At 47.6% G+C, this 254,421-nt stretch overlaps 6 protein-coding genes and 1 long non-coding RNA gene across 16 annotated transcripts; 3 read left to right on the top strand and 4 right to left on the bottom strand.

The window, feature by feature from the left end:
- Positions 1–6,062: 6,062 nt before the first annotated feature.
- On the bottom strand, positions 6,063–8,595 carry LOC125445984. Its single transcript, XR_007246351.1, has 3 exons — positions 8,347–8,595; positions 7,031–8,059; positions 6,063–6,741 (listed from the first exon to the last, which is right to left on the bottom strand). It is a non-coding gene; the product is annotated as an uncharacterized LOC125445984 (long non-coding RNA).
- Positions 8,596–58,129: 49,534 nt separating this feature from the next.
- Positions 58,130–108,541, top strand: STX1A (syntaxin 1A). Of its 5 annotated transcripts, none has more exons than XM_048519516.1 (11): positions 58,130–58,197; positions 76,396–76,473; positions 78,218–78,317; positions 89,237–89,311; positions 90,884–90,957; positions 93,388–93,496; positions 97,320–97,393; positions 97,934–98,071; positions 103,696–103,813; positions 105,985–106,072; positions 106,149–106,259. In XM_048519516.1, exons 1-11 carry the CDS (start codon positions 58,168–58,170, stop codon positions 106,156–106,158), a joined length of 894 nt encoding a protein of 297 aa, XP_048375473.1. In that variant the 5' UTR covers positions 58,130–58,167; the 3' UTR covers positions 106,159–106,259. The 5 variants fall into 5 exon arrangements, with proteins under 5 accessions (XP_048375473.1, XP_048375476.1, XP_048375475.1 ...); XM_048519519.1 differs by lacking the exon at positions 103,696–103,813 and adding an exon at positions 101,162–101,171; XM_048519518.1 differs by lacking the exon at positions 103,696–103,813 and adding an exon at positions 101,153–101,171.
- Positions 108,542–111,370: 2,829 nt separating this feature from the next.
- Positions 111,371–120,458, bottom strand: BUD23 (BUD23 rRNA methyltransferase and ribosome maturation factor). The gene is made up of 12 exons (XM_048519521.1): positions 120,350–120,458; positions 119,509–119,546; positions 119,021–119,116; positions 117,811–117,893; positions 117,610–117,706; positions 117,383–117,479; positions 116,570–116,620; positions 115,611–115,696; positions 114,088–114,133; positions 113,497–113,555; positions 111,956–112,045; positions 111,371–111,825 (listed from the first exon to the last, which is right to left on the bottom strand). Exons 1-12 carry the CDS (start codon positions 120,395–120,397, stop codon positions 111,771–111,773), a joined length of 846 nt encoding a protein of 281 aa, XP_048375478.1. The 5' UTR covers positions 120,398–120,458; the 3' UTR covers positions 111,371–111,770.
- A 160-nt stretch (positions 120,459–120,618) lies between these two features.
- Positions 120,619–122,301, top strand: DNAJC30 (DnaJ heat shock protein family (Hsp40) member C30). Its single transcript, XM_048519522.1, has one exon. It carries the CDS (start codon positions 120,704–120,706, stop codon positions 121,334–121,336), a length of 633 nt encoding a protein of 210 aa, XP_048375479.1. The 5' UTR covers positions 120,619–120,703; the 3' UTR covers positions 121,337–122,301.
- Positions 122,302–139,245: 16,944 nt separating this feature from the next.
- On the bottom strand, positions 139,246–151,739 carry VPS37D (VPS37D subunit of ESCRT-I). Its single transcript, XM_048519470.1, has 4 exons — positions 151,587–151,739; positions 145,717–145,888; positions 142,589–142,671; positions 139,246–141,665 (listed from the first exon to the last, which is right to left on the bottom strand). The coding sequence occupies exons 1-4, from the start codon at positions 151,713–151,715 to the stop codon at positions 141,192–141,194; spliced, it is 858 nt and encodes a 285-aa protein (XP_048375427.1). The 5' UTR covers positions 151,716–151,739; the 3' UTR covers positions 139,246–141,191.
- Positions 151,740–159,627: 7,888 nt separating this feature from the next.
- LOC125445716 (septin-4-like) lies at positions 159,628–207,380 on the top strand. 5 transcript variants are annotated; one of them, XM_048518976.1, is made up of 13 exons: positions 167,448–167,550; positions 187,922–188,074; positions 190,210–190,527; positions 193,557–193,650; positions 195,376–195,462; positions 197,306–197,429; positions 197,914–198,048; positions 199,507–199,624; positions 200,765–200,866; positions 201,816–201,916; positions 204,343–204,508; positions 204,645–204,750; positions 207,146–207,380. In XM_048518976.1, exons 1-10 carry the CDS (start codon positions 167,548–167,550, stop codon positions 201,885–201,887), a joined length of 1,206 nt encoding a protein of 401 aa, XP_048374933.1. In that variant the 5' UTR covers positions 167,448–167,547; the 3' UTR covers positions 201,888–201,916; positions 204,343–204,508; positions 204,645–204,750; positions 207,146–207,380. The 5 variants fall into 5 exon arrangements, with proteins under 5 accessions (XP_048374935.1, XP_048374933.1, XP_048374932.1 ...); XM_048518978.1 differs by lacking the exons at positions 167,448–167,550; positions 187,922–188,074; positions 204,645–204,750 and adding exons at positions 159,628–159,680; positions 161,978–161,985; XM_048518975.1 differs by lacking the exon at positions 204,645–204,750.
- A 12,778-nt stretch (positions 207,381–220,158) lies between these two features.
- Positions 220,159–253,704, bottom strand: LIMK1 (LIM domain kinase 1). 2 transcript variants are annotated; one of them, XM_048519587.1, is made up of 16 exons: positions 253,514–253,704; positions 251,484–251,580; positions 235,497–235,635; positions 234,927–235,036; positions 232,283–232,474; positions 231,473–231,578; positions 231,076–231,242; positions 228,353–228,536; positions 227,816–227,902; positions 227,224–227,355; positions 226,220–226,279; positions 224,957–225,022; positions 224,696–224,843; positions 223,290–223,345; positions 222,232–222,389; positions 220,159–221,463 (listed from the first exon to the last, which is right to left on the bottom strand). In XM_048519587.1, the coding sequence occupies exons 1-16, from the start codon at positions 253,569–253,571 to the stop codon at positions 221,301–221,303; spliced, it is 1,923 nt and encodes a 640-aa protein (XP_048375544.1). In that variant the 5' UTR covers positions 253,572–253,704; the 3' UTR covers positions 220,159–221,300. The 2 variants fall into 2 exon arrangements, with proteins under 2 accessions (XP_048375544.1, XP_048375545.1); XM_048519588.1 differs by lacking the exons at positions 251,484–251,580; positions 253,514–253,704 and adding an exon at positions 248,358–248,595.
- Positions 253,705–254,421: the final 717 nt, after the last annotated feature.

The following is a 254,421-nucleotide window of genomic DNA, read 5'->3' as shown; positions in this document are numbered from 1 at the left end:
GGGATAATATGGCTCCTTTGCTGGAAGAAGGCAAAAGGTAATAAAATAAAAGCAAAGCGACGTGAAAATACAAGTGTATAATTTGTAGAGAAACCAATGGAAAACCACCTCTCAAAGAATCATAGAGTTAGAAGAGATCCCAAGGGCAATCAGGTCTAACCCCCTACCATACAGGAACACACAATCAAAGCACTCCAGACATGTTCATCTAGCCTCTTTTTTAAAAACCTCCAAAGAAGGAGATTCTACCACTTTCCGTGGCGGTGAATTCCACTGTTGAACAGCCCTGCCAGTCCGAAAGTTCTTCCTAATGTTTAGAAGAAGCGTTGGATTTATATCCCCCCTTTCTTTCCTGTAGGAGATTCAAAGGGGTTGACAATCTCCTTTCCCTTCCCCCCCCCCCCCGCCCCCAACAAACACCCTGTGAGGTAGGTGGAGCTGAGAGAGCTCAGAAGAACTGTAGCAGTGAATTCGTTATGGACTGGCTACACCAGACCTGGGCATTATACGGCCCGGGGGCCACATCCGGCCTGCCGGATGACCCTGACTGGCCCCCCTGCCTTGCTGGGGAACGAGGCGCCTTTGAAAAAACCTCGCGATGAAGCCGGGCAACCAAGGCAACCTTGCCTTCTGGGCGTGGGCTTCTCAAAAGCACCAGTCGATGAAAAAAGTAGGTCAAGGGACTTAAGTCTCCCCACTTGCTTGATTGTCACAGTGGACAACTATGCAGGTAGGTTAAGTCTGTGATTCTTTGTGCCAAACAGTGTTGTATGCAGAACTGTTGCCACTGATTCCAAGTTGATCTGTGCACCTGTCTGTCACTTATCAGCCCCTATTATGCAGAATTGAGTTCAGCCTTTTGGCCCGGCCCTCCACAATATTTTCTGTTTCTTATGCGGCCCCATGGAAAAAATAATTGCCCACTCCTGGGCTACACGCACAATGAAGCAGTCACTTGCGATGCTCACACACACACACACCACTATTGCCAAACCTTGTAGTTCATGCCTTTGGCCACCGGAGGGCAGCAGCAGCAGCGTCCCCAGCGGCTCCCATGCCCAAAGAAACTCCTACACGCCACAACCTCGACGTGCGGCCTCAAGCGAAGGCGGCGCCTGAGAAATGCCGCCCTAGGGGCTCTCGGCTTCATTGTCCAAATGACTTGCCAGCTCAAAGAGGCTTGGGAAGTTAGCGGAATCACCCCATAACACAATCCCCCACTGAAGTTCCTCCCCTAACCCCGGTATCCTTAGGGTCCCCCTTGAAAATCTCCAGGTATTTCCCAAACTGAATTTGGCAGTGTTAACCATTCTGAGTGTCAACCAGACTGAACCCTAAGTGTTAGCCATTCTCCCGTGCCATTTGCCCAACCCTCATTCCTCCTTCCCCAATTTCTATTCGTCCCATACAAAGAAAGACACCAGGAAAACTCTGGCAACTTGTCCTCCAACAAGGCAAATGGCAACTCTGTAAAAGAGAATTTTAGGAAATAGCACTGGGGGAAGGAGTGAAGTTTCCCTCTACATGCATACCTAGTATTGGTGCTAAGACCCCACTCTGGACTAGGATCCTTCACGTCTGCTATTTAAGTCCCTAAATAAGAAATGGTGGAGATCCAAACAAGCCCCTTCCAGCATCTCAAAGGGTCTTATCTAGAGGTCTTCAAACTATGGCCCTTCAGATGTTCAAGAACTACAATTCCCATCAGCCTCTGCCAGCATGGCCAAGTAGCAGGGCTGATGGGAATTGTAGTTCCTGAACATCTGGAGGGCCATAGTTTGAAGACCCCTGGTCTTATCCAAGGTCCTGATGCAGCCCAGTGAGCCCTTGGCTGCTGTCTGTGGGGCTGGAAAACTGCCCATCCCTCCCAACTGAGCGATAACAAACCAAACTAGCTTATCTCAGGTGTTGGACACAAACCTGGTGATGTACACACAAAACTGGAACTTCCACAGGAATCAGTGTTTGTGGTTGGATTGTGATGCTGTTCCACTGCTGAATCTGTTCACCAGTGTAGCCTTATTGCAGACATTGATTCCTGTTTTTCTTGTTTTAAGGTTCATAATGGGAAGCTGCTTTGGAAGGATGTGTGTTGAGAATTTGGGGTACAGATATCTTCCTCCTCCGCCGTTTGTGAGAGCATGAGAAGAGTTTGCCAGGATTTCCCTTGTCTTTTTGGATTTGCACAGTGGCAGGCCGCCTACAAGCAATCTCCAAAGAAGGAGACTCCACCACTCTCCGAGGAAGTGAATTCCACTGTTGAACAGCCCTGCCAGTCAGAAAGTTCTTCCTAATGTTTAGAAGAAGAAGAAGAAGAAGAGTTGAATGTATACCCCCTTTCTTTCCTGTAGGAGACTCAAAGGGGCTTAACATCTCCTCCCCACCCCAACAAACACCCTGTGAGGTATGTGCGGCTGAGAGAGCTCCGAAGAACTGTGACTAACCATGGTAGAAACATGTGGCCCAGCATGCTGTGCGCATGGGTGGGATGGCATGATGCTACAATTACCCCATATTGCCCTTAATAGAGACACTTATAAAAGTGAGCGTTACTTGTAGGAGAAAAGCATGTGAGCTGTTCAAGAATAACAACCTTCAGATACATTTTGTTTTGTTCCATGAAAGGGTTTGCATAATATGGAGTAGTGTCCAAACCCCCACTCTACCAAGGAAACTTGCTGGGTGTCCTTAGACAAGCTCACCTACCTCATGGAGTTGTTGTGATTATAAAATGGAGGAGGAAATGATGCAAACTGATTTGGGTGAAATGAAGTCAATACTACAATAGCTGGGTACAGAATTACAAGATTGACAGTTGTGCAGTGTAAACAGCGTGTCTGTTGTGGGGAGAGGAAGGGAAAGGAGTTTCTAAGTCACCTTGAGTCTCTTTACAGGAGAGAAAGGTGGGATATAAATCTGAAATCATCATCATCTTCCTCGTGGTGGGCTCGCTCTCTGCCCTCTCAGAATCAGGGAGAAGAGGTGAAAGTGGGAGCTGGCTGTGCGGGGCTCGCCCTGGGAGCCACTATTTTACCAGCGTGCAGAACATGGTTCCACTGGTGGGAAGAAAATGGTTGCCACGGCAATGCTGGGCTGAATGGGGAGGAATGACGGGCTTCCTTTGCACCCCAACCTGTTATTTCAATATACATGTCCACGCAATATGCATCCTCCACTTTTGGAAATAGGGGCTTGCAGTCTATCTAGCCCCAAATGGCAGCCCCAGAACTTGTATATGTAACAGTGAAATAGTAATGGACTTGCTACACACTCAATGAAGCAGTCACTTGCGATGCTCACACACACACAACTATTGCCAAACCTTCAGCTCCACCAAACTAAATGATGTAAAAATTTTTTTATACGTTTCATATCTATGCCCTTTTTGAGCACATCTAACTAAAGGTTAGCAAAAATTGTGTACACCCAATCCCCACCCACCCGCATTCTCCAAAATTTTCACCATTATGTCCTACTGTGCCACACTGCACCATTACCTGGCACATTAACAATACCAGTAATTATTCCCAATTCAAACTTCAAAGACTTTATTGACATACTAAAACCTATAGATAAAATCTATATAAAATGCATATAACATAGAAACAAGAGAAAAAATATTACAATTAGTACAGGACCCATAAATACAACACTATTTCATTAGCTCCAACAGCTTTGTTTTTTTAAAAAATTGCAATTACTTCACAAAACATAAGATCACAATTATTCAATAAGGAATAATAGATAATAGTATTTCACTAGGGACAAGTTTGCTCTGAGCAAAATTCAGTTACATAGGGACTAGTCAGGCCTGAAGCCCAGGTATTTCACTAGGGACAGAGGTTTGCTCGCAGAGGACAGAGAAACACAAAATCCAGGTGGTGTAGGGCACAGTTCCTTTGTTTCAGCAATCTTCTTAATCCAGAGGAAAACCAACGTGAAGCGATTCTTTTCCTGTCTGCATTTTTTGGCCATTGAAGTCTTGGCTTTACATGGATGGGCCATGAGGCCGAGATGTGGAACTGAGTGAAGATTTCTTCAAAAATGACCCTTCAAAATGGAAAACAAAAGTCAGCTTCTCAGCATAAAGAGACTATTTCCCATGAATGAACCAAGTCCAAGGATGCATTTGGTCCTGGAATGCTAATTGTATCAGAAATTATCCAAATCTGAAACTTACAAGCTGAATTACAGTCTTGAGATGGACACTGAATATCTCAGAGAAGTTACTGTGTCAACCCCTTGACATGTTCAACACGTTGAAATAGCTTAGGTCACAAAGTGGTTTATTAATACTCAGCTGCTCAACATCCCCCCACCCTCATTCGTCCTACTGATCAAAAGGAAAAGCACAATAAATTGTACTTAATGCATAGGTGCGCCCCTAACAATGTATCTACGACTGATGACCCTTAAAGCATTCATTTCCTGGAATATTCTGCTTTAGGGATTGCAGGTATGCTGAACAGAAGCTGCAAGTTTGAAATGTTCCCCACCTCAAATTCTCAAGAGGGAGAAGAAAATTAAGAAGGGGCATGATAAAGGTTAAAGGAACAGTACAAAGGGAACATACATATGTATTGTCGAAGGCTTTCACGGATGGAATCACTGGGGTGCTGTGTGGTTTCCAGGCTGTATGGCTGTGTTCTAGCAGCATTTTCTCTTGACGTTTTTCCTGCATCTGTGGCTGGCACCTTCAGAGGATCTGATAGTAGGAAAGGAAAGCAAGTGGAGTATATATACCTGTGTGTCACATATATACATCTGCCTCATAATACTAGAACAGAAGGTCACCCACTTAAAATGAATGGCAGTAAATTCCTACGACACACTCTTAAATTATGAAATTCATAATGGGGAAAAGTATTACACTCCTGCCTTCCTAGTGGGCATTTTGCTGGGCCACTGTGGGGAAAGGGATTTTGGACTGAGATGGGCGTTTGGCATGATCCAGCACTTGCCTTATGAGATGGCATGATAGAATGCCTGGAACTCTGCAAGAGCAGTTCAACATAGTGAACATTTATTTGCCTTTTCTTCCTCCAGTAGATTTGTCCATGGGAGACACAATCTAAGCATCTCAAAAATGAGACCCTTATTATCCATGTACTCGGCTGTTGTAGGTTTTCTGGGCACTGTGGCTGTGGTCTGGAAGTTTTGGCTCATAACATTTTGCCTGAATCTATGACTCACATCTTCTGAAGCATGTCACGGGAAGGTGTGATCCGTATAGAGTTCCCCACCAATGTGAGTACAAGCTAACTAACTCAGTTGCCTCAAATTATTCCACAAATCTTTAGCTTAAACTGCAAAAGCTACTGCTATTTGTTCTGTCTGGTGCAAAAACTGAAGAGCAACTCAGATTTTAAAAGACAAAAGGGGAACTTAAAAAGGCCCAGTGAAGGCCTGAATTCCTATAAAGATATGCCATCCCCATGATGTCTTTCTGAGTTAAAAATGAACCCTTTCGTGTCTTTTCTGAAGGGCAGTGCTTGCTGGAGCCATGAGCATGTTCTAACAAGGTAAAAGGGTTCTTCAGGGTAACAATAAATTATCCCAAAGATGAATAGAACAAAGCCAACAGTTTAACAAACAAAATAGACTGTACTGTAGCGGATAAGCAAACATAAAAAACCATCCCCAATAAGCAATGGACTCTGGCATTAAGGGCAACAGAAAGGAGGCACTTTTGTCCTGCCCACAGGATACATACCTGGAGCCCTTCTCTCTGTGCTACATCTGTGCAGGTGCCAGCCACAGAGGCACTCTGTGTATGGCCTTCTTTCTGTGCTACGTCTCTGCAGGTGCCGGCCACAGAGGTACACCTGTAAAATAAGGACTAGTTGGGCTTGAAGCCCAGGTATTTCACTAGGGACAGATCTGCTCTGAGCAAAATTCAGTTAAATAAGGACTAGTCGGGCCTCTAGCCAAGGTATTTCACTGTGATCAGGTCTGCTCAGAGCAAAACGTGAATAGAGAAATCTGGGCTGGGAAGGCATGAAGCCTAGGTGATATTAAAATATGATTCCTCTCTGAAATTCACATAATAGAAATCTGGGCAGGGGAGGCATGAAGCCTGGGTGATATTAAAATATGATTCCTGAATGAGATTCATGTGAATAGAGAAATCTGGGCTGGGAAGGCATGAAGCCTGGGTGACATTAAAATATGATTCATCTCTGATATTTACATGAAAAGAGGAATCTGGGCTGGGAAGGCATGAAGCCTGGGTGATATTAAAATATGATTCCTCTCTGACATTCACATGAAAGGAGGAATCTGGGCTGGGAAGCCTAGATGATATTAAAATATGATTCCTGTGTGAGATTCACGTGAATAGAGAAATCTGGGCTGAGGAGGCATAAAGCCTAGGTGATATTAAAATATGATTCCTCTCTGACATTCACATGAAAGGAGGAATCTGGGCTGGGAAGGCATGAAGCCTAGGTGATATTAAAAGATGATTCCTCTCTGACATTTACATAAAAAGAGGAATCTGGGCTAGGAATAAGGGGAGATTTTTTTGGGGGGGGGTTGCTCGCAGAGGACAGAGAAGCACAAAGTCTAGGCCGTGTAGAGCACAGTTCCTTTGTTTCAGCTATCTTCTTAATCCAGAGGAAAACCAGCGAGAAGTGATTCTTTGTTCTTTCTGCATTTTCCGGCCATTGAAGTCTTTGCTTGTCATGGATGGGCCATGAGGCAATGATGTGGAATTGGGTGGAGATTTCTCCGAAAATGACCCTTCAAAATGGAAAACACAAGTCGCCTCTGAGTTAAAAATGAACGCTCTCATATCTTTTCTGTGGGGCTGTGCATGCTGGAGACATGAGTATGTTTTAACAAGGTAAAAGGATTCTTCAGGGTAACACTAAATTATCCCAAAGATGAATAGATCAAAGCCAACACGTTAACCAACACAACAGACTGTCGTGGATCTGCGCACTTAAAAAACCATCCCCAATAAGCAATGGACTCTGGCATTAAGGGCAACAGAAAGGAGGCACTTTTGTCCTGCCCACAGGATACATACCTGGAGCCCTTCTCTCTGTGCCACGTCTGTGCAGGTGCCAGCCACAGAGGCACACCGTGTAAGGCCTTCTTTCTGTGCTACGTCTCTGCAGGTGCCGGCCACAGAGGTACACCTGTAAAATAAGGACTAGTTGGGCTTGAAGCCCAGGTATTTCACTAGGGACAGATCTGCTCTGAGCAAAATTCAGTTAAATAAGGACTAGTCGGGCCTCTAGCCAAGGTATTTCACTGTGATCAGGTCTGCTCTGAGCAAAACGTGAATAGAGAAATCTGGGCTGGGAAGGCATGAAGCCTAGGTGATATTAAAATATGATTCCTCTCTGAAATTCACATAAGAGAAATCTGGGTAGGGGAGGCATGAAGCCTAGGTTATATTAAAATATGATTCCTCTATGAGATCAACGTGAATAGAGAAATCAGGGCTGGAGACGCAAGAAGCCTAGGTGATCTTAAAATATGATTCCTGAATGAGATTCTTGTGAATAGAGAAATCTGGGCTGGGAAGGCATGAGGCCTAGCTCATCTTAAAATATGACTCCTGAATGAGATTCATGTGAATAGAGAAATCTGGGCTGGGGAGGCATGAAGCCTGGGTGATATTAAAATATGATTCCTCTCTGACATTCACATGAAAAGAGGAATCTGGGCTGGGGAGGCATGAAGCCTGGGTAATATTAAAATATGATTCCTCTCTGACATTCACATGATAGGGGGAATCTGGGCTGGGAAGGCATGAAGCCTAGGTGATATTAAAAGATGACTCCTCTCTGACATTTACATAAAAAGAGGAATCTGGGCTGGGAATAAGGGGAGATATTTTTTTGGGGGGGTTGCTCGCAGAGAAGCACAAAGTCTAGGCCGTGTAGAGCACAGTTCCTTTGTTTCAGCCATCTTCTTAATCCAGAGGAAAACCAGCGAGAAGTGATTCTTTGTTCTTTCTGCATTTTCCGGCCATTGAAGTCTTTGCTTGTCATGGATGGGCCATGAGGCAATGATGTGGAATTGGGTGGAGATTTCTCCGAAAATGACCCTTCAAAATGGAAAACACAAGTCACCTCTGAGTTAAAAATGAATCTCTCATATCTTTTCTGTGGGGCTGTGCATGCTGGAGACATGAGTATGTTTTAACAAGGTAAAACGGTTCTTCAGGGTAACACTAAATTATCTCAAAGATAAATAGATCAAAGCCAACACGTTAACCAACACAACAGACTGTCGTGGATCTGCGCACTTAAAAAACCATCCCCAATAAGCAATGGACTCTGGCATTAAGGGCAACAGAAAGGAGGCACTTTGTCCTGCCCACAGGATACATACCTGGAGCCCTTCTCTCTGTGCCACGTCTGTGCAGGTGCCAGCCACAGAGGCACACCGTGTAAGGCCTTCTTTCTGTGCTACGTCTCTGCAGGTGCTGGCCACAGAGGTACACCTGTTAAATAAGGACTAGCTGGGCCTGAAGCCCGGGTATTTCACTGGGAACAGGTCTGCTCTGAGCAAAACGTGAATAGAGAAATCTGGGCTGGGAAGGCATGAAGCTTGGTGATATTAAAATATGATCCCTGTATGAGATTCACATGAATAGTGAAATCTGGGCTGGGGAGGCATGAAGCCTAGGTGATATTGAAATATGATTCCTCTCTGACATTCACATAAAAAGAGGAATCTGGGCTGGGGAGGCATGAAGTCTAGGTGATATTAAAATATGATTCCTCTCTGACATTCATAGAAAAAGAGAAATCTGGGCTGGGGTGGCATGAAGCCTAGGTGATATTAAAATATGATTCCTGTAAGAGATTCATGTAAAAAGAGGAATCTGGGCTGGGTAGGCATGTAGCCTAAGTAATATTAAAATATGATTTCTCTAGGAGATTCACATGGATTGAGAAATCTGGGCTGGGAAGGCATGGAGCCTAGGTGATATTAAAATATGATTCCTGTAAATAATTCACGTAAAAAGAGAAATCTGGGCTTGGAAGGCATGTCGCGTAGGTGATATTAAAATATGATTCCCCTAGGAAATTCACATGAATTGAGAAATCTGGGCAGGGGTGGCATGAAGCCTAGGTTATATTAAAATATGATTCCTCTATGAGATCAACGTGAATAGAGAAATCAGGGTTGGAGACACAAGAAGCCTAGGTGATCTTAAAATATGATTCCGAATGAGATCCACGTGAAAAGGGGTATCTGGGCTGGGAAGTAATGTAGCCGAAGGGATATTAAAATATGATTCCTCTTTTTATGTGAATGTCATAAAGGAATCATATTTTGGGGTGTTGTGTGGTTTCCAGGCTATATGGCCGTATCCTAGCAGAATTCTCTCCTGACGTTTCGCCTGCATCTGTTGCTGGCATCTTCAGAGGATCTGATAGTAGGAAAGCAAGTGCAGTATTTATAACTGTTGGAGTATCCAGGGTGGGGGAAAGAACCATTGTCTGTTAATGAGCAAATGGTGCAATTGGTAAGATAGATTTACATGTGTTGAGTCGGATCCACCCATTAGCATGTGAGTAACAATGAAGATAGCAAGGTCAATAGTTGTGGGCATCTGAATAGAAGACATCAAGGGAACCACTGACCACATAGGAAAACTGATAAAGAAGCATAACCTACAAACAATCTACAGATTCACTAAGAAAATTGAACAAATGCTATGTTCAGCAAAGGATAAGAGGGATCCTCTACTGCAGGAGTACCGCATATCATGTAGCTGTGGACAAGTCTACATAGGGACCACCGAACGCAGCGCTGACACAAATCAAAGAACACGAAAGCCACTGCAGACTAATTCAGCCAGAAAAAAACAGCAATAGCAGAACACATGATAAATCAACCTGGACGCAGAATATTATTTGAAAACACAGAAATTCTGGACCACTCTGACAACCACTACTGGCCAGGATCATGGCTGAACAGAGAAGCCATTGAAACTAATAAGCTACTATGGACAATTTCAACAGAAAGGAAGAAACCATGAAAATGAACAAAACTTGGCTGCCAGTCTTCAAAAACACTAGAATCAATACAGTGAGTATATCAGCTCCACACAAACACAGGATAACTATAGACAGTAAACAATCAAAGGGAACAAAGGCTAGGCTACTTCTATTCAGATGGCCACACCCATTAACCTTGCTATCTTCATTGTTACTCACATGCTAATGGGTGCATCCCACTCAACACATGTAAATCTATCTTACCAATTGCACCTTTACTTGTTAACAGACAATGGTTCTTTCCCCCACCCTGGACACTCCAACAGGTATTATATACTACACTTGCTTTCCCACTATCAGATCCTCTGTTGATGCCAGTCACAGATGCAGGCGAAACGTCAGGAGAGAATGCTAATGGAACATGGCCATACAGCCCTAAATAAGGAATAGTCGGGCTTGTAGCCCAGGTATTTCACTAGGGACAGGTCAGCTCTGAGCAAAATTGAGTTGAATAAGGAATAGTCGGGCCTAGTCCAGGTATTTCACTAGGGACAGGTCTGCTCTGAGCAAAATTCAGTTAGTCGGGCCTGTAGCCCAGGTATTACATTAGGGACACGTATACTCTGAGCAAAATTTGAAGTCTGAAGCATGGCATAGTATCTACAGACTGGGTTTTGCTCCTTGTGGAATAAGGGGAGATATGGGGGGGGGGGGTTTGCTCGCAGAGGACAGAGAAGCACAAAATCCAGGTGGTGTAGGGCACAGTTCCTTTGTTTCAGCCATCTTCTTAATCCAGAGGAAAACCAACTTAAAGCAATTCTTCTCCTGTCTGCATTTCCTGGCCATTGAAGTCTTTGCTTGACATGGATGGGCCATGAGGCCGAGATGTGGAACTGGATGAAGATTTCTTCGAAAATGACCCTTCAAAATGGAAAACAAAAGTCAGTTTCTAAGGAGATGGAGTATAACTCCCATGAATGAACCAAGTCCAAGGAAACATTTGGTCCTGAAATGCTAATTGTGTCAGAAATTATCCCAATTTGAAACTTGCAAGCAGCTGAATAACAGCCTTGATGTGGACATTGAATATCTCAGAGAAGTTACTGTGGCAACCCTACGATATGTTCAACACATTCAAATAGCTGAGGTTACAACTAGGTTTACTAATACTCAGCTGTTGAAAATTCCCCCACCCTCATTCGTCCTACTGATCAAAAGGAAAAGGAAACATGGATTGTACTTAAGGCATAGGTGCACCACTAACAATGTATCAACGACTAATCACTCTTTCAAATTTCCTCTAGTGGATCTGCACACTTTAAAAAGTCACCCCCAATAAGCAATGGACTCTGGTATTAAGGGCAAAAGGAAGGAGGCACGAATGCCGTTTGTCCTGCCCACAGGGTACATACCTGGAACATTTCTCTCTGTGAAGGTGAAGGTGCCGGCGACAGAGGCACACGATGTAACGCCCTTCTCTCTGTGCCACGCCTCTGCAGATGCCGCCAACAGAAGCATTCCTGTTAAATAAGGAGTAGTCGGGCTTGAAGCCCAGGTATTACACTAGGGATAGGTCTGCTCTGAGCAAAATTCAGTTAAATAAGGACTAGTTGGGCTTGTAGGCCGGGGAATTTCACTAGGGACCGGTCTGCCCTGAGCAAAAATCAGTTAAATACGGAATAGTCAGGCCTGTAGCCCAGATATTACACTGGGGATGAGTCTGCTTTGAGCAAAATTCAAAGTTAAAGAAGGAACAGATGGGCCTATAGCCCTGGTATAACACTAGGGACAGGTCTACACTGAGCAAAACTTAAAGTTAAAGAAAGAATAGATGGGCCTATAGCCCTGGTATTACTCTAGGGACAGGTCTGCTCTGAGCAAAACTTAAAGTTAAGGAATAGATGGGCCTACTGCCCAGGTATAACACTATGGGGTGGGTGTGCTCTGAGCAAAACTTAAAGTTAAATAAGGAATAGATGGGCCTATAGCCCAGGTATAACACTATGGAGTGGGTCTGCTCTAAGCAAAAGTTAAAGTTAAATAAGGAATAGATAGGCCTATAGCCCAGGTATAACACTATGGGGTGGGTCTGCTCTGAGCAAAACTTAAAGTTAAATAAGGAATAGATGGGCCTATAGCCCAGGTATAACACTATGGAGTGGGTCTGCTCTGAGCAAAAGTTAAAGTTAAAGAAGGAATAGATGGGCCTATAGCCCAGGTATAACACTATGGGGTGGGTCTGCTCTGAGCAAAACTTAAAGGTAAAGAAGGAATAGATGGGCCTATAGCCCAGGTATAACACTATGGGGTGGGCCTGCTCTGAGCAAAAGTTAAAGTTAAATAGCAACATGGGCCTATAGCCCAGGTATAACACTATGGAGTGGGCCTGCTCTGAGCAAAAAGTTAAAAGTTAAAGAAGGAATAGATGGGCCTATAGGCCCAGGTGCATAACACTATGGGTGTAATTGCTCTGAGCAAAACTTAAAGGTAAAGAAGGAATAGATGGGCCTATAGCCCAGGTATAACACTATGGGGTGGGCCTGCTCTGAGCAAAAGTTAAAGTTAAATAAGGAATAGATGGGCCTATAGCCCAGGTATAACACTATGGAGTGGGTCTGCTCTAAGCAAAAGTTAAAGTTAAAGAAGGAATAGATGGGCCTATAGCCCAGGTATAACACTATGGGGTGGGTCTGCTCTGAGCAAAAGTTAAAGTTAAAGAAGGAATAGATGGGCCTATAGCCCAGGTATAACACTATGGGGTGGGTCTGCTCTGAGCAAAACTTAAAGTTAAATAAAGAATAGATGGGGCCCAGCCCTGTATAACCCTATGGAGTGGGCCTGCTCTGAGCAAAAGTTAAAGTTAAATAAGGAATAGATGGGCCTATAGCCCAGGTATAACACTATGGGGTGGGTCTGCTCTGAGCAAAAGCAAGCAAAGATGAATAGATACCTATAGCCCAGGTATAACACTATGGAGTGGGTCTGCTCTGAGCAAAAGCAAAGTTAAGAAGGAATAGAGGCCTATGAACAGGTGGTATAACACTATGGGGTGGGTCTGCTCTGAGCAAAACTTAAAGTTAAATAAGGAATAGATGGGCCTATAGCCCAGGTATAACACTATGGGGTGGGTCTGCTCTGAGCAAAAGTTAAAGTTAAATAAGGAATAGATGGGCCTATAGCCCAGGTATAACCCTATGGAGTGGGCCTGCTCTGAGCAAAAGTTAAAGTTAAATAAGGAATAGATGGGCCTATAGCCCAGGTATAACACTATGGGGTGGGTCTGCTCTGAGCAAAAGTTAAAGTTAAATAAGGAATAGATGGGCCTATAGCCCAGGTATAACCCTATGGAGTGGGCCTGCTCTGAGCAAAAGTTAAAAGCAAGAAGGAATAGATGGGCCTATAGCCAGGCATAACACTATGTAGTGGGTCTGCTCTAAGCAAAAAAGTTAAAGCAAGAGCAACAGATGGGCCTATAGCCCAGGTATAACACTGGGGACCGGTCTGCTCTGAGCAAAACTTAAAGTTAAATAAAGAATAGATGGGCCTATAGCCCAGGTATAAACTTCTATGGAGTAACTCACTCTGAGCAAAAGTTAAAGCAATATGGAATAGATGGGCCTATAGCCCAGGTATAACACTCATGGGTATGGGTCTGCTCTGGAGCAAAAGTTAAAGCAATAAGGAATAGATGGGCCTATAGCCCAGGTATAACCCTATGGGAGTGTGGGTCTGCTCTAAGCAAAAAAGTTAAAGTTAACAGGAATAGATGTAAATATATCTAGGTATAACACTCATGGGTGGGTCTGCTCGAGCAAAAGTTAAAGTTAACAAGGAATAGATGGGCCTATAGCCCAGGTATAACCCTATGGAGGGCCCTGCTCTGAGCAAAAGCAAAGTTAAATATGAATAGATAGCCTATACGCCCAGGTATAATCCTATGGAGTGGGCCTGCTCTGGAGCAAAAGCAAAGCAGCTGGAAGGAATAGATGGGCCTATAGCCCAGGTATAACACTAAGGGTATTCAATGGAGCAAAAGTTAAAGTTAAATAAGGAATAGATGGGCCTATAGCCCAGGTAGTATAACCCCATGGGAGTGCCTGCCTTAAGCAAAAAAGCAAAGCAATATGAATAGATGTGGGCCTAGCCCAGGTATAACACTATGGAGTGGGCCTGCTCTGGAGCAAAAAAGCAAGTTAAAGAAGGAATAGATGGGCCTATAGCCCAGGTATAACACTATGGGGTGGGTCTGCTCTAAGCAAAAGTTAAAGTTAAAGAAGGAATAGATGGGCCTATAGCCCAGGTATAACACTATGGGGTGGGTCTGCTCTGAGCAAAACTTAAAGTTAAATAAGGAATAGATGGGCCTATAGCCCAGGTATAACCCTATGGAGTGGGCCTGCTCTGAGCAAAAGTTAAAGTTAAATAAGGAATAGATGGGCCTATAGCCCAGGTATAACACTATGGGGTGGGTCTGCTCTGCTCTGAGCAAAAAGTTAAAGTTAAAGTAAGGAATAGATGGGCCTATAGCCCAGGTATAACCCTATGGATGGGCCTGCCCTGAGCAAAGCTAAAGCTCTAAGCAAAAGTTAAAGCAATATGAATAGATGGGCCTATAGCCCAGGTATAACACTATGGGGTGGGTCTGTCTCTGAGCAAAGTTAAAGCAATAAGGAATAGATGGGCCTATAGCCCAGGTATAACCCTCTATGGAGGGCCTGCCCTGAGCAAAAGTTAAAAGCAATAAGGAATAGATGGGCCTATAGCCCAGGTATAACCCTATGGGGTGGGTCTGCTCTGAGCAAAAGTTAAAGCAATAAGGGAATAGGATGGGCCTATAGCCCAGGTATACCACTCTCATGGGTGGGTCTTTTGCCTCTGAGCAAAAGTTAAATAAGGAATAGATGGGCCTATAGCCCAGGTATAACCCTATGGAGTGGGCCTGCTCTGAGCAAAAGTTAAAGTTAAATAAGGAATAGATGGGCCTATAGCCCAGGTATAACACTATGGAGTGGGCCTGCTCTGAGCAAAAGTTAAAGTTAAATAAGGAATAGATGGGCCTATAGCCCAGGTATAACACTATGGGGTGGGTCTGCTCTGAGCAAAAGTTAAAGTTAAATAAGGAATAGATGGGCCTATAGCCCAGGTATAACCCTATGGAGTGGGCCTGCTCTGAGCAAAAGTTAAAGTTAAATAAGGAATAGATGGGCCTATAGCCCAGGTATAACCCTATGGAGTGGGCCTGCTCTGAGCAAAAGTTAAAGTTAAATAAGGAATAGATGGGCCTATAGCCCAGGTATAACCCTATGGAGTGGGTCTGCTCTTTTTTTGTGTGTGTGTGTGTTGGTGGTGGGGAATTTATGCTAGTTGGAGGGTTTTTAAGGGGGCAGCTGAGCTGGGTTATTGTTCAAGTTTGGTAGTCGTGTGAAGACCTTTCGCAAGCTGAGTCTGTATTCAGGGGGGAATGGGGCTTACGATACGTTCGGGGGGTCTGGCTGCATTTATTTTTGGAGGTGGGGTGGTGTTCATACATATTGGAGGGGCGTTGGTGCTAATGACAAAAAGAGCTGAAATAAGGATTGGATGGGCCCGCAGTGGCCTCCCTCGCAGGCAGGAGTAGTAGAGGGTGCTCCTCAGAAGTAGGACTGTTCCTTTCAGTTGCCGTCCCCGTCAAAGCGCCAAACCAGCATCTTCCTCTTCTGTCTTCTGTGATTTCAGCTCTTTTTGTCAATAGTACCTATTTTTAAAAATCATTTATTTAATGGTGCACAAATCTACGCTGGATTACAGGACTTGGTATGATACATCAGCACAGCTCTTCCTCTGGAACTCTTGACCCGCCGTGGACTTCCTCTTGAATCTTCTGTGATTTCAGCTCTTTTTGTCAATAGCACCAACACCCCTCCATTATGTATGAACGCCACCTCACCTCCAAAAATAAATGCAACCAAACACCCCGAACTTATCTGGAGCCCCATTCCGCCCTAAATACACAGACTCACCTTGTGAATAGTCTTCACACGACCACCAGACCTGCTACCATAACCCAGGACACAGCTGCCCCCTAGAAACCCTCCAATATGCATAAATTCCCCACCACAAAAAACCCAAACACACGCCACTAAGTCTCACATGATGCAAATGTCTCTGCAGGACCACAGGACTTGGTATGAAACTCCAGGGATTGGAATAGTCGAGCCTAAAACCCAGGTATTACACTAGGGACAGGTCTGCTCTGAGCAAAATTCAGTTACATAAGAAATAGTTGGGCCTGGAGCCCAGGTATTACACTAGGGACAGGTCTGCTCTGAGCAAAATCCAGTAAATAAGGAATAGTCGAGCCTAAAGCCCAGGTATGACACTAGGGACAGGTCTGCTCTGAGCAAAATCCAGTAAATAACTAATAGTTGAGCCTAAAGCCCAGGTATTACACTAGGGATAGGCCTGCTCTGAGCAAAATTCAGTTGGGCATTTAGCCCAGGTATTACACTAGGGACAGGTCTGCTCTGAGCAAAATCCAGTAAACAAGGAATAGACGAGCCTAAAGCTCAGGTATTACACTAGGGACAGTTCTGCTCTGAGCAAAATTCAGTTACATAAGAAATAGTTGGGCCTGGAGCCCAAGTATTACACTAGGGACAGGTCTGCTCTTGGTTAAAATCCAGCAAAACAAGGCAAGGAATAGTCGAGCCTAAAGCTCAGGTATTACACTAGGGACAGTTCTGCTCTGAGCAAAATTCAGTTACATAAGAAATAGTTGGGCCTGGAGCCCAGGTATTACACTAGGGATAGGCCTGCTCTGAGCAAAATCCAGTAACCTAAGAAATAGTTGAGCCTAAAGCCTAGGTATTACACTAGGGACAGGTCTGCTCTGAGCAAAATCCAGTAAACAAGGAATAGTCGAGCCTAAAGCTCAGGTATTACACTAGGGACAGGTCTGCTCTGAGCAAAATTCAGTAAACAAGGAATAGTCGAGCCTAAAGCCCAGGTATTACACTAGGGATAGGCCTGCTCAGAGCAAAAACCAGTTATATAGGAAATAGTCGGGCCTGCAGCCCAGGTATTACACTAGGGACCGGTCTGCTCTGAGCAAAATCCAGTAAGCAAGGAATAGTCGAGCCTAAAGCCCAGGTATTACACTAGGGATAGGCCTGCTCTGAGCAAAATTCAGTTACATAAGAAATAGTTGGGCCTGGAGCCCAGGTATTACACTAGGGACAGGTCTGCTCTGAGCAAAATCCAGTAAACAAGGAATAGTCGAGCCTAAAGCTCAGGTATTACACTAGGGACAGTCTGCTCTGAGCAAAATTCAGTTACATGAGATATAGTCGGGCCTGCAGCCCAGGTATTACACTAGGGACAGGTCTGCTCTGAGCAAAATCCAGTAAATAACTAATAGTTGAGCCTATAGCCCAGGTATTACACTAGGGACAGGTCTGCTCTGAGCAAAATCCAGTAAGCAAGGAATAGTCGAGCCTAAAAGTTTGTGGTATTATTAGCACTAGGATAGGCCTGCTCTTGCCAGGCAAAAGGAATTCAGTTACATAAGAAATAGTTGGGCCTGGAGCCCAGGTATTACACTAGGGACAGGTCTGCTCTGAGCAAAATCCAGTTATATAGGAAATAGTCGGGCCTGCAGCCCAGGTATTACACTAGGGACAGGTTTGCTCTGAGCAAAATCCAGTAAATAACTAATAGTTGAGCCTATAGCCCAGGTATTACACTAGGGACCGGTCTGCTCTGAGCAAAATCCAGTAAGCAAGGAATAGTCGAGCCTAAAGCCCAGGTATTACACTAGGGACAGGTCCGCTCTGAGCAAAATTCAGTTACATAAGAAATAGTTGGGCCTGGAGCCCAGGTATTACACTAGGGACAGGTCTGCTCTGAGCAAAATCCAGTAAACAAGGAATAGTCGAGCCTAAAAGCTCAGCTCTGCATTACACTAGGGACAGTTCTGCTCTGAGGAAAATTCAGTTACATAAGAAACAGTTGGGCCTGGAGCCCAGGTATTACACTAGGGACAGGTCTGCTCTGAAGCAAAGATCCAGTAAGCAAAGGAATAATAGTCGGAGCCTAAAAGCCCAGAGTATTGACACTCAGGACAGGTCTGCTCTGGAACAAAAAATCCAGTAAACAAGGAATGAGCCTGAGCCTAAAGTTTCCGTGGTAGTATTACACTAGGGACAGGTCAGCTTTGAGCAACATCCAGTAAATACGGAATAGTCGAGCCTAAAGCCCAGGTATTACACTAGGGAGAGGTCTGCTCTGAGCAAAATCCAGTAAAAAAGGAATAGTCGAGCCTAAAGCCCAGGTATTAAACTAGGGACAGGTCTGCTCTGAGCAAAATTCAGTAACATAGGAAATAGTCAGGCCTGGAGCCCAGGTATGACACTAGGGACAGGTCTGCTCTGAGCAAAATCCAGTAAATAAGGAATAGTCGAGCCTAAAGCCCAGGTATGACACTAGGGATAGGTCAGCTCTGAGCAAAATCCAGTAAATACGGAATAGTCGAGCCTAAAGCCCAGATATTACACTAGGGACAGGTCTGCTCTGAACAAAATCCAGTAAACAAGGAATAGTCGAGCCTAAACCCCATGTATTGCCCTAGGGACAGGTCTGCTCTGAGCAAAATCCAGTAAATAAGGAATAGTCGAGCCTAAAGCCCAGGTATTACACTAGGGACAGATCTGCTCTGAGCAAAATCCAGTAAACAAGGAATAGTCGAGCCTAAGGCCAGGTATTACACTAGGGACAGGTCTGCTCTGAGCAAAATTCAGTTACATAAGGAATAGTAGAGCCTAAAGCCCATGTATTACACTAGGGACAGATCTGCTCTGAGCAGCATCCAGTAAACAAGGAATAGTCGAGCCTAAAGCCCAGGTATTACGCTAGGGACAGGAGTCTTCGCTCTGGAGCTAAAATCCAATGTAAATATATACCCAAGGAATAGGCGAGCCTAAAGCCCAGGTATTCCACTAGGGACAGGTCTGCTCTGAGCAACATCCAGTAAATACGGAATAGTCGAGCCTAAAGCCCAGGTATTACACTAGGGACAGGTCTGCTCTGAGCAAAATCCAGTAAACAAGGAATAGTCGAGCCTAAAGCCCAGGTATTCCCCTAGGGACAGGTCTGCTCTGAGCAAAATTCAGTTAAATAAGGATTAGTCAGGCTTGTAGCCCAGGTAATAAACTAGGGACAGGTCTGCTCTGAGCAAAATTCAGGTACATAATGACTAGTTGGGCTTGTAGCCCAGGTATAACATATTAGGGATGGGTCTGCTCTGAGCAAAATTCATGGTTACATAAGGAGTAGATCGGCTTGTGACCCAGTTATAGCACTAGGGGTCTGCTCTGTGAGCAAAATTGACAGTTAAACACGGAATAAATGCATCTGAAGACCAGAGGGAAGTCAAGGAATCGCTATTCTGAGATCATAAATTTCCCGAGGCAAATCTAGGAATGGCATTGCCCTTTGAAGCCCACCTAAAAAAAATTAGGGTAGGGTCTTCTCAAGATACAAATTCACAGAGAAATCTGGGAATGGAGGGGCTTGATGCAGAGAAAGAACAAAGAGAGATTCCTCTATGACACGTAAGTTCAAAGTGAAATCAGGGAATTCAGTGCAACAAGTGAATGTGTGAGTTGAGATGCTATTTCACAGAGAAATTTTGGAAGAGATAGCAAAGAACCCCAGGAGGGAGTCAAGGGAGATTCTCCTAGGAAATGCATACTCGAACAGAGAAATCCGGACTGGAAGCGCACAAACCCAGTCAAGAGAGGTTCTTCCAGATGCGTTTCAGCAGAGAAATCTGGGGATGGAAAGCAAAGAAACCCAGGGGAAAAGCAGGAGAGATTTCTCTATAGGAAATGCCCTATACATTAGTGAGAATGCACGAACTGGAAAGGTCTTGAGCCCAGGTGGAAGAGGAAGGAGTGATTCCCTCTAAAGACATGCATAACAAGGAAACCTGGGAATAGAAGCGGCACTTGAAGCCCCGCTGGGAGGGAAGAGAGATTCCTCTATTCAGGAATTTACTTATGTAATTTCAATTTGTATGCCCCGGCCAAGATCTCAGAGCAGCTTACATAGTAGTAAGTAACATAAAATTTGATTAAATAACAATTAACACAATTAAAACAATGATGAAATTAAAATCCAATCTGGTTAAAATGCATTTAAATTAAAATGTGTGTGTGTATATATACAATGCAAAATCACCACTTAGCACTATAACCTGCACTACTGCAATACATTCAATAAGCATTAAAGGTTTTGTGCAAGCAAGATACCTAACGGAAAATCACTCACTTTACTCTTTTACAATTTGTACCATTGCAATACATTTCATAAGCATTAAAGGTTTTGTGTGCATATACAACGGAAAATCACCACTTAGCACTATAACCTGCACTACTGCAATACATTTCATAAGCATTAAAGGTTTTGTGTGCATATACAACGGAAAATCACCACTTAGCTCGACAACCTACACTGTTGCAATACATTTCATAAGCATTAAAGGTTTTGTGTGTATATACAATGGAAATCACCACTTACCTTTACAATCTGTACCATTGCAATACATTTCATAAGCATTAAAGGTTTTAAAAGTGCATATACAACGGAGAAAATCACCACTTGAGCTCAACAACAACCTGCACTTTTAACTGCAATACATTTCATAAGCATTAAAGGGTTTTGTTATTGCATATACAACGGAAAATCACCACTTAGCTCAACAACCTGCACAACTGCAATACATTTCATAAGCATTAAAGGTTTTGTGTGCATATACAACGGAAAATCACCACTTAGCTCAACAACCTGCACAACTGCAATACATTTCATAAGCATTAAAGGTTTTGTGTGCATATACAACGAAAAATCACCACTTAGCTCAACAACCCAAGACAACCGTACCACATTTCATAAGCATTAAAAGGTTTTGTGTGCATATACAACAGAAAATCACCACTTGTGGGCTCAACAACAACTGCACGACTGCAACACATTTCATAAGCATTCAAAGGTTTTGAAAAGCGTGATACAACGGAAAATCACCACTTAGCTCTACTACCTGCACGACTGCAACACATTTCATAAGAATCAAAGGTTTTGGTAATGTGCGTATACAATGAAAAAAATCACCACTTAGCTCAACTTAAGCCTGCACAATAACTGCAATACATTTCATAAGCATTAAAGGTTTTGTGTGCGTATACAACGGAAAATCACCACTTAGCTCAACAACCTGCACAACTGCAACACATTTCATAAGCATTAAAAGCTTTTTGTGTTTTTCAATGGAAATCACCACTTACCTCTGCAATCTGCACTTCGAGTTGGTCCCGCCGCACGACACGAAAGAAGAGTCCAGGATCGTATACATTATCCTAGTTCAGCTCCCACCTCAAGGGACAGCAGCCTATATTGACACAAAGACTGCTGCCATCCCCCCTGATTCTGCATTCAAGCCCCTCCTATTTCAGATATTTTAACATTGGCAGCTGTGTGTGTATATAAAGATTCCCTAAGTTAATAATTAAGGCTAAGCGAGGATGGCTAATTGTTTGGGTTTCGGTGGCAACACCGTAAAATGCTTAACATGACTCTGTTCCCATGTTACTCCATCCCCATGTCACCCATTCCCCAATAAAAGATGGCAGGTTTTTACAAATTCATTTATTAAAAAAAACAAAAAAATCCAGTCATGTGTGTGGTGCTATCTGTTTTATTTTAGAATTTTAAAATGTCAATTCCAAAATGCCTGAAACTCAAGCAGGAAGTATTGTCATGTGCTGGTGAACACACAATGGTGTGTCACCCAAAACACTGAGTAGCCACCTTTAACGACACGAAAGTGTCATAGAGTTCGCTTCATCACTGGCTCAAAGGAACATGCATCCAGTGCAGAATGGAAACAGATGAACATATTAACTTAGAAATAGAAATTTCAAGGTACCAAACCCAAAATCTAAAAGCAGTGTTTCTCATACAAATCTTATGCAGCAGAATATAGAATTCCCCCCCACCCCACCAAAAATATCTGTGTTCAAAAGGGGCCAATTTAACAAAAGTAAGAGCAGGAATACAGATAATCAAGAAACCTTAAAAAAACCCAATGATCATAAGCCGCCCCACTTTAAATAAGAATTAAATTTTTGCTATAGGAAGGGTGATATACAAAGTACAAAAGGAGTTAATAATAAATTATTACCATCACCATATAAAATGGGAGGAGAGAGAAATAATCTAAATTGCTGCTCTTTTTCAAAAGAAAAGAGAAAAAAGCTGGAACCCTTCCTATAGCAGAAATTACACAGCACAGCAAATCTTGGTTTCTAGTTCAGTCTGAGGGAGACCAGACGTAAACCCACCCATATCTGCATACATTGACAACCGCCACCTTCACGGACTGGACTCACCCAATCTAGCTGTCCAGAAGATGCTGCTGCTGCTGCTGCTGCTGCTGGAAAGAAAAGGGAGAATCCAGGCTTAAATTAGGCGATCTGCCCAGCCAAGCCCAGGGCCAGTCCCGTTTCCTCCCTCCCCAGACCTCAAGAATCTGCACAAATAAAGGAGCAAGCCAGAGTCACACCCCAGCACCTGCCTCCAGCACTGGAAGAAGCCTGCAGAGGAAAGCTAGCAGCCCTGGGCACAGGGAACCCAGATCCTTCATTGGCCCAGCAACGGGAAAAGAGAGGCCACTTTGAACTGTGAGTTAATTGGGAACTGGCAAACTTTGGTAACAGATTGAATGAGGCACTTTTTCAAGACATGTATTGAATATCGTATTCTTCAAATCCACTTCCTCAATTCTTTTTGGTGCAAAGTGGATTTTGCTGTTTCGCACAGTAAAATGCAGCTGAAAAGTGCATGGAAAGTGGATTGAAAGTGCCTTATTCTGCATGTGCCAAAGTGCCCAATGAAGAGCAAAAGTGTGCTCTGGATTTGCACCTGGCATGCAATGAAAGCAAGTATGACCGCAACCCTTTTCAATTTAGAAACTAAATCCCTGATTACGGGTGGCATTCCAAACCACCTTGAAAACTGAAAAAACAAAGTTCACTCAAATAGGAGTACTAAAACTAAGGAGAGCAATTGCTCAGGAGCAGCAGTGGTGTAGTGATTAAGAGCAGGTGTACTCTAATCTGGAGGACCGGGTGCTGTTCTAATCTGGAGGAACACTCTGCTGTTCAATCTATGGAGGCTTATCTGGGGAATTCAGATTAGCCTATGCACTCCAACACATGCCAACTGGGTGACCTTGGGCTAGTCACAGTTCTTTGGAGCTCCTCTCCAGCTCCCACCTACCTTCACCAGAGGTGTTTGTTGTGAGGGGGGAAGTGAAAGGAGTTTGTAAGCCCCTTTGAGTCTCCTTACAGGAGAGAAAGAGGGGGGGGGGATATAAATCCAATTCTTCTTTTAATTGATAGTACATGATTGCTCATAGGAAATGATGGAAAGCATGCTTGCCCATAGGAAAATACAGTAGCCCCTTCCACACTGCTGGGTTTAGGGGTACAGCACCCCCTGCAATTTGGAAATCCTCATAAACTTTTTTACCTTCTCTTTGCACCAGAGAAGTAGTCGAAATGTACTCTTTTATTTTAACATTTTTTAAAAATTGTGTATATTCATGGCATTAAAAGATATGTTTATATTATACAATACTATACATATTTTAATGCATTTCTAAAAATTTCCTGTGTCATCTATTGGCATCTGCATGTTATCTACCAGCTCTCTGCAAATTTTCCAAAATTCCTATCATTTAATTTCTTATGCTGACCCATGGTATATCAAAACCATGATGGGGAAAGTCACAATGTGGAACAGACAACTGTAATGGCAGTCATGCTTTCCATTATTTCCTATGGGCAATTGTACTTTCCATTAGTCCCTGTGGGCAATCATGCATTCTCTATGAGCAATCATGTATTGTCAATGGTCGTAGGCCCCTTCCGCACCTGCAGAATAATGCACTTTCAATCTACTTTCAGTGCACTTTGCAGCTGTGCGGAATAGCAAAATCCACTTGCAAGCAATTGTGAAAGTGGATTGAAAGTGCATTATTCTGCAAGTGCAGAAGGGGCCTTAGTATGCCTCCTTAATAAAAGCTGAATCCAGCTTAAGCAGGCATGAGCCCCGAGCCTCAGTTTTTGGTGAATATCTCGAGCAAACACACCTCTTCTGAACACATAATTCTAGAATGGGATGAGCTCAATGAAATCACTCACTATTTTGAGTTTCTACTACGATACTTCCTCAGGGATTTACTGTTAAGCAAAGCTGCAATGTTGTGTAAGGCTTCTGCTATTGGCAGTATAGGGAATGCTAGTAGCAATGATATCAAACATCCATGCCCAAATGGTAAAAATACATAAGGAGAGGTACAGCTGTTGTTTAAAGCCAGGCTGGGCTGTTATTTGAGGGAAGATATTGAACTGTATCAGGGGTCTGCAACCTGCGGCTCTCCAGTTGGCCATGCTGGCAGGGCTGATGGGAATTGTAGTCCATGAACATCTGGAGAGTTGCAGGTTGCAGACCCCTGAACTGGATCAACTCATTACCTGGGTTCTCATCCTTGAAGACTCCATGTTCCAAAGAAGAGGCTGAGGTGTTTCACATGCTGTAATATAAACATTGAAAGTTGATTAGAGGTTCCTCAGCAAACAAGTTGATAGCAGAACAAATCCTGGAAGCCAGAAGTTTGAAAACTCACTACATTGAGAAAATTTTACAGCCTTTCCCACATTTGGTAACTACAAGACTAATTCAGAAGGTTTTGGTTGTTGCTTTTTTAAAAAAACATCATAGTTCAATCAACATAAAAAGGCAGGTAGAGAGTAACCCTGTAAAGCTCCTTGATTGCATAAAATTGTATTTTGCAAAATCCCAGGGAAAAGGGTGCAGTTTTAAGCAGAACCCTATAAAACCCCAGAGCCCTTCGGGGGTGGGCAGTTCATTAATTATCATCATCATCATTAATAATAATAATAATAATAATAATAATAATAATAATAATAATAATAATAATAATAATAATAATAATAATAATAATACATTTCCCACTCACCCACAGTTGCTGTACCCCACAAGGGTTTGACAGAGTCAATATCTGCTTTAAATTTCTGAAATTTAACACACATTCTTGTCACAATTCTCCAGTGAGCCAGCCAGAACGGGGAAAAAAAGCTCTTTTTACAAACCATTCCTCTCTGTATAGGAAAGGATATTTTGTGATGACTAAACCCTGTACAATTCCAATGAGCTGCTTTGTTAGACTGTTTGACAAGGCTCAAGAGCCAGAAAGGTGTGTTTTTTCTCCCAAGGAAATAAGAAAAGGAATGATTACATCAGGAAAAAAACACACATTTGTGTTGCCAAAAGTCTGCTTCTAAGGAGATGGAGCATAACTCCCATGAATCAACCAAGTCCAAGGAAACATTTGGTCCTGAAATGCTAACTGTGTCAGAAATTATCCCAATTTGAAACTTACAAGCAGCTGAATAACAGTCTTGATGTGGACATTGAATATCTCAGAGAAGTTACTGTGGCAAACCTATGACATGTTCAACAGATTCAAATAGCTGAGGTCACAACTAGGTTTACTAATACTCAGCTGTTGAAAATTCCCCCACCCTCATTCGTCCTACTGATCAAAAGGAAAAGGCACCATGAATTGTACTTAAGGCATAGGTGCACCACTAACAATGTATCAACGACTAATCACTCTTTCAAATTTCCTATAGCGGATCTGCACACTTCAAAAAAATCATCCCCAATAAGCAATGGACTCTGGTATTAAGGGCAAAAGAAAGGAGGCACGAACGCCGTTTGTTCTGCCCACCGGGTACATACCTGGAGCATTTCTCTCTGTGAAGGTGAAGTTGCCGGCCACAGAGGCACACGATGTAACACCCTACTCTCTGTGCCACGCCTCTGCAGATGCCGCCAACAGAAGCATTCCTGTTAAATAAGGACTAGTCGGGCTTGAAGCCCAGGTATTTCACTAGGGACAGGTCTGCTCTAAGCAAAATACATAAGAAATAGCTTGTTTTCCTGAGCCCAGGTATTACACTAGGGACAGGTCTGCTCTGAGCAAAATCCAGTAAACAAGGAATAGTCGAACCTAAAGCCCAGGTATTACACAAGGGACAGGTCTGCTCTGAGCAAAATTCAGTTACATGAGATATAGTTGGGCCTAAAGCCCAGGTGGTATTGCTTAACTAGGGACAGGAGTATCCTGCTCTGAGCAAAAAAATCCAGTAAATAAGGAATAGTCGGCCTTGGAGCCCAGGTATTAGCTACTAGGGACAGAGTCCTGCTCTGCCAGGCAAAATTACCCAGTTACATGAGATATAATGCAGGCCTTAAAGCTCCAGAGTATTACATCAGGGCTGGTAGGTCTGCTCTGAGCAAAATCCAGTAAATAAGGAATAGTCGGGCCTGGACCCCAGGTATTACACTAGGGACAGGTCTGCTCTGAGCAAAATCCAGTAAACAAGGAATACTCGAGCCTAAAGCCCAGGTATTACACTAGGGACAGGTCTGCTCTGAGCAAAATTCAGTTGAGCATTTCTAGTCCCAGGTGGTATTATTGCACTAGGGATGGTGGCCCGCTCTGAGCAAATACATACATAAGAAATAGCTTGTTTCCAAAAGCCCAGGTATTATTATTGGCTACTCAGGGAGAGGGCTGCACATGAGCAAAATCCAGTAAACAAGGAATAGTCGAGCCTAAAGCCCAGGTATTACACTAGGGACAGGTCTGCTCTGAGCAAAATCCAGTAAACAAGGAATAGTCGAGCCTAAAGCCCAGGTATTACACTAGGGACAGATCTGCTCTGAGCAAAATTCAGTTACATGAGATATAGTCGGGCCTAAAGCCCAGGTATTACACTAGAGACAGGTCAGCTATGAGCAAAATCCAGTAAATAAGGAATAGTCGAGCCTAAAACCCAGGTAATACACAATGGACAGGTCTGCTCTGAGCAAAATCCAGTAAATACAGAATAGTTGAGCCTAAAGCCCAGGTATTACACTAGGGACAGATCTGCTCTGAGCAAAAACCAGTAAACAAGGAATAGTCGAGCCTAAAGCCCAGGTATTACAGTAGGGACAGGTCTGCTATGAGCAAAATCCAGTAAATAAGTAATAGTCCAGCCTAAAGCCCAGGTATTACACTAGGGACAGGTCTGCTCTGAGCATAATTCAGTTGGGCGTTTAGCCCAGGTATTACACTAGGGACAGGTCTGCTCTGGTAGCAGTAAAAATTTTAGTTAGCTTAGCGTTTAAATGAGGTATTACACTAGGGACAGGTCTTCGCTCTAGAGCTAAAATACATAAGGAAATAGTCGAGTTTCCTAAGAAGCCCAGGCAGGTATTACACTAGGACAGAGTCTGCTCTGGAGCAAAATGGCAGTAAACAAAGAGGAATATGAGTCGAGTTTAAAGCCCCAGTGTATTACACACTAGGGACAGGTCTGCCTCTGGTAGGCAAAAAGGAATTCAGTTACATGAGATATAGTCGGGCCTATAAGCCCAGGAGTATTACACTAGGGACTAGGTCTGCTCCTGCAAGGAGCAGGAAATCCAGTAAATAAGGAATATGAATTTTCGAGCCTAAAGCCCAGGTATTACACTAGGGACAGATCTGCTCTGAGCAAAATACATAAGAAATAGTCGAGCCTAAAGCCCAGATATTACACTAGGGACAGGTCTGCTCTGAGCAAAATCCAGTAAATAAGGAATAGTCGGGCCTGGACCCCAGGTATTACACTAGGGACATGTCTGCTCTGAGCAAAATTCAGTTACTTAAGAAATAGCCGAGCCTGGAGCCCAGGTATTACACTAGAAACAGATCTGCTCTGAGCAAAATCCAGTAAACAAGGAATAGTCGAGCCTAAAGCCCAGGTATTACACTAGGGACAGGTCTGCTCTGTGCAAAATTCAGTTGGGCATTTAGCCCAGGTATTACACTAGGGACAGGTCTGCTCTGAGCAAAATAGAGTTGGGCATTTAGCCCAGGTATTGCACTAGGGACAGGTCTGCTCTGAGCAAAATACATAAGAAATATAGATCGGTACCTAAAAGCCCACAGGTATTACACTAGGGACAGGTCACTGCTCTGGAAGCCAAAAATCCAGTAAACAAAGGAATGAGCTCTGTTTCCTAAAGCCCAGGTATTACACTAAAGGGACAGGTCTGCATACTGAGCAAAAATGCGTAGTAAACAAAGGAATAGTTCGAGCCTAAAGCCCAGAGGTGCATTACTACTAGGGACAGTCTGCTCTGAGAAAGCAAAATTCAGTTACATGAGATATGAAGTCGGGCCCCTAAAAGCCCAGGAGTATTACACTAGGGACCTTGGAGGTCTGCTGGGTGAGCAAAAAAAGCCAGTAAATAAGGAATAGTCGAGCCTAAAGCCCAGGTATTACACTAGGGACAGGTCTGCTCTGAGCAAAATCCAGTAAATAAGGAATAGTTGAGCCTAAAGCCCAGGTATTACACTAGGGACAGATCTGCTCTGAGCAAAAACCAGTAAACAAGGAATAGTTGAGCCTAAAGCCAAGGTATTACAATAGGGACAGGTCTGCTATGAGCAAAATCCAGTAAATAAGTAATAGTCCAGCCTAAACCCCAGGTATTACACTAGGGACGGTCTGCTCTGAGCATAATTCAGTTGGGCGTTTAGCCCAGGTATTACACTAGGGACAGGTCTGCTCTAAGCAAAATTTAGTTGGGCATTTAGCCCAGGTATTGGCTATTACACTAGGGACACAGGTCTGCTCTGAGCAAAAGGAATACATAATAGAAAATAGCTCTTCGAGACTGGTAAAGTTTTCCCAGATATTTGACTAGGGACTGGAGTCTGCTCTGAGCAAAATCCAGTAAACAAGGAATAAGTCAAGTTTCCTAAAGCCCAGGACATTTACACTTTAGGGACAGGGTCTGCTCTTGAGCTTAAAATTCCAGTTACATATGAGACCTATAGTCAGGGCTTCTTATAGCCCAGGTATTACACTAGGGACAGGTCTGCTCTGAGCAAAATCCAGTAAATAAGGAATAGTTGAGCCTAAAGCCCAGGTATTACACTAGGGACAGATCTGCTCTGAGCAAAATACATAAGAAATAGTCGAGCCTAAAGCCCAGATATTACACTAGGGACAGGTCTGCTCTGAGCAAAATCCAGTAAACAAGGAATAGTCGAGCCTAAAGCCCAGGTATTACACTAGGGACAGGTCTGCTCTGAGCAAAATCCAGTAAATAAGGAATAGTCGAGCCTAAAGCCCAGGTATTACACCAAGGACAGATCTGCTCTGAGCAAATCCACTAAATAAGGAATAGTCGAGCCTAAAGCCCAGGTATTACACTAGGGACAGATCTGCTCTGAGCAAAATCCAGTAAACAAGGAATAGTCGACCCTAAAGCCCAGGTATTACAGTAGGGACAGGTCTGCTCTGAGCAAAATCCAGTTACATGAGATATAGTCGGGCCTAAAGCCCAGGTATTACAGTAGGGACAGGTCTGCTCTGAGCAAAATTCAGTTACATGAGATATAGTCGGGCCTAAAGCCCAGGTATTACACTAGTGACAGGTCTGCTCTGAGCAAAATTCAGTTACATGAGATATAGTCAAGCCTAAAGCCCAGGTATTACACTAGGGACAGGTCTGCTCTGAGCAAAATACATAAGAAATAGTCGAGCCTAAAGCCCAGGTATTACACTAGGGACAGGTCTGCTCTGAGCAAAATCCAGTAAACAAGGAATAGTCGAGCCTAAAGCCCAGGTATTACACTAGGGACAGGTCTGCTCTGAGCAAAATTCAGTTGGGCATTTAGCCCAGGTATTGCACTAGGGACAGGTCTGCTCTGAGCAAAATTCACTTAAATAAGGATTAGTCACGCTTGTAGCCCAGGTAATAAACTAGGGACAGGTCTGCTCTGAGCAAAATTCAGTTAAATAAGGACTAGTCGGGCTTTTGTAGTCCGGGAATTTCACTTCAGGGACAAGGTCTCTGCTCTGAGAGAAAAATTCAAAGATTAAATACAGAATAGATCAGGGCTCTGTAGCCCAGATATCCCACACACACTGCCTGAGGATGGGTCTGCTTTGAGCAAAAAATTCAAAAGTTAAAAGAAGGCTGAATAGATGGGCCTATATAGCCCTGGTATAACTTACTAAAGGGACAGGTCTCTGCTCTGAGCAAACGTTAAAGCAGTTAAAGAAGGAACAGATGGGCCTATAGTCCTGGTATAACACTAGGGACCGGTCTGCTCTGAGCAAAACTTAAAGTTAAAGAAGGAATAGATGGGCCTATAGCCCAGGTATAAAACTAGGGACCGGTCTGCTCTGAGCTAAACTTAAAGGTAAAGAAGGAATAGATGGGCCTATAGCCGGTGTATAACACTATGTAAGTGAGTCTGCTCTGTTTTTTTTTTATGTTGGTGGTGAAATTTATATGCTAGTTGGAGTGGTTTTAAGGGGAAGCTGAGCTGGGTTATTGTTCAAGTCTGAGGTGGTCGTGGTGAAGACCTTTCACAAAGGTGGAGTCTGTATTCAGGGAGATATGGGGGCTTAAGAAGTTGTACGCTTAGGGGAGTCTGGCTGCATTTACATTTTTTTTTTTAAGGAGGTGGGTATGCGTTCATACATTATTGGAAGGTGAATTGCTAATGGTGCTAATGACAAAAAAGAGAGCTGGAAATAAGAGATTGGATAATCAAGCCAGTGGCCTCCCCCCCAGGCAGGAGTAGTAGAGGGTGCTCCAGCGCAGTAGGATCACATGTTCCTTTCTGCTGCTGTCATTCCCATCAAAGCCTTCACACCAGCATCTTCCTCTCTTCTTGGTGAAATTTCCCCAGCTCTTTTTTTGTCAATAGTACCTATTTTGAAAAAAATCATTTTCATTTAATGGTGCACAAATCTACGCCTTGATTACAGGACTTGGTGCATGATATGTCAGTTAACAGCTCTTCCTCCTGGAACCTTTTGACCTCACATGCGTGGACTTCCTCTTGAATCTTCTGTGATTTCAGCTCTTTTTGTCAATAGCACCAACACCTCCATTATGCATCAACGCTTTACCCCTCAATTCTCCAAAATTGAAATGCAACCAAATACCTCCTGAACGTGACATCTCGAGCCCCCCCATTCCGCCTCCTAAATACACAGACAGACTCACTCTGCAGAATAGTCTTCACACGCACCACCACAGACCTGCTACAATAACCCAGGACAGCTGCCCCCTAGAAACCCTCCAATATGCATAAATTCCCCACCACAAAAAACCCAAACACACGCCACTAAGTCTCACATGATGCAAATGTCTCTGCAGGACCACAGGACTTGGTATGAAACTCCAGGGATTGGAATAGTCGAGCCTAAAACCCAGGTATTACACTAGGGACAGGTCTGCTCTGAGCAAAATTCAGTTACATAAGAAATAGTTGGGCCTGGAGCCCAGGTGATTACACTCAGGGACAGGGTCTGCTCTGGAGACAGAAATCCAGTAAACAAAAGGAATAAGGTCGGGCCTAAAAGCCCAGGAGTATTACACTAGGGACAGGTCTACTCTTGAGCAAAGTCCAGTAATATAAGGAATAGCTCGAGAGCTTCCAAAAGCCCAGGTATGACACTACTAGACAGGTCTGCTCTGACCAAAATCCAGTTATATAGGAAATAGTCGGGCCTGGAGCCCAGGTATTACGCTAGGGACAGGTCTGCTCTGAGCAAAATCCAGTAAATAAGGAATAGTCGAGCCTAAAGCCCAGGTATGACACTAGGGACAGGTCAGCTCTGAGCAAAATCCAGTTATATAAGAAATAGTCGGGCCTGGAGCCCAGGTATTACACTAGGAACAGGTCTGCTCTGAGCAAAATCCAGTAAATAACTAATAGTTGAGCCTATAGCCCAGGTATTACACTAGGGACCGGTCTGCTCTCAGCAAAATCCAGTAAGCAAGGAATAGTCGAGCCTAAAGCCCAGGTATTACACTAGGGATAGGCCTGCTCTGAGCAAAATCCAGTAACCTAAGAAATAGTTGAGGCTATAGCCTAGGTATTACACTAGGGACAGGTCTGCTCTGAGCAAAATCCAGTAGACAAAGAGTAGTCGAGCCTAAATCTCAGGTATTACACTAGGGACAGGTCTGCTCTGAGCAAAATTCAGTTACATAAGAAATAGTTGGGCCTGGAGCCCAGGTATTACTCTAGGGACAGGTCTGCTCTGAGCAAAATCCAGTAAACAAGGAATAGTCGAGCCTAAAGCCCAGGTATTACACTAGGGACAGTCTGCTCTGAGCAAAATTCAGTTACATGAGATATAGTCGGGCCTAAAGCCCAGGTATTACACTAGGGACAGGTCTGCTCTGAGCAAAATCCAGTAAATAAGGAATAGTCGAGCCTAAAGCCCAGGTATTACACTAGGGACAGGTCTGCTATGAGCAAAATCCAGTAAATAAGTAATAGTCCAGCCTAAACCCCAGGTATTACACTAGAGACAGGTCTGCTCTGAGCATAATTCAGTTGGGCGTTTAGCCCAGGTATTACACTAGGGACAGGTCTGCTCTGAGCAAAATTTAGTTGGGCGTTTAGCCCAGGTATTACACTAGGGACAGGTCTGCTCTGAGCAAAATACATAAGAAATAGTCGAGCCTAAAGCCCAGGTATTACACTAGGGACAGGTCTGCTCTGAGCAAAATCCAGTAAACAAGGAATAGTCGAGCCTAAAGCCCAGGTATTACACTTGGGACAGGTCTGCTCTGAGCAAAATTCAGTTACATGAGATATAGTCGGGCCTATAGCCCAGGTATTACACTAGGGACAGATCTGCTCTGAGCAAAATCCAGTAAACAAGGAATGAGTCGCACCCCAAAAAGCCCAGGTATTACAGTAGGGACAGGTCTGCTCTGAGCAAAATCCAGTTACATGAGATATGGAAGCGTCAGCCTAAAGCCCAGGTATTACAGTAGGGACACAAGGTTCTGCTCCTGAGCAAAATTCAGTTTCTTCACATGAGATAACTAGTCGGGCCTAAAGCCCAGGTATTACAGTAGGGACAGGTCTGCTCTGAGCAAAATTCAGTTACATGAGATATAGTCGGGCCTGAAGCCCAGGTATTACAGTAGGGACAGGTCTGCTCTGAGCAAAATTCAGTTACATGAGATATAGTCGGGCCTAAAGCCCAGGTATTACACTAGGGACAGGTCTGCTCTGAGCAAAATACATAAGAAATAGTCGAGCCTAAAGCCCAGGTATTACACTAGGGACAGGTCTGCTCTGAGCAAAATCCAGTAAACAAGGAATAGTCGAGCCTAAAGCCCAGGTATTCCACTAGGGACAGGTCTGCTCTGAGCAAAATTCAGGTACATAATGACTAGTTGGGCTTGTAGCCCAGGTATAACATATTAGGGATGGGTCTGCTCTGAGCAAAATTCATGGTTACATAAGGAGTAGATCGGCTTGTGACCCAGTTATAGCACTAGGGGTCTGCTCTGTGAGCAAAATTCACAGTTAAACACGGAATAAATGCATCTGAAGACCAGGGGGAAGTCAAGGAATCGCTATTCTGAGATCATAATTCCCAGACAAATCTGGAATGGCATGTCTTGAAGCCCACCTGGGCATCAGGGGTAGGGTCTTCTCCAAGATACAAATTCACAGAGAAATCTGGGAATGGAGGGGCTTGATGCAGAGAAAGAACAAAGAGAGATTCCTCTATGACACGTAAGTTCAAAGTGAAATCAGGGAATTCAGTGCAACAAGTGAATGTGTGAGTTGAGATGCTATTTCACAGAGAAATTTTGGAAGAGATAGCAAAGAACCCCAGGAGGGAGTCAAGGGAGATTCCTCTAGGAAATGCATATGAACAGAGAAATCCGGGACTGGAAAGGCATGAAACCCAGTCAAGAGGTTCCTCCAGATGCTATTTCACAGAGAAATCTGGGAATGGAAAGCAAAGAAACCCAGGAGGGAGGCAGGAGAGATTCCTCTATGAATGTATACAAGTGGAGAAATGCAGAACTGGAAAGGTCTGAGCCCAGGTGGGAGTGAAGGGTGATTCCTCTAAGACATGCATAACAGAGAAACCTGGGAATAGAAGGGCATGAAGCCCCGTTGGGAGGGAAGAGAGATTCCTCTATTAAATTTACTTATGTATTTCAATTTGTATGCCCCACAAGATCTCAGAGCAGCTTACAGTAGTAAGTAACATAAAATTTGATGAAATAACAATTAATACAATTAAAACAATGATAAAATTAAAATCCAATCTGGTTAAAATACATTTAAATTAAAATGTGTGTGTGTACATACAATGCAAAATCACCACTTAGCTCGACAACCTGTACGACTGCAATACAATTCATAAGCATTAAAGGTTTTGTGTGTGTATACAATGGAAATCACCACTTACCTTTACAATCTGTACCATTGCAATACATTTCATAAGCATTAAAGGTTTTGTGTGCATATATACAATAGAAAATCACCGCTTAGCTCAACAACCTGCACAACTGCAATACATTTCATAAGCATTAAAGGTTTTGTGTGCGTATACAACAGAAAATCACCCCTTAGTTCTACAACCTGCACTACTGCAATACATTTCATAAGCATTAAAGGTTTTGTGTGCGTATACAACGGAAAATCACCACTTACCTTTACAATTTGTACCATTGCAATACATTTCATAAGCATTAAAGGTTTTGTGTGCATATACAACGGAAAATCACCACTTAGCTTTACAACCTGCACGACTGCAATATATTTCATAAGCATTAAAGGTTTTGTGTGCGTATACAATGGAAATCACCACTTAGCTCAACAACCTGCACAACTGCAATACATTTCATAAGCATTAAAGGTTTTGTGTGCATATACAATGAAAAATCACCGCTTAGCTCAACAACCTGCACTACTGCAATACATTTCATAAGCATTAAAGGTTTTGTGTGCATATACAACGGAAAATCACCACTTAGCTCGACAACCTACACTGTTGCAATACATTTCATAAGCATTAAAGGTTTTGTGTGTATATACAATGGAAATCACCACTTACCTTTACAATCTGTACCATTGCAATACATTTCATAAGCATTAAAGGTTTTGTGTGCATATACAACGGAAAATCACCACTTAGCTCAACAACCTGCACAACTGCAATACATTTCATAAGCATTAAAAGTTTTGTGTGCATATACAATGAAAAATCACCGCTTAGCTCAACAACTTGCACAACTGCAATACATTTCATAAGTATTAAAGGTTTTGTGTGCATATACAATGAAAAATCACCGCTTAGCTCAACAACCTGTACAACTGCAATACATTTCATAAGCATTAAAGGTTTTGTGTGCGTATACAATGGAAAATCACCACTTAGCTCGACAACCTGCACGACTGCAACACATTTAATAAGCATTAAAGGTTTTGTGTGCGTATACAATGGAAAATCACCACTTAGCTCAACAACCTGCACAACTGCAATACATTTCATAAGCATTAAAGGTTTTGTGTGCGTATAACAACAGAAAATCACCACTTAGCTCAACAACCTGCACGACTGCAACACATTTCATAAGCATTAAAGGTTTTGTGTACATATACAACAGAAAATCACAGCTTAGCTCAACAACCTGTACAACTGGAATACATTTCATAAGCATTAAAGGTTTTGTGTGCGTACACAACAGAAAATCACCACTTAGCTCAACAACCTGCACGACTGCAACACATTTCATAAGCATTAAAGGTTTTGTGTGCGTATACAACGGAAAATTACCACTTAGCTCAACAACCTGCATGACTGCAATACATTTCATAAGCATTAAAAGCTTTTTGTGTGTATATAATGGAAATCACCACTTACCTCTGCAATCTGCACTTCTGAAAGGTCCCGCGCACGACACGAGAAGAGTCCAGGATCATATACATACATCTAGTTCAGCTCCCCTCAAGGGGACAGCCCCCCCTCCCATTGACACAAAGACCAAGGCCATCCCCTGATTCTGCATTCAAGCCCTCTATTTCAGATATTTGCTGTGTGTGTATATAAAGGGAATTCCCTACACTAAGGCTAAGCGCCAGTGATGGCTAATTGTTTGGGCTTTCCGGGTGGCAACAATTTGTAGGGAAATGCTTAGCGCATGACTCTTGCTCCCATGTTACCCCATCCCCATATCACCCATTCCCTAGATAAAAGACACAGGAGTTTTTTTACAAATTCATTTTATTAAAAAAACAAAAAAAATCCCATTCATGTGTGGTGCTATCCTGGTTTTATTTTTTAAAAGTCAAATAATTTCCAAAATGCCGCAAACTCTGCTCCCATGTTACCCATCCCCATGTCACCCATCCCTAATAAAAAGACACAGGTTTTTACAAATTCATTTTATTAAAAAAAAAACAAACAAAATCCATTCATGTAACTGGTGCTATCTATTGTTTTATTTTTTTTTAAAAGTCAAATAATTCAAAGATGCTTGAAACTCAAGCAGGAAGTATTGTCCGTAATAGTGCTGGTAGAACACTGGTGTGTCACCCAAAATACTGCAATGGTGTTTCCACCCTTGACCACGAAAGTCATGGCAGGTTACCGCCATCACTGAAGCTCAAAGGAATGTCAATGCATCCAGTGCAGACTGGAAACAGATGAGCATATTAACTTAGAAATAGAAATTTCCAAGGCACCAAAACCCAAAAAATCTAAAAAGCAGTGTGTTTCTCCATACAAATCCTGATGCAGCAAAACATAGGAATCCCAAATATCACTGTGTTCAAAAGGGGCCAATTTAACAAAAGTAAGAGCAGGAATACAGATAATCAAGAAACCTTAAAAAAACCCAATGATCATAAGCCGCCCCGCTTTAAATAAGAATTACATTTTTGCTATAGGAAGGGTGATATACAAATACAAAAGGAGCACACAAAATTATTACCAATGCACCATATAAAATGGGAGGAGAGAGAAATAATCTAAATTGCTGCTCTTTTTCAAAAGAAAAGAGAAAAAAGCTGGAACCCTTCCTATAGCAGAAATTACACAGCACAGCAAATCTTGGTTTCTAGTTCAGCCTGAGGGAGACCAGATGCAAACCCACCCATATCTGCATACATTGACAACCGCCACGGACAGGACTCACCCAATCTAGCTGTCCAGAAGATGCTGCTGCTGCTGCTGCTGGAAAGAAAAGGGAGAATCCAGTTAAGAAGGATCTAGCCAAGCCCAGGGCCAGTCCCGTTTCCTCCCTCCCCAGACCTCAAGAATCTGCACAAATAAAGGAGCAAGCCAGAGTCACACCCCAGCACCTGCCTCCAGCACTGGAAGTAGCCTGCAAAGGAAAGCTAGCAGCCCTGGGCACAAGGAACCCAGATCCTTCATTGGCCCAGCAACGGGAAAGAGAGGCCACTTTGAACTGTGAGCACTGGGGAACTGGCAAACTTTGCAACAGACTGAAGAGCAAAAGTGTGCTCTGGATTTGCACCTGGCATGCAATGAAAGCAAGTATGACCGCAGCCCTTTTCAATTTAGAAACTAAATCCTGATTGGCGGGGTGGCTCCAACCACCTTGAAAACTGAAAACAAAGTTCACTCAATAGAGTACTAAAACTAAGGAGAGCAATTGCTCAGGAGCAGCAGTGGTGTAGTGATTAAGAGCATGTGTACTCTAATCTGGAGGACTGGGTTTGATTCCCCACTCTGTTTGAGCTATGGAGGCTTATCTGGGGAATTCAGATTAGCCTGTGCACTCCAACACATGCCAACTGGGTGACCTTGGGCTGATCCACAGTCGATTCTTTGGAGCTCTCCTCTCAGCCCCACCCTACCTCACAGGGTGTTTTGTTGTGAGAGGGAAGTGAAGAAGAGATTTTGCCTTAAGCCCCTTTGAGTCTCCTTACAGGAGAGAAAGAGGGGGGGGGATATAAATCCAATTCTTCTTTTAATTGATAGTACATGATTGCTCATAGGAAATGATGGAAAGCATGCCCATAGGAAATACAGTAGCCCCTTCCACACTGCTGGGTTTAGGGGTACAGCACCCCCTGCAATTTGGAAATCCTCATAAAAAATTTACCTTCTCTTTGCACCAGAGAAGTAGTCGAAATGTACTCTTTTATTTTAACATTTTTTAAAAATTGTGTATATTTATGGCATTAAAAGATATGTTTATGTTATACAACACTATACATATTTTAATGCATTTCTAAAAAAATTCTGTGTCATCTATTGGCATCTGCATGTTATCTACCAGCTTCTGCAAATTTTCCAAAAAATTCCCATTTAATTTCTTGTGCTGACCCATGGTATATCAAAACCATGGTGTGGGGAAAGTCACAATGTGGAACAGACAACTGTAATGGCAGTCATGCTTTCCATTTATTTCCCTGCATGGAGCGAACTGTACTTTCCATTAGTCCCTGTGGGCAATCATGCATTCTCTATGAGCAATCATGTATTGTCAATGGTCGTAGGCCCCTTCCGCACCTGCAGAATAATGCACTTTCAATCTACTTTCAGTGCACTTTGCAGCTAAAAGGGATTAGCAAATCCACTCTTTGCAAGCAATTGTGAAAGTGGATTGAAAGTGCATTATTCTGCAAGTGCGGAAGGGGCCTTAGTATGCCTCCTTAATAAAAGCTGAATCCAGCTTAAGCAGGCATGAGCCCCGAGCCTCGAGGATTTTTGAGTGAATATCTGCGCCAAACACACTCTTCTGAACATGAATTTAATGGGATGAGTCAATTAATACCTACTATTTTGAGTTTCTACGATACTCTCAGGTTTACTGGCAAAGCTGCAATGTTGTGTTTGCCATAGGGAATGCTAGTAGCAATGATATCAAACATCCATGCCCAAATGGTAAAAATACATAAGGGGAGGTACAGCTGTTGTTTAAAGCCAGGCTGGGCTGTTATTTGAGGGAAGATATTGAACTGTATCAGGGGTCTGCCACCTGCGGCTCTCCAGTTGGCCATGCTGGCAGGGCTGGTGGGAATTGTAGTCCATGAACATCTGGAGAGTTGCAGGTTGCAGACCCCTGAACTGGATCAACTCATTACCTGGGTTCTCATCCTTGAAGACTCCATGTTCCAAAGAAGAGGCTGAGGTGTTTCACATGCTGTAATATAAACATTGAAAGTTGATTAGAGGTTCCTCAGCAAACAAGTTGATAGCAGAACAAATCCTGGAAGCCAGAAGTTTGAAAACTCACTACATTGAGAAAATTTTACAGCCTTTCCCCCATTTGGTAACTATAAGATTAGTTCAGGTGGTTTTGGTTGTTGCTTTTTTTTTAAAAAAAAAACAGTCCTTATCATAGTTCAATCAACATAAAAAGGCAGGTAGAGAGAGTAACCCTGTAAAGCTCCTGGACTGCATACAATTGTATTTCGCAAAATCCTGGAAAAAAGGGTGCAGTTTTAAGCAAAACCCTATAAAATCCCACTTTTTAAGCAAAATCCTATAAAACCCCAGAGCCCTTTGGGGGTGGCCAGTTCATTAATTATTATTGTTGTTGTTGTTAATAATATTATCATCATCAATAATAATAATAATAATAATAATAATAATAATAATAATAATAATAATAATAATAATAATAATAATAATAATAATAATAATAATAATAAATTTCCCACCCACCCACAGTTGCTGTACCCCACAAGGGTTTGACAGAGCCAATATCTACTTTAAATTTCTGAAATTTAACACACATTCTTGTCACAATTCTCCAGTGAGCCAACCAGAAGGGGAAAAAAAAGCTCTTTTTACAAACCATTCCTCTCTATATAGGAAAGGATATTTTGTGATGACTAAACCCTGTACAATTTCAATGAGCTGCTTTGTTAAACTGTTTGACAAGGCACAAGAGCCAGAAAGGTGTTTATTTCCCCAAGGAAATAAGAAAAGGAATGATTACCTTAGGAAAAAAAACACATTTGTGTTGACACAGCAGTCTTTCAAGGCAAGAGACATTCATTCCAGAACTGGTTTCCCATTGCCATCCTTTCTATAGCGACCCCTGACCTCCTCGGGGGTCTCCCACCCAAGACGGACCCTGCTTAATTTCTAAATTCTGACAAGATTAGGTTAGCCTGGACTATCCAGGTCAAAATGATCCCCAAACACTTGTCACACTGCTGTTTTCTACACCTTCCCTTCTTACTTTTGTTCAATAAACCTCCCCTTTCAGCTCCATCCTCTCTTTCCCATGATAAGCTAAGGACAAAGCTTGTGGATAAGGCAGCCTCTCCTGCATGGTTAAGGGGTGCACCGTGTAAAATAGAAAGCCTCAGGTGTTTTTCCGCTTCTTTTCAAAAAACTCCCCTTTCTGGATACAGATAATCCCCTCCCTCCTCCTGATCCCCCCCAACTCTACAGCAATTCTGTGAATTAAATATATATATTTACTGTAAAAAAATTTTTTTAAACCCCTCACACATACAGGCTCCATGTTCCATGTTTTCTTTAAAAAATCCTTCTATTTTACTCCAGTTTTAATTTTGCCACAGCTGTTCCAAATTGAAGGATTGGAGCACCTTCCTTATGAGGAGAGGCTGCAGCATTTGGGACTCTTTAGTTTGGAGAGGAGACGTCTGAGGGGGGATATGATTGAAGTCTATAAAATTATGCATGGGGTAGAAAATGTTGACAGAGAGAAATTTTTCTCTCTTTCTCACAATACTAGAACCAGGGGGCAGCATCCATTGAAAATGCTGGGGAAGAATTAGGAACTAATAAAAGGAAACACTTCTTTACTAAACCTGTGATTGGTGTTTGACAGAATATGCTGCCACAGGAGCTGGTTACTTAGGCCACTAACCTGGATAGCTTTAAAAGGGCTTTGGACAGATTTTATGGAGGAGTAGAAGTTCCATTTATGGCTACCAATCTTGATCCTCCTTGATCTCAGATTGCAAAATTGCGCTTAAAGCAGACCAGGTGCTCAGGGAACCCCAGGCAGCAGCAGCAGAAGGCCATTGCTTTCCACCTCCGTGGCTGCATGTGCATTCCCAAAGGAGGCACCCTGGTGAGGCCATTGCAAGTAGCAGAATGCTGGACTAGATGGACTCCGGTCTGATCCAGCAGGCTATTTCTTATGTTCTTATGTTCTTATGTGCAAATGTTTCATGCCACATTTATTTATTTTAAGCCTCCTGCCTGTTGCTTTCTCTTCATGGCTTCTTTTGGGGTCAATTTGTGCTTTGTTTCTTCAGTGATCCTGCTCTACAATTGCAAAGAGCATTGCCCACCGCTTGTGACCCTCCAACATTCCACCAGCCTTTTACAGCAAAGAAACTTTAAGTCTGTTTTCTGTTTCATAAACAATAATGTGCAGTCCAACAAAGAAATAAGGCAAACCAACGCAGAGACAATAGCCAACATATAATTGTTGTTCTCACCTGTTATGCAAAACAGACTAGCAATCACCTCCTACAGACCTAGCAGTGCCTTTACAGCTCTCTCTAGCTGAAAACATGTCCTGCAGCAGCACCGCTGAGGGGCTTACAGAAGCCATAAGCCCCTCTCCCTCTTATGTCCAAGCCTTCAAAGGGCAGCCCTGAAATATCAGGAATATAATGAATGACTTGAAGCTAGACCACCCTGGAGGTAAATTAACTTCTCAACAAATCTCAAAGTAATGGAGCCTTATGGAAAACCTGAGCTCTTTGGCTCCCCCCTCATGTGGACTCTTGGGTTTACACACAAAATTGACTTTTTTTGACTATGGCTAATAACTTGCATATGATAATGTCCTTTGCAAAAAAGCATTTCCCCTCTTGTGTATGTAATTTAAAGTCTGTAGAACAAACTGGAAGCTAAATTTAAGTTGTCCACTGTGGTCCAATTAGCTTGGCCCATAGAGCCATTAAAAGCATATATTCCATATCTCTTTGCTTGTTTGCTGCTGGGGAGACATCCCCCCAGCTTGATAATAATTATTTCCAAATCTATTGTAAACAGTCCTATTTTTTTTTTATTAAAGGAGCCTCAAATACCCCTCCCCATTTTATCTCCATTAATATTTTGGAAATGCCAGCAATGTCCCAAGTAAATTGAATGTTTAAGTCACTGTCATAGGGGGGGGGGACACTTATTCATACTTTTTTGTTCAATAAACTTTGAAGCTCTATTCCTGTATTTCCTAAGTATGATGAGCAGGACTCCTTTGATAAAGGCTGCCTTCCCTGTATGGTTAAAGGGGTGCAAATATGAGAAAGCCTCAGGTGTTTTCCGCCCTTTTCAAAAGCTCCCTTTTCTGGATAGATACGTCCCTCCCCTCTGGTCCCCTCAACTCTACAGCAATTCTGTGAAGTAAAATACATATATACACATTTACTCTTAATTTTTTTCAAACACCCCCCCCCCAGGGCTCCATATCCCATGTTTTTTTTTTAAAAGCGCACCTACTACCACCTCACAGGGGTGTGTGCTGTTGGCGGCAGGAGGAGGAAGGAAAAGGGGAGTCTAAATGTAAGCCCCTTTTGGAGTCTCCTTACAGGAGAAAGGGGGGGGGATATAAATCCAAACTCTTCTTTTTCATTGATAAGTACATGGATTGCCCACTTAGGAAATAATGGAAGTTACTTGCCCATAGGGGACTAATGGGCAGCAGCAGCGATGCTTGCTCCATAGTGTTCACAGTAGCCCTGTATTTCCATTAGTCCCTGTGAGTAATCATGCATTCTCTATGAGCAATCATGTATTGTCAATGGTTTCAGTATGCCTCCCTTTTAATAAAAAAAGCTGAATCCAGCTTTTACAGGCATGAGCTCAGAGCCTCAGTTTTGGCAGTGAATATCTACTAAACACACTTTTTCTTCTGAACATATGAATTTAATGGGATGGAGTCAATTAGTACCTACCTACTATTTTTTTGAGTTTCTCAATGATACTCTCAGGTTTACTGGCAAAGCTGCAATGTTGTGTTTGCCATTTATACAGCGAATGCTAGAAGCAATTTATATCAAACATCCATGCCCAAATGGTAAAAATACATAAGGGGAGGTACAGCTGTTGTTTAAAGCCAGGCTGGGCTGTTATTTGAGGGGAAGATATTGAACTGTAGCCTCAGGGGTCCTGCCACCCCTGCGGCTCTCCAGTTGGGCATGGGTGCTGGCAGGGGCTGGGTGGGAATTACCAGTCCATGAACATCCTGGAGAGTTGCAGGTTGCAGACTCCCCTGAACCCTGGATCAATCTCATTACCTGGGTTCTCAACCTTGAAGACTCCATGTTCCAAAGAAGAAGGCTGAGGTGCTTTCATACATGCTGTAATATAAAACATTGAAAGGGAGTTGATTAGAGGTTCCTCCAGCAAAACAGAAGAGTTGATAGCAAGAACAAATCCACTGGAAGCCACAGACATTTGAAAGGCGCTCACTACATTGAGAAATTTTACTTAGCTTTCCCCATTTTGGTAACTACTAGAGACCTTAAGTTCAGAGGTGGTTTTGGTTTATTTGCTTTTTTTTTTAAAAAAAACCCAGTCCTTATTATAGTTCAATCAACATAAAAAGGCAGGTAGAGAGAGTAACCCTGTACTGCATACAATTGTATTTTGCAAAATCCTGGAAAAAAGGGTGCAGTTTTAAGCCAAACCCTATAGAACCCCATTTTTAAAGAAAACCCTATAAAACCCCAGAGCCCTTTGGGGGTGGGCAGTTCATTAAATATCATTCTTGTCACAATTCTCCAGTGAGCCAACCAGAAGATTTAAAAAATCTATCTATATATTTTGTGATGACTGAACACTATACAATTCCAATGAGTGGCTTTGTTAGGATAGTAGACTGTTCAACAAGGCACTGTTGCAAGAGCCAGAAAGGTTTTTTTTCCCCAAGGAAAAAAGAAAAGGAATGATTACATCAGGATAAAAAATACATTTGTGTTGACCCAGCAGTTTTTCAAGGCAAGAGACATTCCAGGTTTCCCATTGCCATCCTTTCTATAGAGACCCCTAACTTCCTCAGTGGTTTCCCACCCAAGTACTAACCAAGACTGACCCTGCTTAATTTCTGACAAGATTAGGTTAGCCTGGACTATCCAGGTCAAAATGGTCCCCAAACACTTGTCACGCTGCTGTTTTCTACACCTTCCCTTCTTACCTTTGTTCAATAAACCTCCCCTTTTCAGTTCTATCCCTCTTTCCCCTGATAAACAGGACTGCTTCTATGAGGCTGCCTTCCCAAACGCCTCAGAAATGCACCTGGCGTTTTCCCACCTTTTTTGAAAGCTCCTCTTTCTGGGTAGATAAGCCCCTCCCCTCAGGTCCCCTCAACACTGCAGCAATTCTGTGAAGTAAACTATATATTTTTAACTGTAAAATTAACCAAAAAAAAAAACCCACTCTCAAACGCACAGGCTTTATATTCCAAGGTTTTTTTTAATCCTTCTATTCAGTTTTAATTTTTGCAACACCTGTTCCAAATGTTTCATGCCATATTTATGTATTTTAAGCCTCCTGCCTGTTCAGGTTTCTTTGGGGGTCATCAAAGCAATTGGTGCTTTTTTTCTCCAGTGATTCTGCTTTACAAGGAAGGCTTGGCGGGGGGGGGGGGGGCTCCCACACAGAATTCCTATTTCTCCTCTCATGTTAATCTAATTTTTATTTCCAAATCTATTGTAAACCGTCTATTTTTTATGAAGGAGCTCAATCCTCCCCCCCCCCCCTGCATTTTCTTCCACATTTTTGAAATGTCACCTTAGCAATGCCTGGTAAATTGAATATTTGAGTCACTGTCAAGGAGGGGAAACTTCTCCTTCATACTTTTGTTCAATAAACTTCAGCTCTATCCCTCTTTCCCATGATAAATAGGACTCTTTTTATAAGGCTCTGACTTCCCTGCATTGTTAGGGGTGCAAATAAAATGCCTCAGAAAGGCACCTGGCGTTTTCCCACCTTTTTTGAAAGCTCCCCTTTTTGAATAGATAAGCCCATCCCCTCAGGTCCCCTCAACACTGCAGCAATTCTGTGAAGTAAATTATATTTTTTAAACTGTAAAATTTTTTAAAAAAACATACACATAGGCTATATATCCCATGGTTTTTTTTTTCAAAAAAAAATCCTTCTATTTCACTTCAGTTTTAATTTTTGCAAATTGTTCCAAATGTTTCATGCCACATTTATGTATTTTAACTCCTTGCTTTCTCTTCATGGCTTTTTGGGGGGTCATAAAAGCAATTGGTGCTTGTTTCTCCAGTGATTCTGCTTTACAAGGAAGGCGGGGGGGGGGGGGTTCTCTCTCACACAGAATTCCTATTTCTCCTCTCATGTTAATCTAATTTTTATGTCCAAATCTATTGTGAACCGTCTATTTTTTATTAAGGAGCTCAATCCCCCCCCCCCCCATTTTCTTCCACATTTTTGAAATGTCACCCTTAGCAATGCCTGGTAAATTGAATGTTTAAGTCACTATCAAGGAGGGGAAACTTCTTCATACTTATGTCCAATAAACTTCAGCTGTATCCCTCTTTCCCATGACAAGCAGGACTCCTTTTATAAGGCTGCCAGTTAAGGGAGGCGACTGAATGCCTCAGGAACGCACCTGGCTGTTTTCCCACCTTTTTCGAAAGATCTCCTTTTTGGATAGATAAGCCCCACCCCTGCCGCTCAACTCTACAACAATTCTGTGAAGTAAACTATATATATATTTTAACTGTAAAAATTTTTTTAAAAAACCTCACATACACAGGCTTTATATCCCATGGTTTTTTTTTAAATCCTTCTATTTCACTTCAGTTTTAATTTTTGCAACACCTGTTCCAAATGTTTCAGGCCACATTTGTGTAATCTAAGCCTCCTGTTTGTTCAGGCTTCTTTTGGGGTCATCAAAGCAATTGGTGCTTTGTTTCTCCAGTGATTCTGCTTTACAAGGAAGGGGGGGTTCTCTCTCTCACACACAGAATTCCTATTTCTCCTCTCATGTTAATCTAATTTTTATTTCCAAATCTATTGTAAGCCGTCTATTTTTTATGAAGGAGCTCAATCCCCCCTGCCCATTTTCTTCCAAATTTTTGAAATATCACCCTTAGCAATGCCTGGTAAATTGAATGTTTAAGTCACTGTCAAGGAGGGAAACTTCTCCTTCATACTTTTATTCAATAAACTTCAGCTCCATCCCTCTTTCCCATGATAAACAAGACTCCTTTTATAAGGCTCTGACTTCCCTGCATGGTTAAGGGGGGGGTGACTGAATGCCTTAGGAACGCACCTGGCATTTCCCACCTTTTTTGAAATATCTCCCTTTTGGATAGATAAGCCCCTCCCCTCACCTCTAAAGCAATTCTGTGAAGTAAACTATATATTTTTTTAATTGTAATATATTTTTTTTACAAATCAAATCTTTTTTGCTGTGTTTCAAGATTGGTTTCCTGCCTCCTTTCATGGCATATATTTTCACACAGGGTTCTTTCTGCTGCAATAAAGTATACTTTGTATCTTTGCCTGCTAATTTCTTACAGCAGCGTATTTTAAAAGCACACTTTGACACCTTAGTAGCTTCAAGCAGTTATTGGTGATGAATCAAAATGCTTCCACCCATAAGGTCCAGACTTGCTTGAATTAGGGCTTACTTAGGACTCGGGCTTTGCAGTTCTGACCCTGAGGCGAAGTGGCTGCATGTCAAATGTGACTGCTGTCAAAAGTGGAGCCGTCCCCAAACTTGCTTCCATGGAAGGAATCAACCACCCACCACAAAATGTCAGCCAGGAAATGGCTCTTCTGTATTTTAGGCAGGAGCTCTGTTTGACAGGATATCTCTGAAAAGCAGAGGCTCAGCTGGGCCAAACTGCACCTGGGGCAGATTCTATGTTTTCTGACCCCCCACGCCCCCCTGTGCCCCCCCCCCACACTTGCCTTAGTTCAGGCTGAAAAAGTTCAGGCCTCTTCAGTTCAGGATGAAAAAAGCCTTTGGAGGCTTATCTGGGGAATTCAAATTGGCTTGTGCGCGTCAACACATGCCAGTTGTGTGACCTTGGGCTAGTCACAGTTCTTTGGCGGTCTTTCAGTCCCACCCACCTCACAGGGCGTTTGTTGGGGGTGGGGGGAAGGAGTTTGTAAGCCCCCTTGAGTCTCCTTATAACAGAGAAAGGGCGGGGGTATAGAAGTCCAAACTCCTCTTCTTATTATTATTATTCTTGGCGGGAGCTACTGTACCCAGGAGACCTTGGGGCTCGCAATGTCTCCTGGGTAGTGTAGTTCCCACTAGGGCCCTTTTCAGGCCAAACTGGGAGGGGGGGGGGAGAAGGAGTGACAACGTGCACAAAGCAATCTGTACACTTAGGCCCCTTCCGCACATGCAGAATGAGGCACTTTCAATCCACTTTCACAATTGTGTGCAAGTGGATTTGGCTATTCCTCACAGTAAAATCCAGCTGCAAAGTGAATTGAAAGTAGATTGAAAGTGCATTGTTCTGCATGAGCGCGTGGGGCCTTTTTATTATTTTTGAATGTTTTATGTTCAATGGTAGAAGCTTATGCTTTCTTTTTCAAAGTTCATTATACGGTAGCATAAAATGGGAAATTAAGAAATGTAAGATATAATCTGTAATATACTGCCCCCATTTGTCGAACAAATAGTTCACTGTTATTACGTAAGTTTCTATTGTTATTTCATTTGGAAATTAATAAAAAATGTATTTAATTTTTTTTTCAAGTGCATTATTCTGCATGTGTGGAAGGGGCCCAAGATTTGCACTTGTCTTCCCTCAGGCACAAAAATGGGCCACAGTCCTCCAGAGAGAATAAGCCATGCTCTGCCTCAAGGGCTTGTTCCTTTATTGTTGGGTCATCAGGCATTACAGACATTCAAATTAAAACAGGCTGCAGGGCTGAGCTTTGCATCTGTGACAAGCTGGAATATGGCAGCCAAACATCTTAGTTCAAGACAGCTTGTGATATCCACTGCCTCAAACAGCAAGAGCCATTATTCCCTTGCATCCTCCTTTATTTACAGAAATCCCTGCCAAAAAAGGACCCACGCTGTCCCTGTTCTCTTTTCCTTCAATCCCTTTACATTACACAGCACCAGCCCTTGAGCTTAATACATCACGGGACACAGGAAACTCCCTGATCCCAAATTAGAGTCCAACCTTGCAAGAAAGACAATGGTTTGTATCCTGCAGTGTATTTTTCAGACACAACAATCCACCTGCTCTTAACCACTACCCCACACTGGAGAAACTGTGGGTGGTGGTGTCCCCTAGCTTTGCGCATCCCCTGGTGAGCCTAGAAACCCAATTTTTCTGACTCCCAAAGGAAGTTCCTTAACGTTTTCAACCAATCAGGGGCATATCTGACATGGGGATACAAATGTCCCTGGGCACCCCCATTTGGTCACGGGGGGGGGGGTGGCGGAAAAATTTCAGGTTTGTTTGTGTTTTTTTTTCAGTTTTTGGCCTGCAGGGGGTGCGGTTTTTAGGCTAGCAGCCCCAAAACTTCAGGGATTTTTCCAGAGACTCTCCTGATGATGCCACCCAGGTTCAGTGAGGCTTGGTTCAGGGGGTCCAAAGTTATGGACACCCAAAGGAGGTGCCCCATCGCCCATTGTTTCCAATGGGACCTAATAGGAGATGGGGGCTACACTTTTGAGGGTCCATAATTTGGATCCCCTGAACCAAACTTCACCAAACCTGGGTGGTATCATCAGGAGAGTCTCCTAAAGGTACCCTGAAAATTTGGTGCTGCTAGCTTAACAATTGCACCCATGACAGCAGACACCCTTCACATTTCTCCAGATTCTCCTTTTAAATCAGCCCCCTTTGGCATGGACTTAAAGGGAGAATCTGAGGTCCCCAGATTAAACATTGAATGTGATGCGGTTTCAGGGTGGGGGAGAATCCATCCCAAAACAGCATCACTTTCAAGGTTGTTTTAACTGGGAACCCCAGATTCTCCCTTTAAGGTGGATTTAAAAGAAGAATCTGGGCTCCCTAATTTAAATACCATTGAAAGTGATGCTGTTTGGAGGTGGATTCCACTGGAGGTGTTTTGTGAGAGATGATGCTGACATTTGTTTGGTAAATGTTTTGCTGGGGGTGATTTGTGAGAGATTTACATGCTTAATACCCACTTGCACTGGCTTGGAGCTGTTTTCTCAGGTTAACAACCTACCTCATAGGGTTGGTGTGAGTACAAAATTAGGAGAGTTAGTGGGAAGAGAGCCATGAATGTTTTGCTGGTGGTGGGAGGTGTTTTGCGACCATTGTTTGGTCGTGGTGGGGGAGGGTGGCTGCCAATACCAGTGGGGGGCGCCAAACTCAGGTTTTGTCCCTGGACTCCAGTTTGCCTAGATATGCCTCTGGTTCACTGGCCTTGTTGAGAGGGCAAGCACAACAGAAAGAGTGAACAGGGACCCTTCCAGTCTTCGCCAGTATGAAGTAAAGCCACAGAGAGAAGATATCCCTGGAGAGATTTGCCAGGCAGAATCACAGGTGTCTTCTGAAACAGGAACTTCAGCAGTCCACCTCAAAGGGGTGGACAAATGCTGTGCATGTCTGAGGCATATGCTTAAACCACTAGAAACAATATCATGCACAGAAAGCAAAAACAAGGTCCAAGACAACTCAAGGGAATTGTGGACAAGATAGTTGAAAGGAGTGGAAGTTCCTTCTGGAATCCTGATATGACAAAAGTTTAAAAGTATGCACAGTGTACTGGTTAGAGTGTTAGCCAAGGATCTAGGAGACTTGAGTTCAAGTCCCCATCATGAGCCAACAGAAATTAATTAATTAATTACCTAAGTATTAATTATTTAATTACTTAAGTCTGTCTGCTTGTAACCCAGAAAGACTTTTAACCCAGACAGAAAGACTGTCAAGGAACAGTAGCCTAAGAAAGCATCAGTGCCGGGTATTTATTAATCTACTCAAATCAACTTGAACGTCAGAGATCGCCACAAATCAGATCTGAAAAAAAGGAAAGGAAAACAACATAGAAAACATTGGAATGTAATGGGCTGGCAATGAATCACCTGGATTTTCTGAACAAATATATGATCACTCCAGACTAAACATCTAGGGTAGATATAATCCCAGTCATTGGCTGGCCTGCTGTGATGTCACAAAAATAACTATTGAAGAGGGTCATTTATAATGTTGATGTACTGCAATGAAGGAAAGTGGCTGTCTGTTTCACTTTTGGCAGAACATAGGGAGGGAAGGCATCAAGCTGTCTTGCCAGATCTCTGGAGCTAAGCAGGGTTGGCACTTGGAAGGCCAACACCACAGAAGACCCTGCAGAGGAAGCCAATGGCAAACCACCTCTGTTGGTCACTTGCCTTGAAAACCCTTACTGGGGTCACCATAAGTCAGCTGTAGCTTGGCAGCACTTTGCACCAACACACAAGCAGGAAAACAACAAAAACTTTTGAAGAAAATGCCACTGCTGTCCAATCGGGATGCGGCATTCTCTAGTCCCCAAGCAAACGGGAAGACAGCCATTTTGAAGGGCGGGAGAAGGTAGTCAGTCAACTCTTTTGGAAACTCAGGTGAACTTGACAAAACTGTGCTCATTTCACCAGGCTTCTTTCAGACAGAGTGGGTTTCTTTACAAACACTCCGAGTCCTTCCAAGAAGGTTGACAAAAGCTCTGCAAGACGTCAACGAACCCGACAGTAAGAAAATCCACAACAAATTAAACCAACAAACACTTTGCTGTTGAAAACCAGATTTAAGTAGACAAAAATAAATTCTGTACCCGTACCCACGCTTGATTTATCACTCAGCCCAGCAAAGCGGCAACACCTTCAGGATGTATAAAGGGTTGACGGGGGACGGGAGGGGGGGGGGGCAGCTGTCTGTGCGTCTACATTTTAAGCAACAGACAAAGAGATAAGGCTCTCTTTTGGTGGGGGTGGGGGGAGCAAAGTGATTTCACCTGTTGAATTGATGCCTGCTGAGCTACAACTTCGAATCTCTATCGGTGTTTTGTTCCTCTGAACAGCCACTGGAAAAGCCCCCTTTTGATGCCAAGTTGGCTGTATTGCTGAGGCACTAACGTGGCTGCAGGGGGAGGCAGAAAGGACACCTGTAGCAGAAGCAGCCAGATGGCAGGCAGAGGCACAAAGGATGGAGGGGTGGGCCAACCCTCCGGAGCAGCTGTGGGTGTGATGTCAAAGGGAGCTGCCGCAGCTCTGTCAGGAAAGTACAATGGCCCTGTCACCCTGGTGAGGGTGAGCGCCAAAGAGGCCTTCCCCGTCAGGGCACGCGCCAGGCTCCGCAGCTATCCTTGCAGCCTCTGTTGCTATGGCAGCCTGCAGAGCGAGGCCCCCGGTGAGGCCTCGGGGTGCGTCAGCAGGATGCAGCAGGGCCGACTTGGTAAAGGGGAGGCCCCAAAAGACAGCCTTGGCGTCACGGTTGTGGCCCTTGCCTTGTATCCCCCGAGTGTGGAGGCGTCAAAATTGGGCTGTGCCCTTCAGACTGTTCATTTATGAGGTATCTGTGCCATCTCTCCAGACCGGCCTGAGAGTGACTCGAAACCGTGAAGCCCTGCCAAGCAAACGAGAGAATGAAATTGAGTCTGGCAGAACAAATCGTGCCATTGAAAACAAATCAATATAATAAGGCGTTGATAAACGATTCAGGCCAAGTCAATAACAATGTGCCAATAAAGATACAGATGCTCTCAAGTGGGCTAGAAGGCTGTGGCGGTGAGGCAGGCTTTTGTGTGGAAGCAGCGTGAAAGGATTTGCCAGCATCAGTCTGGCCCTGCCGTTGGCCCCCTTCCCCCCAAAAAGCCAATTCTGAGGTACCACTTGAAGGAGCAAATTGTGTTTCATTTATTATGATCTTTCTATCACAAGGGAGGGGGCCAGTGGTGGGATCCAAAAATGTTAGTTACAGGTTCCCATGGTGGTGGGATTCAAACTGTGGCATTCCTGGGCAGGGCTGTGGCAAGGATGCAGCCGCTGCGCTGGTCCTTGGGTGGGAAACGAATTCACGCAGGCGCAGGCTGCCACGCAAGCCGGTGCACCTCCTGCTAGACTGCTTCAAGTTCTGCGCGCTACTGCTGAGAGGAGGGGCGTAACTAAGGCAAAAATCACGGTGCAAAATCACCAATTAGTAACCCCCTCTCGGCACACACAAATAATTAGTAACCTACTCTCGGGAACCTGTGAGAACCTGCTGGATCCCACCTCTGGAGGGGGCCCTATCCATATTTTCTGCCTAATGCACCAAAGGGTGCTGGGCTGTTTCTGGACCATACCACATACCACATGACAATTCCATGCAATTCCTAAGATGTGGCATTTGGCCTTAAAATACGACTGTGGGGAGGAGGGATATGCTGTTGTCCTGGGGTTTGGATTTATTCTATGCCCGGTTTTTTTTAAAATATCGTCTCTTGTGGCTTTAAATGCCAGTAGGGGCAATGGTAGTATAACTTTAAATATGGCAGCAAAGTATAAATTCCGAATAGAAATAGTTCTGATCCCGGGTAGTTAGAACAACTGAAGAGACATATAAAGAGAATCCTGTATATACGGAGATACTGTCGTGTTTTTATATAAATAAGACCTTTGTTAATTGAGCGCCTCCCTGTCATAACATTATAGTTGCATAGTGATCAAACTGCCAGACTAGGATCTAGGAGACCCAGGTTCAAATGCATACTCTGCCATGGAAGCTCTCTGAGGCCCCTTCCACACATGCAGAATAATGCACATTCAGTCCACTTTCACAACTGTTTGAAAGTGGATTTTAATATTCTACACAGTAAAATCCAGCTGCAAAGTGCATTGAAAGTGGATTGAAAGTTCATTATTCTGCAGGTGCGGAATGAGTGACTTGGTTCAGTCACTCTTTCTCAGCATGCCCTACTTCACATGGTTGTTGTTGCCAGGAGCAAATGGAGGAGGGGAGAATGATCTTGTAAGTCACCGTTGGGCCGTCACTGGGAAGAAAAGTGGAATATAGAAGAAGAAGAGGAGGAGGTTGGATTTATATCCCCCCTTTCTCTCCTGTAGGAGACTCAAAGGGGCTTACAATCTCTTTTCCCTTCCCCCCTCACAACAAACACCCTGTGAGGTAGGTGGGGCTGAGAGAGCTCCGAGAAGCTGTGACTAACCCAAGGTCACCCAGCTGGCGTGTGTGATAGTGCACAGGCTGATCTGAATTCCCCAGATAAGCCTCCACAGCTCAGGTGGCAGAGCGGAGAGTCAAACCCGGTTCCTCCAGATTAGATACACGAGCTCTTAACCTCCTACGCCACTGCTGCTCCTCATTATAAATACAACTTAAAACTATGAAAGATAACACAACAACGGGGGTGGGGCGGGGGGGAACAGTAAGCATGAAGACCCTGCCTGTTTACCCGACTGGGCCAAAAAACAACCAGGGAGGGTATTTTTTGATCCAAGAAAATGTGTGCAATCTCACTCTCTCTTAGATCTCAATACGAATTTGGAGTTCTTATCACGGAACTACAATCTCATCCGTCATTCGGCCTAAATTCAAACGAGAGCACAGGGCCTCAAAGTGAACCCAGGCCTCTCTGCCTTATTGCAAAGAAAGGGAGATTTTGGAGATAAAAAAAACACCTGCTATGTTTTCCTGAAGCAAATGCAGAGATGCCTGGTCAAGATGAGACCCATTTCAAGCCAGAAATGTTGACAATTATGTGGAATGCCTCTTGATGAGCCCAGTGGCCATCATTTTTAGTTGGGCTATTAGGGGTCACGGGAGCTTGTTTTTGACTATCAGTGGAAAGAGAAGACCCTCCTATTTAGGTTGCATTTCTTTTCTGCCTTTAGTGTGGGCTACTAAAACTGAGTCAATGGGAATGGCAGAAGCTTCCCTCACAGAGCTGTTTCACGGCCAGAAGAAAGAAGGATTGTGTGTGTGTGTGTGTGTGTGTGTGAGCTATGCTAATATTAATAAAGGAAAGATTTATCTGTCAGCCTGACTTACTTCCTACCCTTCCTAAAGCCAGCAGATGGCAGAATCTCTTCCTGAGATCCCTTCCCAAGTCTGTTTTCTTAAAGAAAAAAGAAGGGGTTGTCTATTGTAGCAAAACCAAACAGAAAACAAGGGGCTATTTATCCTGGCATAAGTGCTGGTCAGTCACAGTTCATTTCTTCAGACGCGGCCTAGATTCAAAACATGGCCATTTGTTGGATAGTCAGCTTATCAAGAAGCCAGTGCAGCTGTGCGCTTAGCAGCAGCCTGAGGCTGAGAGCCAGCGTGGTCAGCCCTGGATTGACCATTAAGCAAAATCAGCATGTGGTCAAAGCCTCTAGGAAAGAGGGCCCCGGAGAGGGATTTTTTGCCTTATCTCTGCTAAGTATTGAAGCAGATTTGTTACATCAGATTAATTTGCAGGACACGATCAAAGACTTTGCAATGAAAAAAATACAGGCAAAAACTTTTTGTAGAACAAATGCAGTTATAAGTAAGCAACTTTAAACATTATTTTGTATGTATTGTTGAAAGCTTTCATGGCCGGATTCAACTGGTTGTTGTGGGTTTTCCGGGCTGTGTGGCCGTAGTCTGGCCGTGGTCTGGCACCACAAACCACACAGCCCACGGCCACACAGCCCGGAAAACCCACAACAACCATTATTTTGTATCTTTGATTCGTATAAGTTAACATGCTATGTATCTTCCAGACAAGAAAGCAATGGACTAATAGGTGATATTTATTCATTAGAATATATATACTTACCCAGGGGCGTACCTAGGCAAACTGGCGCCCGGGGACAAAACCTGAGTTTGGCGCCCCCCTCCCTGCCCGGCATATGGGCTGCCACCCCCACCCCCCCCATGACCAAACAATGATTTTTTGTACCAGCTCACAAAACACCTCCCACTCCCATCAAAACATACATGGCTCTCTCCCCACCAACTCTTTTCCTAATTTCCTAATCACAACAACCCTATGAGGTAGGTTGTTAGCCTGAGAAACAACTCCAAACCAGTGCAAGTTGGTATTAAGCATGTAAATCTCTCCACAAATCACCCCAGCAAAAAAAATATTTACCAAAACAAAATGTCAGCATCATTCTCTCACAAAACACCTCCAGTGGGGAATCCACCCCCAAACAGCATCACTTTCATTGGTGTTTAAATCTAGTGAGCTCAGATTCTTCTTTTAAACCTACCTTAAAGGGAGAATCTTTGTGGGTCCCCAGTTAAAACAGGGAAATCTGGAAAGTGATGCTGTTTTAAGTGGATTCTCCCCCACCCTGAAACAGCATCACTCTTTGAGGGTTGGAGATTCCAGATGAAACAAATAGCAGATTCGGCTGGAATCTGGGCAAATTTAAGGCACATTCGACAACAAAAAATTGTCCTGATTATGGTCCCGCCCAAATATGAAACAAAATGCTCTTTTAATGCAAAAGGTATTTGGGGTTGGGGGGGGGGTATTTTTGGTGTTTTTCTCGGCCCGCAGGAGTGCATTTTTTAAAGCTAGCTATGAGCCATGATTTTCACTGGGCATCATCCAGAGACTGCCTGCAGTGATACCACCTGAGTTTAGTGATGTTTGGCTTAGGGGCAGAAAAGTTATGGACACCCAAATGGAATGATACACAATCTCCTCATTGTTTTCAATGGGAAGCTAACCTGGAGTTGGTTGGAGCTGTACCCATTTGAGGGACCATAACTTCTGGTCCCCTGAACATAACTCTTCAAGGGTCCAAAACTTGGGTAGCATCATAGGAATAAGTTAACAGGCCGGTACTCCTGAAATTTTAGTGTCACTAGCTTTAAAATGGGGGGTCAGCTCTTCTCCAGGCACCCCAAAGAAATTTGCCCAAGATTCTTTGTTTTGCAGTGACTTTGCTCCCATTGTGAAGCTAATGAGGAATTTCTGAGGCAGGCTGCATTACATTTTGAAGATAGAGGCTCCAGACTTTCAAGGTGGCTCCAGGAGGGTCTCCTCTGAGTAATAGAATCCAAGCTTGGTGAGCTTTAGCTTCTGGAATGGGGGGGGGGGCGAGCTTGAGAGAGTTCTGAGAGGCAAACTCCAGAGCCCACAGGCTTTCAATGTGCAGGAGCCGGGAAACAAAATGCCTAATGCTTTTGGGGGGCCCATAAAATTGAAACCCCCCAGAAGCTAAAGGCGCCTCCAAACTCTGGATGCTGGCCATTACCAGGAGACCCCTCCTGGAGCCACCCCCCTGAAAGTCTGGTGCCTCTGTCTTAAAAAAAAAAATGTGCAGCCTGCCTACACACCTTCCAGAAATTCCCCATTGGCTACAATGGAGCAAAGTCACTGCAAAACAAACGTTAGAATCTTTGGGCACATTTCTTGGGGTGCCTGGAAGGGGTGTATTTTTAAAGCTAGTGGACACCAAAATTCCCCTGTGGGTATCATCATCTGTTAACTATTCTTATGATGCCATCCAAGTTTGGTGAAGTTATATTCAGGAAGACCAAAGTTATGGTCCCTCAAATGGGTAGCCCCATCTCAGGTTAGCTCCCATTGAAAACAATGGGGTTGGGGTCACCCCCTTTGGGGGTCCATAACTTTGCTTTCCCTGAACCAAACATCACCAAATTTGGGTCGTATCATCAGGACAGTCTCTGGATGGTACCCTGAAATTTTGGTGTTGCTAGCCTTAGAAATGCGCCTCCTGCAGGCCGGAACATGAAAAAACACTTAAATTTTTTTTAAAAACCACAAACGTCCCTGAAATGTTGGCGCCCCCCCCACGTGACCAAATGAGGGGCGCCCGGGGACATAGGGTACCCCCTGTCCCTAGGCAGGAACGCCACTGTACTTACCGTTTAACCGCTATACCACACTCAGGGGCGGATTAAGACCTTTAGAGGCCCTAAGCACTGGAAAGATAATGGTACCCCTATATACTGTATATGTAATTCAAAATAAAAACAACAGTAAACCGTAAAATACATATATTCTAATTAACAAATATCATTATTTGTATGAAACAAAACACCTGTTATTCCATAGCATGCTAAGTGACATGAATCAAAGATACAGAATAATGTTTACTGTTGCTTACTTATAACTTTATGCTGCAAAAAGTTTTCTGCCGCATTTTTAATTACAAAATCTTTGATCATATCCTCAGCATTAATCCGATGTAACAAATCTGCTTCAATATATAGCAGAGATAAGGAGGGAAAACCCTCTATGATGTCCTCTTTACTTGAGGCCCTAAGCACATGCTTATTTTGCTTAATGGTTAATCCGGGGCTGCTTGTGCAGAGGCTTAGTCAGGGCAGTAGACCTAGCAGAGGACAATGTCTCATTGGCCCTAAGCCTTCAGTTTTAACACAGATAAGAACATTCAGATGCCGAATGATTGACAGCCAGCATGGCATAACAGTTAAGGCATCTGACTAGGATTTGGGAGAGCCAGGTCTGACTTCCCCCTCTGCCATGGAAGCTTGAGGTCCTGAACAACGACTCATTTTGCTCAATGGTCAATCCAGGGCTGCTTGTGCAGAGGCTTAGCCAGGGCAGCAGACCTGGCAGAGTGCAGCGTTTTATTGGATTGATGTCTTCATTGCACAAAGCACATTCAGAGGCTGAATGACTGACAACCAGTATGCTGTAATGGTTGAGGCATCGGATTGGATTTGGTAGAGCCAGGTTTGACTCTGCCATGGAAGCCTGAGGCTGGGTTTATTTTTCTTAATGGTTAACCCAGGGCTGCTGGCGCAGAGGCTTAGTCAGGGCAGCACACAAGGGACTGGGATTTGGGAGCTCCACATCTGACTCCTCCTGTGCCATGGAAGCCTGAAGCTGTCAGCAGAGGTTCGGAGGCTTAGTCAGGGCAGCACGCATGGGACTGGGATTTGGGAGACCCAGATCTGACTCCTCCTGTGCCATGGAAGCCTGAGGCTGGCAGCATGGGTTTATTTTTCTTAATGGTCAATCCAGGGCTGCTGGCGCGGAGGCTTAGTCAGGGCAGCAGGCATCGGATTTTGGGAGCCCCAGCTCTGACTTCCCCCGGTGCCCTGGAAGCTTGAGGCCCCGAGCAGGGACTCATTTTGCTTAATGGTCAACCCAGAGCTGCTAGCAGACGGGGGCCTCTGACCAGACGGGCACCCTTTGGCGACAGGAGGCGCGTCCCTCTGCCGCTCGGGGCTCCTCCGGGGCCGCCGGCCGGGCTCCCTCCCTTCGACTCCGGCGCATGTGCCGCCGCCCGCCCGCCCGCCTCCTCCTGGCAGCTCCTCCCTCGACCGCGGCCGCCGGAGAGGCAAGCAGCCGAGCCAGCCGCGATGAAGGACCGGACGCAGGAGCTGCGCACGGTGAGTCCGCGATCCGTGGGGGCGGACGGGCGCGCCGTCTGGGCAGGTGGAGGTGCCGCCGGCGGGCGGGCGGGTTCGGCTTCAGGCTGCATCGGACGGCAGAGGACGCTGCGTCCCTTGCGGTCGGAGGAAGGGCCCCCAGGGCGCCCGCACCCAACTGTGGGCGGACGGACGTGCCGTCGATTGGGCAGGCCAGGGAAGAGCGCAAGGGGGAGACAACGGGGCCGGCTGGCTGTCCACAAGCCCCTTAGGGCCGTCTCCCTGGGGAGGCGACAGGGTTGGGTAAAGCCTCGTCGAGGGAGAACCGACGGCTGGGGTGCGCGTGAAAAGATGACAGTGCCCCCCCCCCACCCCAATTCTCCTTTCTGCCTCAGTGAAGCCTTTGCTCCTTGGGGGCGGGAGGGGGGAAGGCTTGGAGATGACTGAAAGACAGGGTGGGGGGAGTAGATAGGCATGCCCCCCACCTTGTCCCCCACTTTGGACCTGCTGGTGGATCGATACTGCTCTCCTCTGTCTCCAGTGCAAATGTGGGGGGCTTTCCCCCAACTACAGGGAGGACTGAAATGAGGCCAATGGTTATATAGCCCCCACGGGCTGTGGGGCTGGTAGAAAAGCTTCATCCCAAGTGGAGGAGCCGATGGGATTCTTTCCCCAGTTTGGAGAGGATGCAGAGTGACCCCAAGATGTAACCTTGTGGTTGAATCTGGTGAAAGAGAAAGAGAGAGAGTAGAAACAGGACCCCCCCAAATAACCACATTTCAGACAAAGAGGTGAATTGGTCAGGGCAGTACTCTCTGGAGTATTAGAAGATGGCGCAAAGCTTGTGATCTGTCCAGCCTCCTTGCGCTGTGCGTGTGCTTGTGCGTGTGGGAAAGAGCATCCTTTTGTGTCAGATGCTTTCTAGGACAAGCCGTGAACTGAACCGTGTGGCCGTCTCTGCCAGGAAGCCTGTATTCCTCCACTGGAGGTCAGCACCGGAATAGAAAGGAGGGGGTCTGCCTCTAAACATGTGCAGAGTGTGGCCCTTGCAAAACCTGGGATTTGGTGCCGGGCGAGATTTTGATGCTCACGGACACTGAAGAGCTCGAGGCAAAGAGACGGATCGCTTCATTTCACTTTCATTCAGATGAAGCGTCATTCAGGATGTGAGGGTTTTTTTTGGTTAGCTTTCAAAGAGTCTCGCAACAACCTCACTCCCCGAAAGGCTGAAATATTGCACCCCCTTGACTGCACCTGAACGCGGAACTTCCTCTGTGTCTAGACGGAGCTCTGGGACTTGCCTGGAATGTTAGGAATGTCCTTGAGCATATGCAGAGTGCATTTCCTTAGCTGACCCTCCTCCCATTCACAAAGGTTCAGGAAGCAATTGTATTTATTTTTTAAACTTCTCCCCCCCCCCATTTCCCCCTCCATTAGGAATTCATGGTGGCTTACTTACCTTAAATTTCATACAAACAAACCACCAAATTCCAGTCCATTCCATCACAAACGAGACATCGTGGAACAATGACTTATGGAAGAAGTCGATTTATGGCTACCAATCTTGATCCTCTTTGATCTGAGATTGCAAATGCCTTAACAGTCCAGATGCTCGGGAGCAAAAGCCGCAGAAGGCCATTGCTCTCACATCCTGCATGTGAGCTCCCAATGGCACCTGGTGGGCCACTGCGAGTAGCAGAGAGCTGGACTAGATGGACTCTGGTCTGATCCAGCTGGCTTGTTCTTATGTTCTTAATGACGGCAAAACCTTTTGGGCTTGGTGTGTTGAAAATTCGGAAAAATACTTGACTCTGCTGGCGTGTGCCCCCCCCCCCTCCGCTGGAACAAAGGAGAAATAATTCTTTGCATATTGATCTTTTTTTAAAAAAAAATACAGTCCAATCGTGTGTGGTGCTTTGTATTATATAAAGAAACGTCAAATAATTACAAAAATGACTCAAACTCAGGCAGGGAAAATACTTGTTGTTGGGTGTTGGTGAACACTGGCAGGTCACCCCAAACATCATGGCATGTCACCTTTGATGCGTGTCATGGGTTTGCCATCATGGTCCTAGAATGAGAGAAGCATCGCAGAATAACTAGAACAAAAGGCAGAGCTTTGCTCAGGATCCCGGCCAGTCCTGTTAGAACAACCGGCAGTGCTTAATTGGCTTGAAAAGCTTATTTAAAAAAAGTCCATCTTTCCAGGTTCTCGAACATACTAGAAGGGTTGGTGTCCGGTTTGCTTTTCCATAGGTACTCAGCCCTCCATAAAGGCCTATGATAGGGTAGAGACTGTAGGAAAATTTGCCTGTAGAAAAAACAAAAAGGTTTGTTAGGAAGCATCCACATAAGTATATGTAGAAAGGGAAAGGCATTCAAGTATGCAGTCCGAAGTCATGAGGGCTCTTACAGGTTAGAACCAGCTTCTTAAACTGAACCCAGAAACAAAAGAATATCTGGGATACAGCCTTTAGAATTATCATACGGCCATAGTGGTTTGCTCCAGTAAAAACATGAGTTGCTGCATTTTGGTCCAAGTTTCAGGTTGCCTACAAGGGCAGTCCCATGTGCAGTGCAGTGCAGTGCAGTGCAGTAGTCCAGCTCCAAGGTTCCCCCATCATGGGACAGCAGAGTGGCGATACCCAGTGCTAAATGTCACCGGGAGTGGGGGAGGGGGAGTGAGCTTGGTTTGTTTTTGTTACAGAATCGATGGATCCAGTTGGCCCCCTAAATTCATAAATGGGCCAGTCAAAAAAAGATTCACCCCATCTGGAGCAGGCAGCAAAGTTCCCCCCAGAGAATAATCCTTTACCAAAAGCATCCTTTCCATTTTATCAAAATGTACTTTTCAGCATCCAGATCCCTTTGCAAAGAGCTCCATTTTTCTGTCCATTGTGTGTTTTAAATGTGAGGAGGAGTTCTGGAGCGGTGCAGACTTTGGATCGCTTGTGACATCTTATTCCAGTTTTCAGCTGACCATTCCTGCATCAGGTTAGGACTTACGAGGGAGGCAGTGTCTGACCCTTGGCTTTGGAATTCCCCTCTCTGGGAGGTGCTCTGGAGCCTGAGACTGTGCATTGCCCAAGATATTTTGCATTCAGTTGGTAGCCCAGAGAGAGGGCAATAGCAAGGGACCATGGATCAGCAATCACACGCTTGCTTTTTTAAATACATACCACAAGTCTCCACTTAAAGGCTCTTAGATTTTGGGAAAGAAGAAGAAAGCATTTGAATTCATACACCACCTTTCTCTCCTGTAAGGAGACTCAAGGTGTCTTACAAGCTCCTTTCCCTTCCTCTCCCCACAACAGACACCTGGTGAGGTAGGTGGGGCTGAGAGAGTCCTGAGGGAACTGTGACTAGCCCATGGTCACCCAGCAGGAATGTAGAAGTGCGGAAACACATCTGGTTCACCAGATAAGCCTCTGCCACTCAAGTGGAGGAGTGTGGAATCAAACCCAGTTCTCCAGACTAGAATCCACCTGCTCTTAACCACTACACCAGATTGGCTTTTCTCTGCTTGGGGCCACGTGAAGCTCCTACCAGTCCGAGTCCTGGACTACTTATTTACATCATTTACAGTGAGCCTTTTTCACCAAGGCTCAAGGTAGATTACAAAGCATAAATCAATAACAATAATAGGATGGAGCATCCAATAAGCAGTGTTATAGGATTAGGATGTGGAAATTAAAACCAAGTCAACAACCCAGAACGAAGCTAAAGCATTAACATGGCATGTTACGCGATGCAGAAATTACATAATAGGACAATACATACAGCAACTGACAGTACGTGCTGCAGGCTGTAGCATAGTCCCTAATTCCTTTCCCTTTACTAAATGATTCTTCCTGAGTCAATTCTGTTATAATAAAACCCAGCCCATACTTTGGTCACACCACAAGAAGACAAGACTCATTGGAAAAGGCAATAATGCTAGGAAAAGTTGAAGACAACAGGGAAAGAGGAAGTCCGAACGTGAGATGGTTTAAATCAATAAAGGAAGCGGCTGGCTTCCGTTTGCTAGACCTGAGAAGGCTGTTAATGATAAGGCTTTGGGTGCATGTGTGTCATAAATTCACAGAGTTGCCATAAGTCGGAAGCAACGGCAGAGCACAACAAGCATAATAAAACCTTGTTGCCTTAGTGAAAATGCCTTCCTGAATAATTCAGTTCAGGATAGGGGCCAAACTAATTATATCTAAAGCAGTTTCAAACCATTTTTGGAGGGCCTGTGGCTCAGTGCTGGAGCACGTGCTTCATATGCAGAAGTTCCCGAGTTCAGTTCTTTGCGTCTCTAGTTAAGGACGTGGCGTAGGAGGTTAAGAGCTTGTGTATCTAATCTGGAGGAACCGGGTTTGATTCCCAGCTCTGAGCTGTGGAGGCTTATCTGGGGAATTCAGGTTAGCCTGTACACTCCCACACATGCCAGCTGGGTGACCTTGGGCTGGTCACAGCTTCTTGGAGCTCTCTCAGCCCCACCTACCTCACAGGGTGTTTGTTGTGAGGGGGGAAGGGCAAGGAGATTGTAAGCCCCTTTGAGTCTCCTGCAGGAGAGAAAGGGGGGATATAAATCCAAACTCCTCCTCCTCCTCCTCCTCCTCCTCCTCCTCCTCCTCCTCCTCTTCTCTGCCTGATCCCAAAGAGCTGCCACTAGCTAGACATATCATGGAGCAGCTGATTGTGTTCATATCTGTGTAATTTGAGAGAGGTATGATCTCAGCTCCTTGTTTCCTGCTTCGTGTCCTTTGGGTGGGGTGCACTATGAATGAAGCCAAGCCGCTAAGGCACCCAGGTAAATCAAGCACAGAATTGTCGTCCTTGCTGTCTTTTGTTTTGCCTTCCCAACGGGGCTTCGCGGAAGTGCTGGCAAAGTCAAAGGCAGGAAGCAGAAAGCTGCCTGTGCTCAGAGATGCCCCCGTGGATTTTACGGAGTCAGGCTGGCACCTGTGTGGAAATATGCTGCATTTTACCCTGCTGTGTTTTACATCTTAAATCCACAACATTGTTTGCAACATATTTTTTTTTGCATAGGCTGACTGAGGAATTCAGTTCTTCAATAGGGCTGGGCATCTTGGTGAGCGTTCCTGCTTGGTTTTCCATGAGGTTTAATTTTTATCCAATGTTTGGCCGCATCTCACCTGTGGGCCAGGTGAAATGATTTCAAAGAGTGAAGCAGGAGATAGACCACAATATCCCCCCACCCCCTTGGGTCAAAGGTGGTTTGAAATATTATTCATGGAGGAATGCATTCTGTTCTCGCTTTCCTCTCAAGTAAACAGGGGCAGCTGGCTTTTTGTGGGGTTTCAAAAACCTGCGTGATCTGTTTGACCAAAAGAAACAATGCAATATGAGAAATATATACACCCATGAGAGGAAGCAAAGCTTCTTTCAACTTCTCTTTAGTGGATAGAGGGCCGATTTACTATGCCTGGGAAGTCAGGTAGGTCTGGCCCGGACTGACAGCCGATTCAGGTTATTTCAGGAAGAAACTGTCAAGTTTTCTTTCATGACTAACCAGACTGTAAGTGGGATGGGAATAGTGGGGCAGGAGACGCATGGGACAAGTTGGTGCCATGCTAAAAAGGCCATGCTCTGAACTCAGCTTGGGTGAGTGTTTTTTAAGGATAGCTGAAGGCCATTTCGCATAAGCGATGCTACCCTCGTCCAAGAGACATTCGTGTATTCCTTTGGCCCTGCTGTTTCTTCTGAGTAAACAGGTACTGCAGATTTTGGAAATCTTAACCGTGTGTTTACCACAAAGCCTGCTCTTGTATATTCCTTGTGCCACCAAATCTGTGTTGGCACACACACTTTATGCACACAGATGGCCTCTCTTGGGTGTCAATGTGCTCATCTCCGGGGGTCCCTTGTAGTTAAGCAGCTATGTTGTTTGCTGCAATTTTGAACGTAAGCTCCTTGGGGCAGGGGCCCATCTTTCTGTGTAAATCTCCAGGAATTCCCAACCCAAAGTAACCCTAGACTTGGTAGTAGACAGCATCAACCCCAGATGGCAAAATCCCTCCCCCTTTCTGTAACCATGGGAGGCCAATGGTGATACATTCAGGTCAGTCCGGCTGGTTAGATGGAAATGCCTGGCGGAAAAGCTCCGTCTTAAAGGCCCGGCAGAAACAGTTAATTCCCGCCGGGCCCTGATCTCATACGGGAGCTTATTCCACCAGAAAGGGGCCAGGCTTGTCAAAGCCAGCCAGATACCTTTTGGGCCAGGGACCTCCAGTAGGTTTCCCTCCAATGAACAGAAGGACCTAGCGGGGCAACCCTCCCAGATACCCAGAATGTCCAGTGGCCAGCCAGCAGTGAGAGAGCTCCCTAAAAGTATACCGGGACCAAAAAAGTACATTTTTCTACAAAACCTCATTCATTGATGGAATACCTTGCCACCAAGATGGCTCTGGGATGGCAAATTCACAGGTGTCAAACCAATTGCGAGTTCCAAGCTGCAGCAGTTGAAAAGAAACTTCCGTGTTTGGAGAGGGGATGCCTCTGATCTTCAGCTGCTAGGGTGGGGGCTGGAGAGCCAGGAATACGTCTGAGCCGTGCATGGGAGCTTCTCAAAGGCATCTGCTGGGAACAGGATGGCTGGCTGGGCACATAACTTGCTCGGATCCACCCAGGAGGCTAACGGCGAGCGATATATACATTACGTCTGCTGCATAAATAAATAAAGACCACGTTGTTTTCTTAGCAGAGAAAATGCTTCCGTGGCTGCCCTGGTCTCAAGGTAGTTCAGCAGATGAGCCTGTTAGCGTGATGGATGTTTGTTCAAAGGAACGAGCAAGGAAGGGAGATGAGAGCTTTGCCTTCTTGGTTTGTGGCTCCTCCCTCGCTTAGCCTGGCTCAGTTTCTCCGCTCTCTCTGGGCCTCCCTTTCTCAGCAACCTCGACAGCAATCCTACTTGGTTTTAAGATTTCTCTGTGCTCAGCCAAGGGGAGGGCACAGAACTGGCACAGATTGAAGCTGGAAGCAGGCAGCCTAGCCACATCTTAGCAGGCACACCGGCTTTAAAATTTAAACTGCTAATCCCTCAGCTCCTTGGAAATGTAGAATGTGCGGTGAATTTGCATCTGGTGCTGGAAGAAGTTGTGTTTTTTTTCCTATGGATTGCACATTAGCTTTTTACCTAACTGGGTTATTAGAGAATGATGGAGTCTGGTGTTTCAGAGAGCCGGCAGGGTGTAGTGGTTAAGAGCAGGTGGATTCTAATCTGGAGAACCGGGTTTGATTCCCCACTCCTCCACCTGAGTGGCAGAGGCTTATCTGGTGAACCAGATGTGTTTCCGCATTCCTACATTCCTGCTGGGTGGTCTTGGGCTAGTCACAGTTTTCTCTGTACCCTCTCAGCCCCACCTACCTCACCAGGTGTTTGCTGTGGGGACAGGAAGGGAAAGGAGCTTGTAAGCCACCTTGAGTCTCCTTACAGGAGAGAAATGTGGTGTATAAATTCAAACTCTTCTTCTTTCCCAAAATCTATGGGCCTTTAAGTGGAGACTTGTGGTATGTATATAAAAAAGCAAGTGTGCGATTGTTGATCCATGGTCCCTTGCTATTGCCCTCTCTCTGGGCTACCAACTGAATGCAAAACATCTTGGACAATGCACAGTCTCAGGTTCGGGAGCATCTCCCAGAGAGGGGAATTCCAAAGCCAAGGGTCAGACACTGCCTCCCTCGTAAGGGAAAGAAGCTTGTAAGCCACTGTGAGTCTCCTTATAGGACAGAAAGGTGGGTTATAAATCCAAACTCCTCCTCTTCTCTTCTTCATGGTTTGATAGTCAGCATACGACAGTGTTCGGGATTTGGAGGTAAATGAGGTTGGCCAAAAACCCAAACCAAAAGAAAACAGCATTGGAATTCAAAGCACCGGAATTCCAAGGGGACAGTTTTCCTATTTGACTTTTCACCTTTGACATTTTGTTTTGCTTCTTGCTGCATCTCTTAGAAGAGCCTTGTGGTGGCAGAGGGGTAGCTGCTGTCCTGCAGTCAAAACTCTGCTCGCAACCTGAGTTTGATCCTGAGGGAAGTCAGTTTCAGGTAGCAAGCTTAAAGTTGACTCAGTCTTTCGAAGTCGGTAAAAGGAGTATCCAGCTTGCTGAGGGTAAAGTGTAGATGACTGGACAAAGCAATGGCAAATCACCCCAATAACATAATCCGCACAGTAAACGTTGGGATGTGAGATGATTCTCTAGCAAGATATCCTTTTTTAATTGAAGACGCGGTTTTTATGAAATAACCCTGTTCACTTAAATCTGCATTTCCATCTGGATAGAATTTAACTGGTATAACATCCATGAATTTTAAGAAGTTAGCACAGCTCTTCCTGAGTGATCCACACCTTGTGTAGGAGACTTTTCAACAACCTTGCAAGTTTGAGCGGAATAAAGATCTCCCTGATGTTGCCGGAGGAACAATGGGGTATTTTCTGTGAAGGCCGGCTTTGCAAGAGTGTCCCGGTTCATGTCTGGTTCTCTTAAACCAACAACAAGAAAACACTGTGCCCAGCAGCAATCTTATATACGAGTAATGTGCAAACAAGTGATTTAATAAATTAGACAGTGCTAATGTGCATACAAAAATACATAGAACTGCAATTAAGCGCTGTAGTCACACCAGAAAATCTCTGCGCTGGGGTGACTGCAGCGCTTAATTGCGGCTCTATGTATTTTTGTATGCACTTTAGTACTTTCTAATTTATTAAATCACTTGTTTGCACATTACTTGTTTATTAGATTGCTTCCTGGGTACAGTGTTTTCTTGTTGCTACTTCATACTACTGTGCCCATGTACCTTGCCTCTTCCTTTTCCCCCCTCCCCCTTTCCCCTGCCTTTTTTGAGTTGTGTCCGTAGTTCATAAGCTGCCCCACAAAATCCGTGGAGAACTTAATCGCTCTGCCTTCCTTTCTGCTTTGGGGTATCTTAAATCCCCCTTTAATAGCGTGTGGCCATTGCCACGTCTTGCAGCTGCAAACTCCCATCGCTTCAACCTACACCGTCTGTGGATGGACTTTCTTTTACCTGTCCTGAATTTATTTCCCATCAGCTGCGCCGGATGACCCCAAGTTATTGTGTTGAGAAGTGGGGGAGGGGAGCTCCCTCTGACCAAGAGGATGATTCCAGAATGGTTTGTCCATAGCAGCAAACTCAGCCGGAAGCCAAATGCCTGCTTCGTGTGCCTCTGACTCATGGAAGTTTATGCCGGGGTATGTTTTGCCAGTCTTTGAAGGGCTGCTGGGATCTTGTTTTATTTTCTCTTTGCGTCTCTCCAGCATGCCTCGTTTCATAAGCCTCCATCACGACCGAGCCCTGTAGCTGGCCCCCCTCCCGCTACAAACAGCTTTCCTCAGACTGCAAAGTTTGTAGTTTGCAATCAAATATTCAAAATAGGTCAAGTTGCTTGTGATTCTTTTCCTCCTGTGATTCCCCACACGCAGCCAGCTCGCGGCATCTTCTCGGTTTGCTCCTGCTGGCACTGTGTCTGCCTCCAACCTCTTTCCTCCTACACGTTCTCTCTCATTCCCTCTCTTCCCTTTTGTTTTAAGAGGCAACTTCAGCACCCTCACGTCTGCGGGGACAGCCCTTTTCATCCGAAGTGGGAGGGGAAGGGGCTTCCCATTGTGCATCCAGAGGGGCAGCAGCCCGCCTCCTCCCTTGTCACGCAGAATAGATCTCTTTCTTAGACTGGCTGTGTGAAGCAGAGAAGGCAGGCAGGCAAATGGCCTAGAAGCAGGCAAATGTGCACTTCACCACAAAGCTGTGTACGCTTGAGGAGCCATCAGTGTCTCTCTCCCCACCTCCCCCTGATTCAGGTGACGGATGCGACTCAGGTCAGAGAAGAAGCCAGCAAGACCCAATTGCATTCTTCTGCATGGGCAATTCCCCATTCCTGTTAACGCGTGACCCAGTACCAGCAGGGGAGGACCGGCCTTGCCTCTGTTCGTATCTGCTTTTCAAGCTGTACCCCCCTCCCCCTTACAGTATATACCGTGTTTCCCCGAATATAAGACAGTGTCTTATATTAATTTTTGCTCCCAAAGATGCGCTATGTCTTATTTTCAGGAGATGTCTTATTTTTCTGTGTTCTGTTCATCGGGCCTGCTTCCAAACAAAAACTTTGCTATGTCTTACTTTCAGGGGATGCCTTATATTTCGCACTTCAGCAAAACCTTATGTCTTATTTTCCGGGGATGTCTTATATTAGGGGAAACAGGGTAGCTTAAAATAGGGCTGCTTTATCGGAGCATGGTGGACTCTAAATCTGGGGAACTGGGTTCAATTCTCCATTCCTCCCCATAAAGCCTGCTGGATGACCTTGGGCAAGTCACAGTTCTTTCAGAACTCTCTCGGCCCATGTGGAGGCAGGCAATCGCAAACCACCCCTGAACGTCTCTTGCCTTGATGCCATAAGTCAGCTGTGACTTGACGGCATCCCCCCCCCCTTTAATTACTGACTCTGTGATCTCTTGGCCAGCCCGAATTCAAAACCTGTGAGGGTGTTTGTTCTTTTGGCTAAAGAGATACTTGAGCACAACCTGTGGACCCTTCTGCAATTCTGAGAACAGGGAGTGGTGGTACCAGCGCGAGATGGCTGCCATAGGGAACTCGGGCCAATCTCAAAAAGTTGGGCGGCGACAAGCCAAGTATCATCCTATGATGATGGCAAGCTGGTTCAAAAGAGGTGACCCCTGCAGCCATACAAGTGAAGCTTCCTATTGGCTGCTCCAAAAGAAGAAAGCCCAAAACTGTCTGTTTGCGTTGAGGAGGAAGAACGTGGGTGCAGAAGAACCCATGGTTCTGACATGAGCCGTGGCACACTTGGAGAGTCCCCTGAGACTTCTTCCTTGTTGAGGTCGGTTTCTGCTGTGAGGCACCAGCAATACCAGCCACTTTTTTTGGCCATGATTGTACACTGCTGTTCTGCTCTGCAGCGAGGGAATATTTCCTTAGGGGGCAGAGATTTCTGTACTGATGCGCTCTGTGTTACAATGCCACAGATCCTGAAAACCTTGCAGTTAGAGAGTGGGGAAACCCCAATGTTTTCTCTTTCCCTTGCTTTGGGGTTTCTATTTCTTCCAGCCCCCCCCCCCTCCTCGCGGGGTCCTCACGGGCATTTCCAGGGGATCGGCAGCTGGCTTTTGCAAAAAGCTCAAACATATCGACATTACGCAAAAAATATTGATGTCACACAGAAATATCGATACGGACGTTTAAAGGGTTTAAAAACAATCTTGCAATGACCGGGAGCGCCCCGGAAGCGGGGGTGGGCAAGCTGCGCAGCAGGCCGTGGGGCGTCTCCTCATGTGTAAACGGGGAAATGCGAGGAGACCCCACCACGACCACACTGCCGAGCGAAGAGCCCAGAGGAAAACACGTGACGCCTAATGGGCTGCTGTGGAGAAAAAACAAAGGGTAGCAGAGAGGCAAAGCATAGCAAGAGATGACATCCATTTATGATCCACGATTACCGAATGGTTTACAATAATACCAGACAGAAGAAGGGAAACGCTTAATCCCCGGAATATTTTAAAACCGCAACCACCCAGAAAGGCGGCTGGGGCCTCCGAGACTTAGAATTTCATCTCTGAGGCGGCAGGGATGGCGGCATTTTCTCGCTGGGAAGAGCAGAAGGACGAGGCAGGCTACGTATCCAGGGAGCCTGGCAGAGACGTGGCCCGTAGCCTGTCTTTCGTACAGCAGATTGCTCGGGCTGAGCCCATCTGTCGTTGCTTTCGGGCTGACGGCATTCTGCGCGTGCCCGAAAGCGAGCTCCTGAGAACAGGCCGAATCCTAGAAGATGAGCTGAGTTCGGGTCAGGAAGGGTTGATACAGCCATCCCCCTGCGCTTCCCTCATGTCCTTGCCTTAGGCTTTGTTGGCAGGGGTGTGTGTGTGTGTGTGTGTGTGTTTGGGAGCCACTCGTTTCATCCCTACTCTGTTTAATCCCATTTTTTTATCCCCGCCTTCCTCCAAGGAGCTCAGAGCTGTATAAGAAGATTTCCTTCCCCTCGCAGGGGCGTCGCAACAACCCCCTTGAGGGAAAGTTAGGCTGAGAGAGGATTCTGTCCCGAGATTATCCTAGCAAGCTTCGTTTTTTCTGGGTGTGTCTGCAGCTTGGGCAAGCATGCTGTGAGGGTCTGGGCCTCCCAGACACACGTGGGCTTGGTTTGGATCGAGGCAGAAGGAACTTAAGCCCCACTGTCCAATTTTCATTACTTCTCCTTTATGCCTACAAAGCACTTTACACCCGTCGTCTTGTTGGAGTGCTTATGACAGCCCTGCAAAGCAGGCCAGATCATTTTCAGATACGCAAGGGGTGAAGGTGAGAGAAAGCAGCTTGCCCAAGACCACCAGCTAGTGTGTGTCAGATGTAAAATCTGCCAGTGTGGTGTAGTTGTTAAGAGCGATGCACTCTAATCCCTCCTTCGCATGAAGCCTGCTGGGCGACCTTGGGCTAATCACAGCTCCCTCTGAGCTCTCTCAGCCCCACCTTCCTCACAAAGCGTCTTTGTGGGGAGGGGAAGGGATTTGTAAGCTGCTTACTCCTTGCAACAGAGAAAAGCGGGGTATAAATGCAACTCCTCTTTTTCTTCTCTTAGCCGTTAGCTTCTTTGCACTTGTCTTCCATGTCTCACGAGTCCCGGGGTGGACTGGAAGCCCAAGAACTGGCCAAATTAGCTCCCTTTCAGCCTGCTGTTCTTTAGCTCGTTTGAGGAGGGGTGGGCTGCTCCTTTTCCGGCTACCAGCACAACCGTGCCATGCGCCCCCCCCCACCTTCGAATCAGTGACTGGTTGAAGGGCCTGGGATGCACATGGCGTACAAAATGAGATCAATTAGCCGAAGGAGTGCTTTGCCTTTTCTTCTTCTTTTTGCTCTGCGTTCATCTCTTTGCCTGCTCTAGTTTGGATGCACATATTTGCAGCGTTGCGCATTGCTTATCTGCGTGCTAAAAATGACCATGAAGGTGTATGCGCTTGAGTGGAGAAGGGTGAAGTCTTCCTATTTGCATTTTTTGCAGAAATCCTTTGCAGTCCAGTTTGGGAGTGGGTGGGGAAAGCGTCTCCTCTCAGAGTAGGCTCCAGTTAAAGGCAAGCTGGTGGCCTCTGAAGCTTGACGGCCCTCTGTGTCTTCTTCTGCTGCTAGGCATCGTTTTTGGGTGTTGCCCTCTATAAGTTGAGCTTGCACAGAGATGGACACTCTTGAGGAGCTGCTCCATAGATTTGCAATCCTAAAGTCTGCACTTTGGCTTCAAAAGTTCTGCTCACCCATCAGAAGAGTCATAAGACTGGCCAGCGTGGTGTAGTGGTTAAGAGCTGGTGGACTCTAATCTGGTGAACCAGGTGTGTTTCCGCACTCCTACATTCCTGCTGGGTGACCTTGGGCTAGTCACAGTTCTCTCAGGACTCTCTCAGCCCCACCTACCTCACAAGGTGTCTGTTGTGGGGAGAGGAAGGGAAAGGAGCTTGTAAGCCACCTTGAGCCTCTTGACAGGAGAGAAATAGGGGGTATAAATCCAAACTCCTCCTCCTTGATAGACATTTTGGACTCCTGTGTCCATGAGGTGTGGAAGGGAGTGCATGCTGTTTTGGCTACGCACAGTGCACGTACATATGAATTCTGCTTCAGGTGCTGATTTGTCATCCTGTTGTGATTTTGCAGCGGTACCTTGTATCTTTCTCCCGCTGCCCTAGGCTAGATTGGTGCAATTTCCTCTCAGTGGAGATCCAAGGCAGGCCAGACATCTTGGGAGGTAGGTGGGGCTGAGAGGGTACAGAGAGAACTGTGACTAGCCCAAGGTCACCCAGCAGGAATGCAGGAGTGCAGAAACACATCTGGTTCACCAGATAAGCCTCTGCCACTCAGGTGGAGGAGTTGGGATTCAAACCTAGTTCTCCAGATTAGAATCCACCTGCTCTTAACCACTACACCACGCTGGCTCTTTAGAACATTTAGCTCCTGTTCAGTGGACCCCAGTGCTTCTAGGAATCCTTCCATTGCTGTTGACAGTCAAAGACCCTTGGGTGCCACTGGGTGGGTTGAACCATGCCCGCTGTTCTTTCACTGCCAGAATGCATGACATATTGGCTGGCAGGAGACCAGCGCTGGTGCCTCTTGGCAAAGAGGTTCTCCCACCCATGGATGTTTCCTGGGTGCCTGACAGAGGCCTTGGCAGCTGCAGGTGATAAAAACAATAGCTGATAAAATGGGCACAAAGAAAAAGGAGTAACCATTGTGGAGGGGGCGAGGAGAGCAGAGGACAGGCTTGTTTCCGATGACAGCAGGGACTGAAAGCAGCGCCTCTCCCTCACGCACACACCTCCAGGTGTCAAAAGGATCAGGTGGATGCTTGGCTTTTAAAAAAAAAATATATTTTCTATAGGACAAAACTTAAAGGTAAGCACCAGGTCATTACTGGCCCATGGGGTGACATCACTTCATGATGTTTACTAGGCAGGCTGTGTTCATGGGGTGGTTTTCAGTTCCCTTCTCCAGTCGTATACGCTTTACCCCCAGCAAGCTGGGTACTCATGCTACTGACCTCAGATGGGGGGAAGGCTGAGCCAACCTTGAGCCAGGTCCGTGAAACCGACTTCCTTTGGGATTGAACTCGGGTCCCGAGCAGTGCTTTGGCTGTAGTACTGCAGCTTACCACTCTGCACCGTGGTCCCAGGGATGCTTCCCTTTATTGTGTTCCTTCTGATTTCCTTCCCAGCATGCCCGGCATGCAATCGGATACTAACTAGCTGCATCCAGAACCCAACAAAGTCAGCTAAATATCCGAAAGACTGCCTTGCGGGGTGCAGACCAAAGAGCCTTGATGCTTAAGGCAAAAGAAGAGCTCTGGAGAAGTCAGTAAAGATGGCGAATGGTTTTGTGCCTTTTTGGTGGGTCCTAAAAAAAAGATGTTGACGTGGCTTTTTTAAAAAAATGGGCAAGGGACTTTGGCCCAGGGTTTAGGGTTACAAGCCTCCAGGGCCCCTTCCACACATGCAGAATAATGCACTTTCAATCAACTTTTGTAATTGTTTGCAAGTGGATTTTGCTATTCTGCCCAGTAAAATCCAGCTGCAAAGTTGATTGAAAATGCATGTGCGGAAGGGGCCCAGGTGGTAGTTGAAGATCTCTCACTATTACAGCAGATCTCCAGGCAGCAAAGATTAATTCACCTGGACAAAATGGCTGCTTTGGGAGGTGGATCTCCATAGCATTATTATACCCCACTGAAATCCCCCCAGCCCCACCCTCTTCGGTCTCCGCCCTGAAAATCTCCAGGTTTGTCCCAACACAAAGTTGGCAACTCTACCAGCGGTAAAGCTTCTATTTGGTGTGTAGAACGTCTCAGTTTCAATCCCCGGCGTTTCCAGTTAGCGGGATTGGCTGGAAGTGAACTTTCTCTGCCTAAGACACTGGAGTGCTGCTGCCAGTCTGGTTCGACAACACAGACCTTTAAAGAGCCGTAGTCTGACTCCGTATAAGGCAGCTTCGTGTGTTCAGTTTTTCTTTGGACCGCTGGGACCAGATCCAGTTGGCTTAGTCCGTAACGAATCTTGAACTTCTGTTATGGATCTGCAAGGGTTTCTAAGACGCTGGCATTTGAAGCACTTTGACATTCAACAAGTAAAGAAATGTCAAGCACGGTTTTTTCCATCTTGTCGACATGTTGGAGAGGCATCCTGACCCCTGAATCGGCAACATCTCTGGAGGTTCAGCTTCTGCGCCTTCCCTTTCCCACCAAGGCTTTTTCCTTTGGTGCACAGGGGGTGTTCCTTGCTTCTGACCTTGACCGGACTGACAGAGCAACCGTCCTGGATGCTGGAGCGGGCCGCATTAGCCCCTTCAAAGCAAGACAGTGTCTGTAGCACCTGCCAGCTATGATCCAGGGTTGCTGTGATGTCAGGTGGCCTGCCCCGGAATGATCCCTTTTTGCGGGGACAAAGGAAGCCAGCGAGAATCACGGACAAGAAGGGCACACGAGACGGGAGGCAGCGCCCTGTGCTGTTGTGTGTTCTCCCTTGAGCTACGTGACCGCGTGAAGATGCAAGCACAGATCTCGCCGGCTGCCGTGCCACACAGGCCCGCGGGAGTCGCAAGCCCGTTCCGTGTCACGAAAAGAGACAGGCCGGGCCACGTCTCCCTTGGCTATGTTGCGGCGCAGTTCGTTCCCCAAAGCTCACAATCTAGATGCGCCAACATTTCTAGTCTGCTTTTAATGCTGCGTTTTCAAGATGGGATTGACTCTTGGCCTGACTGACCGGCCTTTGAGCCTGCACGCTGGCTAGTTGAGACACATGCCAGCTGATTTAAAATAGGAGGCCTTATTTAACTCCTATGTGCCAAAAAAGGTTACCTTTAAAACCCAAGTGGGCTGTGATAAGGATCCGGCCCCCAGAATTATCTTTATTCACTCTGTGTTTACTTTTAGCCCTTAAAAAAAACATCCAAGACCTTAATCTCGGATGTCCCAGGTCATTCCTAGCTTGACCCTTAAAATGCACAAGAATAAACCCATCCTCCTCTCGGAGGAGTCTACCTGTGTGGATTTGCATGAGTCATTGTTCTACCACATCTCTGTCTGTATTGGGTGTGACTGAAGGGCTGATTCATTGCTGAAGCTGTGAGGAGACAGAATTAACTGCCTCCAATCTGGCTGAAGGAAGCTAGGGCAGAGCAGTGACTCACACAGGGATGCAGCAGGCATCCTCATCTGTCAGTGAAGGCTTTAGCCTTGTAGGGGCCTTGAATTATTTCTCCTTTCTAAGGTTCTCTGATTTGCCCCTCACTCGGTCCCTATGCATGTCCCCCCTCCAAGTCCACAGTAGTTTTACATCTACAGTTCATTTTGTTGGAGTGAGTTAATGTGTGAAGGATAGTGCCTGCATCTGTCAACTACTGTCAGCAAGGCCAAGAATTACTTTTACACACACACATGCGCGCGCGCGCACGCACACACACACACACACTGCATTCCATTTGCTTTGAGCTTTGTCAGTTTCATCTATTGACAGTGAAAATGACAAGAAAAGCAAGCTGGAATTGACAAGACATGCAAAATAAAGTGGTCAAAGGTACCCTTTTTAAATAGTCACTGATGATTCGGGAGGTAGTGAGGGATGGAAGTCTAGGTGGCATATCCCTAAGACTGGGGAGTTCAGGGTTCAAATCTTCACATAGCTGTGAAGTCCATTGGGTGAGAACTTGGAGCAGTCACCCACGCCAGCTAACCTACCTTGCAGGATTGCTGTGGAGATAAATGGGAGGAGGGGGAACTATGTACTACTGGGAAAACTGGGTGTTTGGTGGAAGGGTGAGAAATAAATGTGATAGCAAAACAAATGTTTTAAGTCTGTGTTCTCCTGAAGAAAAAGATGATTATTGTTTGTTTGATTTAACACCCCGCTGTCTCCAGCCGAAGTGGGCTCGGATCGGCTCACAACATAATTACGCAATACAATTCCATAAAAGGTAGATAAAAATAGTACAAAAATCGATGATGTAAAAGCAACATATAGAAGGCATTAAAAACTTAACCAAGGGTGGACCATACGGCTCCCCCTCCCATTTTGATACCCCTCCCAATTTGATTTAAAAAAAGGGAAAGGGGGAGGAAAGAAGGGAGGTCACCAAGATGGATCCCTGTTGTTGCCCTCAACTGCCCACAGGACCCTGGTCTCATTTGACAAAGCATTCCACCAGGCCCTAGTGAAATTAGTGCAATGTCTTGTGTGTATTGTCTGGGAGTGGTGGCTTTGTGTGAAGATTTCTGCTACAGCAGAGAATGAATGAATAAAAGTCACAGAGAATTTTTCAAAGGCAACGAAAGCCGTCCAGTTATGAGGTAGGGGGAATTTTTTAGGCAAATAACCAACAAGTTGGCTTCCAATAACACAAAAGAACAGTAAGCCATCTGCACAATAACAACAAGGCATGAAGAACTAGATCTTATTTTTAAAAACAAAAAAGCCCCAATAGCTAACACATTCTCCTTTAAAAAGGAGTAAAACACAGAATAAACTTGGGCCTATCACAAAACTCAAGAATAATGTTACAAAAAAGTAACATCAGAGTGATGTCACGGGTACTGCGCAATAGATGCCTGCCTGGTCTGTAGAATCTTCCCACCTCCTAGGATATCATTTGGTTTCCTTTCCTTTGGTGTTCTCCTTCAGATTTTTAAGCGTGATTTTAGGAATGTTGTCCCTTGTGTTGCAGGGCAAGGACAGTGACGATGACGATGAAGTTGCTGTTGGAGTGGACCGGGACCGGTTCATGGACCATTTTTTCGAACAGGTGAGTGATCCCTTTTCAACTGCATTGTGTGCCCGAAAGGAAGACTTCCTCTCTGGCTGATATCTGAAGAACTGACTGCCTCTTGCAAGTGAGTTGGCATCCTTGTGAATGGCTGGCCTGGTGTGTTCCTGTTGCCCAGCTGCCCAGGCTGGCATTGCCGCCAGTAGAATGCTGCCAAGCAGTGAAGGCCTGGGGCATAGCCCAGTAGCCAGACCATTGATTTATCAGTCTCAGTATTGTCTGCTCTGGCAGGCAGTAGCTCTCTAGAGCCTCTGGTACTGGTTTTCATATCACCTACCATTTGATCCTTTTTGTAAATCGGGAATGCTAAGGATTGAACCTGGAGCCTTCTGAATGCAAAACAGATGTTCTACCAATGAACTATGGTGCTGCCATTTTGGCTAGAAAGAACGACCACTGGACCTGCTCTTGAAGGAGGAAGGTTTATGAAATTGTGCACAGGAATGTAGAAGACACGATAGAACTTGTCTTCTCAGACAATACTAGAATGTGGGTGTACAATAAAATTATTGGGCTGTAGATTGAGAAGAGAAAAAATGAAGCTGTCCTTCACCCAATGTACAATTAAGTTGGGGAATTCACTGCCACAAGAGGTTGTGGTGGCTGCTTGCCTAGGTTCGTGGTGGCGAACCTTTGGCACTCCAGATGTTATGGACTACAATTCCCATCAGCCCCTGCCAGCAAGGCCAATTGGCTATGCTGGTGGGGGCTGATGGGAATTGTAGTCTGTAACATCTGGAGTGCCAAAGGTTCACCACCACTAACCCCTAAGTCAGTGTCAGGGATTGCACCTGGTTGATTGAGATGCATTCCTACCTCAATGTAGATGCTACAAAATATACGATGGGCAGTTGTATCCAGTTGATCGAGATGCATTCCTACCTCAATGTAATCACTTCGAGATATATGTAACCAGCCTGCTATATGTTACCACTGCTGTAATGGGACATTCTTCCCTTAATCTATTCTTTATGGTGTCACATGCTTTGTAGATAACTAGGCTTACCCCTGACGCCGCCTTCTCCCATGGGAAACGGGATGTTTCCATTGCTCCGTGGGGCAGGAGGCCAGGTGGCTTTATCTCTGTCTCCCTCATGCACACACCTCCCTCATGCACACACCACCTATGTCTGTTGCTGACCTTAGGGCGCCTCTGCTCCGAAGTAACTCTTTCTCACATTCCTTGGGAAAATGGGAGGGGGAATTGTTTCCTAATAAAGGTGGTAGCAAGAGCCAGGTTTGCCAGAACTGGCTTTCTACAAACTGGGTGCTTCGTTGCCTTCCAATAAATGCTGCCGATCAACACTACAGAGTCCATTTATTGATTCAAGGTCCAAGACTTTAACACGTGGCTTTAGAAGGATATTGATGGAGGGTAGGCCCATTGATAGGTATTGACTGTGATGACTGAATAGAATTTACACTGTCTCCGAACGTGGATCTCATAACGCCAATTATTCTGGGGACAGCAACAGGGAGAGGGGCTCTGCTCCCTGCTTACAGGCATCCCGGGGCATCCGGTTGGCCACCAGATTCGATGTCCCTTTGGTCAGATCCAACAGCGCCCTTCTTGAATGGCATCCTGAAATGAGATACTGGCTGGAGCTGTCAAAAAAAAGAAGAAGCTCAGATGTCCCAAGCCAGCCCTGACTGGTCACAGAGACTGGCTTCTCTGCAAAGCGGCAGGTGCCCCGCTCACTTCTGGCCTCTTGCGTTTCCCCAGGTGGAAGAGATCCGGGGTTTCATAGACAAGATTGCTGAGAACGTCGAAGAGGTGAAGCGAAAGCACAGCGCCATTCTGGCATCCCCCAATCCTGACGAGAGTAAGTGAGGCCATCTTGCATCTTGGGACACATCTGGCTGGGGGAATGCACATCAGCAGGGTTTGCAGGAGGGGCGGCGGGGGGGGAGGGAATCCAGCGTGGCTTGCACTCGGATACGTCCACTTGCCGTAGGAGAACGGTGGGAGAGTGGCAGGCTTTAGCAAGCCGGTTGGTGGAAAGGCAGTGGGCATATTATGTAAGCAGGGAACCCAGAATCCTCCGCCAGGCACAAGGATGCTCACGTGGTGCTTCATGGATGCTAGCAGGGTCAGAGCACAGGGCAGTTGCCTCCTAGGTTTTCTGCCTGCTGCGGCCAAAAGCCCCATTCCATTTTCTGCATGATCCTGAGCAGGGCTTCTTTTTTACCGGCACAGCCCCCTCCCCTCATGTTTAACCTCCATTGTGGCTGGCTTCTAACTTCCTCTGCTGCCTCCATCCCAAACAATAGAACCTTGGCTCCAGCGGCAAGAGTAAATATCAATTAACTCCCTCTCCTGATTCATACAAACGCACTTCAATGCAAACTGCTCTGTAATTATCCGGGCCTTGATTTAGACAGGAGGGTTAGGGGTGCTCCTGCCCGTCTGGCAGCATCAAGTGACAGCGCTGCTCCTGGTGGAAACCCGGGAAGCCAGGCAGAGCATGGAGCACCCCAGTCTTCCCCTGCCTGTCCTGAGCCAACCCAGCTAGGCACGCGAAGAAGGGGAGCAAGGGTAAATTTAAGGGCAACAGGGACCCCCATGTGTTTGGAGGAGGGTAGTCTGGGAATTTTTGCCATGCTGGAGGAGCACACGAAAGGCACCCCGCAGTGTGTGGGATGCTTTGGAATCAGCAATGCCTTGATCACCCTGTGCATGGATGTGTGCATGCTAACAGAATTGAAGGACTCACCTGGGAAGGGCAGGTTTTCCTGCCGTTTTGTAAAAAAAGGTGCACATTAGTGAACAAAGTTCCATGCCGCCACAATGTCTGGCCGATTCCGCATGGGCCAAAAACAGTGGTGTGAAAACAGTGTGAAAATGGTATAAAAGGGTTTAAAACAGTGTAAAAGGGTTTATACCGTTTTCACACTGTTTTCACACTGCTGTTTTTGGCCCATGCGCAATCAGCCTCTGTGCCCTCCTGGGACTTTCATCACCCGTAGCTAGACAGAGAGATGGAGCAGAGGTTGACTTATCCTGAGGCCTTGAGGCGGAGAGACGGTGCTGCGTTGTTTTCAAATGTTCACGAGGGCATTTTTATAAAGGGAATGGAGTGGTGGTGAATAGAATTGGGCAGGAGGGTCTTTCCATAAAGCTTATTGCACTGTTCACTGTGTGTACTTCCTTGTTTGTGCCGTTCTCTTTCCGTAAGCCAGTTTCTGCACTGTTTGTGTCGGATTTTACACCGTTTCCTTTATTTCACTGTTTTCCTCACTTAATCTGCTTGAAGGTTTGGCAAGAAAGCATAGTGGAAGAAAAGGGACGGTTCGGAAGCCTACCTGCTGTCAGCCAAGCAGTTTACCGGGCTAGCTCCCACCTGCAAACGGTGGCGAGGAAGCTCGTTCGAACCTTATTCTTTCTTTGGCTTTGCATTAGCTTCTGGCACTTTGAGGTCTGGCTTGCGTGGGGTGATGAGCTGGATCTTAGCGGATTGCCGCCTTGTCTCCAGAATGGGGGAGGGGGCTAGATGAATGTCCTGGCTCCGACGCCTGGCCCGTTGCTTTCGTTTTTGATGCCTACAGTCCTGCTGGAGTCCTGCGCGGATGCCAGCAATTCCCCTTCTGGCTGCCCACTTCGCAGCTTGCTGGCTGGATGCCTCCCTCCCTCCCTCCCTCTCCTTCCCTTTCTCCTTTTCCAAGTTTGTCCTCCCACAGAGTTTTCACCCAGGATGCCTTGTCACCACCAGGGTCTGTTTCTCCCACTTTCTCCCCGCGGCATCGCCGTCATCCTAAATCCTGAGGCTCCTTTGGTGGGCATAATGTGACAGGGTCGGGTAATGTCACCTGGAACAGCTTTATTCATAGTGGTATTTTCACACACCGCTAGGAATGTACTACTGGTATCTGAGTGTAGTCACAATTGTGTGTCTTTGAGCTGTGTCTTTGGGCTGTGTTCCAGAGGGGAACGACATATTCATTAGCTATGAGCTAAGCATAAAGTGTTCTTGAGCTTTTAGTAGCAATGATTGCCTCCCCTTTCCAGTTATATGTGGAATAGTTGCCACAAGCGGGTACACATAAAAGAAGCCATAGATCTGCAAAATAGGACGCCCGTCCGCATTGCATTAACCAAGCAAAAGAGCAGCAGCGGTGTAGTGGTTAAGAGCAGGTGCATTCTAATCTGGAGGAACTGGATTTGATTCCCCGCTCTGCTGCTAGAGCTGTGGAGGCTTATCTGGCGAACCAGATTAGCTTGTGCACTCCAACACATGCCAGCCGGGTGACCTTGGGCTAGTCACAGCTTTTCTGAGCTCTCTCAGCCCCACCTACCTCACAGGGTGTTTGTTGTGAGCGGGGGGAAGGGAAAGGAGTTTGTAAGCCCCTTTGAGTCTTCTATAGGAGAGAAAGGGGGGTATATAAATCCAACTCTTCTTCTTCTTTTGGTGATACTCAGGGTTTTTGTGCGCTTACTTCGCAGTGGGTTTTTGTTTAAATGGGGATCTTGCTGCTGCAAATTGTCCCCAGTTGAACCACCATTCTGTCCACCTGCATGTTTCCTTGATCTCTTGCTCTCCAGATGTTTCCTTGATCTCTTGCTCTCCAGATGTTCATGGACTACAATTCCCATCAGCCCCTGCCAGCATGGTCAATTGGAAGGGGGAGGGAAGGGAGGGGTGGCATGCAAAGGAAAGGGAGTGAGGGAGGGGAGGGAGTGAGGGATGGTTTTTGTGTGATAGAGTGATAGATAGTGTTTGAATAAAAACAAGAATTCCTTTTGATTGCTCTGTAATGCTGGCCCAGAGAGTGGGAGAAACTGCTATTGAGTGGGCAGAGAAAGGGGGCGGAGCAAGAAAACCTGTCAGCTCCCATTGGAAACAATGGGGATGGGGGCACCCACTTTGGGGGTCCATAACTTTGGACTCCCTGGACCAAACTTCACCAAACATGGGTGACATCATCAGGACAAGCTCCGGATAAGACTCTGAAATTGTGGTGCCGCTAGCATTAAAAATGCGCCCCATGAAGACCAAAATGTAAAAAACACCAAAAATACCCCCCAAAGCCCAAATGCCTTGCATTTGGATTAGCGAATATTCGTGCATTTGGGCCAATTTTGGCCCAAATGTGGCCAGATTCAGGCCAAATCCAGGATTTGGTGCACCTGAATCTCCAAGCACAAGACTCCTTCTTTGGAAGTTTTTAAAGAGAGGCTGGATGACCATTTGTCAGGAGTGCTTTGATTGTGTGTTCCTGCATTGCAGGGGGTTGGACTTGATGGCCCTTGAGGTCTCTTCCAACTCTATGATTCTATGTTGCAGGGCATATTGCTTTGTGATGGGGTTCAAAGCTGTGCTGGGAAAAACTGGGGTGAGAGAGACCGAAATTAATCAGTACCTCAGAGGGTAGCTTCCTAAATGATCCCTGCCTGCAAATCTCTCCCTGTCTCCCAGAAATTATCCCCTAACGCCAGGTAAGTAGATGGTTGAGGCTGCTCTGCAGTCAGAGAAAAAAACACCCTGCAGGCATGCAAAAGATTTGCAATCTCAACACTGAGCAAAGGGATTATTCTTGGCTCAGATTTATTTAGATCTTCCCTTTGTGTAGGGTGTAATAAATGGTGGGGATTAAGGCTGCTCAGTTATTACACCCATTCAGCCCTTTGGCCCTCAGCAGTGAAGAATTTATCTCTCTCTTTTTTTTTTTTGCAGAGAAAGGCTCTAAAGTTCAGACTGGTACAGTTTGTCTCCTCAGTCCTTCCACCTTGATTCAAGTTTTTATGGAGAGGCTGAGAACAAGAACTGCATAGTGGTTATTTATTTTGTGAATGAGAAGTATTCTGCACGTGCATTCATTCACACAGGCAATGTGGTTTGCAATTATTTATTAAAACCATGTAGCAGGCCAAGTGAAACCAGATTGAAACCGGAGCAGCAGTGGCATAGAGCAGGTGTTAAGAGCAGGTGCATTCTAATCTGGAGGAACCGGGTTTGATTCCCCGCTCTGCCGCCTGAGCTGTGGAGGCTTATCTGGGGAATTCAGATTAGCCTGTACACTCCAACACACACCAGCTGGGTGACCTTGGGCTAGTCACAGTTCTTCTGAGCTCTCTCAGCTCCACCTACCTCACGGGGTGTTTGTTGTGAGGGGGGAAGGGAAAGGAGTTTGTAAGCCCCTTTGAGTCTCCTTACAGGAGAGAAAGGGGGGATATAAGTCCAACTAAAAAAATTGTGATGGAGTGTCCCTATCTCATTTGTGCTATGGGTGAAGGAGCCACTGGGTGTCTTTGTGAGAGCGCAGGCCCTGGGAGGGGCTGCATTACCTTAATATCTCTTGGTCCCTCCAGATGATGGATAGTATTATTAGCATTTAAGAAGAGGGGAGGGGAACTAGATCCACCACAGGCAGCTGGAGACAGCAAGAACAACCAAAAATAAAGGTAGCTCCCTGTTCAAGCATCGAGTCATTACTGCCCCCATAGGGTGACATGACATCATAGTATTTACCAGGCCAGTGATGGCGAACCTATGGCACGGGTGCCAGAAGTGGCACTCAGAGCCCTCTCTGTGGGCACGCGCAAACAGAGTTCATCATGTGGGGGTGGGAATCACCCTCCCACACACACATCTAGGCTGGCCTGGGCCGTTGGGCTTGATTATTAGCATTAAACCTAATACCTAGTTTTGGGGAAGCAGTATAGGTAACCCTGTTAAGCACTGTTAAACCCCACTGATTTTCATGCAAAGAACTAAAGCCACGATCCTTTACCTGGGAATAAAGCTTTGGTTGCACTGGCGGCAGTAATGGGAGCTTGCTTCCTGGGAAATGTAAAGCCCTTCTATAGAATTAAGGTGATTCACCCATTCGAAGAGTTGCATAGTTGCTTCAAAGCAAAGCCAACAACTACCACCATGCTTACTTCTGAGTAACACACATCTCTGAGCCAACCATTTTTTCTAAACTAAAACCTCAGTATTCAGGTTAAATTGCCATGTTGGCACTTTGCGATAAATAAGTGGGTTTTGTGTTGCAGTTTGGGCACTCGGTCTCGAAAAGGTTCGCCATCACTGTACTAGGCAGACTGTGTTTATGGGGTGGCTTGCCATTGTCTTCCCCAGTCACCTACACTTTACCTCCAGCAAGCTGAGGGCTTATTTTACTGATCTCAGGAGGGTGGCAGGTTGGGTCAACCTTGAGCCATCTACCTGAAACTGACATCTGTGGGGATTGAACTCAAGCTTGAACTGCAGTACTGCAGCTTACCCTTCTGCCAACTGCCTGCCTATAAATTAAAATCTGTCTAGGGGAAGAGGAAAACAGAACAGTGGCAGTAGGTGGCGTTGTGTTGTGTGTGTGTTTTGGGGGGAAGGAAACCAGTTTTAAAAGACTTAGGGGCAGGTAAGTTCCTCGTCTAATTATAATAGTTTGAGTATGCAAGTAGGACTGGAGAGACCGGTGTCCGAATCTGCTCTGTCATGAAGTATATTGGGGTGACTTCTCAACTTAATCAACCTTACAAGGTTGTTGTGAGGGAGGAAATGCGGGGACCCCCTCATGCATGTAAGCATACTCAGCTCATTGGAGAAAGGATAGGATAAGAGTGTCGCAGATAAAGATAAATTATTAAGTCATCTGGCATTTATTCCAAATGGTGTGGGAGTGTTTATATTTCTTTTTCTTCCCTTCATCTTCTGCTTCTTCTTTTTTAACACTTCTGTCCCACAAATGGCGCACGGGGGCTGCTCCTGTGGTGGAGAGAAAAACCCACGCACAAATTCCAACCGTCGCGCAAAGGGATGACCAAATGGAACTATTGAACAGAGACAGGAATTTGGATTAACGTTTTAAAAATAAGACACTGAGAAGGAGAGAAAGACATTGATAAGTAGGTGACTTAAAAACCTTATTTTCGAGTGGAAACTTTTGGCTTGTTCTTGGCTTGCTCGGAAGAGAGTCAGTCAGGGTGAGGGAAGGAGAAATCACCAAAAAGGCCCTGCGATCTCTCTGCTCTCGTTTGAAGAAGAAGAGTTTGGATTTATATCCCCCCTTTCTCTCCTGCAGGAGACTCAAAGGGGCTTACAATCTCCTTTCCCCTCCCCCCTCACAACAAACACCCTGTGAGGTAGGTGGGGCTGAGAGAGCTCCAAGAAGCTGTGACTAACCCAAGGTCACCCAGCTGGCGTGTGTGGGAGTGTACAGGCGAATCTGAATTCCCCAGATAAGCCTCCACAGCTCAGGCGGCAGAGCTGGGAATCAAACCCGGTTCCTCCAGATTAGATACACGAGCTCTTAACCTCCTACGCCACTGCTGCTCCACTGCTGGTCAGTTGGTAGTGTTTTGGAGAATAACTGTAGACATTTTGGTGTGGGAAAGACAACCCCTGTTTGCAGAGAAGAACCTCCCCCCTCCTAGGCCCCTTCCGCACACACAAAATAATGCGTTTTCAAACCACTTTCACAACTGTTTGCAAGTGGGTTTTGCTATTCTGCACAGCTTCAAGGAGCACTGAAAGCAGTTTGAAAGTGCATTATTCTGCATGTGCGGAATGAGCCCTAGTTATTTTCAGTGGTCACTTCTGGTATCGCAAGGGAGTGTTCAGCATCTCTCTTGCCAAGTATGTCCCAGACTTGTTAATGAACTGGCCATCTTGCTTTCCCCCAGTAGCCTTTGGCAAGCGTGGCAGAGGCCAGGGAGCCAAAAACACTGGACAGGACACCGATACCTATACATTTTTATTTCATCTTCCTCCAGTAAGCACTCCCTCCCACATTTTTGTCTTCAAAACAACCCTGTAAGAGTTGGCCCAAGCGCACACAGTCAGCTTCATGACTGAGGAGACATTCGAGCCAACTTTCCCAGATCCTAGTCAGATGGTCGTCATGGACCTGCAAATTCAACATAACGGTTTTAATTTGCTAAAACCTCATCCCTGAACAATCTTCGGCATCCAGAATATTCTTCATCTCTCCCCCGCCAGCACCTACTGTTCAAGAGTCGTGAGAAACGGATGTGCATCTGACAAAGGGGATTCTGGTCTATAAAACCTTGTGCCACAATAAATTGGTGTGAAGTTGTTTAAGGAATGGGACATTTGACTAGGAGAGCGGCTTCCTCCCTCCCCCGCCATGTCTTCCTTCCGACCAAGCATAGCCTGATGGGTTTGCGTTGGTTGCGAGTGATAATTCAGCCGTCCCAATTGGAGCCCCCATCAATCTTCAGCTCTCCAAGTCCTGTCACCCACCTGCTTAATAGATTTCTAGCTTTTCGGGGCTTCGGGATTTTATTAATGGGAAAGCCAGGCAGAGCACAGCAAGCCTGATTTTCCCAGATTGGGTTAGAACCTTATTAGTCCAACAACGGCAGCTGCCTCCCTCGCTCCCCCAATTGCTTGCAAAACAAATTGGCCGCTGGAGATGTTTTGGTGTTTGAAAACCTAAGGATTTATTATTATTATTATTAGGTGGGGAATGGTGACGTCAGACATGGCAAAGAAGTGTCTTCAGAGCCTTGCTTGGTGTGAAGTTATGCCTTTCTTAAGCTTAGAAAGGTTTAACTCTGTTTCGGATCACACTGTCATGCTGGGATTACCCTTTGGAATGTTCCGGCTTTAGGGCGTTGTGGGTTTTCCGGGTTGTATCCAGTTCCCCGGGGCGTTCCAGTAGCATTTTCTCCTGATGTTTCGCCTGTCTCCGCGGCTGGCATCTTCAGAGGATCTGTTCCGGCTTTGTTTGTTTGGGGACAACGGCCTGCCAAATTTACACAGCATCCTTTTCTCCAAGAAAAGATGATTGACAATTAAGGACAGATTTAATTGAGAAATGAGAGGAACCCGCCCCCCCCCCCCCCAAATGAAATCCAAGAAAAAAAATTGGAAACCGAGAAAATGGTCTGGTCTTTCGTGATGAGGAAACGCTACTGGGAGCATTGTGTAAAAAAGAGTGAGTGCGTTTTCTCTCTCTGCAGTTCTGTCACTTGACGTTTGCCTAATGAGTGCTAGTAGGTACAAGCTACAGAACAGGAGGAAAACGGTCCTGTCAAGTCCAAAGCAACTGAAAATGCACAATTTTGAGTCTTTCCCAGATCTCGTAATTTGCCTCCCAGAACCCTCTGCGTTCCTTACACACCTGTTTGGCTTTTTAAATATTTTGCTCCGTTCATTTGGAATGGCATTAATATTTTAGGTGCCTCTGCTAAGGTGCTGCTGGCTGCTGGCCTGGATTCTGCTGAAGGATTTGAAAGTCCTTGAGACGTAATTTCCACTTCAAACAGATATTTAATCTGTCTGAAGCAAAGAAAAATGGAGGGGGCTTGGCTGTGGGAAAGGACCCCCACTAAGTACTGGAGGGGCCAGCTTCCACCTAGCTGTTTACAGGAGATGCAAATGAGAGGCAATGCCCAGGGTCCCAGTGATTTCAGTCCCTAAAACCTCACTTTAGAAGGCAAAAACAGAGGTCCCAGGACGGGTGCCGAGGGGACATGTTGAGGTTTAATTGTAGGACCGGAGGTATAACGAAAAGAGAGTGGTGTAGTGGTTAAGAGCAGGTGCACTCCAATCTAGAGAACCGGGTTTGATTCCCCTCTTCCACTTGAGCTGTGGAGGCTTATCTGGGGAACCAGATTAGCTTGTGCACCCCAACACATGCCAGCCGGGTGACCTTGAGCTAGTCACAGTTCTTCAGTGCTCTCTCAGCCCCACCCCCCCACTTCACAAGGTGTTTGTTGTGGGAGGGGGATAGGGAAAGGAGATTATAAGCCCCTTTGAGTTTCCTTACAGGAGAGAAAAGGGGGGGATATAAATCCAAACTCTTCTTCTCCTAAGCAGAGGGGATTTCCCTTACTAGTCCCAAATTATGGGTAACTGAGTGTCATTAGGGGAGATTCCAAGCTATGGTTTGTGGAGCCCCTGAATGCAAAAGCTTGAACGTCTCTGTCTTGGCAACAGACACCTCCTGGCCATCTTGGGTCTGAACTGAGAAAAGTGGAACTGTGGTGATGGTTGTCAATCTCCAGGTGGGCCCTGGAGTTTTCCTGGAATTTACCACTGAGCTCCAGAGATCAGTTTCTCATGGAGAAGGGCAGCTGCAGAGGTCAGACTCTCTTTCCCTGACTCCACCCTCTTTAAGGACTGCTCCCCATCTCCGCAACTTCCCAAGCAGGAGGTGGCAACTTCAGCAGTGGCCCTCCTGCATGTCCTTTCAGTGGCACCGGAGACGACTGAGGCGGTGTCCTTGTTGCATCCTTGGTGCCGCCCGCGACTCTGTCACCCTGCCAGTGTTGCCTGGTTACGTTGGTGACGTTCAGTGTTCCCGTCCAGGTGATGGCAATTATTTCCTCTCAAGAGGGCAGGGAACAGAGCAGTCCCACCTGCCGCATCCCTGCCGGGGGAAGAGGAGCAGCAGCCATTGGAAAGGGGATGAAAAGGGCAGCTCCTGCCACCCCTCCAGGAGGTGGGCTGGAGCCCCTGCCAGGGGAGGGAAGGTGAAGTGAAAGATTATTTATTTAGTTGTTGATACCCTGTATTTTCTCTCCAGTGAGGACTTAAAGAGGACTGCACTATCCACCTCCATTCCTATTTATTGTTTCCTGTTTATTTAGATATTTATACCCTGTTTTTTCTCCCCAGTGAGGACCCAAAGAGGACTACACTGGTCGTTTCCCCACTTACCATCGACCACCCTTGCTGCGCGCTACTCTCAGCGCACGTCATTTCTGGCGTGCTCCCAGGCTTCCCCATGACCCTGCGCAGTCATCAAAAGGCGCCGTTTTGAGGAGCGCCAGGAATGACGCGTGCTGAGGGGGCGCGAGAGCGGCAGCGTCAGGGCGGCTGCATTGTCGCCGCCCCTGTAGTGGGGAGTGCTGCGGGACCCCGCGCTACTTGGTGAGAGTAGCGCGCAGCAGATGGTAAGTGGGGAAATGACCACTATCTGCCTCCTTTCCTATTTATTGATCCCTATTTATTTAGATATTTATACCCTGTTTTTTCTCTCCAGTGAGGACTCAAAGTGGACTACACTATCTGCCTCCTTTCCTATTTATTGATCCCAATTTATTTAGATATTTATACCCTGTTTTTTCTCTCCAGTGAGGACTCAAAGTGGACTACACCATCTGCCTCCTTTCCTATTTATTGATCCCAATTTATTTAGATATTTATACCCTGTTTTTTCCTCCCAGTGTATGACCCCAAATGGTCATCTCCTTTTCTGTTTATTTATTCCTATTTCTTTAGATGTTTATACCCTGTTTTTTCTCTCCCGTGCGGACCCAAAGTGGCCCACACTATTCTTCTCCTCTCCTCGATTTTGTCCTTGCAGCAATTGTATGAATAGGGCTGCCAGGAGCGCCAACTGCGGTCATCCAGCAAGATTCCACGGAGAGTGAGAATTCAAACCTGGGTCTCTCAGATCCTGGTCTGGCGCTCCCACCAATAGGCCATGCTGTGCTTTCACAGAAAAGGGCTCCGCCTCTGGTTGCATCTTCGGAATATGGGAGCGCACAGACCAGGGCCTCTGACGTCGGGAAGGTTCAGAGGGGTAGGGAAACAATTGCTGTCAATGACTACTGACTGATAATGGATCAGACTTGAATAGTTTGCAACTCATCAGGTAAAAGGTAGATGGCCATTTCCTTTTTCACTGGCTGTCTGGTTGTGGACGTCGAGGTTGTGCAACTGGGCACAAGGTTAGCTGGATTTTGCAAAACGTTTTGGCACACGGAGGGACGGGGGTGGGGCGGATCCTGTTGGTGACCCCTCAATTCTTCTGATCTTCTCCCGTCCAGAAACCAAAGAAGAGCTGGAGGAGTTGATGTCCGACGTCAAAAAGACGGCCAACAAAGTCCGCTCCAAACTCAAGAGTGAGTATCTGCCTGGAAAGTGGATAGATGGATTGTCATGTGGGGCATGGTTTTCTTCTGCCTGACTTGTAAGAACATAGAAGGGGGCTTCTCTATCTGGAGCTGCCTGGCGAAAGGATCAACTTGAGAATGGGTGTGCCAGCAAGAAGGTGGTTTGGAGCTAGCTAGGAATAAGGAAGGCTGAGCCCATGGCTTTAGAGAGCCATGTAATCCCAGCTGGGAAGGAAGCTGGTGTGGAACGGGTGGTATCGTAGTGGCAAAGGACTAACTTAGAAAGTCCTTGGGTGCTGTGTGGTTTCCGGGCTGTATGGCCGTGTTCCAGCAGCATTCTCTCCTGACATTTCGCCTGCATCTGTGGCTGGCATCTTCGGAGGATCCTCTGAAGATGCCAGCCACAGATGCAGGCGAAACGTCAGGAGAGAATGCTGCTAGAACACGGCCATACAGCCCGGAAACCACACAGCACCCAAGTGATTCCGGCCGTGAAAGCCTTCGACAATACTTAGAAAGTCCTGGTTCTGACGTCTGGCATTATCTCTCGTTTACATATCTCAGGTTCTCTCTGTGCCCGAGATGCCAGAGAACTGTTGCCAGTCATGATCATCACTGCCCAACTTCTCTTTGCCCAAAATCATTATTGGCTTGCACATTTTGTGCCTCTGTAATTCAGCTCGGAGCCACGTGGTTAAGTGCTTGCACTGCCACTCGCACGGTCAGGAGTTCGAGCCCCCTGTGGGTCAGATATCCTGGCAGCTGGCTCATGGTCAACTCAGCCATCCATCCCTTCCTTGGTCAGTAAATGAGTACCTAGCTCATAGCTAGGGGGTAAAGAATAGCCAGGGAAAGCAATGGCAAACTATCCACAAAAACAGCTTGCCTATGAAATCACTGCTCGCAGTGGTACCCCAGGGTCGAACACGACTGAAGGGGAAACTTTACCTTTTTAATTCGGCTATTAATAACAGACACACCATTCTGGCTTGACTGCAATTGTTATTTGATTATTATTAAAAAGGTTGCTTCATTATTCAATCCTTCTGTAAGCCACCTCGGATTTAGTTGACGAGCCGGATAGGCACGTTTGAATAAATAAGTAAAATCTGAGCACTTTGACTTTAATTTTTTTTAAATATTCTTGTGCTTTGGCTTGCAAACAGGTTGTGGAGAAATTGCTGAGTCTGGAGTGGGAAAGAGTGGGATTAAACCCCTTGGCAAATAAGGTGCCAATCTGCATAATTTATTCAGTTCACCGAGTTCATCGTCGGTTGGCCCAGATTTTGATTTGCTTAATATTTTTAGCATTCGCATTACTTTTTAAGCCTTTAGGTGATGCTTGCCAGATGCAACGGTGCATTTAATACATTAGCATAAAAACCTCCCTTTTTAAAAAATGGGGGCATTTGTGGCTGGTGCCTTCTGGAGAGATATTTTTAGCCCCGTCTGCAATGGGGGTTTGGCATGCAAGGAAGACAGCAGCGAGTGAGACCCATCTGTTTCTCGGTTTGCCCTCTCCCCCCCTCCCCTCCTGCCTTGTCTCTGAAAATAGACTCTTTTTTCCCTGCTCTCTTCCAGGTATTGAACAAAATATCGAACAGGAAGAAGGGCTGAACCGATCGGCAGCCAATTTGAGAATAAGGAAGACTCAAGTAAGTCCTTCTTCTGGCATTCCAGACAGACCAAGAAGAAGAAGAGTTGGATTTATATCCCCTCTTTTTCTCCTGTGGGAGACTCAAAGGGGCTTACAAACTCCGTTCCCTTCCCCCTCACAACAAACACCTGTGGGGTGGATGGGGCTGAGAGAGCTTAGAAGAGTTGTGACTAGCCCAAGGTCACCCAGTTGGCGTGTGTTGGAGTGCACAGGCTAAACTGAATTCCCCAGATAAGCCTCCACAGTTCAGGTGGCAGAGCAGGGAATCAAACCTGGTTCTTCCAGAGTACACCTGCTCTTAACCACTACACCACACAAGAAGTCTTTGTGTACGGAAACCATGTACCTTCGGGACCGTCTTACCCCATACGTCCCTACACGGCCTCTACGTTCGTCAGAGGCCAATTTGCTGGTGGTCCCTAGCCCCTCGATGATGCGGCTGGCCTCTACCTGGGCCAGGGCTTTTACAGCCCTGGCCCCTGCCTGGTGGAACACCTTACCACCAGCTATTCGGGCCCTGCGGGACCTTGGAGAGTTCCGCAGGGCCTGTAAGACCGAATTGTTCCACCGGGCATTTGGGGAGGCCGGCCGCTGAGGTGCGCCCCGCCCCTTCCTTCTCCCTTTCCCCTTTACTTTCTGGGTTCTTCACTTCTCTGTTTTGTTTTTCCAGGGTGGATTTATGAAGTCTGTGTTTATGTTGGACGCCACTGCAATGCATTGTTATTAATCTGTTTTAATGGGGGTATTGTAATTATTGTTTTTATCATGTTGTTCACCGCCCAGAGCCCTTCGGGGAAAGGGCGGTATACAAGACTAATTATAAATAAATAAATAAATGTGCTTTTTGTTAAATGCTTGGCTACTCTCAAAAATAGCCTCTCCTCCTTGCTAATGTCTAGGATAACTGTATCTACTTGAATGTAAAAACCATCCCACCGCCTCACAGCAAGCTGATTTCCTCTAACCCGCAGTTGTGCTTCCAACGATGCTCCTGGGAAATTCACAAAGAAGGCTTGATGGCTCTCCCATGTTGTTTATATCTTCAGAGTTTGTAATTTAGAGGTATAGTCCCTGTAATCCTGGAGGTTCCATTTAGCCATCATGGTTAATGGGCATCGACAGACTTGTCTTCCATCAATTGGTCCAAACACCCCTTTAAGAGACATGTACACTAGAGACTGGAAGGAGAATATGTGTGATGTAGCCTAGGGCTAGGCCCTTTCTGCACGGGCCATAAACAGTGTTTTAGGGATGGCAAAAACGTCGTCCCTGGGGAGCTGTTTGCATGGGAGGCGCGAAGACGCTGCTTTCGAACCTCGCTCCCTGAGCGAGGTTTTTCGGAAGCAGCATCTTCCAACCACTGCCATGTGAACGGCAGCGGCTGGAAGGCGCCATTCCCCCCCTTTCCCGAATGCCTTACCATCCCCTCCAGCCTTCTGGTGCATCGCACAGGCCAGGGGACACCCCCTCCCCTGCCCTGCAACTCCAGAACTGTCGTGCAGGGCGGGGTGTGTGTGTGTGTGTGTCCCCTGGCCTGTGTGACTCGCCGGAAGGCTGGAGGGGACGGTAAGGCGTTCAGGGGACGGCACAGCCTCTGCGCAGACTGCGCCATCTTCTCCACCCCTACCAGGACCGTCCGTGTGAATGATCCCGGGGCGTGTGTCTTCGTCGTTTATGCCGACGCACCCCCGCAGTGTGGTTGTGCAGAAAAGGCCCTAGTCTTGTCAAATCTCAGGCCCCTTCCGCACATGCAGAACAATGCACTTTCAACCCACTTTCACAATTGCACTTTCACAAATGCAAGTGGATTTTGCGCAGTGAAATCCATCTGCAAAGTGCATTGAAAGTGGATTGAAAGTGCATTATCCCGCATGTGTGGAAGGGGCCTCAGTCTTACCAGCTTTCATGGGAGCTAAACACACCTCACCTGAAGAGCTGGAGTGCAGTCCAGTAGCACCTTAAAGACCCACAAATTTCTCAGGGTATAAGCTTTCAAGCGTCAAACTCTTTTCAGCTGACTCTTCGACAGAGGGATGATGACTCTCCAAACCTTATACCCTGAGAAATCTTTGCTGGTCATTAAGGATTTACTGGACTTGGATCTATCTCTTCTACTGCATACCAGACCTTACTAAAAACCCTCTTGGTTCCGAATCCTAATCTTGGGCTCTATAAATAAATGATGCCTCTCCGACTGCTTGAAACAGAACAGATGGGCGATGTGTCGAAGAGGGGAAATTATAGACACTCGACAAACCCCCTTCTTAAATCAAAGGAGAGGAATCAAAATGCATGAGCCGAGAGCAGGATTGGGGGCTGGCTGTAGGATTCATTGTTTCATTTGTTGTTCTAATTGGGGACTGATGCTTTGATTAACGCAGAATCCCTTCGTGGGCCTCATGTTGGCACCCCTCTTTCTCGCTTCCAGCATTCTACTCTGTCGCGGAAGTTTGTGGAGGTGATGTCAGAATACAACACAACCCAGACAGACTATCGGGAGCGCTGCAAGGGACGGATCCAAAGGCAGTTGGAAATCAGTGAGTCATGCCACGATGCTCAGTTCTTTGTCCTCACATTTTGTATCCAGGTGGCTTCGTTTGTCGCCATTCTGATCTTGTTCTTTACAGGACTTCCTGCGAATCACAAAATGAATAACACATTTACTGGGGGTGCTCAATCTGAGCTATACTCTGTTTCACAAAAAGATGACAGCTCAGTCAGTTGAGGTGCAGTGGTTGAGAAAATTGTATACTTCCACATTAGATTATAGCCCCAAACAAAAATGAGAATTATAATTCATTTTTGTGCACTGCCTTTGTCAAGACCATTATTTTGTGCACTACTGAACATGGCATTTTGATACAAGAGCATTTCTACTTTCAAACTGATGGGGGGAGCAGGACTAGGTAAGCACTAGGACCCAGGTGCAGCATTCTACAACAAAGAAGGCCCAGCATGCTTTGTTCTCTGATGGGGGAATATAGAATCTACTATCATCTTTATGTGGAACAGAATATAGTCTGGATTCACAATAAAGAAACCCTCTGAGTCCTTTCCCAGGGATTGTTTTGTCAGTGCAGCAAGTTGATTAAACATTAATAATTTAATGTGTGTGTGTGTGTGTGTGTGTGTGTATGTGTGTCCCCCGCCCCAACAATCTTTTTGTGCAGGGAAAACACATTTCCCTCCTCCCCACTGAGTGTAGTGTGTGCTTTGTGGGGGTGAGAGTTCCCTCGCTAGTGCCTGTGATAATATTTATCCGTGAGAGAGAACGTCCCACTGTCACCAGGTTGCGATCCTCCCCCTTTTCCTTTTGAAGTTCTGGCCCCCCCCTTTTTAAAAATAATAATAATTTGGTTGCCTGCTCATCTGCACTAATCCATACAAGGGGAAGCTGATTTGAATTATGCCTTCATCTGCGTAAGTTTCTTCTCAGGCAGTTAGTCCTGCTGAGAAGTGAAATCGACGGGGATCTTATAGGTTTCCAACTGGATTTCAGGTGGAGTGAAATATCGGGTAAATACTTGTCTGTTTCTACTTTCTGGCCCTGTGGGTTGGTGGGGCAGTCTCCAGGTAGTAGTAGTAGTAGTAGTAGTAGTAGTAGTAGTAGTAGTAGTAGTAGTAGTAGTAGTAGTAGTAGTAGTATATCCCCCCGTTTCTGTCCTGTAAGGGAAGCGTTGCTCACTCAAACTGCACCAAGGAAACCAAGAAATCTGTTGTCAATTTTGCTGTCTTGTTTTTGACCAAGAGCATGATGTTGCCACAGCTCCCTCCAAGACAGGAAGCAAAAGAAAAGATCTCCTTCTGCAGTGTTAAACTTTAGGTATGCCCTCTTCTTCCTCGGGGTACATGAGTACATGTTTCCCCCCTTAAACTAGATGGTGTGCCTTCACGGCTCCCTCCCAGGTACCCCAGGAGGAGCAAAAGGGTGCAGCTGGCTGATGGTTCGTTTATGGAAATGCCCCTCGCGCTTGCAAATTAATTTTTGGATCGTCACCAATTTTCCGTATTGCCTTGCCCAAAGGTAATTTCAGGTGGCCAAAATGCAGGTTGCCAGTGTGAGAAGCTGTTGAGAGCAGAAGAACAGCCATAAATGGCATGAGTTTGGCCAGCGTTATCTTAGACGGGCAGTCCTCTGCTCACCTTGTCTGACGTGCAGCTGAGAGTGCGAGGAAGTAGCTAGAACGAGATTCCCAAAGAGGGCCAATTCATAGCCAGTCTAGATTCTGGTACCATCTTCACCAGCCATATGGTTTGATGGAGGGCCAAGAAGAGGGTTGTGTGATTTCAGCTGAAATCCTTTAAGAGCAGGTGGATTCTAATCTGGAGAACCGGGTTTGATTCCCCACTCCTCCACATGTGGAAGGGGCTTATCTAATGAACCAGATGTGTTTCCACACTCCTACCTTCCTGCTGGGTGACCTTGGGCTAGTCACAGTTCTCTCCAAACTCACTCAGCCCCACCTGCCTCACCAGGTGTCTGTTGTGGGGAGAGGAAGGGAAAGGAGCTTGCAAGCCTCTTTGAGTCTCCTTACAGGAGAGAAAGGTGGGGTATAAATCCAAACTCTTCTTCTTCACTCCAGCCAAGTGAGTGGCTTAGCCTGCCTTTTGGTGGTGGCTGGCAAACTTGTGTCCCCCGATGTAGGGTTTGCTGCATCTCTCTGGAAGGGTGGCTTTTTCTGGCTGCCAGCCTGACAGGGTGGGAGCGTGAGCGGCTGGATCAGCAGGTAGCTGGGCGGAGGTGCAGATGAGAGAGACTAGAATAGAAGAGCTGAGTGGGAGATGTGGGGAACTGGAGGAGAGGATGCCGCATGCAGAGCGGAAGTGCCGAGTGAGGACACCCCACCTTCCTGACTTATGGAATGGGACGGCAAATCTAGCTGGGAGGAGAAGGGACGCAAAGCCGAACTTCGAGTTGGACAGTGGGCAAACATTGAAGCCCCTTTCCACTTCTTCCCATGCTATTGAGTTCTCTTGTTAGGCAGGGTGATCCAGTTTTCTTGGTTGTCTGGGCATACACTGGCTAATAGTCCCTGGTTGCCCCACTTTCTAGGACTACTCTTGCTGGGTGTGGGTTGACAAATTACCGTTCGGAGCTGGTTTATGCCCCCCAACTCTGCCAGCCGATATAGGCAGACAAGATGGCTCAGCTTCTTGCAAACAGTCTACCCGGGGGAGCGTTGAGGCCAAGAGAGACGGCGAATAGCAAAGAAGGGACCAAGGTGAATTATAAACCCAAATTAGAACTGAGAACCTTTCTTGGCCTGCTGGCCTTCTTCTGCTGGCGTGAATAACAAACAGAAAGAGGATTTTGCAAGGACTTTGCAAGAATTTTGGAGGATGGGGTTGGAACCCCGTGCTCACCCAATACTACCAGGTCTTCTTCTCCTGGCTGCAGTATTGCCATATGCCATTTGGGATTGCTACAGGGACCCAAACCACGAACTGAATTTTGACATGTGTTCATGGTAAGGGTTTACCCCCAAACCACTTTTTTAAACGTAAGATTTTCTCCAAACTTGGGGGTTCCCTGGCACTACCTTTAACGGTAACCATGCTGACTCCATTGCCTGGGTTTGCTTATCTGCTTGATGATCTGCCTTTCGCTTCAGCGATGACATTCTGATGTGGCAGGCAAGGAAGGGAATGTGGCCTCCCGCACTGCGTGCTTCTGCCTTCTTGAGCTTTCTTCAACGGTGCTTTGAGTTGTCCTGTCTCCTGATCCCTGATGTTCGCTTCGGGGCACAGCTTCTGTGTGCCGCTTCTCTCTCTGTACCCTTTTCGGAGAATCCAGCCAGTGAGCTCCTCTTCTCCCCCTCCTCCCCGGCCCCCCAGAGGGATTCTGCTTCCTCCGAGCCATCCGAGCCTCCCGGCAGCCTCATTAGCAGCTCTTCCTGGCGACTGCTCCAGTTCTGTCAGCAAAGCAGTTTGCCAGAAGCACAATTAAAAGTTACCTGTAGGGCCCCAACCTGGGCTTTACTCTCTAAAGAAGTCCCCAAGGAGAAGAGCTCAACACAGCAAAGATTCCAAGATGTCGGCTATTTGTGTATCTTAGACGGGCAGTCCTCTGCTCACCTTGTCTGATGTGAGGCTGAGAGTATGAGGAAGTAGCTAGAACGAGATTCCCAAAGAGGGCCAATTCATAGCCAGTCTAGATTCTGGTACCATCTTTACCAGCCATATGGTTCGATGGAGGGCCAAGAAGAGGGTTGTGTGATTTCAGCTAAAAACATCCCTTAAATAATGGACATGATAACCTGTTTCCCATAATCGGGGAGTTAGTCAGACAGATGGAATCCTTCCTTCTCTAGTTCCTGTTGTCCTCCTTGTTAATTCTTGGCCCCCCTGTGCTTCTTGCAGCTGGCCGAACCACCACGAGTGAGGAACTCGAGGACATGCTGGAAAGTGGGAATCCAGCCATTTTCTCCTCTGGGGTAAGTCATCTCTGCACTTGAAACTTGTGGTCATGAGGATCCTGGGTCAGGTGTGGTCACTTGTGCCAGAAGCTGTCTGCGAACGCAATGGTGAACCACCTCTGTTCTCATCTTGCTTTGAACATGGCGAGAGGGGTCTCCACAAATTAGTTGTGACTTGATGGGACTTTCCACCACCGTTCTTCCATGGATCTTAGAGTGGTATCCATTGGTCTTCCAACGACCATCCCTAAGTCCATCCCTAAGACCATACCTCCAAAGAAGGAGACTCCACCACACGTCAGTGCACTGCTTCGGAGTGTGGTGGAGTCTCCTTCTTTGGAGGTTTTTGAACAGATGCTCAATGGCCATCTGACAGGAGTGCTTTGATTGTGTATTCCTGCCTTTCGGGGGTTGGAATAGATGGCCCTTGGGGTCTCTTCCAACTCTATGATTCTAAGTCAGGCCTTCACAGGTTTCCCAACCAATTTGAGTAGAAGTGGCAGCTCTTTCCTGACCCCCCCTGCCAAATTCTGTTCACTTTCTCCCTTCCTGCATCAGATCATCATGGACTCCAACATCACCAAGCAAGCCCTGAATGAGATCGAGACGCGGCACAGCGAGATCATCAAACTGGAGACCAGCATCCGGGAGCTTCACGACATGTTCATGGATATGGCAATGTTGGTGGAGAGCCAGGTGAGCCCCTCTGTTGGGAGGCAGGGGGAGGAGTCAAGCAGTTAGGGGCAAGAGACCAGAAGGAGGATCCAGGCCCAGTGAGCAACTTGGGAGACAAAATCTGTTCCTGTCTTCCAGAGATTAGGCCATGTTAGGCTTCCAGAGATAGATTCACACACAAGCCAAGAATGCTACAGCTTATGGCCTCTCATAAGCTGCAGTGGCGTAGAGCAGGTGCATTCTAATCTGGAGGAACCGGGTTTGATTCCCCGCTCTGCCGCTTGAGCTGTGGAGGCTTATCTGGGGAATTCAGATTAGCCTGTGCACTCCAACACACGCCAGCTGGGTGACCTTGCACTCCAACACACACCAGCTGGGTGACCTTGGGCTAGTCACAGCTTGTTTGTTGTGAGGGGGGAAGGGCAAGGAGATTGTAAGCCCCTTTGAGTCTCCTACAGGAGAGAAAGGGGGGATATAAATCCAAACTCTTCTTCTTTTTCTTCTCATCGTAGTCCCTGTGAGACTCCCCAATGGGAATCTAACCTTTCTACAACTCGGTAAGAGAGCAACTGCTCTGTTTACTGAAGACCCCAGATCTTCGGTAAGGGATGTTTTCAGCTGAAATCACACAACCCTCTTCTTGGCCCTCCATCAATCCATATGGCTGGTAAAGATGGTACCAGAATCTAGACTGGCTATGATACAGCTCTCAGGAGCTGTATCATCGCTACCATTAGGAAGTTTCTCCTAATGTTCAACTGAAAGCTACCCTGCTATAGTCTTAAGCCTGTTCGACCTCGTCTTCCTCTGTTGTTATTTATGTTTATTCGATTTATAGATTTATTTTCCCCAGATAGGCTCAGGGCGGCATACGGCATTGATCAGACAATAATAAAATCCATAAAATCTACATTCCCACAATTAAATCCCTGTTCCATTATTCCACTAAGGGTTAGCAAATAAAATTAACTATCTGGACAAGCCAGATGGGACGGCACGGCGAAGGCGGTGCCATGCCGCCTCCAAGGGGGCTTCAGGCAGCATGGAAAGTAGGGAGACTTGAAATCTCTCTTGCGGCCCAAATTGCCCCATAGAACAAACCAAACTCAGAGGGTGGCGTTCCCAGGCTGGAACGCCAGTGGAAGCTAACTAAAGTTGGCTCCACCCCCAGGAATGCCCTGACCTCCCCCCGCCCCACACAGGTGCCTGCTCGAATGCCAGCATAACTCCATGGCAGCCCCAACTTCTGGGTTGGGCTGTGGAGAGGCTGGATGAGGGGCCAAATGTGTCAGTGTGGCCCTCTGCCGCTCCCACAGATCGTTTGCCCCCTGCCATCTGGATTGGGCTGCCCATCCCTTAAAAACGCATTCATACCAGTCACAGGAAAAAAGGGAAGAAAAAGGAAAGGGGTATGGGGAAGGGAGAAGGGGAAAGGGGAAAGGGGAAAGGAGAGGGGAGGGGAGGCCATCAGAAGCATAATGTTGCTGTCTCCAGAATAATATTTGAAATAGGGTCCTTAGCCATAAGCCTGGCAGAACAGCTCTGTCTTACAAGGCAGTGTGAAACTGTCCCATGTTTCTGCAGCTGGCACAGGTCTTTGCCCCCTTCTTTGTGACAGCAACTTGGGTATACAAAGAGCACAATTGCACCTCTCTTGAGTATTCTCTTCTCTGCGCTAAATATGCATATGCTTTCCTCCTGGCCAGATGTACCATAAAGCCATGGGTGGTGGTGGTGGGGAGGTAGAAAAGGAGGGTGTCTAGTGCTCCCTTGGCAAACTCCAAAGTTCTCAAGTGATCCCAAGTGTGTAAGACACTGTTGTTTCCCTTGGGGAAGGCTTAATGTTTAGCACTGCTGACAGTGTATTGCGCAGTGATTTACCATGTGCGTTGCGCACTGAAGGGCCTGAGGTTAATCTCCAGTCAAAAGACCCACCCAAGATCTTGAACAGCCATATTCTGTTACAAAATATGCCTCTAGGTCCAGGGTATTTGGATCCAAGTTAGTAGAAGACAGCTCCTTTAAGATCCAGTTGCAACCTGGAGACCATGTTACCCTCTGAGACCTGTCACACTCGTTAGTTGTTTCTAAAACGGGATTTGCTGTTGCCACTAGAGATGCCATCAGCTTTAAAAGGCGATCAAGCACATTTATGGCTGAGGAAGGGCTGTCAACAGCCAAGATGGAACTTCCAGGTTCAGAGGCAGTGTACCTCTAAATGTTCCAAGGGCAGCAGAAAAGAAAAGCTTTTTGCCATCATGTTCTACCCGTAGATTCTTGGTGGCCTCTTGACTGTCCTCTGTTGGAAGCAGGAGTAGATGCAACATCAGCCCGATCCAGCAGGGCTATTCTTACCTTCTGTTTTTACCTTCTGAGAGCCCACGTGGTGTAGTGGTTAAGAGCAGGTGGATTCTAATCTGGAGAACCGGGTTTGATTCCCCACTCCTCCACCTGAGTGGCAGAGGCTTATCTGGTGAACCAGATGTGTTTCCACACTCCTACATTCCTGCTGGGTGATCTGGGGCTAGTCACAGGTCTCTCCAAACTCTCTCAGCCCCCCCTACCTCACAAAGTGTCTGTTGTGGGGAGAGGAAGGGAAAGGAGCTTGTAAGCCCCCTTGAGTCTCCTTACGGGAGAAAAAAGTGGGGTATAAATCCAGACTCTTCTTCTTGTTGGCAGGATTGTCTTTGTAAACCACAGCATCATATCATGGGCCATGTTAGGGTACTGCCATCACATAGGGATGCCCTTGAGTGTTGGAATACCTCCAGACTCTGGTACCCTGATATGAAACACGAAACAGACTTTTGAATATTGCAGGTAGCCGCTGCCAGAAGCATCTCTTCTTCCTGGGCAGCGTTTAGCCAGGCCAGATGTTGTGAATCCCCTGCCATGACAAATGGCAACTGCGACAAAGGAACAGGAAGATCTCTGAGCAGCCCAGTGCCACAGACCTTCTTTTAGGAAAGGGAGAAGGGAAAGGAAGTCCTTTGGAGAGGGCTTGCCTGGCGGGTGTGGTCTGGTCTCTGGTTGACCTCTCTGGGGACCCTTCCTGAACCCTGTTTCTACCCCCCCTCATGCTACCGTGTGCACCTGGATAAGGGCGTTCAGGCATTGTCAGGTAATGCCCAATTCTTGGTGTGTTGGGGGCAACTGCATGTTTGTGGTGCATGGCTGCTGTTTCCCTGCATGCTCCGAAGGTGGTGGTCGTGGGAAGGGAGACCAGGGGGCCATCGACGGCAGGGGCAGATCCAAGCTCCTGTGTGGCTCATTTCCTCTCAGCTTTTGCCAGCCAAATAGCCAGACCGAAATGGATCGAGGGCTCATTGTGATGCTGGCGACCGTGTCTTGCAAAAGGAAAGGTTCTTGGGATGAACGGGTTCTAGGCAGCGCGCAGGTGATCGCTTGAAGCCGACATAAGAATATTCACAAAGTCAACGTTTGGCTTTTCCTCTGCGGTCTCTGGTCTGCTAAGGAAGTCTTTTTTTTAGTGTTTGTAAAAGACCTAGACAAACTGTTGTAGCCAGAAGGTGGCTCTCTTAAACAGCTGTTCAGTCCGTCACCTGGGGCTCAGGAGAATTGCTTTTTGATCGTCTTGTCTAGCCATCGTTTGGCCAAGCAGGTGTGCATGGGCTGGTTAAACAATGACGACAATAATGTGGACTGGTAACTTTTTGTGAACTTGCCTGTCGAAGTGAGAGGTGGGAAAAAAGATCATAAACATTGCAAGCAATAGATGAATCTTGTATGATAGCACTTTCGGGACTCTGGGGAGCGGGTGACCAGACACAGTATCTCAAGGCTGGGTTTGAAATTAGGGATGGGGGCTTACTGTATCCTCATTTTTGTCACGCTGAGAGCTCAACTACAAAGAGCATTTTTTTTATACAAAGGGCAGGCTGGTCTTGCAGAAACGCTTTCTCCGTATTTACGAAAATCGATCCCATCGCACAGCCGCCGGTCTTTACGTTATGATCTCGCAGCCACGAGTTCAGCAACGGCAGACAAACACAGTGCATGAGAGAAATTGTGCCATATGCCCACCTGTCCTAAAACCCACTACTTGGCACAGTGGCCAGAAGGGTTAATGTTTATGAGACAAATGAGGATAGGAGTGCTGTAGATCTCAACGATAGAGTTTCAGGTTGTAGATATTCCCATCGCCCAGCCCTACAGTACGGCCAATTGGCCATGCCGACCCAGGCTGATAGGTGAATTGTAACCTGAACATCTGGAGAGCCGCAGGTTCCCTACCCCTGCTCTAGTTCCTCAAGTTCAATAACGTTGTAAAGCAGCACAAAATAAGAATCACGAAGAAGTCCAAGGCACTCCCTCACCACTGGGTATTGAATTAGACATAACCAGCCCAAACCAGATTAAGGGTTGCTGGTTTCCAAGAAGAGACTTTCAGGATTCCCAGTACCTTTCTTTTCAGGAGGCTATGCTTTTCAGAAACTCTGATAGCAAAATGTTTGAAAACCTAATACAGAGTACCTTTAATTTCATGTTTAACCCAGAAGTAACACCTTGTGTAGTCAGAAGGAGTCGCTCTCGAGCAAATGTTTAGGATTTCCACTTGAAAGGGTTTTGGTTTTCTTTTGGCCTGGGAGTTTATGTAGGGGGAGGCGCTCTAGCAGCCACCCTTAAGTACAAATTATGTACGACATTGAACGCCTGAAGAAGTTGCCTTCCATAACAGTTTTTCTCCAGCTTCTCTGGGGCGGAGTCCACACAAGCCAAAAACAGGATGGTAAAAATGCTGTCCCTGGGGCCCTGTTTGCATGGCTGCTGCCTCCACAACGAGGAAGCACCGTGCCCCCCCTCCGGGCAGAAACACTGGTTTTCTGCCTCGCTCAATTTATTTTTATTTATTTATTGGTCTTATAGACCACCCTCCCCACTCCTGCACATGAAGCCTTCTGGGATGCCCTTGGGCTCATCACAGTTTGTTCAGAACTCTCTCAGCCCCACCTATCTCACAAGGTGTCTGTTGTGGGGAGGGGAAAGAACGTAATTGTAAGCCACCTTGAATCACCTCAGAGGAAAGAAAGGCAGGATATAAATCCAAACTCTTCTCCTTCTTCTTCTTCTAACCCTCAAGATTTATGGCACAGTGGCACTGGATCCTTCAGACCCATGCACATGGTGCAGGTTTGCATTCTGTGCTGCTGCGTCATCTATCCTGGCTTTGCAAGCATGGAGTGGGGGCAGATGATCTGCCCGACATCGATGCCCTCGCTGGCTGCCAGTCTGGCCTCTGAGACTGCACACGGCATCAGATGCGCATCTCTGAACAAACCTTCCAAAGCATGAGGGCTACAAATATGTTTTCTTTTTTCCCCCAAAAAATGAAAAGGAAACATTTTGTTCAAGGACACCAAACTCTGGGTCTTGGACAGCTTCGTGCAACTTTTCTGTGTGCTTTCTTGCAACTCTGGCATGCCTTGAAGTGGAGCTCTGAGCAATGAATAAGAAGTGCCCGATAGCTGAAGAGCTGCCGATAGGGACGCTGCATACCTCTGGAAAGAGAGCGAGCAAACTGGTGTGGCTTTTGAAGGAGTTTGTGGCCAACTGGGTGCTTCCCTCTGCAGGGGATAAGGCAGGATCTTCGCCATCCTTCCTTTCCTCGCTCTTGCTTGCTTTAGCCTCCGTCTTGGGGTGTTTCCGGCTCGGCTGCGTACTTGCCTTGTCCCTCTCGGTTGATGGAAGGTTGTGAGATCGGAAGAGCAGCCGTGGCCGGACCCAAACCACCAGTGAGAAGCGGTAAGTAAGGATTGCCCCGGAAAACGGCATTTTCTACAGTACAAACGCCCCTCCTTTCCTGAGGGCTCAGTGCCAGATGGTTCCAGGCTGCAGAGACCACAGAACCCCACCTAGTCAAGCAGCTTCCAGCTCCGTCTTCTGAGCAGGACAGCAAAAAGAAAAGGAGGAGACGACTGGGCAGGTGATGATTTGGCACCAAGGTCATCCTGCGGGGTGAAAGGCTAGCTGTCCTGAATGGGGGCTGGGTGGCCAGCTCTCCCCGGTCATCTCTAGGATGCAAGCAGAGCCAGGAAAGGCATTCTACAAATTTAGAAATGTACATAATTCAACTTGGTTAATCTCTGGTGGACGTGTAGCGGCGTAGCTAAAGAAAATGTAGCCCGGTGCAAAATCTGAGTTTTCCACACACCCTTCCCGTATGGGCAGCCGCCCTCCCCTGCCACAACCAAACAAAAGTTTTTTGCACCAGGTCTTGAAGTCAGTGTATGGACCCGGGGGAGAAGGAGGAGGGATGTGTGGGGGGCGGTTTTCCGGCCCCCACATGACTAAATGGCCGCAGCCCAGGGATATTTGACCCCATTCGACCCCTGGGTGATACGCCCCTGCTGACGTGCATCCCATTCCTCATCATTATCAGTTTGTCTATCCAAACTGTGAATAGTTACGGAAACAGGTTATTTAGCTGGTCTAGCAGATTTTGCTCTGTATTTGGCAAATAAGCTGCATTGTGTTTTTGCACCGAACGGACCTTGAAAAGTGGCTGGGCATCTTATTGGGGGGTTGCAGTGATATTACTCCAGAAAGCAGGACACGTGTGTGTGTGTGTGTGTGCTGGCGGTGGGTAACCAGCGTCCCGCATCACTATGCTGGTGTTCCGTGGGCTAAATATTCTATTCCCCGACCCCCCTCCTGTGGTGGTATGGATCTGGGGTGGGGTGGGAGTTGGGCCTTCTCCCTGCATGCACTTGTGGCCCTTTGTTACTGCCCTCCTGACGTGGTCCCCTCCTCCTTCTGCTGGGTGGCGTCTGTGCCTCTGTCATGTTCGGTGGCTTTTCCTGGAGTGGTTGGGTCTTGTTTCCTTTGTGTGTGTGTTTTTTCGTGCGAGTTTCCTGTCCCAGGGGTCTTTGCCCCTTTTCTTCCAGAATAGTCTCTCTCTCAAGTGAACACAAAGGATATCAGGCGCTGACCCGTGACACACCTAGCCAGTCTAGTGTAGTGGTTAGAGCACAGGTGTCAAACTTGCGGCCCTCCAGATGTTATGGACTACAGTTTCCATCATCCCCTGCCAGCATCATGCTGGCAGGGGATGATGGGAACTGTAGTCCATAACATCTGGAGGGCCACGAGTTTGACACCTATGGGTTTCAGAGGGTCAGACTGGAATCTGGGAGACCCAGGTTCGAATTTACCCTCCACCTTGGAAGTTTGCTGGGTGACCTGGGGCCAATCACTCTCTCTCCACGGACCCAACTTAACTGGCTTGTTGTTAGGAGGACAGAGTGGAGGAAATGCTGTTAAGTGGCTTTGAGTCTCCATTGGGAAAAAAAGGACAGGATAGATATCGAAATAAATAACGAGACTTAGCAAACCTGCTTCGTAGAGGTCTCCCACTGTCTCATTCCCTGTCTGTGAGGTGGGAGCTCATCCTGTAAGGTATCTCAGCCCAGGGATGAAATTCTGTTCCGTGGAGTCTGGTTAAAATCCCACATCCGCCAGGAACTCTGCCAGGTTTTCCTCCTAGCTTTAGCTGTCCCCATGTATCGAATAGGATCCCCTCCTGAGCCAGTCACAGCTGTTTTATGGTGACCCTACAGGGTTTTCTGGACAAGAGATGTTCAGAGGGGCTTGCCATTGCCTGCCTCTGCACAGCAACCCTGGACTCCCTTGGTGGTCTCCCATCCAAATACTAACCAGGGCTAACCCTGCTTAGCTTCCAAGATCTGATGAAATCGGGCTAGCCTGAGCCATCCAGGTTGGGGGCACCAAATGGGAGTAGCTAACAATAAACGGGCCAAGGAGCAGCAGACACGTGGGTAGACTTTCAAGCAGCAGCTGGGGTGGAAGGGAAGTAAACTGCCCCACTCTGGGATTTCCCCTCAGGCCAGCCAGTTTATGGGCAGCAGAAGTGATTAAAAAAAACTGATGCAGTTTTCATCTCCCTTCCTTTCTAGTGACAGGCCTTGTTGGGATCCCAAAGGAATGGGGCGCAGGACGTACCTGGACTAGCGAACATCAGAGGAGGCTTCCGAAAGCACACAGGTAACATGGGGATGCTCGGAAAGGGCCTGCGGGCACCTTAACAGGAAAACCGGTCTGTGCCTCCTCCGTTGTGCAGGGCGAGATGATCGACCGCATCGAATACAACGTGGAGCACTCAGTGGACTACGTGGAGCGGGCCGTGTCGGATACCAAAAAAGCCGTCAAGTACCAGAGCAAAGCCAGGCGGGTGAGCATTGCTGAATCATTTTACGCGGTCTGTTTTTCCCCGCGTTGCTATTGGCCTGCCGGGATCCCTGGCGCCAGATAAGGCTTGTAGTCAGGAAATGTCCCTTGCAGTTGCTGAGAGAACAACCTGTGATATTACTTCAGAGAACTGATAGATGACCCCAAACTGTAGTTGGCAGTGGCATATTGGTCCTAAATGGCCCCCGGGAGTATGACCACCTTCCAGCGCCCCCCTCCTGCTCGGCTCCCTGCATCCCACATACTGGAGTCAGCAGGGAGGCCAGGAGAGGGCGGGGCTTGGGGGCAGCTCAGATGGGCGCCGCAGCAGCAGGCAGGCTCATGGGCCTGGGGAGGACAGGAGCCGGCCTGCAGGGAGGCCAGGAGGGGGTTGCGGCTGGGTAGTGGGTGGCTCGGCCGCATGCCATTTTGTCACATAGGGGGGTGCCTGGAGCCCCCCACGTGATGAAATAGCATGCGCCCGGGGACATGGGATACCCCATGTTCCCATTAGCGGTACGCCACTGGTAGTTGCCAGGTGCTAACTGGAAATTTCCGGGTGTTACAAGTGATCTCCAGCCAACAGAAATCAGTGCCCTAGGAGAGAAGGCAGTTTTGGCAGGTGGACATTATGCTATGCTGAAGTCCATCTCCTTCCCAAATTCTGCCCTCCCCAGCCTCTCCAAATCTCCAATAGTTCCCAACTTAGATTTGGCTGCCCTGCTCCAAATTTACTCCTTGTCCTGCTCAGATGCCAGCCCCCTGCTCTGGCCAGAAGGGTTCCTGCTTGGCTTCTGCCCTCTCTTCTTCCATGAACTTCCTGCTTCCTTGCCTATTGAGAACTTGTTGGAGGGACTCGTTCCTGAGGAGCATCCCCAGCAATTCTCAGTAGGGGAGGAGGCTCTTTGATGTTCACCGCATTGGGCCCAGCCTGCGTTTCCACAGTGAAAGGACCACTCGAGCGTTGTGGCGTTCTTGACAACGGAATTGCCTTTTCCCCCCGTGTCTCCCCCAACCTCGAGCAGAAGAAAATCATGATCATCGTCTGCTGCGTGGTGCTGGGGATCGTCATCGCCTCCACCTTTGGTGGGATTTTCGGCTAGGAGGCAACCGCCCGGACTCTCGTCTTTGGGAAAGCGGAGGTGGAGAGATGTGGCCGAGCTGCCAGCCTGCGGGGACGACCCTTCCTGTTCCGCCCGACCCACACGGCCATCACGGGGAAGCCTTGCCGACCAGCACTTCCGTTTCTAATGCATGATCGTCTGTGTTAACGCTGTGTGTCCGGTACAGTGTACGTGGGGAGGGGTGGTGCTGTGGCATGCTGGGAAGGGGCAGCGGGGTCCTGGGGCCTGTGTTATTGATCATCGCCGGGCTTCTCTGGCATCACTGCAGAGGTCCTTCGCGCCTGCCTTTTCGGCCTCGATTTCAAGACCCCTTCCCCGTGGAGCTGGAGCAAGAGGACCCTTTCCCTGTCCCCCTTTTCCACAAAGCGGAGCCTGTTGTCGTTGCAGCCCTGAGGAACGAGCTGCCGTCGTCCCAGGCCTAAAGGCCAATCGAGCCATTTCCCGGCCATTGGTCACCCCGGAAGGAGGCGAGGCGCTCTCTCTGCCCAAGCTCTGGCAGCCGCGGTCACCTTTCCCCTTTCTCTCCTTAGCACTGCCAGAGGGCTGTTTGGTTTTCCTATTCTGCAGCTCCAGGTGAGAGCTGTGGTTGCCGAAGGGACAGCTGGGTAGTCTTTCCGGGGCAAATCCATCTCCCCTATTTTTTCACTCTAGTTTACGCCTGACGCTCCCTTCGGGCCGTTTCTCTGGATCTTTAGAACCGCGTTTTCTCCCCAATGGGGACCCAAAATGGCCTGCATGTTGGGGTGTGGGGTTTTTTTTGCCTTTTTCTCTTTCATGCTCACAACCACCCTCCTGCGAGAGCAGAACTGGTCCCAGTGAGATTCCTCAGCAGAAGGGGAATTCGAACCTGGGTGTTGCGAATCCTCTGATCCTCTTAAGCTCTACACCAAACGTGACTGATATTTTTTCAATTGGCTCCTATTTCGCCCTTTAAAGGAGAGAGGCAGCAAGACTCCACCCCCCTCCCCATACTTCAGCCTGAGAGAGGCCTTTCACTCAGCGGGGGGGGAGGGGATTCTTTATGGCCCCTCCATGCCTCCCCAGTGTAAAATATGAGCAGGGTAGATGTTTACATTTGTGTCTTGTGCCCAAAGACTGATGCTTATGGTCTCCTCCCTCATAGACCCAGCTGCAAACCCACGGCTTTGTACCACGTCACGTGCAAAAGAGGTCTGGGTCTCTGCTGTGCCATGCTACACACACCACGCCCTGTCTCTGTCCCAGATGTTGTGACTGGATTATGCAATGCATGTTTGCACCTCAAGCTATGCATGGCAGGCGAAGGCCCCCCCCCCCCCGATTCTCTCCCGGGATCAGGCTAGCAAAAACACCCATTCAAAAGCGTTTGCCCTTTGCCCCATGTGCGGAAGTGTGCGCTGCACAGCCTGCCATTTACATGCGCCTCAGCCATGGCCCACGTGCTCTGTTCGCCTTCAGCACTGCTCAATCTGGCCCAGTTAAATAGCCCTTAAACCCCTTGGCCCCGCCTGCAGGGAAAGGGATCTCATGAAGGCAAGTGTGGAAAGCACGATCCCCACTCCCACCTTAGAAGGAGCGCAGACGTGTGCCAAGATTCTCTCCCCACAATCCCCAGCAGGCTCTCTCTGGCCGCTGCCTACCTGTCCTTTCCCACTGCTTTCTGGTTGCATGTCAGGAGGGAGGCCTTTGTGTGTCACTCCCAGCCCCCCTCCCCACAGGGTACAAAGACAATGCCACAAGGCACTGTCATCTAGTTAAATATGCAATGCAGCAAGTGCCAAATCACCCACTCTCTGCCATAGCCTGGAGGCCTTGTCTTCAACCTAACAGCTTGGAGCCCGGGTGGGCAGCCCCTTCCTTGCGTGGCCCAGTTAGTGCTGTGCCGCCTCCCAGCAGTTTCATATCACCAGCAGTCTTTAAAAAAAAAAAACCAGCGCGCCCCTAGGACAGATCAGTGGCAAGAGGTGGGGAAACCCAGCAAACCCCCTTGCAGAATCCGCCGAGCAGGAAAGCCTCCTGTGTGGTGCCCAGTGGCAACAGGGTGAAGCTGCTACCACTGAGGCATTGACCTTAAAGGTACAGGAATGGAGGCCTTGCCCTGCATGTCAGAAATATGCCCGGGGATGGGGTGGAGGGAGGGTTGGCAGAGGCAGAAGCGGCTCTCTGTCTCCAAGCTGTTGAGACAACATCCTACTCCAAGCTGTTCAGACAACATCCTATGTAGAAAGAGAGCAGGGAGCAGGTCTTTCTCCACGGCACTTTCCTCTGCCAGAAGGTGGCTGGCTCCCCCAAGACCCCCTCTCTAAAAGTCATTTGGTCATGCTGAATCCCACCTTCTTGTGATGTCTGAACGTATCACAGGATTGACCCCTAACCAGGTTTTCAAGCTACGGTTTGTAGAAGGCTTGCTAACCACCCCTGGGAGAGTGGAGTTCATTAACCCTGCAGTGCGGTACAGTGCCCATTCTCAGATAGGATGCTGTTCTTGCTAGGAAGCAAGAGATGACAAGCCAACTAACTGGAGGGTGGTGGTTTATGTGCAGACCAGGGCTTGTGTTCATCTGGCGGACTGTGCATAATCTCAGTGTCTAATTGCTGCTAAAGAGATATTTCTGCTCCACTTCCACTTCTAAGCTGGTTTTGTGGTACAGGGAAAAAGAGACTTAGAACATGCTGGCAGGGGCTGATGGGAATTGTAGTCCATAACATCTGGAGTGCCAAAGGCTCGCCACCACGGACTTAGAATCTCTTCCTGGTCATTAGGGGAGCGCCTCCCTGCCCGCACCTGCACCTCTTGTAGGGGCAAGAGCTGAGTATTCAAAACAGCCTGTACCTAGTTGGCAGATCCAACTCAACCCAGCCTGCACCTGCCAGCAGAGAGAGGTTGGTGCTCCTGACCCCTCCCTCCCCTATTCAGAAACTGTCACAACCTTCGCCACTTTCTTCCTCTCCCAGTAGCAGAGCTTTGCAGAGAGCGTCTCTCACTGCTGCCCGGGCGGGGCCTGCGTCCTCCTTCAACTGATTTCTCTCGCCTTTGTTGCATGTAGAAACTGAGCCTTCGGTGGTGTGTTTGTGCTTTGGAAAGCTCCTCCACTCTCTGGCCCTTCAGCTGCCCAGTCGTTTTAAGAGGTGGCCGCAGTGCCGTCCCTTCAGCTGCCAGTATTCAGCGTTCGTGTGTGTCAGGGGGCATGAACGTTTTCGGCATGTCTTTTTCGGAGGCCTTTCCTGGAGTCATCCCGGTGCTGTTAATCAAGTGCCCCCGTCTGCCCATGCGGGACCGCAAACTCATCTCCCTGTCTGTCCAGGTGCAATTGAAACTGTCCATCTGTTGCCTTCTCTTTCCATTCAGTCCTCCCTTTTCTTCCTGTTTACTCGGACTTCACCCCACCCCCCCAAAACCCCACTTCAGGTGGAAAAAAAGCTTCCTTTCTGAATGGAGTTTTATGTATAATAAAAAGTATTTATATCTGTGAAGTAGCCTCTGACTTTTCCTTGCACTATACCAGAGGGGATAGGAAGTTAGAACTTGGCACGGCCAGATACATGCTCCAGACTTTAAGCAAAAATTCAGTATGCAAAATTCAGCAGCCTTCACTCCCACCCCCACCAGTTTTTGTGGGGGCAGAAGGACCAAATATCTTTAAATCCTTCTTGTCCGCCGAGACTCTTACCCCACCTACACCTGTTGCTTCTTATGTACTTTTAAGCATATCCTTCTTAAGACGTGGGGACTAGAATGTTGTGGGATTTAAAAAAATACAGTGGGAGCTGCAGAATTCTTGGCAAGGAATGTTCCGCAGGCTTCCTTCTGCCCCCCCCCCCCCCCGCCCTCCCAAATCCCAACATGGGCAAAGACAGAGGGGCAGAACGAGGGTCTTTGCTAAAGAAGCTCTCAAGATCCTGACAACCCAAGTGTGCAGAATTCTACCATAACCAGCCCATGAACTGCACAGGAATTCCTCAACAGATAAGGAAAGACTGCCAGTCCTGTTGATTTACAAGACGATGCCCATGGAGTCAACCATTTTAATTTTTCCAGCTCCTTTTGGGATTTCTTTCCCATCAGGTTCTCCGATGGCTTTTTAATGATTTGCCACCACTACAGAATGCTGAGAAAAGTAACAAAACTGTAGTCTTTGCTGCCGGGGCTCAAGACCTGAGCTAACACGGGGGGGGGGGGGGGGGGGGCCAAGCCAGAACTCCCTGCTCCTACTAGCCAAAGTCAGTGACTACCAGCCTTTCTCGCGGCAGGTACCAGATTTTCTTGCTGGTTCAAGAAGACTAGAACAAGTCGGGGACAAGCTCGAGTAGAAGTTGGGATGCACGGCTTCGACTGGCATCTTCCCATGTAGAAGGCCACAGCGACGGGTGCCGTTATAGAACAGAAGCAGTCCAAAGGGTGAGACAGGCGGTCAGAAATTAGGCCGCCGCTTTCGGCCCGTGTACCTGGTGTCCGCTCGCACTTGCCTGGGGTAAATGATAAAGGAGAAGAGTTTTCAGAAGGGAGGAGAGGGGGGTAAAAAGCACAACTCAGCAGCAGAAGGGAGAGGGGAGGCAGTGTCCCAGGATGTCCCCTGGAGCAGGTGCCGGTACTCACTTGCCCTGCCGCCGCCGCCTCTCTTTCTTCTCTAGGACCCAATCCCGGCTTTTCTTCACTGACAGTCCTTTGGCATTCTTAAATCGTACTCTGGGGACAGAGAAAGATCAGTGTAAGGAGGCAGGCTGCATAGAATCTGGTTCTGCCCCAGTCTCACCAGGTAGAAGACTTTTGGATTTGTACCTGCCCTGTAAGAAGACTCAAAGGGGCTTACAATCTCCTTTCCCTCCCCTCCCCCCCCCAACAAACACCCTGTAAGGTGAGTGGGGCTGAGAGAGCTCCGAAGAGCTGTGACTCGTCCAAGGTCACCCAGTTGGCGTATGTTGGAGTACACAGACTAATCTAGTTCCCCAGATAAGCCTCCGCAGTTTAAATGGCAGAGTGGGGAAACAAACCTGGTTCTCCAGATTAGAGTGCACCTCCTTTTAACCAAAACACCACTGCTGCTCATCTTTCCTTCCCCTCCCTACAACAAACACCTTGTGCAGGGAGCAGCAGTGGCATAGTGGTTAAGAGCAGCTGAAATCTAATCTGGAGGAACTGAGTTTGATTCCCTGCTCTGCCGCTTGAGCTGTGGAGGCTTATCTGGGGAATTCAGATTAGCCTGTGCACTCCCACACACGCCAGCTGGGTGACTTTGGGCTAGTCAGTTTTTCTGAGCTCTCTCAGCCCCACCTACCTCACAGCGTGATTGTTGTGAGGGGGGAAGGGAGATTGTAAGCCCCTTTGAGTCTCCTTACAGAGATAAAGGGGAGATATAAATCCAACTCTTCTTCTTCTTCTTTAGTAGGTGGGGCTGAGAGAGTTCAGAGAGAACTGTGACTGGCTCAAGGTCACCTGGTAGGTTTTGTGTGGAAGAGTGGGGAAACAAACCTGGTTCACCAGATTGGAGTCCGTTGCTCTTAATCAGTACAACACACTGGCTCTCAGGGCTGTTGTGAGCACAACTGATCCACTTTTAGCAGCTGTGATGGGGCCTTTCCTCTACTATAGTGTCCGAGGCAGGAAAACATGACAACACAGAGCTCCTGGTTGCCATGACGACAGTCCTCTGGCTATTGCTGTCCGTCTCCCCCTCAGGCAGCATGGAGTGTGTATGGTGCCCTCAGCTGCTTCCAGGGGGGAGACGTGGCTCCATGGTGGAGGTGGCTGCAGGCATGTGGTCCTCATGGCTGACTGGGGTGGGGTGGTGGTGGGGAGAGCAACCATTATCTTTCCCATTTCAGGGGGAGGCACAGAGGCTGAAGGCACCTGGCCCAGAGCAAACGTTTCACTGCCAGTGGTGCACACTATATCCAGATCTATCTATTTCCAGCGGGAGCCCTCGGCTAGATCTCGACCACAAGATTATTGTGTTACCTCTTGTGGGAACTGGCTTATGGTCTTCACTAGTCCCCTGGTAAAATGACTGACGGCCTGACTGAAGGGGGCTTGTTTGCTGAAACAAAGTGGCTCAGACCCTTGGCTCTCTTGCCCCTCAATTATAGCCCCTTCCCCCAATGTAACTGCATCAGCTCGCCTCCTGCCTCCCCACATAGTACCTTTCGCGGACGAATTCTGCCTGTGCTGGCTTCTCGTCGCTGCACTCGGTACCGAGACCCTGAAAAGGAACAATGTTAATTTGCCTGCTGTAGAGGCGGCTCCAGGTCTTGCCACAGCACAGGAGGATGACAAACGGAAGATGACAGGCCCACGAGCGCTTCCACCAAGGGGCAGAGACTGCGGGTATTCTGGCTACCGCAGGAGGTGTCCACAATCCTTTGCAACCAGGACTGGAAATTAAGCAATACTGACCGAATTCAAACAATTCTATTCGGGGGCGGGGGGGGGGGGGGGGGGGTCTCGACTCTTGACCACAAACCCCAATCAATATGCTTTACCACTCTGTAACTAGTCACAAATATCACATTGGAAGAGATTCAAGGGCAACCCAGAGCCATAGAGAACTTCTAATCGTTTTGAACGGCATACAGGGGAGGTTCTCTGTGATACCACTGAGGTGCCTTAGCTCTCTTCTCCTTCATATCTTTTCAAGAAGGCACCAGCACACCCCAAAGTCTACTGAACTCAACCCAACCCGCCTGGAGCCCTGGTTCCTCCCCCGCTGCCCCTGCCCCCACAGATTCCATTACCTTTGGCAAAACATCACTTGGGCCAACAAAGAGGCAGAGAAAGAACCTGGAGGAGAAAGTGAAACATCAAGTCAATAAACGGGCCTATATGATGACAAAAAGAGGCTAAACCTCAAAAAGGCACTAAGGGAAAACGGGCACTTCTTAACTGAAGCGTTCCAAGCCCTTTGAGGTGTAGTGGTTAAGAGTAGTGGACATTAATCTGGAGAACAGATTTGATTTCCCACTCCTCCACATGAGCGGCAGACTCTTATCTGGTGAACTGGATTGGTTTCCCACTCCTATGCATGAAGCCTGCTGGATGATCTTGGGTTAGTCACAGTTGTTTGGAACTTTTTCAGCTCCACCTACCTCACAAGGTGTCTGTTGTGGGGAGGGGAAAGGAAGGAGCTTGTAAGCCACCTTGAGACTCCTTATGGGTATAAATCCAAACTCTTCCCTCCCCATTTGCTTTTTGAGGCTTGGCCTCCCTTTTTCTGGGTTTGCAGAGGGGTCTTCACCCTCGGCTTGACTTGGATAGCACCAGGCTCGCCTGATTTCATTAGACCTCAGAAACAAAACAGGATTGGCCCAGGCAAGTATGTGGGTGGGAGACCTCCAAGGAATACCAGGGCCATGAAAAAGAGGCAGTCCAAGACAAACTGCCTCCAAACAATGTATTGTCAAAGGCTTTCACGGCCGGAATCACTGGGGTGTTGTGGGGTTTCTGGGCTGTATGGCTGTGTTCCCGTAGCATTTTCTCTTGACGTTTCGCCTGCATCTGTGGCTGGCATCTGAAGATGGAACATCTGCATCTGAGGCTGGCATTTTTGGCACTGTTGGGATCCTCTGAAGATGCCAGCCACAGATGCAGAGGAAAACGTCAGGAGAAAATGCTACTGGAACACGGCCATACAGCCCAGAAACCCCACAACACTCCATTTCCAAACATCTTGTGCCTTGAAAACCCTATGGGGTTGCCCTGTCAGCTGTGGTTTGATAGCATGCACACAAGACATTCACCCCAACCCCTTCCTTCAGCCTGTACAGCCTGCACCTGGCTGAACATGAGCTGCCTCTACTAACCACAAGGAGCTGCCAGGTTGCTGGTTCATACTGTCTATTCTTACTAACAAGAGCTCTCCACAGTCTCACGCAGACTTCTCCCAGCCCTGCTGCAAGGCAGCCTCCAATGGGAGAATCACACATGGAACTACAATGTGCCCTCTGTCCCTAGCCTCTTCCTATACACAGCAGCAGCACAAAGACTAAATGCCCCTCTGTGTGAGATCCCTTAGAAGGAAAGGGGGGAGCTGCTGTGAAGAACTGGACAAGAGGATCTTGAAAGACCTCTTCCGAGACCCTCTCCTGCCTACAGAAGCCTAGAGCTCACAAGGGGTACGGTGCATGGAAGCAGCTTTCTCGTACCACCAAATGACTTATTACCAGGGCTAAAAAGTATCTGGCTGCACATCACAAAGGGTTCAGGGCTGCCTCTCTCAGAAGCAAGGAGTCTGTGCACCCCCCCTCCCCCCCAAACTTACTTCTTGGCTTTGGCACTGTTGGGATAATCTACCACCATGCCACCACTGAAGCCTGCTTTCATGGCCTGGGCGGTGATGAGTTCCAGCTAGCAGGGAGGAGAAAGATACTCTAGTGAGTCAAAGCATGAAACTGCCTCCAGTCTCTTAGGTCAGTATTGTCAACTTCCAAAGAGCTTGGGCAGTGAAATGACATCCTTTGAATTTGGCCTCATCGTATCTTAACGGGCTCAACATATTATTAGTACTCTCAGAGCCTCTCACATATTACCATTTCACACTATTCCACTTTGACAGCGTTCAATAGCAGAGTCTCTAGCCACTGCTTGAATGTCCTAAAGACTGAAGAATAAGTCCCACATAATTGTATGCTGTGTTGAAACTTTGGAGATTTGCCTTATATTAATTTTTGCTCCCAAAGATGTGTTAGGGCTTATTTTCAGGGGATGTCTTATTTTTTCCCCATGATTTTGTGCCCCCCATGAGACCAGATCAGCTGTACTGCGGAATCTGTAACTAGGGCTTATTTTTGGAGTAGGGCTTATATTTCAACCATCCTCCAAAAATCCCGAAAAATCACGCTAGGGCTTATTTTCGGGGTAGGTCTTATTTTTTGGGAAACAGGGTAGCGGTAAAATATTTCTAGGTTTTTATAAAATATAAAATATCCAGTCCTTTTGTGAAACTTTTATACTGCAAATTTTATACTGCAAATTAGTAGTTTTAACTGCATTTCTTAACCTTGTTTTGTTTTAAAATTTCGTCCTGTTTTATATGCCAATAAAGGCTTGTGTTGTTGTTGGAAAATATCCAGTCTTGCGGCTGTCAGCCTTGTACCAATTGCTCCAGTTCAGCAAACAGAAAACAGCAGCACCTATCTCTGCTCACCCTAGCGAAAGGCTCTATCACAACCGGGAAAGAACACTTCACCTAGTGTCACATCCCTCTACAGTGGAACATACCTGCAGAGCGTTTTCTGGATAAAGTTGCAAAACAGCTCGGGCTCCTCGGGCCTAGAAACACAAAGGTTTGTTATAATCTGCCAGCATTCTAGCTATGAATCTCAACTTGACACACCAGACTAGCTGTCATCTCAATACACGATACAAACACTAACGAGATATTCTCTTGTGAAAGGACTTCCTTGGGACTAAGTGTGGTTCAGAAGGTAGGGTTCTATCCGGCCCAAAAGCCCCAGTCTGACTTGCTAGGGAAGAAAGCAGCTCAGAAATTACAATGTATAACGATCCGGACCTGATATACAACCAATCAAGAAAGAATGGAAACCAATACAAGGGTTGAATATCAATGCTGCCTAGGCATTTGGTTTGCTAATAAATATGAAATAAATAATTCAGTTCCTATCCATTATTAGGTGCTCAAATATATGAATAACTACTTAACTATACTAATAATGTGACATGATGTGAAATATACATGTATGTATATTCTAAAAGTGCCGTTATAACGAACATGTATTCTTGTTTCACATAAACACTTATTATACAATAAAACCAAACATCATCTTCTGGCAGGCAGCCTCCATTACACAGGGTAGCAAAAAGCCTTGTATAATGTTCAGTACGTATTTTAGTTCACTGATGGTTCAGAATGCCATAAATACAGTTGAGTGCTTACATAGTAGGCGTAGACTTGTTCAAGTTATTCAAAGCTATCTGGACTGTGGCCCCTGAATTCAATGAGTATTATTTTTCCCCCTCAGTAGTACTTTCCAAGAATGGCAGTGGGGCGGGATGACAGAAAGCCATGCTTACCAACGCCATATAAAGAGTAGAGAAGAACCGATACAATCGCTTTGGAGGGCTGTGTGTCTTCTTGTCCGCGTTGCAGAGCCACTGTACTGCAGAAATGCTACAAGAAAACACATGAGAGTCAATCAGCCTTCCCCATGGGATTTCTCATGCCAAGAATGTCACATGCTCACGTTACAGCCAAAATGTGGCTGCTAGTTCTTGCAGGCAAGCACACAGTACATTCCTACCTGATGCAGCCATCAAAGGTCCCAGGCCTGAAGGGAATCCCCTCGCCCATATCTGCAAGCATCAGGTCTCCGTCTACTTCTCTCTCGACGGCCACATCTGTTCAGAAGAAGGAACGAAAGAGGGTTGCAATTTCGTACCAAGTCCCTGTTCAAAGTAAGAAGGTTCATGCCGGATGGATTGATGGAACAGGAGACACTCACCAAGCATAGCAGGGCTAATGTCCATGCCAACCCAGCAGTGTCCCTCCTCGGAAAGGTAATCCCCACTCAAACCAGAGCCACAACTGATAAGGAGAACAAAAACAAGAAATAAGTGGAATACCACATTGCTCATCTCTGATTGGTAGCCAAGACAAGCAGATCACTCAAGACCCCAGGAATATAAGGACACCAGGCATAGTGCTTCTTGGTTTATGAAATCTGGTCATCAAACATCTTACTATGCAAGTGGTTATTTACAGTGTTTTTGTGTCACTCCCTCCATTTAAAAAACCCCTAAGGCAGGACCCATGCAAAACTGGATCTGCAACATCAACTTTCTAGCAAAAACAAATTAAGCTCAACAGAGATCATAGACCACAAAGGCCATCAAGTACAACCCCATTCCATGCAAGAACACACAATCAAAGCACTCCTGACATATGTTCATCCATCCTCTATTTAAAAACCTCCAAAGAAAGAGACTCCACCACTCTCCACTGTCGAACAGCCCTGACAGCCAGAAAGTTCTTCCTAGTGTTTAGGTGGAATCTCTTTTCCTGCACCTTGAATCCATTATTCTGTGTCCTAGTCTCTGAGGCAGCAGAAAACAAGCTTGCTCTCTCTTCGACATGAATGCCCATTTCATTATCGATCCTGTTCCTCAGGAACAACACAAAGCAGACTTTGTTCCCCAGGAACAACTTATGCTACATTCTCTACATTCTCCAGAACAATTTATACTGTACCACTTGAAAGGCAATGCTGCAATCATAAGGAATTCAGGTTACACCTTTGCAAACCCCCCCCTCCCCCAGGAAAGAGAACATCCCAGAAAGGTAAAGAGTTGCACGCTTATGAAAAGAAAAAGAAGAAGATGACGACGAAGAAGAAGAAGAAGAAGATGAAGAAGAGGAGGAGGAGGAGTTTGGATTTATATCCCCCCTTTCTCGCCTGAAGGAGACTCAAAGGGGCTTACAATCTCCTTGCCCTTCCCCCCACAACAAACCCCCTGAGAGATGGGTGGGGCTGAGAGAGCTCCGAAAAGCTGTGACTAGCCCAAGGTCACCCAGCTGGCATGTGTGGGAGTGCCCAGCCTAATCTGAATTCACCAGATAAGCCTCCACAACTCAAGCGGCGGAGCTGGGAATCAAACCCGGTTCCTTAATAAAAGGAAGAATTAACACTCTGCAGTCCCGTGCAGCTAGCTTACCCCACATCCAGCAAGAAACATGGACGGTCCTCTGGGAGACCCAACAGCTCCACAGCTCGTTCTGACATCTGTGACTGGATCTCAATCATCCGAGAGCTAAAGGGCAGAAACGGGTGGGGGATTATCACAGCAATGTTCAAAGGACACTCTAGCACAGATGTTGGGTCACAGATGTAGGAAATTTGCCTGCTTTTAGCCTTAAAACCTCCAATGTGTTCTAGAGCTCCAATGGCATTCCAAACTTTACCTGTAACTTATAGTTATTTCCCTATGAAACACAATGAGCAACAAGCAGTAAAATGTGGCAGGTGGAGTTCATAGGGCACAACTCTGGAGAGGCTGAATTGCTAATCTGAATTGTGAGGGCTTCATAGTACACAATTCCCCTGCACACTCTCAACAACTGAACTCAAAAAAATGATATGCAAGCCTTTGTAAAAAGTTAACGGGACAACTATGTGCTCCTCCAGTCACCAAATCTGTCTTACTTGTGTGTGTATTTTCGTGCTTCAGCCTCATTGTAGAACTGGAAAAGAAAACAGAATGAGAGAAGTAGGTTTTAGGGAGAACATAAGAACTGTCAAAGGCTTTCACAGGCAGAATCAATTGGCTGCTTGGGTTTTCTGGGCTGTGTAGCCACCACCTGGTAGTTCTTGCTCCTAACGCAGTGGTTCTCAATCTTCCTAATGTCGCGACCCTTTAGTACAGTTCCTCATGTTGTGGTGACCCCCAACCCTAACATTTATATACTTTACAGATGGAGAACACTGATGCAGAGAGTCTTAGGTGACCCCTGTGAAAGGGTTGTTCAACCCCCAAAGGGGTCCCGACCCCCAGGTTGAGAACCACTGTCCTAACGTTTCAACTGCAACTGCAATTGAACTCCATCTGGACACAGGCAAAAGCACTTCGCACCTACCTTCCACCTGCAAAGTATACCTGACCACACAAACACTCCACACTGTGCCACGGAGAGAAACACCTCTTACCATGACATGCCTCTGAAGATGCCAGCCATAGATGCGGGTGGAACTTTAGGAGCAAAACCTACCAGACCACGGCTATACAGCCTGGAAAACCCACAACCAATACAAGAACTGCCCAGCTAAGTCAGTCCACGAAATCGAGTAGCCAGTTGAAGTTCCGACTATAAACAGCAGGAGAAGCCACGCGGGAGATCATGAAGTCACCATCCTCGCCCGTTTTACGCCTCGAAAGGCTCATATTCAGAGGCAAACTCTGAATATGGAGACTCCATTTAATTATCACGCATTTCATCGCTTCCCCCCGTCCGCGGTGAGCCCAGCCCCTTTCTAGTCCTTCACCCACCAACTCTGGTGGCCCGCGATGCTCCGGTCGCTTCCCACTGACCGCCATCTTACACCATGTCACGTCAACCACGCGCAGACAGCCGCTAGTGACGCCATCTCCGCGCGTCGCCTCGCCACTCCCGCTTACCCGCTGGCCTTGCCATTCATTGGTTTAACGCAGAGTCTGTCTAACTCTGGGCCAATGCTCGATCGGGCCCGCCTTCCGAACCCACAGGGAAGAGCTTCCTATTGGCTGGCTGTCTGATCGTCGTCGCCTGCCGGTGCCGGCCGGCCGAAAGGACTGATCCAACATGGCGGAGGTCAGGGCTGAGGCGGCAGCGGGGGGCCATTGAAAGGCCCTGCGGGGCTGCTTATGGCCGTCGCCCGAGCGGACCTGGTGGCTCCTCCTCTGTTGCCCTGGGCCCTCCGGGGCTTGGCTGTCCGCGGGTTTTCTCAGGCGGGCGGGACCCGGCATGACTCCCCCTCGGGCCTGTACGAGCTGCTGGGGGTGGCGGCGAACGCCACGCAGGCCCAGATTAAGACGGCCTACTACAAGCAGTCATTTCTCTACCACCCGGACCGTAACTCCGGCAGCGAGGAGGCGGCCGAGCGCTTCACCCGCATCAACGAGGCTTACCTGGTGCTGGGCAGCGTGGCCCTGCGGAAGAAATACGACCGCGGCATCCTCAGCCTCCAGGACCTCCGCATGGCCGGCAAGCCCTCGGGCAAGGAGGCTGCTGCCAGCCCACCTTCCAGGAGGACTCAGAACTTCACGGCCACCCCTTCGTCCCACTACGGCCGCTCCAAGCCCATCTTTGACTTCGACAAGTTCTACCGGGAGCACTACGGGGAGCAGCTGGAGCGGGAGCGTCTCATCCGGGAGAGACAGCAGGAGATGAAGAAGCGGAAGGAGAAGGATAAATCGTGGGATTCGGACACTCTGAAGGAGATGATGGCGGTTCTAGTCTTCATTTCTGCTTTCGTCCTTCTCGTCAATCGCCGATGAGTGTGGGACTGGAGAGGTGGCTTGCTGGACAGCTCTTATCAGGGAAGAAGACACACCACAAAGCCACCCCCGAGCCTTGAAAAGAAGAGCACCTTCTCCCGGTGTTTGCAGTGGCTGCTGTTGCGGAGCAGAAAACATCTCTTTGAGGGGCCTCTGCAGCCTGCAGTGCAAGCTTGCTTTGGATAGAGTCATCCCTCAGTGCTTGGACTGTAGCCACAGATCATCCTCAGGACAAACCTACAGGCATTTCCAAATGATTCTGACTGTTGTTAGCGGCCCCAGATGTGGCAGAAATACTGGTTGTGGGGTGTGTGTTTTTTAAGTATTTCACTTTGCCTTAGGAGTGGACGATCGTTCGTTTGGAGTTGGTTTTGTCAGTTGTCTGTTGTGTCTCGATCAAGAGTTTGGGTGGCTTTAATCTGCCATATCTGATTGCATTTTGATAAGCCATTAATTGGTATTTTATGTGTCAAAACTGAACATGGGGCTTTGTTTCCAGGTGTCACCTCTGTATCTGTTAGCACTCCCTTTTCGGGTGGAGGGGGGATTTAAGTCTATTTTTGTCATCCCCCCCCCCCCCCCCCGTGGATTTTGCTGACGTTGTCCATGGATACTCTGCTCTGTTGGTGGGACTGCCCCTCTTTCTGGTTCCCAAAGCTTCTGAGAAGCAATATTTGCAAAACTATCACTAAGCCTCTGTTTGGTGTTTAAAAATGCCCTTCTAGCGCTCTGAAGAGAGAGAATTCCCACCTGGACAGTTTGTAGGGACTTTTGACTTTGGGCCTATGAAAGCAATTGCCTTAGATTGCTGTAACGGAGCAGACTGTTTCAGACTTTATCCTGGCAGTTTGCAGTGCAATTACATGGGAACCATGTTCTGACGTATAGGTTGCGAGAGTTCAGATTCAAACAAATGATCTATAGGAATTTTATTTTAATATATAAAGACTGCAGGAATGAACCAAGAACTGTGGGTTTTTTTGCTTCTGTACAGTTTACGTTTAATCTGAATCCTTAATTGTGAGATGGTGTCTGCTACCTAGGTTGTCAAAGGAACAGACTGTTTTTTCCCTGCCTTATCAAGGTTGAAGCCACATTGCAAGGGGGAAAATGACCATCAGATAATTGGAGAGGCTATCTTGGAGCACAGGAAGTCTTGGATCAACAAATGAATGCAAGCCCTTAGAATTATGCAGACTAGCATATTGTTTCAATGGCAGATGAAGGTAGTAAGGAGGGTTTGGGTGAGAGCTTTCAGGAAAAGAATGGAAGGGATTAAAGTAAAGTGGCGCTGTGTAAAAGCTGGAACACTTTCCCTCACTGCTGCTTTGTGCTTTCCCCCTTTCTTTTCACCATTCCTTGCCACGATCTCTGGGAACAGAAAGGGGGTGACCAAGCTTGCACAGCAGCTCCTAAAATGTCAAAATCCCTCTTTCAAGCGATGGGCTGCTGTTTCTGTGTTGTGCTGCAGGGGGAGTGCTCGTGCCACAACTTGCTCTTCAAGCTTTTAGCATTCCGGAAGGACGCCACGCCACAGCCTGGCCTTGTTAAATAAGCCAGGGAATGTTGTCTGTCATGCTGGACCTAACGGGATGCAGGGAGAGTGTGCTTCCTCCGATCTGTAACAGGGAAACAAACGCCTCATGCCACAGTTAGCTGAGAAGGAGCAGCTGGAAATCATGTAGAGGCGAGTTGGGGACACCATTAGGTGACAAAAGCATACAAGGAGCTCTGAAGGAAATCCAGGAAAAAGTAGTGGAGCACACTGAAGATCCTGCCAGGCAGCTTGACCCACCACACTTCCAATTTTGATTTATACTTTTTTATGGCATTCTGCAGACCTACCTCCTCTTGGCAATTCAAACTGGATTTCCTCTGCCTCTGCCATTTCTCAGCTATGGAACTCCAAATTCGCCTTAATTTTCATCCCGCCTTTCACCACCCAAAGGAATGAAAACCCAATACAGATCATTAAAATTGAATACAAAATGTTGCTTTGAAAGGGGATTCTCATCCCGGTTGGATGAATCCAGCAGTCTTAACCAGCCTGCAGTTTTTTTCAGAACTTCACTTTGTGTTTGTTTGGTTGTTCCAGTCAACTATTGTGTGTGGTTTGAGAACTGAAGTAGGTTTAATCTTACACATATTACTGCCCTTTGAGAAGACATTACAGTTATCCCTTCCACATCGCTGGGGTTAGGGGTGCAGTGCCCCCACAATCACGGAATCCGCATGACATTTTTTTTTGGCCCTCCCGTCATTCCAGCGAATAAGTCTGATTTTTTCTTTTATTTTAACTATATACAAGAAGTTGTGTATATTTACGGTATTAAAAGATACAGCAAGTTGACATTACACATATTATGTGTTTCTGATTTTCTATGTTTTTTCGGTGTTGTCTGCAGGCCTTTGCGTGTTGTCTGCAGATTCTGCAAAACTCCCCCCAACTTCCCATTTAATTTCTTATACTAACCTCCCCCCCCCCCCCCCCCCCCCGCAATATATTAAAACCTCAATAGAGGAAGTAACGATGTGGAAGGGATAACTATAATTGTATTTTGCATACTCTGTTAACCATCCTGGTTGGTTATCACCTGGGCCAACATAAATTGCTTCATCAAAATGCAGAATCTACCACTTGCCTATCCCATATTTGCTTTGTCTCCAGCTTGGCTGCACCAGGCTTAGCTTCTTGGAGAGGCCCAAACAAAACCAGAATAAACATCAGTCACAGCAGCCAAATTGCACACACGCTGCTCCTCTCCATCCTCCACAGTCCTGTGTTTACAATACTTCCTGAAGGCCCCGTGTGTGTGGTTGGCCAGAAGGATGGCCAGTGTTGCCATATGGGTTCATACTGGGAGAAATGGTCCTTCAGAGGTAAGGGTCCCAGGCAACTAAGCATTTTAAAAGGAGTAACCAACACCATGAACTTGAAAACAAGCAGGTAATGATGTAAAAGTACCAAAATTGGCATAATTTGCAGAAAGCAGCTAACTCAACTGAGTCATTGCAGTCTGAACCAATTTAAACTTTTGAATTTTCAACCCCCAATACTCTATTACCATCATCCAGCTTTGAGGTTCCCATTGTATGGATCAAAGTGGCTAGATTGGCTGAGTATGAGAGTGGCGGTAGGACCAATAGTAAATGCAGTTGAGGTGGGGGGTTGCCCTGCCCTTGATGGGCCAGGCTAGCGTGATCCCCATTGGAAGCTAAGCAGGGTCTGTCTTGGTTAGTATTTGGATGGGCGACCACTGAGGAAGTCCAAGGTTGCTATGCAAAGGCAGGAAATAATGCCTACAAACCATCTCCATGCTTTCCAGGTCCTCTTTGCCTCAAAAACCTTATGCCAGGTCCACTCCCAGAGTCAGCATAATGTGACTTGCATGAGACACTCTTCCATTCACACACACAAGATTCTCCAAAACAGCCAACAAGGTCACCAAACTTTTAAATGTAGTCTGCTGTAGTAAAGCTCACCCGATCCTCTCCAAGACTTCAACTTCGTCAGCCAGCACCAACTCTGGGCTTGTCTGGATTCAGCTTCAACTTGTTCTCCGTCCGTCACTTAACTATGGCAGCTTACGACATAGCCATTTCTAAGGGCTTTTGAATGGAGAAAGCTAGCTGGTTTACATCAGTTCATTGCGAAAACTAACACCAAACCTTTGGACAAGGTGACAATTTAGAGCTTTGCACAACCATGGAGGTTAAATCCCAAGCAGCAATGAAGACCTTTTGGGCACACACACACACAAAACAAATAGACAAGTCATTTAAGTGCCGTTCCAGTAAGTCCCTCTTCAGACTCAGCACTGAGTGATCAACAATATTGAAGGCAGCCAACAGATCAAGCAAAAATAATAGGAACAGTTCTTTATCCAGCTGCAGATGAAGATCATTTAATAGTGTTGCCAGCACTGTTCCTGTCCCATAATTGGGCCTGAAACCAGAGTGGAAAGGGTAAAGGGCAGATGAACCATCCTGCAAGTTGTGGAGTTGCTCTGGCATCACTCAGTCCTTGTCCCGAACCCCCCCCCCCCCCCCAGCAAGTTGGAAATTGGCCTATAATTGGAGACAATCTCCTTAAGTGTAGATGCTGTTTTTTCCACTGGTAGATGCTGTAATCCGTGGTGGCGAACCTTTGGCACTCCAGATGTTATGGACTACAATTCCCATCAGCCCCTGCCAGCATGGCCAATTGGCCTTGCTGGCAGGGGCTGATGGGAATTGTAGTCTATAACATCTGGAGTGCCAAAGGTTCGCCACCACTGCGTGTAGCTTCTTTTAGAGGCTGTGGAAACACCCCTTCTGATAGGAATACATTGATGGTCTTCATCCATTGGACCTTTTATCTCATCCTAATATGCTTTGAACAAGATCAACACAGGTCCAACCTTCGGAACTCTCTCAGCCCCACCTACCTCACAAGCTGTCTGTTGTGGGAAGAGGAAGGGAAAGGAGCTTGTAAGCCACCTGGAGTCTTCTTACAGGAGAGAAAGGTGGGATATAAATCCAAACTCTTTTTCTTCTTCAAAGCAGAAAAGGGAACAAAGATTACAGACATTAGCAAAATTTAAGCCTGATAATGTAAAACCAAAGCAAAGAGCAGAAAAGGATTTGGAAGGTGAAGTATGACCTTGGGCTCATGGGCCTTGCAAATAATGCCAGAAAAATTACTGGTGCGCAAGGAAATTGTACCAGCCCATAGAATGCCTCTGTGTGGCGTACTGGTGCTTCACAAGGAAATATGTATCACATCTCTAGTACTTCCACTGTTTAAAATGCTTCCCTCACATTATCACAGTAGTCGTAATAACAACTTTGTAAAATGGCCTGGTCCTTCAATATTGCAGACTGCCAAAGGCAGGGAGAAAGCACAGTTGCCCCAAGACCATGTGCTTATAGTGGATTTAAAAGTTGAACTAGCGGCATCCCAAATCACAGTTGGTTCTCTCTTCTTAAAATATGTATACCCCACTTTTCCTTTGGGGCTCCAGGTAGCGGGAAAATCCCGTATACAATAAATCCCCATTAACCTCCCCTTTCCTGAGAAAGTGCCTGCAGCTTAAAGCCCATCAAATAAAACCGCCTTACAGCATCACTATATTAACTCTGCTCTCAAAAAGTAAAGAATGAAGTTGTCTCCAAATTGACAAGAGTCTTCCTTCCAGGTTTGCCTGGGGGAAATTCTTAACCCCCACACACGAATGAGTCCTTACAAGTCGGGCCTTGGGTAGGTTTGTTTGGATTTTTGGCGGCCGTCGTGCATGAAATCGCTTAAGCTGTTTGCTGCCAAACATGAAACATTACCGGTCAATATCCTCTATCAAATATTGAATATGTGCCCACCATCCAATATAAAGTAACGGCTCTGTGTAGTCAGGTAGCAAATAATGTTCAGTGTTGACTGTTAAATGCACACGTTTAACCCTAACCAAAGCACTGAAATTGGAATTTGCAAGGAAGAATTTTTGGGAGAAAATTCATTTAGGCTCAGACGAAGAGAAACCCTAAAGGACAGGTAGGGTTAACCATCTCTGGATGGGGTCCCAGAGAATTGCTCCAGGTAGAGCCAAAAGGCACTTTTTGAAATACTTCTGAAAATAATTTTTATCCTTTGGGGCAAAAGAAGCCTATGGTATTTCTGTTTACTCCTCCATTTCACATCTGCTTTGGCTACTCCGCCCCCTATAGTTACGGCTGCCCCTGAGCCCTTCCTTCACCTAAATTATTTGCTTAGGAGATTTTTACATTGCCTCTCCGGAGTCTTGAGCCAGACATTTTACCAGTGAAAACAATGCCTTAAAATCCTCATCAATTATCAGTACAAGAACAAAGGCAACCCACCCAAGAGCCACACCCCCACAATCCCTGACACTTTGGTAGCTGGTAGCCCTTTACACATGCTCAGGAGTTCTCTTGTATTGGTGCATAAGCTCACAGCTGAGTCCTGTCTAAAAGGAATATGGTCGAGTGAAGGTTTTCAGGAGGGGGTGACAATTTTCCAGCCCATCCCTCCCCAAAGCTGTAGCGGCACTGCCAGCCCCCGATGAGTCTGCATAATGTCACAGAGCATGCCAAAGGACAACTTGAGAGGTGCATCCGGCCAGCGGGACCCCGGCATTGTCTGCAGTGCTGCAAAGGGTCACATCGTCTGGGATCGCCCAGCCTTTTGTTTGCTTCAAACACTCCCCACTCCAAGCGAGGCTTGGGCTGTTCCGAGGAGGGCCGCAGGACTGCGAAACCTCTTCTTGCCTTTCGCAGGAGGATCTGGATGCTGCTGTTGCCAAGGCGACTGGGCAGCCCATCAGCATGCTGGAGAACCTGGTTGGTCCTCCCGGCCAATGGGAGAGCCAGGCTGGCATCCAAGAGACAGCTGCTGCCTGTAACCAAGGGCTACCCACTGGCAAATGGGAAGAGCATCTCTCTCTGGGAAAGGGTTTGGTTTCCTATTAGCCTACAGCGGGAGCAACTGGAAACAACCAGGGAGCTAAGGAGACTCAATCTTCTCTCCCCCCCCCACCCCCAAGTAGATACTGAGCAGCCAGTTCAAACCTCTCCCTAACCTAGCATCCCTTGTATTGGGTGGCTGCTGTAGGAAGCCCAACCCCCTTGCTACCCATCCTAGCAAATTGCCCTCGATGTGGGACTCGCAAGGAATTCGAGCCCACTATGCGATAAACAAAAACAGAGAGGCAAATTGCCTCTGAGGATGAACAGAGCACACGGGGGTTGCTACAGAGCAATCTTAACTTGTTTCATCCCATCCATCTTGGAGGGCAGGACAATCGGGACCGTTTTGAGGGTGGCCACTCTGCTAAGAAGGGTCAGAGTTGAAAAGGGCTGGCCAGCCCCCCCCCCCCACGTGCTCTGTCGTTAATCCAGCCTTGTGCCTTCTAGTGTATGACGTACTGTATCATGACCTTGAAAGACGTAACTTTAAGACTGAGCTGAGAGCCAGCTGGGGCCGGGTTCAAATCACCCCTTTGTTACAAAGTCCCCTGGGTAAGCCACTCTTAGTCATTTCTGTCCTCAAAGAAAAGTAATAATGCAGACCTATCAAAGAGGAATCCTGATAAAACACACAAGAAATGTTCTAAACCTGCCAACATGTTGCATTAGTACTTCTGGAAAATGGCGTGTGCTGGAAAGTGAGTTTTTCATGAACTTCCGTGGACTTTTCCCACTGGCTTTGAAAGCACTAATGATTTGGCACTAAAACCAGCTGTGGTAACATTGGTGCAACGTGCATCCAAAAGGCAGGTAGAAGATTCCAGAATCCCTATTTATTATGGTACAACCAGTTTATTATGGTAAACTGGCTATAGAGTGGCTGAACTTCAGAATTCCATAGTTCATCATAGGGTGAGGTTGCAGCAAGGCTTGCCACCTTTGACCTGGGAAATTCCTGGAGATCTGGGGACAATGCTGGTAGATGTGGACAGTTTGGAGAAGAAGAAGAGCTGCATTTATATCACCCTTTCTCTCCTGTAAGGAGACGCAAAGGGGTTTACAAACTCCTTTCCCTTCCCCCCTCACAACAAACACCCTGTGAGGTAGGTGGGGCTGAGAGAGCTCCGAAGAACCGTGACTAGTCTCAGGTCATCCAGCTGGCATGTGCTGGAGTGCACAAGCTAATCTGGTTCACCAGATAAGCCTCCACAGCTCAAGTGGCAGAGCAGGGAATCAAACCCGGTTCTCCAGATTAGTGTGGACTTGCTCTTCACCACTACACCATGCTGGCTCTGCCTAAAATCTATGGTGTTAGAATCTGCCCTCCAAATCTGCTTTTCTCCAGGGGGAGTGATCTCTATAGCTTGGAGATCAGCTATAATTCCAGAAGAACTTCAGGCACAATCTGGATGTTGGCTCCCCTAACTGTAGTGCACCCGGTCCGTTAGAATCACATCCAGGATTTCACCCTGGCCGGCGATTACAGAGGAAGAGCAAATTGTTGCAAGCACGGGGATGGATCTGGGGTTGCCGTGGGAAAGAAGGTGCCTGCTTTGTCTTGGAACATGAAGTATCTGAAACCACGCCACGTGCTGCTGGCATTCATCTGTTATTGTGGAGGAGACGAGGGAAGCTCAAGGCCACACACAAGGGAAGCCAAGCATTAAGCTGGACGGGTTGAGAACAGAAAAATCCAAGCCAATCGGTTCATGAATACAACCGTACGGCTCTGCGGAAGTTCATCTCGGTGGCTGTTGGAAGCTACGGCCCCTGCACTGGCTGTACCTGAGCATCACTGACTTCTCTGGAACTGGAATTCCCAGTTCTTCTGCCAAGGTGCTGATGACTTTCCCTGAACATCCTTTGCCGCTTCCTGAGGCAGGTTCCTGAACTCAGGTGTCTTCAGCCCAGGTGGAGCCTCTTCACTAACTTTGTGGCACTCCCCAACCCAAGAAAAAGGGGGCATCTCAGAGCGGCATCCTCATACAGCGGCTTTTGCACAACATCCCAGGACTGAGCTAAATTGCAAATGAGCTGCAGAACAGCAGCCTCCATGGAAGCAATTATTTCTGATTGTCCCCAACAGACAAAGAGCCTTGGTCATCGCAGGACTACCTGAAGGACAAGGAGTGCCTGCATTCTGGGCACAGCTGGGACTGAGCCATAGAGGAGGCATCAGTGATCTCGAGACAATTGCACAACGCTCCTATGCACTGAGGCTTAGCGAGGGCAGCAGGCCAGATGTGGCAGCAGTGTCACCGATTCTCGTTGCTCTTTTAGGTTCCGAGGCAAAGCACGTTTGATTCGCTGAATAGAACTAGGGATGGCTGATGGGAAAGATCAGAGGCATGCACCCTAGACAGGGCAGCAAAAGTCAGTATAATTTTTGCACAACAGTTTCTGAGCAAGAGCAGTTGGGGTTGAGAGACCTTGGAAACCGAGGAGCAGGATCTTTAAGGATCCAAAACCATTCTCAGTTTGTCCGTGAGGAGGATGAGCCATTAAGAGCTTGGGCTGACACTAGATGTGAACAGTTACGGAACTGAAAACTATTATTACGCTTTCTGAGAGCCGGCAGCATCCAGCCTGCTTGGTTTGTTTTGGTGAGGTAGCTCGAGTGAATCTCCTCTGCATGCGCACGAGCGACAGATCCCAGCATGCTTCCATGTTCCAAGGAGCAGCCGCTGTTTGTTTGACTCAAGAGTTGCAGCGCCAACGTTTGGTCTGCTGCCTCCCCCAAACAGCACACGATCCTGTGCCAAAGGAACCTTCCGCCAACTGCTCCTGTTCAGTTGGCATGAATCCGTGGTGTTACAAGCGGGTAATGGAACTGGCTCCCTTAGGGAATGCCATTCATAGGCAGTGTCATGGTGGAGGGCAGGATGACCATAGTGCAGGGGTAGGGAACCTGCGGCTCGAGAGCCGCATGCGGCTCTTCTGCCCTTGCACTGCGGCTCCACGAGCCGAGCCGCTGGCCCCATCCTTGCCCGCCCTGCAGGCAGCAGGGCGGGTGCACCAACTGCCCGTGGCTGCCGCGCCGCGGGCTTCCCCTCTTGCCTGCCCCATTGGAGCGGGGCGGGTGCTTTCCCGGTGGCCGGCAAGGCCAAGCCGCTGGCCCCATCCTTGCCCGCCTTGCAGGCAGCAGGGCGGGCGCATCCATGCGCTTCTCAGAATGAGCGGAGTAAAAGGTAAAAAAAACCCTATATATATAGTGTTATCTTTATTTTAAATGTCAAAAATTATTTGCGGCTCCAAGTGTTTTCTTTTCCTGTGGAAAACGGGTCCAAATGGCTCTTTGAGTGTTAAAGGTTCCCTACCCCTGCCATAGTGGGTTGAAACAGGTTTTATTTACAGCTAACAATAAGAACTATTAGAACAGTTAACAACTAATTTAAGTATCCAGTTGTAACTCTCCCAGGTCTCTGTTCCAACTGCTTTTCCTGGGTCTCTCTCATTATGCCGGTCAACTTAACTCTTAAAGACATATCATCACAGACAGCAACAAAGACCCTTTTATTTGCCCGAGCTTTTAATAGGGTGTTGGCTGTAGTCCTTTAGTGGCACTTGGAGTTTTATTGTACTTTGTATGTTTTCACATTTAGATTTGTGAGCAGCCTTAAGCCTCAAAGGAAAGGAGAGGTACAAAATAGTTTAATAAAACTACTGCAATTGATGGATGCCTGGAAACTTTGTTATTCATTCTTATAAAGAAATGGGCTAGCCATTCCAGTTCAAAACTCTTTTTTTCCTGATTGCACATCGTAGATCCCTTTTATGCAGTAGGTTGCCTTGAATTTAGTTTCACAGTAAAGGCGGCTGGCTCCTAAATTTCGATCAGCTATAGTGACAAGAAAAAGAGCACGTGAAAAAGCCCTCAGACTGGCCAGGAACTAAGTTCTCTGGATTCCCACATTTTCCCACTTCCCCTTCCAGTCTACTCCCTCAAGGCCCCGTCCCCACGTGAAGAATAATGCACTTTCAATCCACTTTCACTATTGTTTGAAAGTGGGTTTTGCTATTCCGCACAGTAAAATCCAGCTGCAAAGTGCATTGAAAGTGGATTATTCTGCATGTGCGGAAGGGGCCTCAGACCTTCTTTCTGGCTCATCCCCCCACCTGCTTCCATATTCCTCCATAGAGGACATGACATTGTTGCATTCAGCTAGGTTGCCTGTTCTTACTTCCAGAGTTAAAGCCCAGAGACACAAGGACTGCAGTCTGGTGGTATTCCATTCAGGGGTGTGTGTTACACCTCTCCCCAGTTTTATTCCCCTTCTAAGTGATCTGTTTCTAAAACGCTAGAGAGACCCTTTTGACCTGGGAAGCCTTATCTCCTAATGCATCTCGGAACAATTCCCTCTAAACCCTCTGTAGGTGTTATCAGGTTCAGCAAGGTGAGTTATTTTTATATTGCATGGGAGAAAACAGTTTGCTTCAAGCCACCTAGCAAAGTCTGTACCTGGGGGTAGGATTTCAGCAGGGACTTGCTGGGGATCAGGCACAACCAGATTTTGTTAACTCAGAATAATGCCCTTTTAATCCACTTTCAATGCACTTCACAGCTGGATTTTACTGTGCGGAATAGCAAAATCCACTTGCAAACAATTAGAAAGTGCATTATTCTGCATGTGCGGAAGGGGCCTCCGTCAGTTAACCATGAACTTTACGGCTCTGGCCCCTGCCTGGTGGAATGCCCTACCTCCATCAGTTCGGGCCCTGCGGGACCTTGGCGAGTTCCGCAGGGCCTGCAAAACAGAGCTATTCCACCGGGCCTTCGGGGAGGCTGGCCGCGGTTTTACTGCCCCCCACTGAAATATTAGAACTAAAACCGAGGTTGCCATTTTTCCATCCTTTGTCACCTCGGTCGGGCCACTGTTGATTCCATCTGGGCCCGCCGTTTTCCTCCCTCCCTTCTTTCCTCTACTATGTATTTTCCTCCCTTTTAGCCTTGGGAATGGGCGCCTGCCTTAAACTGTTTAAACTGTTTTAAGCTGTTTTAAACTGTTCAGACCGTTGAATTGTTCGAGCTGATTGAACTGTTTGAACAGCTATATTGTTAAGTTGTTTTAAATTATGTGACTGCTGCTGGTTTTAAGAGTGTTAAATTGTGTTGTTGAGTTTGCTGTCGGAGAACAGCCATGTTGGAAGCCGCCTCGAGCCCCTTGGGGAAGAGGCGGCCTACAAGTTCGAAATATAAATAAAATAAATAAACTTTACTGGCATGAGATTTTGTTAACTTGCAAGGAAGTTCCACTGAGTTCAATGGGGCTTCTTCCTCCTGAACAACAACAAAACCAAATGAATCCCCAGGATCCCTGCCCCCAGGGATACTTTCTTATACCCGCCTGAGATGAGAATGTCCTGTGCGGAGCCTCCAGAAGCCCAGATCCACCTCCTGCGCTTTCCAGTCCCGGGACTGGTCCAAATCCATAACGCTTTTCGTTGCAGCCGCGCAAGTAAACGTACCTGGCGCCGGCAGAACTCTCACCTGGATCTTCCCCCGAGCCTGCAGCGCCAGCTCCGATCGCTAGAGGGCGCGGCGCCCGTGGGTCTTAAGGGGGCCGCGCTCCTACTCGTGATTTCAGGAGCAGAGCAGAGGTGAAACTCTTTTGCCCTTGGCAGGGGCAGATCCAAAGTTACCAACATTTGCTTGCAAAAGTGTCAGCATTTCTGGCTGGTTGTGAACATGTACAGAGTGCAAAATAATAGTTTTTTTTAAAAAAAAAACGCAGACACAAAGTCAGAAAGTCTCTAAGGATGCCTGCCATGTCTCCCCAAAAAGCGACTTATAAATGAGAAGCCTCTGAGCATATGCCGAGTACTCCAACAAACATCTCTTTGTAAATACCCATCGAAGGCAGCGGAAATTTAAACTAAACCTGCACCTCCCCCCCCCCTCCTGGGTTGTTATGTTATTCTTCTAATAGCAGTCAACAAAATATTTCAGACCCCAAGACACTCAGCTCCGCACGAGAACTCCCGGATTCCAGGGAGTCTGCCAGGGCGTGCCTGTCTTTCAGGCTCCTGCCAAAATCCCACGGCTTCTTAATGCATGGGCATGCTGGGCCAATCCCATGAGCATAGGGGCCCCATGCCAATCTATGTATGTTGTGATTTGCTGTCAATAAATCAATAAATACTATACTAAACTATAAATATTTGTTATTGGAAAATGCATACTTAGCATGTGTTTTACTAAAGGCAATGAACAATTTTAATTTTAATTTTTATGGCAACCAGTGGACATTGGCGTTCGGCTCTGATTTAGTGTCAAAGTCATTTCCGCCACCAGACGTGCACGCCTGCGTACATATCTCACGCACTTCATAACATAAAAGCGTGTACGTTAACGTCACCTCAACTCACTGGACAGCTAATAGCAATGATATTGGTTATATTTATATTGACATGTTTGATTTGATTGACCATTTACATTTTTGGTCCTGTGAGAGGTTGTGTAGGTAGGAGCGACAGCGCGCTGCTTTACCCGGGGGCCTATAACGCTATTAAATGGTTCTGCAAAAACCCTCTTCCTTAAGAACATTTTCAATAAGTATTAATGTCATTTGTATTGAGATTTGGTTCTTGCAAGTCACTTTTACTGGAGAGCGGAATTAAACATAATAAAAACATGCAAATGCCAAGGGACGCTATTTAAGTTTGACCTGCCGTCATGTGAAAGACCTTATTTGCCTGTAATCTTAAAAGACTGATGCTTTTTCACTTCCTTTTTGTGCTGTTTTAGATACCTATGGTAGATACATATATACCCACTTTTGCTACATCCCTGTGAAAGCTTGGGCAGTTTAAACATTCACCTCCCTTTCCTTTATGAGGGCCAAGGGATTTGTGTATTTGAAACGCACACTTATGCTGGAGCACATGCTGATGGTGTTCTGTATGCGACTACTATGTCTTTGGGTTGGAAGTCGCTGTTGGTGTGAAAGGCATCTAGGTCGGGGTTCAGATGCTGTTCTCTCTTGTAAGGAAACTCAAGGTGACTTACAACTCCTTTCCCTTCCTCTCCCCACAAAAAACACCTTGTGAGGTAGGTGGGGCTAAGAGAGTCCCAAAGAACTGTGACTAGCCTAAGGCCACCGAGCAGGCTTCAAGTGGAGGAGCAGGGAAACAAATCCACCAGATAAGAGTCCGCTGCTCATGTGTAGGAGTGGAGGATCAAACCTGGTTCTCCAGATTGCTCTTATTGTCAATTATAAATTGCTCTTAACCACAATACTACACTGGCTCTCCTGGCCTTTTGAGAGGTCAAGGAGGACTCTGGGCTTGCCCGCTGTCCTCCGAAGTAGAGATGTGACTGCAACCAAGACCCTGTACCAGTTTGAACTATCAAGGCAGCCTCTGGTGTGTAGCCTCTGACCGCTAGGGTATATAGCTGTTATGAAGGAAGGTTGCGGTTGAGGCTGGAGGTATTATTTCCCCACCATTGGCGCAAGAACAATAACAGCTTGACAAAACTTCAGAACTACTTTGCTGGTATAAATTGGCAAGGCCCCCTCAGAGTCTTTGTGGCACCAGCCAGGATTCCTCCAGTCCCGATCTCCATCTCATACCTATTTGCATGTCTGGCAACCCAAACCACCTTCTGCTGAGGAAAGCGGCAACCGCCGTCAAAGAAGCCAAGGGCCTAGAGTGCAAACAGTTCCACAGAGATGAGCCGGAAGCAGCTCAGCTACTTCTCGACAACATTAGCAGCAGAGTTTGGAAAAGCCAAGGCACATTCTCCCAAGTCTGAGGGCGCAAAATCACAACAACCTTCGGTAAGGTTTCCAGTCTCCCTTGGCCACTGTTCTATATCCACCCCAGCGGTAAGAATCACAACATTGAAACCGGCTTTTGAAAATGCTGCATACAGAAATGTATTACTTAAATTTATTCCAAAGAATATATATATTATATATATATACTGTTTCCACACTTATGTTTCCAAAAACATTACATGAAAAAAAACGTTCACGAAGACAGCATGAGGTCTACCTTGAAGCTGCCGGATTCAGATTACCCTGGGATAGGGTCCCACAAGTGAAGTTTTGCGGTGAGTCCCCAAAGTTCTGGCTTGTGCATGAAATAACAAGGGGGTCCAGTTGATGTTTCAGAGGTAGGGAGACCATCTGGAAATCCCCCCCTTCAAGTCCCTTGAAATTGGTAGTCAATATACATTTCAAGTCTGAGGCCACTGGGCTTAGGAGGGATGTTGGCATATTGAGTGGGGGGGGGGGGAGAGATGACTTCTGGATGTCTGGGAAGCCAACCCCCCCCCCCCCGCCCCCGACTTTCATTCTCAAATAATACCCTGATTGGGGAGACCTGGCGAAGTTTGAAACCAGGTGATTTCTCATGGCTAGTTCAAAAAAAAAGAAATCCGTGACAATTCCAGAAAATTAGCAACTTTAAATTTCGCATGCATTTAAATGAATCAAGGTATAACAGCAGCGAGAGCCTCCTCTCTTCCTTGGGAATCCAAGAACTGAAACCAGGGTGAACATTTTCTGGCAGATGTTGCTAATTCTGTGGATTTCAATGCAAACATTTGTATTCTGCTACCAACACCACCACCACCCCACACTTAAAATCAAAAGCCGGTCTCTTTATAGTTATTAGCAGTGATATCTAAATGGAGCCTCCTACGTTCAGAGGCCGGGTACCTTAGAAGGTCAGCTGTTTGGAGCAATAGAACCCAGGACGGTTGTTGCCTTCATGCCGTGCCCGTGGGCTTCCTAGAGGCATCTGTGGAAAACAGGATGCTGGACTAGAAGAATCAACCTGTGACTGATCCAGCAAGATACAAAACGTTCAACTTGGCAAATGAATGCTGAACCTCATTTTGTTCTTTTCAAAGCAACGTTCATCTTTTTTTTTTAAAAAAATGAGAGGTCTTGATAACTTTTTAAAAAAATTATATGTGAATATTTTGGAAAGTTCAGATTCAAACGATGGAGATAAATGTTACTAAACTGGGAGGGGGGGGCATACAACTCCTCACTACAACACCTTGCCCTGGGGGCGAGGAGGGGCTACTCAGGAGCTGAATTCTTTGTCCTGGAGATTGCCAATTAACCCTTCCCCACCCCAGCAGCTAGAGTTCCCAGCTTGGCCTTTTCAGGAAGAAAGAAGGTGGTGCAGGGAGTAGGAGGTCTATAGGGAATCAATAAGCAGAGAAAGTCAAACTGAGGAAGAAGTTTGCATCACTTAGGAGAAACAGGAGTTCACCCAGGTCTTCGTTCCAACCATGTACATTCAGTGGGCCTTATACCTCAGAATCTGAGGAGATGCATCCAAACAGTGCCCCAGAGCATGTGCAGAGTCTGTTCTTTTTGCACAATGGCCCCACTGCTTGGTTCCTCCTCCTTTGCTTGGATGTACCACAAGGTCTATCAAAACCAACTCATGGTTTGTGAGGACCATACTAATGGCTGCATCTGGGCTGGAAAACAGTCCTCAGCGGTTAATGGAGCGCCCGTGGGCACAACCCCATGAATCTGGGAGGGGAGATTTCCTAAACGTCACCGAGAGCATTGTTTGGTGTTAGGGATGCCAGCTTCCAGCTGGGATCTGGGGATCCCCGGAAAGTACAGCGCAAATCCAGAACACAGAGATCCGTTTCCCTGGAGAAAAACAGATGCTTCGGAGGGTGGCTTTTATAGCATTTACGCTCCGCTGAGGTCCCTGCCTCCCCCACGTTCCACCCCCAAATCTCCAGAACTTTTCTAACCTGGATCTGGCAACTTCTCCCCCTTGAGCAAATTGAGGGAGGGAAACTGCTAATTATGATGCCATCACTCCACCTAACAGCCCCAGTCCTTGCCTTGCTTCTCCCACCCAGTTGTCTACCTTCTGGGACCCACTTCCCCAAAAGACCCAGAAGGAGGGCTGTTCTTTCCTCCAGTGGGCTCAGTTGTTGGAACGTCATGACCCACTGCAGCGGCTTCCCTTCCTTGGTAAGGCCAACTACAGTCACCCTCTCTCGTAACCTTGGCTTTCCCATCCTGCCTTGCAGTTACAGGCTGCCCTAAAGAGCATGACGTCATCCGGAGGAACACAGCAGTGAGTCAAACAGCCCCTGCTCACTGCTTTTAACATTTCTGAAATCTTCTTTCTGGACTGTCACCCACAAAGGCAGACAAACGCTACTGGACTGAAAATCATATGGAATGGGATGGGGTGATGTGCCTGGGGAATGTGGATACAAAATTTCAAAGTCTGAAACCTGGAATTTTGAATTAAATTTGCAAGGACCTCTTTAGATACTCTAAAACGCAATGCCTTCAAAACTTTAAAAAGTTACAAAACACAACACTGGTACCTTGTTTGCCTTAAGCAGCCTTTCTCGAACCCTTTTTTCCCCCTGAATTGAAATTTGAAGCTGTCTTGACTTGTATGCCAGATTTAAATTTTCTAGGGTGCAAGGAATATGACTTTCAGATGAGTCTTCCCCCTACATCTCTCTGTGAGTCTCTGTTCTGGGCTTGCCCCCCCATCTCATTCTTCTGCTTCTGCTCTGAAAAAAATTGAATGACCCAATTATGCCCCATTCAGAGATGAAACCAAATTATATGCTGGATGTGGCTAGAAAGGGGGGGTGGGGAAGTCAAGGTGACTCATGCAGAGATAAAATAGGAATCCTCCTCTCTGGTCGAATTCACCGAAGCCTTTCAGTTTCGAATGGATTTATTTTTCATGGGACACTAGCTGGCCTACTGTGAGCTGAAAACAACTACTCTGTTTCACATAAAAATGTTAGTGGATTGTATACTCCTTCACCACAGAACAAAGGAAATCGGATCTTCTTTGTTGGAGAACACTCCGCCTGGGTCCTAGTGCCAACCTAGCCCTGCTCCCCCCTCCTCCATTTGAAAGTAAAAATACATTTTGGCATAAATGCTCTTGAATCAAAGTACCATGTTCAATAATGCACACAATAATGGTTTGGACAAAGGCAGCGCTTAAAAATGAAAGATAATTTTCATATTAATTTGCGACTATATGATCATTTTCATATTAATTTGGGACTATATTCTAATGCGGAAGCATACAATTTTCTCAACTGCTGAACTTCAACTGACCCAACTAACATCCTTATGTGAAACAGAGTGTAGTTAAAGGCTTGGGAACATGCTCCAACAAAAGTTAGGACCAGATCACATGTGCCATTGGAAATCTGTGAGTGTAATGTAGCTGCAAAAAGCAGCTGCAAAGAAAAGATGTCGATCAGGTCTGAGCTGCTGGATTAAGGGTGTGCGTTTAACTTCTTCCCTGTGTTTTTCCCTCTATTGGAAATGCATCTCCCTCCCTCAGGCAGTTTTACATTCTAGTATGAAGTCAGCATGGTGTAGTAGTTAAGGTCTTGGACTGGGACCTGGGAAAACCAGGTTCAGATTTCCACTCGCACCATGGATGCTTGCTGGGTGACCCTGAGCCAGTCACACATTCTCAGCTCTGACCCAGGCCAATATTTGGATGGGAGACCTCTAAGGAATACTAAGGCCATGACATGGAGGCAGATAGTGGAAAACCACCTCTTGCTTTGAAAACACCACTAGGGGTTGCTGGTGTGACTTGACACCAAAAAACCAAAAACAGAATGGGTATATTATGGTCTTTATCACCCACCCTGGGCCCTAAAGCAACACTAAGAAGCAAGGAGCAGAGGGATTTCCAAATGAGAACATGGCACAGGCAGAAGAGTTCGGCTTCTCTTTCCTCAGAGCCACGCCCCCTCTCTATAACAGGCTTCCTGTCCAGCAACCTGTTTCATCCAGCAGGCAACCAGTTGCCCTGAAAGGCTAACAAAAACAGGCTGTTGTTGCCTCCTAGCACCGGTATTCAGAGGTTTGCTGCCTCTGAACAAGGGAATTCCCTTTAGTTATGCAACATGACAAAAAGTCATTGATGGACCTCTCCATTAATCTGTTGAATCCCATTTTAAATTGGTCCACTAGTAAGTACACCCACTGCTAGCATATCTTACCACTCATGTTCTCATCAAGTGAGAGGTACTTCTCTTTGTCTGTCCTGAATCTATTGCCTAACAGCTTAATCACTGCCCTTGGGTTCTAGTTACCCTCATGGCTGCTTTTTTTTTTACAGCTAGAACACATGCCTAGGGAATTGGATGATGGATTCTCAGAGTCAGATTGGATTTTGGCCCTAGTCATGACAACGAAGCCTCCTCGGTTTCCATGCAGTGAACCTGCCACATTGCACCCTCCAAGTCAAATGGGAAATATGGGAGAGAACACCACGATGCCATCAGGGATTGTTGATGCCCCAACCAACTTTCAGCAACTGTCCAGGGCAACTCCTGGGCATCTGCGGAAGATTAAGAGAACATAATCCTGTAATTCCATTCAAAAAAAGTTCTCCTCCTAAGGGTTGTATCAATCAAACGGCTGCATAAACATTCAAGTTAGAGGAAGGTTTGCTTGAGAATGGCCCCCCACCACCAAATATATTCTTTTACCCCTACCAGAAATGTGAACTCTCCCTTATTCATTGTTGCAGCTGCAGCGTCGGGCCCCTCTTCTGCATACCCTGTCAATACCTTGTGCCTGCTTCTGATACAAATCTAGTCTCGAGCCATGGCGCAACTTTGGGCCAAATATCCCCATACCCTGTGCTTTACAACTCCAACCCACCCCCACCCCTCAACCCCCCTTGCCGCAATCATGGAAGCCCTCTTCCACTTCGACAGATGAACCGAATGATGGAGGCGAAGGACAAACCCACTCCAAAATGTGCCCCCTCCAAATCACGTTCTACCCACCGGCCCTCCCATCCCCCACCCCTCACAATGTGCTATGTGCATTCCCCTACACCTTTGCCCCGTGGCTTCTCTGCTTGTGAACAAAATGGAGTTGCTCGTGCTAAGGAAAGCTCAGCTTGCCTGCTGTGGCAGGACAGCGCCCGTGGGTGTTGCCGTCCTACAGCCATGGTAAAAATCAGAGATGAAGCGGCTAGCGGCCTGCAATTTTCTTTTCTCTACAGGAAATTTGATGGGTGCATGGTGGTTGCAGGCTCCCCGAAAGGTGGGGAGTGGGAATGAAACTAAGTATACCTCCCTTAATTGTAAGATTGGAGGGCGGGGGGGAACCCTTCCCTGTCTCTGCTGCCTATACTTACAATAATGTATTATAACCCCGGCCAGCCAGGCTGCCTAAGGAGGTGGGGGACGGGAGGGGGATTAAAACCACATGACACTCAGCAGCCAGAGAGAATAGGGATCCAGCTCATTCCCCCCAGCCCAGCCCGCCCCCAACCCCCAGCTCCTGGCAAGTCTGGGAGAACCGAGTCCTCGGAGGGCTGTCGTGACACCTCGGACCCTGGCACATCGTAGCTCGTGTCAGAGGCTCCGGTCGAAATGTCCTAACGGTTCCAGCTCCTACCGGTGCGGAGGCTCCTTCTTCTTCTGGTGAGGCAAGTGAGCCTGCGGCAAGTGGATATGTCCAATCAGGCTCAAAGGGGAGCCCACAAAGGGAGCCTTGGGGTGCGAGGTGGCCAGGGTCGGCAGGCAGCACTTTTGGGGAGCCGCCGCCACGGGGATGGGGAGCACGGCTTCGGAAGGGATCAAGAAAGCTGGTGCCAAGCGGAGCTGGAAGACCTTGGGGGCCGGCCCGTTCTGCGCCGGGGCGACTTGGGCTACAGTGGGAGGAGCCGGAAGAGCTGGGGAGCTTGCAGGCTGTTCTTCACAGCTGGGGCTAGGCTGCTCCGGGGTCTTTTCCTTCTCCAGCTTCAAGATCTCCTGCAGTTTCTCCAGCTGGGTGCGGCGGAGGTGAGATAGCATGCGGCTGTGCTGGAACGACTCCACAAAGGTCTCGATGGGAAGGTCCCAGCATAGGAATTGCTCCATCTGCTCCTGTGGACACAGAGAGAAAATGTCAAGGTGCTGCAGAGGCGTATCTAGGGAAAATGCAGCCTGGTGCAAAATCTGAGTTTCCCAACCCCCACATGACGAAATGGCTGCAGCCTGGGGACATTTGACCCCATATGTCTCCCTAGGCAGTACGCCCCTGCTGCTGTGGGCCCACCACGCGCCCCTCGGCCCAGGCCCGGCAGGCTGCTCCTTCAGCTGGCGGAGGAGGGTGGCGGTGGTCCTGGGTAGCCTGGCGGGGCTAGACCTGGCAGGCCCGTGGCAGGCTGCCAGCCCAGGTGGAGGTGCCTCTCTGCAGGAGGGCTGGGGGGTGATTTTGCACCCCCCCCACATGATCTAATGGGTGGCACCTGGGTCAATTGACCCCCCATGTCCTTCTGGCGGATTCACCCCCTGAATATGTTTAATTTAACGCTTTCTAATTTATCTCATTGGTTAAATGGTTTATATTCAGTAGAGTGTAGCTTGAACAACAGTACAAATGAAACAGTAATAATGGCCAAGAGTCTTTTTAAAACACAGGATAAATGTAGCTGGGAGAGTAATGCCGCTTCCGGGAGCAAAATCGCTCTTCTGATTGACAAGGGAGAAAAAATACAGAAGATCTCCTTCATTGGTCAGTTCAGTATGCGGCAGGAAATGAAGCAAGATGCCACTGCTTCCGTTACATGTCATTCACACCACTGGCTTTGAACTTATTGGCTGGAACAGTGGGAGGCAGGAGCAGTTTTACTACTGCCTGTGCTATTGGAAAAACGCAGGCTGCGTCACCCGCCCCGCCCCCCCCCCATATTTCTGTGCACTTACGGTAGAACATTATTGTAAAAAATTGTAAGATGAAAATTCAGGGAAGGGGGTCTGGACTATCCCAGAGAGAGCCAGGTCCCCCGGGTCGGGCCTTGACCTACCTCAACATTGGTCTCCACTCCGTCCAGCTCAGACTGCAGCCTGCTTACAGCATTCTGTGGGGTCCACTTTTCCATACAAGCCCCTGCAAACAAAAGCAGAGCCTCCGTTTTTGCACAGCAGCTTCGCATTCATATTCACGGGCAGCTTGGTCCAGGGTGGGGGCAGGATGGGTTTTTTGCACCAGCGTCCACCTAGAATGGGCTGAACTGAACATAAGAACAAGCCAGCTGGATCAGACCAGAGTCCATCTAGTCCAGCTCTCTGCTACTCGCAGTGGCCCACCAGGTGCCTTTGGGAGCTCACATGCAGGATGTGAAAGCAATGGCCTTCTGCGGCTGTTGCTCCCAATCACCTGGTCTGCTAAGGCATTTGCATTCTCAGATCAAGGAGGATCAAGATTGGCAGCCATAGATCGACTTCTCCTCTATAAATCTATCCAAGCCCTTTTTAAAGCTATCCAGGTTAGTGGCCATCACCATCTCCTGTGGCAGCATATTCCAAACACCAATCACACGTTGTGTGAAAAAATGTTTCCTTTTATTAGTCCTTATTCTTCCCCCCAGCATTTTCAGTGTATGCCCCCTGGTTCTAGTACTGTGAGAAAGAGAGAAAAATTTCTCTCTGTCCACATTTTCTACCCCATGCATAATTTTATAGACTTCAATCATGTCCCCCCTCAGCCGCCTCCTCTCCAAACTAAAGAGTCCTAAACGCTGCAGCCTCTCTTCATAGGGAAGGTGCTCCAATCCCTCAATCATCCTCGTTGCCCTTCTCTGCACTTTTTCTAGGTTTCCAGAACCCAGTCCAGGTATGTAAAGGGTGATTGCCCACTGCCTGAATCCGATCCCTTTGACATACGGATTGGGATTGCCTTAACTGAGGAATTCTCCACCCTAAAGGATGCTTCGCCCACAGCAGAGTTTATTCTAATGTGCGTTTGGATGCATTTTGTGCAGAAGAAGAAAGAAACCGCATGGTAGGCAATCCGTGCAGATGGGTGTTTATAGTAAGTGGCTATGACGTTGCTTACAAATAAATGAGGAAAAATAAAATTACAAGGAACTGAAAATGACAATCTTCCAGACCCCCTTTCCTTTCTTCCCTGCCAGTTAAAAAAGGCTTAAACCTTGAAGCTAGAATACTAACATGCCAATGAGAACGGAATCGGCTTAATTTTTTCCACGTCACGTTGGATTTCTACGTTCAGGGATGTGTTTGGTGCCAGATCCTGTGGGAGAAGCCCCCTGTGCTCTGAGGTACATAATCTAGACACAAGTTTACCAGACCAGAGGCGTATCTAGGGAAAATGTAACCTGGTGCCAAATCTGAGTGTTCCTTCCCCCCTGTATGGGTGGCTACCGTCCCCCACCATGACCAAACAATGGTTTTTTGCACCAGGTCATCTCAAAGTCACCATCACATTACAGAACATTATAGAACATGCCCCAACTCACAAATCTGGACACAGCAATGACCCATGCCACACAGCGGAAATAACATTTTTGGACATTTTCAAAGTCAGTGTATGGACCCAAGGGGAAGGAGGAGGGGTGTGGGGGTGATTTTCCGCCCCCATGTGACTAAATGGCCACAGCCCAGGGACATTTGATCCCATATGTCCCCCTGGGTGGTACGCCCCTGTACCAGACACAAGTTTCTAGCCTTGGTCTAGAAAGGAACCCATTTCTGGTCTGGAAAGGAACCCAGATCAAGAGCCAAGAGCAGGTTTAAACTTAACAAAAGTTAACCCAAGTTCCCTTCAAGGCCAAAGCAGACCTGGAAATATGGACACTGGGAACAGGAAGAAAATTGGATGCAGAAATACACTGAGGTAAAAGCTGACTACCGAGGTTTAGATCTGGGGCATATGAACAAGTGACTCTGAGCATGTGCAGAGAGCCTTTCCCTTTAATTCTTGAGTGGCCACAGTTAAGTAGAACATCAACGGAATCTGGAGGCAAGATTTTCCAGACTGCTGGTTTGAGGTGGGGGCTTGGCTTGACCAACAGGTTATGTGCCCACTGCCTGCTCTTTCCTGTGGTAACCAGCGTCAGATGTAACAGAGGCAACTCATATGGGGACACACAGGCTGCAGGGCCGTGAATTCCTAACTTGTGCCTGTTCTGTGCTTACAGACATTACGTGATTCTTTTGCACCTTGTGGGGGTTCACAGATGTGCACAGATGGCAAACTCATCTGTCAAGTAATACGTGAAACAAAACTCTAGAAATAAGAGGGGCCAATGCTTAGAAAGGTCAATGCAGCTGGGAAAATGTAGAGTTTCCGGGTGGAACTGGATTCCGCAACAACCGCAAGGCTGCTGATGAAAACAGCAGCCGTGCGCCTCTGTCTGGTTCTGTCCCCCAACATATAGGGATGCTCCACACACCATGGGATAACACTTCATCGTTACCCCATTGGATGCTGATTATGAAAGGTGCGGCAGCTTGCAAGCACTTCTAGATGCCATACCACAGAGGAAAAAGAGACGCAGGGCTGCGGTTTTCAGCAGCAGCCCTGCTTCCAGCACCAGTGCTGCTCCATCCGTTGTGCAGCAGTCTTTTGGTTGCTGTAGCTACACCGGTATTACACCCCACATCCAGTAGCCTAATTGGAAGACCCTGGCACATGCCCAAAGACACGTGTTTTCCATTCATGCAGAAACAATGGTATATCCACAACAAACACAACAGCCCAGAAAAGAATCCATATCTCTGACACCCTCCCACTTTTCAGCCCAGTGGACAGGACAGGAGAGGATCCGCTTCCAAAGATTTGGCATTCTAAATGTCAACAAGGATCAACACACAAGATCCACTAGTAATGCTCCACGGATCACCACACAAGTGCTCCACGGCTTAAGCCTGAAATAGATTTGAACGCCCCAGAGCTCAGCTCCAGGGTACGTGCAATAAAAAGTAGATTCTGCAGCTCATGCACGTTACTCCTTTTCCTTGCGGATAACCACGCCTGTGTGCGTCTGGAACGAGAGGACAGAGTTTCCAGGTAACAGGCCTTTGCTCTCTGCAGGGTTAGCACCCCAATTCTTAAAAAACAACCACTGCTGCTTGCCTGGGCTAGTAGGGATTAGGGGGAAGAGAGCGGACACCCCTCTTTTTCACTCACCCAGACGCTGCTGCTTCTCTCGACACGTCTCCCGGAGTTCCCGCAGCTCCTGGTACTTGATGGCCAGGGAGGCCTTGCCGTTCTCCAGACGCGGCTGCAGAGCCAGGTTCTGTTTGGCCAGGGCATAGTTGGAAGCCAGGCGCATCTCTCGCTCCAGCTGCAGATTCTGGAACTGCAAGGAGACCAAAGAGAACCTTAGTTTGGTCCTGCTCGGGGTCTCAGCAGAGTGTCCCCGAAGAGGGCATCCTTTGCTGCAGTCCTAAAGAGCTATCGTACAGGCAGGGGATTGCTCATGAGTTGCAGGAGGGCATAGCTTAAGAACATTCCCATTGCTGATCACCCAGCTGAACATTTCCCCATTTAAAACCAGCTTATCTCTTCAGCCATGGTAAGTAGGGAGAAAAGGGCCCAATATATTTCAGACGGTGCATTTGGTCTCTCTCCCCTTGCCCAGGTGCTAAGAATGTTTGACAAAAGGCTGTAGAAAGTAGCTTGGATCCACAGAACAAGCTGCTTTCAAGTTTCTGGTCATCAGCTCAGAACCTGTGGCCTGCTTGGTAATCTAGGTTTGGTATGCGTAGGGTGCGATTGTTTTGGAAATGCATTTGCCACTACTCTGACCCCTGCGAAAAGAACTTATTCAAAGCTGCATAATCTGTAAAGAAAAGCAGTATCCTCAAGGCTTGGCAAACACGAGAACCACGTAACGTTAAGGGTTTGGTAGTGGACTTCTAAGAGGATGCAGTTCAAGAGATGTGGGATCACCACTAAAAAGGTCCTGCTTCTATCAAAACGTACAGGGCTGTCTTAGCTTGTTTCATGGACCACAGGGTTGGTTGGGAGTGAGTGGAAAGCTAGGAGGAGGAGAGGAGGAGGAGGAGGAGTTTGGATCTATACTCCACCTTTTTTCCAGTAAGGAAACTCAAGGTGGCTTTCAAGCTCCTTTCCCTTCCTCTCCCCACAACAGACCCCTTGTGAGGTAGGTGGAGTTGAGAGAGTTCAGAGAGAACTGTGACTAGCCCAAGGTCACTCAACAGGAATGTAGGACTGCGGAAACACATCTGGTTCACCAGATAAGCCTCTGCCACTCAGGTGAAGGAGTGGGGAATCACACCTGGTTCTCCAGATTAGAATCCACCTGCTCTTAACCACTACCCCACGCTGGCTCTCAGGGTTTAGACTGGAAGCTCCTCCTCTGAGTTTCTGCATAACTTGACTGTTAAGCAGCACACGCATGGACAGTTCTACAAAAAGCAAACAAACAGTAATAATCTACGACACGTCTAATTTGCAAAGCATCAAGAAAGGGCACACAAGCTGTCTGACTGCAGACTGATGCCTGCTTTTGAATCATGGCTGAGTCAGACCTTGCCCCATATAGCTCGGTATTGTCTGCTCCGTTCAGCAGCAGCAGCAGCTGCTCTTGGGCAGAAATTCACTTCCCACACTTGCTAGAGGAGATGTTTTCAACTGGGCGTACTGGGAATGACGGTCTGGGGCCTTCTGGATGCAAGGCACGTATTTGCTGTTTCTACAGCCCATCCCCACAAATCTAGGCCCATACCGCCTTTACAAAGTCAGGCCCCCTGACCCATTTAGCTGACAATTGTCTACTCGGGCTGGCAGTGGTGCTGTAAGGTCTCAGATCCCAAGATAAGTCTTTTCCCATCCAGCAATTATGTCGCCGGAAGTGCCAAGGATCGAACCTCCACTTTTCGGCATGTGAAACAGGGGCTTTGCCCCCCATATCCTTGACAGGAGAGCTTAATTCACAGGGGTTCTAAATAGTTTGTAACAAGAGGTATTTAGTGTGCAGAATGAGCAAGCTGGGAAGTATTACAGAAGCCAATCAAACACCAAAAGCATGGAAAAAGGATCTCAGCTAAATGCAGGGAACCACAAAGGCTGAGCTGAAAACTATACAATCTATAGCAAAATAATCAATTTATATAATCAAGTGTTAGAGAGGCCCCAGAGGGATAATGCCACATGGCTTCAGACCCAGGGGGTGACTCCTGGCATCCCAGCCACTAGATGGCCCCCGTTATGGTGTGGTGTCATGGTCATGAACCAGGAAACTCAAAATTTCAGAGCCACCAACACATCTGGTAGTCTTCAGCAAGCGGTCACTTCCGGCTTCAGCTCCACTCTCTCCTCAGCATGGCCAGCCCCCTTGCATAATGCTAAGAAAAAAGGCATGGCTCTGTGGCAAAGCATGTGCTTGGCATGCAGAAGGTCACGGGTTCGATTCCCGGCTTCTCAATAAAATCAAATAATAAGTGACTGGAAATACCTCTATCTGGGACCATGGAGAGCAGCTGTCAATTGGAACAGATGCTATTCATGTTGTCGAAGGCTTTAACAGCTGGAATGAGTGGGTGTTGTGGGTTTTCTCGGTTGTGTGGCCTTGGTCTGGGAGTTTTCATTGGCATCAATGGCTGGGTCAAAAACTACCAGACCACGGGCACAATCCCCAGTAGACAATACTTCTTAATGGACCATTGGTCTGATTCAATACCAGGCGAGCTTGAAGCATTCCTGTGCATTGAAGTCTATGCTAATCATTGCCAAGAGCTAATGGAAGTTTAATATTTTGAATACTTGAAATGCTCTGTCTCAATGTGAAGGATCCTGACAGCTGTCAGAAGAAGAAGAAGAAGAAGAAGAAGAAGAAGAAGAAGAAGAAGAAGAAGAAGAAGAAGAAGAAGAAGAAGAAGAAGAAGAAGAAGAAGAAGAAGCAGCAGCAGCAGCAGCAGCAGGAGGAGGAGAAGGAGGAGGAGGAGGAGGAGGAGGAGAAGAAGAAGAAGAAGAAGAAGAAGAAGAAGAAGAAGAAGAAGAAGAAGAAGAAGAAGAAGAAGAAGAAGAAGAAGAAGAAGAAGAAGAAAAGGAGGAGGAGGAGGAGTTTGGATTTATATCCTCCCTTTCTCTCTTGTACGAGACTCAAAGGGGTTTACAATCTCCTTGCCCTTCCCCCCTCACAACAAACACCCTGTGAGGTGGGTGGGGCTGAAAGAGCTCTGAAAAGCTGTGACAAGCCCAAGGTCACCCAGCTGGCGTGTGTGGGAGTGCACAGGCTAATCTAGTTCCCCAGATAAGCCTCCACGGCTCAAGCAGCAGAGTGGGGAATCAAACCCAGTTCCTCCAGATTAGAATGCACCAGCTCTTAACCACTACGCCACTGCTGCTCCCTGGGTCAATAGAGCCTGTGAACAATCTTTGGGGCCAGATTTCATGCCAAGGTTCAAAGGACAACAAGTTCCTCTCCAAACGACATTCATGATTTTGTTTTAGAAACGTATCCCCCACTTTTCTCTCCAAGGGTCCTAAAGCAGCTTAGAACATCATTAGACGTTTCTCCTTTTTATAACTTCAGGACATCAATAGAAGGAAGGAGGTCAGGCAGAGAGTGTGTGTCTGGCCCAAGGCCACCCAACAAGCTTCCATGACAGAATGGTGATTCGAACCTGGATCTCCCAATCCTAGTCTGATGCCTTAACCACTACGCCATGCTGGGTCTCCCAATCCTAGTCCGATGCCTTAACGGTACCACTATGTCAGTCCTTCAGGAAATGGATGTGCTTTACTCTGTTAAGTTGAAATTATAGGGCCAATGAGATGCTGCATTCTGCCAGGCCTGTTGCCCTCACTAAGCCTCCGTGCAAGCAGCCCTGGATAAACCATTAAGCAAAAGAAGCACATGCATAGGGCCTGAAGGAAAGAGGGCCCCTTAGAGGTTTTTATCTTCCTTATCTCTGCTAAGTATTGAAGCAGATTTGTCATGTCAGATTAATTTGGAGGAGATGATCAAAGACTTTGCAATTAAAAAATGCAGGAGAAAAACTTTTTGCAGTACAAATAAAGTTATAAGAAAGCAACAGTAAACATGATTTTGCATCTTTGATTTGTGTAAGTTGAAATCCTATGTATCTCCAAGGCAAGAAAGCGATGGAATAGCCGGTATTTTGTTTCATAGAAATAATGACATTTGTCCATTAGAATACATGTATATTTTACAGTTTACTATTGTTTATTATTCTGAATTACATTATATACAGAATATGGGGGTCCCATAATCTTTTCAGGGCTTAGAGCCTCTAAAAGTCTTAATCCGGCCCTGCGTGCCAGCCACTATCCAACTTTTCTAGCTACCATCTTGATAAACCAATCTCATTCAACATTAAGCATCCCATGATTTAACATTATTATTGTAATAATATCCAGTACTCCTTTTCTAACCTCAAAAGGTTCTACCCACTGGATTTGGGCACTTCTGCCCCCTCCAATAATACAGAAGGGCAGACATAATAAAGGAAGGCCACGGGTTTGAGGGGAGGTTCTAGCTGTACTTGGGGTGCCGTCTGGCAAAGCGCTTCATCCCATCCTGCAGAAATCCGGACTAGCCATTGTAAATGTCGGACCAGGAAGTGGCAGTTATCCCAATTGTAATTAACAACGAATAAAAAGCGGCAGTCTCATTCACGGGGCCTTGCCCACGGTGAGCTTGGAAGGAGCCGTGGAAGGCGTCTTTGCAAGATAAACAGAGAGGGGCTGGCACGGCAACTGCGAGTCAAAGGGACAGAATCAAGTGGGCCTGTGATGGTTCGGGGGGCCGGGGGAGGGTTCGGGGGATGTCTTGAAGGGGGAGGGGAGCCCTCGCCAGAGGCAACCCCCCCCCTCTTTGCTTTGTTTTTCCGCCTGTGGCTTCGGCTGTTGAAAAGGCGAAAGAAAATCATACGCCATTTATGATGAAGATGCACGAAGAGCCCAGCAAGGGAACAGCAGCCGGGCAATTATTGGACAGTTCCCGCTCTCCCTCCCCGCACACAAAGCACAATAATGCATTTGGCTTGCCTGACCAGTCCCTTTAAGGGTGAATCAGTGGGGTACTGTCAAATCTCAGGGTCCCTTGCAGCAAAACACGGAGGGGGGGGTGTGTGGAGGAGAAGGGGGAGGCAGAACGCTGGCATTTCCATGTTGACAGTTTTACCCCAATCAGGACGGAGCCCTGTTTTAGGATGGGGCCCCTGCCAAACCGAAGCACCCAGGCCTGGCGAGCATCACATCACACACCGCTATCCAAAACACCTCCCTCCCCCCCACCAAATACCTCCCTCCCCAGTGACTGACGCTGCCTTCCTCCTATAGAGCCAGGAAGGTATCAAACAGGGCCCGTTAAAAAGGCTGATGTCAGGGAATGGGGTTGGGGGGAGTGTGTATGGGGGGGGGGATACAATGGAAAAAGGATGACAACCTCTTTGGATGATGGAGGAACCGGGGAGCTAAAGGAAAGGCAGTGCTGCCTTGTTTCTGGGGAAGTGGGTGGGTGGGTGGGGAACCTTGCCTTTCTCCATGCCAGGGTCTGAGGCAGAAGCAGGTGGGTTGGGCTCTGGAGCAAGAGGGCCCTGCTGCCAAAGGGACGGGGCATAGGGGGAAGGCGGCTCTGCCCGGGGGATGCCCAGGGTGGCTTGTTTTGTTTTGCTTTGTTTTCGCCTCTTGCAAGCAAACACGGGTTTCTGCAGAAAAGGCCAGCGCCGACTCCAGCACCAAGCGCAGGCCTTGCTGGATTGGCACAGAATGCCCCCCCCCCCCAATGCCATGCTGTCACCCAATGGGCACCGCAGCAACACCGAGGCCCCTCGGGAGTGTCCAGGAGGCAGAGCCCCAAGGTGGCTCTGGCAGGCCTGGCTAACACGGGTGCCCCTTAGTTTTTCCAAGGTGGGTGTGCTCGGATGGGGAGGGAGGGGGCTGGGATGGGGTGGGATGGGGGGCCGCGCTGGGGGCCGACGGGGGCCATCCAAGGCCAGCGTGCGGGCGATGGACCTGCTTGGGAAGACAATGCCCCTCGCGGGCCCGATCCTGGCGGAGGTTACCTTCCTGCTCAGCTTGACGATGCGCTCCAGCCACGTCTCATCCCGCATCAGGGCGCGGAGCTGCGCGGTGCTGAGCGCCCCGAAGCCCAGGTCCACCGCCGAGCTCCGCGGGCCCCGGTCGCGGTCCATGATGCGGACGGAGCAGACGGGCGGCCGCACCTGGACGGCGATCTCGCACCTGCACCTGCGCCGCCGCCTTGGGCCGCCAGAGGGCGCTGGAAGAGCTCTTAAAGGGGCCGCCGCGCTTTGTTGTCTTCCATCGGGGAGGGCGAGGGCGGGGAGAGGAAAGGGGCAGGGACGGAGGGGAGGGAGCAAGATTGAGGGCGGCGGGAGCCCCCCTCCCTGCAAGAAAAGGGCTGGTTCTCCTGCTGTGGACTGGTGAAGTACATTTGGAAGTTCCTGGCCATGTGCAGAGGGCCTTCTTCCAGATCCTTAGAAGGGTGACCTTCAGTGTTGCAGAAAAGGGCAAATGATCAAAGGGTTGTAGCATCGCCCTTGTGATGAAAGGCTAAAGGGTCTGTAGGCCTTGGACTTGTGGAGTTGTGAATTACATTTGGAAGTTCCTGGCCATGTGCAGAGGGCTTTCTCCCAGATCCTTAGAAGGGTGACCTTCAGGCAGCCTGCAGTGTGCCAGAAAAGGACAAATGATCTAGGGGTTGCAGCATCTGCAGCAAGGTCTGTAGACCTTGGACTTTAGACAAAACGGGATGTGATGGTGATGAAGATTATGAAATGATCCAAGATATCAGGGTGGGGGGTGAGGAGAGAGAGAGAGAACTGTTCCTTCTTCTCCCAAACCAAAGTTCAAGACATCTATTGAAGCTGACAGCCAGAAGATGCAGAACTGACAAAGAAGACAGATGCATAACTCACAAATGAAGCTCCAGGGTGTTGTGGGTTTTCCAGGTTGTATGGCCATGTTCCTGTAGCATTTTCTCCTGACATTTTGCCTGCAGATGTCAGGGGAAAGTGCTACTGGAACATGGCCATCCAGCCCGGAAAACCCACAACACCCTAGTGATTCTGGCTGTGAAAGCCTTCAACAATAAAATGAAGCTTTCTTCATAGTTTGGATGGCTTGAAAAGGGGATTATGGGATGAGAGGTCCTTCGATGGCTGTTCAGCTTGGACGGCCAGATGGAACCTCCATATTCAGAGGCAGTGTATCTCTGCCACCTGGGTGGGTCCCATTGGAAAGTCTTGCAGGGACATCTGTTTAGTCATTGTGGGAAACTGGATGCTGAAATAGAAGGGGCCTTTGGTCTGATTTAGAATTGGAGGATAAATCCATCAATGACCATGTGTCAAAACAGTTCAATGAAACCTCCATGTTGAGAGGCTATATGTCTGAATAGCAGTTGCTGAGAGATACCTGGTTGGGCTATTGTGGAAAGCAGGAGGTTGGAAAAGATGGCCGATTGACCTTATCCCGCAAGGCTCTTCTGGTTTTCTTATGAATCTGGGAAAGAAGGAATTTTCTCCTGTCTCTTCTGAGCACTGGAGCAGGTTAGAATTGCAATATGGTATCTTAGCAGCATATAGGAAACTTCTGTGAAACTTCTGTGAAACTTCTGCGGGAATGTGATTTAGTGGAGAATGCCCTCGAACATGTGCAGAATGCTTCCGCCTTCTCCTTTCTTTGGCAGTACCTGAGGGCCAGCAGAATTCTGAAAGGTAATAGCAACGAGAATGTCAGCGGTTGAATTCCTGGTTCAAAATTTGTGGCAGCTGCGAATTAATGTTATCAAAATCTCAAGGCGATGCCTAGAGTCCTGAAATTACTGCCCATCTTGAGTCTGCAGAGATCACTGCCTAGGTCCCTTGGAGGAAACCGCAGCTTCAGCAGGTGGGCCATATGGTGCCATAGAGTCCGGAAGAAACAGAAGTCCTAGAGAGTGGTATCACACCCTTCCTGTTCTCCTTCATCTCTCCAACACATATGCAGAATAATGCACATTCAATCCTTAATGTTATGCCCTCTTCCTTTCTCCACGGTAGGTTCAACAATCTCGATAAAGCTCAAAGATTATGCTCCTGCAACCAAAATCGGATTGAAACCATAGCCCACTGCCTCCTCCTGTGAGAGAACTCAGAGCCAGATATGTAAATTCCATCCCATACTTAACCACGGCTCTTGCAGACAGTTGCTATTCTAAACCTATTGAACAATCCTGACTCTATATTTGCTGAGATGGCTGCAAATTTTCTTCTTGAAATAATTGAAAGCAAATGATTTACTAAATGGTCTGTATTCCTTTTGTATAGAACAAACGTAGATAACCTTTTTCTTCTTTTTTATTATTTTATTTTAATATCATGACGTGCCAATAAAGGCTCTTGAAACTGAAACGCATTCAATTCACTTTCACAATTAATAATGCACTTCGACAATACACTTCGACAATACCCTGTCTCAATTGTTTGAAAGTGGATTTTGCTATTCCGTTTAGTAAGATCCAGCTTCAAAGTGCATTGAAAGGGGATTGAAAGTGCATTATTCTGCATATGCGGAAGGGGCCCAAACGGTCCCCTTTCCAGGAAGTGCCCCCAAATCTGTGGGAATTTCCCAAGCCAGGACTTGGCAGCTGCCCTCCAAATTTGCTAGGTGTTTTTGGGCAAGCTTCTCTCAGCCCTCAGTCTCCCTTCCAATAAGAGAAAACCGTTCTTGTCACCTTGACAGGTGTAAGTGCTATTGATGTAGTTGACTCTTTAAAAGCAGCCAATCCTCTCATGTTCAGCTTTGATGACAGATAGGTCGCATAGCTCAAAATGGTGACACAGAGCCAGTGTTGGATGCAAACAAATCTTGGAGGCCTCGAGTCAAAGTGCTCCATTTGTCGTAGGGTTGCCAGCTCTAAGTCGGGAAATACCTGAAGATGTGGGGGTGGAGCTTGAGGAGGGCGAGGTTTGAAGAGGAAGGAAATTACATCGGGGATAATGCCATAGAGTCCACCTTCTGAAGTGGCCATTTTCTCCAGGTGAACAGACCTCTGTAACCTGGTGATCAGTTATAGTCCCATGAGATCTCCAGCCATCCCCTGGAGATTGGCAGCCCTAGTGGTGGACTCAATCTATGGCTCCATTCCAGTTAGTTTCTCTGCAGCTCAGAGTTCTCTGGTTCATACAACGATGCGTGTCTCCTTTCGCCCTTGCTCCGTGGCTGTCGGCAAAACTAGGGGAGCCAGCATGGTTAAAGTGGTTAGGATGTCAAAGTCAGATTTAGGAGACTTGGGTTCAAATCCCCACTCTGCCATGGAAGCTCCCCGGTGACTTTTGGTCGGTTGCATACTCTCAGCCTAACCTAACTTACAGGGTTGTTGTGCGAACAAAATGGAGAGGAGGAAAATGTTGTGAGCCGCTTTGAGTTGTAGCTTTGGAAGTCTCTTACTGGATTGTCCTGTTGTCTAATTGGTAGATAATGCATTTCCTTTAAAATATACCTCTAAGCTGCTAGATGTGCACCATTCAAAAATTATATTTGTATTCATTTCGTTTAAAAGGTTTTCTCTCTTTTGAGCATCATTCTCCTTGATTTTTAAGTCTCAAAATTTACAGATTCTTTGGAGCAGTGGTTCTCAACCTTCCTACTGCCGCGACCCTTTCTTCATGTTGTGGTAACCCCCAACCCTAACATTTGTCCATTTTACAGATGGAGAACACTGATGCAGAGAGTCTTAGGCGACCCCTGTGAAAGGGTCGTTCGACCCCCAAAGGGGTCACGACCCCCAGGTTGAGAACCACTGCTTTGGAGTATCACAGGTACTTGATGAGGGAAATCATTTCGCACATTAGGGAGTCAGTTGGCCTACTGCCTCTGAACAGATGTGCATCCAGTGGTTTGTTTTGATGACGTCACAGTCTAATAGAATGACATCACAGCTTTGTGATCCCACTGGGCCAGTGCAGAGCTTAGAGAATCAAGAAAAGACCACCGCTGTGCTCTTGGGAAAATGCAGTGCTTTATGAAGGGCAAAGATCGCCTGCTCTTAAAACTGGTGGTTGAAGTGCCATCTTGCAAAAGAACGTGGGTCAAATGTTCCAATCATGGACTCCAATGAGAAAGGCTGGGCAGGTTGGATGAGCCAGCCAACAAGTCAGCTGTCCCAGAGCCAGCCATCCCAACGAGACTATGCTAGAAACTCGTCGCCCCGGAGAAGTAGTGATCCTCCCAAAAGTATCTTGTATGCCTCTGGTACTCAGCACCGTCGAACGAGCTTGCAGCCCACTTCTCTCCCAAGAGTAAGTGAGGTTCCAAGAGCCATCTCACCCCCAAGAGGAAACAACACTGGCCAAGGAAGTTCACCTCCAAGAGAAAATGACAGTGCCCAACGAGGCTCACCCCTGAGGGGAAACGATGGTGTCCGAAGTGCCTCACCCCTGAGAGGAAACGAGGTCAGCCAAAGCACCCCTTCCCGAAGAGGAAATTACCTCTCTCAGGGTGTTGCTTCTTCCTCGAGGCAAGCCAGTGAGCTTTCCCAAAATGCTTCTCCTCACGGAAGAAGTGAGGTTGCCAGAAGAGATCCTTCTCCACGAGGAGTCAACCTCCCTCAGGACACCTCTTTGAGAAGAGGGAATGACTTTCCACCAATGTCCCAAAAGCAGCCGAGCAACCTTTCACGGAATGTTTCTCCACCAAGAGAAAGTGAGGTCCCTTCCAGCGCTTCACCTTGCCGAGAAAGTGATCCCGTAAGACAAAGGGGTGGACTTTTCCCTCGAGAAAGTGACAGCCCCCAAAGAGGACAGTTAACAGACCCGTCTATCTCACCCCCAGGGATTCTGGACTACCGTAGTGGAAGATATTGTGTCCAACCAGGGCAGTTTTCCATGACCACCAGCCGAATGTTGTTGGCAATGCAGCAGGGTCTCAATTCGCAAAAGGAGGAAGTGTTCCAGAAACATGGGGCAGGGTCAGAAATGGTACCAAGGCTAGGAAAATTCCAAGTGGAGAAGAAATTAATTGTGTCGTCCTCGCCGCGGTGTGATGCCCCTCAGCCATCTGCGCAACGCTTCACAAGGCCCATTGTCAACCCAAAGGATCAATCCACCCAAACGACTCCTCAGACAAAGGAATTCTTGCAAGCCCCCAAGATTTCTCCTCAGCCAGCGACCGCATCAGTAAAGCACGATTTACCTCAGCCAACCAAAAAGCTTATCCGCAAACATGTGGTTAACCCCAAAGATGTGTGTACTCAAACAGAGACTGATTATGGGTTGACCTTTCTGAAAAGCGAACCTCCTCAGGCCAAGCTGCGAACAACTGCCAAGGCACCCCTGAAGCCAGAAGCCAGGTGCCCAGTGAAGACTTCCTACCCACCTGCAACCAATATCAAGGTTTCTTCTCAGCCAGAGAGCAAACTGAGCTACAGACCCGTTTTCCACCCAGAGAGTGAGTCTAACTACAGGTGCGCGCTCCACAAGGAGATGGAAGCAGCCCAAAGGAGTTCCCTTTCTCCAGGAGCCATGCCACCTCACAGGGGGTCTCTGTCCGCTGATAATGACTCGAGGAGGAGTTCCCTCCAAAAAGGGTCTGACCCAATTCCCAGGGGCTTCCTTCCCACAGACCCTGAGCTGAGGAAAAGCTCCCTCCAAACAGGGCGTCCTCTTGACCAGAGTGGTTATCTTCAGAAAGAAAACTGGTCAGCCTACAAGCCTGCTTTTCACCCGGAAAGTGAATCCGAGTACAGATGTCCTTTACATCTAGCGATGGAGGCCTCCCACCCGCACACCTTCTCTCCGGGCTCAGAAACTCCACACAGAGGTTTGCTCCCCAGAGAAACCAAAACGGCTCTTGGGATTATACCTGAACAGAGGGAGGAAAGTCTTAGCAAAGTGGGCCTTCCCTCCAAAAACATGTCAGTACAGACGGAGCTGTTCTCCCCGGTTTCACCGTGCATGGAAGTCATGCCAGTTGTCAGGCGCTCTCCTTGGCCCAACGCAGATGCGAACTTCTGGACCTCACCGCACACAGAGGTGGCCTTCCTCCCTGGTACCCTGCCTCCTAGGTCATTAGCTAAGTTCGGGCCACAGTCACCTTGGTGGCCCTTACTCCAGACAGACGCCCCTCCTCCGACTCCGCAAAGGATGAGCAAAAAGGCCACCATCCCTTTGACTTTAGACTGGATAAGTGAGCCAAGCAACAGCCCGTTGGCTGCAGAGTGGATGTGGCCAAAGCCCAGCAGGCCGCTTGCTCTGGAATGGATGCAAAGTGATTTGAGTAGCCCGCCTCCTTCAGAAATCACGAGTTGCAAACTCAGCAATCCACCCATTGCAGACATGATGGGGCGTATGTCCACCAGTCCGTCACAGCCTCCAGAAGAGACAGAAGGAAAGTTGGGTTCTCCTGCCTCTGATTCTTCATGGACCGCCCTTCCTGTCTCCTATAGAGAGGTGCCATATTTGCCAGAGCGTCCAGAACAGCCACCCAGAGGAGCAGACCCAGGGCAAGAGGGCCGGCGGCTGAAATGTGCTGGCCCCTCCCACGAGACAGAGGACCCAAACAAGTTGCGGCGAAGGAAGTCGATTCCGAGGTTTAGTGCTTTCTTCGTGGGTATGTCATGAGAAACCGAGCTGGGTCTCTGGGCAACACGCTGGGCTTTCCTCTGAGCAGAGGCAAGGCTTCATCGCGAGGTGTTGGACTGCTGCAGTTCCAACTGCTGTTGAAGAGGAACCAGTTTGAAAGCTGGCGACGCAACGTGTCCTTTCTGTGCAGATGTGGTCTGGGAGTAAACTGGCTGGGTCAGAACTAAATTCCTTGGTGCATGCAGCCCCAATTTGGATCAGGATCATGGAGCACGCCCCAGTATTCCTTGGAGGTCTCCCATCCTGTGTGGTGTAGTCAGAGGTGTAGCTCCAAGGGGGCGGGATGGTGTGTGACACACTGGGTGCGCTCCCTTGCGGGGGTGTGGCAGGGGCATGGCGGGGGCAAGGCAGGGATGTTCTGAGGGGTATGGCGGGGGCATTCCGGGGTGGGACGGGGATGTTCCAGGGCGGGACGGGGGGAAATGAGACTTTCCCCCCTTGCTCCACCTCTGGGTGTAGCGGTTAAAAGCAGGGGACTCTAATCTGGAGAACTGGGTTTCATTCCCCACTCCTCCCCACGAGCGGCCAACCAGATTTGTTTTCCCACTCCTACATTCCTGTGGGTGACCTTGGGCCAGTCACAGTTCTTTGGAACTCTCTCAGCCCCACCGACCTCGCAAGGTGTCTGTTGTGGGGAGAGGAAGGGAAAGGAGCTTGTAAGCCACTTTGAGGCTCCTTACAGGAGAGAAAGGTGGGGTATAAATCCAAACTCCTCCTCCTCCTCCATCCAAACACTTGCTAAGATCAACACTGCTCAGCTTCTGAGATCAGGCCAACCTGGGCTATCCAGATCAGGCCAAGTGAGCTCCTATTCGGAGAAATTTAATGAGTACCGATGGGCTGCTAAATTTCTGTAATGGGGAAAATAACTGCTCCCCAGGAGGGTTTCAGGCAAGGAAAATGATATTAGGGGCCTGGGTTCTCTCTCCCTGCTCCTCATGCTGTCCAGTTAGGAGCTGCCAGGAGCAGCAGTGGGTAGTGGTTAAAAGATCGGGCGGTATAGAAATTGAAGAAATAAATAAATAAATAAATAAATAAATAAATAAATAAATAAATAAATAAATAAATAAATAAGAGCAGGTTCACTCTAATCTGGAGAACTGGGTTTGATTCCCTGTTCTACCACTAGAGTTGTTGCTTATCTGGGGAACTAGATTAGCCTGCACATTCCAACCCAGAGCCGGCAATCCTGCATACAATCCACCCCCCCAAAGTATCCATTTTCTCCAGGGGATCTCCCAGAGAGAAGCTGAATCTTTTCCAGTTTTGAGCCGGGGTCCAGTTCGTGTTATTTTGGTCTCCACCAGGGTGTTCCCAGGTACAGAGGCTGCGCAGCGCCAGTGTCTCGCCTGCCTCATGATCTCAGAATCCCGGCCAATGCCTCCAGCCGTCAACAGCGGTCTGGCTCCACTCCTGTTCCTGCAATGCTGCACTGCAGTTACTCATAGGTCTCTCCCTGCTCTGTTCCAGATGTCTCCGACGAGATGTACACGGACGTTCTCTGGTGGCTTAAAGGTGGGTGTTCCTTTCCAGCACAGCTCCAGCTACGGAAAGGCCAACAAGGGAAAACCCTCTTTGAACTCTGCCCAAAAAGCTCATGGCACTGTTCCCCAGACGCTGTCTTTAAATTCTCCTTGGCTGGTGACTTGTCCACCAGATCTGTTCCTGTGATTCTTTCCTGGACTTGCAAAAACCTTTCACCCTGGGGGTGGAGGGAGGGGAGGCCAGGCCGGCGGGATGCTTTTGAAACCCAGCCAACCTCAGAGATGCGTTTATGCCATATAAGAGTCAAATCTTTTTGTTTCTGGATTGAAAAATAAACTGGGTGAGACATGAAGGGTTACAGAGACTTTTAAATTACCCCACGGTGGTTTGATCGACTGTCCGTATGTCTGTTGTGCTTCTTTGAGTCAACTTAGAAGGAGGCAGCAGTGATCTCAGCTGTTTGTTGGGTGGAGGGTAAATATCGGAGGCGTTTGCTAACAGGGAAAAGGTTGGTCCAGATGTGTTTCCCAAGCATCTGGGTATTTAATTGCAGGTCACACATAAAAAGCCCTCAACAAAACACATTGTGTTTTTTATTTTAATTAGAGCTTGCTAAGTCATTATGTGTGGCATCCGTGTTTCACCTGATTAGCTGGAATGGATGTCCCCTAAGAAAATAAAAGTTAACCAAATTTAAAGCACATGCACATGCAAAGAAGTTTCACTGTTTGGAGGATTGTCAAGAGATAAAAGATGGTTTTATTGATTAATTACCTTGCTTTTAGCTGGTGGATTAATTAATTGACCAAAATCTTGTGCCCTAGCAGCCTGGCCTCGCTATTTTTGCCTGCACGAATGTTCATTGTGCTCAGATGTGCTGGACCATCCCATTTCTGTATATGTAGAGATTTGTTTTAAATGTTTCTAAGCCAGCCTTCCTTTCTGGCAACCGGGACCCAAGGCAGGTAACAGATTTAAAAAAAAATCCACATGTATAAATCAGAAAACAGAAAAAGTTTAAAATCTCCATCCTAGCAGAACCAGCTCTGAGTAAGGAAATATCTGGAGGTTTTTTTTGGGGGGGGGGGGAGCCTGGGGAGGGCGGGGTTTGGGGAGGGGAGGAACCTCAGCAGGGTATAATGCCATTAGTTGGGGTTGCCAGCCTCCAGGTCCTAGCTGGAGAGGGACCAGATCTGTTATTGTTATATCGCTCTCCAGGTGCAAAGTTCAGTTCACCTGGAGAAAATATTAGAGATTTTGGGGGTGGGGCCTGAGGGTGGGGGGTCAAGAAAGGAGGGGCCTCAGCAGGTCTCAATGTCACATGGTCACAATGTCACCTGCTGAGGCCCCTCCTTTCTTGACTCCGCACCCTCAGGTTGCACCCCCCCTCTTCTATTTCCCAACCAATAGAAGGCAACTCAGCACACAGTCTACACTCCAAAGAAGTCATTTTTTCTCCAGGGGAATTGATCTCTCTCGCTTGCAGATCACTTGGAATAGTGGGAGATCTCCAGCCCACACCTGGAGGTTGGCAACTCTAGTCCACCTATTAAAACTGTCGCCAGCAACCTTATAAATGACATCCATAGAAGATCCTATCCTTAGAGAATCAACAGAATTCAGAAACAGCTACAAGGGGAAAATTCCAGGCTTGCGTTCATAAAGCAGGGGGCCTCTATTGCTGCACGAAGGAAGCTAGCATGGTGTAGTGGTTGAGAGCAGGTGGACTCTAATATGGGGAACCGGGTTTGATTCCCTGTTCTGCCTCTTGAGCTGTGGAGACTTATCTGGTGAACTAGATTAACGTGGGCACTCCAACACATGCCAGCTGGGTGACCTTGGGCGAGTCACAGTTCTTCAGAGCTCTCTCAGCCCCACCCACCTCACAGGGTGTTTGTTGTGAGGGGGAGGGGAAGGGAACGGAGATTGTAAACCCCTTTGAGTCTCCTTACAGGAGAGAAAGAGGGGATATAAATCCAACTCTTCTTCTTTACTCCTTCTGCTTAGGAGCAGTTGAGTTCCCTGTGTGCCTTAAAAAAAGCCCTAATAAGTCCCTGGATCAGGACTCAGATTATCATGTTTGAGCTCCAAGTGGAGTCTGGCATGTCCTGGTAGATACAGTAGGGTCCCCAGGAATGGCCCTGGTGAAGCTTTGTAGAGTAGACCGGCTTTGTAGAGTAGACTGGGCCTTCCCTGTTAGCAATTACTTGTCTTGGGTGTGAATCTAACTGGCTTTAATCTCTTTCCGATTCTTGCCTTCTGACTGCTCTTCTCTCCGGCTTCCTGCCCTCTGGAAACGGCTTCTCCTCTGGACCTCCCTCCTCCAGATGAAGAGGTAAGAGACACCCCCCCCGCCCCCCGCGCAATGTGATCTTCCGCATTTTAATAGTAGAGCGACTTCCAAAGCAGGCTGGATTGGTTTTAAAGGTTCTTCTCATCTTGGGGTAAATAAAAGGTTCATTGCCTAATTTAAGACAGAAGATATACCAGCTCTGTTTGTAGTACATGTTGGGGTTTTATGGCTGGTTGACCTGGTAGGGCAGTGCGCATTTTGTTTTGGCTCAATTGGTTGGCTGAATTCCATTATAGTTGTGATTATTCCCATTAGCACAGGGTCTGGATGTAACACAAAAGGCTTTATCTGCTTTTCTTCATCCATTCAGAGACACCCTTAAGAGAGCCAGCCTGGTGTAGTGGTTAAAAGCAGGATTCTAATCTGGAGAACCGGGTTTGATTCCCCACTCCTCCACCTGAGTGGCAGAGGCTTATCTGGGGAACCAGATGTGTTTCCGCACTCCTACATTCCTGCTGGGCGACCTTGGGCTAGTCACAGTTCTTCAGAACTCTCTCAGCCTCACCTACCTCACCAGGTGTCTGTTGTGGGGAGAGGAAGCTTGTAAGCCACCTTGAGTCTCCTTACAGGAGAGAATGGCGGCTCTCCACATTGGAGTCCACCACTAGACCACACTGCCTACTCAGGGGTGGTGAATAAAGTTTTTATTACCATCTCAAGTCACCAATTCTTGACAAGGCAGGCTGGGTGAGCTAGTGCATTGGTTCGGCTGGCCCACCGAGAGCCTTTCTCGGTCCTATTGGAAAGAACTTTCTCTGCTCCTGATGGGGAGAACAGTAGGGACCAACGGACTGACTCTGCATAAGGCCTGTTTGTTTGGTCATGTGACAATCGTATCAGTAATAAACATGATAATCTGAGTTCACACAGTAGGTGGCACTGTTGAGTAGGCTACCAATCCGTTGGGGTTCTGCGCACTGAACATTTGTCTGGTTGGTGTTTCTAGCACAATACAGCTGTTTCCCCCAAACAGGCAAGTCCTATTTTAATTCCTATTTCAGAGTGAAAACACACTCAAAAATTATTACCCCAAATCAGAACTGGCTCCAGATTTGGGGGGCCCTCGGCATGATGATCTCCAGTGACCCCCTGCCATTTATTTGTCTGTGCGTGCACATATACGCACGCACGCGTGCACACACACACACACACTCTATTTATAGGCTGCTCTTTCCCTTACTGGGGCAGGGAGACTGTAAGATAACAACAAAATAAACACAATCTCTCAGTATAAAACCTATAACAATCTAATCGAGTTCCATGTCAAACTCACGGCCCTCCAGATGTTATGGACTACAGTTCCCATCATCCCCAGCCTGCATGGCTAATTGCTCGTGGTGGCAGGGGATGATGGGAACTGTAGTCCATAACATCTGGAGGGCCATGAGTTTGACACCTGTGAAGATGGCATTAAAAAAAATACAACGGAGTCCAACCCTCTCTGATTGCGGTAAACTTGTGCATAATGGGCCTCAGAGATCACCGTCCCAACCGTATCCCTGGGGGTCTTTCTTCCACTTCCTGTCAAGAGTAAGCAAAGTGCAGTTTTGTTATCGCTGAGGTTACTAATGGAGATTCAAAGAGCCATTCTGACCTGTTTCTAGAAGGCGGCAGTGGTGAGAGTGGGCACATGCCACCGTCCTCGGATTGCTAGAGCCAGCGTGGTGTAGTGGTTAAGAGCAGATGCTCTTTAATCTGGAGAACCGGGTTTGATTCCCCGCTCTGCCACTTGATCTGTGGAGGCTTATCTGGTGAACCAGATTAGCTTGTGCACTCCAACACAGGCCAGCTGGGTGACCTTGGGCTCGTCACAGTTCTTCGGAGCTCTCTCAGCCCCACCCACCTCACAGGGTGATAAGAAGTGCGCCCCCCCACTTCTTATCTCTAGCCAGGAAAAGCGATTGTATTTTGTTATCTGCTTGCTGAATGACGGAATGGGCTTGTTTTATTAGGAATCTTTGCTGCTGGCTTCAAATGTTAACATTTAAACGGTAGCAGATTTTGTCACTGGTTTACTGATCAACCGAATAGTTTTGTCACGCTCGTAATCCACCTTGCGTCCTGGTGAGAAAGGAAGGCTTTTTAATTAATATGAATAAATAAAATACGTCGCGCTATTTCTGGCAACGTTATCGGAATATCGCTGTTGAAACCGAGGGTTAAAAAAAATATCCAGAAGCGGATATTGCCAACCTGCTACAGCGGTGGGTAAGAAATATTCTGTCCTGCAATCCAGACTACAGCTGGAGCTGGGCTTTCCCATCTTGATTTGGTCTTGATTTTGAAGACGGGGGAAAATAACCCCTGGGAATCAGGCCAGACCCTTCCCAAAATAAACGTGGCCTCCAAGAATAATTATAGCTCTCTCTTGGTACTAATAGCTTCTGGCTGCAGCCTCCCCCTTTCTCCGGAAGCTGTGCTTGAGAATGGTCTCTGTCTGAGTCCTCTCAGTACTTCCTGATCTTTAAAACAGAGAATCTGGATGTGGACCCCCCCCCCCCCCCGCCCTGCCGCCTTCAGCACAGCAATGAAGGAAAAACATGCTTGTTTGGGCAGCTTGGAAGAGAAAGGAAAGACCCATCTGTAGGTTGGAATTTTTGGGTACAGTGGCAGACGTGGGCTCCCAATCCTATTTTTGCAACATAACAGAAAGGCAAAAATGGGGGAGGGTTAATTTGCAAGGATGAAGGAGCGGAGATGAAGGGGTGTTTTAATGCTTCCCAGATGCTTTTTCCTCCTGTGACTTCTTCCTACTCTTTCTTCCAACTGGGCTTCTTTCTGGCACTGTGGGTTGATTCTCGAAAAGGTTGTGTATGTGTGTGTGTGTGTGTGTGTGGCGGGGGGCAGTTCTGGGAAGAAAGAATTGCGAGGGAAAGGACGCTCCCGCCCCTCTTAGAATTAAGTGCATGATGGCCACGGGTGTAGATGTTTTTAAAAGGACACATTTATGGAGGAATTAGTCCCATACAACCCATTGCTCAATGGAACCTCCATGGACAAAGGCAGTATACCTTTGAGAAGTTTCTGCTGCTGGAAACAGAGGCTCATTCCGCACATGCAGAATAATGCACTTTCAAACTGCTTTCAGTGCTCTTTGAAGCTGTGCGGAATGGCAAAATCCACTTGCAAACAGTTGTGAAAGTGGTTTGAAAACGCATTATTTTGCGTGTGCGGAAGGGGCCAGAGAGTCATCATATCTTTCAGGCTTGGCTTCTGAGCTCCTGGCTGGCACCTTTCAGGGGTGTGTGTGCGTGTGCGTGTGCGTGTGCGTGTGCGTGTGCGTGTGCGTGTGTGTTTGGACAGGATGTTAAAAAAAATTTTTTTTCGATTTATAAACCGCCCTCCCCCGCAGGGCTCAGGGTGGTGAACAACAATAATAAATAGTACAACAACAGCAATCATTTTTTAAAAAAACATAACAACATAAAACTGCATAAAAGCTTTAAAAAATGCAAGGTTGACAATAGATGGCAACACCCAACCCCATTATTATGTCCCAGGGAGGCCACAAATATCAAGTTAATTCAGTTTGGATCTGGCTGGCAAGATGTAAAAGCCTGGCGGAACAGCTCTGTTTTACAGGCCCTGCGGAAACCATTCAGATCCCGCAGGACCCCTGATCTCCCTAGGGAGCCTGTTCCACCAGGTAGGGGCCAAGGCCGTAAAGATCCTGGCCCTTGTGAAGGCCAGCCGGATATCTTTTGGGCCAGAGACCACCAGCAGATTTTGCTCCAACGAGCGGAGGGGGTGTAAGGGGCAATACGGGGAGAGGCGGTCCTGCAGGTATGCAAGGCGGTCCCGCAGGCAGTCCTGCAGGTATGCAAGACCGCTCACAGCCTTAAAGGTCATTCCCAGAACTTTTCTGTTTGGGGTATGAAAAGATTCTTTGACTGGCCATGCCAAGCGAGAGTATCCCTCTCCCTTGGTACATCTCGCAAGTCAGCGTGCATTAGCAGTGCGAAAACATAATCATTTTGCCCTCCCTGCTCCTGGTGCTTTTCTCCATCCCGTGGTTTTGCTTTGTACTATCTAAAAAGTCAAGAAATTGACACAATAGCCTACAAGAAATTGACATAATCCCCTACTATGGGCTTTTTACAAGTGTAGGTGATTTTAATTTGTAATAAATACATATGAGTTTTTGATATTCAGCAGTTTTATATTTAATGGCTCCTTAAACCATTTTGTTCCCTTTTACTTAATTCTAATTTTGTGGGGTTAAGTTTTCCCCCCTTTTTTGGTTTGTGTATTTTCCTTTGTACTCCAGGGAGGATACTCGGGTAGTGTGGCTGCTGGGAACAGAAAAACGCGCACTGTCTGGAAGGGCTCTGAGGGTAATCCTCAGTAATCCTGAGATTCACTGGACACAGTACAGATTTAGACATTCATGGTCCCTCCCTCCCCTTTCCTCCACTTACAAGGGAGTCTTCCCTACTCCTCTCAGATCTCTGTGGGTGGGAAACCCACAAAGTTTGAAGGTAATCCCCGGCTTGCTTTTCTGATCTCCCCCGCTTTTCTGTTTCCCTTGCTGTTCGAGGGAGGTGGATTTTCAAGACAGCTGAGTTATGCAATAAAATTTACAAGGCCCCGACCTGTTTGCAGGTCATGATAATTTGCTAGATTTGAGAGGCATGGTGACCAGAATCTTGTAAAACAGACTATATAGCACATTGGCTCCAAAGAGGCTTCTTTAATTATCTGCATTACCTACAAGGCATATATCAAATGCTTATTTTAGGATTCGCGGTGTGAGTAAAATACAGATTACTTCAGTGAACTGTTGGAACACCTGTACCGCGATGACCCGGGCCGGCCCAACCTTGTCTGATCTTGGTAGTTTAGCAGAGTTGGTTAGTAGTTGGTTGGAAGGGAGGCCACCAAGGAAGTCTATGGTTGCTATGGAAAACCACCTTGGAACATCTCTTGCCTGAAAAACCCTATGTGTGGAAGGGGCCTCACAGGTGCTCTCTGTTGATGATTTCTGAAGCTGGGCCCAGGCTTACATTTTTTAAAAAAGTTTTTAAAGATTTTATGATGTATTTTATCTGCTATATTGGGTTGTACACAGCCCAGAGCCCTTCGGGGGTGGGCGGTATAGTGCATTCGAAGTATGTACAAACAAACAAACAAACAAATTCTGCACGTGGCCAGAGTTGCCCTCCGTTGTGAATATAATGCCCATGCCCTGGGGTCACTACCTGCTCATTTCCGAAACTGGCTCCGAGGATTCAGCATGCACTTTGCACATGCCCAAGAACACTCTGTACAGCCGTTGGGGAAGCCTGTTTTGTGCTCTGCGCATGCCCGGGGGCGGTGACGCTAGGCACTTTGCACATGCCCCGCCGCTCAGCCCCGCCGGGCCCGGCGCGCTCCCGTCCCAGGCCGCGATGCTGCCGGCTGCTCCCCCGCCCAGCCTTCGGCGGATCACATGAGCGTCCGCAGCCTCGGCCGGCTGTCCTATCCCGGCGCCGGCCTGGCAGGGGCCGAGCGGGCGAAGGAGGGAGCAGCGCCCAGGAGGAGCCCCGCCGAGCCGAGGCGCGGGCCATGGTAAGGGCGGGCAGCGCGGGAGGGGCACGGACCGGAGTCACTCCGGAGCCACTCCGGCATCGGCCTGGCGCGCCCCGCGGGAGCTGCGGCCGCTTCCAAGGGCGGGCGGAGCACTTGGCTTCTGCTGCATCCGGGGCGCTTCCGCGGAGCCTCGATGCGGGCATCAGCTGGCACTCCGGTGCCGCCTAGGCCCCTGCCCCACTTGGCCTGCAGAGGCCGCCCCGGGGAGCTGGCGTGCCGGGAGAAGATCCGGCGCCTCCGCCTGCGCTCCCAAACCGGTTGTCCTTTGCAGATGCGAAACAAATCATAATTGCAACGGGAAGAGCCCCTGAGCATGTGTAGAGTGCTTCTCTTCTCATGGCGGCGGCAATGCGGTCTGGGATCCTTCCTCTGTGGAAAGGGAGCTGGGGAGGCTGCCAAGCCAGCATTTGCTATCTTTGGGGTGCATGTTTGGATGGGGTGGGGGTGGGGATTGTTTATAGGTCAATTGGGAAAAGCAGCATCTAAATATGTCAGGCATGCTTAACGTTACTTAATTTAAATTGGATTGGATTCTGAGTGCCAGGGGCTCGAGGCCGGGCCGGGGTGACCCCAGAGTGGTGTTTCACTTGCAGCCGAGCGCTTACATCTGTGCAGCGCCGCACGCTGGGACGCACCATGTTCTGCACGTCGCGAACATAAAACCACAACCTCATTAGCATCAGTGACAATTCAGGGCTGATGGACTACAGACTGCAATCTGATACAGCTCTAACTGAGCATCTCTTTCATCACTGTGGGGCTTACATCTGAGTAAACACACACTGGATGGAGCCCAGACTGGAGTTCCCCCAGTCTTCGCCAGGCTATGCGATTAATGGCATCTGAGCTGAACCTCCCAAAGGCAAAGACCTCTTCCCTTTCATGTGTGCCTGCAGGCAGAGGGATCACCCCCCTTCAGGTCAAAGTCTAGATCTCATATTTTTATCTTTCTTCTTCCAAAGGCCTCAAAGCGGTTCTTGCACCTTTGTGGTGTCCGCCAAGCAACCCTGTGAGGTAGGCTAGGCTGAGAATGACTAGCTCAAAGTCATCTGTCTGCCGATGGTGAGGATTTGAAACCTGGTCTCCGTGTGCGTGGGTGCTGTCGGGCCATAGCTGACTTATGGCCAACCCCGTTGGGTTTTCAGGGCAAGGGACTTTCGGAGGTGGTTTGCCATTGCCTGCCTCTGCTTCATACCCCTGTTATTTCTTGGAGGTCTCCCATCCAAATTTTAATCAGGGTTGATGCTTCTGAGCTTCTGAGATTTTATGAGATCAGACTAACCTGGGGTTATCTAGGTTAGGACTGGATCTCCAAGGCTGGCATTGGCCATCACACCATGCGGGGTGGGGGTGGGGGTGGGGGTGGGGGGGGCTAGTGCAGGCAGACAGACCTTTCCCCTTAAGCCTGGCGATGGGGTGGTGCCTTTACCAGCCTGACTGCATACCAGCCTGACTGAAACGACCCACAAATTGTCTTTTGGATTTTCTTGTGGTGATGCCGGCGATATCCATGTCAGCTTTTTTGGCCAACTGGTTTATAAGCCCGAATTTTTTTGGAAGGGGGATTCTCGAAATCTCTGAGAATCTTCTTTTTTTTTGGTTGGATGAATCAGATCATTGGAAGTATTGGAAAGCTCTGCAGCCTTTGTGGACAGGCATTCAGTCACCCCTCCCCCCACAAAGTTTCCCTCTTCTTTTTTCTTTTGGATGAAATATATATATTTCGTCCAAAAGGGGAGCAGCTGGAAACAGTATTACTGACCTCCAGCAGAGGCTGGTTGGAAAGAGGCAAGACCAAAGGGACAGCAACTCATGCAGAGATGCAGCAGCCAGCCTCAAGTGGGAACTTTTGGCTCTCTTTTTATGAATTTATTTCTTGTGACGTACCTGCATGTTTTCTTGTGGCCCACAGTTTGGGAATGACTACTTCAGTGGCTGTTGACTGTGGTCTGATCTTGTAGGGGAAGTCAGTGTCTTTGAAGGGCCTACGTAAATCATTGGCTGTTTATCTCTGGCACAATGCAAATAGGTCAGAGCTGGAAGAAGGCATTTTTGAAGTGCTTGAAATGACCATACTGTGAACTGGAAAATAGATCGAACTCTGAAAGGTGGCAACTGATCTGGACTTTGGTGTGTTCAGTTCTATTTACAGTCATTTGGCCAGCAGGTTGAAATAATAATAATAATAATAATAATAATAATAATAATAATAATAATTTGGATTTATATCCCCCTTTTCTCTCCGGTAAGGAAAAGGGGCTTACAATCTCCTTTCCCTCCTTTCCCACAACAAACACCCTGTGAGGAGGATGGGGCTGAAAGAGCTCCAAAGAATTGTGACTAGCCCAAGGTCACCCAGCTGGCATGTGTTGGAGTGGTTCACCAGATAATCCTCCACTGCTCATGTGGCAGAGCGGGAAATCAAACCTGGTTCTCCAGATTAGAGTGCACCTGCTCTTAACCACTACACGACTGCTGTTCTTCCTCTCAAAAGTAATTAATACAGAGTCAGCAAGGTCACTCTACTATTATATCAGCTAGAGATCTCCACATTCTACTAACTGGAAAACAAAACTTAGCAACTATGTAAGAAATACTATTGTTCTTACCCATTGAAAAATGACCATTGTGAAGTGTTAGTTCACCTGTATATTAAGGGTTGTGAAGTTGCACTTGGCGTTTGGCACATCTTTGTGAATGCTGATTAGAAGCATGATTGTGAAAATGACTCTCCGTGACCTACAAGAGTATACAAAGAGGGTCTCCTTTTAGAGAAACCGCTCAGGGATGGCCCCAGTGTTTGTGGATTTCGTCAGATGCCGGCAGCGAGTCATCTGTCAACAGAGATGTAGCTACAAACGGGCACGGAAGAAGGAAGGAAAAGAAAACAGTGGGTTTAAAAGTCAATGAAATGCAAGAGATAGCATCTAAGCAAAGCTCAAGCGTATGGGCACAGTGGCAATTCAGATCAGCGTTAATTGACGGTAACGCAATCTTGCTAGACTTGCTGAGTTAATTCCTCATAATACCTGCAGTGTATATGACTGGAATCCATTGTCTTTATCAGGGCTTAATGAGCGAGTGAAAAGCTTCCTGATGAATTCTAACTTGGGAGTTTTCACAGCGGAATCTGCCTTTGAAGTTTGTTTGTGGAATAATGGTGACTTTCTGGCGACGTCACATAGCAGCTGGGCTTTAGATTTGGAAAGTAGCTCTCAATAAGTCCAGAAGTGAGGACTGGAGAGGAACCCTTCATGGCTCAAGTGGTGCATGAGGATATTATTTAAACGGGCTGCTGTTGGTGGATGTTAGAGAGGATCATGGGACACTGTTTTGGGGAGACAGCTGTTTCTAAAGCAAACAAAGACTAAGATGCTTATGACTTTCTTTAAGAGATGGAAGCCAATACCTTCAAATGTCTACCTCTGCAGAAAGTCTAGGAGGTCTACCATAAAATACAGAGATGGCTGCTACCTTATATAGCTCAAGGCTTTAGATAAAGTTGCAGAGGATTGGTCAAAGGCCATGATGGCTAAATGGAGTTTCCATGTTCAGAGGGACTGTACCTCTGAATACCAGTTGCTTGACAACCACAGGGAAGGCTGTGACATCTCTGCCCTGCTTTTGGACCTTCTGGATGGGGAGGAACTAATTGGCCTGTGTGAGGAACAAAAGTTTGGACCACTGGACCTTTGGTTTGATGCAGTAAAGCTTTTCTTATGTTCTTTTGAAATCAGGGCAGATTCTGGCCATTTGAGACCATCCCAGCTCTAGAAGAGGACCGTGCATTTCCAAAGGATACCGATCAGACCCCTTACATCTTGACACACTTCTTTTCCAGAATCAGGGAGTACTGTGTGCAAGTCAGCTGGATTGAACATCTGGGCACCACATGTGGCTCAGGGATGCTCAGCACTTCTCTTGCTTTGGGGTTGTAGTCGACCCACGCGGTCAGCGTAAGAACGAGACGAGACGCGGAGATAACATCTGGTGGAGATCGCCAGCAGCGGGAGACCGGAGGTCCGTGTTCCTAGCGAGTCTCCCGTCTGCCGGTTCCTGGCACCTTTTATTGTTACTCTATCGGGGGCGTGTAGGAGGGAGGACTGGGGGGAGTTCCGGGAGAGCGGGAGGTCGGGAGATCATCATGTGATGCATGATCTCATCTGGCTACGTGCGGAGAGGAGCGTACGCGTCTGAGCCTAATCCTCACCTGGGGGCAAGACCATTGTCCCTGCGCCCGGTGATTGAGCCAGACAGTTCACGACCCGTGACTCATGGGGGGATGAGGAGTGGGGGTGCGATGCGACCGGCAAGGCCGCAGGTCCGTTGGCGTCCCAACGTTCTACTACGGCACTGCTGGGTCGGCGGTGCACTACTACAGGGGTCATGCCTGCCTGTAACAATTATGAGGATCTAATGTTCAGAGTTTCATGCCTTTGCCCCGGAAGTCTGTGATCCTGGCCAATTCACAAATATCTGTCTGCTTTTGGGTGTGTGTAATTTGTCCAGTTTTCTCCCAAAGTGCAATACTCTAGATCCAGACTGTCTAGCAGTTAGGGCTTCAAGCATCAGCTTGATAAATAGTTAGATTAATCAGAAATCAGGGGTCAGAAAGAGGGCTGTAAGACAGAACCGCCCAGGAATGTGGGAACGGTGGAGTTTGTGAATGTTTCCTTGGTGTTTATTCCAGAGGGGTAGCAGCAGTCCAACAGCACTAATCAAACTAAAAACATTTATTCCAGCGTGATCTATTGTGAGTCAGATAAATTGGGCTCCTGTTCTAACAGTGCAGATTGGATTTATATCCTGCTCTTCTCTACCAGGTATTTGAAGAACATAATCTTATTCCCCCCTGAGTATTGTCTTTCCCTGGTTAAATATTCTCAGTTTTTTCAATTTCTCCCCCTAGAACTTGTTTTCCAGATTCTGGACTATTTTGGTTGTCCTTATCAGAACCTGTTCCAGCTTGTCTTCATCTTTCTTACTGCTATCAGAATGGAATATAGTTCCCCATGTGTATTCTGGCTAGCTCAGAGAAGAGTGGAATTAGTACCAGACATGACTTTGTTTCTGTTAGTGAAGTCTATGATAACATTAGCCTTTTTTGCAGTAGCATCACCTGTCGGCTCATGTTTGACTTGGGATCGACTGTGACCCCAAAATCCTTTTCCCAAATACTTCTGCCAAACCAGGTGTTACCCAACCTGTATGTATGCATTTGCTTATTTTTGTCTAAATTCATAACTTGGTGTTGCTGAATTTCATTTTCTTTAATTAGCCCAGCTTTCAAATGTATCAAGATCGTTCTGAATTTGATTTCCATCTTCTAAGGTGTTGGGTGCCCCTCCCAGTTATATGACATCTGAAAATTTGATAAGGATAGCCTCCACCCCTAATAAAAATATCAAAGCATACAAGGCTGAGAACTGAATCCTGCTACGTCCCACTCAAAACACCCCTCCAGACTGTTAAAGTGTCAGTTCTGAAGACATCTCACATTTTTCTTTCTCGTTACTATTGGTAACGGTTGTGCCTTTATTCTCTTCTATTTTTGTGAGGTCCCACCTGTAAGAAACCCCCTCCCTGGATTGCTTTCTCTTTCCTAAAATTCAAAAAGGTATGTGTTGATTTACCTGCACTTTGAGTTTTCCATATGGCCAAGGATCCCAGCATTAGGTGGTCATCTCCCCCCCCCCCCAGTTCCTGTGACTTTGACCTCATCAAATCTTCTCCACTGGTTAGAATCAAAGGCAATTGTTCTTTCTTACATCTTCTGAAAGCAGATGTTAAGAACATAAGAACATAAGAACAAGCCAGCTGGATCAGACCAGAGTCCATCTAGTCCAGCTCTCTGCTACTCGCAGTGGCCCACCAGGTGCCTTTGGGAGTTCACATGTAGGATGTGAAAGCAATGGCCTTCTGTGGCTGTTGCTCCCGAGCACCTGGACTGTTAAGGCATTTGCAATCTCAGATCAAAGAGGATCAAGATTGGTAGCCATAAATCGACTTCTCCTCCATAAATCTGTCCAAGCCCCTTTTAAAGCTATCCAGGTTAGTGGCCATCACCACCTCCTGTGGCAGCATATTCCAAACACCAATCACACGTTGCGTGAAGAAGTGTTTCCTTTTATTAGTTCTAATTCTTCCCCCCAGCATTTTCAATGAATGCCCCCTGGTTCTAGTATTGTGAGAAAGAGAGAAAAATTTCTCTCTGTCAACATTTTCTACCCCATGCATAATTTTATAGACTTCAATCATATCCCCCCTCAGACGTCTCCTCTCCAAACTAAAGAGTCCCAAACGCTGCAGCCTTTCCTCATAAGGAAGGTGCTGCAGTCCCTCAATCATCCTCGTCGCCCTTCTCTGCACTTTTTCTATCTCTTCAATATCCTTTTTGAGATGTGGCGACCAGAACTGAACACAGTACTCCAAGTGCGGTCGCACCACAGCTTTATATAAGGGCATGACAATCTTTGCAGTTTTATTCTCAATTCCTTTCCTAATTATCCCCAGCATAGAGTTTGCCTTTTTCACAGCTGCCATACATTGAGTTGACATTCCCATGGAACTATCAATTAAGACGCCCAAATCCCTTTCCTGGTCTGTGACTGATAGCACTGACCCCTGTAGCGTGTATGTGAAGTTTGGATTTTTTGCCCCTATGTGCATCACTTTGCATTTTGCTACATTGAACTGCATTTGCCATTTCTTAGCCCACTCACCTAATTTATCAAGGTCCGCTTGGAGCTCCTCGCAATCCTTTGTGGTTCTCACCACCCTACATAATTTGGTATCATCTGCAAACTTGGCCACCACGCTACCCACCCCTACTTCCAGGTCATTTATGAATAGGTTAAAGAGCACTGGTCCCAATACGGATCCTTGGGGGACACCACTCCCTACATCTCTCCATTGTGAGAATTTCCCATTTACACCCACTCTTTGCTTCCTGTTTCTCAACCAGTTTTTAATCCATAGGAGGACTTCCCCTCTTATTCCTTCATTGCTGAGTTTTCTCAATAGTCTCTGGTGAGGAACTTTGTCAAAAGCCTTTTGGAAATCCAAGTAGACAATGTCCACTGGTTCCCCCTTATCCACATGCCTGTTTACATCCTCAAAGAACTCTAGTAAGTTTGTAAGACAGGATTTGCCTCTGCAAAAGCCATGCTGACTCTTTCTCAGCAGGTCTTGCTTTTCTACATGTTTTATAATTTTATCTTTAATGACAGATTCTACTAATTTACCAGGAACAGATGTCAAACTGACTGGCCTGTAATTTCCCGGGTCCCCCCTAGATCCTTTCTTAAAGATTGGTGTGACATTGGCCATCTTCCAGTCTTCAGGGATGGAGCCTGATTTCAAGGATAAGTTGCATATTAAAGTGAGAAGATCAGCAATTTCATGCTTGAGCTCTTTAAGAACTCTTGGGTGAATGCAATCTGGGCCAGGGGATTTGGTAACATTTAGTTTATCAATGGCTGCCAGAACTTCTTCCTTGTCTACCACTATCTTTGTTAGTTCCTCGGATTCGCCTCCTAAGAAGCTTGGTTCAGGTGCAGGAATTTTCCTCACCTCCTCTTGGGTGAAGACAGATGCAAAGAATTCATTCAGCTTTTCTGCAATCTCCCTGTCATCTTTTAGCACACCCTTTGTTCCTTTGTCATCTAACGGGCCTACCGCTTCCCTTGCTGGCTTCCTGCTTTTGATGTACTTGAAGAACTGTTTGTTGCTGGTTTTGATGTTCACAGCCATGTGTTCCTCATAATCCTTTTTTGCCTCCCTTACAGCTAACTTGCTTCTCTTTTGCCACCATTTGTGTTCTCTCTGGTATTCTTTATCAGTTAAGTTGGACTTCCATTTTCTAAAAGACATCTTTTTTTTCCTAATAATTTCCTCAACGTCCCTTGTTAACCATGGTGGCTTTCTTTTGGACTGGGCGCTGCCTTTCCTAACCTGCGGAACACATTCCAGCTGAGCTTTTGTGACTGTGTTTTTAAATAACCTCCAAGCATCTTGGACATTTTTGACTCTCTTGATTTTCCCTTTCAGCTTCCTGCGCACTATCCCCCTCATCTTTGAGAAATTTCCCTTTCTGAAGGCAAATGTAACTACATTAGTAGTTGTCACTTGTTCGCATGCAGAGATACTGAATCTGACAGCATTGTGGTCGCTGTTCCCTATCGGCTCAACAACACTGACTTCCCGCACCAGGTCCTGGGTCCCACATAGAATTAGATCTAGGATCACATCTCCCCTGGTTGGTTCTACAACCATCTGCTCTAAGCCACAGTCATTTAGCATATCCAGGAATGTTCTCTCCTTACTATGACCTGAACATGCATTTTTCCAGTTTATATGGGGATAGTTAAAATCGCCCATTACCACGACATTTTTGCTTTTGTTGGCCTCTCTAATTTCTTTTTCCATCTCAGAATCCTCTTGTGCGCTTTGGTCAGGGGGACGATAATATATTCCTAATGTTAAACTATGCTTCACCCCTGGTATTGATATCCACAGTGCTTCTGTAGGGGAATCAGCTCCCCCTGCATTGTCTATTTTATGTGACACTATGCTCTCTTTGATGTAGAGGGCCACTCCACCCCCAATACGCCCTGTCCTATCCTTCCTGTAGAGCCTGTAACCTGGGATAACAGCATCCCACTGGTTCTCCTCATTCCACCATGTCTCTGTGATGCCCACTATATCAATGTCCTCCTTCAAAACTCTGTACTCCAGCTCCCCCATTTTAGGTCGAATGCTTCTACTATTAGCATAGAGACACTTGTATACTCTGTCTCTGTCCCTAACCTGGGATTTATGTGTTTTGCCCTCTAGCCTTTTGTAGACACTATCACTTATCACATTGCTGTGCTCTTCACTTGTATGTGGTTGATTTAAAAAAACCTCCTTCTCTGTCTGCATCCCCATGGACTCTGTATTCCGAACCGAAGTCACCTCAGCTCCTGTCGGCTTTCCCCCAGGGATCAGTTTAAAAGCTGTTCTGCCACCTTTTTAATGTTGAGCGCCAGCAGCCTGGTTCCTCTTTGGTTAAGATGAAGCCCGTCCCTTTTGTACAGGCCTGCCTTATCCCAAAAGGTTCCCCAGTTCCTGACAAATCTGAAACCCTCTGCCTTGCACCACCTTCTCATCCACGCATTGAGACCCTGTATCTCCGCTTGCCTAGCTCGCCCTGCGCGTGGAACAGGTAGCATTTCAGAGAATGCCACCTTGGGGGTCCTGGATTTTAACCTTTTTCCTAGCAGCCTAAATTTAGCTTCCAGAACCTCCCGGCTACATTTCCCAATGTCATTGGTACCAATGTGGACCACAACTGCTGACTCCACCCCAGCACTGTCTAACAGCCTATCTAGACGTAGCGTGACATCCGCAACCTTCGCACCAGGCAGGCAAGTCACCATGCGGTCATCACGCCTGTCACAAACCCAACTCTCTATATTCCTGATGATCGAATCACCCACTACAAGGAGCCCCCCACCTCCCCGAGGGGTATCCTCAGTGCGAGAGGATATCTGACCACCAACTAAGGAAGGGGTCCCATCTAAGGGAACATCTTCCCCCACCGCAGACTGGCACCCTCTGTCACCCAGACTCTCATTCTCCATGACATCTGAAGAGATGTCACCTTGGGAGTGGGACCCGGCTGCTGGGTCCCTGAAAGCCTTGTTTGTTGCCCTCTCTGCCTCTCTCAGCTTCTCCAGGTCTGCCACCTTGGCTTCAAGAGAACGGACACGTTCCTTGTATGCCAGGAGCTCATTGCAGCGAGGGCACACCCACGACTTCTGGCCTAGTGGCAGATAGTCATACATGTGACACTCAGTGCAAAACACTGGGAAGCCCCCATCCCCCTGCTGGCTTCCTGCCTTCATATCTGCTTTTGTTTATATATTTAGATATTAAACTTTTAGTCAGTGCCCCTTTGAGCTATCTGTACCTACTATCCCTCAAAAAATGTCCTTATTAATTAATTAATTTATTTATTTTTTAAAAAAAGAAGAAGAAATTGCCGCTGGTTCCAGAGACTGAACTAAAGACTGAATGACTCACCTCAGGAGCCCCACCTTTAGCAGCCCAGGACAAAGAGTAACCTCTGTTAACCCCTGTTAAGCCCCACCTCCAGCAGTCTCAGCTCTTAGCAACCTTACAAGGAGAAAAAGAGAAAACCCCTGCAAACCCCTGTTAAAAATACACTGTTTTAAAAGATGTGGCTTTGAGAAAAGCCCTCCAAAATGAACACCAGCAGGTCACTCTGCTCTTCCTGGCCCTCACTCTGCTCTTCCTGGCCCTATGTTGTCAGCAAAGCAGAACTGGAATTTATTGTAATTTCATAGGTAGTTGGCATTTATCTTGGGAGGTAACTATGCTTAGGTTTGCACTGATACACATTAAATTTTCTGCTAACAAAAGTGATGGGGAAATTTCCAACAGCCTCCTTTTCCTAGTGTACATCCTTGATTTGCCTCTTATGCTCTTCCTGAGGGCCTCTAAAGCTTTACCTGAGAATGGGATTTCGGGGAGACCAATAAGTTGCCGTTGTGGGTATGTGTGTGTGTGTGTGGGTGGGGGGGAAAGGGACACATTCTGTTTTACTGGCAGAAGTGCCTTGCTGGGGTGGAAAAAATAGTCTAGGGCCCCTTCTGCACATGCAAAATAATGCGTTTTCAAACCACTTTCACAACTGTTTGCAAGTGAATTTTGCTATTCCGCACAGCTTCAAAGAGCACTGAAAGCAGTTTGAAAGTGCATAATTTTGCATGTGCGGAATGAGCCTAGATCCAACCCATAGTCTTTCAATAACTATCAAAGAACGAAAGGTTGCATCTTTGAAATTTCTGCAATATATGTTTGCAAAGTATTTTCTCCCAGGCTTAGTGGTCTGTTGGATTCTCTAACAGCAATGTGGTGAGTTGGAGTCTCAAACAGCAATGTGGTCTGTTGGATTCTCTAACAGCAATGTTTTTTGGATTTCTTTTCCTGTTTCTATCCCTGAAACTCTTTATGAAGCGACCCTTTTCACCCTTCGGGATGTCTGTGCAAGTGTATTCATTTCTGATGTTGAGTGCGAATTCTTCTCCCTTTCTGTTGCTTCCATTTGCACAAGTGAAATCCTTCAGCGGCTGCTTTTCAATTATGCCTTCTGATGGTTTTTCTCGGAATCCTGCGGTTAGCTACTCTTGGAAGGAAAATGCTGTACTTGGATGGATCCAGTAGAGCTGGTGTGTATTCTTTGGTTCTTTGGATGGATCCGGTAGAGCTGGTGTACATTCTTATCTCAGAAAGGTATCTATTTTAAGGTTTTCATTGTAAGCAAAATATACATCGTCAGTTGATTAAATGGCACATGATGAATACACTCCCAGGACTTGAAATGGTTGACATTCCTTCTAGCTAGTCTAGTCCAACAAGTTTTGCAATGCCATTCATTACTTGATTAGTTTATTTGCCAGTCAGCTATGCTGGGAGAGCCCATAATTAGAATTTAGAGAGTGAAGAATATCTACATCTGTAGTAGGAAGCAGCATATATTGCTTGAGGTGTGCAATTAACAGTTGTCTGTAACTAGGTTAAAGTTGTATGCTTTATAGTTTAGTACTCGGTGCTGAGAACTGTGCAAGACCTCAGCTCCTTTGCCAGCCAATTCAAGGCACATGTAAATCACCACCAGTTCAAGGAAGGGGTCTGCAGATACTGGTTATGTTCCCCAAACTGGAACTTTCAGCATTTATTGTTTTAGAAACTTTACACTCCCTGGCTGTGTTTACTCAGGACTATTCTGCACATTAGGAGCCCTGTGGTGCAGAGTAGGAAGCTGCAGTACTGTAAGCTCTGCTCCCAACCAGAGTTTGATCCCAGAGGAAGTCGGTTTACAGTAGCTGGCTCAAGACTGACTCAGCCTCAAGCCAGTAAGACAAGTACCCATCTTGGTGGGAGATGACTGGGGAAGGCAACAACGAACCATCCCATAAACATAGTTTGCCTAGTAAACGTCATGACGTGACTGATATCACCTCATGGGTCAGCAATGAACCAGTGCTTGCGCAGGGGACTATCTGTATTTTTTTTACTTTGCACATGCTCTGTGACATTCTCCTTTCACGTGTAGTAGAATCCTGTTTTGCAAACTGGTTTGGGGTCAGAGATCTGGCTAAAAGCAAAGCCCACTCCACAGAGACCAGATCGGATTGTGACGGAATCGAATGAATGGATGGATCTCCCCAGGGCAACGAGAGTCCTTTCTTTCTGGCTCAGGCTGTGTTAGAACAGCGACCTGAGCAAATGCTGGAATGGTTGGGGGGTGTGGTTATGCAAATATAAGTGGCTGTTCTCCCCCCCCCCCCTTCCACCCTACCTCCCTTTCATTTACAAGCCCTGTAGCAAAATATTCAATTTGCAGCTCAGGTCAGAGCGGAAGATGGCTTCGTACATCTCTGAGCCAGAGAAGGAGGAAAAGGTACTGTGTGGAAAGGGGGGGGGGGTAAGGGGTAGGGAGGGGTGGAGAAGCCCTGGTTTCTGGGACAGGACAGGAGTTGGCATTACCGTGGCACGGACTGCTGCAGATGGAACCAACTCCCCACTCCTCTTCCAGAAACAGACGTGGTAGCAATAATTCTATCCTCACCCTTGTGCGGAGCTCAACTACAAGGTGAGGGATTGCTGGCAGTGGGGGGTAAGGACTTGCTTCTAGTTATCTCTCACAAAGAACAGCAAACCACTGGCGAGACCTGCGGAAAAGGGGGACAGCTCAGCTCTTGTCCCTTTGTAGGTCGCATCGATGAGGCTGTTTGTAGCCGGCGTTCTTTCCTCCCTTCTGTCTGCAGAGCTCCACCTCTTGGAAGTGTCCTCCTTTGCCTCCTTCTCCTTCCTTAGAAGCCGGTTCAGAATCAATCTCTCGCGCAGGGGAAGCGTCTCAAAGGGAGCGCAGCACAAAGGAAACTCTTGAGATAATTTTTTTCCACGAAAGCCCAGTATATTTTGGGCTGCCAACAGCTGATTCGGTCCCCAGCGTGACACGGCCTTTGATCAGCCTCCTATTCCGGCTGCACAGTCCTAAACAAAGTTATATCCTTCCAAAGGGAGGGGCTGAGACTCAGAGGAAGAGCCTCTGCTTTGCGTGCAGAAAGTCCCAGGTTCGATTCCTGGCATCTCCAGTTGCAAAGGACTGGGTGATTTGAAAGAACTCTGTCTGGGCCCCTGGAGATCTGTAGTCGGAAGCATCGTATTGTTTGGGGTATGCAATTAACAGCTGTATGCAACTAGGTTATACTTTGTGGCTTAGTACTTGGTACGGGGACGTAGGTGCGGGGACGTAGATGGAGATTTGCTGCCAGTCTGAGTAGATAACACCGACGTTGACGCAACAGTGGTCTGATTCAGTCTATGGGAGTTTTATGTTTGTGTGATCAAGTGTACTGAGACAGATTTTTGACTGAACTAGGTTGTGGTCTGTGCTTAGTGGAGGTGGGAAAAAGTGGTGAGTCTTGGAGGTGCCCTAGCATTCAATTTTGTACCGCAACTGACTGACGTAACTGTCTCTGTGGAATTGTGTTTCGAGATCGTCCCTTCAAAATACAGCACGTGCCCTTTAGGAAGGGTCTGTCACGGGCTCAGGGACCTCAGGCAAACTAATGCAGCTTTGTCAGATTTTTAGAAATGCCATTGAGCTGCAGGGGCCCCAGAAGGCATCTGTAGCAAGGGACGAGGCTCCCCTGGTTATATAGGGCAGCACTAAGTTCCCTTGAGGAACGCATTTGGCATTTCAACCCCCTGCCCATGCCCTTATGCTTGCAAAGATGTCTAGAGCGATCTTTGCATCTTCAGAAGCATCCTAGCTGTTGGTGGATGGAGACATGGAAGAGCTGCAGTCATGTCCAGAATTTGTCAGATGTTGACATAGACGAATCCTAGATGGATTTAAGAAGAAGAATAACAGTTTGGATTTACATCCCACCTTTCTATCCTATAAGAAGGCTCAAGGTGGCTTACAAGCTCCTTTCTCTTCCTCCCCCACAACAGTGAGGCAGGTGGGGCTGAGAGAGTTCTGAAGAACTGTGACTGGCCCAAGGTGACCCAGCAGGGATATAGGAGTGCGGAAACACATCTGGTTCCCCAGATAAGCCTCTGCCACTCAGAGGGAGGAGTGGGGAATGAAACCCGGAGTATCTAGACCCCAATATCGCCTCCCCACTTTCGGGCACTCACCACCAAATGCTGAAAAGGACATTTTGAGGGGATTGTCAACATGGACAAATACGTCTTGGGGAGTTTTCAGACTTTAATCACAGATTTCAGGGAGTGTCAACATTTACAGAGCACAATCTCCAGATTTCACTTTGCTGTTCTGAATATGGATTTCAGTCCTCATTTGCGTCATTAATTTGGCCTGCTCCCTCACTTTCCTCCCTCAGTGCCATCTTATCCCCAAGCAACTGAGAAAGCCAGGTCCACTGGCGTTTATTTCAACCAAGCCAGTCTCTGAGATTCTCTATCACATATGGACTTTTGAAAATTGTGGTCTTGTTAAGTTGCAGCAGGATTGCACACCTGCTTTTCCTTACAGCCATTGAGCAGTTGAGAAAGCTGGTTCAAGTGTTTTTAGAACCATCTCCCTGGTTTTCATATGCATAAGTGAACTTAAAGCTGTGTTCCTTCGTTTCCAAATGTGCATAGATGTATTGCCTACATTTAAAGCTGCTTTTCCAGTTTTCATATGTGCAAAAGCACATGCAAAGTGGCTTTGTTTTGTGTACTAATATGTACATACACACTCACACCAAGAGGGCCTGAAAAGCATTTTAAGTGAACCATGTGAGCTTATGCTGAATATCCTTATTGGCCGGTGTAAAACTTTCTTTAATCTATGAAAGGGGACCATGTTTCCTTACATTTCTCTGAGCAATGGCTGCGACTTGGTCAGCGTCCAGATCATTGGCCCAGACGCCTGGGAATCTCCCACGGGCCAATCCCCTGGAGCAGACCAAGAAGTGTTTATTTTCCTCTGTGGAGTTTGGGGGTTTGCTGCCTACCCAGATTGCCTTTGGCTGAGGCTGCTTATTATATACCCTTTTCAGGATAAAGATGCCAGGAGATTTGTGAACTCATCTGCCATGCCGGCATACGTTTCCAAAAACATTTATCATCAGAGAACCAAGGTTGATTGAGATTCCCTCTTTCTGAAAAGTGCTAAAAAGAGGGAATCACAATCTGTGGTTTGCTGCCTTGTGAGGTACAGGGTGGAGAAAGGCAGCTGGGACCATGGAGGAGATATAGCCAGGTGATGGAGGATTGTAATAGGGACTAGAAGCTCGTGTTGATATGAAGCACACCAGAGAGCCTACAAAAGAATTTTAAAGGTTAAGGTAGTCCCGCGTGCAAACCCTAGGTCATTACTGACCGATTGGCTGATGTCGCATCAGGACGCTCAGTAGGCACACTGTGTTTACGGGGTGGTTTGCCATTGCCTTCCCCAATCATCTGCACTTAGGAAGAAGTGTAAACAGTCACCCTGTGAGGTGGGTGGGATTGAGAGATCTTCAAAGAACCGTGACTAGCCCAAGGTCACCCAGCTGGCATGTGTTGGTTCACTAGATAAGCCTCCACAGCTCAAGTGGCAGAGCGGGGAATCAAACCCGGTTCTCCAGATTAGAGCGCACCCGCTCTTAACCACTATGCCACACTGGATAAACAGTGTCACTTTCAGAGGGGAAGAAGAGTTCTCAGAATTGCCCAGAAAGATGGGGTGTGTCGGAAGGAGGAAGAGACCGATCCCTGGAATGAATGCTTTGCCCAACCAAACATACTACAAGAATGGTTCATAATCGTTGGTTGTTGAACACTTTTAAACTCAGTGTCATTGACCATGGCAGTGTGCGTGCATTATTGTAGTTGTTGTTATTATGACTATTATCATATTCGTGCTCTTCTGAGTCACTCTAGCGCCAGGATTGGACGTTTAGCCACGTGGCCTGAATAGCTGAGCAAATGGCCATTTGTTCAACCCGCAGGCTAACAAGATTAGTCCGGAGGGGATTAGAGGTAGGGCGATCCCTCCTGGGAAACATAACAATTGTTCGTGGATTCCGGTGGCATTGCAGTATCAGAGGATAATAGGGTGGCACACCCTACTGAATGTCGAAAGTGGATGGTGTTGCTGGTAGGGAAAAATTGTAGTGGCAGACTGATTGGCACAAAGCATTTCTGAGCTAAGCAACCCAATGCTGTGTCTCTACCAGCGGCCAGTCAGATGCTCAGGGGACGCACAGAAGCATCAGCGAGAGCCAGTGTGTTGTAGTGGATAAGAGCAGGTGGATTCTAATCTGGAGAACCGGGCTTGATTCCCCGCTCCTCCACCTGAGTGGCAGGGGCTTATCTGGTGAACCAGATGTGTTTCTGCACTCCTACATTCCTGCTGGGTGACCTTGGGCTAGTCACAGTTCTCTCTGAACTCTCTGAGCCCCACCAACCTCACCAGGTGTCTGTTGTGGGGAGAGGAAGGGAAAGGAGCTTGTAAGCCACCTTGAGTCTCCTTCCAGGAGAGAAAGGTGGGATATAAATCCAAACTTAAGAACATAAGAACATAAGAACAAGCCAGCTGGATCAGACCAGAGTCCATCTAGTCCAGCTCTCTGCTACTCGCAGTGGCCCACCAGGTGCCTGAGAGCTCACATGCAGGATGTGAAAGCAATGGCCTTCTGCTGCTGCTGCTCCTGAGCACCTGGACTGTTAAGGCATTTGCAATCTCAGATCAAAGAGGATCAAGATTGGTAGCCATAGATCGACTTCTCCTCCATAAATCTGTCCAAGCCCCTTTTAAAGCTATCCAGGTTAGTGGCCATCACCACCTTCTGTGGCAGCATATTCCAAAAACCAATCACACGTTGCGTGAAGAAGTGTTTCCTTTTATTAGTCCTAATTCTTCCCCCCAGCATTTTCAATGAATGCCCCCTGGTTCTAGTACTGTGAGAAAGAGAGAAAAATTTCTCTCTGTCAACATTTTCTACCCCATGCATAATTTTATAGACTTCAATCATATCCCCCCTCAAACTTTTCTTCATCTTCATCAACTGTCCCTGTTGCTTGCCCCAGAGATAGACAGCTTCTGCAACTGTCTATTAAACTGTCATTGAAAATAAACCTATATAGACCTGACCGGAATGGCCCCCTCTCATCTGATCTTGAAAGCTAAGATGGGTTGGGCACAGTTAGGATTTGGATGGTTGCGGACCACCCAGGAATACCAGGGTTGCTATGAGAAGCAGGTAATGGCAAACCACCTCTGTTCGTCTCTTGCCTTGAAAAGCTTGTGGGGGTTTGCCAGGAATTGGCTTTAATTTGATGGCACTTTCCACTACAGACATGTTTCCCTTTGAATGGACTGGCAATTCTCTCCATTGGATGGGGCTGGATTTCAGAGGCCTGAACATGGAGGTTGTATGCAGAACAGAAAATATTTGGGGAAAAACAGGAAACTGGGTTTTCACGAGGGGCAAAAGAGTAAAGCATGGGTGGCAGAGGGCTACATTGAGGGCAGGAAGATTGCGGTTTAAAAATGAGGTCTAGGAACTTGACATTCTCGCAGAGGGCCAGCTCAGCCACGCACACAGCCGAGGAACGAACTTCAGTCTCCACGGGACGTTTGGCTTTCGAAAGCTGTAACTGCTGGGTGACCTCTTCAAGGTCAGAGTGGCCCAGTGTGGCAAAGCGCGCGGATGTGGGTTGCGCCAATTACACAAACATAACGAGCCGTATTGATTAGAGTGGAAATGCAAAAGCCTCGCTCCAGATGGTGCATGGCAGCCGGGGGAGGGGAACCGCCACGACCCCGTTCTTGCCCTACCAGGCCTCGCAGCTGCGGCGTCCGCTGTTCCCTGGGCCTGCATTGAAACAAGAGCAGTGCCCAACTGCAGCATCCAAAAAAAGTCCCCATAGTTGTATGCTGGACCGTGTAATTGTTGTGGGATAGGTCCTAGGTCCGTGCCCAGGGAAAAGGATTTTGGGTAGGAGGGAGTGTCAGCAGGTCCTTGCTTGCCTAAAAATAGTTTCAGAGGGTGACTGTGTTGGTCTGCAGCAGAACAGCTAATCCAGGAGCACTTCAGAGACCAACAGGATTCTTGCAGTATCTGACAAAGGGAGCTTTGATGCTTGAAAGCTCAGATCCTGGAAATCACATTGCTCTCTAGGGTGCTACTGGACTTGAATCTAGCCAACAGCCAGTGTAGTGTAGTGATTAAGAGCAAGTGGATTCTAATCTGCAGAGTGGCAGATTCTAATCTGGTGAACTGGGTGTCCCCCCTCGCTCCTCCACATGAAGCCTGCTGGGTGACCTTCGGCTAGTCACAGTTCTCTAAGAACTCTCTCAGCCTTACCTTCTTTCCAAGAACTCCGTTGTGGGGAGAGGAAGGGAAGGCAACTGTCAGCCACTTTGATCCTCCTTAAAAGGTAATCCAAACTCTTGTTCTTTGCCTGATACTTTTGGGAAACTGCTGACTGTCAAAGAAAAAATTGACTGGGTTGGATAGACTGATGGACCGGCTGGATGGAAGGTGGTTTTGCTTTGTAGCGGGGCGATGACTCAGGGGAGTGGCCTGCAAGCGGAAAGTCCCTGGTCGGGCCCCATCCTGAAGTAGATTAGTTTGTGCACTCCAACACATGCCAGCTGGGTGACCTTGGGCTAGTCACAGTTCCTTCAGGACTCTCTCAGCCCCACCTACCTCACAGGGTGTTTGTAGTGAGGGGGGAAGGGAAAGGAGTTTGTAAGCCCCTTTGAGTCTCCTTACAGGAGAGAAAGGGGGATATAAATCCAACTCTTCTTCTCTAGTCAAAACATCTCAAGTAGAAGAGAAAGAACACTCTCTGCCCGATTCCCTGGAGAACCACTTCCAGCCAGAGATGGCCCAGTGGTCCGACGTGTTCCAAACAACTTTAGTCTGTGAGGGCGTTATATCCTGAATCCCAATCGGCCCTTCCCTTCTTTCCCAGGATCTGGTTTTGTTCCATTCCACTATATATACACCTGGGTAGCAGCTGAGCAAGTCTGATGAGGACCTCGCTTTGGTAGAACCAGATTCAAGGCCTGGGAGGAACATGTGAAATGATGGGAAATTGCCTCTGAGCATGTGCGGAGGAAATGCCATGCTGTCGTGAACGGATGCATTTGCCTTATACTGAATTAAGCCATTGGTTTATCAGGCTTGGCTTCCTGGAGTCCCCTCAGGGCAGTGAAAATTTTCTGAACACTGTCTAGCCAGTATGGTGTAGCGGTGAAGAGCAGTGGACTCTTAATCTGGAGAGCCGGGTTTGTTTTTCCCTGTTCCTGCACATGAAGCCTGCTGGGTGACCTTGGGCTAGTCACGGTTCTCTCCAAACTCTCTCAGCCCTACTTACCTCACAAGGTGTCTGTTGTGAGGAAAGGAAGAAGAAGAAGAGTTTGAATTTATACCCTGCTTTTCTCTCTTGTAAGGAGACTCAAGGTGGCCTACAAGCTCCTTTCCGCTGGGCACGAAAGGAGGGCGATTGTAAGCCACTTAGAGACTCCTTACGATTGAGAAAAGCAGGGTATATCCAGATTCTTATTCTTCAGCTAAATAAGGTGCCAGAGATTGAACCCAGGGCAAAGCAGACACCTTTCCCCCGAGCCAGGACTCATTTCCCGTCACTTAGTTGTTTACTTACACATTTTGTTTATGGTCTGCCTTTCTCGCTGAAAGGCAAATTACACAGTTAAAAACAAGGAAATTAGAATGGCATACGAATACAACCTACAGCGTAACAAAACCAGATGACAAGATGAGAGAACCCCGGATTCAAAATAGTAGCACGCGTCACTGGAGAACAGTGTAAGAAACACAACAATCAATGAGACAAACCCGGTTTACAAAATCAGAGCAAAACACATACAAGCAACAAAGAAAACTTCCTGAAACTCTCAATTAACTAGAAAAGCAGTTCCATTTATAAAAAATGCCCTCCTGAACAATTCTGTTTTCTATGTAATGGTAGTTTTCCTGACCTTATCAGACTGTTCCACCGAGGTGGAGTTACTCGAGAGAACACTTTACTATGGGTAACCATGGTAGGTTGGCACCTTTCAAAAGCTTTGCTCAGAACACCAACGCTTGTTGGGATGTCCTACAAATATATGGGTGTGCTTTCACAGTCCCAAATGGATTTGGGTACATGCCTTTGTGGCTATGGTTGTCCCTGGATGCTTCCTTCAATATCAGTACTTTAATCTTTTCTCTCTGTCTCTTGGTTTCTGTCTTTCCGCCCCATCTCCCCAATGTCTTCTCTGACCTCCCCATTACGTGCCATGACCCGTTCCGCATTCTGGTCTCAGGCAACCGAGGCAGAAGCGACAGCCTCAGAAGACACCGCAGAGACCCAGCCCTGTGCTCCAGAGGGGCCCTTTGCGAGTGCCCAAACAGAGGGTGCTGGTCTCTGCCTCCAGGGGCAGACTGAAGAGCCGGCCATAATCCCAGGGGAATACACAGTAAGAACTTTGGCGTATGAAGATTGGCCTGTACCTGGACTCTCCTCCATAGCCCCCAACCCACAATCCTACGGGCTCAAGACTGGGCTCGCTTTCCTGGGGTTTTACTCCTTCCGTTCTCCTGTATCTTCCCCAAAATTCTTCAGTTGCAATGTGCAACCAGGCTCCTTCTGCACATGCAGAATAATGCACATTCAATCCACTTTCACAATTGTTTGGAAGTGGATTTTGCTATTCCGCACAGTAAAATCCAGCTGCAAAGTGCATTGAAAGTGGATTGAAAGTGGATTATTCTGTATGTGCGGAAGGGGCCTGAACGTCACAAAAGGATTGACAAATGTCCATCCTATTTGTGCACCAAATGAAGCTGGGTTCAGTGTGAGGTGGAGGCGACTGGTGGTACCATTTAAAGAATGTTTTCCTGTGAGTCAGCCCATTTAAGACACCTGGGTAGGATTTTGAGTAGACTTGCCTAAGATTGCTGTCTTAATTGGGCAAAGCTAATGTTGCTTCTGTGTTGTCAGTTGAGAATGTGAGTGCCCTCTTTATGGGAGGGTGAGGATCTTTTGAATTCGTAACCTTGAATTCTTTACAGGAAGGGGGGGAAAAGACTCTTAAATTAGAGTGTGCTTTAATAACCATAGGAACTAGCCAGCAGTGAAACGAGGAACATTTTCCTGTCAGAATGGCCTGTTCAAGTTTAAATTCAGTTTTGGCCTTCCATGTATCTTGTGTTTTAGGCCAGACCCCTGTGCAACAGAAATGTGATGTTTCTAAAACAACTCATTTTAGGAATGGTGATATTGGTCATGATTTCTCTTTTTAACCTTTCTACTTTATATTACAAAGATTATGACAGTAGTTTCGTCTTTGTGGGGGTGGAGTTGGGGTCCGTGTGTGGACGTGAGCCACTCCACCATGGTGACCTGAGACTTTATTTACACCACATCCAAGCCTGAGGTGTTGCTGTAGGAGCTTGGCTTGAGCCTGGAGTGGTATAGCTGTTAGCGTCTTGGACAAAGATCTGGGGAAGACAGGTTTGAATCCCCACTACCTGGCAAGGTGGTGGTTGTGAGAAAAAAAATGGAGGAGAAAGAATTATGTTGTAAGCCACGTTAGACCCGGTTTGAGGAGACTAACGGGGTATAAGTATCTAAATGAACATCTTTAACTTAGTCTCAAACTGCCTCAGAAGCATATTCGAAGTTTATAAACCAATAAATGCCCAACAAACCCCAGGCCAGAGCATTCGTGACTGTTATCATGCAAAATGTTTCGGAAGAAAAGGGTCGATGTGACCACACCTCTTTCTCGAGCAGCACTGAATGGGGTGATACAGACCAAACTTTGAGGGTCTCAAAATGTGTAGGAAGAACAGCTGCCCTGGGTAAAAAAGCCCTTTCCCTTAATGAATATTATTTATTCCCTCTCACCTTCTCCCCGGAGAGATTCATGGCACACTCACAGAAAAAGCGTACATGTCCATATTGCTCAACCTCTGAGGAATCTTTGGAGCATGTTCTATTAGTCTGCCCGAAATTCATAGACCTCAGACCTAGCTTGTTCTTTTCAACACCGCCTTACTTGTGCCCTCCATATTCCAAATTGAACCGCCTCTTGAACAATGAGGATCCCAGGCAGTTGAAAATGGGGGCCAAGTTCCTGCTCGATATTGTAAAATAAGTTTCTGGCTCTCTTTTTATTTACTTATTTTCCTGAAGTTTGTACTGTATGAACTATGAGCAGCTGTTTTACCCTGTCAAACTCAGGATCATATTACTGCACAGTTTTATCTGTATTTTCTCTCGATGCCTAATAAAGGTCTTTGAATTTGAATTTGAATTTGAATATTATTTACTGCCATACCGTGAAAGGCCTCAACTGACCACTTTTACACAAGAAGTCTCCATTAAAGAGACAGGACTTTCTCCAGGACAGTTGGCAACCCTAGTAAAAAAAAGGACAGTACCACTTAGGAGGGAATCAAAATCAGTACACTGTTGGCAGGAAGCCTAATTTAACAGGATCCGTGTCTGGAAAAGTATGGTTATCCCCAGGCCCGTATATTCAAACCGGTGTTATTTACTTCCCATTTCTTTTCTCTCCTTCTCTCTTATTACTCTTTCCCTTCTCAGATACATCGTTTTCTGAAGGACGATTCAGAAGAGGCTGAGCTGGTTCAGTTCCTCAGGGATTATCCTTCCAAGGAGTACTTCCGCTTCGTGCCATCGGAAGGCTTCCAGAAGGACGCAGGGTTGGGTTATCGAGAGCCCAAGATGTTCTCCAGCGTGGTCAGGAACATCCCTGACGATCCCTTGGTTGAAAAAGAGCAGAGGGGCTTCCATCGCCCACAGCCCCTCGAGTTGCACCAGCACATGGCTGCTCCAACGCCCCCAAGCCCTTCCCGACCCAGAAGTCCCTGGGGCAGGCTGGACCCCTACGACTCTGATGAGGTAAGGCGTCCCCCCCACTGGCTTTCCTTTCTAACCTGTGTTGGGCTTCCTGTCAATGATTTCTTTGGGAACATGGGAATGGATCTGGCAAAAATCCATGAAATAGTTCGGTCCTTCTTTTTGTTTCTTCAATGGAATCTTGCTTTGTTTAGGAAATAAGGAAGCTTTGCTGGCAGAAGAGCCTTTCTGAATCAGATGTGAAATGACCCAGAGGTCATTTGAAAACCTGGGAGATGGTGTTGATAGTTTGTTTGCTACCATTGTGTCTGCCGAATCTCATCCTGCTAAATTGTTTAGTATAGTGCAGGGGTAGGGAACCTTTAACACTCAAAGAGCCATTTGGACCCATTTTCCATGGGAAAAGAAAACACTTGGAGCCGCAAATAATTTTTGACATTTAAGATAAAGATAACACTGTATATATTGGGGTTTTTTACCTTTTACTCCGCTCATTCTGAGAAGCGCATGGATGCGTCCGCCCTGCTGCCTGCAGGGTGGGCAAGGATGGGGCCAGCGGCTCGGCCTCGCCGGCCGCCGGGAAAGCGCCCGCCCCGCTCCAACGGGGCAGGCGAGAGGGGAAGCCCGCGGTGTGGCCCAGCCACCTGCGGACAGTTGGTGTGCCTGTCCTGCTGCCTGCAGGGCGAGCAAGGATGGGGCCAGCGGCTCGGCTCGTGGAGCTGCAGTGCAAGGGCAGAAGAGCCGCATGCGGCTCTCGAGCCGCAGGTTCCCTACCCCTGGTATAGTGCATAGTTAGGTTCCCAGGAGAGAGGGAGTTGTAGATAACGATCCCTTTGTGAACAGGGATATTTCTGCAAGATCCTTCATAGATGAAATCGGGGGCAGTCAGATGTAGATACCAGTTTGGTTGCAGAACTTCAGTAGAGTTGTTGGGAGCACTGGTGCTTTCCACACAAAGTTAGTAAAGAGAGAGAGCCAGTATCTATGTGTTAATGATAGTTACAGGTAGAAGAAGCTTTCCCTTGAAGATGTTGCATTGTGGGAAGTGTAGTCTAGGGGCACGTGGGTAGCTTTTAGCACATGATTGGCTAATCATAGGCCCCGTGTATTATAGTTTATGACTCTTTGTTAGGAAGCCTGATCGGATGGAGAGAACGGACGTTCTCCTTTTTCACGAAATAGAAGCAAAGCCGCAAATTTACCGAGGCAAGACAGGACAGGCTGAAGAGCAGCAGACGGTGTTTGTCAACGTGAAATCACATGATTTGTAGTTTGCACTTCTCAAGTAAACCTTGGCTCTGCATGAAGGGATGCATAATAATGTTGCTTTGCGTGTGACACTTTCCCAGACGAAGGAGACTGAAGATTGGCCCCTTTCAGACGACTGTAGTAACACTCCGCTGCCAATTCTGCGGACGTCTGTTTTGGTTATGGTGGACCACGTGCCCTGCAAAACCATTTGGAGAAGGAAATACAGTTTAATGGAGTGGCACTGCCATGGTTTTGATCTTTTCTGTCCCATTAGACTCGACGATTTGGAGATTTCCAAATCGCCGTCCTGGGATTTTACATTTGCCCCGGGGTTCAGCCTTCTCACCTACGGCGTTCAATATCTATGTAAAGCCAGCTAAATGAGATGGTAGCTTTTGGGCTGGGTGTCATAAATATGCTGATGACAGCCAGTTCTGTCTTTCATTACCTAGGCCTCCAGCAGTAGCCTCTCTACCCTGGGCTTTTGCCTGGATGCCGCTGCCTGCTAGCTTCGGGGGGAGCGAGCTGAATCTACCCGAGATGGTGGAGCTGGTTAGAAAGCTTACTGGCTCGGAGGCAGATGAGTTGCTAACTTTACAGGAAGTAATGCTGTTGTCGGCAGAATGTGTAAAAAGCTTGGGGGAACGTTTAGACCTAACTCTGCTGATGGAGGGGCAGATCTAGAAATTCCTTCTACCATGCCTTATGGTATGTAGATTGGCTGCCCTTCCAACCTCACGGCTGCATAACTCCAACAGACTTTATGCCAGGCAGCTGTGGAAGCCTACAGACTAAAGTTGGTCCAGAACTCTGAACTAAGACACATTTTCTCAGTTATATTGCTCTGCTTTGAAAATGGAGCCTGGAAACATATTTGCAGCCAATCAAAGATGATGATGTAAGCATTTGTTTACTTCGTTTATACCTGGCCTTTCTCTCCAGCGGAGAATCAAAATGGCTTACCTTGTTCCAGAGCCATTGCGAGGGGGAACTGTGCCTGGGGCATGTGTGTGCCCTGCTCCCCTGCCACGCCCTTCCACGCCCCTGCCACGACACGCCCCTGCACTGGCGCACGCCTGGTGCAAGACGCCCCCCGCCTTCCCCTGGGCACTACGCCACTGCCTTGTTCTCCTTTTGCCTGTTTCTCCCACCCTGGACATTCCACAGGTATATATACTTCACTTGCTTTACTACTATCAGCTCCTCTGAAGATGCCAGCCACAGATGCAGGCAAAACGTCAGGAGAAAATGCTACTAGAACATGGCCATACAGCCCAGAAACCACAAAACACCCCAGAAAAGATCGGGGGAAAAAAGAAATTGGGATATATTAGCAGACAATTTACATTATCTAATAGTGTCAATTATGACAATAAGGAGCCATTAAGCAATGCAAAATGCAGGTTAATTGCGTGATCAAAAAGATCTGTGACAGAATCCCAAGGCACTCTTCTCCATATAGAACTTTTTATTGTTTTATAGTTTTTATTGTGAACTGCCCTGAGTGCTGAGGGAGATTTGGCAGAATATAAGTGTAAAGAACAAACAGACAAACTAACAAACTTCTTGGGTGATGGAAGTCACCGATGAACCTTCATAACTAACATATTCCTAATGTGACCCCCCCCCCCCCCACAGTTCTGTATATAAAACAGTACATTGCAGTGATCAAACGGCTTAACCTGTTCGGCCTGCTGATAAACCCCCATGAAAAAGCTAGGGTGGTACTGCCTTTCTCTGAATGTTATGATTTTTTTTAAATAACAGGAGCATTTCTTCTATCCCTTCCCCCTGGTCTCCTTCTTTCTGCCTTCCTCCAGGATGACAAGGAATACGTGGGGTTTGCGACACTCCCCAATCAAGTCCACCGGAAGTCTGTGAAGAAGGGCTTTGATTTCACACTCATGGTTGCAGGTATGGAGGGTTACGAATACAAGACTAGGAAATCTCCTTGCCTTTGGTACCTGTCAGGATGTCCTCCCTCCTGTCATCAAAGGGCAGGGGATGGGTGTATGGCCTCACACCTGGCTGAGGAGATATGTTATGTTGATGGACCTGCTATGTTAATGGACCTTTTTCCTTTCCTTTCCGTTTCCTTTGATGCTTGCAACTGTAGATAACTAGGAGCAACCCTGGCGCCTTCCCAGTGGGAGGGGGTGGCAGGTGGCTGAGAACTATCACTGCACTGGCCTTGAGACACTCAACTCCCAAACACCTTTCTTCCACTACATTATTCTCACATTCTATGGGAAACCGGGAGGGGGAATTTACGGCGGGAGCACCAAAGGGATAAAAGCAACTGTATTTCGGTAGCTTGGCAGAACTGGCTTTCTGAAAGCCAGGTATGAGCTGTTATCAATAAAGACTTCTGATCCAAGCATCCAGAGTCCGCTTATTGACTTCGGTCTCAAGACCTGACTGTACCCTTGAATGTTGCAACCTACATCTTCTCTGTTGTACTTGGAGGACCATTTCATGGAAGATCAGTGGCTGCTAGCCACAAAAAAACAAATGGAACCTACATGGGTCAGAGGCAATACATCTCTGAAAACCAATTGCAGCAAGGGCAGAAGAGAGGAGGACAAGTTATTGAATGAAAATTGCAATAATATTTGTGTTGATGACACTTGATGCTTTTTAACGTCCAAGTTGATTAGCCTGCCTGTTTTACAGCGTGGTGTAGTGGTTAAGAACAGGTGGATTCTAATCTGGAAAACCGGGCTTGATTCCCCACTCCTCCACCTGAGTGGCAGAGGCTTATCTGGTGAACCAGATGTGTTTCCACACTCCTACATTCCTGCTGGGTGACCTTGGGTTAGTCACAGTTCTTTGGAACTCTCTCAGTCCCACCTGCCTTACCAGGCGTCTATTGCGGGGAGAGGAAGGGAAAGGAGCTTGTAAGTTACCTTGAGTCTCCTTACAGGAGAGAAAGGTGGGATATAAACCAAAACTCTTCTTTATTGTGATTTTGTGTGCTTTCCTGTAAGCTGCCTTCAATGGATTCATTAAACATGAATTCATGAAAATTAAATGAATGTATGACAATATTTTAGCCAAATCAAAGAAACGGTGCCTTTGAGGATAAAGGCTCCATCAATCTGGCTTCGCGGGTGGCCAAGTGGTGACAACCAGTGCCACAATCGAGCAGTTTATATTTAAACCCACAAAACTCTTTGTTTGTGCCCTGGACATCTTGGAAATCCACTGTGCATCTGCACAGCCCATGTTCTGCCTGCGTCTCAAATGATAGACCTTTCCCAGGTCACGACCTGATGTCTTGCAGTATGTCTCTTTGTGCAAACCAGATCCCTCAATCTGGCCTTCCTTATTTTTTTCCTTTCTCTGCCTAATGACGCTGGGTCCCATTTCACTGCCTTGCAGTGATTTAAGTCAACAGAGAGCTTTTGACTCCGGAGTTTTACATTCCTTGTCGTTCTTTTGGTTTTGATCTATACCCTCAACAGGAGACGGTGGAGAGGAAGAAACTCAACAGCTGGTTTTAACTATCATTCCTTGTAATGCACTGTGCCAGTCGTAACATGTAGTTAACCGGATAAAAGTACTGTTTGAAAGATGTGTGCCTGTCCTGTGTCTTTTGTTCTTGCTTCTGAATTCTGTTTGTTGCTGTTTTTCTCCCAGGAGAGGCCGGCCTGGGGAAATCGACGCTTGTAAACAGCCTCTTTCTCACTGACCTGTACAAGGACCGCAAACTTCTAAACGCAGAAGGTAAGGCGTCTTCTCTGAACCATCTTTTCCTTTTGTCTTTTTACAGCACAAAGGCAAAGGAGGAGGGTGATGCCTCTACACTTTAAAAAAAGGGGGTAGTTTGATGTGGAGGACCCATGCAAGAGAGCTGCGCCCTGGCCCAACCTTCAAATTCTCAGAACTTTCTCTGGTTCCTTTTTTTTTTTGTCATTCTGAAAGTACATTTTTGACATTTGTTCCTTAATGAATATAGATTGATTGTGACACACAATTATAGATGGTCTAGGGACAGTGGTGAGAGAGAGCTTAGACAGAATGAGATTAGAAAAGGATTAGACAAAATCACAGGGATGAATCTATCAACAGCTGTTAGCCAGGATCGGGAAATGGAACCTCCACATATAGGAGATGTTATACTGGATGCTAGATGCTGGAGGACAAACGCAAAGAGAGAGCTGTTGACTTGATGCCCTAGTTGTGGGTTTCCTGGAGGTATCAGACTGGCATCTACTGCACAAATGTCAAACTCGCGGCCCTCCAGATGTTATGGACTACAGTTCCCATCAGCCCCTGCCAGCATGATGCTGGCAGGGGATGATGGGAACAGTAGTCCATAACATCTGGAGGGCCGTGAGTGACATCTATGCTCTACTGGAAACAGGATCCTGTAAAAGGTGAAAGATGAATGGAATCTGAAGAGAAGCTTGCTTTTTCTGTGGATCTTAAGTTGCAATATATTCAGGGGGAAAATGATGTTTAGAATATATTGGACACCGCAGCTACCCTTTAGTAAACGATGGAATAAAATGTCTAATGGTTGGCTTTGCAACTTACAGGAGGCATCCATTAAATATGTGCTTTGGGTGTGTCGAGTCATTTGTGGTTTTTTGGGTGGGAGAAAATTATCACCCATATCAATTTTGTATTGAAACATTCACTACCTTTCGAGGATGCTAATGCGCTTTTGAATTATCGGTCCATCTCTTGGAGGCTAACTGATAGTCGATAAAAATGGACCTTCCGTGCCCTTCCTAAAAAGATTCGTATTTCACCCTTGGAGAGATAAATCCCCACATCCTGTAAATCAATTGATTTGAGAACCTTATCGCTTTATCAATATTTAAGCACATTGTATATAGACAGCTGCATATGGACTTATTTTTAGATGTTTGAAAATCTTTTATAGAAACTTATATGTAGATCTACCACTACTGTTGTTATATTTTTGTTTCTACTTTACATATTTTTTTCTTACTTACATATACTTTTTTACACATACTTATTTTTTGTTCCTTTCCTGTTCTTTTTTTCTGTTGCTTTTGAAAGAAAAAAAAAGAATAATAAAGGAAAAGATGCTGGCCTACGTAACCTCACCTTGATCTAATAGAGATAGACAAAGGCAGCTGGGGTGTCTTTATTATAAAAAAAAGATTACATTCCCCTTTTAATGGCTATTAGCTAGGATAGCTAAATGAAGCCTCCATGTACAGAAGCCGTGTACCTCTGAATATAGGATGCTGGGAAGAGCAAAGAGAGTTCTGTGTCTTTTATAAGAAGGATGTTGGTTTGCCAGATTGGTTCTTGGGAAGAGTTGGCTGTGAGCTTCCATGCTCAGTGGCAGTATACCTTCTGATCTCACATGCTGGGGTCAAAAAAAGAGGGGAAGACTGTTAGAAACATCTGTCTGTCCACTGTTAGAAAAAGGATGCTGGAATATGATACTTCCTGCATTCTACCAGAGACAGTCCTGAATTTTTTGGTCTTTTGTGATGTATGCAGGGCTGTTGTGTGACCTTTGCACCCTGTCTCTTAGCTTGCTGCTTCCCTGCAAGGCCTATGTCTCTCCTTTTCTCTCCGTGGTTAGAACGGATCATGCAAACGGTAGAAATCACGAAACATGTAGTGGACATCGAGGAGAAAGGCGTGAAGCTCCGCCTTACCATTGTGGACACGCCGGGCTTTGGGGACGCTGTCAACAACACAGAATGGTATGTCTTTCTCTGGGGGAGAAGAGAAGCACTAGTCTTGGCAGCTTGGAGACAGAGTCTTGGCAGGGAATCCCATTGGGCCTTGCCTGGAGAGCTGATTTGACCTCTGGATAGAAGCCAGAGTTGGAATAAAAATAATCCCCAAGAGACAAAAGACATTTGGCGGGAGGACAGTAAATCCTTGTGAGAGCAGCAGCAGAAGGCCCTTGCTTTCACACCCTGCATGTGAGCTCCCAAAGGCACCTGGTAGGCCACTGCAAGTAGCAGAGTGCTGGACTAGATGGACTCTGGGCTGATCCAGCAGGCTCTTATGTTCTTATGAAAAGATGTGAGTCTGACCCAGCTGAGCGTCCAGTTGGGAGATCAAGGGCTGCAATCATGGGTGGGGTCCACATGGATGGGGTCCTGCTGGACCATAGGTCTTGTCCCTGTCACCCCCTGATGCCAACCCTGAGTTTTTATCACCCGTCTTGTTCCTCCCCAGCTGGAAAACCGTGGCTGACTACATCGATCAGCAATTTGAACAGTACTTCCGGGACGAAAGCGGCCTGAACCGGAAGAACATCCAGGACAACCGCGTCCACTGCTGCCTCTACTTCATTTCGCCCTTCGGACACGGGTACGGCAAGCAGAGGGGATTGAGGCTCAGCTGGGCCTGCCCTTGCGTTTGGAGCAGGACATCCAAGCGTTGGTTTCAAATCCATGGACCACGTGAGCAGGCAAGCAAACCTTGCCTGCCTCAAGGCATCCTAGCCAGTTGCTAACTGTTAGGGGCTCTGCCTGCTCAATAGCACAGGATCAGTTTTATACATCTGTAACTGCCTTGGCTTCTCCCAAAGACCCTCAGATTTGTAGTTTGGGGAAGAGAATTCTCTGTTGGAAATCCCTCCCTCCATTTCCTTACAATTCCCAGGGTTTCCTAGGAAGAAGGCAGTGGCTGTTTCTCTAAGTAGGCTCACGTCACATCTAGGTTGCAGTTGAAAGGCCAGAAAGAAGACCTATCTAAAGAATACTATTCCCAATCACAAATGGCCGGCTGAGCCAGCATCACGTATATGGAAGTAAGAAATAGCTTCTATAAGAGAGACCTATAGATGCATCTGGCTCGATGAAGAGTCATGATGAGAACGGCATAGAGCAAAAGGCACAGAGAGAGGGAAAGAAAAAGAGAAACTCCCAGGTTAAAGACAAAGAGAGCCAACCTATTTAGATAACAGTGTGGTGTAGTGGTTAAGAGCCAGTGGATTCTAATCTGGAGAACCGGGTTTGATTCCCCACTCCTCCACCTGAGTGGCAGAGGCTTGTCTGGTGAACCAGGTGTGTTTCTGCACTCCTACATTCCTGCTGGGTGATCTTGGGCTTGTCACAGTTCTCTCTGAACTCTCTCAACCCCACCTACCTCACAAGGTGTCTGTTGTGGGGAGAGGAAAGGGAAGGAGCTTGTAAGCCACCTTGAGTTTCTTTACAGGACAGAAAGGTGGGCTATAAATCCAAACTCTTCTTCTTCTTCTTCTACACATCTAGAGCAATGTATCATCCCCATGTCCCAAGCATTCTAAGTCAAACAAAATGGACCCAGGGAGTTGCTGATGGCTTTGTGGGGAAACTTGCAGTACATGTAGGTTTTCCCAGTGGGGCAAAGAGCTGTTTTCCAGGGCTGTTTCAGGTCAGGAAACGGCACCAGGGGAAATGGAAATCCCTTCTGCTGTGTCTTGTGGTCCTGATCCAAGTTGGGCTTCCCCACCTGCTTTGGAATTCAGACTGGGCACTGAAAATCCAAGGTACGTCAGACTGGAAGTCCTTGTGGTCAACTCTGAATCATGTAATGTGCAGTTAGTCCTTAACAGGTGCTTAGTAAAGTCATTGAACGTCTTTGATAGCCTAATAAAACACAGTCCCAGTGAAACTGAAAAATGATTGCCAAGGGCTGAGTTCTTGCCTGCCTTGCACTGGCCTTGTGTTTCTTGACTGAAGCCACCAAACGAGGCTGCCTCGAGCACCCTAATTTTAGGGCTCTGTGTTCATATCGGGGAAAGGTTCTGATTTGCACACATCTGTTTACTGAATCTCTTGGCAGGCTGCGGCCCCTGGACGTCGAATTCATGAAAGCTCTTCATCAGCGTGTCAACATTGTTCCGGTCCTGGCCAAAGCCGATACCCTGACAACCAACGAAATGGAGCGAATGAAAATCAAGGTGAGGGGGAACCGTGAGAATCAACGCCATTGGCTGCTCCCAGCTTTCCCAAGCAGGTGCAGAGGAAACAGGGCAGGACTGCTTTTCTGTCCCGTAATCCCCTTTTCGCCATCAAGTCACAGCTGATGTATGGCGACCCCGGTGGGATCCTAGCAAGCCAGACCAATTGTTAGCCAGAACAGGAAGCAAACCGAAAAGAAGGAAATGTAGGCAATATATTTAGTCATTTAAGATATTTTTAGGCCTTGCTGTCAGCTACAAAGTTTTGCGGATGAGTTTACAGTAAATTGTTCATCAATACGATGAAACCAGTACAATAAGAGGGGAGCATGACATTCAAACTAAAAGTAGCGGTGTATTGTCGAAGGCTTTCACGGCCGGATTCAACTGGTTGTGGTGGGTTTTCTGGGCTGTATGGCCATGGCTGTTACACACTGGACACAGTGTGTAACAGACTTCCCTCTGTGATACACCTCTGAAGATGCCAGCCACAGATGCAGGTGAAACGTTAGGAACAAGATCCACCAGACCACGGCCACACAGCCCGGAAAAACCACCAGAACCAATAAAAGTAGTGGATTTGAAGTTCATAAGACTGGCATACAATATATGTGGGGAGGCAACGGTGTGTGAGAAGAGCTCCCACACTGCTTTCAGACACACGGCTGCTGCTAAAAATAGGAGTTACGTGTCCAAGTCCAGCCTTCATTTCCATAATAGCTGATAGAGCTCACCTTGTTTAGTGGACTTTTGTCTTTTTGTGCCCTCTACAGCCAGTGATGCAGAGTGGTAGTGGTGGGAACATAAAACATTGTGCTATCATGACAAAGCTATGGCCTAGATGGGCCTGTTAGCCTGATCTCATCAGATCTTGGAAGCTAAGCAGGGTCACTCCTGGTTAGTACTTGGATGGGAGTCCACCAAGAAAATCCAGCACTCTTGTCTTGGAAACCCCACCAAGGTTTGCCTTAAGTCAGCTGCGACTTGACTGCACCTTCTGCTACTACCATCATGATAAGAGACGAATTATACACATGCCTGTCGCTTTTGGGGTGGGCCCTTTGTAATCATGGACCATTTGCAGCAAATGTGGGCAAGGCTATAATTGTCTGTTACAGGCGTCATTTTTCCCCATTCCAGATCCGTGAGGAAATTGAGCAGTTTGGAATCCGGATCTACCAGTTCCCTGAATGCGATTCAGATGAAGATGATGATTTTAAGCTTCAGGATCAGGCCCTTAAGGTAAAGAGAAAGGGGGAGGAGTCCAAACACCTTCGCGCTTCAATTAAGCTATGAAAAATGGCCACAAATCTGGTATGAGAAAAGAAGAAGGAGGAGGAGGAGGAGGGGAGTAGTAGTGGTAGTAGTAGTAGTTTGGATTTATATCCCACCTTTCTCTCCTGTAAGGAGACTCAAGGTGGCTTACAAGGTCCTTTCCCTTCCTCTCCCCACAACAGACACCTGGTGAGGTAGGTGGGGCTGAGAACTAGTCCAAGAGAACTGTGACTAGCCCAAGGTTGCCCAGTAGGAATGTAGGAGTGTGGAAACACATCTGGTTCACCAGATAAGCCTCTGCCACTCAGGTGGAGGAGTGGGGAATCAAACCTGGTTCTCCAGATTAGAATCCACCTGCCCTTAACATCATGCTGGCTCTCGTGGCAGAAAGGACAGTCATGAAAACACTGGAAGGCCACGTGTTGCCAATGGCAGTTTCTGCATTCTCTGTGGAAAATGATTGAGCAAATCAGGTCAATTCCAGACAAAGTGGTAGATATGCAAGCAGCCGGCCCCTGTTTCAGATAGCATGTTCGAACAGTGGAGGTCTGTGTGATACAGCGGACTACCCGCATTAAAAACTATAAAATATTTATTAAAAAGAAAATGCCGCCATACTTCCAGCACAGAAGTAGATCAGACAAGGGATCCAGAAGAAAAATGTAAACATGCCATTCCTCTGGCCCTCACTCTGTGCATTCCCTAGCTGATGCTATTCTAAAACAGGCTCCCTCTAAGGAGCAAGAGGCATTTCTAAAGCCTGCCTGGGTGAGGCTGGAGAGCAAGAGAGACCCCCTTCCCTTTGCTTGTTCTCTGCTAAGAGAGGTGAGAACTTTGAAACTCAAGGTGAAGGTTTTGTTTTGCCCAAATCCCCAAAAGGAAAACACATTGCTCTGACGGTGCAATTCTTTTCCAGGAGTGCATCCCTTTCTCTGTGATTGGCAGCAACTGCAGTGGTGGTGGGGGGCCAAAGACAGACGTGTATTAAATGAGGCTATTGCCAGTGGGGCATTGTGGGAGAGTGGCAGGGAGCTCATTCCCATTCCTGGCTTGCGGGAGAACTGTAGGCAATGCCCATAAGTTGGGGGGGAAACCAGCAGGGTAGACTGCATTTTATTCAGGAGGTTCTCAGGGCCTTCTGAAAGGGTTTTGAGATCAAACCACAGGCTGCATGGGGACAGTGTTTGGGGACTGCGTGGGGACAGTGTTTGTGATTGGTGTTTGGAATATGCTGCCACAGGAGGTGGTGATGGCCACTAACCTGGATAGCTTTAAAAAGGGCTTGGACAGATTTATGGAGGAGAAGTCGATCTATGGCAACCAATCTTGATCCTCCTTGATCTCAGATTGCAAATGCCTTAGCAGACCAGGTGCTCAGGAGCAGCAGCAGCAGAAGGCCATTGCTTTCACCTCCTGCAGGTGAGCTCCCAAAGGCACCTGGTGGGCCATTGCGAGTAGCAGAGTGCTGGACTAGATGGACTCTGGTCTGATCCAGCAGGCTAGTTCTTATGTTCTTATGTTCTTATGACAGAAAAGCAGGGTGAGATTGGCTCAGTTTGTTTCTTTCATTTTGTTTTCCATCGGATACAACCTGGAAGGCTCCAAAGGGAAAAGGTGCTGGATTGGAGAAGGACTGTGTCATGTTTACTGGCTCAGATCCAGCGGAGCGTACACAGACAGCGTGGGCAATATCCACAATGTCAGGGGAAGAGCATGGCTCAGAAGCAAAGCATCTGCTTGGGACACAAATGGTCCCAGGTTCTCTCATTGCTGGTGCTATTGGGGAACGGGCTACAGGCAGTGCAAGCAGCTGTGAGCATTGGTGGTGGGAGGGCTTACAAGGATGCACAGGAGATGAAGAGCTGGTTTTTATACCCTGCTTTTTTCTACCAAAAGGAGTCTCAAAATCACCTTCCTGTCTGCCCACAAAGGTCGGTGGGGTTGAAAGCAGGGGTGTACCGGCCTAAGGACATGGGGATACCCATGCCCCAGGCACACACCTTTTGGTCGCATGAGGGGAGCAGTGAGGGGAGCAGCAGTGGCGTAGGAGGTTGAGAGCTCATGTATCTAATCTGGAGGAACCGGGTTTGATTCCCAGCTCTGCCGCCTGAGCTGTGGAGGCTTCTCTGGGGAATTCAGATTAGCCTGTACACTCCCACACACGCCAGCTGGGTGACCTTGGGCTAGTTACAGCTCTTCTGAGCTCTCTTAGTCCCACCCACCTCACAGGGGGTTTGTTGTGAGGGGGGAAGGGCAAGGAGATTGTAAGCCCCTTTGAGTCTCCTGCAGGAGAGAAAGGGGGGATATAAATCCAAACTCTTCTTCTTCTTCTTCCTGGCCTACCTGCTAGCCAGCTTCTGCCTTCCCCAGGCCCTGGGGAGAGCAGCAGCCAACCTCTGGGGATGAGCAGGGGGGAGCGCTCTGCCACCACTCCCCCCCGCAGCCAGGCTTCTACCCTCCCCAGAGCCTGACCCCATCTCCGAGCCCCACCCCCCACCCCGTGCTTTTAAAAGCATGTCCATGGAGGCCGGCTTGGCTCTTGCTCTCTCCAGGCTCTGAGGAGGGCAGAAGCCGAATTGTAGGAACCTGGGGATGTGTGGTGGGCACCCAGAGAAGGAGTTGTCTCCGGGTGCCATTCCCCCCCATACGCCTCTGGCTGAGAGAGTTCTGTGACTAGTTCAAGGTCACCAAGCGACTTCCATGTGGAGAATTGGGGAATCTAATCTGGCTGTCCAGATTAGAGTCCACCGCTACTCATGTGAAAGAGTGGAGAATCAAACCTGGTTCTCCAGATCAGAGTCTGTCACTCTTAACCACTACACTAGGCCGGCAACTGGGTGACATAGGGATGTGTGGGAAAGAAGGAGGGTGTGAAAGAAAGTCTGGAATGAGCTGAAATGGGGGTGGGGAACTCTTGGGAACTCCGTGTCCCCTGCCTCTTAACATCTGGAACTCTGATTCTCTGACCAGCAGCAGCTATCCACAGTTTCAGGCAGTTAGAAGGAGTTTGGATTTATATTCCCCCTTTCTCTCCGGTAGGAGACTCAAAGGGGCTTACAATCTCCTTCCCTTTGCCCCTCACAACAAACACCCTGTGAGGTGGGTGGGGCTGAGAGAGCTCCGAAGAACGGTGACTAGCCCAAGGTCACCCGGCTGGCGTGTGTGGGAGTGCACAGGCTAATCTGAATTCCCCAGATAAGCCTCCACAGCTCAAGCGGCAGAGCGGGGAATCAAACCCAGTTCCTCCAGATTAGAATGCACCTGCTCTTAACCACTATGCCACTGCTGCTAAGATAAGAGTCTTTCCTGGGTTGGCAGCCCCAGACCCTTTACAGAAACCAAGGCGAGGAGGAACTGGTGCGTGCTGCAGTGTGAGCGCTCTGACCCAGTTTCCTTACGTTCCCCCTCCCCGATGACCCTTCTGACCCTCTGTCTCCTCCGGCCAGTGGAGAACCCCGCCCATTGCGACTTCATCAAGCTGCGTACCATGCTGGTGAGGACCCACATGCAGGACCTGAAGGACGTGACGCGGGAGACGCATTACGAAAACTACCGGGCGCAGTGCATCCAGAGCATGACCCGCATGGTGGTGAAAGAGCGGAATCGCAAGTATGTCGCGTGGGCCGTGGCGGTGGCAGGTCAGGGGCGGGGAGGCGGCAGGAGTGAAGAGGGAGGGTGGCAGAGGCACAGCAGGTAAAATGGCAACCCCCTCCCCATAACAGTGTTATCAACTCCCCAATAACAGGCATGAGGAGGAGAGGCGGTCAGTGTTATCTTAAGAGCCCTCACCTGTGGTGTGAGGGGGCACAAGGTTGTGCATCTGTGTGCAGCGGAGACCGTTCTGGAGGAAGGTTAGCATTGGCTCTAGTTTCCTACTTTCTTTTCTCCTTCTTAACCACCTCGCTTCACTAACGCTAGGGGCCCCGAGAGCAGGACTCTTCACGGCCGCTCAATTAATGGACTCAGCTATATTAATGGCAAGGGAGCTGTTGTGCAATCCAAATAAATGATCCGCCATTGAAATCGGGTTGCTCAGATTTGTGGAGGGGCCAGTGCATAGTGGGGGTGGGTGGGTGGACTTCTCCTTGATTTGTTGGGAGAAAGGGAACTCCCAGTTTCCCAGAAAGCACTGCAGAATTTTATTTAAGTTCGTGTAAGGGTTAAGAGCAGTGGACTCTAATCTGGTGAACCAGGTTCAATTCCTCACTTCTACACATGAAGCCTGCTGGGTGACCTTGGGCCAGTCAAAGTTCTCTCAGGACTCTCTCAGCCCCACCTACCTCTCACAAGGTTTTGGGGAGTACTTTGCATTGCTCTGAGACTCCTTAAAAGCAGATAAAAAATCAGGGTATACAAAGCAACTCTTCTCCTTTTTTAGCTCTTCCTCCCTCCCCAGCGTTGTGTAGTGGTTAAGAGCAAGTGCACTCTCATTTGGAGAACCAGGTTTGATTCCCTGCTCTGCCACTGGAGCTGTGGAGGCTTATCTGGTGAACCAGATTAGCTTGTGCACTCCAATACATGCCAGCTGGGTGCCCTTAGTGACCTAGTCACAGTTCTTCAGATCTCTCTCAGCCCCACCCACCTCACAGGGTGTTTGTTGTTGGGGTGGGAGGAGGGAAAGGAGATTGTAAGCCCCTTTGAGTCTCATTACAGGAGAGAAAGCGGGATATAAATCCAAACTCCTTCTCCTCTTCATCTTCTTCTTGCTGCAACTTAAAAAAAAACTTTAAAAAACCCTCCACAATAGATCATCCCAGTTCAGATGAAGTAGAGTTTCATCATTTGGGACAGCTTTCTTTATGCTGATGTCGGTCTTGGAAAGAACAAAAAGTTGGCTGTTGTCTTCTGTTTTCCTCCAGAGGATCATAAAACACAGAGAGTGTTTATTTGTGTAGAAGCTTACAATGTTGTCTTCCCCTGATCCATTCAATCTGCGTGTTAATCGGAGAGAGAGTAACAAACCCAAGGTTATGCAGCAGCCTTCTGTGGTGAAGGGAGGATTCAAACCTGCATCTTCCAAATCCTAATTCGAAGATCTAACCACTATCCTACATTGGCTGGTGGTTTCAGATTACAAAAGCATGTGGGGCAGTAGAGTTAAACCTAGCGGCAGGATCCCAGATTGCTGTCAGTTCTGATTGAATGTGCCTGCCCCCTCCGTTGTGGAGGGCACTAGTCTGGCTTTCCAATGGTCCATACCCCACTAGGTGCCAGCTGTTAAGGACAAAGACCCTGAACATCTGGAATCAGCACAGTGTGTGCTATGGGCAGAGCAAAACCCATCCCTCTGTCTAAGGGAAAGGAGCTTGTAAGTCGCTTTGAGTCTTACAGGAGAGAGAGAGGTGGGCTTCTTCTATTCAGGGATGTGTGCCTTTCAAGTTCCACTGGCTGTGAAAAGACAACCAGAGATCTGACTTTATTAAAGAGCGTGTTTGCCAGAAAGAGTGCACGGGGCTTGAGAGCCCAACTTTCTACCTTTAACTTCTAGATTTCTATTCCAAATGCCCTCCAAGATTCTAGTCCTCTTTAGATACGAGTGGGCTCTTTTATTTTGGGTCAGGCATAGAATGACAGCACCGTTTCATGCATTTTGTGGCACCTTTGCTTCTGTTTGGCTTCCCAACGAGAACTTTATGGCACCGTCTCCTGGGAGCAAAATTCCATCTCCTGGCGTGGGATTAAAAATAAGCTGCTTTCACACATAATGGATAATGCACTTCCAATGCACTTTAACAGCGGCTTGCAACTGGATTTTGTGTGTGTGAAATAAGGGCGCTTCTGCACGTGCAGAATAATGCACTTCCAGTCCACTTCCACAATTGTTTGCAAGTGGATTTTGCTACTTCGCACAGTAAAATCCAGCTGCAAAGTGCACTGAAAGTGGACTTAAAGTGCATTATCCTGCATGTGCTGAAATGCATTGAAGTGCATTATCCGACGCATGTGAAAGCATCTGAAGAATGGAACTGGTTTGATGGGGCGGAGAAAGAAAGCAGCTTGCCCACGCCGAAAGGGGAAGTCTTGCAAGATGCCGGACTGAACCCAGGCCAAATTCTTTGGCTGCTCACCTGTGTCAGGTGGGGATCTGGTCCAGCATCAGAGCCAATCAGGGGAGTTTCCCTCAAGTAAGGAAGAGGGGATCGAGGCGGGGGGCAGGGGGCATCCTTAGAGGTGTTCCTCTTCCTGAGTGGCCTGTTCTAAGCTTGGTATCTCATTCCCTTGTTCCGCTGCCCTCCTCGGGAACAGGAGAGACAACTCCACCCTGAGACTTTGCTGCAGTGACTGTACTATGGAGTGAGCCGACAGAGCCCCTCCCAAGCAGCGCCTCTTGTTCTCGGGCACCAGGACAGCACTGGGCTTATTGCTTCTGAAGATTCACATCACCCCCCCACCCCAACTCCAAACCCAAGCTGGGGCATTTCCAAACCCCTTCCTCCCAAAATGTCTTCTCCCCGTTTGTATAAAGTGCTTATTTCCAACACCCAACTGTCTCGGGTCTGTTACATTTCGCCTGCGGGAAGGTGGTCTTGTGGGAGGTGTGGATTAAGGTTGACCAGGCCTGTTCATTTCCACACCATCAGGGGTAGCTTGGCACACCTAGGCAGAAGGCTGGCCTTGTGGTACATTGCTGGCAAAACAGTGACCACGCATGAGAGGATAAAGGTGTCTTCCACTGAGCTAGTCTTCTGGCAGAGCTCAATTTGAGCCCAGTGGCATCTTAAGGATCTGCAAAATTTTCAGGGTAGAAGCTTTCAAGACTCAAAATTCTCTTCATCAGATACAAGTAGGATCTCTGAACCTTTATAATCAGCCTGATGATAACCGGGGGGAAATGTTTAGGAACAGTATCCTGGAAGTAGCTTTTCAGGCTCTTGTGCAAAGAAGCTAGTAATGGACACAATTGAGATGAAACAGGCTCACTTCTACCACTGAGCCCGTGGTGGCGAACCTATGGCACTCCAGATGTTCGTGGACTACAATTCCCATCAGCTCCTGCCAGCACCATGCCCATGATATTTCCCAAACATGATGGGAATTGTAGTCCATGAACAACTGGAGTGCCATATTTTTGCCACCACTGCGTGACTGAGCTATGGGCCCTCCTAGTCGAGAGATGCCTTGTACCAAGTCATACAGTTCCTTCGTCCTCCATTGCTAACAGACAGCAGGTTTCCAAGGCCCCAGGTGGAGAAAGGCCTGTCCAGACTCTGCCTGCATATCATCCTGTAATGAGAAATGGCAGAAAATTGAACCCAGGACCTCCTGTGGGCAAAGCAGGTCTTCACCCATTGAGCCAGTTTTCCCGTTTGTATAACTGTGGCCCCTTCCGCACATGCAGAATAATGCACTTTCAATCCTCTTTCACAATTGATTGCAAGTGGATTTTGCTATTCCGCACAGTAAAATCCAGCTGCAAAGTGCATTGAAAGTGGATTGAAAGTGCATTATTCTGCATGTGCGGAAGGGGCCTCAGATAACCCCCCTGCAGAAAGTGTGGGTTGGGAGGGGAGTGCATAGGAACTGGGGATTTGAGAGCGAGTCAGACACATAGAATCTGATTCTGGGCCAGCCTGATTGAAAGAGCCACAGGAGCAGATGGAAGGTGAAATTGCTTGAGGATACGGATCACGCGGGGGGAAAACATGCCGTCGACAAAGGAAGCCTAGGGAACATCTCACAGCCAAGGAGGGAGCCGGCTTTCTCCAAACCTTGTGACTGAAATAAGAGGGGTGCACACCCATGACTCAAATGCCTGCTCAGATGTCAATCTTACTCCCACTGCATAAGTTCAGGCATCCTGTTTCCTCCACTGATTAAAGGCCCCCTCTTGTACATTCTGGTATCTGTTCATGAAGCCAAATGACATGCGATACAGGAACAAAGAGGTGCATTGTGGGTCGAACGCTATAGGACTGCTGCCAGAGCAGCCTCATGGTTCCAGGGAGGGGTCGTGGCTCGGAAGTACTCTGCTTGGCGTGCGGAAGGTCCCAGGTTCAGTCCCTGATATTTCCAGTTAAAAGGACAACGCTGTAGGTGATGTGAAAGACTTTTGCCTGGGTCCTTGTGGAGCTGCTTCCAGTCTGGCCCCTTCCTCACATGCAGAATAATGCACTTTCAATTCACTTTCAATGCACTTCGCAGCTGGATTTTGCTATGTGGAAGAGCAAAATCCACTTGCAAACGATTGTGGAAGTGGACTGAAAGTGCATTATTCTGCATTTGCGGAAGGGGTCTCTGAGTAAATTCTCACCTGGTTAGACCAAGACTCTGATTCAGTGTAAGGCAGCTTCATGTGTTCATATTTGCTAATAATGTTATTTCTGTCTTCATCTTCTAAAAGCATTGCTTCTGTTTTCACCCACTAAAAACATGGCATCTGTCTTCATTCTATACGTCCCGATTCCTCCACCCACCCACCCACTCATTTTAGCACCCAGCCGCTCATGACAAAAATCTTGGACAGGATGGGGAAGAAATGTGCCCAGGGGTTTATAGCAAGATGTGAAATGGGCTTTGCGAAAACACTTTTAAAGTCAGGATAAATAGGCAAAAGTAGGAAGTGGAAAGGTTGCGGGAAGGAAGGGTAGTCCAGGTGGACCAATGCTGGGCAATCAACGGTGTTGTCCATCTGCCTTCAGATGGTTCCTCCCCCCACCTTGAGATGAAGACAGAAATAATACTTGAAGTGTGATGGGTGTGGGTTAAAAGCACAATGGGTGGGACTGAGGGTGGGGCCAGTATTTAAATGTGCACATTTCTAGGGCAATTTGGAATGTCCCATTTGGAATGATATCACAGGGAAGGAGCCTTGTGTGTTTGTGCGCTTGTGTGTGCGTGTGTGTGAGAGAGAAACCTCAGCACTTGCACAGCAAATTATAGAGTTTTTCTGGCCCCTAAGACTCCTGGACAGGTGTGGGTAACAAGAGAGATAATGGATGAAACATGCATTTTATCAGCCTGTGCTGATCACCCAGATAGAAATATTTCTTTCCTGCAAAACAGCATTGCTTCCATGACCAAATATGCATCTTGCTCAGAAAGACATTATTTCTTGGAGTCTGGAAAGGGGGAGCACATACAAAGTTGCTCATGGGAATGGAACAGAAGAAGAGAATGCAGCTCCCAAGAGAAGCCAAAGACTTCCTGTACCAACACAATAAAACAGACAACCATCTGGAACACATCCTAAACCCTGGCTGCTAAGTGATGCCATCTGTGCAGTGTGGTGACTCTCTTTGAGCCACACCAAGGCAAAGGTGGCTCTTCTTGTCTTGAGTTGGAACGAAGACCAGAGCTGCCCGTAGTCGGGATGCTTCCAAAACTCTCCTCCTCTGAATTTCTCCCAGAGCAATAGTACTGCTCTGCAGCTCCATGTTTGCCATTATCCTTGACTAAAAGAGCCACATTTACTGCCATCCCTGGTGTGAGGTACGCATCTCGGAGGCCTGCAGCTTACCTGTTCCGCCAGTGGAAGCAGTTTCAAGGTGGGAACCAACTATTAACCACAAGGCCCACAAGAGCCTTGCCAGCTTTCATGAAGCATGGCGTAGGGCCTATAATTGGGGCTCAGAAGAACCAAAGGGGACAGCTCAGAGAGCCACATGTGGCTCTGGAACCACTAAGTAAGGATCCAGATCATTTCTAAATTTTTAAATGGTGTTATTTTAACACGTCAGAAGTTGTAAAGTTGTAAAGGCTGTTATTATCTTGCTAAGTTAATCTTAAACTATTTATATGCCATTAAAGGTATTCGAAATCGAAATCGATCGAAATCGAATCTTAAGATCCAGATCATTTGGAAATCCAGATCATTTGGCATTCCAAACTCTATGGCAGTTGCCATAGAGTTGGGAGTTCCAAATGATCTGGATTTGTTTCTGACAAGCCTGTGATGCAATGGGAATCCTCCATAGCTCCAAATTTTGAACGAAACCCTATACGCGTGACTGTTTTGAGGCAGCTTTCTGTCCCGTAAGCCCCCTTTGCATTCTAGACATGCACATGTACATTCACAAAACACTGCAAACAGAGGCTCATACCAGCAGGTATGTCAGTCGTTTACAACAGCCCCGTTAGGAAGACCAGAGTTACTCTTATAATACAGGTGGGGCTTGGAAGGGGAAGGTGGGCAGCAAGTTTCGCGTTTAAGGCTGCCCTGTAGATTCACAGCTGAGTGAGGTGACGCTCCCAGATCACAGCTCCTGCTGTCTGTCATGACACACCCAAATCAGGTTGGCCAGTTGGCAGCGACACAGCTGGGGCATGGCCGTGTCCTCGACAGGCTGATCCTTCCAGCTCTGGACCTCGGGATGCTGGACTTCCAGAATGATGCTAGGCTGTGTCTTAAGAACCTTGGCCTTGCAAGAGAGCTCACAAGAGCAGGTTCATCCGTCCGATCCCTTGTCAAGACTTGGGAAGTTCACAGGCGTCCATATTTAGGTAAGCCCGAGTGGTGTTTTTTTCAGCTGTTTAAAAAGGAAGCTTTGCTTGAGAAGCCGGGCCTCTGCTTGTCTGAGCAACCTTCCTCAGGCCACCCAGATGAGGCTGTGAACGAGCCTACGATGCCCACAGTAATGATGTCTCATTGCTTTTTTAAAAATAGCAAACTCACCAGGGAAAGCGGGACAGATTTCCCCATCCCTCCCATTCCTCCGGTGGTGGATTCGGAGACCGAGAAGCTGATCCGGGAAAAGGATGCAGAGGTGAGTGGTGCAGATGCAGCGTGGAAGAAAATGGGGGAGGCAAGAGTTCGGGCGAGAGGAACTACAGTCCATCTCAGAAAAAGATGCTAGTAGAGTTATGTATTCCTCCACCACCACAGAACTCAACATGCCGGACATTTATTCTACGACAAAGTCCGGTCTGCTTTGTTCTGTGGCAAAGGAATATAGTCCACTATCATCTTTATGTGAAACAGAGATATGAGGACATAATTGGAAGCATTTAAGATTGGAATGTTCGCTTTTCAGATTTGAGGGGGGTTGAATATCTTTCTCTTTGGAGGGTCCTTTATTAATATTTGACTGCATTTACTGTGGTGGCATTTCTCCAGGTACATGGGTATTTTCACTTTGTAACGTGCCTTGAATCCTCTTGACAAAGTCTCTCTCTCTCTCTCTCTCTCTCTCTCTCTCTCTCTATCTATCTATCTATCTATCTATCTATTGTCCGTCCATCGTCCGTCCATCGTCCATCCATCCATCCATCCATCCATCCATCCATCCATCCATCCATCCATCCATCCATCCATCCATCCATCACCTACCTATCATCTACCTACCTACCTACCTACCTACCTACCTACCTACCTACCTACCTACCTACCTACCTACCTACCTACCTACCTACCTACCTTTAATGAAAATGAGATCCATCCCACGCTTAGAGGATGAAATGCACTTGACTGTTAAGGCCGAGGCTTATAACCTTATTCAGGCATGCCTTTTGTCCCTTTCAGCTTCGGCAAATGCAGGAAATGTTGCAGAAGATTCAGCAGCAGATGACGGACTCCCACTAGTCCTTTGCCCCATCCGGCAACAACCCCTTATGTTCCTGGCTCACCTCAGAGACCACAAACTGTTTACATCTCACCCATCCATCTGTGCATGCGCTGCCGTTCGGTCCTAACCGTGCACCTTCCACCTTAAGCTAAATAAGCCTTCGCTGCAACGATCGCCTTATAAACAAACCTCACTGTGCTTGCCCATCAACTACACAGAAAGCTCTCAAAGCCCCTGGATTTTGCCTCTGAGCTTCTGGGCACCTGCGGCCTGCCCTCTCCACAGCTCTGAACTGCCTGATGGTCACTACTGTGATAAGTATCTACAGTGTGCACACTGGAGCTCTCTCCTTTGCCAGGGCTTAGGAAAAGGTATTTGGTTCTCTGCTGCCAGTCGACTGGGGTGTTGGGCGACTTGCCGCAACGTTCGTGGCAAATCTTCTACGATCACCTTGCTTCTCTGACATGGCGGAGAAATAACAAGAGTAGGAAGAGTCCTGTACACAAGCAGGAGCATTCACAGCCTGGCGAATTTTCGAAGAAAAATCTGACTTTCCTCTTTAGCCATGCTGCTTTTAAGTTTTGATTAGGACAGGGGAAGGCCATTTCAGAAATTAACTTTGGTTGGTATCCCTTTATAAGCAGCCCTGCCACCCATGTTCAGTCTAAAGGCTCTTGCCTCGGAGAAATCGCTTGGGATCATATTAAAGACATCCTAAATACATTACTTCATGCCCTGGAAAGAACACGTACAGAAAGAGTAGCGGAAGAGCAAATGGATTTATTTAAATTACTTTCCCCCCCGTCTATCTCCTATGCAAACCCAAGGCGGCTTATAAGAAAATTAATAATGCATAAAGCCAACAAAAGACAATGCGATTCAGCCCAGCCAACCAAGTCACTTTCGGTGGATGAAGAGTGGGCACAAGAAATTTTCCAGTCCCTGCAATTCATGCCAGCTCTAGTGTGCATGCAGAATATCCAAAATGTTAAAACGGTAGCCAAGTGGTGTTCCTTTCACAGCTTAGGCGAGGTGCTTCCTGTGCATGCACGTATTTTCCTTGTTGTGCCAGGATATCAAAATGGCAGCCAGTTGCCGAACGAGCTTTCCCTCTCACAATGGGAAAGCTTTCTAGATGTCCAGAAACCTGTGTCGCACTCGGTTCTCTCTCGAGATAGTTCCATCCCAGCATGTGGCTATCTTCTCTTGGGCTTACGCTGCTGAGACTGCCTCAAACTTCACTGCCGGTTTTTCTTTCAAAGCTTGTCCAACAAAATTTACAGACTCCCTAAATAAGTCTATGACTTGTGATCGAAAGATACCAGTAGTAGAGAATGACACCATTTTTCGGTTGCTGCCAGGAGGGGGCAGCCAAATCCCAAAAGGATGCTAGGCCTGGCCTGTTCTTTTTAGAAGGGTACTCTTTGGCAACAGTGACGATGCAACTTCATCTCTGGCTGTATCTGCCCTTCTGACATGATTGGCATCCTCTGATACCTGTGAATGTCCTTCACCAGTCATGGGAACTTTCTTGGGCTAACTATTATGCTGATGCTTGTCTCAAGAGTTGTCTCTGTAAACTACAGATCTAATAAGGGGGCAGAATGAGTGGAAGCCCCCAACATGTGTAGGCAGCACGAATTGGGTGCCATATATGACCAAAGGTTTGCTTCCTGGTCGACAGGTGAACTCCAATCTAACCACAGAATGTCAATAAGAACACACTGGATCGGATCAGAACTTTCCAACAGTAGCAGCCAGATGCTGCGAGGAACCTCATGGGCAGGCTGTCTTGTATTGCCAGCATCTGGTCATCAGTTGTAGACTGTCTCTGAACACAGAGGCTCCATTTTCCTACTTGTCACTAATAGCCCTTCGTAGGTACCTGCTAGCTTCTATTAGTGCGTCTGATCCCTTTTCGAAAGCTGTCAGAGCTGGTATCTTTTGCAGCAAATGTTAATCCAGTGGTCTCTGGTTGGGGAAATAGGGTCCTGGGCTCCTTCTTTGGCATGCTTGGAACCAGGAGAACGTCTTTTTGAGCAACCACTAGGAAGTTATATGCTGAAGCCCGTGTGGAATGAATGCAGGTTTGTCATTTGGACTTGCAGTTGTGTCAGTATTTAGCTATTCTGGTATCAGCGCCTTGAATGCATTGAAGGATGTTGCCAACTGAAAACGGGTCCCAAAAGAAAACGGGTTGGCGTACTCCTTTTTCTTTGAGCAGGGACTTGATGTGGAAGTGAAGCTTTTGAGGGGAATGAATGCATCACCACCTGCTACGTGTCTGTGGACTAGGGATCTCCAACTTACAGCCCTCCAGATGTTCATGGACCATGGTTCCCATCAGCTCTGCCAGTTGGCCATGCTGGCAGGGGTTGATAGGAATCACAGTCGGGAGGCCCATAGGTAGGAGACCCCTGCTGTAGAAGAAGTTGCTGTTAAAGCTACAGGAGTATTTGTTAAAGCTACAGGAGCGAAGTGAAAAGCTGGGAACCCTAGCATAAGGGTCTGGCTCAAAATACTCCCTCTTTACTCTTCTTTTCTAAGTTGATCGCTGTTCCATTATTTATCATTATTATACTATATATATATATATTTGCTGTTCATATTGTTATTAATTATTATTAATATTATTATTAGTAGTATTATACTGCTACCTTTGGGCACTCAAGATTTACATGTCCAAGCACTTTCCTGCAGACAAGTCAGGCTTTTCCACATCTCAGTCTAAGGGTTTTTGGGTGTTTTTTGTTTTGGTTTTTTTTTGCAATTTGAACTGTGGCCGTTGAGAAACTTTCCACACTGAAAGTAGATTGAAAATGCATCATTCTGCATGTGCGAAAGGGGCCAAAGTGGAACGTCATGTTAACGGATGTTCATGGATGTGATCAGAAGATGCCCTCTGTGTCTTGATTCTTTCCCATTGTTCACGTTTCGTTTTGTGGTGGGTGCATGCACAACTGCCGAGGCAAAGTTCAGCCCATTATTCGTCTTATTTTTGGGGCGATGAACGTGTGAAATCTTTTAGGGGGAGGTGGAAGCCTTAGTAGGACATAACCAAGCTTGGCCCCTAAGGGGCATCCCAGATGCCAACTGGAATGTCGGAGGATTTATCCAGTAGTCTGAAACTGTGTTCAGATCTTTCAAATTGTGATTAGTAATCCTCTAATGACCTGACCTCTGGGTACTCTTTAGCAAGATTGGTCATAGGTTGGTCAAGATTGGTCAGGTGGCTAACAGAAGAGGTGTGAGGTATTCCGTGACGAGGGGCCATCTTGCATTCTTGAACAGGCCAAAAATGTTGTGTTCGCTCCTCATAGCTACCTGCTCTTCCCAATTGTGAGGCGCAGCGACAGTGCGGGGAACAGTTGGAGGAGGAGAACCTTAAAGAATGTTATTTTTTTAAACTGTTCCTTTTTTTTCAAATCTTGCTATTTTCTTACCAAAAAGATCCTATCTTTGTGCATTTGTTGGGGGAAATGATATTTATTGAAAGGCTGAACAATTCTAGGTTTGTACGTTCAGATGGCTCTAGTGGAAATATTTTTATCCTGCTAATAAATGTAGCTACTTTCAAGGACTGTGTGTGGTTTTGTAGACCTCTTTCTCCCAAAGCGGCAAAACATCCCTGCAGTGTGGCACATGAAACTCTCATTCCTGTTTCGCTGACTGGTACCTGTTTGCACGAGCATTTGCCAATTGAGTTGATCTGCAAAAATGCCCCCCCCCCAAAAAAACCACAATGAATGCAAGAGGTTGCCTTATGTGGGTCTCTGGTGCACTTTCACAGAGTTTGTTGAATGGAAACAGGCAAATGGTTGTTTGAACTGGTGTGTGTGTGTGTGTGGGGGGGAGGCTGAGCTGTTCGGCTTCAAGGGAGCTTTGGCAATGGGTGGGATGTATCAATAGCCAAAGCTGATCTAGGTTGAGAATCCTTAGATGCTGGCTCGATGTGGGGGGGGGGGGGCAGCTCCAAGTTGGGAAACACCTGGAGATTTGGGGGTGGAGCCTGAAAAGGGTGGAGTTTAGGGAGGGGGAGGGGCTTCCATTGAAATAGAATGCCATAGACTCCGCCCTCCCAAGCAGCCATTTTCTCCAGGGGAGGTGATCTCTGTCACTTGGAGATCAGTTGTCATAGTGGAAGATCTCCGGCCACCACCTGGAGGTTGGCAGCCCCAGGGATCCAGAATCCATCAGCTGGATCCTGCCAATCAAAACACAATCTGCCCTGGCCCCTAGTAAGTTTGCCTCTGAGACGGGCACACAGTGCTAACGTGTGAGCTGACACAGGCTTGGTTTGGTCACGAGGCGTCCTCCCTCTCTGGTTGTTTTTGATGGTTAATTTGTACTGGCCTAACCTGATCCCCCCGCGCCCCAGGGTAGTTACTAGAAGATACAAAGCCAAGAGAAAAAAGAAACCGGGCTGATCTCCACACTTCCAGAGCCCGTGGCTGTGCATTAAGGCATTGCCTGGGGCATTTGTAATATAGTGAAAATGGATGCTCTACAAAGGTGTTCCCCAAAGGAAAGCAGGCAGCTCAGACCACAATAGCGGAGTTTATGTTTGCTGATCTCCCTGGCTTCTGCCCCAGCTTGCCTGATGAAATCAGAGCTTCTCCTCTCCAGGTGGGCAGATCTCTGCTATCCCACCCCCAGGCAGTACAACGTCAGCAGCCACCACCAATTTGGGCAGACAGCTTGTGTTCGCACGGCCGCTTGTTTCTTTCCAGGAGCCGAGTTAAGACCAGGAGGTAATACTCCAGTTTCTTCCGCACAAGTCCGGGTCTTTTGTATGTACGCTGCAAGTGCATCCCCGCATGCGCAAACCTCTTGATTGGTCAAGAGCGGTGAGGAGGGAAAAATAAACCGCTTCTGCTCCCGTGGTGTTTGCACGGCAGCAGGGTCTCCCCAGGATATTTGAAAAAATCCTGGGCTAAAGGAAACATCGCAGGGCAACACCGGAGCAGGCCCGGTTTAGCACTGGGAACCATGCAGAAAACTTACATGAACCGAGGTATTTCACTTGCCCATCCTGGGATATTTGGACCATGTGGAACTGACCTAGGTTACCATAGGGCTGTAAAAAAACCCATTGTTCACCCCCGAAAGAAAGTGTCCAGAAACTGGAGTGCGTGGTGGAAGGACTTTATTGATTCCGCATGATTTTGTTTTACATCACAGTCATGAGAAAATCCTCCTTCCCACCTCCAGAGACGGCATCACCTTTCACTTGCAGGTCAAAGTGCATGTAGATGCTTCACAGTTTTAAATCCCCCCCCCCTCTTCCCTTCCCGACGTAATACTTCCCGTAAGCAGAACTGAGGCAGAGTGAGAAGCGTGGTAAACTCTGAAATCGCTGAGGCTGGCTGTATGAAAAAATAATACAATCTCTTCTCTCTAAATATGTTACAGAAAATCAACCTGGATGTGTACAAGCGTGAGATGTTCCGCACGCCCTCGAGAGGGTGGGCAGAAGATCCGCATTACTTGGGGGGGGGGAAACCCTCCTTGGATGCTGGAATTACCCGCAGCATCTGAGGAATTAGAAAGCACCTAGAGGAATGGAATGAATTGGGGGGGGGGATGTGGGATGGAGGAAGCTGTGGGCCTTGTGGCGTAACCCCCACAAGAGTGGGGATGTTTGTGAAGAAGGGCCCACAATCCTCGGCACACGACACTTAAGATGCACATAGAACAAAAAGGATCCAGACTGAAGACTGCAGCACAAATGCAGAAGCCAGGGACGGCCCAGGCGCTTTGGTGGAAAAAGCCGGACAGATTTTGGACACAGACACAAGAGACATTCAGACTAAGTTTTCTGCTGGCGGAAGGCTTTTTCTGTACTGAACTCGCCTGTCTCACCCTGTTCTATTGCAGCCTGCTGAAACCCCCCAAATGCTGTTCTGTGGAGACAGGAACCTCAGAAATGGCAGGAGAGGCAAATCAGAGATCTGAGACGGAATTCCCCTTCTGTTTGTGGAACATTTGGCCAGGCTCCAACCTAGCCCCAAAACAAAGAATGGAACATGTGCATCTCCCATTCCTATCAATGGGGCAGTTGCAGGACTTCCCAGCAAAGTATGACCCAGATGGGGTCAGATGCATTGCCTCTCCTGCTGCTGCCCTTACTGGTGTCTGGAATGCCCACCTCTGCCAGAGCCCTGCATGAAAGGAGACGGCTGGATGCTGGATTCACAGACGCTGCTGGCAGGATGCTGCACAAACTGCAGAACGAGAGTCCTGAACTCAGGGCCCAGACAGAAGACACATACATGCACAGCTGATGCTTTTGGCGGGTGCGCTGTCAGAGGCTTTGCGCACCATGCTTCAGAAATGTTGAACCTCATGGGAGGCACGCATGATGACGCACAGACTGCACAACTGCAGTAGGATGGCGCTGACATACACAGCCCTCTGCAGATCGGACACGAACAAGGTGACATTCACATTAGACAAGACCAGATGCAAATTTTTGCACGTGTTAGGCCATCTTTTTGAAGCCCAAAATGTGTTCGCTAAAGTTGGTTTCAAGAACTATTCTGTTGCAATAGGCCAAAGATCCGTCTAACTTAGCATGCTCTTTTCAACAAAGGCCAGTCAGATGGTTCCAAGGAGCCCAAAAGCAGGGCATGAAGGTTTGTCCCTAGCACGCGGATGCCAGAGGTGTACTGCCTTTGAACATGGAAGTTCCACTAGGCCATGATAGCAAAAATTTGAGTTCAAGAGTTGCTAAATACTGCCCAATTTTTGCTGATAAAAGGCTGGGATGCTAATAATGTCATATTCAGAAACAGTGGAAAAGTATGCTCTAAAGCCCACATCAATTGTAAAAAAAAAATTCATTTTCGTTAGCAAGATGGAGACTGGAACATTTGGTTTGGTAACCTTTTGTCAATTTGGTGTCCCAAATTACCTGGGTGTGAGGCTTTCAATCCATGTGGCCACCACTTTGTGTGTATTTTCCAGATTCCGTACACCCTGTGAGGTGGGTGGGGCTGAGAGAGCTCCAAAGAACTGTGACTAGCCCAAGGTCACCCAGCTGGCATGTGTTGGAGTGCACAAGCTAATGTGGCTCACCAGATAAGCCTCCACAGCTCATGTGGCAGAATGGGGAATCAAACCCAGTTCTCCAGATTAGACTGCACCTGCTCTTCACCACTACACCACGCTATCTCCCACAGAGGACAGACAACCAAGCACTCTGGTATCACTTCTTCAATTGGTGTGTGTGTGTAATGTCCCATCATGTCACAGTCAATGTACGGCAACCCCATAGGGTTTTCCAGACTAGGGACTAACAGGTGGCTTGCCATTGCTTTCCTTTGTATAGCGATCCTGGTATTCCTGGGTGGTCTCCCAACCAAATACTAACCAGGGCTAACCCCGCTTAGCTTCTGAAATCTGATGAGATCCGACTAGCCCGGCCCATCCAAGTCAGGTCCCTTGATAGGCAAGAAGTGATTTTTTTCATACAGGAAATATTACAGACACACAATCAAATGGTGCTCTGCAAAAAACTGTGCACTGCCGGATTAACCTGCGTGCAAAAACTGGTCCTGGGCTTCTACCTCTAATCCGAGAGGTTGTTGTGGGTTTTCCGGGCTGCGTGACCATGGTCTGGTAGATCTTGTTCCTAACGTTTCACCTGCGTCTGTGGCTGGCATCTTCAGAGGTGTATTATAGATGTGTACACCTCTGAAAATGCCAGCCACAGATGCAGGCGAAATGTTAGGAACAAGATCTACCGGACCACGGCCACACAGCCCGGAAAACCCACCCCAACCAGTTGAATCCGGCCGTGAAAGCCTTTGACAATACATCTAATCAGAGAAGCGTTTCCAGGATTTCCAATGACGTTGCCAGAACTCTCCCTGTGCTACATCCAGAAAACCAGACTCCAAGGGCTTAACCACACGGCAGACAACAAAACCCTACGCATCTAGAACCTTGTCGGGAGAAGGTGGCTTTGGAGGAGGGTAATTTGTAGCTGGGAAGAGAGGGAAGGAAATGGTTAAGCATTCTCCTCCCCGCATTAGGGTCCTCTCCACTCCAAATCCCTCCCTCAGGAAGCCAGTTTTCCATAGGTTTTTGGTACACACATTTGTGCAGTGTGCAATGTGCAGTTCCTATAATGGCTAGAACACAAAAGTGGGCTAGTGTAGTCAGAAAGATGTGTGCGCGCGCACACGCACACACACACACCACGCAAATTGGCAGATAGACAGAAGAGCAGAGGCCAGGCATGCTATGCGCTTGCATTTTCACAGACTTGACTGACACAGAGGACGATGACGTGGCGGGCCCAGCGAGCCCTGGTGTGCAGCAATGCAAGTTCACATAAACCCAAGGCACCACTTTCTAGGACGAGGATCAGTTACGGGGCAGAGAGGTGTGTGGCAGGGAGTGAGCCCCCAGGGCCACCCCCCGCCAGGTTGCGAGCAGCAGCTGGTCGGTGGCAGAAATGTGCATGCTCAGTGGAGTGTGCAAAGGCTTTTTTTTTGCGACCACAAAGCATGCAAAGGAGGATACCGGGGGTCTCCGTTGGGCCCTGCAGCAGCTTCAAGCCGCCCAGGAATGAGGAACACCCCCTTTCCTCTGCTGCGGGATTTGCATGGGAGAGTTGGATTTATTCACAGGAGTATTTACAAGTGCCCAAGATCCCCCCAACATGGTCTGTGCATGCCAGGCACAGAACCCCCCCTCCCCTCCCTAACACCCCTGGAAGGAAGCAGGGAGAGCCAGCTCCCAGTGACGCGGGTCCCCGCACACCTCTTCTGACTCGGAGACCAGCTCCAGCAGGTGACCCGCGCACCACTCGCGAAGGTCACTCGGCACGAGTGTGCTCCACCACGTGGATGGGGACGCAGGGGCTCAGTGCAGCACGTTGATCTCCGGCCCGCTCATTCGGATACTTCGGTGTGGACGGGCAGCCCCCCGTCGGCTCGGTGGTTCTTCTCCCAGAAGGCCCGGTCCATCTGCTCCAGCTGCGAACTCAACGGGAGGTGCATGGCCAGATGGATGCGGAGCGCCTCTAGCCACTGTTCCAACCGGGCGAAGGAGGGTCTGGCGAGGCAAAAGCAGAAGATGAGAACGGCCATGTAGGATCACGCCTGGCTCCCAGCTCATGCATTATTTGTTGGATTTGACAGCCTTGCATGCAACAGGCATGGGATTCTGGGAGAGCAAACATTCTAAAAGTGACAGTTGGAGGCTGTAGCTCTCTGACTGAGGAAAGATGTTGTTCAGTTTTATGTTAACTAAAGCTATGTAAAAGCCTCTGACTGAAAGTTTAATGCTGTAAAACTGTGCTGGTTATGGGTAACCAAATTATAGCCAAATGATGAACTGTAAATGTATTGACCGATAAGTGTTACTATGTTTATATATAGTTTGCTCTCAATATAAGCAAAGTTCTTTTGTTTATGATTTCTGAGGTAAAAAGCCCTTCGGGGGTGAGGCGGCTTATAAATCCCATAATAAATAAATAAATAATAAATAAAAAGGCTGGTCTTTACCAATATAACTATTCTTATTTAAAGTGGCACAAAAGCTACATTCTGCTCGTTATTCTGCTTACAGAATAATATATATAGCAGGTATGTGTGTGTTTGTGTGTACACACAAACAGACACCTGTTCACCTTCAGTATTCTGTCTCCATCAGTGGCCAGTCAGCTGGTTGTGGGAGGACCACCATTCTTCTTGTGGAAGGAGGAAGGCTTGCAATTGGTCTCAGTTGACTTGTGGCTGCAGGGGCCCACTTACTGCCTTCTCCCTCTTTCCCCAATCTATGGAGTATCCCCGCCCACTTTCTGTACACCTGCCCACTTACCGTTTCTCGTGATCCAAGTCGCAGCAGCAGACAGCGATAGGGAAGAAGCTGGGGGGACAGGTGGGAGGGCAATAGCGGTCCAGGAAGCCCCGCACGTTGAGGCCAAAGTCCAGGGTTCGTGGCAGGTAGTCAGGGTCTGCGCTGACCCTGCCAATTATCTGCAAAAAAGAAGGGGGAAACAATTAGAAACTCCTGCGGGGCCAGAGGCGTAGCAAGGGGGGAAAGTGCCCGGGGCACTGGTGCGTCCCCCGCCCCCATCCTGCCCTGGAATGCCCCCGCCACGCCCCCACAGGGGCACCTGCCCGGTGCGTCACGCACACCCCCGGAGCTACGCCTCTGCATGGGGCCCATCATGAGGATGCCAGGAAGCTGGCCCACAGCATGTAAGAGAGACCACTAGGGTTTGACATGTCTTGCCCATTAAGGAATCTCCAAAACTAGCCAGCACTAGCTGCATTGTGTATATCATAGTATCACACATTTAGAAAGTTTAACATGTTTCAAAATGTCAGAAGAGCTCTGTTGGATTGCAATAAAAAATATCTTTTTGGCCAGCATCTTGCTTGTCGTGATGGCTGGTAATACCTGATGCACCAGAAAGTACATATGCAGGGCATGGAGAAACTCAAATTCACCCGCCACTCGCCATTAGTATTCAAAGGTACACTGCTCCTGAATACAGAGGTTCCACTTGGTAAAGGGGCACTGATGGACCTCTTCTGCGCAAATTAAAGCAGTTTACAGAGCAGTTAATATTTCTCTCTTTCTCCCCCACTTCCTTGAGAAAGCAATTTCTGCAACTGTGTTCACAAAAGGACGTCCTGGTTGTGGCCTTAGTCGATACCTTACTGCAGCTCTCCAGGAAGTTAACAAGACAGATGGGAAAGGGAGTTTGCTCCAGCTTCTGGCCAGAACTTCCTTCGGAGGTTCCTCAAGACTCAAAAACCTAAGTGGCGTAACCACATCCCTGCCGTTTGCAAGCTAAGCAGTGACACAGTCCTTTCCCTGTTCCTGTTTGCTTCAAGGGAACTTGTGCAGGGATCTTTCTGAGCACTTGCCTCACACAAGATGATGCCGAAAGAGAAGACGTCCACCTTTTCGTCATAGCTCCTGCCTGCAAGGAAGGGGCAGAGTTGTCAGGTACCACGCGGGTTACTCAAAGAGCTTGGGCTTTTACACATTGTCAATAGGGCTGTGCATTCTCGTAAACCCGAATGGGAAATAAGCCTTGAAAACGGGGGCAATTAAACTGAACCAAATAAACAGATCCCCAAGATGCCGGTTTGGGGGCATTTTTTTGGGCCTGCTTCTGCCCGCTACCATTAAAGCACTCTCCCCATCTCTTCTCCCTTTCCTCCTCCCTGCCCTTGCAGAAGGAGGTGGCAGTGGGGAGGGCATTCATTTCTCCCCTCTGCCGCCTTCGAAGTCCATGTGAACTTAGAAAGCATCAAAAGAAGGGAGAGAACTGAATGTTGGGATCAGTGTAGCCACACAGACTTTGGAGTACAGTCAATCCACTTTTACCCCCCAAAGGCTAATGCCTTTGTCCCAAGACAATGATGATTTTAATTTTCAAATCTTTATAATGCAACGTAGATACAGAAATGCTTCCCTAATCTTTCACCAAAATAAATCATTCAAACGAACAACAGACTACAATGTTCACAATGCTAAGAAATCTTTTTGGTTGCCCAAGCCACAGTATGGCTGATGACTGTCAAATGTGTAAGTTGTTACGAATTTTTGTTTACACCACCAAAACGATTTCTTTGCATTGTAAACATTGCAGTCCTTTGTAAGTTCGAATGATTTATTTTGGTGAAAGATTAGGGAAAATTTTCTGTATCTACATTGCATTATGAAGATTTGAAAATTATCATGTCTTATGACAAGCACATTAGCCTTTTGGGTGTAAAAGTGGATAGTGCACCCACCCCATAATAATATTTTCAATATGGTGGAAACATAGATTTTGGAAGCGGTAGCAGAGAGAGCTGAAATATTTTGAGTTCGGCTTTAAAATGCAAAAAGTTTCGGGAAAGCCGAATAAAGCCGATACGAGAGATCAGCTTGTTTCGGCTTTTCCGAAAATTCCCCAGTCTTTTAAATCCAAACCCGAAAAATGTCGATAAAGAGGCGCACAGCCCTGATTCTCACTTCCTCATATCTCACTTCCTGGAGATTTAAATGGTGGAACCTTGAGAGGGTGAGGTTTGGGGAGAGGAGAGGAGAGGAGAGGAGAGAAGGAACCTCAGATGCCATTGATTCCATTTTCTCCAAGGGAACAGATCTCTGTAGTCTGTAGATCGGTTGTATCAGTGGGAGGTCTCCAGTTCCCGATGGGAGGTTGGCAACCGAACCCCTTGTATGTCTTTTTAAAAGTGGCCCTTTCCTCGTTGTGGATACCGATCCCCAGCCAACTCAGCCCGGACAGTATCCTGACACCCACTTCTGCTCAACTCACCGTTGATCATCTCGGGAGCCATCCAGTAGGGGTTCCCCACCACCGTGTACCGCTTCCTCCGGTCGGGTTTTTTCAAACTGGCCAGCTGGTTCTTCTCGTCTACCATGAGCCGAGCCAAGCCAAAATCTGCCACAACCACGTTTTTGTTCTGGGTAGAGGGAGATATAGAATACCTCTGACTTAATACTAGCGTGGCCGCAGACCGTTTCCAGGAAACTCGACAGTGCTTGGAGGTTGCCCCCAAATCTTGGCACTACCCACCTCTCGCACCAGACAGTTGTGTGTGTTGAGGTCCCTGTGGATAATGTTCATGGAGTGAAGATAAGCCTGCAGGGGTGGAGGAGAGTAAGACAGAAACACTCACTGTGGTTCCTCTTATGACGTTGTTTCTAAGAACATTTCCCATTTTACAGTTTATTTCAAAGATTAAAAAAATACAGTTGATTTCAAAAATAAAAGCAATAGAGGCTGAAGCCTTCTTGGAATTACATCTCCCCCTGCCCCTAGATTTGAGGGGGCTGGCAATTAGTATTCAGAGGAGAGGGACCTCAACACATTTTTGTAATTCTATTTTGCATGCTCTGGAGATAAGATGAGGCACTGAATGCCAGTTCTGGTGTTAAGCCTCCAGACTAGCTTTGAGGTTAGGAGACAGTCAGCATGGTGTGACCTTGGGCTAATCACAGTTCTTACAGAACTCTCTCGGCCCCACCTATCACGTTTTCCCCAAAATAAGACAGGGTCTTATATTAATTTTTGCCCCAAAATATGCGTTACGGCTTATTTTCAAGGGATGTCTTATATTTTGCACCCCCCACGTGACCAGATCAGCTGCGCTGGGGAATCTGTAACTAGGGCTTATTTTTGGAGTAGGGCTTATATTTCAAGCATCCTCCAAAAAGCCCGAAAAATCATGCTAGGGCTTATTTTCGAGGTAGATCTTATTTTTGGAGAAACAGGGTATCTCACAAGGAGTCTCTTGTGGGAACATAAGAACATGTGGGAACATAAGAACATAAGAACAAGCCAGCTGGATCAGACCAAAGTCCATCTAGTCCAGCTCTCTGCTACTCGCAGTGGCCCACCAGGTGCCTTTGGGAGCTCACATGTAGGATGTGAACACAATGGCCTTCTGCGGCTGTTGCTCCCGATCACCTGGTCTGTTAATTAAAAGGGAAGGAGTTTGTAAGCTGCGTTGAGAGTCCTTAAGTTGAGAAAAGTGTTGTATAAATCCAAACTCTCTTTCTCCTCCATCTTTGTTTTCATATGATTAAAATCAGTGGAATCCACACAGGATTATAAGACTGCAAGGATTGTCCTATAGTCTTGCTGAGTCAGACCAAGGCTCATGCCGTTATTTGCATCCATAGGTATACTGCCTCACTACAAGGAGGTTCCACTTGGCTATGAAGCCATTGATATACCTGTCTTTCCATCAATTCGTTAAATTTAAATCAACAGCCGCAAATGAAACAGAGCAAGGCAGCCTCTCGCAGGTTTGGGATGACTTCTTGGCACACTCACCATTCCTGAAGCAATGTCCTTGGCAAAGCTGACCCTCTGGCTCCAGGGATATTGGCTGTCCTGCAATGAAAGATGCTGGTGTGAACGAGGAGGAATCTAGGAAATACAAAGAGCTGCGAATCCTGGTAAGGTAGGGTATTTGTGTCCAGCTATTACACTTTTATTTCCCCTCTTTCCAAGAAATTCACAGTGATATACATGGCTCCTCCATTTTGGATGCAAAATAACCCTGCGTGGCAGACAGGGGCACAGCTGTGTAAAACAGAGCCTAGGGGAAGCCTAGTGGCTTATCCTGGGTGCTGCCCACCCCACAGTTGTGCCCCACCCCTGAACTCCCTGTGGAGTTCGGGGCAGGGGTGCAGTTGAACGCTGGCCAGCTCCAGAGCCAACAGTATAAAGCCAAGGCAGGGCTCGAGACTCGGCAAGGCACCAAGAACATTTGCGTACCACAGATTTATACAGATTTAACAGCTTGAGGCTGTGCCGTTCTGAGTGGGAAAGCTCTCTCAGTTCCATTCCCCGAACAACTATTCCCGGGATTCTTTTAAGAGAATCCACAAGAATTAAAATGGGATCAGGACGAGAAGTCTGAAGAATACACAGCCCGTATTCAACTCTCTGCAGGCTTTGTGGAGAGGGATTTCTTCTTCTTCTTTGCTTCATGCTTCTTATGCAACCCGCCAACACCCCCCCCCCCCAATATCATTCAGAGGGTCAACAGATCCTCAGGAACATTATAGTTTGCAAAATGAAGTCCTGTAGCAGGAAGAAGGAATTCTCAAAAATCACTACTCCCTCCCTGCCCCTGCTCTGCCAATTTGGTCAGCAGAACTGTGCAGTTGCATCCATGCCATTTTCTCCAAAGGTCAAAACAGTGACACCCGCCTGGAGAGCTCATCGCTCCAAGTCAGCACAAGAAGATCCCTTTCCTGTAAAATTCCTGCACCCGCCTCGACCAGCTAGGTCGAGTTGCTGCAAATAGAGAACGCCGCCTCCACTCTCACCATGTTCTTGATGGTTCCACGCAGCGTCCCTCCTTTGATGTATTCCGTGATGAAGTTCAGCCTTTTGTCCTTGTACAGAACCCCGATAAACCTCAGCACGTTGGGGTGCTCCAGGCACCGCATCACCTTCACCTGGGGACGAGAACACCCTGGGGTCAGCTATACGGTGGCAGCCATGAGGGACTGGCTGAGCTTCCACAAAAATGACGCAGTGACCAGTGGGGCAAAGAGTCCTCGAGGAGAAATCAGACAGAGGTGGATATATCACTTTAGGGCATATGGACCAACTTCCCTCCCATATCTCGAGCAGCAGCCTGAAGTGCGGTGATGTCATGGAAAGCAAGCCCTCAAACATGGCTGGAGCATAAGGGTAGTCACGGAATGTTTACATGCTGCACAAGCTCTGTGAGGGAAGTGAGAGGGCCGAAAAAGCTTGCATGTAGGAACCGCATGCTTTCAGCCAAAAGGAGGGCAGGGATGTGAAACTGGCTGGCATTGAGAAGCAGAGCGACCTGAAAGGATAGATCCCAGGGAACGGACAAGGCAGGGAGAGGAGCTGCTCTCCACAGCCTTCGCAGCACAATGCATTCACCTCCTTGAGGAATGTCCTCTGGGTCTCTTCATCGAAACGGATCAACTCCTTCATGACCATCACCTCTCCAGTTTCCCGGTGAGTCACCTGTCAAAGGAAGGGGATATTGCTGAGTGGCTGAGTGATGAGGGCCTTGCCAGTATTCTCATAGTCAAAGGAGATACGTTCCTGGCTGCGCCCAGAAATTCCACCCTTCTCCAAAACTGGTTCAAGTGGAAGGAAAGAAAACTCACACAGCTTGCTCTGTCCTGGGCTATCAGCTCCAGTTGTGTCAGTGGCCGCCATTTCCCCTGTCTGACACTGAATGTCCTCTTTACAGACTTTTCTAGTGAGGAAGGGGCCTTGGGCTATACATGGACCAGATTTCAGCTTTCCGGCTGTTGTGGACGCGCATCAGCCACTGCGGAGCCTATTTCATTTCCCCTCCCCTCATTCCAAAGAGGATATGGCTCATTTACAGACTACAGACTGCAGCAGCTCAGGGCGAGAATGTCCCACCTGCCGGGTTCCTAGCTGGACAGAGGCCCACAGTGGTACCTTGATGGCCTGCCCAAAGCAGCCTTTGCCCAGGACTTCGCCGTGGATGAGATCCGAGGGGCGGAAAATGCGGTGAGGTCGCGAGACGACACGCAGCGATTCCGAGCGGCCGATGTCCTTCTGCTGGGAGGCGGGAGAGTTCAGAGAGCTGGAGCAGGGAGACTTGTCGATGCTGCAGCTGCGCCTGTTTGGAGAAGGGATGGAGGCTGCATGTTCTGCTCTCCGCATGAGCGGCCCTTCCGAACAACACACATAAAACGTTTCCAGGCAGGGAACAAAACGTTCCTTCCATGGAGTTCCACTTGGTTTTTCAGCCCAAAACGTTGTATTTCTAGCCTGAAAATGTTTCGTTTGCATGCCGTTTCCCAGCGATTCTTGAAAACATTTTCACTTGCTGTGTGATCTCTATAAAATGTTTCCTCTCTGCAGTCTCTGAATTTCCTCATCAGTACCATTTTCTGAGCTCGTGCCAGCTGTTTTGCACTGTATTTCCATTAGTATTGTTAAATATTTCAGGGGGTCGTGTCTGTGTAGCTATGCGGACACGACTCCTAGAGAATCGCAGCACGACGCTTTGAAGCTTCATAGCTACGAATCTAAGAAGAAGTCTAAAAAACCAGAACAACCACAAAATGGCAGCCAGAAAGCATTTTCAAGTGGATGAGTGCAGACAAACAGAGGGTTTGGAAAATATTTTGAAAATGTTTTCAGAGGCTTGCGTGGAAAGTGCCAATGTGTAGAAGTAACAGCCATAGAGGCGCAAAGGCCAGGCCATTCAAGTTCAAGGCAGAATTATCAAGAACTGGCCAGACTGCACATGTATGTGTCAGCTGCTTTACACAGCACTCTGTACATGGGCAGATGCCTCACACAGAACTCTGTACATGGCCAGAGGGCTCTCCTGAAGTCCATACAGCATCATGTGCAAGGCAAGAAAGCTCTCCTGGATTCTTCTGCTCCAAGAGAACATGTAATGTGTTTCAAGCTACCACATTCTTCTGTGGTGGGGAATTCTGGGCAGCTGTTTCAGGCAAGGTTAGGCGAGGCTGAGGGTGGGGGGAGAAGAAGTGTGTTTGGATTTATATCCCCCCTTTCTCTCCTGTAGGAGACTCAAAGGGGCTTACAATCTCCTTGCCCTTCCCCCCTCACAACAAACACCCTGTGAGGTGGGTGGGGCTGAGAGAGCTCCGAGAAGCTGTGACTAGCCCAAGGTCACCCAGCTGGCGTGTGTGGGAGTGCACAGGCTAATCTGAATTCCCCAGATAAGCCTCCACAACTCAAGCGGCAGAGCTGGGAATCAAACCCGGTTCCTCCAGATCAGAGTGCATCTGCTTTTAGCCACTGCTCTTAGCCACTATGCCACTGCTGCTCCTTTCCACATATGCAGAATACTGCAATTTCAATCCACTTTCAATCCACTTGCAAACAATTGTGAAAGTGGATTGGAAGTGCATTATTCTGCATGTGAGGAAGGGGCTGAAGAGGCGCATGCTGGAGTACTCATGAATAAAAACCCTGATCATCCATCAGTGTACATCTCCGTGCTTTATGGGAAATGCTGCCCCCATTAGCTTCCCCTCACATCCATTATGAATGATAAAGGTTTTAGGGAGGGGGGTTGCGAGAGGGGAGGGGCCACGGCTCAGGGGCAGAGCGGCTGCTTTGCGTGCAGAAAGGCCCAGATTCAATTCCCAGCAACAACTCCAGTGAAAAGATCTGAGCCCGGCAATGACTCTTCTCTGTCGGGAACTCTAGAGCAGGGGTCTGCAACCTGCGGCTCTCCAGATGTTCATGAACTACAATTCCCATCAGCCCCTGCCAGCACGGCCAATTGGCCATGAACATCTGGAGAGCCACAGGTTGCAGATCCCTGCTCTAGAGAGTTGCTGCCAGTCAGAAAATGGAGGGAACTCTCTGTCTGGCTTGCTATAAGGCTACTGTCTATGAAGCAACTGGATGGAGAGAACCTGCTTGCTGTGACTCACAACCTGAGAAGGTGGGTTCACCCACCTGCTCTGGAGGATGAACTCTAGGCATTAGGCCCTGCTAAATTCTCTCCTCTTCCCAAACTCCACGCTTCTCCCCCAAAATCTCCAGGACTTTTACAACACTGATTTGGCAACCATAGTTGTAGCACATGTTCACAACAAGAAGATGAGAAATTGAGGAAAACTTGGACAACTGTGGCCAAATTGGCTCTAGAGCTGTGGTGGCGAACCTTTGGCACTCCAGATGTTATGGACTACAATTCCCATCAGCCAATTGGCCATGCTGGCAGGGGCTGATGGGAATTGTAGTCCATAACATCTGGAGTGCCAAAGGTTCGCCACCACGGCTCTAGAGGGTAGCCATTTGGGGTTGCAGTCGAATATCTAGATACAAGTCCAGTAGCACCTTAGAGAACAAGATTTTGGGGGTATGATCTTTCAAACGTCAAAGCTTCCTTCGACAGATACCTGACACAGGGAATTTGACTCTCGAAAGTTCACCCCATCCACCATAATGGTTGGCCTCTAAGGTGCCACTGGACTTAAATCTAGCTGTAACAAATTGTCTATTACTCCTTTTGCTTCCTGCCCACATTTGCTAAAAAAAGAATGAATTGTTCTTGGTCTACCTCGCTCTCCTCAGAGAAAAGGAGTAGTGGGGGAAGACACAGGTCTCCCTGCCCCGAGATGTTTGCCTGCCTGTCCCTCCCACACCACCTTACAAAGAAGACTTACATGACAGCATGTTGGCGAATGGCTGTGGGTTCCGGGCAGGGCGTGCGGCTGGGTGAGCGGAGGGGGCTGCGCAGCTCTGAGAGGGGGCTGCTCTCCAGCATCTCATGGGGATCGTGTTCAATGGTCAGCTGCAGCAGGCGGCTGGTCTCTTGGATCAACAAATCGATCTGCAAGGTACAGTGGGCAGGTGATCAAGCTAGCGTTTTCCTCAGGACCGGAGCGAGGGGGAACGGTGTCTGGGGCAAGCGTGCGCCCTGCGCTTCTGCCACACCCCCGCCTGCCCTGGAACGTCCCCATCACACATCCCCTTGCCTCCTTGGCGCTGCGCCACTGGTTTTCCTGCTGGGTGTTAGCCCAAGTATGAAACGCTATGAGAAGCGTAGAGCTGGAAGATCACCTCGTCCAGGGGGACATGCCGGATGGGCGTGCCGTTGATCTCCAGGATGCGGTCGCCAACATGGATGGAGTTCTTCATATCAGGGCTTATACAGTCTGGGTCCAACCTGTAGTGGGGAAAAAAGTGGAAAACAGTTATCCATTCTGCTTACACGAATATTCCTTAAACCCAGTCCTGGGAGACTGACTTATGTTCCACAGCTCACGATGCAAGGCAAGGGAGAAACCAAGGCCCCTTCCTCACATGCCGAATAATGCACTTTCAATCCACTTTCGCAATTGTTTGCAAGTGATTTTGCTATTCCGCACAGGAAAATCCAGCTGCCAAGTGCATTGAAAGCGGATTGAAAGTGCATTATTCGGCATGTGCAGAAGGGGCCTAAGAGTCGACATGCCACTGTACATATTTTGGGCTTAATAGCTGACAAGCATCGGTGGACTTTTTCTAGCATTTGATTGATATGACAGTGTTTAGCATTGATAACTGAAAAGGGGTTATGCTGGAAGCAGATCAAAACCATCAGCAGGTGCCAGTAAGAAAGGTGCGAATTGCTAAGGTCACCTATCTGATTTCACACTCCAGATTTGAAACCTGTGCCTGTGAAGCTGGATGGTTTGGGTGAATTTAAAATAAATGCCGATTTTGCCTTTGCCTCAAATAAGAGCAAATATTTCTTAAGCGCGATTCTGTCCAACAGTCTGGTTTCACTGGTTCTGATAATACCCTCACAGTCTGATGAGGTAGATGGTCTAGGATGCTCCACTTCTCCCAGACAAGAAGACCAACTGCAGCCCCACGAAGGGTACTTACTCTCGGACACGCACGGTGTGGGGGTGCTCTGAGCCGCCATGCTGGTCAATCGACACAGAAAAGCCACGCCTCCCATCGGTACAGGCTGGAATGGACACAAGGGTGACCGTGTGCGGGATCCGGGTTCCTGGAGACTCTGGAAGCAGCTGGTCCATCACTGGCGTCACCACCATCTGGTAGTAACATTGCCCACTACAGGAAGAAAGGAGGGGGGGGGGAGCTATGGTGGTCACGTCCAAACACCATGCTGGGATGCTTGGTTGCACCTTGATAGTTCCATGAGCATCATGTGAGAAACAAAACTGTTTTGATCATCATGAACCATAGACGTGTCCCCTCTGATAGTAGTAAACTTAGCAGTGTCTCTGAGAGTAACAGGAGCAGTAGGGGATGATTGCCTGCATCTCTGCAGGACTCACTGTTCGGGGAGTGTTGCTTTTAATGTCTTTCCAACTGAAATCAAGAGAAAAACAGTATGCCAACTGACAGGACGAGTCAGTGTTCGTTGTCAAAATTAGATGGGGTGCGTGTTGCAGTTGTTTAATGCAGTGGAAGCACCTGAGACTAAAGGCATGTCCACCCCTTAACACTATCGCAGAAGAAGAGTTTGGATTTATACCCCACGTTTCTCTCCTGTAAGGAGACTCGTTGTGTTTTAAAACACAATGGGGTATCTGATGGGCTTCCAACAAACCACTCCACTTAATGCTAGTTTCCTTTATGGGTAATGTCTGGAGGAAATGGATAGGGAGGGGTTTCTCACTGTTCCACAATGCTACGAGAAGAAGAATATTCAAGAAGGATTTTGACAAGCTGGAACAGGGCAACCAAAAATGGTAAAAGGTCTGGAATACATGCCCTATGAGGAGAGACTTGGGGAGCTGGGGATGTTTAGAGAAGAGGTGACATGATAGCCATGTTTAGATATTTGAAGGGATGTCATGTTGGTGAGGGGGCAAGCTTGTTTTCCGCAGCTCCAGAGACTAGGACCAGGAGTGATGGGTTCAAGGTGAAGGAAAAGAGATTCCACCTAAACATCAGGAAAAACTTCCTGACTGTCAGGGCTGTTCGACAGTGGAATGCACTACCTTGGAGTGTGGTGGAGTCTCCTTCTTTGGAGGTTTTTATACCAGTTTCTCTCCTGTAAGGAAACTCAGAGAACCTCACAAACTCCTTTCCCTTCATCTCCCCATAACAGACACCTGGCGGGGATGAGAGAGTTCTGAGAGAACCAAGATCACCCAGCAGGAATGCAGGAGCGGGGAAACAAATCTGGTAAGAGCCGGCCGCTCCTGTGGAGGAGTGGGGAATCAAACCTGGTTCTCCAGATTAGAGCGCATCTCCTCTTGACCGCTACGCCACACTGGCTCGTAGGACTCTTACTGGATTGGCTGATCCGAAGGGGACCTGCATTTCAGCATGAGTCACTGTTCTGGGAGTGCTGCTTTTAAGGTCTGACCAATTGTCATTGAGAGGAAACGTTATGCCAAGTGATAGAAAGAGTCAGTGTTCATTGACAAAATTAGATGGGCTGTGAGTCACACTTGGCTGATGCAATGAAGGCATTTGGGACTTAAGGCATTGCAAGGACTCTTGCTGGACAGGCTGTTGCAGAGCGCCTCCTTCTAGGAGCTTTGACTCTCACTTGGCTTTAAAAATTGACTGGAGGTCCCCAGCCAGCCTGATCTCATCAGATTTCAGAAGCGAAGCAGTGTTAGCCCTGGTAAATATTTAGATGGGAGACCACCAAGGGATTCCAGGGTCGCTATGCAGAGGCAGGCAATGGCAAAACTCAGATTTTGCACCGGGTTACATTTTCACTAGATACGCCTCTGCACGGTCCCAAGTCAAATCCAATTCCTCGTCCCTGCTTTTTAATGCTGAAAAGCACAGGGAAAGATCCAATTGCTCAAACACTTGAGATCTGTGCAGTTCATACTGACAACTGAAGAGATAGAAAAAGTGCAGAGAAGGGCAACAAGGATGATTGAAGGACTAGAACGCCTTCCTTATGAGGAGAGGCTGCAGCATTTGGGACTCTTTAGTTTGGAGAGGAGACGTCTGAGGGGGGATATGATTGAAGTCTATAAAATTATGCATGGGGTAGAAAATGTTGACAGAGATAAATTTTTCTCTCTTTCTCACAATACTAGAACCAGGGGGCATCCATTGAAAATGCTGGGGGGGGGGGGGAATTAGGACTAATAAAAGGAAACACTTCTTCACGCAACGTGTGATTGGTGTTTGGAATATGCTGCCACAGGAGGTGGTGATGGCTACTAAGCTGGATAGCTTTAAAAGGGGCTTGGACAGATTTATGGAGAAGTCGATTTATGGCTACCAATCTTGATCCTCTTTGATCTGAGATTGCAAATGCCTTAACAGACCAGGTGATCGGGAGCAACAGCCGCAGAAGGCCATTGCGTTCACATCCTGCACGTGAGATCCCAAAGGCACCTGGTGGGCCACTGCGAGTAGCAGAGAGCTGGACTAGATGGACTCTGGTCTGATCCAGCTGGCTTGTTCTTATGTTCTTATGTTCTAACCCTTATAGTAAAAACTAGCCAGCTGGGTCTCTCTGCCCCCAAACCAGAAAGGTCTAAAGGGCCTCTCTGACATCATCCCATGAGCATTTCCCCCTCACCAGTAGAGTTTGGAGCGTTCCACCAAGGCATACGTATCTCCATCACCAATGAACGTCTGGCAGTTTAGGCAGCTGAAACACTCTGGGTGGTACTTCTGATCTCCGGCCACCTGGAAAGGAAAACAGGCAGATGTGATGGGGCTCTTTCCGGACTGTACCAATGCAGTGATGGAGAGAGGTGGGAACTCGCTGGTTTAAATGCTCTCCTGTGCAAAAAAATCCCCCCAACTGTATAACACTAGCCTGCCAGCAAAAGGCGGCATTACTTTATTTAAACAGGAATGGGTGGGTGGGTGGGATTCAAGCTTTTAAACCTCCCCCCCTGCAGTGTGAAGTGTCCCAATCTGGCAATATCACCACTTCTGGTCCTCTTAATCATACGCTTAAGCCTCAGTCCCGAGCAGTGTCCCTCTACCCCTAACCACTCCACAGATCAACACAGGGAGTCAGGGCCACACACACAGGGCAACTGTACCAAAAAGTGCATACGCAACTCAGGCAAGCGAGCCAAGTCACATGACCGAGCATGCTTGGGAAGACGCTCTCCCGCCCTCTTTCAGAGACACATACCATGATGAGCCCTTTGGCGATCTGTTCCGAGCAGCCGTGGCACAGCTCTCCAAAGAGCGCCCAGTAGTCTTTTTTGCAGTAGAGGCGACCATCTTTTTCATAGTACTGATGCGAGAGTGAGGCTCCACATTCGCAGCACCTGCAGGCGCACCATCGGAGAGAAAGACAGAGAAAGAGGTCAATTTCTAGGACCCTCGATGGAGTACGGGGGCCCTCTGCTCCATAGGCCAGAGAGACAGACAACACCAACTCTTCCAAAGCTGCTGCCTAAGGAATATTCACACTGACTTGGACCAATCTAGCACCATGTTTTGCCTGGCCAAATTGTTTACATGGCCACAGAATGACCATAGTAGGTTTCAAACAGCTTTATTTATAACTAACAATATGAACTATTAAATAATGAACAGCGAATAGAAACTCTATGCTTGGACTCCTCCGGGACTCAGTCCCAACTGAGCCAGTGTAGTGTAGTGGTTAAAAGCAGTCAGTGTGGTATAGTGGTTAAGAGCAGGTGGGGTCTAATCTGGAGAACCAAGTTTGATTCCCCACTCCTCCACCTGAGTGGCAGGGTCTCTGAAGGTGCCAGTCACAGATTTGGGCAAAACGTTAGGAGATAGAAACTCCAGAAAATGAAATACTTTGAACCCTAAAAGTGTTACATTAATGCTACGTATTACTCATTAGCCACTATTATTGTCATTATCCTCATCATTACATATATATGGACACAAGAAGAGTATGGCTGGATCAGACTAAAGGTCCACTTAGTTCAGAATATTGTTTATGGCAGCGACCAGCCAGACACCCCTGAAGGCCTTCAAGAAGAGTACAGAGGTTGTAGCCCCCTAATTGTTGGCCCTTCAGCAACTGGTTTTCAGAGGTACACTGCCCCTGAGCATGGAGGTTCCATTTGGTCATCAGGTCCGGTAGCTGTCAATAAATACTTTGATGGATGATAGGTCTAATTCAAAGCTGTCAAATCAGCAGCTGCCACCACAACTTGCGCTCATGAGTTCCGTAAGTTAATTCCACCTTCTACTCATTCCTGGATCTTCTGCTTTTCAGCTTCAATGAATGACCCTGAGTTCCGGTATGACAAAACGGAACAAGAAGATTTGTTGCTCCACTTTCTTCAGTCCATTCTTAATTTCCTAACCCTCGCCCATGTCACTCCTGAATCATCATTCAGCTGAAAAGCCCCCGGCTCTTCACGCCGTCACTGAAAGGAAAGTGTCTCAATTTCTACTGGCAATGAACAGGGGAAAGCCATGACGCAAAGGTGCAGGACTCTACATTCGTCTGTCATGTCTGGATCCACCTGAACAGGGGGTGAGGGAAGCCACCGCGGGGGTTTCCCCCCAGCCCTGCCTCAAGAGCATTTCCTGGCTTACAAACGTCTGGAGGTTTATCTGGGTAATTGCAGTGGAATCCTCTTGATTTCCAAACAGAGGAAAGCGGAACACCCCTCCCGCACATCGCTTGTCAGTCAGACTAGTGAGAAAGTCCTCACCCCCTCCAAAACAATGTGATCCCAAGGACAGTGGCATGAACCACTTTTCCTGAAATGGCACAATCAATATTGGATACCCGCAGGCATTAGCGGAGGCTTGTGGGAATCCAGTGTTTTGCAGAACTCCCTCCCAGTTGCCTGGTGTGTTTATACCTCTTCTGATATACGGGGAAGGACATCAGATGAGTCCTTGCTGAGACCTGTCTTGGCAAAATACTAGAAATCGGAGCAACTCCCTTCTATTGAAGAATGGAGAAATAAAGTTCAGCAGCTATATGTAATGGACACACCAGATGAGAACATGACCATCGGAAACTTATGGACTCAACTGGAAGCTGTGAACTAAATATATTTCTAATTTACGACGTAAATATCTCACTGGTCAAATATTAAATGAAGATCTGATTAGACTTTTATTATGGAGTGAAGAAACATTCTGTTAATTAAAAAAATAATACATAAAGTGTTATGTAGCTGAAGGAGAAGTCCATTAAAATAAGGAAACAGCAAGTGATAAAAGAGAAGAAATATAGGTGATAAGAAGAGGAAGAGTTTGGATTTATATCCCCCCTTTCTCTCCTGTAAGGAGACTCAAAGTGGCTTACAATCTCCTTTCCTTCCCCGTCCCCAGCAACAGCCCCTAACACCCTGTGAGGTGGGTGGAGCTGAGAGAGCTCCGAAGAACTGTGACTAGCCCAAGGTCACCCAGCTGGCGGGTATTGGAGTGCACAAGCTAATCTAGTTCCCCAGATAAGCCTCCACAGCTCAAGTGGCTGAGCGGGGAATCAAACCCAGTTCTCCAGATTAGTGTGCACCTGCTCTTAATCACTATATCACTGCTGTATATTAATATATATTAATATACTTTAATGTATATTAACATATGTAATTTTCCTTTTGGCTGAATTGAACTTTTTTTGTATTTGTGTTTTAAATTAATGTTTGTTTTATTTGAATTAAATAAAGTTTTTTTTTTTAAAAAAAGATGAGTCCTAGCTGGATCAGACTGAGGTCTGTACTAGATCAACATTCAGCTTCTGACAACGTATAGTCAAATGCTCTAAAAGGAAAACCACAAACTGGGCAGGAAGACAGCAGTCTTCTCCTGATAACTGCTCCCCGCCTCTGGCCCTTCAGAGGAACCACTGCCTGGGGCAAGCCGCTACGGCTAGACCAAAAAAGGAAGCCCTGCTTCAAACAAACATATTATTAACTGGAGGAATTCACTGCCACAGAATGTTGTGGTGGCCACTATCTCTAAAGGGTTTCAATCATGTTTATGGAGGTCAAGTCCAGGAGGTCTAAGTGGAGCTTTCATGTTTAGGGTCAATAAGAAGAGAAGAAGAAGAATTTGTATTTATACCCCCCATTTCTCTCCTGTAAGGAGACTCAAGGTGGCTTACAAGCTTCTTTCCCTTCCTCTCCCCACGATGGACACATTGTGAGGTAGGTGGGGCTGAGAGAGTTCTGAAGAACTGTGACTAGCCCAAGGTCACCCAGCAGGAATTTAGGAGTGTGGAAACATATCTGGTTCACCAGATAAGCCTCTGCCACTCAGGTGGAGGAGTAGGGAATCAAACCCAGTTCTCCAGATTAGAATCCATCTGCTCTTAACCACTACACCATGCTGGCTCAATAAGTGTCTGGAAACCAGAAGCTGGGCATAAGGAACAGAGGCGAGGTGTGGCCCTTCTGCCCTGCTCACAAGGAGGCTGCCTGGGAGGAAGCAGAAACATCTTGGCTAACCGCTGGCGGGCGGGGGGGGGGGGGGTCTCCAAAGGAGAAGCAAAATGACACGATAGATTCGCTTCCTGCTGGGAGACGGCTTGTTGTGAAGACACTGTTTATCCTCCCACGCCATGTGATCCGGTGTCGGAGCCACGCCAATGAACTCAGCTTCCTGGGTCATCTCCTGATGGGAAGCTTTAAGTCACCAGGATGCAAAGGCCATGGGGGTGAAGTTCAGGATTTTAAAATATATATATATATTGATGTCAAGGGAGCAGAGGCCGCGTCTACACTACAAATGTAAACTGGTTTAGCCACTCTAACTGCCAACACAGAACCTTTGGAATGATAGTCTTTAAGGGCGTTACTGGATAAACTTTTGGGGATGGGGCTGTAGCTGAGCAGTGGAAAATCTACTTTGGAGAGCAGCTGCCGGTCAGAGCAGGAAGCACAGACCTTGACAAATCAACTGTCCAGTTTGGGAAAAACTAGTTTAATCTGTACATTTGTCCAGACAGAGTAAAACTTGTTTAATTGTGGCAAGGTGTTACGGGTGGTATTGTGCCCCAGCGGCTTTGTTTTTGGAAAATAATTTATGGAAGTAAACCCTGTGAATCTATCAAACCCACCATCCCTTCAAAGAAGAGTTTGGATTTATACCCCACCTTTCTCTCCTGCAAGGAGACTCAAGGTGGCTTACAAGTTCCTTTCCCTTCCTCTCTCCACAACAGACACCTTTTGAGGGAGGTGGGGCTGAGAGATCTCTGAGAGAACTGTGTCTAGCCCAAGGTCACCCAGCGGGAACGCAGGAGTGCGGAAACACATCTGGTTTACCAAATAAGCCTCCACCACTCAGGTGGGGGAGTGGGGAATCAAATTTGGTTCTTTAGATTAGAATCCCCTGCTCTTAACCACTACACCATGCTGGCTCTCTCAAAGAGCTCAGGGTGGCGTACATGGTCCTCCCCCCTTCCCGTTAATGTTCACAACACTCCTGTGAGGTAGGTTGAGCTGAGAATGTATGGCTGGCCCAAGGTCACCCAGTCAGCCCCGCTGCAGCACTTGAAACTGGCTCTTCCCAGTCCTAGTCTGACACTCTACCCACTACAGCACACTGCCTCATCCTGTAGAAAGCTAAGTGTGATCTAGGAAGTTGGGTGGGCATAAAGTGCTATCAAGTCACAGCTGATTTACAGCAACCCTGTCAGGTTTTCTCAGCAAGAGACATTCAGGGGCAGTTTGTCGTTGCCTGCCTCTGTAGGGGCTGAGAGAGTTCTGAGAGAACTGGGGCTGGTCCCAGGCCACTCAGCTGGCTTCGTGTGGAGCAGTGGGGAATCGAACCTGCTTCTCCAAATTAGAGCTCACCACTTTGAACCACTACATCATGCAATTTCTCTCTAGAAAGTTAGGGAGGTTTTAAGGAAATCAAAAAATGCACATTTACCTCAGAGGCGCGACGACACAGTGCAGCAAATTTTGTTCCCCCCGGCAGTGAGGAGAAGTTACCCGATCATTAAGGGTCTGATGAAGATGGATTTTATTCTTTGGAACACTCTGAATTCTGCTGGGTTGGTTATTTACAAAGCACTGGGTGTCCGCCCCCCCCCTCGCCCCCGAATTATCCTGACTCATCTAGTACCTTTGCAGATCTGTGCAATCTAATATTTTCAAAAACATTTTGCAACCAGACCCTGTCCTGACGTCAGCTGCTTTGGTCTTAGTGCTCTTAACTGATTGAAGATTATTTCACATCAGAAAGCAGAGGGGAAAATATTTAAATTCATAGATAGAGCATACAGATGCACCCTGAGCTTATTCTGGCTTTGGGCCTCACTCCCCTGCTCCAAAGGTAAAATGGGGTTGGGATGGAAGTTTCCAGAGTGCATTCATAGAAATAGAAGAAGAAGAAGAAGAAGAAGAAGAAGAAGAAGAAGAAGAAGAAGAAGAAGTAGAAGAAGAAGAAGAAGAAGAAGAAGAAGAAGAAGAAGAAGAAGAAGAGGAGGAGGAGGAGGAGGAGGAGGAGGAGGAGGAGGAGGAGGAGGAGGAGGAGGAGGAGGAGTTTGGATTTATATAAGAACATAAGAAAGGGCCTGCTGGAACAGACCAGAGTCCATCTAGTACAGCACTCTGCTACTCGCAGTGGCCCACCAGATGCCTTTCTCTCCTGTAAGGAGACTCAAAGGGGCTTACAATCTCCTTTCCCTTCCTCCCGCACAACAAACACCCTGTGAGGTGGGTGGGGCTGAGAGAGCTCCACAGAGCTGTGACTAGCCCAAGGTCACCCAGCTGGCATGTGTCGGAGTGCACAAGCTAATCTAGTTCCCCAGATAAGCCTCCACAGCTCAAGTGGCTGAGCGGGGACGGTTCTCCAGATTAGAGTGCACCTGCTGTTAACCACTATGCCACTGCTGCTCTCAGAGCATAACAGAATATAAGTGTATGAGGGTGTAAATCTGAGAATCCCCTGGAGATAGCAGTAGTGAACCAAAGTTACTCAGAAACACCAGGGAATGCACTCTGCACATGCTTCTGGGTCAGTGTTTCACATTTTCCCTGATGTAGCGGTAAAACTCATGAGCCCCTTGTTCGAACTAAGCAACCCTGCGATGAGTGGATCAAAATTTTAAATGGATTCTTCCCCCACGCTCCGGCCACTGCAGTGAAAGATCAACCCCAAATCCTGTCGTTTCCCCATTGAAGATTTAAGATAGTCAACCCATTGAAGATTTAAGATAGTCGATTAATCCTCTGCCTTTTCATCTGCAGTCAGTCCGTTATATATTCAACGGACTGTTTGTATTAGTGAAAACCGCAACTCAGGAACATTTGAAAGATAGATTTTTGAAGGCAGATTTGGATGGAAGTGGAAAGTAAGTTAGAGTTTAATAAACAAGAGCTCCTTGGGAAAAGGAAAGACCGGCTGGGATATCTCCCTGTCCCTTCTAAACAGCAGTGACTCACCAGAACCAAAATAGCCTCAACATTTAAGCAAGACTTTGTCTCCACCTTGTAAACCAACAGATCCAGATCAGCCTCCATACATGAATCTCCTGGAGTTCAAGTAGATTCATCTGCCCATGAAACCCAGGGGCTCGGGCCCTTCGCACAGCCAAAATCCAAGGCTTCCCAAAATCCACAGCTCTGCAAGTTCGGAGCCTCAGGATCCCCAAATGCAAAGTGCCGTTTCCTTTTCAGGGTGTCTTATTATCCAGCCCAAATATTGGCCGTGTTTTGTTTTGAAGCCTTGTGTGGGCTGCCAGCGCAGCTCCTGAACAGGATAGCTCCAGCTCAGGTGTCTTGTCTGCTTTTGACAAAAGGGCCGCATGCGAAGATTTGCTTCCTCGCAGCATTCCTTGTTGACCTTGAACGCTCTGCTTACACCTTGGTGTCAAATAGCACATCCCAACCACCTTTCAACTGCAGTTTCCCAGAAGTTGCAATAGCTTAGTGGAAATAATGGGGCTCCCCTAGAACTCTTGCTTGGAACACCAGAGGTGAATCAGGGCCCCTTCCGCACATGCAGAATAATGCACGTTCAATCCATTTTCAATCCACTTTGCAGCTGGATTGCACCATGTGAAATAGCAAGATCCACTTGCAAACAATTGTGAAGAAGTAGGGTGTTGTGTGGTTTTCAGGCTGTGAAAGTGGATTCAAAGTGGATTATTCTCCATGTGTGATGGCAGTGGGGGATTTTCTGACTCAGAAGCCTAAAGCCAGCCGTAACCTGTGGGTTCACGGTCACCCAAAGTCAAATAACTTGTGGGTGATTCATTGAGAGATGTCGTAGTTTTGTTATTGATTGCCAGATGGTGTGACAACTGAAGGCTGTGGCAAGCTATTGGAGTCAAATCAATTGTTCGCCCATTTCCTTGCCCCCTATCCCTTGTTCTGTGTTAGGTGCCACTCTAACAAACTCTGTGTTTTATAGTGGAGTGTTGATACTGTATGCTGTTGTGATGCCTGGGCTCTGTTGGTGGGTCTTCAGTCTGGTCTGTGGAGAGGTGTATGGGAATAGCACTTTTGATGAGTCCATTTGGACTAAACTATTGATAAGACTCTGAATGGTTGTTGTATTTATCTGTCTTTTATGGACAATCGTTTTATTGTATTTTGGAATGCCAATAAAGGCTTGTCTGTCTGTCTAAAGCCAGCCTAGCTTCTGTCCAGCCATATGGAATGGATAGACGTGTGTGCAGTGGGAGAGACAGGCTGCATTAGATGCCAAAGAGAAACAACCGGGTAGATTCGGATCTTCTTGGACTCTGGGGATGATGCTGGCATAGGCCTTATCATTAGCAGCCAGAACTATGCTTCCTTGCAGCTTCTCATTTGGGAGGAGTGGGGCCCTGGCTCAGTGGGACAGCGTCTGCTTGGTAGACAGAGAAGGTTCCAGTTTTGGTCCCTAACTAAGCCAACCGAATCGATTTGGTGATAGATGAAGGGAAAGATCATTCAAAGTGAACAACACTGCCCTTGACCCCTTCCGCACATGCAGAATAACGCACTTTCAATCCACTTCCAATGTACTTTGAAGCTGAATTTTACTGTGCGGAATAGCAAAATCCATTTTCAAACAATTGCGAAAGTGGATTGAAAGTGCATTATTCTGCATGTGCGGAAGGGGCCCTTGACAGACCAGAGTTCTTACTCAGCATAAAGCAGTGTCAAGTGCTGGATTTTAATTTTTTTGTTTACCTTATCTATAGTCTGTCTGCCTTGGCTGGGGCTTAAGGTGGACTAGGCAGAACAAGTCAGTGCAATCGACAGGGGAGGCCGGAGCAATTGGGTTTTGACTTGAAGAAATCTGGATTTCACAAGAGGCGAAGCAAAGCAGGAGTTATTAACAGGACATACTAAAACGAAGGCAAAAGCTTTCTAGCAGGAACCTATTTACAGCAACAGACAGCGCCAACTATACCCAGTGGTATAGTCTACAGTTGCTAACCCTTTCCCCCAAGCATCTTTCTGAACCATATTGTTACAGCCCAGCCTATTTCCTGTGCAAAAAAACCCTCTCTTGGATTGTTCAGTTTTGCACAGTTAGGAGAAAGCCGGGGGGTGGGGGGTGGGTGGAAAGGGACCCTTCATTTGTAGGAGGAAGGAATCAGCTCCCAAGGCAGCTTAAAAAAATGGATGGAGGCTTGCCTTGCTTTTCATCGGGCAGTTTGGATCTCTTGCTTGGGTTACTCTGGGGGAAATCCCTGCCAGCCATCTTAGCAACCCAAAGCCAGTTTGACTGTCCTCATTTCCTTGGGAAAACTTTCTCAAAAATTCTGCAGAGGAAGGAGGAGACAGCTGTGTCTTTCTAAACAGCCGAGGGCGGGGGGGGGGGGGCTTCTGATTCACCACAATGCAGTGGTGTGGCTTATTTCCATTTCCTCCGTCAGGCAGGTATTGGGGGAGGGGGGAGAATCAGCCACATTTTCCATTGTCTGGAGCCTGCCTCCTCCCTCCCTCCCTCCCTCCCTCCTGCATGCTGGCTGGCCAAGTGATAAGGGAGCCCAGAAGAAGGGAAGGAGTCAGCCCACTTGAAGCTGCTCTGCGTGAAGGTATTCGAGGTGACTCAGCCTGCACCACTGGCTTCCTCAGCCTCTTGTGTGGCAAAGGATTTGCATTGCAGGAACCTGCCTGGGACCCTGACTGCTGCGCACGCACACACACACACACACGCACACACACACACAGACAAACACACACACACCAGCACCACAGCTTGTGCCAAAGGCGATATTGTGCATTACAGAGGAGGGGGATTTTTTTTGCAATTCACCCTCACACTCGAGCCTCATTGAAGGACCAGTGTGAGCTGCAGTTTTAAACAGAGAGTGCAAATGATAAATATTTTAAGGAATATTAAAGGATGTGCGCGGCAGGCACCCGGGCTGACCTCTGGAGCATCCTGCTTTGTTGTGCAGGGGACATGCTTTCAGAGGCAGGAAAGCCACGGTGGGACAAATGTGGGTTCCTGCTTGCCCTCCCCCAACTTGCAAGGGCCAAAGTCCCCCCTCCCTCCTCCTTCTTAACAGAGAGGAGGAGGCAGGCTGGGCTTGGAGAGGAGCTGGGCGCCAGATGTGCCAGAGATGTCCAGCCCAGCCCCTCGGCATTTTATTACGCCGTATTCCCCCCTCTTTGGAGCTGGGAGGGGAATACCAAGCAGTGATGACATCATCCAGGGGCCACCCCATTACATCACCCTTGCGGAACTTCCCTGCTCAAACTCTAGCGGGAGGGGAGCAGCCAATCAGGCAGAAGCCTGCGTTAACTCTTGCACTGCTGACCGCTTGGTGCGGGTCTCCAGCCTATGGCAGTCTCAAAAACAGAAGCTGTGACTAATCCCTGCACAGATTCAGGCAGGAAAGCCGCAACTGGGGAGATGAAAGGCTCCAAAATACTGGGCAGACTAGAATGTCAAAGTAGCTGCTTTATTTTGAGATCAATATGGTCTCCTTACATTGGCAGCCAGCAGGGCAAAGCTGCCTAAGCATGGAAGAGTGGGTCATGGGATCAGCAGACAAGGATGAGATCACAAGAGCTCTGCACCAGGACTTCTAGTGTAAAATCTAGCAGGGATCTCCACACTCTGGCCCTCCAGATGTTAATGGACTACGATTCCCATCAGCTCTGCCAATTGGTCATGCTGGAAGGGGCTGATGGGAATTATAGTCCATGAAAATCTGGAGGGCCATAAATTGGAGTCCCCTGATCTAAAGGCCGTGTAGCCAGATGTCTGAAGCAACGCACAAACAGGGTGAGATGGAGGTGGCCCATGATGCTGATTGTCCACAAGTATGCTGCCTTGGAACGTGGAGGTTCATGCACAGAAAGGCTCCCACTTTTCCCAGTTACCACTTGGGAAAGGCTCTGGGATGCCATATCCGGTATCACCCCAAACATCCTTAACTTCTTCATCTCTCTCTCCCTGTTTCTCACATGGGATCGAGCATCAGCAATCAAAACATGACATTTAGCTGACAGCTCCAATATGCTACATTTGCAGTCAACTCCTCTGCTTTCTCTCAGCAGAGCTACCAAAACAATGAGGCAAGGAACACCAGAACCACCATTTGGGGTCCAAACAACACCTGGCTGAGCAATCTGTCTTTATTCATTAATTTAATAAAACATTTATATCCCACCTTTTCTCTCAGTTCAAGTTTTTTTCAGCGTCAAGCCTGGCTAACTGCAGGAATACTTCTTATTTTTATGTATGTTGTGTCATTGATACTCCTCTTTCCTCCCAAAGGCATTTTACATCAGTCTCCCCACTGACATTTTATCCTCACAGCAGGTGAGGATAAAGGTTGGGCCCAGACTATGTGGCAGGTCCAAGTCGGCCAGCAAGTTTCACAGCAGCGTCGGAATTTGAACCTGGATCTCCAGCACTGTAACCACTGCACTAAGTTAGTTTTGCCCTGTCACTTTCCAGCCCTAGTAGACAGAAGAAGGAGCAGCAGTGGCGTAGGAGGTTAAGAGCTCGTGTATCTAATCTGGAGGAACCGGGTTTGATTTCCCACTCTGCCATTTGAGCTGTGGAGGCTTATCTGGGGAATTCAGATTAGCCTGTACACTCCCACACACGCCAGTTGGGTGACCTTGGGCTAGTCACAGCTTTCTGGAGCTCTCTCAGTCCCACCTACTTCACAGAGTTTTTGTTGTGAGGGGGGAAGGGCAAGGAGATTGTAAACCCCTTTGAGTCTCCTGCAGGAGAGAAAGGGGGGATATAAATCCAAACTCTTCTTCTTCTTCTTCCTCTCTCCAGATATGGAGGGAGTTCTGCTTGCTAAGATCCACATCCCATAACAAAAGACTATGCTGTTTGCCATTGCAATATCCTATGGCAGTGAGTTCCGCTGGTTAGTCACAGATTGTGCAAAGAAGAGGAATGCAGCAGTTCCCAAACATTCCTCAGAGATACAGGCGACTTACAAAAGAAGTTGGTTTCAGATTTTTCCTCCTTAACACCCATCTTCCCCAAAGCCTGGGGATTAATCCCTTTGTCCCATCCCCAATGGAAGTGGTGCGGAAATCCCCAAAACATTTGCTCCGTGCTGCCCCTCACTCTTCCCTTTCTGGGGACAAGGACTCTTCCGGTCTGTCCCATGGCCAAAATGTAGCACGTATGCCTTTGGGACAAGAACCTGTCTTTGGGGTTTTTAGCTGAAGTTCCTCTTTACATCGAAAGTATAACAACCCTACAAGAGCTGCCAAGCCGCAGAGCTCCATCAAATGGTTTAAATAGCGTTTCTGGCACTGGCGAGAAAGGACAACGAAGGGTGAACCACACTTGCATATGTAAGCGGGTCTCTGCTGTCAGACTGGCAAGGTAATCATAAATTAAAGAACTCCGGATTTGCTGCCAACAGAAAGCTTCCAGGGAAGAGAAGGCCAGAAGTTCTCTGTGGCAGGAAACAGGCAAAGAGTTTTAGAAGGGAACTGGAAACGGTTTCGCTTCCCGTTTCACGTTCAGCCACCTTTTCGCTTTGAGTCAAGCAGGTCCCACAGGTTTTCAAAACAACCAATACCTAACAAACATCTTCAGAGACATTGTTAAATGTACTTTTTTTAACACTTATTTTTTTACAACATGAACGTCTACAAATTCTGAAGTGGTTTCAGAAGAGTTTGGAGGCTGCAGGGGCAAAAAAGGTGATTTGGCAGAGACGTGACTGTCTATGGTGTGCACGTTCACCTTATGATAATCTCTGGTCAAACAGGTTTTATAGTTGTTGTTTTTTTGCAAAACCCACCAAACCTACTGAGGGAAAAGGCAATAAAGAGATATATGTCTACATCCCAGTCAACAACCTCTCTCTCACAACGGTTTTGTTATCAGGCATGTCAGGCCCAAGATAACAGACTTGGGCTCTGCAGGGAATTGGGACAACACTGGGAGGGAGGCTGGTTTGATACCCCTACCCCTGTCATATGTGGTGTAGGAGGTTAAGAGCTGGTGTATCTAATCTGGAGGAACCGGGTTTGATTCCCCGCTCTGCCGCCTGAGCTGTGGAGGCTTATCTGGGGAATTCAGATTAGCCTGTACACTCCCACACGCACCAGCTGGGTGACCTTGGGCTAGTCACAGCTTCTCAGAGCTCTCTCAGCCCCACTCACCTCACAGGGTGTTTGTTGTGAGGGGGGAAGGGCAAGGAGATTGTAAGCCCCTTTGAGTCTCCTGCAGGAGGATGCAGGAGAGAAAGGGGGGATAGAAATCCAAACTCCTCCTCCTCTTCTTCTTCTTCTTCTTCTTCTTCTTCTTCTTCTTCTTCTTCTTCTTCTTCTTCTTCTTCTTCTTCTTCTTCTTCTTCTTCTTCTTCTTCTTCTTCATATTTCCACAGCCTACAGCTGACACTTCCCCTCTCACCACTCCAATTAACAGACACCCTCCCCAAGAGCCTCCAGGCCCAGAGGCAGTATACCACCAAATACTGATAGCAAGCCAGGCAAGGCTATCTTCTGCCCCAATCATCAAGTTCCCATTGGGGCGTCCACTAGAAACAGGATGCTGAACCCACACTGGGCTGATCCCCGTGGGGCACTTCTCTCGGTAATCCCCAGCCCTGAGGATAATCAGGGAACTGGATTTCTCCAGGGCTGTATACTTTCTGACAGAGACTTACTTGGCCCCTGCGAAGGGGAAAGGGCTACTCCGGATCACCGTGGTCAGCTTCTTGGCCGGGATCCCTTCTTTGCCAACTGCCCGCTGGCCTCCCCGAATGCAGGGCCTGCGGCACAATCTCCTTGACCTCACCATGGTGGGTCCGGGCCCGGAGCATATCTCCAAGGACTCCAGCTCTTTCCTCTAACTCACAGCACCGAGAGACGAATGGCCCGAGAGAGAACCAGACCAGCCTTTCCTGTTGGCTGTTCGCTTTGCTCTGAGCCTCAGGCTTCCGCCAGCGTCCCCAACCCCCAGGCAGGAAGCAGTTCCGTAATTACAGCAGAACACACAGCACTTCCTCTGTGACCATCTCTGCACACCATTGGCCCTGGCTAGCTTTGTCCTCTGGGTCTGCGCAGAGCTCAGCGAGAGCAGCTTTCACAATGGACGGGCCAGAGAGCGCATCCTTCCATTGCCGAGAGCACGGGTGTCCCCTTTTGAGCCGGCACGCGCTCCCCGAGGCTTCCCCACCCCTGTCCCAGATCAAGCGTGCAATTTCAGCCCCCGGACACTGAAGCGCAACCATTTCATTGTCAAATCATAAGCACATCGCAGGCAGCACAGCTAGGATGTCCGCCACAGCACTGCAGACGCACCAGCGTGCCTCTGCTGTCGGTGTCACACGAGCCGGCCCCTTCTCTGTCCACTTAGTGTGGGCGAGAGACAACAGAGACAGAGAGAAAGCTCATGGCCCAAACAATCAGGGCCAGGCCTTCCGAGGCAGCTCCGTGCCGGACGTGCAAAGACAATCTGGCTGCGAGGAAGCAAGATCTCCCTGCTCTTCAAATTAGCTCCACCATTGTTTATAATCCCAGCACCAAAGTGCATGTGCGTGTGGGGGGACACAGCATAATAAAAAAACCGCAGGTGCTGCAGCAAGCATCTCCAGGGCGTCTGGCACAGGCCTGCATTCCCAGCTGAGCAGCAAGTTCCAGGTGGCTTGAGCAATTGAGCCAAGCCGGAGGCTTTCCAACGTCCCCAGGAGCTTCTGGCTCGGCTTCCTTGCACAAGTCACCCGGAACCGATGTGCGTTATGGTAAACTATCGCACTGTAGCTCTTAAAATATTTTTTGGAGGCATTTGAGGAACGACTAGCCACAAACACTATTTCGTTTAAGATACTGCAGCTTCTCCTCTGCAGAAATGGAGGGCACACCAAAACCAAATTAACAAGCAGGCTCTAACCATCTCCATTTACTTTTGGAATCATAGAATTGGAAGAAACCCCAAGAGTCATCAAGTCCAACCCCCAGCAATACAAGAACACACAATCAAAGCACTCCTGACAGATGGCCATCCAGCCTCTCTTAAAAAACCTCCAAAGAAGGAGCCTCCACCACACTCCGAGGTAGTGCATTCCACTGTCGAACAGCCCTGACTGTCAGGAAGTTTTTCCTGATGTTTAGGAGGCATCTCTTTTCCTTCACCTTGAACCCATTACTCCTGGTCTCTGGAGCAGCAGAAAACAAGCTTGCTCCCTCACCAACATGACATCCCTTCAAATATCTAAACATGGTTATCATGTCACCTCTTCACCTTCTCTTCACCAAACCAAACATACCCAGTTCCCTAAGTCTCTCCTCTTAGGGCGTGGATTCCAGACCTTTTACCATTTTGGTTGCCCTCCTCTGGATCCATTCCAGCTTTTGCACTGACTGGTGACAGTTCAAGATACTGTTGGTTTTCACGGCTGGAATTAACTATTTTGCATTTTCCGAGCTGTGCGGCCATGGTCTGATAGTTTTTGCTCCTCAGTTTCACCTGCACAGACGCCAGTACAATGTTAGGAGCCAAAACTATCAGACCACGATCACAAAAACCACAACAGCCAGTTGGTTACAGTCCACTTTTAAATTTACATTTGCTCTGGTTGGTTTACTTGGAAGGGTGAAATTCTGCTTTGGGCCATGCAGTAGGGTCTATCTGCAACCAGATCCCATTGTGATTTTTAAGACCAGTATGGTTTGAGTTTCTCATGGGAGGCTGCTGGCATTCGAAAATGACATTGAGGATGTTTGCTTTAGATGGAAGCTTTACGGGGTGTAAGTACGGCAGCCAATTCAGGTTTGAGAAATTCCTAGTAAGATCCAGGGACAGATCTGGCGAGATTCATACAGGTGCCTTTCGCCCAAAACACCATGTGACGTGAAGCCACAGCTCACCTGTGTGTGCCACCTTCCCTCTCCACTTTCACACCAATGCTAAATCAGCTGTGCTGCAAACGTGTCCAGAAATTTCAGACACAGTCAGCAGTACCCATGGGGGCAGCCTGAAAGAGCCCCCACCACTTCTCCCTGTTTAAAACAAGTGTCAAAAATCCAGTGGCTTACGACAAGATGAGGGGGGAAAGCCAGCTGTGAAACAGTGCCTGTTGGCTCATGCCAGCAATGTCACCAATACAGTTTCCTCTTCCAAAGTCTGGACAAAGTTGCCCACTGTTCTTTTAAAAGACAGAGTCCTTTCAAAAGCAAGTAAACTTGATGTACAAAGTATGGCCCATGTGCGTTTTAACAGATCAATCAGACTGTATGTCGGCAACATGAATTACAAACTCATCGCACTACTTTCTTTTACAAACTCACTGTTTTACAAACTCAATGTACTACACTGACCCAGTGGTACGGAACCCACGGTGCCCACTTTTAAACCACCGTGTCCATCTTTACACCAGCAGGACTCAGAATAAAGACCTTTATTCTAAACACACACACAAAAAGGATTAGAAGAGTGCATGGCAGAGGGTATATTTCTTGGCAGCTAGGAAACATGAGAGGCAAATGGAACCTCCACATTCAGAGACAGTGTATCTCTGATTACTTGGCACTGGGGAGGCAACACAAATGGTTTGTATCCTTTTAATATCCTTTATAGAGGCACCTGGCCAGCCACTGCGGGAAACAGGATTCTGAGAGGATGGATCCTGGGTTTGCCCCACGCAGACTCTTCAGATGATCTTTTGTGACTCTGCGCTACTTTGATAATTCTAACTATAGAACAAGGAAGAGAGCGCTGTGCTATCTGGCTCCATACACCAGCCAAGCCTCAGGTACCCTCCAACCTCCCAGCCATTCCCCAAATTCCCTACCTGAAGCAGTCGGAGTGCCAGTCGGCATTCAAGGCCTGCAAGTATTGTCCGTCGTAGATGCTGTTACTGCAACTGGCACATATTGGCAGGTCACTTGCTGTGGGGGGGGGGGGACGACAAAAAAGACGTGGGGGTGTCAACGCCAGCTCTACTCAGGCAGCTGAGTCAGCAAGATCTCTATAACCACAAACCTGGGAGCAAATTCCCAGGAATCAAGATTTTTGGGGGGTGTTTTCGACTATCTGCTACACCCTGCTGCCTCTCCTGGGTTGCTCTTTCTTTCAATCAGCGCTCAGAAGTTTTCTAATAGGACAGAAGGGGGTATGACTCTATAAATGTGCATGTCAATTTCCGCTTCCCCTGTCAATAATCTCACTTGTTGTTCACACAAAGCCAGGGTGGAACAGCGGGGGGGGGGAGGGGGGTACGCCTCCCCTGTGGAGAGGAAATTAGAACACCCACCCTGCCAGAGGGAACAGCTGCCCCAGCCAGTCAAGGGTGCCTGGAGGCCAGGAATACCAAGTTCCCTTTCCCCATAGTTGGTGGTAATGGATCAATTCTTGCTTTATATAATAAAACAAGCTGTCCCTAAATTCACCTCCATTCACAGAGGAAACAAGGCAGGAAAACAAGGGGAAGAGCAGAGAATTAGAGCTGTTTACTAGGTTCCCTTGGAGTAGATGAACGAGCAGCAGCGAGGGTTTAAACCCCCAAACCAGTTTCAACCCTGGAATGCCAATTGTGACAGACCAACGCAATTCATTAACCCCACCAAACCTCGTCTTTGGGGATCTCAGACTGACCACCCGGCCCACTTGGATAGCAGGATCAAAAAGGATCAGAAACTTGAAATGATAGAGTCTGGGAGCGACTTAGGTCACCAAATATTTTTTCATGCTGACATTTCCACCAAGCTCCATTGATACAGGCTAGCCCAGGGGTGTCCAACTCTGGCCCTCCAGATGTTCACGGTCTACGATTCCCATCAGCCCATCAGCACCATGCTGGCAGAGGCTGATGGGAATCGTAGTCTGTGAACATCTGGAGGGCCAGAGTTGGACACCCCTGGGCTAGAGTATTGCAAACAAACACCTAAATGCTAAACCACTAAGAAATCTGCAAAACGGAGCAGGGAGCCCCAATGGAGCCCCTCTGACATCTCGCCCCTTCCTGGTTTTGTGTTTGTGCAAAGTGCCCTCAATTCACAGTCTTCCACAGAGGCAGTTTGCCATTGCCTTTCTCTGCACAGCAACGCTGGCATTCGCGGGGGGGGGGGTCCCCATCCAAATATTATCCAGGACTGACCCTGCTTGGCTTGCAAGACCGGGCCCATGCAGGTCTGGGCCTGTCTCGGTTCCTCCTTTGCACGGCCTCCCTCACGCCCAAAGAGAGCAGGAGGTGGGAACGAGGCAGCACCCTGGACAGCTCCCCATGGACGGAGCTCCTGCCTTTCCTCCGGGCTTTGGCGGGGCCGGCCGGGGGCGGCGAGAGGGCCAGGACCCCGCTGGCTGGCACAAGCGCCCGGGCTGCTGCGTGACTAGTCCCTGGTGAGGAAAGGCACTCTGCACGTGCTCGGGGAACACGCGCTCCTGTCTCGATTAGGGCGCTGGAAATAGAAGCTGGCGAGCCCGAGCCCCTTGAGGGGCGCAGGCGGGTCGAGGTGGGGGGCACGGCGAAGGCTCTGGCAACCGGAACCGAGGAAGAGGCGACTTATCCCCCTCCTTCCCTCCCTCCCTCCCGACGCGTCAAGGGCACCCGGGGAGGTCCCCCTCCGAAGTCCTCCGCGCGCCCGCGTGTGCAAGGCGTGCATTGCAGCAGACGCCGGCCGGGACAGTTCCTGGCGGTGCTCAAGGTCACACACGTGGGGGGGGGGGAGGCGAGGGGGGCGCTTGGATGGGGGGCAGTATAGTTCCACTCCCCCCCCCCCGGAACCAGATCAGATCGGAGATGAGGGGCAAGAAGGGGCAGCCGGCGGCGTGCGGCGGCGAGGGGGGGGGGGATAGGCAGGCAGGCGCCGGTTGGGGACCCACCTTCGTCCTCTCCCATGGGCTCGTCCCTCCAGGTGCAGCACAGCAGCATCAACCTCATGCAGCCGCCCCGCCTGGCCTCGTCGGGCAGCAGCAGCAGCAGCAGCAGCGTCCGCGGCGTCTCCTGGCGGGCTCGGCGGCGAAAGGGGCAGGGCTGCGCCGGCTGCGGACTCGCCCAGGCCGACTGCGCGGCAGCCCTGGGAAAATGGGGCGGGGGGAGCAGGAGGGAGGGAGGCGGGCCCGGCGCCGGCCCCCCCAGCCTGCAACGCCGGGCCGGGCGGGGGCAGCAGCGCCGAGCCCAGGCACGTAGCCCGCCCGCCTGCCTTGGGGCTCCCCCTAGCGGTCAGCCTCGGGATCGTTCCGTTCAAGGAGCAGCCCCCTCCCCTCGCCCACCTTGCAGCACGTGGAGGGCTTTGCTGGCTCAGGAAGGCCGGGTGATGGCTCGGATGCATCGGCTAAAGGCCTCTTCCGCACATGCAGAACAATGCACTTTCCTTTCAATCCACTTTCAATGCACTTTACAGCAGGATTTGACTGAGCGGAAGAGCAAAATCCACTTGCAAACAGTTGTGAAAATGAATTGAAAGTGCATTACTCTGCATGTGCGGAAGGAGCCTAAGTTCCTAAAGTCTGTTCTGCTCTTATAGCTGGTGGTACAGGAGGAGGACTTGCAGGCAGGCTACAATGCTCCATCCAGTGGCGTATCTGCCTAGGGACAAGGGGTAGCCCTTGTCCCCGGGCGCCACTCTTCTGGTCACGTGGGGGGCGCAAAATCGGCCCCCCACGTGACCAGGAAGTCCTGCTGTCTCGATGTTTTCACGTGCCTCAACCCCATCCGACTTCCTGCTGCCTCCAAGCGCCCTCAACCCCACCCTGGACTCCCCCCTCTCTTCAGAAGAGACTGCAGGCTG

This window comes from Sphaerodactylus townsendi, linkage group LG16 (genome assembly GCF_021028975.2).
Source record: "Sphaerodactylus townsendi isolate TG3544 linkage group LG16, MPM_Stown_v2.3, whole genome shotgun sequence".
NCBI lineage: Eukaryota > Metazoa > Chordata > Lepidosauria > Squamata > Sphaerodactylidae > Sphaerodactylus > Sphaerodactylus townsendi.
Note: the sequence above shows the minus strand (reverse complement) of the source record. Positions and strands in the feature narration are given on the sequence as shown.

Excerpts from the sequence above, each read along its gene's own strand:
- STX1A (XM_048519516.1), top strand. The coding sequence starts at position 58,168 with ATGAAGGACCGGACGCAGGAGCTGCGCACG. Across the intron at positions 76,474-78,217 it reads TGGACCATTTTTTCGAACAG|GTGGAAGAGATCCGGGGTTT; the intron begins GTGAGTGATCCC and ends GCGTTTCCCCAG. Across the intron at positions 98,072-103,695 it reads CAATGTTGGTGGAGAGCCAG|CCTCCGTCTTGGGGTGTTTC; the intron begins GTGAGCCCCTCT and ends TGCTTGCTTTAG.
- DNAJC30 (XM_048519522.1), top strand. The coding sequence starts at position 120,704 with ATGGCCGTCGCCCGAGCGGACCTGGTGGCTCCTCCTCTGTTGCCCTGG.
- LOC125445716 (XM_048518975.1), top strand. Across the intron at positions 188,075-190,209 it reads TAATCCCAGGGGAATACACA|ATACATCGTTTTCTGAAGGA; the intron begins GTAAGAACTTTG and ends TTCCCTTCTCAG. Across the intron at positions 190,528-193,556 it reads ACCCCTACGACTCTGATGAG|GATGACAAGGAATACGTGGG; the intron begins GTAAGGCGTCCC and ends GCCTTCCTCCAG.
- VPS37D (XM_048519470.1), bottom strand. The coding sequence starts at position 151,715 with ATGGACCGCGACCGGGGCCCGCGGAGCTCGGCGGTGGACCTGGGCTTC. Across the intron at positions 145,889-151,586 it reads TCGTCAAGCTGAGCAGGAAG|TTCCAGAATCTGCAGCTGGA; the intron begins GTAACCTCCGCC and ends GTCTCCTTGCAG. Across the intron at positions 142,672-145,716 it reads AGAGAAGCAGCAGCGTCTGG|GGGCTTGTATGGAAAAGTGG; the intron begins GTGAGTGAAAAA and ends TTTTGTTTGCAG.
- BUD23 (XM_048519521.1), bottom strand. The coding sequence starts at position 120,397 with ATGGCGGTCAGTGGGAAGCGACCGGAGCATCGCGGGCCACCAGAGTTG. Across the intron at positions 119,117-119,508 it reads GCACGAAAATACACACACAA|CTCTCGGATGATTGAGATCC; the intron begins GTAAGACAGATT and ends TCTGCCCTTTAG. Across the intron at positions 117,707-117,810 it reads CATTAGCCCTGCTATGCTTG|ATGTGGCCGTCGAGAGAGAA; the intron begins GTGAGTGTCTCC and ends TCTTCTGAACAG.
- LIMK1 (XM_048519587.1), bottom strand. The coding sequence starts at position 253,571 with ATGAGGTTGATGCTGCTGTGCTGCACCTGGAGGGACGAGCCCATGGGA. Across the intron at positions 235,037-235,496 it reads TCGCCAAAGGGCTCATCATG|GTGGCCGGAGATCAGAAGTA; the intron begins GTATGTGTCTCT and ends TTTCCTTTCCAG. Across the intron at positions 225,023-226,219 it reads AGGACATTGCTTCAGGAATG|GCTTATCTTCACTCCATGAA; the intron begins GTGAGTGTGCCA and ends CCACCCCTGCAG.